General features: G+C 37.7%; 22 protein-coding genes and 2 long non-coding RNA genes across 38 annotated transcripts; 13 read left to right on the top strand and 11 right to left on the bottom strand.

The window, feature by feature from the left end:
• Positions 1-12,954: 12,954 nt before the first annotated feature.
• On the top strand, positions 12,955-18,286 carry emx1 (empty spiracles homeobox 1). Its single transcript, XM_084391167.1, has 3 exons — positions 12,955-13,573; positions 15,403-15,587; positions 17,160-18,286. Exons 1-3 carry the CDS (start codon positions 13,231-13,233, stop codon positions 17,325-17,327), a joined length of 696 nt encoding a protein of 231 aa, XP_084247293.1. The 5' UTR covers positions 12,955-13,230; the 3' UTR covers positions 17,328-18,286.
• Positions 18,287-22,285: 3,999 nt separating this feature from the next.
• On the bottom strand, positions 22,286-38,261 carry sfxn5a (sideroflexin 5a). Its single transcript, XM_084391013.1, has 14 exons — positions 38,097-38,261; positions 34,192-34,260; positions 34,032-34,109; positions 33,631-33,657; positions 33,324-33,378; positions 32,752-32,777; positions 32,600-32,653; positions 32,453-32,509; positions 30,962-31,027; positions 29,333-29,423; positions 27,101-27,216; positions 26,925-27,010; positions 23,763-23,880; positions 22,286-22,936 (listed from the first exon to the last, which is right to left on the bottom strand). Exons 1-14 carry the CDS (start codon positions 38,151-38,153, stop codon positions 22,859-22,861), a joined length of 978 nt encoding a protein of 325 aa, XP_084247139.1. The 5' UTR covers positions 38,154-38,261; the 3' UTR covers positions 22,286-22,858.
• A 781-nt stretch (positions 38,262-39,042) lies between these two features.
• On the bottom strand, positions 39,043-61,417 carry rab11fip5a (RAB11 family interacting protein 5a (class I)). Of its 2 annotated transcripts, XM_084391000.1 has the most exons (6): positions 60,780-61,417; positions 52,690-53,201; positions 50,618-51,353; positions 45,126-47,807; positions 43,675-43,804; positions 39,531-41,758 (listed from the first exon to the last, which is right to left on the bottom strand). In XM_084391000.1, exons 1-6 carry the CDS (start codon positions 61,154-61,156, stop codon positions 41,501-41,503), a joined length of 4,695 nt encoding a protein of 1,564 aa, XP_084247126.1. In that variant the 5' UTR covers positions 61,157-61,417; the 3' UTR covers positions 39,531-41,500. The 2 variants fall into 2 exon arrangements, with proteins under 2 accessions (XP_084247125.1, XP_084247126.1); XM_084390999.1 differs by lacking the exon at positions 45,126-47,807 and having other exon boundaries at positions 39,043-41,758.
• Positions 61,418-74,967: 13,550 nt separating this feature from the next.
• LOC311280200 (G-protein coupled receptor 151 protein) lies at positions 74,968-76,134 on the top strand (the record flags this gene model as incomplete). Its single annotated transcript, XM_084392174.1, has 1 exon — positions 74,968-76,134. One exon carries the CDS (start codon positions 74,968-74,970, stop codon positions 76,132-76,134), a length of 1,167 nt encoding a protein of 388 aa, XP_084248300.1.
• Positions 76,135-79,273: 3,139 nt separating this feature from the next.
• On the top strand, positions 79,274-87,395 carry mavs (mitochondrial antiviral signaling protein). Of its 2 annotated transcripts, none has more exons than XM_084391003.1 (6): positions 79,274-79,379; positions 82,636-82,701; positions 82,793-82,922; positions 83,033-83,213; positions 83,304-84,121; positions 84,669-87,395. In XM_084391003.1, exons 3-6 carry the CDS (start codon positions 82,800-82,802, stop codon positions 85,431-85,433), a joined length of 1,887 nt encoding a protein of 628 aa, XP_084247129.1. In that variant the 5' UTR covers positions 79,274-79,379; positions 82,636-82,701; positions 82,793-82,799; the 3' UTR covers positions 85,434-87,395. The 2 variants fall into 2 exon arrangements, with proteins under 2 accessions (XP_084247129.1, XP_084247130.1); XM_084391004.1 differs by lacking the exon at positions 79,274-79,379 and adding an exon at positions 81,982-82,100.
• Positions 87,396-87,511: 116 nt separating this feature from the next.
• On the top strand, positions 87,512-93,541 carry pank2 (pantothenate kinase 2). Of its 2 annotated transcripts, XM_084391009.1 has the most exons (8): positions 87,512-87,619; positions 87,717-87,966; positions 89,844-90,196; positions 90,286-90,539; positions 90,661-90,837; positions 91,923-92,046; positions 92,257-92,382; positions 92,467-93,541. In XM_084391009.1, the coding sequence occupies exons 2-8, from the start codon at positions 87,738-87,740 to the stop codon at positions 92,515-92,517; spliced, it is 1,314 nt and encodes a 437-aa protein (XP_084247135.1). In that variant the 5' UTR covers positions 87,512-87,619; positions 87,717-87,737; the 3' UTR covers positions 92,518-93,541. The 2 variants fall into 2 exon arrangements, with proteins under 2 accessions (XP_084247135.1, XP_084247134.1); XM_084391008.1 differs by having other exon boundaries at positions 87,601-87,966.
• A 605-nt stretch (positions 93,542-94,146) lies between these two features.
• Positions 94,147-111,562, top strand: loxl3b (lysyl oxidase-like 3b). 3 transcript variants are annotated; one of them, XM_084390997.1, is made up of 17 exons: positions 94,182-94,377; positions 97,119-97,454; positions 97,561-97,724; positions 98,043-98,260; positions 99,424-99,480; positions 100,278-100,352; positions 102,000-102,207; positions 102,318-102,498; positions 103,052-103,206; positions 105,031-105,201; positions 106,226-106,381; positions 107,448-107,607; positions 108,907-109,150; positions 109,712-109,827; positions 109,918-110,054; positions 110,153-110,264; positions 110,731-111,562. In XM_084390997.1, exons 2-17 carry the CDS (start codon positions 97,127-97,129, stop codon positions 110,802-110,804), a joined length of 2,556 nt encoding a protein of 851 aa, XP_084247123.1. In that variant the 5' UTR covers positions 94,182-94,377; positions 97,119-97,126; the 3' UTR covers positions 110,805-111,562. The 3 variants fall into 3 exon arrangements, with proteins under 3 accessions (XP_084247122.1, XP_084247123.1, XP_084247121.1); XM_084390995.1 differs by lacking the exon at positions 106,226-106,381; XM_084390996.1 differs by lacking the exons at positions 99,424-99,480; positions 100,278-100,352; positions 106,226-106,381 and having other exon boundaries at positions 94,147-94,377.
• Positions 111,563-113,629: 2,067 nt separating this feature from the next.
• On the bottom strand, positions 113,630-118,466 carry LOC311279477 (serine protease HTRA2, mitochondrial-like). The gene is made up of 8 exons (XM_084391010.1): positions 117,781-118,466; positions 116,516-116,720; positions 116,102-116,296; positions 115,934-115,966; positions 115,591-115,699; positions 115,434-115,503; positions 114,408-114,503; positions 113,630-114,320 (listed from the first exon to the last, which is right to left on the bottom strand). Exons 1-8 carry the CDS (start codon positions 118,221-118,223, stop codon positions 114,155-114,157), a joined length of 1,317 nt encoding a protein of 438 aa, XP_084247136.1. The 5' UTR covers positions 118,224-118,466; the 3' UTR covers positions 113,630-114,154.
• An 851-nt stretch (positions 118,467-119,317) lies between these two features.
• mrps26 (mitochondrial ribosomal protein S26) lies at positions 119,318-122,978 on the bottom strand. The gene is made up of 4 exons (XM_084391015.1): positions 122,509-122,978; positions 122,175-122,321; positions 120,686-120,809; positions 119,318-120,417 (listed from the first exon to the last, which is right to left on the bottom strand). Exons 1-4 carry the CDS (start codon positions 122,727-122,729, stop codon positions 120,286-120,288), a joined length of 624 nt encoding a protein of 207 aa, XP_084247141.1. The 5' UTR covers positions 122,730-122,978; the 3' UTR covers positions 119,318-120,285.
• Positions 122,979-123,676: 698 nt separating this feature from the next.
• On the bottom strand, positions 123,677-127,253 carry neff2 (neuronal intermediate filament family member 2). The gene is made up of 3 exons (XM_084391011.1): positions 126,049-127,253; positions 125,101-125,225; positions 123,677-124,925 (listed from the first exon to the last, which is right to left on the bottom strand). Exons 1-3 carry the CDS (start codon positions 127,027-127,029, stop codon positions 124,865-124,867), a joined length of 1,167 nt encoding a protein of 388 aa, XP_084247137.1. The 5' UTR covers positions 127,030-127,253; the 3' UTR covers positions 123,677-124,864.
• A 243-nt stretch (positions 127,254-127,496) lies between these two features.
• Positions 127,497-136,952, bottom strand: LOC311279468 (uncharacterized protein). Its single transcript, XM_084390998.1, has 17 exons — positions 136,659-136,952; positions 136,198-136,542; positions 135,762-136,121; positions 134,454-134,555; positions 134,076-134,171; positions 133,869-133,970; positions 133,445-133,530; positions 129,891-130,053; positions 129,683-129,766; positions 129,446-129,583; positions 129,055-129,153; positions 128,748-128,831; positions 128,517-128,609; positions 128,348-128,446; positions 128,237-128,255; positions 128,015-128,069; positions 127,497-127,735 (listed from the first exon to the last, which is right to left on the bottom strand). The coding sequence occupies exons 1-17, from the start codon at positions 136,822-136,824 to the stop codon at positions 127,625-127,627; spliced, it is 2,202 nt and encodes a 733-aa protein (XP_084247124.1). The 5' UTR covers positions 136,825-136,952; the 3' UTR covers positions 127,497-127,624.
• Positions 136,953-139,159: 2,207 nt separating this feature from the next.
• Positions 139,160-147,725, bottom strand: LOC311279472 (uncharacterized protein). Its single transcript, XM_084391002.1, has 18 exons — positions 147,505-147,725; positions 147,109-147,152; positions 146,908-146,986; positions 146,175-146,359; positions 146,011-146,094; positions 145,844-145,912; positions 145,500-145,688; positions 145,257-145,412; positions 143,793-143,874; positions 143,630-143,720; positions 143,365-143,506; positions 143,147-143,251; positions 142,906-142,996; positions 141,006-141,156; positions 140,845-140,919; positions 140,662-140,764; positions 140,366-140,472; positions 139,160-139,985 (listed from the first exon to the last, which is right to left on the bottom strand). The coding sequence occupies exons 1-18, from the start codon at positions 147,530-147,532 to the stop codon at positions 139,862-139,864; spliced, it is 1,905 nt and encodes a 634-aa protein (XP_084247128.1). The 5' UTR covers positions 147,533-147,725; the 3' UTR covers positions 139,160-139,861.
• Positions 147,726-149,340: 1,615 nt separating this feature from the next.
• Positions 149,341-166,474, top strand: alms1 (ALMS1 centrosome and basal body associated protein). Of its 3 annotated transcripts, XM_084390985.1 has the most exons (19): positions 149,342-149,402; positions 150,296-150,455; positions 150,968-151,085; positions 151,188-153,066; positions 155,090-155,249; positions 155,367-156,341; positions 156,444-156,562; positions 158,004-158,931; positions 159,017-159,136; positions 159,844-159,969; positions 160,448-161,343; positions 162,105-162,225; positions 162,354-162,560; positions 162,656-162,915; positions 164,942-165,101; positions 165,240-165,297; positions 165,474-165,530; positions 165,915-166,014; positions 166,148-166,474. In XM_084390985.1, exons 1-19 carry the CDS (start codon positions 149,376-149,378, stop codon positions 166,190-166,192), a joined length of 6,516 nt encoding a protein of 2,171 aa, XP_084247111.1. In that variant the 5' UTR covers positions 149,342-149,375; the 3' UTR covers positions 166,193-166,474. The 3 variants fall into 3 exon arrangements, with proteins under 3 accessions (XP_084247113.1, XP_084247111.1, XP_084247112.1); XM_084390987.1 differs by lacking the exon at positions 159,017-159,136 and having other exon boundaries at positions 149,341-149,402; XM_084390986.1 differs by lacking the exon at positions 165,474-165,530.
• A 1,549-nt stretch (positions 166,475-168,023) lies between these two features.
• On the top strand, positions 168,024-178,332 carry bbof1b (basal body orientation factor 1b). Its single transcript, XM_084391005.1, has 12 exons — positions 168,024-168,117; positions 168,284-168,536; positions 169,463-169,528; positions 169,631-169,774; positions 169,926-170,006; positions 170,090-170,160; positions 170,287-170,431; positions 171,605-171,945; positions 172,463-172,603; positions 172,740-172,841; positions 174,440-174,493; positions 177,742-178,332. Exons 1-12 carry the CDS (start codon positions 168,077-168,079, stop codon positions 177,836-177,838), a joined length of 1,536 nt encoding a protein of 511 aa, XP_084247131.1. The 5' UTR covers positions 168,024-168,076; the 3' UTR covers positions 177,839-178,332.
• A 1,410-nt stretch (positions 178,333-179,742) lies between these two features.
• Positions 179,743-183,213, top strand: LOC311279481 (protein YIPF7). Its single transcript, XM_084391014.1, has 6 exons — positions 179,743-179,847; positions 179,920-180,039; positions 180,155-180,288; positions 180,453-180,598; positions 180,732-180,913; positions 182,276-183,213. Exons 2-6 carry the CDS (start codon positions 179,921-179,923, stop codon positions 182,436-182,438), a joined length of 744 nt encoding a protein of 247 aa, XP_084247140.1. The 5' UTR covers positions 179,743-179,847; position 179,920; the 3' UTR covers positions 182,439-183,213.
• A 655-nt stretch (positions 183,214-183,868) lies between these two features.
• On the bottom strand, positions 183,869-185,584 carry grxcr1b (glutaredoxin and cysteine rich domain containing 1 b; the record flags this gene model as incomplete). Its single annotated transcript, XM_084392173.1, has 2 exons — positions 183,869-184,121; positions 185,156-185,584. 2 exons carry the CDS (start codon positions 185,582-185,584, stop codon positions 184,086-184,088), a joined length of 465 nt encoding a protein of 154 aa, XP_084248299.1. The 3' UTR covers positions 183,869-184,085.
• A 1,593-nt stretch (positions 185,585-187,177) lies between these two features.
• Positions 187,178-189,885, top strand: pomk (protein O-mannose kinase). Its single transcript, XM_084391012.1, has 3 exons — positions 187,178-187,329; positions 187,626-187,915; positions 188,510-189,885. Exons 2-3 carry the CDS (start codon positions 187,640-187,642, stop codon positions 189,275-189,277), a joined length of 1,044 nt encoding a protein of 347 aa, XP_084247138.1. The 5' UTR covers positions 187,178-187,329; positions 187,626-187,639; the 3' UTR covers positions 189,278-189,885.
• Positions 189,886-190,566: 681 nt separating this feature from the next.
• wdr32 (WD repeat domain 32) lies at positions 190,567-199,432 on the top strand. 2 transcript variants are annotated; one of them, XM_084391006.1, is made up of 7 exons: positions 190,567-191,156; positions 192,054-192,167; positions 192,465-192,662; positions 193,467-193,669; positions 197,518-197,592; positions 197,757-197,902; positions 197,994-199,432. In XM_084391006.1, exons 1-7 carry the CDS (start codon positions 190,762-190,764, stop codon positions 198,363-198,365), a joined length of 1,503 nt encoding a protein of 500 aa, XP_084247132.1. In that variant the 5' UTR covers positions 190,567-190,761; the 3' UTR covers positions 198,366-199,432. The 2 variants fall into 2 exon arrangements, with proteins under 2 accessions (XP_084247132.1, XP_084247133.1); XM_084391007.1 differs by having other exon boundaries at positions 190,570-191,156; positions 197,521-197,592.
• Positions 199,433-203,533: 4,101 nt separating this feature from the next.
• LOC311279483 lies at positions 203,534-207,035 on the bottom strand. Its single transcript, XR_014625563.1, has 8 exons — positions 206,896-207,035; positions 206,652-206,816; positions 206,141-206,558; positions 205,922-206,058; positions 205,489-205,707; positions 205,221-205,396; positions 205,036-205,132; positions 203,534-204,422 (listed from the first exon to the last, which is right to left on the bottom strand). It is a non-coding gene; the product is annotated as an uncharacterized lncRNA (long non-coding RNA).
• A 714-nt stretch (positions 207,036-207,749) lies between these two features.
• Positions 207,750-209,815, bottom strand: LOC311279484. Of its 3 annotated transcripts, none has more exons than XR_014625564.1 (3): positions 209,696-209,815; positions 208,102-208,205; positions 207,750-207,883 (listed from the first exon to the last, which is right to left on the bottom strand). It is a non-coding gene; the product is annotated as an uncharacterized lncRNA (long non-coding RNA). The 3 variants fall into 3 exon arrangements; XR_014625565.1 differs by lacking the exon at positions 209,696-209,815 and adding an exon at positions 209,341-209,435; XR_014625566.1 differs by lacking the exon at positions 209,696-209,815 and having other exon boundaries at positions 208,102-208,236.
• A 2,261-nt stretch (positions 209,816-212,076) lies between these two features.
• LOC311280198 (uncharacterized protein) lies at positions 212,077-215,873 on the top strand (the record flags this gene model as incomplete). The annotated part of the gene is made up of 3 exons (XM_084392172.1): positions 212,077-215,464; positions 215,574-215,651; positions 215,761-215,873. The coding sequence occupies 3 exons, from the start codon at positions 212,077-212,079 to the stop codon at positions 215,871-215,873; spliced, it is 3,579 nt and encodes a 1,192-aa protein (XP_084248298.1).
• A 962-nt stretch (positions 215,874-216,835) lies between these two features.
• On the bottom strand, positions 216,836-227,888 carry cpxm1a (carboxypeptidase X (M14 family), member 1a). Its single transcript, XM_084391001.1, has 13 exons — positions 227,511-227,888; positions 225,988-226,097; positions 225,761-225,900; positions 225,139-225,223; positions 224,807-224,957; positions 224,031-224,119; positions 223,830-223,953; positions 223,107-223,303; positions 222,762-222,941; positions 218,603-218,897; positions 218,053-218,192; positions 217,847-217,949; positions 216,836-217,379 (listed from the first exon to the last, which is right to left on the bottom strand). Exons 1-13 carry the CDS (start codon positions 227,764-227,766, stop codon positions 217,069-217,071), a joined length of 2,181 nt encoding a protein of 726 aa, XP_084247127.1. The 5' UTR covers positions 227,767-227,888; the 3' UTR covers positions 216,836-217,068.
• A 1,119-nt stretch (positions 227,889-229,007) lies between these two features.
• On the top strand, positions 229,008-244,435 carry slf2 (SMC5-SMC6 complex localization factor 2). Of its 5 annotated transcripts, none has more exons than XM_084390989.1 (22): positions 229,019-229,131; positions 229,697-229,738; positions 229,913-229,999; positions 231,043-231,422; positions 232,360-232,569; positions 232,659-232,692; positions 232,807-233,783; positions 233,912-233,991; positions 236,038-236,148; positions 236,465-236,632; positions 236,969-237,071; positions 237,911-237,998; positions 238,082-238,223; positions 238,381-238,480; positions 238,595-238,771; positions 238,898-238,992; positions 239,117-239,204; positions 239,427-239,534; positions 239,654-239,731; positions 240,923-241,009; positions 241,114-241,182; positions 243,206-244,435. In XM_084390989.1, exons 3-22 carry the CDS (start codon positions 229,963-229,965, stop codon positions 243,707-243,709), a joined length of 3,636 nt encoding a protein of 1,211 aa, XP_084247115.1. In that variant the 5' UTR covers positions 229,019-229,131; positions 229,697-229,738; positions 229,913-229,962; the 3' UTR covers positions 243,710-244,435. The 5 variants fall into 5 exon arrangements, with proteins under 5 accessions (XP_084247118.1, XP_084247115.1, XP_084247116.1 ...); XM_084390990.1 differs by having other exon boundaries at positions 229,041-229,131; positions 229,649-229,738; XM_084390991.1 differs by having other exon boundaries at positions 229,093-229,394.
• Positions 244,436-244,894: 459 nt separating this feature from the next.
• sema4ga (sema domain, immunoglobulin domain (Ig), transmembrane domain (TM) and short cytoplasmic domain, (semaphorin) 4Ga) lies at positions 244,895-282,065 on the top strand. The gene is made up of 15 exons (XM_084390994.1): positions 244,895-245,024; positions 253,893-254,193; positions 264,563-264,711; positions 266,441-266,503; positions 266,578-266,676; positions 266,788-266,881; positions 266,985-267,098; positions 267,670-267,824; positions 270,980-271,155; positions 273,323-273,470; positions 274,877-275,099; positions 275,364-275,479; positions 275,655-275,809; positions 276,379-276,440; positions 276,997-282,065. Exons 2-15 carry the CDS (start codon positions 254,067-254,069, stop codon positions 277,908-277,910), a joined length of 2,595 nt encoding a protein of 864 aa, XP_084247120.1. The 5' UTR covers positions 244,895-245,024; positions 253,893-254,066; the 3' UTR covers positions 277,911-282,065.
• Positions 282,066-284,572: the final 2,507 nt, after the last annotated feature.

The following is a 284,572-nucleotide window of genomic DNA, read 5'->3' as shown; positions in this document are numbered from 1 at the left end:
AACATTTTTTATATTTTGAAGAATGCTGGTAACCGAACAGTTGACGGTAGCCATTCATTTCTATAGTCCCCCCACTATGGTAGTCAATGGCTACCGTCAACTGGTTTGTTAATCCCATTAAGGAGTTTTCTCAACACTGCAACATTGCATATGGAATAAACTCCTGACGAACACATATTATTTGACTTATCAATCAGTAAGTAATTTAACCATACTGTCTTTGGGAGGCTTTTGTATTTTAAAATTATTTATTTAAAACTTTTATGATTTATGTAATTATTAATTTTCATTCAACTCAAACCCCCCTGTTCCTTCACAAACCCCAACCTGATGTAATGTAATGTAATGTTTATTGCACTTCATGTTGTTAATAACAAAGAATGGAATTTATTTTCTTTCTCTTTGTATTTTTATCAGTAAGGTACAATATTATCCTATTCAATTTGATGTGATAAACTAATTAGGTCAAAAGTAATCTAAAAGTAATCAAAAAGTAAAATGATTGTATTACCTAAAATGTGCAATGTAATGGATTACGTTACTAAACTATTGCTTGTTTTCAGGTAAACCAGGCACAGATTATCCAACACACCAAAAGATCAAGTGCCCAAAGGCCTCCAACCACTTGAGGGCCCCATACTGAATGTATTATGCACATAATAATAAAGAGACATTTTTATTTGACTTCCATTGTGTTGAAATCCTCCTTCACAAAAGTGTAAAACCTCGTATCTGCTTTTTAAATTAGGGTGAATACTGGTAAAGTGGGACACTTTCTGATAATTTACCTTCTGCATAATGTTTTATTATGATCCAAATGTCTTAGCCCCTCATATGATACTATTCTAAATAGCTTAAGTGCTCTACTCTAGTATACAGAATAAAAAAGAAAGAAACATTAAACACAGGATGCATGACTCTTCCTCAAACACACATGGACCCCAAACCACATTTTTCCAGACGCTACTGTCAAACTGGGACACCTTTATTGGCAAACTGGGACACTTCAAACACATTAAATTGTTATTCAAATGTAGGCCCAATGAATTAAATAAACAATAACAATATAAACAACAACAACAAAAATAATAAAAATCACTTTTTAAGGAGGGGTGCAGGTACAGCAGATTCTTTCCACCCCTCCCTCCCTCCCTCCCTCCCTCCCTCACCTGTCCACAATATTTTGTATTGGGTTTAGTTTATTTCATATAAATAAAAAAATAGACTAGGCTAAATAGGCTAATTTTATTCCACACAGGCCAAGTTTCATTTCTTTTTGTTGAAAAGTTTTTTTGCAAATATTGCAAATGTCCCAGCCATCCAAGCTTGTACCCTCCATCTTTCTTTTTTTTTTTTTTTTTTTTTTTTTTGGAATTGGCATTGTTTTTTAAAATCAGTTTACAATCTTTGTTGAAATATCTAGCTAGCTAACTAAATGTATAACTAATTTAACAAAATTTATGAGGGGCATACAAAAAGGGAACTCAATTCCCCCATTAGAATGACTTAAATGGCTGTCCCAGTTTGCCAGTAATACCCTGTCCCAGTTTAACAATACGTTATTGGCAAACTGGGACAGTGTCAAAATCACATAAAAAACAACAAAAAAAGATTCATATGAATGTGATTTTTACAAATTCTGATTCACCATTACATCCTATAACAAAATATATAACAATTACAAATGATCCATGAGTGTTTTAATTTTTATAATCTTAACATTATTCACCTCAGAATGCTATGTCATTTTACTTTACCATCACGGTTCATTGTAAGGTTGTTGAATATGGTGTGCCACACCCCTGGAAGTGATGTCATAGCCACAGAATCTATATTTTTTTATCACATACTTGCTTATGATGAGCTCAGTGTTGATTTTTAGTAATGGAATCATTTACATGTAAAGATAGAAATTAAGAAGCTTAACTGTCCCACTTTACCCATTGTCCCACTTTGACAGTATTCACCCTACTTAAAAAAAGACAGACGACATATTTAAGCAAATCTAGGACATATATATTCATGTAGTATCCATGGTTATAAGAAGCACAAACAACATATATCTGTCATCACAAAAACTTAATAAAATAGTGAGTTCTAGACAACTATACCTTTAACATATTTGCTTATCTCATTCAGAGTACCTTGATATCTGAATGAATATTGTGACTTGAAAGGTCCTACAATATTATTTTTGAATTAACTTTGTTTCTTATACTTTTTGTGAGTTTTAAATTCAATTTGCCCCAATGCATGTAAACCTCACTCGTACGAATTAGTAAGATTTTTGTAAAATTGTACATATTTTACGAATTGCCCAATTCGTATGAATTCATACTAATGACCTACCCCTGACCCCGGCCCTAAACCTACCCATCACGTGGGTTTAGACAAATCGTACAAATTCGTACGAGTGAGCTCGTACGAATTCGTACGAATTAGCCAACTTTTTATCATTCGTACGAATTCGTACGAATTGGTCGTGAGATAGTGTTGGAATATGCAGGTATAGGTTCACAAATGCCGGCAATGGGTTTCCCCTGATTTCACAGAAAAAAATCTAATCAGATTCTGTTGTTGCAGGAAAGGAAACCCTGTTATCTGTAACCAACCGACTCATGATTCATTCATTCTGCCATTTTTCAAACAAAATGTTTATCTATTTTCAGAATTAATCTATAGTTTACCAAACCATACTCGTATGAGTAATTACAACCTGGCCGTATCTCCCACAAGACTGTGAATAATTATGGGAAGAGAGAAAACCCATTCTGTGACACACGAGCTGACTTTCTGGAACCATTCTTTTTCTCATCATCTGTCACTAAACCTAAAATAGCTCTTATATAAGATTTAGGAGAAACTGATTTAGCTTGTTTAAACAAATATAAGATCACAAAAGAAATATTCAACTTAATGTACTATTATTTATTTATATTATATTCACAAGGAAGGCATGACAGAAACAGAAACGTGATTGATTGATACTGTAAATAATACGCAGAGTTTTAAAGTTGTGTCTGAAATTATATTTCAAACACATTTGACATCTTGGATCCACAAATTGAAAACCGATGAGCAAGAGACGTTTCTCTGTACACGTACTTCAGCGACTCCATCTTTACAGAATCTGTTTTGGTCATATAGTGCATATTAATACTCATACTAATCCAGAAACTGACTCCTCAGGCTTCCTTCACTGTCAGAGACATTCAGCAGTTCCACCACTTCATCTTCATTGCTGTCCTCCTTTTCCTCCCTGGATGTCTGCAGCTCCAGGTAGCCTTTGGCGGGACGGTTAGCGCCCCTGCTCCACACCTCAGGGTCGGCCTTGTTCTTATCAGCCTGGGCCGTGGAGGTTTGATCATCCCAAATTGAAGCTTGCATGGTGCTGTCAGCTTGGTCTCCTGAATCAGTGCTTTGAATCCCAGCATAGGGAGCCACTGCAACTGTAGACTTACTGGAGCATAACCCCATGAGTTCTCGCTCGGTGTCGCTTTCTATACGAAAATACTCCTTCCGCATTAAGACTCCTCTTTGGATAGGAAAGCAGCTAATCTTGCACTCACTTCTCATTGTAATCCAGGAAAAAAAAGGTTATTGGGAACCTATTTTAGTATTTCCCTCTCCCAGCTGGTTTGAACAGAAGTCTTTGTCTTAACACTTCTACAGGATCTGGAGAGCTCTTAACTTCACATGTTCCAACAGCCTGCCAGCAAAAACATATGAAGAATGGCTAAAAATAGTCCAAATCATATATTATATTATAAACAACAGCTAACCCGGACACCGACGTCACTTCACTGAGTTGAGAAAAGCACGTAAAAGTCCTGACAGAAAGCGATGCATAAGGATGTAGTGTAACAACAACTTTTTTCCGAAGTGTTGACAACTTAGTGGTAACTAATAATTGTTATAAACTGGTACTACCAACAAAATATTAGTGCATTCCTGGAACTGGGCGTCGTTACACTACATCCTTATGCATCGCTCTCTGTCAGGACTTTTACGTGCTTTTCTCAACTCAGTGAAGTGACGTCGATGTCCGGGTTAGCAGTAGCATGAGCCGTCAGGCAAGTGTTATTTAAATAAACTCCTGACGTACTTACAAACTTTCCAATGCCTCGTTTTATGAGTACAGAACCTATTTGTACTACTGTAGAAGTTTGGTACCATTCTGGGCATTATTAGTGGGGTAATTTACGATACACAAATTTGGAGCCAATAGCGCCTGCACTAAGCCATTCGGCTGATATCTCGAAATAAGCTCTAACTTTAATAATGTTCGATCAAGGGAAAAAAGGCTTCTGGGGGGGGGGGGGGGGGGGGGGGGGTGGACGGGGGGGGGGGGGTGTTTGGCTCGATGTCATGGTGCAAAGCACCCTAGGTTCTAGACCCTTTAAATTCATCTTGCAATGTTTACTAATGACTTCGCCGTCACAACGCTGTCGTCATCTGTTTAGCTCGCCTCTGGCCCGCCTGTATCAGATAACCCGATGTGATTGGTGCAGCTCAGATACAGGGGCATATTTAATGAGCATCATTATTCAACATCAGAGTAACTCGCTGAGAAAATTCAACTTCTGCTCTCGAGAGAACTATGGATTACCAGGGTAATGTTATACATCATTATTGCGAAATTATTACAAATTGCGATATACATGCATTATTGCCAATTTTGTTTATTTGTTTTTTGACTCATTTTGATTTATCAGTCCACAAGTGGTCAGGCTTTGGAGGCAGACTGTTTGATTATTATTATACTGTTTGAAAATTACAAATGTATAACAAATGGTTAGACATTGCATAGAGTTTTAAGTTTAAGAATGTTACAAGAGGTGCAATATTTTCTGGCCTGTTGGATAACAGAATTAAAAAAAAATTGAGAACGGGAGTGTGTGTTGATTGTTTAAGAGCTGTTTATTGCATTATTATTACTTTTTTGGGGTGAGGGTGGATATCATTTTATTACATGATATATTTTTTACATATAAAATTACAAAACAACTAGAAACTAGACATTTTTGTTGCATCTCAAATTGAGCTATGTCAGAATCATTTGTTAGCTTTCAGTGAGTTGCTCATGTTGGCCATATGAGGACCACAATTTGTGTGACGCATTAACCACAATAATGTAATACGTGTTATAGACATTCATAAAATTGTAATGCGTAGAGCTTGTGTGCAGTCTATAATAAAATCTTTTTAAACATAATTTATAGGAGCTTTTGAAATGATATGTTGTTCGCATGCAAATAAAGAGGAAAGCTGGTTAAAAGTAAATTAGTTCAAAATTCCCTTTTGAGAGATAACCTTTCATCCATAGAGTCATTTCTCAATGAATGCTTAAAACATTCTATGATGCTGTGAGATATAGAAGATTTGCCCATTTGCCACAGAGTAAAATTGTGTTTGTGGGCATGAATACTAATAGTGCCCAGCATAGGAATTTCCCTGTATGGAATTTTTACTCCATTGTATTCAGGAGTTTAAAAGCTGAAGCACTCAAAACACATCAATCAGATACGTATTCACGACAACTCAACGTAGAGATATGGATACCAGTGTATGCTTCGTACTTCTGCTGGTCATTGGTCTTTCTGCTCAGAGGTCAATTCTTTCTCTCAAGTCAGAGTTCCAGATTGAATTCGAGTATTTGGTGAATCAAATAAGACTGCAGGACGGTAAAGGAACACTTTTGGTAAGTACAACAATTCATGCTACAAACCCGACTCTTTCGAAGACGTTTAAAAATCGAAATGTTCAAATAATCTGACATTCTTCATTTCATTTGCAGAACTGCTTAGAAAATTGCGATAAGGTAACGGTAAGTACTCACAACCCGTTTTTGATCTACTTGATTCAGAGCTTTTTGGAGTGAGTGCTGGGCTCCAGAATGTGCACAATTTGAAACGTATAGACGTGAAGACGCTGGATCTCATACTTGCTGTTGAACCACAGACTAATGCTTATCAGAACAACATGAGATAGTATCACAGTTGTGCACTGTTCAAACTTCCTTTCCATTTGCATGGTCGTTCCATCTGTATAAACCGAAATCCTTTTGTCACCAAAAGAAGACATTTTGTTTTGACGCAGCAGGTCTTCTCATTATTATTTCTCATCCTGCTGCTGCTAGACTTAGAAAGATTTTGATTTAGACAGACAATACTTTAGACAACAAGTCTGCTTTAATAAAGCAATAACAATGGATTCTCTATCTCATCCAGGAAACTGCATGCAAATGTGTCCACTTCGACCATTGTACGGTAAGAGATGTTCATTTTACATCACGCTGAACCACAATCAGTTTGGTGATGCGTGTCATTTATTAATTTCCATTTTCATTACTCAATTGTGCTTAAACCGTCTTTCCATTGTTTAGAACGGCACAATTTACACCTGCATTTCAACTGGCCTTCAAAGGCTAAAATTTTCCCCTTCAGAGGAGTTCCACGAAGCACTGGTATGTTTGCCTTACATTACATAAAATTATTTGTTTGCCTAATATTACAGGAAATTATGCTTAAGGGAGGAAAAGCCGTTATGATTTACGCCAGTTAACTGACATGAATGATTTTGTCATTTTGTCACAACACATTGTGTTCAATCCACCTAATATATTTAAAAGTGAAGTTTACTTAACCTGTGTTGGGACTACATTAATAATTTTGGTTGAGATAACTAATTGGGCAGTGGGTCTGCGGTTCCCTGCATGCTTTGCAAGGGACTGAAATGTGAGTAAATTTAGTTGTGTTTTTTTCATTAAAGGGAAATATATGTTGGATATTTAGAAGAGTTTCTGTAATGTTTTGGGATTTTGTGGGCAGCTGTGATAGTTGTGCTGTGAGATGTGTTCATTTAGTGAGTAATAACAATACTATGTCAGTACCAGTCTTCAAATTATTTTGGCCCTCTAGTGGCTACGTTCATTTTGCGGAATAACATTGTTTTGGTTGTGATTCGGCTCTGCGTGACTGTGGATGAATATGTTTCTTTCTCATAACAAAAAAAGAGAGCGAGTGAGAGATTATCCTACTGCTGGAAACATTCACTACTAGGCTTAAGAGATATAACCAGTTTAGATGAAAATGATCTGGACTCAAGCTGACTAGCTGAAGACGTTACTGTACATTAATAGACAAGGTACTTCCTTGAAAATGAATTCAAGCACAGCTCTACAACAACCATAATGAAATAACCCTTCATAACAGATCATACAATGCACTCTGTTAGAGAGCTACATATGGCAATTTATATGTTCAATAAAATACCCTACTCACCTGTTGAGTAATAAAAACGATGCTTTTACAACATTTCAAATCACTCAGTTCTCTATCTCTGAAAAGCCAAGCCAATGTTCATTCTGGTTTTATTACGAGCTCTGTCTCTTTTTGCCAGCAGACTCTCCTCTGTTCTGTTTTTTTAAATGGGTAATTCCCTGTAGGCTGCTCCATGTTAACCTTTCTCACTTTGTTGCGAGACTAAGGCCACCCCCAGTAGCTGGAGCAACTTTTCTCTATTTAAAGGAGAACTCCGGTCAATTTTAACATTGAGCTCATTTTTTTGTACATTTGGAGTTCTGTCAGTACAGAGAACAACGACAAAAATCGGGGTTGCCTACACCGAGTTATTCTATTTTTAAAATTTGGCGCCCTGTTGACTTCAATGGGGCAATGTTTAAACCTGCTTTTAGCCTCTTAACATCCTTGATGTGTCATTACAAGTGCACAGGTCATGTGAGTGATTCCTTCAGAGTGAACACGGTGAATCTGACTGCAGTAGATGTGAAAGATATTAATAAAAAATAAGTTAATTCAGCTAGCGCTCATACCTGTATTTACTTCCTGTTTTCGGTCGAAGCCCACAGTAGTCGATTGTCGAGTTCTCCACTGTTGCTTAGTTACCTATGATCACACGCGTGAACTCGACAATCGACTACTATGGACTTTGACCGAAAACAGGAAGTAAATACAGGTATCAGCGCTGGCTGAATTAACTTAATTTTTATTAATATCTTTCACATCTACTGCAGTCAGATTCACCGTGTTCACTCTGAAAGAATCACTCACATTGTCTGTGCACTTGTAATGACACATCAAGGATGTTAAGAGGCTAAAAGCAGGTTTAAACATTGCCCCATTGAAGTCAACAGGGTGCAAATTTAAAAAATAGTAGGCAACACCGATTTTTGTCGTTGTTCTCTGTACTGACAGCACTCCAAATGTACAAAAAAATGAGCTCAATGTTAAAATTGACCGGAGTTCTCCTTTAAGGAAATTACCCATAGGCTATACATAATAAATACAAATCAAAAAATAATAAACTTTCCATAGTGAATCAGCGTGAGACATTTTAGAAGAAGGATTGATGATGTAAATCTGTAATGTAAATTTATATTGTAAACTTTGAACAAAAACGGTTACATGGTGTTCCTTTAACCCACAGTAAAGTTTTTTATTATTATTAAGTTGGGCCAACATAAAAAGTTTAGTTTGACAAATGTTATGAAGTTAATTTATACAATACATACTACAGTACATTCATTTCATTTAGTAAATAAAAAGTTTTTTTGGGGGGGGGGGGGTTATGAATGAAGGAGGAATCACAATGAAGAAAATAAATAAAGTCTGGTTTCAGCATCTGAATTAGATATGCAATTTTGGTTGCATTTTGATTGTAACTTCAACAGAGTCTTGTACTTTCTCCATTTGACAGAATACTTCTGCCCTGCGTACACCACCAGCAGACCCAGAGCAATGGCAGAAACCAGTGTCTCCTAGAGTCTTCCTCAACTACATCCAAGAACAATATCAAAAATCAAATGTGCTAAAATCTAAATGAATAAGATGGGTTGATATTTATAATTATCTATTTGTTTGATTTGTGACTGATTTAAAATGATGCATGTTTGTTTAATTTATGAATTATTTATATATGTATTCATTTACTTATTCTTGTATGAATGTTTCTAACTGTCAAGATAATTATTTTTGTTTAATTTATTAATTATTTATATATTTATTCATTTACTTATTCTTGTCAGTATGAATGTTTCTAATTGTCAAGATAATTATTTATGTTTCATTTATTAATTATTTATATGTTTATTCATTTTTTTATTCTTGCCAGTATGAATGTTTCTAACTGTCAAATGTAAAGGTTACACAATAAAGTTCACTTTAAACAAATCCTCCAATGTTTGTGTTAAAATTCAGCAAATAATGGTATCTCATTACAAGACTGTTACACGTTAGGCCAATGTGTTAAATGCTCTTCGAGTTGAATTGAAATCAATTAGAGGCAGTGTATAGTCTTGTCAGCACATAGGCTATATGACTATTCCTTTGTATTCTGATGCTCCACAAATATAGAAATATAAATATATTATACTTGAATAAGATGTCCGAAAATCACTATTGTCCACTGGCTTCACCTTGTCATGTTAAGGTTGTTATTAAGCAAGCAGCATGCCATATTAATATTCGATATGTTGCCCCTTTGACATGGTGTACAAACTGCTGCTGGAATTGAACAATATTATAATATTCATATAGAATCATTTATCTTTTTTTTCTTCTTCATGCACTCATTAAAATACATATGACCTGACCATCATCTCTCCTATATGTGAAAACCGCTTCCCAAATACACATTTCCCACCACTAGAGGGCAGCAGCGGACAGCAGGACACACAAACAGAAACTCCAAACACTATAATGTGTAATGTGTTCAAATTTAAGAAAATAACAGTAGCCTAACTGCTAGTTATATTTGTGGTTAGACAAATATGAGAGGACAGTGATGAATGTGAGATTTTGGAAATTGTAACAGAACATAGCTACATATATTTAAATGATATATTGATTATATATTTAAGTTATATATTTAAATATATTTATATATAATTCATAAAATATAAACATTTAAATATAATTACATATAAATATATAAATGTCAAATTTATGTAATATATTAAATACATATTAAAATAATATATTAGGCACAAAATGATAAAAACAATCAAATAATATTGTTTTGTAATATAGAATAACTATTTTGAATTTAGTCCACCCGCATGAATGTAATTTTGCCTGTTTACTGTGTCCAAAATCTTTTCAAATAGTAGGTGCATCTCTCGCTTGCATAAGAGTTGCATGTTTGTGTGTCCTGGTTAAGTTCTTCAGGTCTTTTCTTTTCTTTCTTTTTTGAGGTGCTGTGAATCTGAGTGTCTTGCTTCACTTGAAATCAGGGGATGGGATAGAGAAAGTGAGACCTGCCTTGCTGCCTTTACGGTTCCTTTTGGTGAAAGGTTTAAGTCTGTCTCCCATCCTCCCATCACTCTCTCTCTCTCTCTCTCTCTCTCTCTCTCTCTCTCAGCATGGTAGTTTTTAATTCTGTGTTTGTGCAGATGGCTGGTTGCCCCATTAGCATTCATTACAGATTCCTTGAGCACTTAATTATGGAACAAGAGAGAAGAGTGGCAGACGGAAACATTGAGGAGTCTCTCTCTCTTTCCCTGTCACTTCATTGCACCTTTAGGTCCGTGTACGGCACAGAAAAGATCCATAAAAATGTTTTTCAGAATGCCAAAATACCATATTCTTGATGTGCATGGGGAATTATATAGGGTAGAAATATAATTTGTGTGACATTTAGTGCAAATTATGATTCACTGCTCATTTTATGCAATGCCTTGGACACAGCTCTGTCAGAAAGGTTGAGCATATAAAATGTTGAGCTTTGTAACCAATTATGGTCCATTCAAAAAATTCACCATTACACATCTCAAGGATAATAAACAGACACGTTAATTAACACTTGAGTAATTGTTATGAACAGAGATGTGAATGCTACCACCTTAATTTCAGATATTGAGAATATCTTTAAGTCATTATTACTCATTTTTTATGGCTAGAGAATGCAGGCAACTGCTGCATTGCCACTCACCCAATCAAAACACTAAATGCCAAGGGCACTGGAAAGTACTGGAAATTTTAATTAAGTGTAATTTAATGTAAGTAGGCTAATTTAAAGACTCAAATAAACAAGTGGTCTGTCTGACTTAATAACAGGACATATAGGAATCACAGGAAAGGCAGCCATGTGCAAAGGCTAAAGTTGTGTTTTGATGGCCAATTTAGAAGATATTGTTGCTTTATTTGCCATATAATGTATAGCAGGCCTACTAAATATGCTTCTTATTTGTCAGTTATGATCGACGTTCAACAAGCCTTAAACAATTTATTGAATGATCTTGGCACAACAACTAATAATAGGCCTACCATTTGAACAATAAACAAAACGACCTTTATTCCTTTGATAGCGCAAAGAGGTCCATCTTAAAGCATGACTGTGCGCATTCACGGGTTTTCGCTTTCTAATTAGGCGCTCAACATGTTGTTCTGCCAACTGTAATGATTTTCTAATGCGCACTGGAGTTAACGAGCCAGTCAAACATTTAGCCTAATCATTACCTTTAAAAACACAACATGAAACGTTCGCTGAACAGCCACTCAAGTCCCTAAATATACATGGGCTTGTAAATTAATAGCGAGTCAGAAGTTTGTGAGCTATGCCGCTTGAAGGCTTCTTCCCAATGTTTGCGCATGCAACTCTTGTCAAACCCTGAGCTGAGACGGAATATTTTCAATAATTTACCCACTCAGTCGCATGAGCCTCATAATGCCGTGTTGTAGTAGGCCAGTCCGCTGCCCGCGGGTGAGGGTTCGGGAACAGGTGCAGGCGGCTCGGCCTGACATGAGATCTTATCGATGTGCAGTTCTGGAAACACGCAGTGACCAAGTTAATAGGTTACTGCGTAAACGGGTCAACGATTCCCTATTTTAATGGACAGGCACTGGTTAAAGACTAAAAACGAAGACTGTAATAGATTACAGTTTGTACAGTTCTTTAGGCTGGTCAGTAGGCTAATGTCCGCGTCATCATGCAAAGCTGATTCTGTTTTCAGTTTTCTTTTTTCTTTTGTTTTGTGTTTTAATTAAGTGCTTTATTCTATAGCTCTAATAAAATTATAGCTTCAAAATAGTAATTATTATTATTATTTCATCATCATTATTATTATTATATAAATAGAACGACATTTAATACATAGGCCTACAATATAATATAATAAAAATAATAATAATCATCTTCCGGCGGCATGGTAATTATTATTATTATTACTACTAGGCTAGTAGCCTGAATAAAACATTTTTATACCGAAATTATCTAATTTATCATCTATATAATTATGTAAGTTAGGCCTATAAAAGGTGGATGAATGATAATAAATAAAACTCATTGCAGGCATTTTTGTCAGAGAACTATAAGGGAACAGAGAACTTTGATCCACTCTCAACTCTGTGGACGCCAACATTATAAAGATTTCAAATTTAGTACAGCAGGGACCAGGGATGTGGATTTGGGGTTTACTCAATTGAAAAACTCTTATATTTGTTTCATATAAATGTTCTTGTGGTTTTTGTGGCTACAAAAAAGCAATCAACGCAACAGAAAAATCCACGTTTTTACTATTGCACTAGGCTATATTTTGGATTACTACGGCACAGCATCGTCGCTGTAATTATGAATAGGCCTAATTGAAAAAAAAATAGGGCTTTTTATGTTGGCCCATATGCTATCTATATATTACGAGTTAAATGAAGACAAGTTCAAAAGCAAACATTTTGCTATAGCCTCCTGTTAACGAAAGGCTGGAACGAACTGCAGATTGTAGTAGTCTACACCCTGAAGGCTTGCGTAGCCCATAGTTGGAAGTGTGACAAGGAAAATAGTTTTTGATGATCTACTAGCGTAGGAACTGACCTGTTGGAGGCAGCCCCATTGAAGTGAATGATCAAACTAATAGAGTTCATTATCTGACCCAAATGAACATAGGACCCGCCCACCGCCCGAGCTCTATGCGCCAAGGGCTTTCATCCAATGAGTGGCAGTCTCACACGACACTGTGACTGTGTGGCGTCCCTCAAATCCAAATCCATATCCATGGGTCTCGAGCTTCTCTTCTCACTTTTTCTGTCATGATTTATGGACACTCGTGGATCGATGGATTACACAGCAATTGGCAAAAGTAGGGAACATTAAAGTGTTTGATATTTAGTTTACGTCTGACTTAAATACTGCTGCTGACAGAGGTCACTAAAGGAGTTGTGAAAGGACGTAAAGGCGAAGCTCATCTGTTGGACTGTACTGGTACCGTCACGGACAATGTTCTCGGCAACGGGGAAGCGCTGTTTTACCATTGAGTCTTTGGTGGCGAAGGAGAACCCTTTAACACCAGAAGACCCCATTCGCCCTACCGCCCTAAGCTACTCGACGCCTGCTGACAGTTTTCTTAACGGGTATCAAAGCCCCGCAGGCCGCGCGCTCTATCCAAACCCTGAACTGGTGTTTTCGGAGAGTGTGAACCACGCACCTCTGAGCATGCACCCACACCCGCTCGGCAGCACACACCTGCAGCACCCGCACTTCTTTGGCACGCAGCACCGCGAGCCACTCAATTTCTACCCGTGGGTCTTAAGGAACAGGTTTTTTGGCCATCGGTTTCAAGGTAAGAATCTAACTCGGTATTTTTGTCAATCACGCATTAAGAGATATTAAACTTTTTCACCTAAATAAAAATAATAAAATAGCCTATGCATACTTTTTACACGTACACAGGATACGTGTCCGATAATAGAATAGGTAAAATACAATGCTGTGCGCCGGTGCGCGTGTCTCTGAACTTTTCTTGAAATAGGCTATTCTCATAAATGCCCCCCGCGGCAACAGGCTATTACCACTGTGGAGCGGGATAACACTGATAGATGGAGTTTGTATTGGAAGGTAATTCCGGTTAAGCTGCAAATGAAAATCACAAATGATATGCTTACAGCTTTGGCCATGTCCTGAGGCGATACTTAAAGAGGGACACATAGATTTAGACAAAGCTGTCCACGCACAAAAGCTCAATGTTATATCTCCCAAAATGAATGCGTTATGTTAAGCATATAATAGCAGCATTGGAGAACAGCTCTGATAACAGTTATTGCTTGATCTTGAATTCAGAATTTCCACCAGTTTCATGTTGTCAGGCTATACGGCAAAATGAGAGATGTTTAAATGTAGTAAATCTTAATGTCGTTTGTGAGTTTTTTTTTAACGTCATATTAGGCTTCCTTTATTTTAGTGTCTAAGATAACCTTTAATTGTTTTTTTTTTAATCTTATTGGTTGACTTAATTATTGTTATTTTGTAAAATCAGTTTACTATTGCACGCTATCGCCTTCTAATCACTGTCTTTGCAACGAGAGATAATGACAGATGACGAATCTGCTCTGATGAACTCGTTACAGCTCATCATTATCACTATTTCATTTCCATAGGTCATTCGATAAATTGTCCTCTTCTGGTGTTCAAGCTGTTGTCCAAAGACGACGAAAGTAAACGAATGTAGCCTATGAAATATGAATTGAATTAATAGGCCACAAAACGCTTAAGCTATATAAAGGTCAAATATTTATTAAGCTAACAGTGTTAATAATTTAGCTAACTGTGATGACCTTTAAAGAAGAATCTAATTTATGAGGGTAAGTGCACAAAAAAATGAAAGTGCACATTAAAAATGAATTCCAGTTAAACAACACTTTTTAATTGAGAACATTTAAAATCGACAGACTATTTTGTATACTCCATCATACGGTTGCAAAGCTATGCGTAATGAGTGTTTAACTCATTACATGGCCATTAATTATAAAAATTGCAGGCCAATTTGTTGCATAGCTATCGATTTTAATTAATGCTTACATTATTTGGACTTTATATTTTATAGACAAATATATACAAATAGACAAATATAGAAAAATATTTTATTCTATTTTATTATTAACTGTCCGCCAATTACCGTGATGATTTTTTTTTTTAAATTATTATTTTTCCAGTCAGTTACAAATAAATCGCTTAAAATAGTAGGCCTAATTATGTAGTCAGTCATTTAGACTTTTCTTACAGAATTAGGCTACTTCCAAAAATCTGGTTAAAATAGCAGGGATAGCTAAAATTACAAAAGCTCAAAAACAAGTTGGCATAATGTTTACAAACAGTATATTCTAAAATTATAACGAATACACTATAGTTCATTTTATTTAATCAATCAAAGCCCAAATAATAAAGGCATTAAAGCAGGGTAGTCTACATTTTTGACACTTTTTGATAAAGTCGATAGTTGGTGTTAACTTTTGTTGAAATATGGGCTAAACCCAGAAAGCTTCCATGGTCCCTCTTTGGTTTCTTCTTGGGTTTAATTAACATTAGCTACTTCAAGTTGTCCCGTACTCTCAAAAAGAATCACATTGCTATAATCAAGCTGTGTTTTATTGATTAGTATTATTATAATTTCAGGGAACGACGTCTCACAGGACACGCTGTTACTACACGGACCTTTCGCGAGGAAGCCCAAACGGATCCGCACCGCGTTCTCGCCCTCTCAGCTCCTGCGCCTGGAGCGCGCCTTCGAGAAGAACCATTATGTAGTCGGAGCCGAGCGGAAACAGCTCGCTAACAGCCTCAGCCTGTCTGAGACTCAGGTAAACATGAGGGAACGCATGCTAATACCACACAACAGCAACAAAAACTATGTTCCCATGCTCAAATAAAATCTAGGCTATTAAAACACGATGTAAAAATGGTATTTTGTATCCGCTTACAATAGAGAAATTGCCCCGTGGAACTAACTATTTCACAAGTAGCCTAATTACAGACAAAAAGTAGGATATTGATAATTAAAATTATTGGAGCAGTAGAACTACATGTTCGTTTAAAAAAGATAATAAATATGTTTAAACAGTAAATGTTGTGCAACTGGGGACTAGCCTACGAGACACTGCTTTATTTTGAACGATTAATGTTGTACTGACAAGCTGTTGCTGTTGGCCTACATGATAATGTAAACAACACTTGGGCTGCTTGCTAAATCCAGAAACGGGCCAGAATCCCCGAGTCTGAAAGGACGCTGGCTGGCCATGTGTCAGTTGTTTGCGGCGCTCTGACTGTGATATCATTTTATTTTAGACCAAGACTTCAGACGGATATAGCTATTAATTACTTTGCACAGATGCCACTGTAGGAATAAACCCATTCTCCCTGATCCGTTAAAACAATGATGTAAAGCTGATTTTGAAAACGTTATTTTAAATGTCAGAAGAAAATATATTTGATTTGTTGAGTTTTACATTTCCAAAAATCCAAACGGTGGCAAAGTAATTGTTTTCTTCAATGTTCGTCTTCATTCGCCACATGAACTCGTCAACTGGCATGATTTGAAGCATCGCGACATAGCCTATATTTTAATTTACAAAATCTGACGCTGGGAATGATCATGTTCTCTTGCTGCTTTTTTAATACTTTTTTTTTGTTTTGGAGTTTTATTGCAAAAACTAAAATAACACCAAACATGCTTGACACGGATAGCCGGATATTCACACATCTCAGTAGAGAGGCAATTTTGGTAAAATAGGCTACTGGCCAATAGCCACGTGACGTTTGTGAATTGTTTTATTAATTTATATGTTTTATCGAAAGCGATTCAGAAGTCAGTCAGAATCTTGAGAATTTATTCAATGAATAGCGCATGAGACTTCAGAAATAAATAAAAGAAAAATTATGGTAAGCTATTTTTTTCCCCACTTCTGCGCGGTTGTTTTCAACTATCCTATGTTCCTTATGACAGTATTAATCTCTTGAAATGTGTGAAATGTGAACCGTTGTTGCAAAAATAAACCCGTGTCTTTTTAATTAGAAGGCCAAATACACTAAATTTATTTGGAAAATCTGTTTGAGGCTATTTGAATTAAATTAAAATGTAAAATCTATAGACCTATATGTTTTAAATGGCATTATCTGAAGAAACGTTTGGATTTCTTCTGATACACAACAGTTCTGAAACAAGTGTGCCTATCATATAACATGAATGAATTCGAACGTATAGGCTAGTCTCGTTGTGGACTGCGTGTCACGTGGTGTAAAAATGATTCGATTAGAACACTAAATGCGTTTGAACTTTCTTGCGTCACTCACAGTCTGTCGCCGTTTACCAACTGTGCAATGTATAGCCATACTCACCAGAATGGCTCTGATGTCCTGTCTTGTGCTCCCCTCAGGTGAAGGTGTGGTTTCAGAACCGCAGGACCAAGTATAAGCGACAGAAGCTGGAGGAAGAGGGCCCCGAGTGCACACAGAAGAAGAAGGGAAGCCACCACATTAACCGCTGGAGGATTGCCACCAAACAGAACGGATCTGAGGACATAGATGTCATGTCTGATGCCTAAGACCAACCTAAACACTGCCCAAATGAACACACAAGACCAAGAAAAGCACTATTTATTTAATGTTATTAGTCATGGCATTTCAGATTCTAAACCTAACTGCAGAGGACCTGACCACGTGAGTTATGGATGAATTAAACCAGTCAGCAAGTAATCTTAACCCAGGACTGAACACTATAGTTGTTTAACTCTGCTGGAATTATCTAATGTTTGAGACATGCCTCACCTGTAAGAAGAAATCATTTTATAGGCTATGTCTTTCTCTCACTTTTTTTTAATTATTTTTTTTGGGGGGGGGGGGGGGGGGGGGGGGGGGAATAAATTGTATTTAAAACTAACAATTAAGTTAATTTTCACAAGTCAATATTTTTAATTCTGATTATTTTGTTGTTTCTGTGCATAGTCAATTAGTAAATTTAGTTTTAATGGATATTTTTTATTAAGTTCAAAACTATGTTGCCTAACATCCAAAATTTATTCAAACAAAAAAAGTTTGAAATGCTTTAAGACATGCTAATGAAATTGGTGGCAGTTTATAATATTTATATGTGATGACTCAGTGATGACTGATGTAATTACAATTAAAATGACTGAAGTGATGTGAGGAATCAGTTTACCAGCCAGTTTTAACATGAGCCATCCTGTACCCACAGCATAGAGGCAAGGTGTCTGTGTAAATAATGGTCTCTGTAGCTAAAGAAGTTTAGGAATTTGTGTTAGAGCGTTTGAGTGTGTGTGCGTGCGCGCGCGTGTGTGTGTGAGTAATTTGCGTGCTGTCATTCAGTAGGCCTACTGGTAAATACAGGCTGATGTATGCAGGTCCTTGATCATTCTACTGGAGTCATAAACAAATGAATGTTTGCCAATTTACACATTAGCTTCTTTATAGTGTTCATTCACCTATACTTTTCAAGAAAAACATGATAAAAAATGTCCATTATTAATAAAGATGTTTCAGAGACAAACCTCATTTGTAGCTCACACCTTATTTTTAACTTCACTGATTGTAACTATATGTTTTTATAACTTAAGAAAAACTATTTTCTCTTTCAAAATGTTTGCACACACACATACACACACTCAGACAAAGGGATAACGCCTGCTGGAAATTTTCACCCTGCTAACTTCCTGTCAAAAGACATAAACGAACCCGCAGGAGACCTTTCACCTCAACATTTGACCCTGAGCCTGCAGAGCGAGCAAGGGTTGTGAGAGTGAAATGCACAGACCGATGACACCCGGGTATCACTGTCAAGTACGACAAGAGCCAATTGAGATGGGGTGAAAAAGATTGTTTTGGTAGGTTTGTTTTGAGGCCATCAGATATCCAATCCTGTGTGCAGGTGCACACATCACATCCTCTGTAGCTTTGCATCACACATTCCATGCATTCCCTAACAGCACTCTTTCCTCTGAGAAAGTAAAAAGACTGAGAAAAAGATGGATGTTTGTTTGTGCACACGCGACACAAAAGAGTGCAAACACGCATTTCATTTTGTGTGATCGCAAAAACGGAATAATCTTAGTAAAATGTAGTATAATTTTACATTTTAATGGCAAAATGCTACAGTAAAACCTTAAGTCATCATGGAATCAAAATTGAATTTCTTTTTTTTTATGGAATATTGCAGTTACTGCAATTATTTATCCAAATACTTTTGAATTAATATGCTCTAGTAATCTTTAATCAAAATAGCTTCCCCTCCCTCTTACAATGATATCTCTTCTCTCCTCTGATGATGCGTTAACTGGCACGAGGGCGGGGCAAACTGTCACTTACTTGAGATCGACCAATAGCAAACCACAACCATCCAACCATTCAATCAATTCCTGATGGACAAAATCGAATCCCAACCTACTTTCTTGTTCAAGAAGCCGTTTATAGGATATATGTCACAATAGGGAAAAAAGATTATCATATCTTCCTTTTCATCTATGATTTAACATTAAAACATTGTTAAATGTACAGTTTTTTATTAAAAATAAATGTAAACTGACATTCCCAGAATTGTGTGGAAGCTCACATTTAATGTTTTTTTTTTTCATTGAACATTTATTCAGCTTTCTTATGAGTTATGTATGTACATTGGGGTTTTGTTGCATCTTATGTTGTTAAATTTATGTCCATTGCGTTATTTTAGTATTGTGTGTTACCATTATGGTGTTTTGCATTTGTGTGCACCTTTTATGTATTAGTATTTACCTCAACTTGTGGAAAAGCTATTTGTGATTCACTTTGAAAAAGTGAAAAAGAAAATGTTTAAGGGGCTACATGTAGAATTCAGAAAGCCTTGTTATTAGCGACACCGGTGGTCGTTAAGTGAACTGCAGCTCATGCAGTGAGCAATAGTGATACGACTCATCAACTCATAGTGATACGAGTAAGTCTCAGATGGCCAAATCAGTCACATCAGTCTCAGACTGAACATGATTCAAGGCCTAATTTACTCACAAGGAAGTTCTTGTTCGTTCTTTGCTATAAGTTCAAAGAAGTTGGAAATACCTTTGCAGTAATATACTGTTAATGACATCCTGACACCATCCACACTGCTGAGAGCGACATTTAGATGAGTAAATATGTGCTGCGTGTTTTCCTCTCATTATTTACAATTACAGTGTTGATTATGTTTGGTCTTGGCGGAATAGATCTGCTATGCTGCTGCTACTGCAATACATACACAGTCACGCTGCTGTGAGCAGTAAGACATGCTGTTGCTGTACAATATAGCATACATGAATTACCTGAAGCAGATCTATACAGGTGGAGCTGGGGAAGGTGGAGGGTTTCTGAAAGTGCGCTGCTACAGCAAATGCTGACCAAGTATTTGAAGGTTAAGCAACAAGCTAATTGGCTACTGATACAGCAGGAACCAATCAGCTGTGCTCTATAGAGAACCTATATCAGCCCGCGCCATCTAGTTTCATGACAGAACTTTGAATTTAAGAAAGCATCTGATCATAGCGATGTGGATATTTTTGCACAAGCTCTGCAATTCACCAACATAATGTCGACAGATGATGTAATTAAAATTACACTGTTACGAAAGTTTGATTAAAAAGTATATTTGAAACTATAGTTTGTATTAATCCCTTTTCTTTGCATTAAACACTGACACAGAACAGAACGGCTCTTTTGGAATTATCCTGAACATTTTATAAGCATTCATTTCATTTGTCATTGAACGGACATAAACGTCACATCCTTTTGATTTTCCCGGCAAAAACATGAAAGTCATTACATGAAAATTCGTATAACCCCTTTAAGTTCAATCTATAGAACTTAAATTGTTGCTACCATATTTTCTACGGTAAAATTCTGGCAACCACAACTGTAGGTTTTTTATGATTATTAATATTTTTAGGTAAATTTCACAGATCTTTACAGTGTGAACTGCTTTAAGCACAGTGGTGTAATGGAGAACCTATGGTAGGTAAACAAAAGCTTGTTGATGTAGAGTGCCACATGCTTGGCTGCTCGCTGCAAGAACTCAGTCTTCTGGGTTAACAAACTATTATTTAAAAAAAATGTTGTTGCAAATTGAAAGGATCCAAATTACAAATGACTGAATATATATGACAAGTGCAAGTGTGACACTACACAGTGGGTGCATGTACGACAAGTAACTACACCAACACTGGAACAAAGAAAATGGTATTTTATGAAAAGTATTCTATAAAACTTTTAGATAATTTTTTTATTGTTTTTTTCTGAAGATGAGAATAGATAAGCCAGACCTGTCTGTCACAGATCATATTCTCATAGACCTGATTTGGTCATAAGATGTTTTGTCTTTACATGGCACTGTTGTACTCACAGGAAATCCAATTTTAATTAGGCAAAACTCCATAAAACCATTTTTATCTTGATTTTGAAATTAAAGCAAAAGCTAACAAAAAGGTAAGAATAAGAATGTTACCCTCATTAATCCGGTCGTGTGCATGTTGTGCAACTGTTTCTGTGTATGGCAGTCTAGCACGGTTAATGATTCTACATGCGGCTTCATGTCATGTCTCTCCTCACTACTGCCCACTGTGATCTGTTCCCGTGACAACCAGGTAGAAAAACACACAGGTCCACTCCCTCACTCTAGCGATGGATCTAACGATAAAATAGAAGTTTACAGGAATCATTTTACAGGCCTGTCAAAGGAACTCAAACACATCCAAATAAAAGAAGAGATATAATCATCTAAAAACAATAGAACGAATGGATGGAAGAGGAAGAAAGTAAAGCAAGAATTGTAGACTTGTGTGCATTGTTTCCATTCATTAACCATGATAATAATGTTTTAAAGGATTTCTATGTATTTTCTCGAACAAAGCCAAAAGGCAAAAGCATGTGATTTTATCGTACATTTGAGTGCTTGTACTTACCGCATTGAAAGAAATTCAACCGAGTCTTATAAAGTATGTTAGTACTAACTTGTATTAAACAGTTATAGAATAATCTTTCTGTAGCAATAGTGCATATTCTGCTATATATAGCGCTGTCAAATCGTTTAATCGTGATTAATCGCATCTAACATTAAAAGTCTGTGTGTGTGTGTATGTATGTATATATATATATGAAGAGTTCAGATGCAAAAGCCTCTAAGTGCCATGTGAAATTTTCTTCTAGAATGATCATTTTTATCAAGCTCGTATATTTAAGTTCAATAATTTCACTTAAATGACAATTAATAGGTCATTTTCATTGCCATTGCCAGCAGAGTGTGTGTGTATTTATACACATCAATCGTTTAATCGCATCTGACATTAAAAGTCTGTGTGTGTGTATATATATATATATATATATATATATATTATACACACACACTCATATTTACAAAATCTTATATTAAACGTGAATATTCCCAATTATTATTCCTCGATTTGACAGCACATATACATACATACATATATACATATATATATATATTCAGACTACAGTAGTTGCAGTAGTAAAAAGAGAAAATTTTGTATATGATAATGACAAAAATGTAGCAAATAAGGTTTATTAAGTAATATAGATCATAACATAGAATATATCTTTTTCATGTGAATTCATTTTCTTTTTTAAATTTCGGTTTACATTCCTATTCATTCTGAGAATGATTTGTGGTTCGTAAAGAAATTATAAGAAAATAACACAAAGGCAGCTGAATTCTGTGTAAACAACATATTTTCATGTTACAATACAAATTACAATACAGTTTAAAATATCAAAACTGGTTATTTATTGTTTTAAGGCAATTACTTTGCAAACATTATAATTACAGCCAGTTTGTGTGAGAAGGCTGATAATTATGTAAAATTGTAAGGTAGATCAGAGGGAAATTCAAATATCCTCTATTTGCCACTGCCATGTTCAAGTACAAGGCAAGAGGATGATTAGCGCTGGTGTGAGTCTGTCTCTGTGTGTGGCTGGGAGAGGATTCACACACAGCAGGAACAATCCAGTGAGACGCAATCAAGATTTGCATTTTTACTGTTCGCATTAGAGTTTTACAGTGAAGGACAAAGACATTAGTTGCTAGGTGTCAAGCATTTACTGGTTAAAGACCCTTGTTGTAGGTCAGGATCTTGCACTCTGTTGCAGCAGAGATCTCTGGCTCTAGCTCTGACACGTGGATCTGAGAGACAGAAAGCAGGTGCAGTCAAAACACTCTTCAGGTCAGCGTTTACAGCTCCATTAATACTTTATTAAAATGCTAATTTATATCTCAATTATATTCATTTAATTCAGCTTCAGCAGGAACAGAAAAACAACACATATATCGAAAAGCGGCAGGATAAGGTTGTCAAATAAAATCGCCTCACATATGAATCTGCTGTTTTGATTACGGAGTGTTTTTATTTTTGTACTGACATTAAGATTCAGATCTTTTGGCTACAGTGAGACAACCATTCACAGCGATCGTTAAGTCATTAAGATGTTTAAAATGTTTCATCAAATGAGAATTAAAAGTGTGCCATGTCTTTCCAGCCTCGAGCATTTTTCACAGTCAAAACTGACACTTCTGCCATCATAAAAAGCTAAAATGAAGCAGCGAGCACTGGTAAATATCCAAACCAGGGCCAAAACTTGCAATATTTTGCTCAGAAACAGATGGCAATGAGTGTGTGAGTGTGTGAGGCAGAATCTGAAACAGACATCCTGTGGGGTGTGAAAAGGTGGGGGGGACAGGAGTGGAGTTTTTTGGGAGCGTTCGTCTGGAACCCTCGGAAAAGTGTAAAGAGGGAGCGAGAGAGTGAGAGGAGAGGAGGAGGGGAGGGGTGGGAGAGGAATAGAAGTAGTTGGCAGCACATATGTCTGCAGTTCAGTAACCATATGGATGAACAGCTTAATAAACACCATTTTAAACCATAACCGTCTTCATGGCAGACAAAGAGAGGGGACGGAGAGAAAGTGCGAGAGCGAGAGCGGATGGATGGAGGGAGGCGTGTGCGAGTGCTCACCTGACTGTTTTGGGGGAACAGGCTGATGGCAACAGGCAGCGCCAGGCCGAACGCAGAGAGACACACCATGCTATGAACAGGCAGCGCAAGACGAGGGTGCTTCTGCAGTGGAGGGAGCCTAATGCACAAACACCCACAAAAATGCACACGTTATTGGCAGAACGCACACCGAACTCTGAAAATCATGAGCATTCCCGCCATTATCGTTATTGAACTCGCTCGCTGACACTTTGGAACTGCTGTGCGTGATTGGTCTCTGACACCTCCCCCCCCCCTTACCTCCCTGGCCGCAGAGTGTGTGTGGGGGGTTGTGGGATAGCATGCTCTGCAGGAGTCCTCCAGAGTAGCCCTGTTTTAATGAAGCCAGCAACTGCTTAATGATGACTTCATCAACACATACGCATGATGAGCTTTAATTGGCCACCAGACACTCTCTCTGTGCGCGCATGCTTGTGTGTATGTTAGGGAGAGAAAAGCTGCGGTGAGAAGGATCAAAGTACGTTAAAGACCTTTCATCGTGTCCGTCAGCCGCTCTAAATAAATCACTCATCCGTCACACTTACGTGAAGAGGTCAAAGCCAAACTGAAGTGACAGAGCAAACAGTAGTGCTGACTTTACACAAAATATACACATAGGAATTCAATGTTTGCACGACAGCCAGTCTACTAAGATGAATTGATCGGGGTGATGTATCCTTTGCTGCTTATGATATCAGGGACGCACGATATTTATTTTCATGTAACGGAAAAAAAAAAGTTAAAATGTAAACTAATAGGCTACTAAAAACTAAATTCCATTTGAAATGCTGCAAGTGAACTTACAGTATAAAAACTGGATATTCATCTTGAGATTAGCTAAAGATTACATTTAACAGTTTTATTATCCACACTATTGTGTTGCTCTATTTGAGTTGGCATCTTTGATTATTATCTTCCTGTTTTTCACTGTAAAGATCCTTTGAAACAATCTGTATTGTATTAAGCGCTATAAAAACAAAGGTGACTTGACTTATTAAATTATTAGTGTTTTTGAAGATTATTTTTAAATGGGTATTAGATGGCAAAGGTAAAAAAAAAAAAAAATCTATGTAAAAATGGCATTCACAATTAAATCTATTTTTTTATACAAATATTTTTGGATAATCTTGACATGGTACAAATTAGTACATTATATATTGGTAGTCAATCCCTTTTAAAAAAAGCATCTGAAAGTAGAAAATTAAATCATTAATATACTTTTTTTTTTTTTTTTACTTTTTAAACCAACAAATAAGCATTGTAGTAATTAAATATTTGCTTGTTTATGGCTTAAGCTCACTTAAATTTCCTCCAGATCATTTGATGTGAACCTATTTTCCCTATGGTCCTCCTGGGAAGTTCGTAATTACAACGTTTAAGTCACTTTCGTCTGAGTAAGATGGCAGTGTTCCTTCTCTTAATTACCTACACAAAAATATAGCAAGGTTTCTTAACTCTACTTCTAGAAAATGAAGAACAAAGAATGCTCATCAGGTGTATTTTGCTTTTTATGTTTTTGATTAATTTATGAAAATGTACCGTAAACTAGAGATGTTGATTCCGCAATGTTTCTCACATACACCCAACTCGTAAACTTGGAGCTCAAAGAAAATCCTAAGTTTCTCACTCATAATTCCGACTTTGTTCTGGCATTCATGTGCGCTCAACTCGTAACCACGATATTTCCGACATGACTTGAACGCACCATTAGGCGGTACCTTCATGTAAAAAAGCCGCTGACTGTTCAGCAAAGCAGCTGCCTTCGGACAAAGCAAGAGAAATAGGTGAAAGGTTGAAACGCCCCACATATATCACACAGACTCCTCTCAGCACTCTAATTAATCAAGGATACCCCTGCCTCTCGGTCTCACCCTTAAAGCAGTGACCCTCCTGCATCACTGTTCTTGCTCCATTGAGAGCCAGTGAGGGTGAGCTGACAGTCAGCATAGCAGAGGACAACTCACCATTTACTGCCGCTCACACAGACACACCTACACACACACATAACCGTACACACCTGCGAATCAGAGCAGCAAGAATTTGAGGAGGTTGCAACATAGTCTGTCAGTCATAAAACCAAACAAATTCTGTGGAAGAGTCGATCCTATACATGCAATGAGGCCCAGAAGTCACAGAGCAAGTGAAAATGTGCATTTGCCTTTTATAATTTGATATAAAAGTAATCATATTATGAGCATAGCAATTTGAGTAGTTATAAAACTTTTTCCACCCCATACATTCTAAAACTTCTCTTTAAACGGAAGTTTAAATGGAAGAAAATCACAGATTTTTAATGTGGACTCCAATGTCACATAGCCTACAGGACAGATAGCCAGACACTATATATTTAGTTAACCTAAGAGCTAAAATCTCATTCCAAAGTGTCTATGATTTTCTTTCCTTAGGGAAACATAAAAGTGGATAAAATTACTGTTTAAATGTTTGCACTCAGTTTACATTTTTTTGCAAGGAGTCTCTTAAGCTCACCAAGGCTGTATTTATCATACTGAAAATCCAGTAAAAACAGTAATGCTGTGAAATATTATATCAATTTAAAATAACGTTTTTCTGTTTTAAATGTATTTTAAAATGTAATGTATTCCTCTGATGGCAAAGCTGAATTTTCAGCATCATTACTCCAATGTTCAGTTTCACATGATCCTTCATAAATCATTCTAATATGCTGATTTCCTGAAATAGAAATCTTTTGTAACATTATAATGTTTTAACAGTCAATTTTTATTAATTTAATGCATCCTTTCTGAATTAAAAATTTTGTAGAATGCTGACAGTAGTCGATGTGACCTGTGACTATTTTAACTATATTTTTATTGAATATCGAAGTTGCACAAAGTATATTTAAGAGCTGTGGTAAAGGGGAAGAAGCATATTGTATGTACCACTGCTAAGGAACTTTTATAAATCATATTTTGAGCTTGACATCCAAACATCTTTTGTTTTTTTGTGTGGCATTTTGCATTTAATTTTTAATGCAAGCTACTCCTATAAACACATACACAAATGTGTTCACATCAAACTGTGAAATAAAAATATACCAGGACATATGGTACATATGGGTGGGTGAATTCCCGAGGTGATGGAGCTGTAAAAATAACTCTAGTTAGTTGCAAGATTTTCTCTGACCTCTCCAGTATGGCCATTACTAAAGGCGGCAGCAGGAGAACAGGCATGGGCAGCACGACGCGCGTCAGGGATGTCTCCATCAAAGCCTGAACAAAAAGACATTAATCAGAGCAGAACTCAGCTCAGTCATTTGCTAACAACCTTTCCCTTAACACATGCAAAATGTCCATACTCACATGCCTGGCAGCCAGCTTTGAGGTGCCCACCACATTGCCTTTGTCGTCCAGTACACTGATGCCCTCTGATAGCTCGGTGTGGCGCATCAGCAAAACATTACACACGTTGGCACTTGCTAAATGAAGGTAGAATTGCAGTTAGAAAACAAAGGGACTTCCATTTGACGCCCAACTTTTCCTTATTTGGATCCAACACAGACAACTGATTATGATTGAAGAGAGAATCATGTGAACTTGACTCTCACTATTCCTGATCCGTTTTGAAACAAGAAAACACACACACACACAAATGTAAGAGGCAGTCAATGGATGAATGTCGCAGTGCATTTTAACTTAGGGGAGAATAATGGGGTAAGCTGTGCAATTTTATTTTTAAATTGTCCTCTAGGCCAGGAGAAATGAGACAAAACTAATATACCTAATTATCTTTCAGAATATATCCTTTCAATTAGAAGAAAGCTTCTATAAAGTGGGGCCATAGAAAAAAATAGTTAGGGGTAAGCTGTGTCACGTGAAGGGAAAGTTAAATCACCGGGGAAGACATTAACAATTTCCATTTGAAATAAAAATTATAAACATAAGCCCTTATTTAGCAGAAGACAACTTACCATTTACTGCCACACATCAGTCAACATGAACTAACAATGAAAAATATTTCCAAAGCATTTATTAATCTCAGATAATGTTAATCTCAACATTAAATCAAAAGTTGTTTCTGTTAACATTAGTTGATAAACCTGGACCAACACATTGGGGTAGATTGGGGGTGACTCATCTTACCCCACTGCTATATACTAAAAATACTATAGAACTAACAGAACAAATTAGAGTACTAATAATCTGTTAGAGAGTCACCGCCTGTGAATATTGAAATAAAAGCAATCAAAACTGGAAAACATTCTTGATCCGGAACGTCTGCGTTAAGAGGGGTTAACTGGATATAAAACAAATAGTTTCATATGGTCATGTCAAAGTGCGCACATGAATTACAAGCGTAAAAATGATTAGAATAATGATTTACTTTCTGGCATTATCATCTGTGGCATGTGGTGAGATTGGTGTGGGTGTGTGTGTGTGAACAGAGAAATAAAGAGAGCCTGAAGCATTTTTAATTTACAGACCTTGTGTTGTGAGTTATCAGTGTTCAGTGCTGCAGTGTTGTGGGGCTGAGTTAATTGGCTGAGTAAATAGCTATTCACCTCTGAGGGGTTCAGACCCAGGCCAATTAACCACACACACACACACACACACACACACACACACACACACACACACACACACAGAGAGAGAGAGTGAATCAAAAATGGATAACAGTGAAAAACATATGCATACTAAATTTTACAAAGGAAGTCCTGCTTTAGGTCACCATATGGATGCCAAAAATCATTATAAACTGTCTTTATATAGGCGCTGATTCCAAGTGTGTCATTAAGAAAAATTATGAATGAATGCTGTTTTACATAAAATGTATATAATTGTGAATGCAAAAAAACTAAGCAAAATAAAATTAGTTTCCACTGCATTTCATTAGCTGTGTCTGATTGCCTTTTATAACTAAACACTGAAAAACAACAACAACATGGCGGCCTGGAGACAGGGAGCCCAGTGCTAACACAGAGAGCACTTTAGGCCTAATTAACCAATTAGAGAGCGGCAGCCGAGAGCTAACAAGGTCCCGTTACTCCAGTCCAGAGAGGTGAGGGGGGAACCTGCTGATTTAATTAGAGGGGTGGGGTGGGGGACGAAAACAATTTAATTACAGCCAAGGATCCCCAAGGCATTGTGGGACAGTCTCCCTCAGCCCCTCTGGACCTGTTTGAGCCTCAGCACGCTAATGGAACACTGAGATAACATTTCAGTAGCGTCCCCCTCTGACAACAGGATCAGTCAAAACACAACATGAGAACAAACAACAATAAACAAACGCTCGAGGTTTAATGAAAGTCTGAGCCAATGCTCATTTAGAAATTGAGTGTCATTACAAATGCAAAGACGTGCGCTTTCAGACAGCAAAGGAGCCGATAGAAAACGGCATGCATTAATTAATATCGTACATTACTGAATCAATCATTTTATGTTTGACTAATCAGCAGTTTAGCAAGACCACATGACAGGAAGCTGTTGCTTGATTTCTGTCATAAACACATAAGGGCAGAGTAAGTGGTGCGGGAAATCAAGCTCACATTAAACGCTAACACGTACGTAAATACACTCTCGCACACATGCACATACCAACGGCAGGGAACGGGATGAACCTCTGGACCAGGATCCTTGTAGCCGGACTGAAATGCTCAGCTTTCTTAATAAGAATATTCAGCCCCACCTGTGCACATAATTTCATTTAATTTTAGTATTTTTATTTAAAAAATGTTTTTTAAACCTTTTTTTTTTTTTTTATAAATACTTTTAACATGATAAATGTTTACATTTGTCGTTTGGGGTCAGTACGATTTTTTTTTATTTAAAAAAAAAAGAAAAAAAAGTATTCAGCAGAGGCATAAAAAAGTGAGAGTAATAACTTTTATAGTGTTACAAAAGATTTCCATTTCAAATAAATGCTGTTCTTTTGACCTCTCTATTCATAAAAGAGTTATTACATATTATTACTAATTAATACTATTACAACATTGACAATAATAATAATAATAATAATAATAATAATAATAAATGTTTCTTGAGCAGCAAATCATCATATTAGTATGATTTCTGAAGGATCATGTGACACCGAAGACTGGATTAATGATTTGCATCACAGGAATTAATTACATTTTATCTATTTTAAAATTACTGTAATAATATTTGACAATGTTACTGTTCTACTGATTTTTAATCAAATAAATTCAGCCTGGATTAGCATAACAATTTTTCAAAAACATACATACATATACATATACACATATATATATATATATATATATATAAAAAATATATATAAAAAAAATAAAAAAATAAAAAAATAATAATAATAATATGTATTAAAAATCTTACCAACCCCAAACTTTTGAAATGTAGTGTGTATATAATTCTTATTAGAAAACATTATTTTATTTAAAAAGAATTTGAATTCGAATTTGAGTGCCCATGAACACAACAGCTTTCACATGTGTCGAGCATCAGCGTTACCCACTGTGCCACAGCTCCGAACTGAATTGTTTTTTCCATGTCTTCAAATTCAAACTCAAATGAAAAACAGAAACATGTGCCAAGTGAAACAATGAAAACTTACATTAATCTAATATGGCAAATACTACACGTGAAGTCAAAGATGTTATGGTGACAATGAATACACATTTGTTTTCATAGTGACCTTAAAAAACTCCCAGTGGGCTTTATGACAGGTCGTGACAGGCTATGCTAAGTTGTTTCTGGTCTCGCCTTGTGAGTCTCTGGTCATCTCTGAGAGCCCGTCTAACAAACATCTGAGAACACATCGCTTCCCTTCTCAGCAGGGGTGTTCAGAGGGATTGTAGTTTTAATTAGTGCCCCCCTCCCGCGTTTCTCACAGGCATGGGGCCATTTGTAGTTGTCGTCACCATGGTTCTGCTTGTCATGCCCCTGGGCATCAAACTGCCACCCAGCAGGGCAGCTAATTGGCTCTAGAGGACACATGGGCGTGACTAGAAGGATATGCAATTCAGCAAAGTGAAATACAGCATAGGGCTCTGTGTGCCTATATGTGATGCTATTAGACTCCATCAGTTTGCTTATTAAAATTAAAATCACATAGTACCAGAAAAGTCACGGATAACATTATTCTCTGTTAGCGTGAAATGGCAATTCAAAATTGAAGGATTAAAAGAGAATTCTTTCTACACATCAAATTACGTAATACAATTTTGTGTAGCAGACATGTGAACTCACTGCAATAGTAACTGCACTGCTGACTGCACCAAGATAACCCTGGAAAAATGTAGACATTGGTGTGGGCTGAAAAACAAAAAATATAAATTAATAAAAAAGTTAATTAATATGGAATTTTTGGTAACACTTTCCATGAAGCCTGCAAATACTATATATATATATATATAAATAATAATGCATTATAAGTGTACTCTTACGGCATTATAATGCATGAATAATGCCTTACAAAAAAAGAAAAACGAGTATCACTTTACTACAATAAGGTCTAATTTGTTAAAGTACATGCAAGTAAATAAAAGAAAAGTAATTTTCAGCCTTTATTACCTTTTGTTAATGTTAGTTAATAAAAATACAATTGTTGATCACAGTTCACAGTTCGTTAACTGATGTTAACATACAAATTTCGATTTGAAAATGTATTAGTAAATGTATAAATTAACATAAACTAAGATTAATAATTGCTAAAAGTTTTGTTCATCATTAGATCATGTTAACTAATGTAACTTAACATTAACAAATGAAACCTTATTGAAAAGTATTACAAAAAAACATACATGTTGTATTGTATCATGAATTGTAACAACAGCTATAATACCTTTTAATTGCATATGGGCTATAACTTGCAATGCCAAGATGTGAGACTTACAATACATTATGACTATAATCCATTATAATTTAAGTGGATATAACATGGTGTTCAATGTGTGTTTTATATTATCTTACTCCTAAAAGTTATAACCACGAGTATTATTATGTATTATAATAAGTTTTTACGCTTATTCATAAGATGATACAACATAGTATATTTTGCATTTTAGTACTTCCAGTTCCAAAGTTTTGAAGTCAATGGGTTTTTTGAATGGGCGTTTGGTTAAATATGTGAAATAAGGTCTGTGGTTAACAATCTCAAGACATTTTCATGTTTTATTCTATGACATAAAATACATCCATAATACCACCTTGTGATTTTTTTTAATGCTTATAATTTTTATACTGTGTTGCTAACAAGTGGTTAAATGGGGTTGCTGTGGACAAGTCGAACAGGTAAACTCATCCACTCGCTAGTCCGCTTTCACAGTCTCGGTATGTGTTTAATAATCACGCTCTTGCAAACTATTCTTCCTCAACTAGTCTTCAGAAGCTTAATGGTGGTGACGTTGAAGTCATGTGACAGTGGTACAGATCCTTTGTAGCCTAGTTTTAGCTTTTTACTTGTATTTAGGCCTCAAAAAGTTGTGTTCATATGTGAAGAATATTATGATGCGTAAGAATCATAAACTTATTTTCTGCAATAATCTAAAAAACAATGTAAAAATCCTGTATTGGTCTTGTCGAGGGAACCAGGGTGATGCTAACTTATGGGTTGGCCTACAAAAATATATTATCTCTGCAGCACTCGTTTAATTGCTGCTGAACTTTAGTTTGCATGTGAACATAAAATATGCCATGTCATCATATGTACTGGTCAAAATTACATTAGTTACACCATACCTTAGTTGCATTACGGTTGCAGTAGTTGACACAGGCGTTGTGACTCTGGTTCAGCCACTGTGAGAAACAGTGAGAATGAGTTCATAGTAAAGCGAGCTTGAGGTTAAAGTCAAGCATAAAGACCAGAAAAACACGTGTGTACCATACCTGCCAGAAGATGGTGGAAGCAAATGTCTGATTGGGTAAAAGAAGTCCCACAACCTATAAATGGAGGAGTGAGCGATTTGACATTGATTTAATGTTAACATTTGGTGACCAAGACAAGGAAATGTTTAATTTTTTTTTCCACATCGACCTACCACTGGAGTACCAAAGGGCACAAAACCTGAAAGAAAAAGGAAAAACATGTGCCAACAGAAAGAATAGGAAAAAAGTAATCCTTGATTCAATAATGAAATAACACTAAGAATGTAATTTTGACATTTGAATATGCTGGATCAGGACGCAGAAGTACATTTCAAGTCATGTTTGGTTTAATAATCAGCATTATAGTCTCTCATATGACATTATGACTTTATTACTGACCTTTAATAGATTAACAAAATCCTCATTACTCATAAAAGATAGCATTGTTCAGAGGTAGCCATCATAATTGTCAGGCAGGTCTCTCACTATCTGTTCTCCCTTTAAATAGTAGTGTTAACAGAAGTCTAAAATACTCCTATTTCTGAGTGGCCCAACAACACTTCCAGACAGCAGGAGGGAGAGGGTTTAATCAGAGCCCAGCTGAGTGTGACCTTTGCCAACAGATCGGTCCAGAGAGACCCCCTACCACCAAGCTCTAGTCTCCAGAGCTGGTAACAAGCAGAAAACTGCCTACCACCCATGACACAGACACACACACACACGGAAAACACACTCACACCCTTACCTGACATGCGAAAGGGCATGGGGATCTTCTCTCCTGTGTCTGGATGGATGATGGCCTGAGGACATAATGAATCCACAGACAGCAGACAGGATGAAGAGGAGAAAACGAGAGAATATAAGAGGTGAGAGCGGACTGATGGGAGAATTACCATGCTAAGGTTCTCCGCAATTCTCCACTCATTACACCACTATTCAGAACCACAGCTTGCGAGTGTGTGTCACACCGCACATGAAGATGTTGAGTGATTTGAGCAGGTTCTTTCATCATAAGAACCTGTAAAAAGGCTTTCAACGCTGTTCACACTCACCTGTTTAATCTTCTGTGCTTCCCAAAGCTATGCGAAAAACAGAGAGAAACATGCATTCCACATACATGAAACATTCTTTACAACTGAATTGTCAAATTCTGATCATTTGATTGGTTGATTGGCTATTCTGCTTACATTCTCATTAGCTAGACACACTCTTTAATTGGCATATATGGCTCCATGAATAGCCTTTTACATCCATGGAAACTTTTCATTCTTCATAGTGATTATTCGATTATTAAAATGTTCTTCACATAAGAAAAACATGGTTCTTTTAAGATCTGATTGCTGAAAGGATCTTTGGGAAATCTAAAATAGTTCTACTGTGGGCTCACTGTGAAAAACACCATTATTTTTTAGGAGGGTACCAAAAATGTACTTTTAATGGGCCCCAAACTTACCTGTACATTAGTCACACCCGGAGGCAGATTTCCATTTTTGAACTGATCCAGAAGTTTCATACATTCATTTAAATGTTTCTAAAATAAAAAAGAGAAAACAGCATTCACAGATAAACTATCAAATCAATTGAGGCTTACATTTCAGGAGACTCTCGCTTACCTCTGCTACAAAGAGCGTTCGAGGGTCGATCACATTCAAGAAGTGTCTTAATCTGCCAGAAAATGAACCCTGAAGTAACAAAGAAACATTAAGAAATAAACCAATAAAATGCACTCCATTAACACGCTGGGAGTTTAAAAAAACTCCCATGGCAATTCAGAACTACATTTTGGTGAACTGGTGCCTAATTCATATACATTTTTCATACAATCTGCTTTCGCTCCCCTAAAGATTAGGTTTAGGGGTGGACCTTCATGCTTGCTTTTCCCTAAAATCGTGGGTTTTCATACGAATCACATGGAACGGATTTATACGAAATTGTCACCTTGTAAAATAGTTCAGTTTTCTCATGTAAATCAGTTGGAAGTTAAAGGCTTATAGATTTAAAATCTTATAGATCTTAAAATTTAAGAACTTAAAAGTTGAGAGAATGCAATAAAAGAAGTAAAATCATCATAAAACCCCACTTGTCCAAAGAATATTAATTCCACCTAATTAGATGATAATATGATCTAATATATTTTATAAGTTAAACATCTGCAGTGCAGTGTGCAGTGCATACCTGGTTTGTAAAAATGCAATAGAGATAAATGCATCACAGGAAACATAGTAAAAGTAAGACAATTTTGTATTTTATATGTCTTCCTTTTTACTGAGTATAGTGTAGTGGAGCTATTTAACTGTTTAAAATGGCATTGTGTGATAATCTAAGCCATTTGGCCTCATATTTTAAAACGTCAATGACAAATAATCAGATATTTGTCTCAGCTTATTTGCACTAACCCTATAACCACCATATCTTATAAACTAAACTATCTTGTATCATTTGTTGGTTAATTTTAAGCGTGTGATTGTTTAGATTGATTTGTTTATTTATTTATTGTGTAAAAAAAAAAAATCCCCCCCTAAAGAATCCAATGAATTCAATGTAATGAAAGTTACAGGCAACTCATCTTGAGGGGCAGGTTTGTGTGGAACAAGAACAGTTCTCCCGAGAATAATGAGCATGATTATTAATAATCATATGTTCACAAATTCTTATAATTATTCAACAAATTATTTCTGAGGTCCCAGAAACTTTCTCCAGACGCGGGAGTCAGCTGCTGATGCAGACTCTGACACCAGGGCCGAACCAGTTGTTTTCGCACGCCAGGTGTGTCCGCCTCATTATGCGTGCGCACCAACTGCTGCTGGCTGATCTGTGGACCTAAAAAAAAAACTTCTTCCAATGCAATTAAAATGTTCAAATGTGTGTGAGAGAGAAAGATTTCAAAGCAGCACGCAACATATTCTCTGTTTATCACATCTAACAGGCGGCCCTTTACACAGATGAAGGACGATACCGCTAGAGCAATAACAGCAGATGTGAATCATCTGTATTAAAATAAATCAATGAATAAATAAATTACCTCTCAATTCCTCTTCCTCTGAGGTTAAAGTTATTGAATCACTAATGCATATAAAATGGCTTAAATTGTTTTTTTTTGTCGCAGTGAATGTTCGAGTTTCCACATGTTTTAATAGAGTAGTGTTGCTAATGAACTTGCCTTGGCAAAAAAACAGTTTAAACAGCTTTATCTCTTCATATTTGATGCTGAAGCTTGAAAATAATTAATTGAGGCCGGGGTTTGAATTATAAGGGTCTTGGGCCTGACCTCTACTAAACTGTCAAGAAAAAAAAAAAAAAAGTTTGCAAAGGGTCTCTAAATATGTAGTTTTTACATACTAGTAATATATAAGTAATTTATCTATATTTACAGAAAAAGTAACTCTGAAAAAAGTAATCTGATTACGTAACTCATGTTACTTATAATGTGTTACCCCAACACTGCGTGTTATACATATAGTAACGCAAGTTATAATCAGATTACTTTTTTCAAATGTGAGCATGCATTTACTCACCTCACTTGCACAAAAACAGATTCAGTATTCCTCAAAATTAATAAAAACTGTAAAATGCAAACTCAGAATATTACACAAGCCTGCAATAATTAAATGTTAAATAACATAATTTGCGTACTCTATGTATTTAAATTCACTTTATTAACCAATATCTTTGCCTCTGACCTTCGATGATCCAATTCAACCATACTAAAATGACTTTAGATAAACATCACATTTGTGTTTCTTTTTTTCTTTTCATTGCTTAAATAAGAGTGTTGAACTTTCTTCTCCTGCGTCCTATTCTTTTGCAATTCAGAACGACAGAACTGCTGAAAGGTTTGTTTGAGCTGCGCCCTTTTATACTGTTATTAAAAACAAACAAGCAAGCCCAGCGAAAAATTCATGCAAAAGTAACATTACTTTTCATAAAAAGTAACTAAGCAACAGCTAGTTACTTTTGTAAGTAACTCAATATTGTAACGCATTACTTTTTAAAACTTTCCCCAACACTGTGTGTGTGTGTGTGTGTGTGTGTGTGTGTGTGTGTGTGTGTGTGTGTGTGTGTGTGTGTGTGTGTGTGTGTGTGTGTGTGTGTGTGTGTGTGTGTGTGTGCACATACTATATACTTTTGTGGCTATGTTTTGTTGAAGATAGGCCTATATATATATAACGTAGCCAGTAGTCACACCAGTTAGATTACAAGTTAATCAGGGCATACTAGACAGACCTTACGAACAGGGGCCAGTTGCATAAACATAACCACTAAGTTATACTGTGTTTTAAAGTTATAATTAAATCAAAATAGACAATTCCTATTTTCAAGAAATATTGCAGTATTTATTATAAAATATTTAACTATAGACTTCATTATATTTTTTTGCAAAACTCATTTATCCTCGTAATCTTTAATCAAAAATAACTTCCCATCCCTCTTGCAGCGACATCTCTTCTCCTCTCTGATGACGTTTTTACTGGCGCGAGGGCGGGACAACCTGTCACTCACATGACATCACAGCAATATCAAACAACAAAGATCCGATCGATTCCCAATGACAAAACCAAGTCCTGCACTACATTTTTTCTAGTTCGAAAAACCGTTTCACTCGGATATAGCCTGCTACGTCACAATACAATCTTAAAAATAAAGGTTATTTATTGGCATCAATGGTTAAATGGAACCTTTTTATTCCACAAAAGATTCTGGAAAAAGGCTATTTTGATTATTATAATGCTTTTCACACTAAGAAAAAAAGTGTACCTTTAAGAACTGTTCACAGAAAGTTTTTTTGGGGAAACAAAAATGATTCTTCAATGGCATCGCTGCGAAAACCCGCTTTTGGAAGCATTATTTAGCCAGAGTAGGGAAGAAAAGACTAACGTTACCGCAGTTAACCGCGGTGTAATCAGTCTTACTTAACACATTTAAAGTAGATTAAAATATTTTTACGTAACTGACCTTTAAAAGTTATGAACAGTTTTGAAGAAAAAATGATGACTAACTTAAGCAGTTCATAAGACTAGTCTAAGCAATTCATGCAGCCGGCCACTTAAATCTGGTACGCCTTATGAAGTAACCATAGCAACAGTATGCAATTGGTACAAGACGTACATGTATTTATCACAAGAAGTAAAAAAAAACATATATTGTAGCTATATGGCATTTTGGGCTGACCCATTGTTTGAGGTTATACTATTGTATTTGACTTATTCTAGGCAACAACATAAATATTTATCACATTTTGCAAAGTAGTAATGTTACCAATAGAGGTCACTGTTAATGCGACTGAACCAGAGTGTGAGGGAGGCAGGCGGAACAGGCAAACACTGCAGAGCACTGCTTGGTCTTGTTTTGATATGGTTTTAGCGAGTAAAGTGAACGGCAGCAAAATGAGATTCCTCTAAAACAATTCACTTGAAACATTCTGTCTCCAAACCCGTCTGCAGTGAGCCTGAAGTAATCCACCAGATACAAAAACACAAAGGTCTCACATTCGTATGGACTGGGTCCGGTTGTTATTTACCTGATCAAACCGAGACTCGCCGAGTCTAAACGGAGGGCACACAGTCGATTCAGGCATGGCAGGTTTTGCATTCAATAAAGCTGTTTTACTGAGCTCTGAAACTAGAGTAACGTTAGACTTCCCTCAGAGTGGGCGAGTCATCCGTATTGATGCATTTTGGGTAATGTCGTTTTCTAACAGGTCAAAGGATAAATCACCCCGGGGGTGTGATGAATATGGAAGCTTGTTTCCGCCACTGAATAAAAAATTAAAAGGGTAATTGTGACTTCTTCTTTTTTTTAAATCTACATTTAATTTCAATTTACATTTCTGCAATTACGAGTTATAAAGGCAGAATGCGTGATACGCAATTCTGAGGGGAAAAAAGTCAGAATTCCGAGATGTAAATGGCCTATTTTTCTTTTTATTGAATTTTTTTACCATGGCAGAAACATGCTTCCATAGATGGATGACGTTTGAAGAGTAGTTTTAAGATTTGTCATAAACGTCAGTAAAACATTGCTTTTCTTTTCTTAATAAATTAGTTAATTAATAATTACATTTTCAATCGCCTTAACTACCTACATCAATGTGGTTCAGTTTAGTCATTATGACCTTGTTATTGCACAGGGTGTGACATATAGCTACATAATTTATCCAAGATAGTCATTCCCCAAATTGCTTGTCTACAAGCTGTGTAATATTAATTATGCTAAAAATGATGTTCTCCTAGTAATACTCTTTAAAAAGAATCTTTTTAGCATATTTGTTTCACTAATGATTGCTTGAAAGATAAATATATCATCTAATCATTGAGGCAAATTTAATTTAGGAGGATATATAACTACAGTAGTGTAGTTGACAATGTTGTAGTGTTTGAATAGTGGTTTAATTTTCAAATCACTGCATACAAAGACATATGAGTGCTTTGTCTTTTTTGTCAAATAAGGACAGTCAGAGATGCATCCCAAAGTGAAAAGTTTATTTCATCAACAGAGACCTTTTCCTAGCAGAGATGCATAAGAGTACACCAAAAGTCAATTGAACATCTCTCAGATGAGGCATTGAATTAAAAAAATACATCACAACCTCCAGTGGACACTCATGTAACTACACCCTAAACATCCAACCAAACAGCACCTCAGGGAAGCACTTCAAATATTTTGCACCTAAAACAAATCGTTCATCTGAACATTCCTAACATGTTTGGTGCTTATACGCTACTTAATATGTGAGGTTAATTTATGCCATTCTCATCCACTGAAATTTACAACCAAGAAGGAAGAATTGAGCCTATACTTTTAAGAATGAGGATTCGGGCATCAAACTTCTTTCCAATGCATTCTTACAACTTTAAAATAACCCCTTTGTAATTCTTTAAAAAATATCTAGGTTTTAAATTACCTTAAAAGAAAAAGGACATTCCGCACCTCTAAAAAATAAAATGAAATGTAGTCTAGTAAACACAAATTTTTATTTGCAAGTTCCAGAGTTTGTACTACATAAAATGTAGCTTTGATTATCAACTTCACCATTAAAAGCATACAAATCTTCTTCTACACACACATCTCATGACACATCTCATGATATCATTCAGCCAAGGGCACTTGAACACTTTCTTAATAGGCTGCAGGCTGTGTGTGTTTGTGAATATTTATTATATAAACTGTTGTTCGACACAGTGGCAATCTAAGCAAATATTTCGTATTACATTCCATCTGTTTAGACCTAGAAAAGTATGAATCTCTTAAATTCTGCAAAAGCCTGGCCTTCACATCTATTGCTTTCTGTTACTACTGACCTTTGGAAAGGGAATCCTAGGCTTAGTAATCATGATGTACATAAACAGCATTCAACAAAATGAGCAAAAAAATATATAAAATAATATTGATTGTACAAACCTTATTACCACCCCAAAATAAAGGTGACAGAAGACCTTCCCACAAAGCAAAATACAATAAAAAACCATAAATAGATATTTGCATGATTAAAACGTAACATATTCTCGAAAACTTGTAAACTTTTAAGTTTAATCCTTATTAAATGAACATTCATTAATCCACCTTCAATAGTCTGAGAGATAAACCTTCAGAGCACACAAGTCCTTAACTGCTTCTAATCACAGAAATATGTTGATAAATCTCAAGCTTTCTAGAAGGGACTAGCACTGAAACACCGTTAATATCCTGTGTTTAGAGGATTATTAGTCTGTGCAATGAACGTGTGCGTTTGACTGTGTGCACTTCCTAAGCTGTTGAGAAAGAATTGTTGCAAATGCCTCAGTGTGAGGTTTGAAAGTGCTGCGGCCTACGCCTCTATCACATATCTACATATAAGTGCTACATTGTACACAGACAGTGGCAACACCGATGGTGGCGACATCATAAAAACACCAGAATAACATTACAGTGACATTAACAGAGCCGTTGCGGTATTGACAATCCTGTAACGTTAATTTAGAGCAGATAGTTTCTGGCATTTGCATTTTCATGGCTTTCGTTCTCTCTTCAGATCCATTTGATCATTATGTTATTTAACAGTCTTGGGGAAAGTTAAACTTTGAACACTTCATCACCTTTTTTTTGTAATATAATGTGCAATTTAAGTAAAAGTGATGAGTTTAGCGACAACAGAATGGAGAAAATACTGTATGATAAGGCAGCATTTGGCATTTTGTCCGAGTGGCATATATGCAATGAATACAGTATTATATATCCTATTCATTACACCTGAAAGCACTGGCAGCGATGTACGTGCATTGGCTCAAGCAAAGGAAGGAAGAGGAAGGACACCGACCTACAAAACAAAGCTAGAAGGTCGGTTGGTGTGAGCCTCTGCCCTTAAGCTCTTAAGTAAAGTGCAGGGACATGTAGGGAGGCACAAACAGATTCAAAACTGGCTGATTCGTCTCACGCTCCCTCTCGCACGCTTTCAAGCCACCTCGAGTTCTCAAACCTGTTCTTTTGTTTAAGCAGCTGAGCGTTACATGGTAAAACATGATCGAAAAAAAAAAACGAAAGATAAAGCAATGCTTTTCTTCGTGCATTAAAAACCATTCACGCTAGCACTAGAAGACTGGCACGTCACAGTCTTGCCTTCCTTTCGACTGACGGGTGGTTTTGGTGCTTAGCTGGACTATCATGTATCTTAGTGACATGTCTGGTGAGTGAATGGATCATACCAGCTTTGAAGTTTAGCAGCAGAGTGCCGACCTTTAACCATCAATGCAAACCTGCAGTACTATACAGACCCCATAGAAGCCCAGGTATTTTCAGACACAGTTAAGAACAGCCAATCTACACCCTCTCCTCCATGTCCATCACCTAGCTCCAGATGCCTCTCTACATTTATATGGTTGCTGTAGCAGTGCAAGGTTGTGACGTACACCTGGGATTTATGGAAGGATAGTGAAGGCGTTTGTTGTATCATTTCATCTTGTTGCGGACCTGCAGCAGCGTGGGGGTCTGCTCCATGATGCGTACGAGCAGCGTGTCGATGTAATCCTCGAGATCTCGGATCAGAAGCTTCATCTTCTTTATCTCCGTCTCGCGTTTCTCCAGCAGCGCCCTTCGCTTCTCGTAGTCCTCCCGCTCCTGCCTGAGCTCAGTGTCTCGCTGGATCAGCAATTTAACCAGATCGCTGTGGTTCAGGTGATAGTACGAGCCTCCTCCCTCCACTAGCGGCTAAAACAAGAAAGACAAGCAAAGATTTACATTGCAAGACTATTTTGAAGTTGAGAAAAAAAAAGTCACTTCTGAATTATATTTTGATTTGTGATCATGGTGATGGATTTAAATGACAGAACTATCATAGAAGTACAGTAGCACACTGCAAAACCTAACAATCAAATTCATTAAATGAAAGGGGTTAATTCACTCAAATATTACTGAAACTTCATTGCACTTAATAGAAAAAGTTATGTGAACTCAATAACTGATTATATTAAGCAGAACTCAAACTGAATCAAGCTTAAGGCAGACTTCTAGTTCCCAGCATACTTTGCTTCAGACTCTGTAGAGAGAGTAAATGTTAAATGAAATGCTATTTTATGTTTTTGCACAAGATTAATGCAGGCAGAGATCTGTTAGTGTTTATTGTCACTATGTTGGGATTTAAAAGGTTTTCTGTTATGTCTGAGTTTTTGGGGCATTACCATTGTGCTGAAGAGTAGAGCCTGTGGTAAGCTCGAGGATGGGCGAAAACATGTTAAGACTATACACTGCTTTGTTTAAAAGTAGTACCTGCACTTACCAATGCAGTGATACGGTGCCACCAAAATCATGTACTGTCTGAGTAGGTATTACATATGCATTTAAACTTACTTCGCGAAAAAGGATGTTTTATATAGTATGAATGTGTGTAGTATGAATGTAATCCGGACGTACTACATCCGCCATCCATCAGTATCATGTGACCTACCAGCGTCAGTTGAGTCGCTTCACCTCCATTCATAAATCCCCTCCCGTGGCCTCATGGGATAGTAAAGTGTCCATTGAATGTGCACTTCAGAATCTCGCCGGAAGTAGTAGGTCATCCCCCGGATGACTTTTCGCCTACTGTTTTTCGAATACTATGTATTTGGACATACTACTTTGTTGGCGTTCTGTTTTTCGCATGCTATATAATAGAGAAGTCTCTTGTGGTATTAGCACACATTAAGCAGTAGCCTGCTAAGTAGCTAGCTAACTAACAGGTAACTATAAGGGAATAGAGTCAATGGATTTTACATTGAATAGTTTTAATCAATTCAGTTGAGTTTCAGCAACATAAAATATTTGAGTGAAGTTTAATTGTATTTTAGGAAATATTATTTTAGTGAACTCAACTGAAATAAGTTTACAGAACTCATAACTATTGGTTTGTAAACTTAAATGAATTGAAGCAATCGGTTTCCTCAATTGAAATTAGTTTACAGTTGTATTATTTTACATTGTAGTAACTACTAGTACTGGTGCTTGTTTTAATTTGATTAACATTTAAACATTTTAATGTTAGTAAATTAATATTTACAGAATGTTCATCTAAATAAAAAAATGTCTGAGCATGATAGGTTTCTACAAAAATGTAATGGTTTCTGCAAAAATATTAAGTAGCACAATTGTTTGATAATAAGAAATGTGCCAAATCAGCATATTAGAATGATTTCTGAAGGATCATGTGACACTGAAGACTGGAGAAATGATGCTGAAAATTCAGTTTTGACATTACAGGAATAAATAGAAAATAGAAATAGAAAATGGTTATTTTAAATCGTAATATTTCACATTTGTATTGTTTTACTGTATTTTTGATCAAATAAATGCAGTCTTGGTGATCAGAAGAACATGTGGGAAAATTACATCTAATACTTTTGAAATAAATAGTGCAAAAATATTTTACTAAAATAATGACAGAGTAGGAAAAATGTTTGCATTGTATTGAACTGTATTTAGATGCCAATAATGAGACATGACAAGTGAAAGTTGACAAAAATGTTTTTGGGTTCATCAGTGTCCATGAATTCATGTGTTAAATCCATTTACTCAAAAGGCAAATTTACCCTAAAAAAAAAAAAAAAAAAAAAAAAAAAAAAAAAGACTGCTTCATACTCATGCAGTACCTTCTTGTCAGCATCCTGATCTGAGTGGTGACTTCGTCCTGAGTGGATGGTGGATTTAAGCTTCTCTAGTACGGAGCGACCCTCTGACCTTTTCTCATCAGGGGGTGTCAATGGCTTCACTGGGTGTGGACTACAAGACATATTGACACAGCAAGATTAGACAGGGTACAGGGCAAAAAAGAATGGTGACAGCTTAATATAATAAGTCAATCAATTTATTCACAACAGCACACCATTTAACATGTAAGAAAAGCTCTTAAGGCCCATTCACACTAAGGAAGATATATATAATGATAAAGTTCTAAAAATCGTTCTAAATATAAAAGAATAGCAGAGTCCACACAACAACTATAACAGCACAGAGAAACAATATAATACAATATTTTTTTTAATAAAAAATAAAAATCTGAACAATTTAAACAGCAGACGAATTAACTAAATGATATAATCCGCAGGTGTGGAAGCTAATATAGTTATTATCGTTATAATGATCTTTAAAGTTATAGTTCTTGGTGAGAACAGCCTTTAGTTCTAAGACAAGGAGATCTCTTCTAGGACACAATAAATGTTACCCAACAACTCATTAGACTAGCTCCAGTAAGGGTAATCAAGCAAACAAATATGAAGCTAAAATTTACTCAGGCAAGCTTCCTGTGGACTGAACCGAGTCACTCAATTGGTTAACACCTGCTAATTGAAGTGAGGCTCCCCCATCCCAACTGTAGGATCCACAAGAGAGTGTGAGCCTATGTGTGATTGTCCATGGAGAAATCAGTAGACATGCTGCTACCACAAACAAATTAACACAAGAGAGAAGATGTGGATGAAGGGAAAGAGAGTCACCCTGCAACCCGAGAAAGTGAAGTGCATCGATTGCACATATAATAAGGAGTCCCAAAAGACACCTTGCCCAACCCCATAACATCATTTTCACAAGAAACATACCTTGCATCACATATCTGATAAAACAGGAAATCTGTAGTTACTGAAACTGGCAAGACTGTAGAAATAGTAGATGTATGTGAAACATCAGTTTATAATGCTGTAGTCCATGCATACCCCAACACCAAAATCATTTCTAGCATGGATGGACCATAAGCCGGTCTTATCTGTATCAACCAATAAATGAGAATTTTTAATGATCCAATATTTTTAAGCCTATACATAACAGTCAAATAATCATGGGACCCCACATTATTTCTAGTTGGCCTACCTATCAATAATTATTAGTTATCAGCATTAGCCAAAATTTCCATATTACTGTGGAAATTATCCGTTTCAGTAATTAGAGATTTTACCTTTAAACATCATTGAAGACAATACGTTTTAAAGCTGAATGGAAGTGTCTGGAAAGCCCAAGGAATAAAAAGATCTCCAGATGTGCCCATTAGATGTGCACCAGATGTGCCGATCTCCCATAACAACCACAACAAAACGAACTGAGACCTCACCTGCTCTGATGATCAAATGTCTGTGTTTTATCCTGGATAAAAGGATTGTATGATGTAGAATTCACAGGCTGCATAGTAGGAAGAGGAGCATGTTCTGGACGTGGTAATGACTCTGCTGTGGTAGGGGGAATTATGGGAAAGGGGAATACTGCTATATGTGGTGTTGAGGAAGCTACAGGTGAAAGGTCGAACAAAGAAGATGTAAAGTTAAAGTTGTGGTCATGCCTTGAAGCCAGCATTGGCTGTTCACAGAGTGAAGGTGCTGATGGCTGGGGTAAAGAGGGCCAGTTTACTGGAAATAAGTCAGGTGTCTCTGAATCTTGAACAGCTGGGGTTGTCCACATTTCAGCATTTCTGTCTAGACTCTCTGCAGATTCAAGGTTTGCGACTGGACTTGTACAAAGAATGTGCGTTTCAGTTGGCTGGGGTAGAAAGATGTTTTTCAGGCCAGAATCAGTTATGACAAGGTCCTGTGTGATACTGGAGGTTTGTTCTAATGCACAATCGGATAAAAACTCGTTAGGTTCAGTCAGCCTGGATAAATGTAGGTTGCCCTCCGATAAAATCCCAACCGATTTAATATTATGGGATTCGTCTTTTTGCAGTTCTTGGGAATCGTTTTGTTTGGTTTGGCAGGTTTTACAGTTATTTACCAGACATGTTTCTGTATCTAATGGTGCAAGCTGAGCCTCAAGTTCTGCTATCATATCTGAGGTAACAACAATTGGCATCATATCTTTGGAAAAGTCATATTTTTCAACATTGTCCCCTGAAGGGTTGCACTGTACCATTGCTTCATCAAAATCTGACTTTATCATGTCAGACATGTTCTCATATGATGTATTGCATGAGGGGGCTGATTTTGGTGTAAAGGTATGGGTTTCTGGCAGGAGGTCCAATAAACAATTTCTTGGTTGAACATCCTGAGGGGATTCTGGCTTTGGCAAGACTTCTTGAAATGGTTTAATGTTTTCTCCTATGACCTGATTTTGCTTACAAGCCATTTCTGCTAAAGCCTTTACAGATGTGTCATCTTTTGGCATGGCATTAGAGATATGGTTTGGCAAGGACTCAAATATTGAAGTGTCCTCTACAGACCAATTGTGTCTGGGTTTCACATCCTGTGTGAGCTCTAAGCTAGGGGAAACTGAATCCTGCTGAGATACACAAGTAATGTACTGGTCTGATTCTGCACTCTTGTACAGGCTGTGGAGGAGCACACTGCCAGGTGAGAGCACAAAGTTTGGATCTGATTCATCCTTGTCTGTCCCAGTTCTAATTCCAGTGGTGGGAAGGAGATGTCTTACAGGATGTGTTGTCCCATTAGAATTAGTTATTTCTTGCTCTTCACTGATGCTGGCGAGTAGATTACCCGTTAAGTCATTCTTGCATGGACTTGTGGGCAATTCACTGACTTTCTGTTTGTCCTCCTGCATGTCATTAGACATGGTTTTTGAGAGCCTTGGAAAGGAAGGGCCATCAAATAGGTTCTCAGGAACAGACTCTTCGATTTCAGAACGGATATCTTTACTACTCCCACCCTCTAAGAGATCATCTCCTGATTCATTCTGAAGCATGGTGTCCATAACTGCATCTGTTTTCTCCCCATTCTTCACTGGCAAAGCAGCTGACACTAGGGAACTCGGTGCTGACTGAACATGGCCTCTTGAAAGCTCAGTGGTTTCAACTAGGGACTTTCCACTCACTGCCACAGTTTGAATGAGTGAGGCATTTGATCTCCAAAATTCTTCATCAGATTGTATTATATTACCTGGAATGATGTCACTCTGTGGAGAAAGACAGGGCTCAATAGACTGGTGGTCTAGATCTCCACCTAGGGAATCAGATTTCACAGTGGACTGTTTCAGGGTGTCACCTGAGCTGTTGTCTCTACAGAATTGCAAAGGATCCTCATGGTCTATCACAGACTCAATATCTGTAGCAGACTCGGGTGCTTCGGGCCTCTGTGATGTTTCAGGATTCACAGACACCCCCTCTGAGAACTCAATGCAGACACTATGAAGAAGGTCAACGGTGTCTGCTTCTGATAATGATGGCTGTGTGACATCTGATTTGGCATTTTGTAGGGACATCTTTGGTTGGTCTTTAAGAGTTGTGGCATCAGAACGGTCTTCATTCATGGAGCGAGGTGACAGTGCAGGATAAGGGCATGCAAGTGTATTCAGTTCAGAAAAATCTAAACTGGAATTTTCGGGTAAGGAGATTTCGGATAAATTCATATTAAATTCTGGGAAGCCATGTACCCCGTGATCGGTGTGGTCAGGCTTGTCAGAACTAGAGCAAATATCATTAACATCACTTCCTGAAACTTGAATTGTGTCAGCAGCAGTTTCCTTGGGTGTCTCTACAGTACTTGCTGAAGCAGTTCGCTCTAAATCAGTTAGATCATTTGTATCCGACACCATTAAGCCACCCAAAGCACCTGAGGGCTCTTGATTATTTGTTTTCAGAAGGAGAGGAGGAGGTGTAACCAAATTCGTTGTTTCATTCACCTCATCTGAAGACTTCAGTCTATCCTCAGCTAAATCTTCAAATTCATCCTTTTCTGTCTTTCCCTCGAAGTGAGAAATTAAAGGATCAAATGAAAAATCCATTTGGGAAGGTCCTTTTTTGTTTCCAATCCTTAGCAAATCTGGGGTGGCATTACCGCCAGACTGTGAGCTAAAGAGAGAGGGCACATCGGGAGTTAAAGGAGCAGCAGAATGAAGCTCCTGAAAAAAAGGATTCTGCTGTGCAAGTGGGAGGAAGGGATTGGCTTCAGAAAAGGGTGGGAGAGAAGTGAAGGGATTAGCGTGTTTGTCAGCCATACTCTGTGAAGGGTCATTAAAGTTCAAGTGTACAATTGGACAGATTGCACTGGCACCTGAGTGTGACCAAGGAGACACCAGCGGGCTGTGAAAGGAAGGTATATACAGTGCACTTCATTAGAAACCGTGACCTCCATTAAACCCTTAATAACACTGAGAAACAATGATGGCCAAGTGCAATGACCAGTGACCTTCACCATTTAAAATGCAAAATCCCTAAAAAAAAAACAATTGTGCATCATGCATTCTAAACAAAAAATATATTTGCTATAGGAAACTTCTAAGTAGAGGGCACTAAATAATTGTGTTAAAATTGTGTTGTCCTCAAAATCATATTTCTCATAAAACTCCTTAAAGAAAAGCAGTTTCAAGTGTACATACTGTGGGTAGTACGTTTGTTTTTGTATATATGTGATATCTTAATGACATTTTATGATGAATTTTATGTGCAGTATAAAATCAGAGCGCAAAAGGTCAGATAGTTTCCTAAAAAGCAATGCCAAACATCTGAAAATACACATGATAATATGCCATATGACAACTACTAAATATATTACAGTTTTATAAATGTACTAATGCGTACTCAAATGAAGTTTAAAGAATTAGCATGCAATAGTGCCTTGTGATGTGGCAAGCAGTACACTAAGACATGTAGAAACGCTGAGAATGAAAAGGCCATAACAAATCACCCAACCGTACTAGAGGGGGAGGTGAGCGATAGAAAAAAGAAAAGAAAGATTGCGCAAACAACAGACTTTTACAGACTGACATCTTTGCCCTTTTAGTTAAGTTCATACATAAACTAAATCACTTTTTGCTTCAAGCAAGTAAACATAAGAGAGCATGTGATATTGGTTGGGGTATTTGACATGTTCCAGTAGCTAAACTTAAAAGAAATACCTATGAAATCATTTGAACTAGATGTCACAGTTAATAAAAACATGCTAGAAGCCAGTTGCTTAGGAAAATATTAACAATACTTGTGAGCTAAACTGCATTGTAAATGGTGATTTTCAAAAGAAAACTGTTTTTATGTTAGGTCAAGGCTTAACCTGTATCCATTTAATAGGTCATTAGCCATGAAGATTTAGTCTGTTATGGGACATTTCATGGGTGAATAATAACTTGATCAGCATAGATTATATTATCTTTGAGATCTATGTGTGTAAATCAGTTTATCTCACTCCAATCAGGATTTCAAGGGACTTTTCAAATTATTGCAGCCCAGAAACGGCACTGCTATTTGATGAATTTTTGTGGGGTTTTTGCATTGAAATTCCACCATAAATTATTATGCAATTAATGTCAGTAACAGCAGAAGTGCAATTTTTACCTGTAAATATGTTTGTGCATAATAACTGAATATGCATTAATAAGCGTGCACCAACTAGCCTCAACAATGAGTCAATAAATTTGTTTATTTTTTATCTTTACATAATCAAGTAATCCAAAAGGAATTCTGCATCTTTGACAGATGCAAGTATGCAAACATTTGTGCGCAAATATGGCACATTTAGTAGGGTCAAATGTAAGCAACTAAATTCTGCCAAAAACCCTTCCTCAGGGCCATTAGCGAAGAGTACAGATGACTGTCATTTCAATGAAGAATTGTGCAGTTTATGATAAGTCAAACCAAGTATGATTATTTTAAAGGAGAAGGTTTTACTTGGACTTTCAAAACCCAAGACACAAAAGAACAACATTGGAAGCAAAAGTATTTGCCTGTTTTGTTTCATAAATGGGATTTAAAATAAAGTGGCAATGACGTCTTCGCACATGTACCAAATGTGAAAATATGAGATGTAATGCTGCTCTCTTCTGGGTAATCTCACTTCAAGTGCCCTACAGAGTGAGTACAACATAATGAAGCTCACTGTGGAATTTGCTCCAAGACCTCAGCAGGAAACTTCAACATGAGATTAATTTGATAAGCCTAGAATTCACAGACCTTAATTAGTCAATATTGCTTTCTTTTTTCCTCTCAAGTTTTCATTTTTTTGTAGATGTGACATAATTGCAACCTTTAGCAATTAATACAGGGATTTGTTTAATTAGCCAGTTTTTGCAATTGCAAAAGTTAATGCAGTTTATGAGCGTGTGTGTGCACATTTTTGTTGCACAGCATGAAGAGGCATTTCCCTGCTTTTCAAAAACCCAAACCAAAGCTCAGAAAAATGAAAGAGTGTGATCACCATCACCCATGAAAAAAGAAAATATTTACCAAACAATGGACAGCATACACACCTACACCAGAAACAAGAATGTAGTTATACTGGTTTAGGTCAGTGACAGATTTAAACTGATTGACTCCTCCCATTCATAGCGAACACAAACACTCCCACACACACATTCAGATCCATCTGTCTGCAATACAAAAATAGCAAACTTTCCGATTAAAATTGAGAAATCCTAGCTTGGTATTTAGGGAGAACACATGTGAAAGAGAGAGAGAGAGAGAGAGAGAGAGAGAGAGAGAGAGAAAGAAAGTTAAAGGAAATAATTCAAAAGAGTTCAGGTTTCCAGGCAACACCTCCCTCTGCAATGCAGATGCTGAAACTAAATCTATGGATGTATGTCACAGCGTTTACTCTCGCCGAACCACAAATACACACGCACACGCTTCTATTTGGCATCTGTAACATAAATATGGCATAAATAAGTTACCTGGGTTTACTGTGCGAGTCCTTGGAGCCGAACCATCCTTTGTGTTTGACTTCTACAAGTGGTTGAGCGTGTTCTGCTTCCTCTTTACTCCTGATTGGCCCTTTCCCAGCCAAGTCACCTCTCTCGTGTGAAAACAGGCCCCTCCTTTTCTTGCTCTGAGTCTCTGTCTCTCCAGCAGGTATCACTGTTTCCATCACCGCCTCATCCGTAACTCTTCCAGCATGCTCTAATGCTGCTACGATGGCAGCTTTTTCTTCCTCTCCGGGTTTATCGAAGGACCAGCGACGGCCATCCACAGGGCCGCCGTTTTGCTTTTCTTCCCCACGGCGAGGGAGGTTCTGTAGGGAGAGGGAGAGAGAAGAGCCCTTCTGAAGCACCCCGAGGGCTGGGAGCTGTGGCTCAGGCCTTGGCTTTGACTCGGACTTGGATAGCCGGGTTTCTTGGGATTTCTGTTCAATTGTTTGAGTTTTTTGAGGCTTAACTGGCAGCTTGGTTGCCTGTGGTTGACCTGACTGAGTTACTGGTTTGGTTGACTCTCGTTGAGGTTGCTGTAGTATGAGTGACGGTGGGTGGTGAGTAAGAGGAGACGTTTCCACCGGATTCCCGTTCACGCACACTGAAGGAAGTAGAATAGGGGTGTCGTTCTCTGACGTCACAGAATGAGGCACTGGTAAGCTGATGTCGTACATCATATGTCTGACAGGAGAAACCTGTGGTGAGGGAGCCACTGTGTGTTCTGAAAGAGAAAGAGTTTTATTGTTTTCTTAAAGTCGCACTGTAATGGACGTAGTAACATCTTTTCCATGTCACACATCCGAGTGAAACAGATTATTGAAAAACAAAATGTAGCATGGGGACTTGATTGGATGGAGGGATGCAAGTATGCAGGCGATTGTAAGAAAGGATTGGAATGACTGGAGAGTCCAGCATATGTCACAAGAGATAAGTCTGACATTTCACCAAAAGGTTGAATTTATTTATTTAAGAAAATGTTTTAATAATTTTTTTGTGGTACATACAATATAACTTAATGGGGCCAATTTTTGAAGGATTTAAATGCAGAAATGTGAAGCTTATATTTTAATAAAAGCAGGGTCACACTTATTAATAGTTAATAATGTAGTTGTTAAGTTTAAGTATTGGGTAGGATTAAAGGATGTAGAATATGGCCATGCAGAATAAGGCATTAATATGTGATTTATAAGTACCAATAAAAAGCCAATATCCTAGTAATATGCATGTTAATAAACAACAAGTTAATAGTGAGAATCGGACCCTAAAGTGTTACCAAAAGTATATACTAGTATTAGTGCTGTCAAATTGATTAATCGCATGTATCATAAAGGTTTGTATTTCTATAATGTGTGTGTGTGTGTGTACTGTGTATATAAGGCATATTCAAATGGCGGACTAAATCCAGAAGAACTGTGGCAACGTCTCTAAGACACATGAAGACACCTTCCTCCAAAGCTACAGTACTGTGAAAAGTTTAAGGCACTTGTGTAACAATGCTGTAAAGTCAGGATGCTTTTAAAAATAATACCATAAATAGATTTTATTGATCAATTATCTTCTATTAACTAAATTAAATCAATATTTGGTGAATAGGTACACTTGCAAATAGTTTTTCAGGTAGCTTTGCAGGGAAGGTTTCTTCAAGTGTCTTGGAGACATTGACGCAGTTCTTCAAGCTTGAGTGTTTTTTTAAAAGAGTATTATTATGTTTAAATCAACACTTTTAACATCATTTTAGTGTTTTAGAATTTTTGACGTTACATGGTCACTTCAGCAAAGTTGTACAAATGCATTCAACTTTGTTAATAAGCGATTTTTATACTAAAATCATGTGAACATACTTATTGCTTATGTCTTGTGGCTCAACTACTTAAATGTTAAAATACTTGCTGCTTATGGATTGTTCCCACTCACTTCCATTGTAAGTGCCTCACTGTAACCAAGATTTTAGCTTTTTGTTTTTTTAAAGGAAACCAGAGACAAGTTGAGATTAATTCTGATAGTGATTGAGTTGAACTTTAAAACCTTTAAAAAACATCAAATGCTGTTGTGCATACCTGGACTGCTGTCTGCAGTCAGGTTGCTGCTGTTACTCGGAGAGTTGGACAGATCTGAGACCACCACGCTGATTCCTGCCGTCGGGCTGAGGCTTCCGCCCCGCGATGAAGACTCGCTGCTCTCGGAGCCCAGTGACGTGCTCGAGCGTGTGTCTGAAGACTTCCTCAACCTCCCACGCAGGAAAAAACTTCTCATCTTACTCCTGCGGATCTCCCCGCCTTCATCATCCTCGTAGTCTTCCTCGCCGCCCCCATCACTTGGCAGCCGCCCCCGCACACTTACCATTGACCCGTATCCTCCAGAGACGATGGCGGAAGAGGAATCTTCTTCTCTAGAGCGTTTCTTGGCCCGCATGCGTTCTCTGAGCTTGTCGAAAGCAGAGCGAGGTTTGTCCTTCATGGAAAGGTCATACATGCTGGCCGTCAGGTTGTGCCGAGTGAACTGCACAGTCAACTGAAGCTCCCCTCTTTCCTTCTCCTTTTTGCCAGTTTTAGAATGCAGCAGGTGCCACCTATGAACAATAGTGAGTAAAGAAAACTGTTAAAGGGAGGCACAAATGATATATGGCCAAAATAAGTTTAAATAAACCAACAAAATATGAGGAAAATATTTGATATATTTTAAATATTTTACATATGAGGGAAAATCAAGGTATTTATCTTGCAGGAAAAACTAAACATGGACTCGTTTTTGCATGTTCATAAGTTTGTATGACAGCCTGCCCAAAAATTATGTCCACACAATTTGGCATGTTTCATTGTGTGTTATCACAAATAAATTGACTCCAAGCACAACTACGCCATATGCTTACAACATCTTTAACAAATTGTTAATAATATTTGAATAAAGGGTGAAGATGGCAAGTTTCCTAGGCCGGACATTACTTTTGGCCACTGCTGTACATCTTCTCACTCTGTTGGAACAAATAATGGGCTACTTTAAACGAGAACAATAAAATAAGAGAGATCAAAACAAAGCATCAAAGTATTAGGCATCAAAAAAAAAAAAAAAAGTTCATTAATTTCCAAATATTGCTAAGCCAAAAGTAATTTCAGCTATGAGTGCTGACCTTGCATATCTGCAGTATTTTACATTTTTACATTGTGAAACCTTTGCCATTTTTTATATTCAGTGATGTGTGATGATTTAGGAAGACACAAACACAGATTAAAAAATATGAATCCTCAAAAAACATCATAAGGTGGGCTTCAAAGGAGATCCTCAGGGTATCTACACCAATATTATATTGACATTATATATAATTGTAATATACAAAATAAACATTGACAGATATTATAATAATAGATATTTAATTTTGAATGCTCATTTCCTGTTTTTACATTTAGATACAAATTTACAAATTTCCACATGAAGTTAATCATGTTAATCATGTTAACTATTCCTTTAATTTGATTGATATAGACTTTTAAATGAAAAAATAAATAATAATAATTAGTATGGATTTTAATACCGGCCATTTAACGGTTATAACATAATAATTATCAGCTTATCAGTTCCTTTATTTTAATATTACACCGAAAAATGTCTGTCTTTTGGATTTGTGGAATTGTGAGAGAAACATTATATTTCTAGCAGTCAATCTACTGAAGGTTGAACTTGAAGGATAGATTAATTGATCTGATGTTCAAATGTTTTTACAAGTGCCCTTTCCCCTACATTCACATTCACATACAGGTTTCATTTTAAAGCAAACACAAATACACAAGCTTTATGTTTGAACTTAGATCAAAAGGTGTCCCTGCTAAATTAATTGAGGATTTCCATGATACTCTTTGTGCAATTTTTTTTTTTTTTTTTCATGTAAACACATACAGACAGACAAACACACACACGCACGCTGACAAAAGCAGAGCTGGGACAAGAAGGTCAGCTTTCTTCAATCAGCATTATCGCTTTTCTAGACATTCCAAGAGACAGCACACACACACACACACACACACACACACACACACACACACTAATACACAATTTTCTTATTGTTAGAAACTTGGCTGACACATTAAAAGAAAACAATTAACCAATTAACAGATGAACAGATAGGCGGATCCACCCACACATGAATGCCCATTAATTATTCACATTTACTAATAAACACATTTGGCATTACTCCAGTGCACTTCTGTTGCTGTGGTAGAATCACATTGAAGTGACACTGGGATATGTTGTTTTATATTGCAATTAGTAAAGGTGATACATACTTTTTTTTTTTTTCAGTGTTAAAAATAATTTCTCCAGTTCAAATTGAATATGCAGACACTACTATATGTAGGTTGAACTATATGCAGATTTGATGAACATTATATAACTTGGATTCCATCCAAATCCATATATAGCTGAAAGTGAGGACAGAGGACGTTTTCTTTTTTTTTTCTTTTTCTTTTTTATATAGTATATTTCACTTATAATTCATTATGTACATTTTACAACATGTAGACACATGCACACTGTCTCATTGGACTATGGCTTTAAATAAGGGTAGTTTGATGTTCTGATACCAAAGCAAATTAAAATGTTATCTGGGAAACACAAATATTCACACACATATACACAAACAGAAAAATATACCGGCCTTGCGATGTCATGGCAAAGTATCAAAGACCAGCAGAATAATGACAGTCTCTAACAGGAAATCAACGTTCTCCTTCTAGGTCGTAGGCTACATCTACAGCATTGCTGATACTCTCGCTTTAAACACAGAGCAAAGTCACTTCATCCAAAAAGGAACACAATTTATGTCTCATAGATGTGAGTACCTTATTATATTCCACCCATGCTCACTGTTGCCTCACCATGCCTTTTACAGTCTTTAAAATCCATATATTTCTATATAATTTTCTTTCATTTATGCATAGTTCCTTTGACTAATGAACATTATTACGACCTATACTCAAAATGAGCAGACACAACCTTCTCAAAGCACAATAATCTATTAGCATGTATAACAGACACTTCGAATTGGGCAGCTTGTGTTCAACAGAAAGGGATGTGCTATTTTTTAACTGAAGACTAGATAAAACCGGTGAATACCATATTCCATAGAATAAAGAGACAGGCGACAACGTTGTCAAAACGATCCGCGAAAACGATTCAAAAGGCTGTATTATGCTGCCAGGTCAGTAGTTGACGATGTCACTAAAACTATGCGCCTATTGACTGAACAAGTAATAATCATGCGCATGACGTCACCGTTTTCACAAATTAGTGTTTTTGGAGTTTACACAGAGACGATAAAGGTTTAGTTTTCAAAAGTCAATTAATGTTAATCTCAGCATTTACTAATACATTTTTAAGATCAAACGTTGATCTGTGAAAATTAGTTAATGCACTGTGAACTAAAATGATCATGGACATTTTTATAAAATATCATTAACAATTGATTTAAAAATGCTGTAACAATAGCTACCTATATAATACCTATATTTTTTATTGTTAATTTGCATTAACTTTTTGTTAACAAATTAGACCTTTTTGTAAAATTTTGCCAAAATGTACAAAATGTGAAATAAATTAAGCCACCATTTTTCCTTTACCACTTGAACTTAACTGAAGTAAAAGCTTCTGCAAAATATCTTTTCTGCAAAGTTTATTAAGTTACAAGAGGAATTATGTACTGTATTATGCACAATGGTGTGATAAAACAATGCCTGGTCAACTAAGCAAAAGAAAAGCAACATGAACTTACTAAACTAGAAATTAGTTACTGAATATTTTGTCTTCTTTTACTTTTTATTAAAAACTTTGTGTGGTGGTTGAAGCACAAAATGTAACTGCCTGTGTCTTTGAAGAGCTTACGATTCAAAAGCGTCTAGTCAGCAAGTCAAATCAGTCCTTTCTTTCCTTTGTAGCATCTTTTATGTTTACCACACCAAACCAATGGGCCTCAAACACCCACTAGTTCCAGTATCAATGTGAATAACCCAGATTCAACGCTACAATCATTTCACCTCTGTGGTGAGCAGCAGACTCCTGCCCAGTGTGGTTAGATGTGGGCTTTATTACACGGCATCCAGCGGAACTAGCTCTTTCAGTGTGGTCTTTTAAAGAAAAATTCTGTAAATACATGGAAACACTTTTTTATATCAGTGCCAAGTATAGAAAACTCACATCTGACATGACAGATTCAAGTTCTAACCATGAAGTGCAGAGTCAAGAGTAATCTAATCGTTACGTCTTACAATGGTAATTTGCCAACCCACACACTAACTACATGATTCATCAGTATAACGACACACCCCACCTACACAAACAAGGGGAGATACCAACACACAATCTGGAAATCACCAGGAACCAAGAAGTGAGCAACATATACAGCAAATATGAAACCCTCAGTGTCAACATTTAGTGCACTTAGTAAATTGAGAATAGAGGTCTGCTACCCAGGCCTGATGGTTTTGGCCCAGGCTCAAGTGTTCTTCCATGTATAACTTTGGGGTTGTAGTTTATATGGGCTAAAAAATATTTATCCTAAAAATGTAACAACTTAATTTACACACACCCTCCATCTTTGAGTCAGAGCCTGTGAGAATCTGTGCATCTGGTCTACTCAAAAAAATTAATAAAAAGAAAGCGAGCGATTTTGTATAGTTCACCCAAAAATTATGCCCTCATTTACTCACCATCAAGTTGTTCCAAACCTGTATGAGTTTCTTTCTTCTGCTGAACACAAAAGAATATGGGTAACCAAACAGTTGATGGACCCCATTGACTTCCATAGTATTTTTTCCTACTATGGAAGTCAATGGGTGCCGTCAACTGTCTGGTTACCCATATTCTTCAAAATATCTTCTTTTGTGTTCAATGGAAGAAAGAAATTTATACAGGTTTGGAACAACTTAATGGTGAGTAAATGATACTAGTAGGGTGAACTAGCCTATCCCTCTATGGCTAAAATGTCATTCTTGTGCATACATTTAATTGGGAGCATTATGTAGGCCTTAGTATACAGTTACAAAATAATTGTCATTGTGTCACATGACCTACTCTTGAGGTATTACTACCTATTCGTGTCTTATATAAAGGAGTAGGCCTACCTTTTTTTAAAAAACCTTTTAAATAAGTTAAACACATCCGTTCTGGTTACATCTCAACAGAAGAGCACTGAAGGGCCTCTATATAATAGCCTACAAATAAATGATTTCATATTTGGTGGCCAGTTACAGGAAGTGGGGCGTATACTGTGAATAAATATCTCACAGCTGCAGTGTTAGAGTCTAGATATAGTGTAGAGCCTCACTCATCCACACCCACCCAGGAAAATAGATTTCTTCAGAATCATACACATAAATATATGCACAGAGACTCTACACACAGGTTAAAATGCATCTTAAAACACTTTCCTCTGCATGCTACAGTGAAACACATAAGAATAGATTTTCTTTAGCCTCAGGATGAATGAGAAATGTTCAAAAATGTATCAATAAATGAAGCAAGAAGAAGTCATGCTCCACTGGTCTGATCAAGCATCCATCTTGAGCTATTCTGAGCCTCTGATATCTGTTATCTAATACCACAGATGCTTTTGTTATTGCTCAAAAACTCTTGGTTACTGGAGGATAATATCTTAATGTGAATGGACAAGTATAGCACATCCTGTAGCTGACAAATGGTCGTGCAATGTAACAAATTATTTTTGTAAGTATAAAAAATGCATTTTAAAATGGTTTGAGATGCTACATAGAGTTTAGTAGCTACACTGCAGTCAATGCATGTTAACTTAATTAATTAATAGTGCGATACTTTTATTTTGTTAGGAAACTTAAATGTTAACCACCTTTGAATCACTAAGATTCTAGCATAAACGAAAGAAGAGCAAACCCCATTTCGAGAAAACAGCTATTTTATGAGGTGACGATCTCGTATTAATTCGTACAAAGTGAATCGTACGGGGGAAAAAAACATTTAAAAAAAAAAAATAAGCATAAAAAAAAGTCGATACCTAACCCCGCCCCTACACACTGGAGTGTACGCAGATAGAATGAAAAAGTATGAATAAGAATGTGCAAATTCATACGAATTAGCCACAAATTCCCCAAAAGGTGAAATAGTTACTTATTGCCATGCGATTGTGTTGGTGAAGCCCACAAAAAAGGGGCATTATGGGTAAAGAGTCCTGATGCACCTGGTAGAGTCAGCACATGACCCAAGCCTTCATTTTCCTGCTTGTGCCTTTATTTTACATAATCAGAAAGCTGACAGAGCAAAACCTGTTCATTCGCATAAGCAATGACATATTACTGAATCAGAAAATGTGAAATCTGAAAAATACAGATCTAAACAAGCATTTCTCAACACTGATCCTAAAGATAGGTTTAAACTGTCAGTCGAAATCCATTTATTTGTGTATCCGAATGGAATCTGATCTAAATGATTAACTGTCCGCACTGTGTATCGCAACTGTTCAGATCCGATTTGTGTGCCCCCCGCCGCAGCACACTTTTGTTACTTGAAATAGCCTATCTGTGTTGGTTTCTATTGCAAAGGTGTTGCATTGGAAGGCCTATGCCAAAACTACATGGAGTGTCTTACAATATGACAATGTGTAGCCACGGCACTGGACTACTACGTCTAATGAAGCAGCCGCAGAAACCCAGGAGGCTGGCATGAGCAACTTTATTCCATGGTGCCGTCTCTGCCAGTCTCAAAATTCAAAGAGGGGTTTTGACCAGGCCGACTAGCAGTGACTGGAGGACTCGTGTGGCACCAACTCATCACTGGACCACGGTGATATCTCCATTATATTATAATTTTCTGAGCGACCTGCACATCGACAACACACCCTTGTTTCTGTAATGACATCTGACGTGTTTACGTGGCGTGAGAAAAAAAGCTACGCAAAATCCAATCAGAACGGTCAGAATAAAACATGAATAGGATTTCAAACCACATATGAACGTAGCTTGAAACTAATTTGTAAAAATTTAAACATAATTGGAGTTATATTAAAAAGTATCCTGACTCTTCCAAGCTTTATAATGGGAGTGAATGGGAGTGAATGGTACCTTAGATTTTGAAGCCCACAACAGTGGGTTAATAAAGGTCAAGGGGGTTAATAAAGGCCTTCTGAAGCGAAACGATGCGTTTTTGTAAGAAAAAAAAAAAACTATAATCACTGGCTTCTGGGAACGACCATGTGCGAGTCGAGTTCAGGCACTGAGTGACCTCTGACCCGGCGTAGGATGTAGGAGTAGCATAAGCTTTGACGCCTCTCGCGGTTCAAACTAATAGGGCCTAGCAACAAACTCAAGCTTCTCTTCTCTTATATTGAAATCCTTTGACATTTCTCTTTAAAATTTTTGTTTTATACTTCCAATTCGTGACCGGTGTTTTGTTTTGCTCTATCCTCTGCGCTTCCGCGTTCATCAATACATCATGCGTCGGGTCAGGGGTCACTTTTCTGCCGGAACTCGACTCGCATATGGCCGTAACCAGAAGTCAGTGATTTTAGTTTATAAAGTTATAAATATGGATATTTTTCATTACAAAAACGCATCGATTCGCTTCAGAAAGCCATTATTAACCCCCTGGAGGCTGGAGCCGTATGGATTTCTTTTATAATGGACTGATAAGCTTTTTGGGGTTTCAAAAAAAGAAAATGGTACAATTCACTCCCATTACAAAGCTTGGAAGAGACAGGATATATATATATTTTTTTTTACACAACTCTGTGTTTGGCTGAAAGAAGAAAGTCATACACCTGGCATCATTTTTATTTTTGGGTGAACTAACCCTTTAACACATTTAGGCTGTCTCCCTTGTGGGACACACCCATCTTCAGGTCTCAGGGGTTGAATCTGCAGTGTTTGATGAGAAAAATGTTCAAAATTTGTACCATTGATTAGCCTCCAGAAACAGGAAAGGAAAACACCAGTGAAAATTCCCCTACTTTCCTCAGTCAACATCCAGGCCCACTTAAGAGGGCGTGACTGCAGAGGAACAGATTGCAGCACTCTGAGTCTGAGCAAGACATATCCGACTGGGCTAATGGCACGTATTAACCCTTATTCCTTGAGCCAAAGCTGCTGCTTCAGACGTATAAATACATAAACAGTCAATGCAAAGACAAACTTACTCGTTTTTCATGCTTTTCCGATTCTGGAAGGCTTTATCTACCGGTATAACAGCCTGGCCCAGGAACACATCTAGTCCTATGAGAGCACGGTGCATAACGGTGAGGGTCAGGTCGCCACTACCGGGTGGGTACGCGTCTCGCCCTCCCTCCTCCAGGATCCCCGGCTGCAACTCGAACGCGCATTCCTCGCCCCATTCCGGGTCCGTAGTCTTCTCCATCACGCACGTGGAATATTTCTCTTTGCCCAGCTGGATGATGGTGTACACATCGCTGGTGCCGTGTTTACCCTTCGCGCGCAGCCCTCGGGCCCGTAGCACAGTTACCTGCACGTGCGTTGGCACCCATCGCTGCTCCTCGTCATTCTTCACCAAGGACATGGTCACCGGTGCACCGCACACGGACACATAGACAGTGGGGCAGCTGATAGCGGCTGATCTCCCGGTCGAGCGTCGCTTAGTAACCGCCAGCCTATCGTCGTGGTCCACAGTGAAACATTTTTAAGATTCAGCTCGCGATAAAGTGGCTGGTTTGTGTCCGGGTCGGGCGGACAGGTTTCCCTCTGCAGCGTTACAGCCACCGTGCAGACCGGTCCACCGACGTCACTGCTTTATCCTCTCCGCAGGACAAGGAAGTGACTAGAAGCGGTACGGTACCCCGGCTACATCATGCTGCATGCGTGTTGCTCAAATTCTCTCGTGTGCATTAAAGATCGGCAACCTCCGATTGAATAAACAGTCGTTCGTTGTCGAACTTTGCGAAAATGCCGTCCAGGCGAGCTATCCTGCGTGAGAATCCGAACACTGCCTTACGATGACATAATATTGCAGATATACGAGGATGCGCGGAGTTTAAACCGGGAATCCTCTGACACAGGGCAGGGTTTTAACCCTCGTGCTATCTTGAAAAACTTCACCCACCAGGATCCTCTTGTCAATTTTGGGCCACATTGAAAACCATTAAAAATGAATAAATTCTTTAGTAGGATGTCATGTTCAAAAATGTGTTAGTTGTTGAAAGTTAAAAATAAGAAGATAAATAATTGAATATTGAAGGAGAGACACAATTTCTATACAAATAAATGTTTTAAAAAACTTTGAGACTCAACTTTGGCACATGGTGTTTCTCTTCCTGGTTCATTTCAGTCATTTCATAATAACAACTTATGTATTATTGTGCATTTAGTTTATTAGAGCTAACACTCCCCATGTAGTTTTAGTTTTAACACAACTAAGATTTTAGTTCAACTTTATATATTGGTGTATAAGGGATCTTTTCAATTCTAATGATACACTTAATAAAATGTTTAAGGTAGTTTTAGAGTTTTTAGACATTGTTTATATCACTAAGCATTCCACATAAACATTACAAATTTAATTATACATATAAACTCACTCACCCTCTACCTAGCTTAAAAGGTTGAAATATGTCTTACTTCCTGTTGGGGTCCTAATTGGCAGCATCAAGGATCCCCAAGAGATTCCCTTTTTTTAAAGAATATTTGGTGACAATATTTTACATTTAATGTGTATGACACCACAGGACAATTTCCACATTTTAAAAACAATAAAATGAAAAACAATTAAGCATCCGTTTACACCAAGGTATAAAAAGGTAGATTACAGAGTAGATTGTGGCAGATACTGTTTGCACCAAATAGCAGATAGCATCCTGTTTACAATATAGCGATATATGATTTTCACACAAATTATAAACAGAAGTAACATGCTATACTAAGGTTATATTGTCTGAGCAATGGTTGGTGGAGTTTGTTAATGTAGCCTTCACCAATATTTGCACTTAGAGCAAGGAGATTTTAATCAATGATCAGTCATGAACCGGAAACCTGTTGTCAGGACCTCTGACATGTGAAGTGGGTTTGAAGCAATGCACTAAAATAGCACTGACAACCACAACTTCAAAAGGTTAGTTCACCCAAAAATAAAAATTCTGTCATTAATTACTCACCTTCATGTCACTCCAAAACCATAAGTGTTCGTTGATATTTGGAACACAAACAAAGATATTTTTAATGAAGCCTGAGAGATTTCTGTCCGTTTATTGAAAGTCCATTTGTCCAAAACTCTGACACTTCAAAACATTCATAAAGAGATTGTAAAAAAACTCCATATCCAAGTCTTTGAAGAAACACAATCACTTTGTATGATGAACTGATTTAATTTAGGCTTTTATTCACATACAGTATAAACATTAATCAACAAACATACATAGCACTCAAATTTGGTAAACGGAACCTCAAGCATAAGAACCAATGAGGTTCATTCTTGTGCATCAAGCAACTACGGTCAAGCTTCTGTTTACCATACTTGATGTGCTCTATATGTTCGCCGATCAACGTTTATATGAATAAAAGCCTATTAATTCACGCCTCTTAAGAGGACTTGGGTTAAACTGCCCTATTCATTTGGATTTATTTTACAATCTTTAATGAAATATTTGAAGCATTCGAGACACATTCAATGGAGGCATACAAAAATCTCTCAGATTTCATTAAAAAGATCTTCACATGTGTTCCAAAGATAAACAAAAGTCTATGGGTTTGTTACAACATGAGTGTGAGTAATTTATGACCGAATTTTTGTTTTTTGGGTGAACTAACCCTTAAATTGTCAGTTTAATAATGCAATAATCTCAATCTCTGCTTTTGCTTGATGGCATTACATGACAATTAAAAAAGAGAATAAGCTGCCTCCCTAATGATGTCTTACTTTAGACCTAATTAACTTCTAACTATGCTATTCTTAGAGATAAGATGTCTCTTTCCACAAGAATCCCTTACATGCGCATTGTCCTCACTTCGATCAAACACACACACACACACACTAAACATTTGTGCACGTTTGCTAAATGACAGTGGAGACACAGAGGTGCAGCTGACATTCATAAGCGCACTATCTGGGCCAAGAGAAACACACACACATGGACCCTCTCTCACACATACTTATCTGGAAAGGGTTCAACTCCAGCACCAAAGTGCAAATAGACCACTTACAGTCTAAACTGGGTAATTAGATCCTTAATCAGGGATCAGAATCACAGAGTGGCTTCTACATAATGAAATTCCTCATTCTTCTGAACATACTCATATTCAACCTGACCCAATCTACTTTCAAGCACACTGCCTTGAACAGCTGTGACTGACACACTTCCTGTCACTCAGAAATAAACACTTGCACGTACACACAGACTCTTTCCCATGATCTAGTCGTCAAGCATTTCTAACAAGCAAAATATAAGACAGAAGAATCTAAATAGTGAAATGTAACTAATATATATAGGCTAGGTCGAATTGTGTCAAACATGTATATTTGCACTTAGGCTAATGCATTTTGAAAGCAAAGAGTTTAATGGTTGGTCAGTCATGACCTGAAAACTTGGCCAAGGCCTCTGATATAGCCTATATATCCTTTATTAAAGGGATAGTTCACCCAAAAATCTAAAATTGTCATCATTTACTCACCCTCCTGCTGTTTCAAATCTGTATGAGTTTCTTTCTTCTGTAAGTCAATGTAAGTCAATGGGTGCTGTCAACTGTCTGGTTACCAACATTCTTCAAAATATCTTCTTTTGTGTTCAACAGAAGAAAGAAACTGTAGGCCTACAGGTTTGAAACAACATGAGGGTGAGTAAATGATGAGACAATTTTAATTTGGGGGTGAACAATCCCTTTAAGGTAAAGATTACAGTGATGGAAAAAGCCCATAAAGGCAGTGTGAAGCCTAAGAAGTCTTGAAGGAAAGGTAAGCTGCATGTGTCCCATTGTCTTGCTGGTTCTTCTATTTGTTTATGAACTGGTGGTCTCATGGGAATAAACCGAATTCGAAATCCCCAAGTGAGACGATTAATAATATGCATGTTTCCGCTCGCTCAGACGGATATTATCCTGTCAAAACAGCTCGTGAGACTGCAGACGCGTCTCGAGGCCTTGTCCTGTACTAGACTGGCGTCATGGCCGCTGCTCCGGGCTCAAAGCGCACACTTGTTTGACGCAGCTGGCCGCACGCTGCGCTTTTCTGTGTTCTAGGGCTTTACTCGCGGTGTCAGCTTTCAAACTAGAGGCATCAAGATTTTCTTTGAGCGGTTTAACTCGATTTAGAATTTAATTATCCGCTAAACTGCGCGCGGAAGCATTTTGTGGGAACAAGCGGCACTTCACAACCTCTCGTGTCAATCATACGATAAAGAGGGAACCCAAATAATCTCAACAAGCGATCACGTTACCCAAATCAAAATAAGCTTAAAATTATATCTATTATAAAACATAAAAGTCTTTTAACATTTCGACAGATTTTATATTAGGCTACTAAAGTGTGGATGGTGGATTTATAGAATTTGATTAGATTTAACTGTCTAACCAGTATATCCATGGACTAGGCCCAAAACAGAATTCAGTAGGCCTGTTGATATTTTAGGGGGATTTTTTAAAACCCACTTTTCAGTAATTTTTCCTTCACTGTTAAAACTTAAGTTCAGTTGCTGTCTTACAAAATCATAATCAATTTGGTTGTACAAGTCATTTACAATTCAATTATATTTAACTTAGCTAATTAAAGTCAGAGTTGAATCTTGTATAACTTATAAAAAAAGGTGTAAATTATTTTGATGAGTTAAAAGTAATGTAAAACATATTTTGCCATGACTTAATGATCATTTCATTTTGACAGTGTTGTCACTCAAATTAATTTTTAGTTTAATTTATTTTATTAATTTATATTTAATTAAAATAAAATAAAGCAGCACAATTCAATAAATTCTGTCACAATTTTATTGCATGCAATCCACTTAATTTTGTAAATAGAAGTTTAATGCATGTGTATCGGGAGTCGGGACTATACAAAAATAGTGTTTGTTTGCATTAACTGAAATTTTGCAGATTCCCAACATGCTTTGCATTGGATGGGAAGAGTGTGTTTTTGAGATGAGAGATGACCTTTTAGAGTTTAATGGTTTGTTGGGGTTTAAAAGTTTCAACAACCTACATTACATAGTAGAAATGTACATATAACATGCTAACATGCACTGTTGCTTGCTAGCCACTGAAAAAGATGTACTTTTGGTTTATGCTACACAAGGTTTTAAGAGGAGTTAATTAGAATACTTAACAACAACAACAAAAAGCTTTTCTATCCACATATATATTCAGTTTAGCCAAATAATTATTTGTTTGAGTGCAGTAAAACAAGTGTACTTCCACTAGCAATGTTAAAACATGTTTTTCAGTCACATTGCCCTCCACTGGTAGGTTTTCAAAACAGAAATGTGTCCTCATAAATGCCAGATCTGGTTCAGCAGTACATTTTTGAATTTTGAAACAATATTACATAACACACACAATAACTTTTATTTATCAGCACTTTTCACAGCACTTAAGGACACTTTACAGCATAAAAGAAACAATCAAGCAAAATACAAAATAGCACTAATCAGTTATATAAAGAACAAGATCATTTGAACAGACATGTTTCAGTCTAAGATTTAAACATAACTTATATAGTTACAAGTTACATTTACAAAGTTGACATGTTCTCAACATCATGTTCAAATGAAAAAAATAAAAAAAAAGTAAGCCTGTAAATGAAAGGACACTGATTAAGTGCAAATAATGGCCTTTAATGTTGCGGATAAAAAAAAGAAGAAATAATTATGCACCCTTTTCCAAGTATCCGTGTATCATTCTGATGACAGATGTCTCTTTTGAATATATCACTTAATTTCAATCACAGACTGATCTTTTGAACAGAGAAAGAAAGATTACAGACTCAATTTGCTTTAGGTTTTTGAGCTAACTGTGGTGTGGCGTTTGAATGAGGGTCCGTGTTTGAATCATAATGGTCCAATCTGTCAGTGATCTTCAGTGTTTATCTAACAGCTTAGACAAGGCAAATAGACACTTGGGTTTGATCTTGAGGTCTATTGTGATTGGACACCACAATGAGCAGACACATTTGAGCAGGTTAGAGGTTACAGGTCAAAGGTCACAGGGTTTGTGGTCATGATCATGGGTGGCATATCCCCACAAACATCATAATTTGAGATTCTCCTAGCCATCTGTGTGCATTTATGTGTAAGATGACTGAGTATGACAGGATAGAAACGCAAAGCACACATTAACCTTTCTCCTCGTCTCTGAATCAAGGGAGATGGACCTCAGCAGAAAATATTGATTATGAAATTGTTAAAGATTCTTTGCTTTTGCTCAACACTCTTAGAAGAAAAGGTTCTATGTAGAACCTTAAAGGATTCTGTCAGGTGCTTTATATTTTATGGATTTAGTTTTAATTAATTACAATTTATTTGTAATTAAATCTTATGAATTAAACAGCTCGTAAACATACTTTATCACAAAAAAAAGTAAAATAACCAGTTAAACATGAAAGTATTATGTAATCGTTTAAGACATTTCTCTTTATATTCTGGCATAAAGGCTTCTTTAAAATAAAAAGAGTAAAGAACCTAAGAGTGTTGGGGAAAAAATGATTTAGTTAACTGTGATATGAGGACATTTTAAACTAAATTATATATATAAACACACACATATATAAAATATCATTGCATGTGAATTTATATTAAGAAAAAAATATAGATAGATAGATAGATTTCCTACCTAGCAAAAGGCCTTTTCTTATCAAAAGTATTCTTCCCATGTTCATATTGACCCGCACACATGCTTCACTTCTGCGTGACCCTGGATTAAAGGCGTACATACACCATAAACTCTGGAGCTAATCGAACAGCGTCTGCAGGTTTAGTTGTGTCATTTGTTTATTTGTTTAGTGGGAGACCATCATCTCTGGCAGTCCATATGTTGTGTCAAAGCCAAAGGCGAATATCTCTGTGCATTAATCAAAAGGATTTTAGTTCATTTATGAACATGCTCGCCCGGCACCACTGTTTTAAACTCCGCTGTCTTAATCTGAGTGAACTGTGCGTCTGCCGTTGTTTTGGTCTTTGCCCTTGACCGCTGATTGATTTGTGCTCAAACAGGTCGGTAGTGATGCATCTGCTAGCAGTTTGAAAGCCAAACGTCATTAACCTTTGTAAGCATGGCCTTCGATTTTTAACTGAGCATAATCTGATGACCACAGAGAAAATGTTACTGTTATTAAGACTAAAATTAACGGTCATTAAAGGTACACTATGTAACTTTTTTGTTTTTTACAACTTGAAATTGAGTCAATATCATAATCAATCCCTCTTCCAAAAAGTGTTTTTGTCTAAAATTGATTCGCTATGGAAAGCATATTATAAGTGTTTATATATTAGCCCTGACGGGATGCCGAGCGAGAAAGGTTGACGTGGAGCAGCTAAATCCGGAGAATCACCCTTTTAAAAAAACGCAGAACAGAGGAGAGTCTGCGGGTAAAAAAAGAGCACGACAGAGCTTGTAATAAAACAGGAATCAACATTGGCTTGACTTTTTAGAGATGTCGAGAACTGAGGGATTTGAAATGTTGTAAAAGTGATGAAGAGATGCCATTTTTGTTACTCAACAAGCGAGTGAGGTATTTTATTGAACAGATAAATTGCCATATGTAGCTTTCATTGAGTAGAGTTCATTGTAAAGCATTATTTATTGTAATTATGGTTGTTGTAGCACTGCCCTGGAATTTATTTTCAAGGAAGTACTGTGTCTATTAATGAGTAGCTATAGTAACGCCTTCAGCTAGTCAGCTTGAGATCATTTCCATCTAGACTGATTAAATCTCTTAAGCCTAGTAGTGAATGTTTGATGAGCAGTAAGATAATATCTCTCTCTTTTTTAGTTATGAGAAAGAAACATATTCATCCGCACAGTCAAGCAGAGCCGAATCACACCCAAAACAACGTTCTTCCGCAAAATGCATGCAGTTTTATTTTTAACTGCTAGAGGGCCAAAAGCTACATAGTGTACCTTTAAACAAAAATAGGCAGCTATGTAGCATGTTGTCCATAATATATACAGTGGACAATACTGGATAAAATATCTCACAAATAAGTGACCATAGAAGACTTGTTTCACTACTTTGTTTTGTATGGATTTTGACATGTCACTTGAAAATGTATTAAGTGTTTTTCCATTTTTCTAATCAAAATGGAAAAAAAAATATATATATATATATAGGGTATTTTGTTTTAATTGGTTCTTATTTGATTGGTATTTCCTGTGTCCTTTATTTAACTTTCTAACCAAGTCTTTTGTAAAATCATTTTAATAAACAAAAGCTAATTCCTTATGGGAGTGAACATCACTACTCAGTCTGGAGGCCAGAGCCCTTGAAATGAGCTGTTTGAAACACATTTAGCGAATTGAGTAATGGAAAAACAACCACATTTTCTCTTTATATGGATTGACCTTTCGTATGACATCCAGGTCTTAATGCGACATCATCCTCCAGGAAGTGATTTTTTTTTTTTTTGTTAGGAAAACCAAGCTAGTTTTAGCAATGTGATGTTTTGTGCTTAAAGTTTTGCCTCATTCTAAAACATTCCATCCCATTCCATCAGATTTTCGAAAGATATTTACATAGAACTGACACCCTGTAAACAAGTGAACTCACTTTGTTTAATTCTAGGGGTGAATCTAGGTTTATTGGGACACTTTTTGCCATTGAGAGGACTGGGAAAAAGTGTTCACCCCCTATATTTCTATCCTTTTAGGCAGCTGTTGGCATCCTGCTCATTTTCTTGCAATGTGTAAATAAACAAGCTATAATTAATAAAGTTTAAGGGCTTGAGCTTGATAGAGCATATTTCTGAAAGTTGAGTGTAAATTACAGTAGGCTAATATGGGAGGAAAATTAAAATAGTAACACAAATCGTTAAAGGAGAACTCCGGTCAATTTTAACATTGAGCTCATTTTTTTGTACATAATAGGTTTAGTACCTATGATCACGCGCGTGAACTCGACAATCGATTACTATGGCCTTCCACCGAAAACAGGATGTAAACAAAGGTATGAGCGCTGGCTGAATTAACTTCATTTTTATTAATATCTCTAACATCTACTGCAGTCAGATCCACTCGTGTTCACTCGGAAGGAATCACTCACATTTTCTGTGCACTTGTAATGACACTTAAAGGATGTTAAGAGGCTAAAAAGCAGGCTTACTACTTGCCCCATTGAAGTCAATAGGGTGCAAATTTTAAAAATAGAATAACTCGGTGTAGGCAACACCGATTTTTGTCGTTGTTCTCTGTATTGACAGCACTCCAAATGTACAAAAAAATGAGCTCAATGTTAAAATTGACCGGAGTTCTCCTTTAAGCTTAGTTACCACATGCAGTGCCAGTGGTTCACAGAAGGGCCTCAGTGTTTATATAGGGGACGTGTAAAGCAACAATCAGAGAATAGTCAAAGAGTTTCAGGAAACGCATGCAGAGCGCTTAAGGGCAAAGCAAAGGAGAGGATTACCACAACTGAGCGTAGGAAATGACATTTAACTTGTTAATATTTCTAGCTTTAGATTAATGATAAATTGTCTATTATTTTTCCGTAAAAGAAAAAGATAAAACTGGTGTTTGGCCGTGGGCCCGAGCGCCGCTTGTATGCAAAGTGACAGCCAATTAATGAGCGCTGAGCTCGGCTAATGACGTCATGCCTTTCAGCGTCTAGTTTCGGGTAATGACTTTCAAATGAATCTACTGATTGAAATGTAACTTGCCTGGCCTCGGGCGAGCAGCTAGAAATAGCTAGAACAGAGGCAATCAGAAGATGGTTGAAGACAAAGGATTCTCCCCTCCTTACAAATCAGTTTCTCCGTATAGAGCTTCAGCAAGCCGATGTTGGGAATCTATAGAGGAGATATGCATAGGCCTGTATTGATGAAAAAATTATTACGCCACAGACTGCTTCCAGCAAACATGCATTAGCATATTCATAGTAAATATGAAGGCTGTTTACGATAATAAGGTCGGATTATTCAATTCAATGAATGTTAAATAGATGAGCAAATAGTGAATGCGTTATCTACAATGACTTCTATTTATTCTTCATCTCTTCCCAATTGAACTCTTCATTTCATTTAACTTTTCTCCTTTTTTTTAATTTCAGTCGATTTCGTTTTTTTGTTTGTTTTTTTTCTACCTAACGTCCGGGTTATGTGCTGAGTAGCTTATTTGTGGGAGAAAGCCCGGCCTGCGGCCAGCGCGCGGGATAAGCGCTTTTTATTATACACCACCACAGATAACCGTGGAGATTAGCGCGCGAATGCTGCTGTGCATAAAAGTATATGCGTCTGGATCAAGATAAACATTGTGCTATTTCCGCGCGTTTGGCGTCTCACTTTGTGTCACAATTACTCTGAATTAAGTTTTTAAAGCAGTGTGTCAAACTCAGTTCCTGCAGCCTGCCAAAGTCCTGCAGAATATACACTCTTAAAATAACTTTTTTCTTTTTTTTTTCTCAGTGTGAAGAACATTTTAGGGTTCTTTAGATTATTAAAACCACTATAAAGTAACATTTGTGCAAAGGTTCCATGGATGTTAAGTTAAAGGTTCTTCATGGAACCATTAATACCAATAAAGAACCTTTTTTAGTGTAGCTTTAACCCGCTCAGAATTACTTGAAACCAATGGCAAGTGGATTGGAGCAGGTTTGGAACAAAACTCCTGGAGCTGAGCTTGACACCCTTTTAAAAGTGGAACTTGTTCTCTTGCCAAATGTAAAGAAAGGCTATATAGAAATAGACCATGAGTTTAGCTAGGGTAGGGTAGAGTGGGGGAAAACGCCCCCCTGGGGTAAAACGCCCCCCACCTGTTTTTCCCAAAATAACCACTAAAAGTAGTCAAGATACATTTTTACTGTTGCTATGCACTATGTTGATAACGGGGATATACAAATCTCTATGGAGAAGCTGACACCAGCGACACATTTGAAGAGAAGAGGATTACATGGTAAATGCTATAATTTTCAGATATTAGTAAATAAGTGTTTAAGAGAATATTGTTCTGCAGGATATCGCAGTGATGTATGATAGGTGAATAGTGAAGTCTGTAGTTTGAGATCATATATTATTTATAAGGAATATAATTATATTTTAAAAATTAAACATTTTTTAAAAAACTCATAGCTTGTGGGGTAAAATGCCCCCTACGCTGAGGGGTAAAACGCCCCCCCTGGGGGCATAGTTTCTCTATCATAATTACTATAATAAAATATTTCTGTCTATCAAATCCTTTGTTTTACACTTAATGCAGTATAACTAGGTGGTAAAATCAAAATATTTGAACAAAACATGAAAAAATTACCTCAAGTGAGCATTAACTAGCTAGCTTGCTAGCACAGTTAGCTCACTGATGGAAGGTAGTTAATTTTGCCTATTTTGAACATTGCTGAAATAAATATTAATATATATACATGTTGATACATTACTTGCCTTTTACCTTTAGAGATTAAAAACTATTGTCTGTTAATTTTGCTGTTGATCTATGAAGCAAACTGGTTGGTAAGAAAGGGGGCATTTTACCCCACCTTGGGGGGCGTTTTACCCCACCGCTGGGGCAAAACGCCCCCTTTGTACAAAAATATTTTCAGTGAAAATACTAATTAATTATGAAGGCTGAGCAATTTTAATATTTGGTGAATAACTCCTGCCATAGTCACTCAAAACCGGGATGGCAATTCTAGTCACATTTATGTTTTGTTTCACTGTAATGTCACATTTTCCTTAAGGGGGGCGTTTTCCCCCACTCTACCCTACTTCTGGGGCCGGTTGCATACACCACTAATATTGGTGTCCTTAGTCATCACATTTCTTTTAAGTCAGTTACATAAAAACGTAATTTGTTACCAAAAAGTAAGACTTAAGAAGTATTACTTACTTAAGAAGTAAGTCATGCTAGTACTTAAGACACAGTTTTAACATGGCTATGTTTATGCAACTGGCTCCACTGAATATTTGTTCCAAGAAAGAAAGAAAAAAACTTAGGCTACATTTGATTTAGAGCCATCATATTAGCACTAAACGGAATCCGAGTCAGAAAACGATGACCCCTCCATTTAGCTCTTCAAAATCATTTCACATGCAATATTAAAATATTAAGGTTTATAGAGCCTCTAATGTAATTCTAATTACGTCATATGATAGTAATCTCTTACCGCTATGGTATTTGGCTTTATGGACTCTGCCTCCCTCTTCAGGATAACTACATGTATTACAAATATCTCTCTTTTTTTTCATTCAAAATATTGAAAGCTGTGGAGATTTTAAACATTTGCAAATTATTGAATGTTTTTGTGTAATTTAACTTGTTTTTAATGTATTGGTTATCATTTGGTGTAACCTGATAGTTGTTGCAAAATTGTCAGTCTTAGGCCATAAAAAAATTAGTTGGATAGGTTCATGTGATATATTTTATTTTAAAAATAATTATTTAAAGTCAATTTAATTAATGGTATCTTTATTTAATTGTTCATTATTTAGAGAACATTATGAAATATCAAATCTAATAAATGTAATAATTACAAAAAATACACTGAATGGTTTAAATTATTGTTTAACTTATTGATTCCAATTGACAATAAAAAAAAGAAAAAGTAATACTAACTATACTGTTCTCTGGCACTCCAGATTTATTTGATCCTAACCCTGAATGAAGTAACTATTTTCGTCATTGTAAACATCATTACAGATTCAAGTTTGGGATTGCAGCATTAAGCAAATTTGCAAAATGGAGATTCAATCCCTTATAGAGATCACCTGTTAAAGTAAGACAAGTGAGAAAAGTGCTTTCGAGAAAATAAGTTAATATGAGAATGCTTAATATCATGAATGATTAATTAATTTATAGCACCTCAGTGTTGCTCAGTTATGTACTAGCATGTGTTTTTAATGAAAAATGGCAATAAAGGTCATGACATTTAGCTTGGCTCAAGAAGCCAAAACAAACATAGCCCTATCAGTTTGTTTACACTAAAAAATATATTTTATATTGAAAAAAGGAAAGTTCATTTAAGCCCGGGTGTTTTCCTGCCTATGGACCAATACTCTAGAATAGGCTTCAGCATCCACACAACCCTATACTGTGCATATAGGACCAGCATTTTGGAGAATGGATAGATGAATGGGAAGTTTGATTCTCTGTTTGTCTCAACCAGAGATCATATTTTGCTGTTTTCCAAATACATAAGAAACCTCTCGCTGAACCCCATTCCATTGAATATGCTGCCCTGATTTTTCACATTGTTTATGTCAAAGAGTGTTATTAAGAGATTTGTAATGCCCCAGGGGCAATTACATACATACGTCTAAAAGCACTGACTGACAGCGGAGAGAAAAGGCAAGATTGTGTGTGTGTTTGTAGAATCTTATAAAAGCTGGTCCCTCAAGTAAAAACATTACTTTGACCGTCAGAGAAATTCTCAGAGAGGGATCAAAATAACCTCCCCGGCTGTCTTTGTGCACATTAAGTAAACATTTTTTGCTCTTTCTTTGTTGTTAGAAATTGCAAAAGCAAAGCCAAGGGCATTGTCAAGAAGAAAGTACATACACTGGACCTGAATTGTAAAAGCAGGTCTGAAAGAGTGACTGTAGGGCCACAAGATGCCTGAATACAGTCAGAAAAAAGAACAAATTTATGACAAAGCAAAACACCTTTTTTCAGTGGTAAGTCACACAGGAGATGCTATAGGCCTATCTATAGGACATATACATGGCGTAATGAGTTCACGAGTTCACATGAGTTTATATATATATAAAGCAGACATGATGTTATTTTACTTAAAATAGTTTCCCCAAAATCCTGTAAGTTTTCAGACTCCACTGTAAACCTCAATTTATTCATAATTCTTGAAGTGGTAAAGATCACAATGAGAGTTAGGCTATGTAGTCAATGTTTTGATAATTATCTGAACGGTTGTCTTCTCAAATGTTTTGTATTTATGATCAGTGACTTCAGTCACCATTTGCACAGTAAAAACACAATCCAAAAAAAGTATAGCCTAAGATTTTTGGGGATTGTTTACTTGATTCAAGCTGCACTGGTGAGAAAATGGGAACGCCATTAGTATGTTTCAAACACACAATAGGCAGATCTGGGTTTGTGTTTCCCTACAGCTACGATGACGTTGATGCTGGACGACAGTGAATGGCATCTCTTAAAATATCGTTTGTGCAGCCAAGCGCGCGCACAAAAAGGTGCATCCACAGCCACAGCAGAGTAGTTCCCACTGGATTACGTCTGGCATTGGACATGGCAGCAAACAGCACATTTGTGAGCTTCAACGGTGGCATTCAGCAATTAGAAGGTGAAGATACTAAAGTAATTGTACCGGCTATTCTCAGCACAATCAGTGGGCTTGGGATCGGCGGGAATTTTTTGGTGCTTGTGATACTAATGTACGTTTTTGCCAGCCAGAGTGCATCCGAGGCATATATCATGCTCGCCAACTTGAGCGCGACTGACTTGTTAATACTCTCTCTGTGCGCTCCTGCGCGCGCTCTCACATACTACAACCGCTCTTGGACACTCGGACCACTGGCTTGCAGAACTGCTGAGTGGATCCAGCATAGTTGCCTGGCGGTCAAAGCTTTCACACTGTTTGCGACGAGTCAAGCACGCCATGAGTTTTCCACCCATCCCGAGGACCAGTCGAATTTCCGTCAAAAGAACGTCGTGATCACCTTAGTGCTCATATGGACGGTTGCACTCGTCTTTCCAGCTCCTGATATCGTTTTTTCCAGGTTAAAGGAAGAGGGAAATATCAGTCTGTGCGTCTCTGAGTTAACCTTTCACTCCCAAGATGCTATGCGAGTGTTCAGCAAGATGCTACCATTGGGTATCTATGTTCTTCCCATCATCCTCTCTGCTGTGTTCCACATCAGGACCATCTTCCTCATCAAACCGAGTACCAACGAGGAGGTTTTTCTTTCACGCCAATATGAGAATTCCTTGATGTATTTAAGTGTCATCGCCGTGAACACGCTCATGATGCTTCCTGAATGGGCCTCTTGGGTGTGGATGCGTCATAGTTCTGGCGAAAGCTGCAAACCTTCAGCCGGTTTGCTGATTTTCTCTCAGGTGTGCGTTTACTTGAGCAGCATGTTCTTTCCCGCCATCCTTCTCACCATGCATGTGCCGCTCAGAGAAAGTCTTAGCAATCTGTGTTCGCTGTTGGCTTGTCGAGATGCCAAACACAGGCTGAAAATCGAGGGCAACGGAAATGAGATGCGCACAATGGTTATGAAGGTGTTGGATGAGCGGGGATGTGTGACCGTAACAGAAAGGCATTCAGATGCATTCTGTCAAACTCTCCCAGATCTCGAGCATTTTTGGAGCGAACGGCGAAACACCACAGTAATGGAAGAAAGTGACCCGTTACCATGGGAACGACTAAATCAAAGTAATGTTGAACTCTGACCCTTGATCTCTTTCGTTCCCCTTTTGGAAATTCCAGTTTAAGATGATCGCTGAATCTAGCTTGTCTAAAGGCATTAGCTGGTCCAAACTGGGAAACCATCAACAAACCAGCTGCCAAATGGTCATACCATCTTATGTTGGTCTTTGGAACATGAATAATGTAATTCTTTATTAAAAGTGATGACAGAAGTCTAGTAATATTTTGTATATATGACATAAACTGTGCAGTCATATATTGACTAATGCATGTATTGACTTTGGGAACCTTTTCCGCTTGCCCTGGATAGTTACACAAGGCCCAAAAGTTGTATTTTTATTGTCATTAATCAGCTTCTGTTTTGTCCATTGTATGTTTAATTAATATATCATATGTTCTGACTCCGAAATGCTTTAAGTATGTAAACAATAAAAAAATGCTTTACAAATTATGATAATGATTTATCGTTTATTCCCGTTGTTGGTTAATTTCAAACGCAACTTTACCCTGGTAATCCAGAGTTCTCGCAAGAGCACAAGTTGAATTTGCTCAGCGAGTTACTCTGGTGTCGATTAATGTTGCTCATTAAATATGCCCCTCAGTCTGAGCTGCACCAATCACATCGGGTTATCTGATATAGGCGGGCCAGAGGCGAGATGACGACAGCGCTGCGATATCGAAGTCATTAGTAAACATTGCAAGATGGCTATGGATGAACACCATTTGTTTGAAACGGCTTTGGCCGCTACAATGAAAGATTTAGACTTTTTCTCTAAAAGAGGAACAGAAGACGGCGCTCGAATCGTTCCTTTGCAAGAAGGGCGTTTTTGCTGTTTTGCCGACCGGATACGGAAAGAGTCTAATCTACCAGTTCGCTCCGCTGGTAGCTATTAGCTAAGCAATTACTTGTTGTGATTGGTCGTAGTGTTATCCAATTGCGTGCAGTGAGATTTTCAAATGCATGCTTGATGCCGCCCTTCGAGCTTGCCGATTTTCATTAGTCGACGCCAGACCGTTAATCTTTTAGATTTTAGTCTGGATTTCCAGTATAACGCAACTTAGAATGTTGGCTAACATTTCAGAACATTCAACATGATTTGTTGAAAAATGTTTCATAGAAATATTACATATTTACATGCATGCATTGCACTCTTTTTACCCATGCTAAAAAAATCTAATCCAGCATAAACCAGCATTAATTGCATGTCCAGGCTGGTTTATGCTGGTTAGAGCTGGTCTAACTGGTGGACCAGCATAGTCAAGCTGTTCTCAAGCAAAAACTGAGCTGGTGTACCTGGTCCACCAGAACTCCTGCTACCAGAAACCATAGCTTCCCATGCTGGTTGCAGCATGCAAAACATACCTTATATGCTGGTGACCCGCAATGCTGGATTTTTCAGCAGAGACTATACAGGTATATATATTTAATACTGTATGTCTTTATTTGTGGTATAAAAAGATGTGATGTAAAAAGATGAAAGGAAAGACTGTGGCCCACAAAAGCCATGTGAGCATGCATCAGTCAAGAGCTCACAGTGGATGCTGTTTTAGTGGAGGCTCTATTAGTGCCGAATGGATGATTACCTTTAGGTGCTTTTTGCAAGAGAAGATTACGGTTCTTTCAGCTAAAAGCCTTCTTGGTTAGTACAAAATACACTCTGACATTTACTCTTCCAGGGGTGAACATACTGTGACATACAATATGCCAGCAATGAATGCTCACCACAAATGTGATTGGAATACATAAGCAAATGCATATGTATATGGTTACTTAGAAGCTCTTCAGTTAGATGTGACCCTAACCAAGCTGAACTTATTTTGTACAGCTAACCTATAACCTATAGCAGCTTGGCAGAATTTTTTTTTTTTTTTTTTTTTTTGGTGAACATGCCACTACTTTTGAAAATCTTAGTAGGCTACATGTATTCATGCCAACAGTATTTACAGCAGTTTAATTTAGCCTACAAATATTTATTCACTCAATGTATTTACTTTAGAGAGTATGAAAAGGAACTGTTATACAATATTTGAAGTAGATATTTGCATTGTTTGTTTTAGCTAAACATGCGTCCATTTGTTACACACAGTATTCTACCTTTAGTGGCCCATGCTGAGACACATACTTAGAGGAATTGGCTGTAGCCTCAGGAGATATTCTCATATTATTCATGCATTTTCATGTAGTAGTAGTAGTACAGCTCCCCTCTGTGTACATGGCCACGCCCAATATTGTGTTTAACCCTTCTGTCATTTTTGAACAAAAAAAGTTTTGTTTCTTTAAAAATTTTAACTTCATCGGAACGGTATGAAATATGACTTGTGGCACTTACACTTACGTGTAGCTCCTCCTCCTAGAGCACCAGCGAGGAGGAGCGAATGTAATTTGGGTCTAATGGATGGAGCTAGAATATCCAACCACAACCTAACCCTACCCACAACTCTATCCCTCCACCCATAGAGCTCCAGAGAGCAGGAGCTGGACTAATCCCGCCCCATTGGAGCTCCAGAGAGGAGGAGCTGACTAATCCCGCCCCATTGGAGCTCCAGAGAGGAGGAGCTGGTCGTCATTTGACTCTGCAGAGAGCACCACTTGACTTTTTCTGTCAACTGTGCAAGCATAAACGCGCATGTCTGAAAACGCGCGTCTGCGCAGTGAGTGCACACACACAACCCGTACAGTCTATTCATATTTACACATTTTATATATATTTTTAATGGTGACAATATCACCCGGGCCACAAAAACTTTGGCTTGAGGTACTTAGACCCATAACTGGAAGTAGCCTATGGCACGTTCAGCATATCTCAGCTCTGTCGTTACCTCGGAGAGTTTATCAGTTTTTCATTGGCGTCTTTATCAGCTTTTACAGCTACCATACCTAGAGCTGTATAATTAAAATATGTAATCATGCATTTCAAAGTCTATCTGACCAGGCATGATTTTAGTTTACTATCGTGTTTCGACCTCACAGTTTGTCCCCTCCGATCAATACCTGCCTGCCACCATAAGATAGCCCACAAATAATACTATTAAGGTTTTAAAAGTCGTCCAATTCCAATAAGATTACAAAATAATTTTATCGACACGGAAATACGAGAATTTAGTGGCGTAATGTAACAAGTTGAAACACAGTTCGTAGATCCAATGAAAAAGACAAACGGCGTGTGATGACAGCGGAGGGTTGTGCCTCAAATGCTGAAAGGAAGACGTGCATATCGAAAGTGTCTCAGTCTGCGAAAGAATTGATAGACTGACCTTCCTCTAAAGGGTAAGCTCAAATACACTTTACATTTCAGGAATTTTAGTTGTTATTTGCGTTAATTAGCCTATAGCCTACTGTAGGCCTACTTGTGTTTCATGTGTAAATGCATAAAGCTCGCGCACCAGTTATGCTAAAGGTTCTCCTTACAAACAGCCGGATTGTAGCCTAATACCCGTCGCATAAACTCAAAATGTTATACTTTTAGACTTGGGATTCAAAGGTTTGTTCCTTGTTGTTCTAAGTCAGGCACAATGTAGCATAACGTTAGCTACTTTAAAGTGTGGTATACTGTATCAAGACAAGTAGGTGCTTCCTGGTCACCTCAAAATACTTGACAAAGTTTCTTCAAGATTTTACAGGGAAACGGTACGGTCGTTTAGAGGACATTCCACATAAGAGTAGGTTTGCCAGTTTCCTTGAACAGAAGCCAATTAAGCAGTCTGTCATTGTGACCTCAACCTCGTGCTTTAAAGCCTATAATAATTTATTAAAAACTGTGAATAGTCTTGAATCTGGCTGGCTGCACCTGAATACTTGTCTAATTTAGTGTGTCTTTATTAGAAGAGTGAATGAACCCTCATGTGCCTGTTATCATACAAGATGACAGATAATACACATGGGCCATGGCTCTGTTCCAGTTAAAATATTTCATGTTTGACCTTTGAGGGACATGAACTGTGGATTGACCTGCCAGTGCCGTAGTTTAGAAGAGCAGCACTGTCATTGAATCTGACAACAGATTATAATTGCTGAGCTGTTTAAGTGCAAACAGACCAAAGTCTCTGATGACCTGTTCCCACTTCACCGTTATTCTGTCGATTGAACCTGTAGTCTACTTGAATCCTCCTTTTGGCTATAAGGAGAATTGAAAACTAGATGCGTAAAGCGTGAACAAATTGCACTGCATATTGCCATGTGTTACAGATGGAGGTGATGCTTGTGTGACTTTGTCTGCTTTGGCAATCTTGTCTAAGGTAGGACTTTGGACTGTATTTGTGGGATCGTTTGGTTGGACTGGCTTCAGGGGTATGAATGTCAAAAGTTTGGTTACACACGACTGAATACTTTTTTTAAAGTATTCACATTCCATCTCTGTTCACAGTTGTTGACTTTTATTCTGTTATACTTTTTATATTGTATACTGTTCTAAATTAGTATTATACATTATGCAGTACTATTATACTGTCTATTTTTTCTATTATTTTATTGATATACTACTTATATACTAATAATCTAACATGTGGAAAATAGTACTAATAATGAATGAGTACAGTAGGTGTGTCCTGGTAGTATATAAAATGTTATATGGAGTGTATTGAATGGGAACATTTTTTATTTATTGTGAGTAAATGGGCAGACTGAACAGGTCAAATGGTATATGTATCTGTTGAAGAGCAGGTCTTCGAGATGTCATTTTACTCCATTGGCTTTTGGCATGCCAGTTTTGTACATGATTTCCTTAATTCTAGGAACAGCATATATATGTGTAACTCGACATTTTGAGGGAAAGAGGAGCAATGGTTGCAGAACAGCAGTAGTTTATGCTTTGATGTTTGGAGATCATTAATTTTTCCACTAGCTGGGTAATGTCCAGGTCACATAAGTTTTGTGCTCTCTACCAAACAGAAATACTAAATTATTCATACATTTCAAGGTCACTTTGCTGTGTAGTTCTAGATAATATGCCTACTAATGACCATTTTAAGTGCAAATTATTTAAATGTTTAAATGGTAAAATGTTTAACACAAATGAAAATGATTTACAGATACTGTACATGTGCTCAGAACCTTAGCACACATATTGATTAACTGGCATATTATATGAGGTAGAGATCTGATCTGTCTGTCCCAAAATAACATAAAATATATATGTCCTCTTTACATGATGGCACAATTTAGAAATACTTAAGACATCCACATCAAGAACATCAAATACTTTATATTAGTCACATTACATTACAAAAGGGGGGGCTGACAGAAAAAGTTTGGGAGCCACTGCTGTAGAGAAACATTTTCATGCCCCAAACATGCACCCATATATAGACACTCTCAGACATTACCTTACTTGTAAAATCCTATAGGATTTATTTGAAACATTGTAATTTATACAGTACTACAACTTCTCAACTTCAGTGGGCTTCTCTTTGTGTGATATGAAGTCTCTAGGGCTATGTTCATGCTGTCCAATTATTTGTGTATCCGATTGGAATTTGATCTAAAATTAGACTGTCTACATTGTGTGTCACAACTGTTAAGATCCAGTTTGTATGTCCCATGCTTCTTTCATTTTCTGAAATATCTGCATTGGTTTCTATGGCAATAACGTTGCGCTGGTAGTTATATGCCAAAAACAACAACTGCAACATGGAGGGATTTGCAATGCAGATGTTGTTGATTTACCACATGACCATATGTGTAGCCATTGCGCTGGACATTCATTTTGCTGGATTTCAATCGGTTATGCACAAAAAAATCACAGTCACAGTGTGAACGTAGCCTTTGTGGCGTCTTAACATGTTTGGCTTCATATGCTGTCAGTAGCTAATATTTTGAGGTACACAACACACTGTGGTCTCTCTTCATTACTCACCGTTGTACTGGAGAATCATTTAATAATAAACTGCAGAGCAGCAGAGCCATATGTCACAGCAGTCTGAGGACAGCAGCGCCAGGCCAGCCCAGCAGTCTCAGACCGGTTTTTGGGTGAAGCTTATCGCGTCATTAAGGGTAGGTTAAGTGGTTGGGTGGGGCATGGTGTTGCCCTGGCATCCCAATATAGTGAATAATGTTGTACTCCTGTGAGTTTGGGCAAATATGGGGGCATTCAGGGACATCCCCTGTATTGATGAGTAAATGTTGCAAAAATGATCTGCTTTACATTCATCACATCTGCTCTACATTTCACAAACATTTATTTCTGGTTTAAGAATGCAGTGATGTCAGATGAATTTTCATTTTTCTGTTCTGTTCGAAACTCTTTTTTTTTTTTTTATGAAGGCCAAATGGAAACTTAAGGATTTCCCTAAAATTCTCAATATACACCAGTTTCACTTTCACTTTTAGTTGAAAGCTTTCCTCATCCAGAAGTGCCATTCATGATGGATTATGAGATTATCATATTTCTAGCATTGTCAGTAGATTCTACTCTGCCTAGCTGATGATAATTTAAGCCAATTCACAGTTAACCTTCACATTAAACTTTTTTTTTAAAGTTTCACAACAAAGATTTGAATTAATAAAACAATTCTAATTCTTTTCCCAGGGCTAATTTGGAGTCCAGATTCAAGGAAACAAAGAAGAGGCTGTTGAATTTGACTGTTTAAAGCAGGTACTAATATTCAAGTATGTGTTTTTATTTAGTGTAATTGATGACAATAAATCACTAAATAAAACCCTTTTTCTATCACTCTCTTTCGAAGTGCAAAAATGTCATTGACACGTGAACAATTTTATAACAAAGCGATCAGGCCAAATATGGCTCGCTTTTCATCAACGGTCAAAGTGAGAGCTTTCGTAGCTCACCTGCCATGCCTCACACTCACTGATAAGGTAAGCCAGATCACATTAACCACAAATAACATCACCACTATAACCAGATATGCAAGAGTGAAAAGCTCAGTTAGCTACATTGTTTTTGTTTACAATTTTACATTTTGCAGGAAGAGATCGAAGCCAAGAGAGAAACTTCTGGAAACTTCACTGCTATGCAGACACTTCTAGACAATCTACGCAGACGAGAGAACTGGCCTAATGAGTTCATCACTGCACTGCAGAACTGTGAACACTGGGAACTGGCCGCTGAGATGAGAACTACTTATGACAGTATCAGAGGAATCACAAGTAAGAGCTATCTTGCTTGTGTTCAAAGCAAATTTTGAAAAGGATGGACATTATTTATGAATGCCTTTTTTGTTTATGTTTTGTCTATAGATAATCCAGCTTCTGCTGCTCCTGTGCCCAGACCTGCACCTACTCCAGCTCCTTCTTATTCTCCAGCTGGTGCCACAGCAACCGTAATCACAGCAACAATTCATACTGTCCCAGCGACCACTTCTTTGCTGATTCCACCCGCAGGGGACGTCCAAGCACATTCAGCTACCCTTTCCAACATGGCAGCACCAGAACCATCTCCTGCTCCTGCTCCTGCTCCTGCTCCTGCTCCTGCTCCTGCTCCTGCTCCTGCTCCTGTTCTCGAAGTTCCTGCTCCTGCTCCTGTTCTCGAAGTTCCTGCTCCTGTTCTCGAAGTTCCTGCTCCTGTTCTCGAAGTTCCAGAGACACAGCAAGTGCAAAAACTTCCTACTCTGGTTCCAGCTCCTTCTCTTGAACCAGTATCCCAAGCTGAAAATGCACCGCTGGTTGTTGCTCCTTCCCAAACACCTCCCCCTGCTGAAGTCTCAGTCTCCATAGTCCCAACCCACACAGGGCCAGCTGAGAACAAAACGCCTGTTTTAGATACTCCAGATGGCTTGGCTTTAACAGAACAAACCACCAACTCCTTATCAACTGGTGAAACTCTCTTCTCCACCTCAAGTGCTCAAGCATCCTCCTCAAACACCTCTCAAATTCAAATTACACAGCCTTGCACCACCTACCAGAGTTCTCAGATGTCAGAGAAGATCCAGGTGCCAATCGCAGTCAAGGACACCGGCACCTCTGTGAATGTCCCTGTCCAAGAAACTAATTCCACATTGAGAGAGGAAAGGACAATGCAGGGGCCTGAAGAGATCTCTGACCCAACTGCAAACGAGGTAATGCTCAAACCAAAGCAATCCACTGTTGTTCTTAGCCAAAGCTATAATATAGCAAGTTTGGTTTCAATTAAATTCACAATTATTTGTATAGCACTTTTCACAATACATATTGTTTCAAAGCAGCTTTAACAAAAATCTACATTACGGTACAATTTAGAGCAGGGGTGGGGAACGTTGGTCCTGGAGGGCCACTGTCCTGCAGAGTTTAGTTCCAACCCTAATCAAGAGCCAAACTCTGCAGGACAGCAGTGGCCTTCCTGGACCAATGTTCCCCACCCCTAATTTAGAGTAATCTGCTATCAGATGTAAATGTGTGCCCAAGTAATGTTCATATGTCAGAATGTACAGTTCTAAGATGAAACAAATCATGTAGTTAGCTAACATGTATTCATTTAGGCAGAAACATTGAGCTCATTAAAGCAATTATTACAAGTTGTGATCGTAATGATTACAATATATAAAAAGCTTTCTCAGTAGGCCTTTCTCAGTTTTTCAATGGTTAATCTGTTGTATTCTGTGCCTTAATCTTCTGTTTTCTCTGCAGCATGTTCAGAGGAACAACACTGCTGGATTACCAGTTTTTAATGGCCAAACAAATTCGACTAGAACAGGTCAGGCAACATCATCTGCACCTACTGAGGTGCACCCTTCCATCGACCAGGAATATTTCAGCAAACCTGGCATCCTTCAGCATCCAGAACCCCAGCAGAACAGAGCAGAGATTCATCCTGTCTTTCCAGAACAGCCTTGCTCAGTGGTTTCAGGTGATTTGGAGATCAGCAGAGAAACAGAGTGTTCCACAGAACCTCGACGGTCTCCTAGTCTAGAGCAGACCTCCACTCCCATTGCTTCCCTTGATTCTGCCTCTCAGTCCTTAAATGACATTGCTGCTCCCTCGACACCTAACCAGCCTGAGGAAGACCACTACGAATCTTTCCATGAGAGTCAGACACTGGTCAATGTAATCCGGTTTTCTGAGGAGCCACCTGCTGAAAATTTTAATGGTCAGCCACCAAGCATGCTGCAACGTAGCAGAGACCAGACCCTGAACCATAGCGGCACAGAAAATGTAGTTCCTCTCAGTGATCCATCTGGGCATGATTCAGAGCCATCAGACCGTAAGAAGTCAGCCACCATCAACTACCGAGAGCAAGAATCTAATGCTAGGCCAGCAACTATTCTACAGCCAGAGTTGAGAGAAGAGGGCTATGCAGAGTTATTCAGGATAAACAACTTCCAACTCATTTCTGCTGCTGCTGCTGCTGGGATTGCTCTATCTGCTTTCTTGGCCTGGAAGCTCAAGCATTAACTGAAAAGGTCTTAAAATGATAGTTCACCCCAAAATGTTTTTTTTTTTTTTTTTTTTTTTGATGAAACGCAAAAGGGACTTATTAAGAAGAATGTCCAGGCTGCTCTTTTCCAAAGAACAACAGTGGATGGTAACCGCTGCTGTCAAGTTTAGAAAAGGACAAAACGTACCATAAAAATATACCATACCACTATATACCAAGTATTTTAAAGCCGGAGCAGATTGAAATTCTAGTTACTCACTGAAAATCTTGCCTTCAATATTACATAACTTTTGTCACCAAACTCTTTTGTGGTTTCATCCTTATATATTTATTTTCATGTGCGTATATTTGGGGCTATATATAATACTTGTCTGCCATGTGCCTAATGCATGCCTTGTATGCCAGGGCCGTTAATGAATTTGACTGCCGTTGCACCTGTAAAATCAGATTCACTGATGTACCTTTTAAATCATTTGGAAAAACTAGCTTGACAGGTGGTATTACATTGTACAACAATTGGTTGTATTGTCAATTGGAAAACATTGCAAGAATATATCCTGTGTGACAGACCATGAATATAAGGAGCTGTTGCATAACCCCTGTTGGACATTAATAGAAAGCTCATTTGGAGCACTTGCTCAAGCATTACAATTGTTCCAACCCTCTCCGTTAGCCCCCTCACAGAAGATTCTGGAGCAGTGTTTGTTCTCAAACTTATCTTGTTTCTCATGAATCCTCATTCACAGACACCTTAGTGAACTCAATATTTCAGCACTGTCCTGTATTTTGAAGGCAGTTTAACCTCTGTGAGACAAGACACTTTCTGGTTTACTGGAACATCAAAGCATACACACATGCACACAGGAAGCATTTCACCATTGACAAAAATCTAATTTTTTTGGTGGGAGGGGGGGGACTGAGTCTAGGGAGTGAATTTCGAGGGTGGGAAATCCATGAAATGGCCTCAAAAAGCTATTCAAATTTCATACATAAATGAAATAGGATTTTTCGGCATCTATGTTTTAAAAATATACAATATGTCCCCAACTAGTGTCCCCTCAGTAAATCTCGGCCATGTCCACCACTGGCTGTAAGAGGTAGGCCTACCTATAGCGGAGTAACTGTTAAGATGGATAAAACTAAATTCAAACAAAACCAAGTGCCTAATGTGTGGAGGGTAAAAATCTGTTAGGTTTATATTGCAGCCTTGATATATATAAGGTTTGTGTCTGTATACATGTTTATGTCCATTTTGAAGTGTAGTTGAATAAGATAATTTTTGTCAAATGCATTTCCTACATTGTATATATTTTTTTCTTTTTTATTCAGTTCACACGTTCTCTTGCATTCGGTGGGGTTGCTAGTGGCATTTGCTACCTTTTGAGCTGGAGAATGTGATAAGATTCATGCTCATAGCATCAAATTATCTGTGTAAGAGTAAACTGAATTATATTGTATGTTCCATGGTACACTTAAATGCCAGGTTTCACAGACAAGGCTTAAGCCTTGTCCCGGACTAAAATGCAAGCTGTCTTCATTGAAAGCAACTTGCACTGACGTATCTTAAAATATATAAGTGCCATTGTTTTGTCTCAAAATGCACACCAGTAATATTTTTTTCTAAGGCACGTTTATAAAAGCTACTTAAATGTTCTAATTTAACGAAGGCCTAATCCTGGCTTAATCTAAGCCCTTTCTGTGAAACCAGGCCTAAATGTAATATTTTAATCAGCAATTGCACTTGTATCTACACTTTTTGGTATGAAGTTTAGACATGTATGATTGAACATGATTTTAAATGCACTATGTGGTATTGTTACTACTGATCTTTTTAAGTACTGGTATTATCTCTGGGCCTTTATTTTAGGGGAATATTTATACTTACTAGGCTAAAGTTCTTTTGTGTACTGGTCATTCTTGATGATGCGCAGTCTTAATGATTTCCTGGAATGCTTCTGAAATAAACTGTCCTACCTTGTGTCTTTCTGGTCATTCATCATAAGCATAGAAGACAGTAAGGGTTTTGACTCGATGATGCGTGTAGTAGGCTAGTGTTGTTATTGTGAAGCGCGCCATCTGCTGGTGATGAAGAGAACTTGATCGCCAATGTAGACTGAGAACTTGATTGGCTCGATGCGATTTCAGTTGACAGGAGAAGCGCATTCATTGGTGACTCGACTAACTGTGTTGTAAACACAGCGACGTAAACATTTTCTATATCGACCTAAATAACAAAATGAAATAATGACAACGCATTTATATGTGTTAACGGTTATTTTTCTGCTTGACAATCGATGTAGAGATTTTTGTCAAACGACATAATGGATCTGAACGGCTTTAACTGTGACGGCGAGGGATGTGCCGAGGAGCAAGAGGAAGAATCGACAGCGCTCAAGCTGCCTCGATCAAAGACGGAGACGACATGTAGCATAATTGCTACACCGGGAGCAGACAGTGCAGCGGCCGGTGGCAGTGCACCCATAGAGCAGCGGATGTCAAAATCGAGGCCGGCGATGCTGAGGCTCGATTCGCTGAAAAAGAACAGGCCACGTAGGTGAACCATCTTGTGTTATGGCGATAAGTAACGGGGTTAACGGAGTTCATGCTCACATCACAGTGATAAAAAATGTGGAATATAATTTAATAAAACCTGTAGTCAGATATTTGATAGCCAAGTTTGTCAATTTTGCACGATCACAATTAACATCGATAATTTTTTTTTAAATCGGAGGTTCCTTTTAATCTGCAAAAACAAAATAAGCACTAGTTCTGGAATTAAATATTGTTTAAATGATAGATGATAGATGTGTAATTGGATTTATAAATAAACGTAACACAATTCAGAATATTTGCACAAGGAATTGATAGTCTAATTTCCAGTTGATGAATTTAGGCTAATAAGCAAATGGTTCTTAACTAGATTTTTTTTTTCCAGGTATTTTATAGGCTATTGGACAATAAGTGGCGACTCAACACTAAAGTAAAATTGTGCAGAAGTATATACATATACACAGTATATTCACACATACACATTGGCCACTTAATTAGGTACAGCTTCCTAGTACTGGGTTGGACTCCCTTTTTGCCTTCAGAACTGCCTTGATATGATAGCATCACACAGTTACTGCAGATTTGTCGGCTGTACATCCATGATGCAAATCTCCTGTTCCACCACATCCCAGAGATGCTCTATTGGACTGAGATCTGGTGCCTGTGGAGGCCATTTGAGTATAGTGAACTCATTGTCATGTTCAGGAAACCAGTTTGAGATGATTTGAGCTTTGTGACATGGTGCATAATCCTGCTGGAAGTAGACATCAGAGGATGGTACACTGTGGTCATAAAGGGATGGACATGGTCAGCAACAATACTCAGGTAGGCTGTGGAATTTAAACGATGCTCAATTGGTACCAAAGTGTGCCAAGAAAATATCCCCCACAACATTACACCACCACCTGCCTGAACAGTTGATACAAGGCAGGACGGATCCATGCTTTCATGTTGTTTACGCCAGATTCTGACCCTACCATCTGAATGTTGCAACAGAAATCAAGCCTCAGGCAACGGTTTTCCAATCTTCTATTGTCCAATTTTAGTGAGCCCGTGCAAATTGTGGCCTCAGTTTCCTGTTCTTAGCTGACAGGAGTGTCACCCAGTGCTGCTGTAGCCCATTTGCTTGAAGGTTTGACGTGTTGTGCGTTCTGAGATGTTCTTCTGCACCTCGGTTGTAATGAGTGTTTATTTGAGTTACTGTTGCCCTTCTGTCAGCTCAAACAAGTCTGGCCATTCTCCTCTGACCTCTGGTATCAACAAGGCATTTTCACCCACAGAACTGCCGCTCATTGGATATTTTATATTTTTCGGACCATTCTCTGTAAACCCTAGAGATGGTTGTACATGAAAATCCCAGTAGATCAGCAGTTTCTGAAATACTCAGAAACAGCCTGTCTAGCACCAATAACCTCACCACTTTCAAAGTCACTTAAATCACCATGTGATTGGCTGATTATATATTTGCATCAACAAGTAGCAGTTGAAATAGGTGTACCCAAAACAGCTGGTGTGTATGTATGTGTGTGTGTGTATATATATATATATATATATATCAGATGTTTTGATATTATGATACAATTACAATAATTTTAATAATAACCTATTAAACTAATATTTAATTTGAATACATTTGGCAATTTTACTCATTGTAGTGTTGACATTGTTAAGTGCCACCATTCAACCCTGCCCAAGTGATTGTACAAATAACCAATATTTCTACTTAATTCATGAGAAATATAAGTTAATCATTAACTACAATTTATTTTAAAAAATAAGCTTAAATAAGCTTTAATTTGTATTCTTGTTTACTTCCAGAAAATGTGTTTAGAAAATGCACAAGGTACTCAAGTCACTTACCTGTCATTGGTCCCCAGCTTTCCCATGGTTTGGCATGGACATTGGTGGCACATTGGTGAAGCTGGTCTACTTTGAGCCCAAAGACATTACAGCACAAGAAGAGCAGGAGGAGGTGGAGAGTCTGAAAAGCATCCGTCACTACCTCACCTCACACACCGCCTACGGCAAAACAGGTATTCGAGATGTCCACCTGGAGCTGACTGACCTATCCCTTTGGGGTCGCAAGGGCAGCCTACACTTCATTCGCTTTCCTACGCACGAGCTGCCTACCTTCCTGCAGATGGGCCGAGACAAGCACTTCTCCAGTCTGCACACCACCCTCTGTGCCACTGGAGGTGGTGCATTTAAATACGAGGAAAACTTCCGTACAGTATGTCCAAGCTCACGTTGTTTCACTTTGACCTCTTCTATGCAATCTGTTCAACTAAATGGCTCACTGTGCTGTCTCTCTTCTCTTAGATGGCCAATCTGCAGCTGTTGAAGCTAGATGAGCTGGACTGTCTGATAAAGGGGGTTCTGTATATTGACTCGGTGGTCTCAAGTGGTCTATCCGAATGTTACTATTTTGAGCACCCAACAGAACCTGACCGTTGTGAGCAGAGGGCATACAACCTGGAGAACCCCTATCCTTTGCTGCTGGTCAACATTGGCTCAGGTGTCAGCATACTGGCTGTATACTCCAAAGACAACTACAAGCGTGTCACTGGAACCAGGTTGGTCATGGCTTTATAATTTTTGCATTCATTTCCTAATAAGTTTAACAAAACAGTTTAATAAAATAAAAATGGATTTTACTGTAAAGCTATGGTCATTTTTTCTCAATCTCCCCCCCAGTCTTGGTGGTGGTACATTTCTAGGGCTGTGTTGCCTGTTGACTGGATGTTCCACCTTTGAGGAGGCATTGGCGATGGCCACTGAAGGGGAAAGTACACGTGTAGATAAACTAGTCAGGGACATCTACGGTGGTGACTATGAGCGATTTGGCTTGCCAGGATGGGCTGTTGCCTCCAGGTACAGGCATATACACTACAGTTCAAACATTTGAGGGCTTTTGTTATGTTTTTTTATGTTAAAGGGTTAGTTCACCCAAAAATGAAAAAAATTATCATCAATTACTCACCCTCATGTTGTTCCAAACCTGTAAGACTTTCGTTCATCTCAAAACACAAATTAAGATATTTTCAATGAAATCTGAGAGATTTCTGTCCCTCCATTGACAGCTACGCAACTACCACTTTGTCGCTTCATAAAGTTCATAAAGAGATTGTAAAACTAATCCATATGAATTGAGCGGTTTAGTCCAAATCAGCAACACAAAATTCATCAACTTTAATATGCTGTACAAAATTATCTGTGGGGTATTTTGAGCTAAAACTTCACATACACTCTCTAGGGACAACAGAGACATACGGCGCTTTTCCACTACACAGTACCAGCTCGCCTCAACTCGACTCGCCTTTGTTTGGTTTTCCACTGTGTAAAAGTTGTACCTGTACATGCTTCCAGGTACTTTTTTTCATATCACCTCCGGTGAGGTTCTGAGAGAGCTGAGGCGATACTAAAATGTGACGTGAAAACACGGCAGACTGCTGATTGGTCAGAGAGAATCGCCACTGTTCACTGCGTCATCATTACACGCGCCAGACGGAGTATCTAAAAACATCCAAAAACAGCATACACTCGATTTCCTCCATTGTCCTGTGTGTGTGGGTAGCGGGTGTGTGTCGCATAGAAGATTACGTCACGGCAGTTTCCTGCGGCATCGCTTTGATGACCAGGTACTATTGTGGAGGTACTATCTGCAATGGAAAACGGAGCGAAAAGCGAGTCGAGTCGAGCTGGTACTGGTAATGGAAAAGCGCCATTATTTTACATATTGTAAAAAGGGGCATTAATACCACCCCTTTAAATGTTCTTCATCGAACCATAGATGCCAATAAAGTATCTTTATTTTTAAGAGTGTATACTACTAATACATGTAGGCCTATATGGCGAACAATTACAACGTTATTCATTATGTGATACTGTTATAATTTAAAAATGTTTCTGTTATGACACATATAATCAATATAATGTGTATGTATGTTTTTTTGTAGCTTTGGGAACATGATGTGTAAGGAGAAGAGAGACTCAGTCTCAAAGGAGGATCTGGCTAGAGCAACACTTGTCACCATCACAAACAACATTGGCTCAATCACGCGCATGTGTGCACTTAACGAGGTACACATGTACACCCACACTATAAGTCGCTATTATGTTGTCCTTGCCCTTGTCTGTCAGCCTCTTTACGGTGCTGCCTTGTGAAATCTGGATCAAGCAGCATTGTACAGGGCTATGAGAGACCAGGGGCCAATCAACTCGTTGGAAACGTCTCTTAAAACAAAATTGCATTTCCAGGATGAATGCTTATCATGAGTTTCTTCTATTTAGAACATTGAAAGAGTGGTGTTTGTTGGGAACTTTCTGCGAGTGAACACGTTATCCATGAAGTTGCTCGCTTATGCTTTGGACTACTGGAGCAAAGGACAACTCAAAGCCCTTTTCCTTCGACATGAGGTATGTGCGAGTCTGTATAATACATCCAAAGCTCAAACAATATCTAAACAAATCACTCATAACCATTTTATTTTTGTTTTTCAGGGATATTTTGGTGCGGTTGGTGCACTTTTGGAATTAACAAACCCATCCTGATCTACTGATCAATCTTAGTTTTATGTCTTTTACCAAAAGACATATTTATGCAAACAGACCAAAGTTGCCTTCAAATATCAGACCATGCCCTCAACTATAAAGACCAAGCCCTGTCATCTACCACATACCAAATATATTATAGTCACTATAATAATATTACACATTCAGGTCAAACAATCAGGATAAACCGCATGGCAATTCTAGTTTTAGGAATTGCTGCAAGCTTTAAAAATGTTAAACCCTTTAAACTTTTTCAACGTCTTATATTATGGTATGTCAAAATCAACAGCTGATATGAGAATAAAGCAATAAGATCTGATCTATAGCTTTCACTCGCAGCACTTTTTATATACTGAAATGTGTCAGCTATCATCTTATACCGTTAATGGTTATGGATTGATTTTGCATCAAGCAGCCGTTTACTCAAAAGCATGCAGATATTAATCAAGCACCTTTGTTTTCTCTATTATTTATTTAACTGATGCAACGTAAATGCAAAATTTGTAAATATAATTGCTGTAGAGGTCTGGTTATGAAAACAGTTATTTTTATAAGTGTTCAGAATCAGAATGTCATGGATAATACGTAGCTCATATTATGTTTGTAGAAAACAAGTGTTGTGTTGCTTGACAGCATTTTGCATAAAAAACTATTAGAGAGAAAGGGACCAGGCAAAACTTTGACCAATTATTAGGGAGGTTAACAACAAATATTACAATATGGATAATTCTCCTCTTCAATGATGAGTTTTTTTGTTTTGTTTTTTACCTTTGGAATAATTTTGGTGTCCCTGTTGCTCTAACATTGTATGAAACAACACAAAACCAACATGTGCTCTGTTACCATCTCATAGTCTTTTGTATATTACTTGCTTTATTGCTCATGTCTGTACAGGTAATAGGCAGTTTGTTCCTACATCAGTAAATATTATGCCTTGCGTATTGTGTTCTACAACAAAATGTACTTTTTTAATCCAAATGATTGTACATTTTCTTTGTAATAAAAGATGTAAATCACAATATAATTAGGCTTCTTCTTGCTTTTGACCGGTAGAAACATTTAAATCGTATTTATGACTGGTAACACTTTACAGTGAGCAATAGGCTACATTTGTTACAGTATTTATTTGTTAGTTAAAAATGCAGTTAAAAATAAACTGTTCATTGTTAGCTCAGGTCCATCAAATAATATTTACAGATACAACTTTTGATTTTAATAATGTATTAGTAAAAGCTGAAATTATTAACTTAGATTAATGAATGCTTTAGGAGTATTTCTCATTGTTCATATAGTTAACAAATGAAACGTTATTGTAAAATGTTACTCTATTACTAGCAACATGTGATTTTTATTTAATTTTATTTAAACAAATACGCATTTGATTTAAATTTCACGAAGATCAAAATCCCTCCATGCAATTTTACAAACGTAAAACGTGTCTGACCAGAAGAACGTTCCGTTATGTGGACAGTAGGAAAATCTTTTCCTGAACTGTGAAAGGGTTATGTGTTTTTCCTCAAATAAATCCTGCCCCTTTTTCATTCGAGTGAAGTCGTCCACGAGTCAGCTCCACCTCTCCCTCCTGCTCCCCCTGTGCCCCGTCTTTCCCATCTCTCTCTCTCTCTCTCTCTCTCTCTCTCTCTCTCTCTCTCTCCCACCCGCACGACTGTCCAGCTGGCAATTCACTCCCATTACAGTCATTTATCAGCGCTCATTAGGTGCCTTTCTTTGCTTCATACAAGTTTTCGCTCCTGAAACAGGTATCCCATTCTTTTCTGGATGCTTTTCAGGTTCTGTGCATAAATACAAACCGCTTGAAACTGTGCTAAGATTGTGTGGGAAGGAACCGACTAACTTGAGGTAAGGGAAAAATGAAAATGGTCTGCCTTTTTTATTCGTCTGTGAGTTTTGCAAAGTCACAAATGTTTACTCTTTTGTAAAAAAGTGTCAAATAAAAGCGTGTTTGATCATCTGAGAAAAAGCAGCTGGACGCCAAGTAGCCTACACTAGACTTTATATCTCAGTTTTGTCAATAAAAGATGTCAATGCATTTTTTAACTATATAGGCTATGCATACGTATATATGTTTTAAAGAATACTGTAACGGAAGTTTATTTTCTCCTCATCCGCTTGTATTGCTTAAGAATGGACAGCAGTGTTCAACGGTCCTTTCTTTGCGCAGAGACGTTGTTTAAGACCTGAACTAGATTTGGGGTCACTGTAAATTAATATATAAACATTTGTATTTCGCCGTCACATGTTTAGGAACTTTATGTTAAGTAGTAAATTGGTCCACTTACTTACCCCTTTAATCTCCTCATACCATGGTATCCACATCTGGCTGAGTCTCGCCGTTACCTCAGCACAATTGTTTATGTAAGCATTTCAACTTTATGTTTACAGATGACATGATTTAAAATCGTGTACTTAACTGTGTCAGTTTGATTTAAATATGATTACAGTTGAAATACCATTATAATTTCATGTGCTTGGGTATCATGTGTTCCTGAGCTACCGAAAATCTGTTTTCAATTGCGCGCCAGTTTCTTTACTACCTTGTATAATTGGATCCATCCACGGTAGGAAAAGTCGTTTGTCTATTCAACTTTGACATGCTTTGACACGTTTTGCACATGTAACATTCTTGAAATTACTAATATGATTTGTCTTATGAAGATTGAATAGGCCTGTGTGGATCAGCATTAGTACTTTATTACAAAATTGACAGAGGAAATATGAGACATTGATGTAAAATAAAGGTAAATATCTCTTGTGAACAGAATAGTTAATTTGTATTTCATATCCAGTCAAGCTTTCATGTTGACAAATTATGCAAGTATGACATTTTTGTGATACATAAATGCTAGTTATGAAATTCCCATTGCAAAACAAATGAGTTTGCCATTTTATTCCCAAAAATGTTTACATTTTGATTTCCATCACCGTCATTTCCATTGTACGTAATTAAAGATGTGGCGGAAATGACACCGTGGTGCAAATTTTCACAACAAAAATGAAAGAATTCCTATGGGATACATTTCCCCAACTGTGTGACATTGTTAATGGTCACACTTTATATTAGGTGGCCTTATATTAACAATAATGACCTACAAGACTCTGGATATACTGTGCAACTACATGTTGTTCTGGAAAATTCCCACATGTAGGCTACTTCTAATGAGTTTTATGTATGGTTATATTTGGGAGTAAAGGTATAGGGTTAGAGTTAGATATTGGGGTAATGGTTGAGTTACAGTAAGAGGTAAAGTGTATCTACAAATGCTAATTAAATGCAAGTACTTTAATGTAATTGTAATGCATCAACATGTAGCTACATAGTTGTATAAAATGGTATAAGGCCACCTAATATAAAGTGTGCCCAAATTAAGTAAAGCTAATTGAAAAGTGAGTTTTAAGAGAGTCTATTTTCTTAAAGTTCACTGGAACAATATATTTAAAGGAAATATTAGGGAATCATCCTTATATGAGGATCTGCATGTAAAAGCCAAAGAGTTAGTGAAGTTTTTATATGGATTTAAGTTTGTGTAATGGCTTACTTGATATTCAAATGAAGGTAATGCAAAGATGCTGTCTAGTCCCAAAGCTGACAGTTGAAGGGCATGTGTTTGGGTAACGGGTCTGTACCCGCTCACATCGCAGCGGTACTCAAGATTTACATTCCTTTGTGGCCTACAGGCTCCAGAGTGACTTGTCTGTTAAGCTGTTGTTACATTAGTGAAATCCCATAACCGCACTGGTGAGGGGCTGTTATATCATCATCACAATTTTCAGTCCAATGTTGTACTATATACAAAGGATTTAAACTATTCTGTCTACAAACGCTATAAGATGAACCTCGTGTCATTCACACATGCAGTCAGTGGATGGCTCAGTTAAATGTTTTATTGCTTCCTTTAAAGTCAATATACCAGCTGGTAATAATGGCTACTGAATCAAAGGAGAGTGCTGTATACTGCAGTGCTGTATTACATTTTGGTGTGTTTTATTGCTAAATGTAAAAGTTTTTTATCTTTTTAATCCAGGTTTTTAATTCATGTACCTTTTTTGTAAACCCCGAAACAGCTTATGGTGTTCAAAATATCAAAATAGGTACTTGTACACGAAAGTATTGAGTATTAGTTTATGTTGACTAGAATGTGTGTGTCAAAAGCAGTAATTGTCAGTTTCCTACCCACTTTTTCTACAATACACCGGGTACCCCAGGGTGTGTTGGGAATTCGGGAGACATGCTAAATCTTTGATCTGTAAGTGAATCTCAAGAAATAATTTCTAAGACACATTTTTGTTCCAAATAAGTTATTATAAATCATTATGATTTCATGGTGACTTAAATTGTCTTTAAGTAATATACGATTTTGCAGTGAAATGTGACCCAGACATAATCCCAGGTTTAATTAGCTTCATCCTATCTCATCGAATTTGCTGTAGAAGTGACCAGCATGCAATATAAATTTAACAGTGAGCTGGAACATGTTCTGTGTGGGCAATTTTGTACTAATGATAGTGAACAAATCCAAACATAGTCGCACTCACACAACAATAACTGTGTTTCCCCTCTTTGTTTTTATTCTCTGCTGTAGAGCCACACATGGAGCCGTGTCAGTGGTTGCTACACATTGTTGTCTTCTTACATAATGCTTGGATTCAATCATGCTTTGCCCAAACCCCACCGCCAGTACGCTCAACCCCCACACCGACCCCTCTGATGGCACAGGGGCCAGAGACTCTGAAGTTCCGTCTGTCTGGTTTCCCCAGGAAACACAATGAGGGGCGAATTGAGGTGTTTTACAAAGACGAGTGGGGGACCATCTGTGATGATGACTTTTCACTGGCCAATGCCAATGTCCTCTGTCGCCAGCTTGGCTTCGTGTCCGCCACGGGCTGGGCACACAGCGCCAAGTATGGGAAGGGCACAGGTAAATGTGCCTGCTCTCATTCGCTCATTCGCACATTCACTCAGACTAGATATAAAGCGATATCTGCATGCCTGGTATGTGCTCAGAGAATTTGTGTTTGTTTCAGGGAAGATTTGGCTTGACAATGTGCAGTGCAGTGGCAGTGAAAGGAGTGTGTCGGTGTGTAAGTCTCGTGGCTGGGGCAACAGTGACTGCACTCATGATGAGGACGCTGGAGTGATCTGTAAAGATGAGAGACTGCCGGGATACGTGGACTCCAACGTTATAGAGGTAAAGGACCCTACACCAGTGTTGGGGAAAATTACTTTTTAAATCTTAGTGCTTCAACTTATTTAAGTTAGTTGCAAAGGCAACATTTAAAATTTTAAGTTTAGTTGAAGTTTATCGTCTAATAGTTATATTTTATTTTATTTCAGCCTCGTTTCAGTTAACATTTTATTTTATTTAATTTTTATAGCTATAGTTTTAGGTTTAGTAAACAATAATAACCCTGATTTAACATGCAGGAAGCACTCCAAGCACTGCTTTCTCACATGCTTCTTCACTCTGTTCTGTGTTTCTATTCTTTGCATTGTGCGTCTCTCTCAGGTGCAGGTAGATGAGAATAAAGTGGAGGAGGTCCGTTTGCGTCCTGTGTTTACCATGGCAACTAAACGGATGCCGGTCACTGAGGGAGTGGTGGAAGTCAAGAATAAGGACGGGTGGGCTCAGATCTGCGATAATGGTTGGACACCCAAAAATTCTCGAGTGGTTTGTGGCATGATGGGATTCCCCCACGAGAAGAAGGTCAACAAGAGCTTCTACAAGTGAGTGTTGATGACATGTTGAAGATAAGGCGGGAATTTTATCCATCAGGATTGTGATTGACCATGGAAACATTGTTAAAAAAAAAAAAAACCTACTAAAACCATTTTTACATAGATGAATATTGCTCTTTTTAGACTTATTAGTCTGATTTGAGCATTTGTGTATTCATATGTCTTGTGTGTGTGGCATCTCACTATACTGTGGCTGTTTTGCCAATGTGAGAGGAAATTATGTTTACTTTCTCAGTCATCCGTGAAATGCAGTTTCGCCTAGCAGCATACACACAGTTTAAACCACAGACAAACACCTGAAGAAGGAAACTATTGCGTAGATGCACGGCATTCATGCACACTAATTAGTAGAAAGCACACTGGGGTCTCATCCCCCAAATCCAGTGGAATGTTACAAGAATATTCCACTTACTGAAATAAGCCCTTTGTAAAACACATATGGATTTAGTTTTCAGACCTAGACTTAGACAAGACAACCAGTGAAGATTTTATAATGAGTAGAAGCTTAGAGGATGTCTGTGTGCCTCCGCTGTACGTCTGTCTGCATTTATTTCCCATGTGTTGTTTTATAGACTACATGAAGGTTTCATTTCTCAATCTGTCTCCCTACGGCACGTACGCACCATTACCGAACTCACATTCCTGAATCAATGGCACACTGTGACTGATGAGGTTTCCATAACCTCAGGAAATCAGAATCCGAAAAAATTTCATAAGTTGACATCTTTAAAGCATGACAAAAGATTATTAAAACTTAATGATTTAGAATGTACTTTAAAGTAAAACTTTTAATTTGACCATTACAAAGTGCAATTTTTAAAAGTGCGTTAAGAAACAGTGAACGTATACTCTCTTTAAGTACACTTAAGTGGCCTTTTATTTCATTAATATTATATTATCTGCAAGTAATTTTTTTTTTTTTTTTTTTTACACTTTGAAGCACACTACAAATGCACATTCAATACAAATAAGCAAACTTCTTTTTCACAATAGTATGACCATTTCTATCAAGTAAGTGTTATGGTGATGCAGATGCTACACAACCTTTCCTATCTCAAACTGCCTGAACTGTCCTGAAGTGGACAAAGAGAAAGAAAGATACAGTAGTCAGTGTGTATGTGTGCTTGACCCCATTTCCCTGTTTTCAACAGGCATCTCAGAAAGAGATCTGCTGAGCCAAAAGCTAAAGTTAAAGTAACAGCGGCCAGGTACCATCTGAGGGAAAGAAACCAGTAGTGTTCTTTCCCTAGAAGACTGAAGCACATATCGTGGCTTTAGTAGTGATCTTAAACGCAGCACTATTAGTGTTTGTCATCCTCTAACTAACTTCAATCTAATGCGTGCTTTAGTCAATTATCCTATTTTGTGATTGAGTTGTGTTGATTTGCTCTCTCAGTAGGGTGTGTGTGTGTGTGTGTGTGTGTGTGTGTGTGTGTGTGTGTGTGTGTGTGTGTGTGTGAGTGAGTGAGTGAGTGAGTGAGTCAGTGTATATCTGAGAGAGTGGTGGACATAACATTTCCCCATGAAGAACTTATTACCATCTGTTAGTTTTACTCACATAGTTTTGAGATGAGGCTGTGCTTGTGTAAGAGTTAAAGCTTTCGTGGGAGATATCTTGAAACAGAATCCCTTATAATAATACTAACACAAATCCCTTCTTCTGCTTACTGCATGTTCACCTCAGATATGTCCGCTTCTAACGTGCTTGTTTCAATGTGTATATAACATGCATGGGAAAGTTAAATCACCTCTAACAATTTTTTTTAATTGATGTGGTATTTTGTAGTTCTCATTTTACAAAGTTTCTGTTTCTGTCACCTAACGTAATTATTATATGCCAAATAACTTGTGACGCACTGCATCTTGTTAAATCTAAAAAAATAAAAATTAAATCTCATCGCCTTCTTTTCCATGCAGCTGGTATGCATAAGTTTGCACATGCATGCTGGATGTTGCAGTGGACATTTTAGTGTTTCTGAATGCTTAATGGATGTTTGCATTACAGGCAGGGGCCCAAAGCTAAGGCTATCACTAAAACTAGCTCTAAGCCTAAACCGGGCAAATCAGCTGCAGATAAAAGGTAACCTTGGTAAAAAGGGGAAACATACAGTACAATGCCTTCGTGTCTTAGACCTTTCTAACCTTTTCTTTTGTTCTCTAAATCTAAATGTGTTGCCAGTCAGAAAGGCTGCATTACAGGTGATTCTGCAGCCTAAACAAAACCTCTTAACGAATTATAAAAATTGGTTAAAAGATAGAGAAGCCCTCTGGAAAAAAAATATGTAGACATACATTTGGAGTCAATATTTTCAATATCTGTATATATTTCAGAAGTGAGACATTAAAGGGGCTATACGTAAGAATTTTCATGTGTTAATCACTTTTTATCGCTAATGTGTGAACAGCTTGTAACGAAACTTGAAAAACAAGACTTTCCCTGACTTTCTAGGTTGTTTATGAAAGCCTGAAGACTGAGACCTGACATTTTTATGTGAAGGACTCAGGATGTTTTTGCCAGGAAAATCAAAAGGATATGGCGTTTCTGCCTGCTCCCGTGAGCCTCTTCTGTTCAATGATACATGAAGCGAATGCTGCTTATACTATGTTCAGGATAATGCCGAAAGAGCCATTCTGTACTGTAATGTCAGTGTTTAATGCAAAGAAAAGGGATTAATTCAAACTATAGTCTCACATAGCCAGATCTATGTAGTATATAGTCTCAAATATAGGCCCAAACTATCATAACAGTGTCATTTTAATTACCTCATCTGTTGACATGATGCCGAGGCAGAGATGGTGCAAACATTCACATTGTTATGATCAGATACTTTCTTAACTGCTTGCTGTTTTCTCACCACTGTCATTTTTGTTGTGTGTATTTTGTTATTGTTAACAGTATTTGGCTGCAAAAGTATTTCCAACTTCTTTTTACTTATAAGCGAAGAACAAAAAAGAACTTCGCCATAAGTATATCGCAGTGGGCATTGAATCACGTTCAATCTCTTGTACGTAATGTTACGCAGTTCACTTAACAGCCACCGGTGTCGCTAATAACAAAGGTTTCTGAATTCTACATATAGCCCCTTTAAATTGATCAGAAATGCCATTAAAGACATTTATAAAGTTACAAAAGATTTGTATTTAAAATAAATGCTGTTCTTTTGAAATTTGAAACTGTTTTTAACATTGATAAAAATAATAATAAATGTTTCTTGAGCTCCAAATCAGCATATTAGAATGATTTCAGAAGGATCATGTGACACTGAAGAATGGAGTAATGATGCTGAAAATTCAGCTTTGCCATCACAGGAATAAAAAATGTTTTAAAATATATTCAACATTTTACTGATTTTACTGCACTATTTTGATCAAATAAATGCAGCCTTGGTTAGCAGACACTTCTTTAAAAGACCCCAAACCTTTGAATGGTAGTGTACATTATGCAATTTTGTTGTGCTGTTATATGTCATTGTTAAGGACATGAATGAGAATGAGATGAGTTTATTAAATATACTGTCCAAAATTAATATAATGCAGCAAAAAAAGCATCTCCAATATTTCAATTGAAAAAATCAGAGAAAAAATGTGTGACTACACAAGAATATTGCAGTAGCTGTTGAGTGTGTAAACATCTTTACCAGAATAAAGGCTTAACCTGATTATGGACCTTAATCTGAAAAGGATGTGCATGTAAACATGGTAAGTGTGTCTTTCAATTCTCTCTCAGGCTGTATGCAGAGCGGCAGAAGAATCGCTTCCTGGTTCATTCAGTGGCATGCTTAGGCACAGAAGTGCACTTGGCTGCATGTCCTTTAGAGTTTAACAATGGCAATGCCACAGAGTCGTGCCCTGGAGGAATGCCTGCTGTGGTCAGCTGTGTACCTGGTCCACTGTACGCTCAGAGCACTGCCATGAGGAAAAAACTCAAGATGCAGGTAAAGTGTGTTCTTGTGTAAGATACATGCAAAAGACTCACTTTTACATGTATTTCATTAGCGCTGTGGTTACTATACATTTGAAACTTTCTTCCTCTCTCTCTCATCAGTCTACTATACGCCTGAAGGGTGGAGCGAAACATGGTGAGGGCCGTGTCGAGGTGTTGAAGGGCAGTGAATGGGGGACGGTTTGTGATGATCGCTGGAACCTGCTCTCTGCCAGCGTCGTATGCAGAGAATTGGGCTTCGGCTCTGCCAAAGAAGCCCTCACAGGTGCCCGCATGGGACAAGGTAAGAATGCAAAGGGGTAACCAAATGTGATGCAGAGTTTTTTTTTGTCTGCAGCGATGGAATGCACGGAATGCCTTATTACCTGATCAGTGACTTGGACTCTCATCTCTGAGGTCATCAGAGATAACAACCCATCACTGTATAATATAAATGCCCTGGAATATTTCATTCTGATTGGTCAGTTGCTACAATCTGATAATGACCAGGAAACTATAACTGACCGTCGTCCCTGGCAAACCAGTCTCCTATATAGCTATGCTAGTTTTAAATCGTGTAACTAAAGCATTGATTTCTTTAATCTGCGCCGGACGTAACATCTTAAAAGTGCATGGATTTGTGGACAATCCATTTTGTCCAGCCTTTCATTTGGAAATGTATTTTGCATTGTAGCGACATTCATACATTTTTAATTGTGGCCTATGTGTTCTAATACTTTTTAGGGCCACTGTTTTACATGGGTAAAGTTGTTAGTTACACACTTTTATATTAGTTTTAGCTGTGTCGGTATGAATTTGACATTTTACTATGCATTTGCTTCTGTGTTTTCTCTCAGGGTTGGGGCCTATCCATATGAATGAGGTGCAGTGCACAGGTCATGAGCGCTCTCTGTGGAACTGCCGCTATAAAAACATCACTACTGAGGACTGCAAACACACTGAAGATGCTTCAGTCCGCTGTAATGTCCCATATATGGGCTTTGAGAAGACGGTCAGAGCAACACACATATACTCATACCCATAACCTTTCTTCTTTTAGTTGTGTATTTGTTATACCAAAATGAAATCATATATTTATACGCATGGTTTACACGTGCAAAATAATTTTTACATGTGTTAATTTTATGCCATTTTAACACATTCGTAGATCATGTGTCTGTCATTCTGTTGTTTTCAGAAACTGTATATTACACCCACTTGCATCTATTGCTTGTTTCTCAATTCAAGGAGAACACAGCAATGATCAAATGAATGAATGATGTTGTGCTTAATATTCATTTTGACTCAAAATGGATGACTGGAGTGTTGGGTATCATTGTCTGTATCAAGAGACAATTACTGTAATTAATCATCTGTTGCGATTTATGATTATGATCTCAACAGATGCAACACACCTTAACCATTATGCACCTACTGCTAGAAAACCTCCTTTATGCATGCAATGGTCACCGGGGATAGTTGTCACACTATATATATATATATACTTAGTATGTTGTATGTCTTTATGAGTGAGTCACTGAATAATTCACTCAACTGATTTATCATATATATATATGGTCCAATTACACCAAAACAATTTTTTTATGAATTATGTCTGTCAAATTAAAATTCAGATATCAGATATTCAGATTTAAAAAAAAGCTGTTTGGAAACACATGATTTTTTTTTTAAAGTTAATACTTTCATTCAGCAAGCAGATTGATCAATGCAATTGATCAAAAGTGACAGTAAAGACATTTCTAATGTTACAAAACATATCTACTTCATATAAATTCTGTCCTTTTGAACTTTTTATTCATCAAAGAATACTTAAAAAAAGGTATCATGGTTTCCACAAAAATATTTAGCAGCACTATTTTAAAGGTGCTGTATGTAACTTTTTTTATAAAATGAATCCTTTTTTTATTGCCCGTCTGTGAAGGGGTTGTAATCACACATTACAATGATCCACTTTTCGCGTTTTGCTATTACCTCTGAAGGCCAGTATTCCTATTTTTATGTGAAGTCTCCGGGTCGGATTTTCTGCGAAATCCACCGGATGTGACGTGCATGCGCGGTCCCGAGCCTCTCCGTTTTACACTGCAGCCTAACGACATGGTGTCTGATAACACCAAAAAACGACCTGCCTCCAGCACAACACAGACTCCAACACAAACTCCAAAAAAAAAAAAAAAAAAATTTCTGCTGAAGCTCGTCAGGCCAAACGTCAATCGGATCGACTCAGGACGAAAACACGGATCAACATTGGCAGAGCGTTTGAATTATGGAGAGACCTCCGCTTTGTTTTAGGTATAAAAACAGACCCTAGTTGGCTTTCATCCTTTTGGACAGGTAAGCTAACAATACTTCAAAGCATGTAAAATATATTGTGATTTTGTGCTTTAGTTGGCTCAAGTTAGACATCATTAGTTCGCCAGCTAACGCCGACCATTTGCTAACGTTATCTGATGTGAAAGACTACAGTTGTAACTTTATTGCTTTTCACGAGCACGAGCGCTGTTGTTGCAATCTGAAACATCACCGCTAGAGGCCGCTGGATCCTACATACAGCACCTTTAAACTTTGATAATAATAATAAATGTGTCTTGAGCAGCAAATCAGCATATTACAATGATTTCTGAAGGATCATGTGACAAGACTGGAATAATGGCTGCTGAAAAAAATGTGTAGCCAAAACTGAGTTTTAAAACAAACAAACAAAAATACAACCTGAGAAATATTCACTAGAGTAAAAAGTGTGACAATTAGCCCCAGTCTCCCCTAAAATCTAATTGAACTCCCTCTTACCCCTTGTCCCTGGTTGTGCCCTGCTCAGGTGCGCATCTTAGGGGGCCGATCTCGCTATGAGGGCCGTGTGGAGGTGTTAAATACTGAGGCCAACGGGACGTTGCGCTGGGGCCTGATCTGTGGAGAAGGCTGGGGCACTGAGGAGGCCATGGTTGTGTGCAGGCAGCTGGGCCTCGGGTACGCCAACCATGGTCTACAAGTAGGATGCTAACAGTAACAGCAACACACACTTGCATGCTAACAATGCCTTGAACTTCCTGCAACCATCGAAAAAAATCAGATGGTGCTGGCTTACACACTCCCTCGTACATATTCAAAGCCTTGAACTTTGAAAACCACATGAAAACACAGAGTCAGTGCATGTTGTATAGAGACAGAAGGAAAAAACCCTGCTGAAAAGATCAGTCACCACAATTTGCTAATGAACAACTTGGTTATACTAGCTAGACCAGCACCAAACTAGTACTAACCAGCCATGCTGTTCTATACTAAGGCCTCCTTTATAAAGACATGCATAGAATGATCCTAAATGTGAATGAACGACAATTTCCGAAATGTTCCTATGAAGGATTTATAAAATAACACAGAGACCCAAACAATTATCATTAAAGGGGCAATAAATTGTTGAAAATTTAAATCAACACCTAAACAAAAAAAATTCTGTGTGCTGAAAAAAATATTGCGTTTTGTATATAGCCCTGGCTGTGTAAATAGGAGAAAAAACAAAGTGGATCGAACCAATCTACGGAACGCCAAAACACTCTTTTAGCCAATCAGCAATAGGGGGCGTGTCCACTCATGATGGGGGATGAGAAAGCATTTGTAGAAAGACTGTAGAAAGAGAGATGGCTGAGAAATTATTGTGATTGTCTCATTTATCTCACAATTTAATTAACAATGTTGGATTATTTTGATTACTGGTATATACGTGGTCAAACAATTTGTACGCTTGCTCTTCAGTTGGCATATGCATAAGTTTTTTTTTTTTTTTTTTTTTTTTTTTTTGCCTTTATAAATTCCAATTTGTTCCTTACTTTTGAAGGGATGAAATTCCGGGAATTTCGGTTCAAATAAAATTCTGTGTTTTATAAATGAGGCTCTTGGTCTTCTCAGCAGGGACGTCTGTCTTGGTATGTGGGTTAGCATTGAATGGCAGGAGCCAGATTGGTGAGCATGGTAAGAAGAAATGAGTGTGTTTGACGTTGCGTAGGTTGTGATTTCAGGTGCGTCTGTCGGGTGGGCGCTCACAATATGAAGGGCGAGTGGAGGTGCGGGTGGGGCAGCGTTGGGGCAGTGTATGCAGTGAGGGCTGGACCACCAAAGAGGCCATGGTGGCATGCAGGCAGCTAGGGCTGGGGTTCAGCATGCATGCTATTACAGTGAGTACATGACATACACACTTGCTGACGCAGAAGCAGCTGTTTTTCTTCACCAGGAATGTTGTTTTAGGCAACATGAATGATTAGGAATAAGATGTTTCTTGTATTATTTTTATTTTAGTTTATTTTTTCAGGGAAACGAGTTGAACACTTTTGTGACAACTGTATAGACTAGAACAGCCATTGACGGTTTGGATGCTTTGCCCTGTTTTTGTCTTGGCCCACATGTCTGGGTCATATTTTACCCCAAATGAAAGAAATAGTCTAATTGAAATAACATTTTAGGACCTAGATTTTTTGCATTGTGACATTTATTTTCATAACAACTGAGCACATTCCACTACCCAAGCCCCCTCCCCTCCACACTGCAAATTCTCATTACCATAATGCAAAAAATAAATAAATAATATTTTTTTATGGATAATTTTTCTTTCTTTTTTTCTTCTTTTTTTATTTTAGAGTGAAGGATGACCTAATCATGTTTTTCCCTGAAATAAGGAAATTACCGAAATAATATTTTATATTATATTATATATTTTAAGGACCGTGACATTATTTTCATGACAGTTAAGCACATTTTCCCCAAAATTATCATTACCATAATAAATAAATAAATAATCTTTTTGTAAAGTATCATTTCTTTTTCTTTCTTTCTTTTAATTTGTTGTTTTAATTTTGAGATGAAGTGTGACCTGGTCATGTTTACCCTAAAAGAAAGAAGTTATTGAAAATACATTTTTATAACCAATTTGTGACATAATTTTTTATGACAATTAAGCACATTTCCCATAAATTCTCATTACCATCATGCAACAAAAAAAACCTTTTTTTATTTTGATGTAAAGTGACTTTGTCGTGTTTTCATGAAATTCACACAGTTGTTGTCATTTTTTCTTGAGTATAAAAGGTACAGTACTCAACAGTACAATCTTCAAATAGTTATGAAAATGGTATTTGAAAATGGCATGTTTACCATAAAGGTTTGTTTTGGATTTTTATTCTCTTCATAGTAAACTACTTATCACTGTCTGTCTGTGTTTGTTTGTTTTGATGCGTGTTTGCTAAGGAAACATGGTATTGGGATAGCAGTAACGTGACAGAGATGGTTATGAGCGGAGTGAAATGTACAGGAGATGAGATGTCTCTAAGCCAGTGCCAACACCACAGAACGGTCAACTGCCAGAAAACAACCGCACGATTCTCAGCAGGAGTTATCTGCTCAGAAAGTGAGTAATCACACACACGGAAACAAAGTGACCCATTTAAAAGGTCCTCGAATTTGATTGGCTGAGCAGCTGATATTAGTAGTAGTAGTGTTTAGACCAAATGCACCAGGACTTTTTACTGATTTTAGCTCTTCATCGTCTTTGTTTGGTGTGGTATAGTAATTTTCAGTGACTCTTTCTGCAGGTTACATTGTTAAACCAATAGGTGACTGTCTTTACAAGTGAGTCATTGAATCAGTTATTCAACTGGTTCATTCAACAACACTGAATAATTCAGTGACTCTCTGCGTCCGAATATGCCTACTTCCCTACTATATAGTAGGGGGGAAAGAGTAGTATTTCCGAATTCATTGTATTCATAAAACAGTAGGCGAAAAGTACCCAGATGACCTGCTGCTGGCAAGATTCTATAGTGCGCATCTTATGGACAATTTACTATCCCATGAGGCCATGGGAGAGGATTTGTGAATAGCAATAAAGCAACACAACCTAAAAGTCACTTGACAAATGTAGTACATCCAGAGTTCATTCATACTACATACATTCATACTACATAAAACATACTTTTATTAACAGCCTCCAAGTAGTTTCTTAATTAAATGTAGTACCTACTTAGTATGCGATTTTGCATAGTATGTCATTTTGACTACAGTCACTGAATCATTTTCTCAAATGATTTGTTTAAAAACCCTGATTCATTATAGGATCGAAACACCTCTACTGCGTGCTGCTCGGAAACACACAAAAATAGACTAAAAATAATTGACAATATTGTGTCTAAAATGTAGGTTACTCAGTATAGACTTATAATGCAATGTCATTTTCAGAATCTAGTTTTAGAGTAGTACATTCAGTCATTATATTTTTTATGGATGACTGGAATTCTCACCTCTGAGGCGGTCAGTCTGCTGCTGATGCTAGACCTAAAGCTGTGGTCAGTCTTGTTTATCTATCTCTGAGCACTAGGCTGTCATTAGTGAACCTCACATGGCAAAGGCTTGACTTTAAATGACTTAACACCTGTCTGGATTATGTATAAATGAGACAACATATCATTTTCTTAACTGTTGTACTTTGAGCAAAACTGTTTGTTCAGACATAAAAACCTCAGAAATCCGGTTCAGTTTCCAACATGCAGTGCCATAAAAATAGAAACAAAACTCTAAATCAAATTCCTGGACCAAAAATACATATTTATTTTTATCTTTGAACTTTCGTTTTAAATTGCCTGCATGCCATTACAGAGTTTCATGTTCATGTTTTAGCTTGATCTTGATATGTACAAGTTTATTTCCCCAGCTGCATCAGATCTAGTGCTGAACTCACCATTAGTGCAGCAGACGACGTATATAGAGGACCGGCCGTTACACATGCTGTACTGTGCAGCAGAGGAGGACTGTCTGTCCAAGAGCGCTGCTAAAGCTAACTGGCCTTACGGTCATCGCCGCCTGCTCCGCTTCTCCTCTCAGATACACAACATCGGACGAGCTGACTTCAGGCCCAAAGCTGGTCGTCACTCGTGGGTGTGGCACGCATGTCATGGGTAACCGTACTGTTAAAATGTCTTTTTTCAATAGAGTCAAAATAATTGTTATTCCTGTTGTGTTGAACATCTGGGTACGCCTTTTGTGTTGCTGGTCAAACTGACCCCAAATTTGTATGAAAGATTGTTTCTGCCACAGAATAAAAAAATAATAAATCATTTTAATTTCACAATTCTGATTTTATAACTTGCAATTTCGAGTTTATAACTTACAATTCAGATTTTTTTTCCTCAGAATTGCAAGAAATAAACATGCAATTCTGACTTTTATCTCACAATAAAGTAAACACAGTAATTGCTATCCAAAAAAAACCCAAATCTAATTACCAAAAACATCATTTCACAGACTTTTTGTCAAATCAATTAGACGAAGAAACAGCTAATTTACTGTTTGACTTTGCATTTAATGTTTCACCAAAATGAATTGTTTATTAAGTGTTTCAAGCAGTTTAACAATCAAGTGTGGGTTAAATTGGCCGACAACACAACACCCACTGCTTTTCTAGCTGGTTTCTTTTCAGTCAGTTCTGATGGGATATGTGTGTGTATGTGACTCCACAGGCATTATCACAGTATGGACATCTTCACACACTATGACCTGATGTCTGCCAATGGCACTAAAGTGGCAGAAGGACACAAAGCCAGCTTCTGCCTGGAGGACACTGATTGTGAAGAGGGTAAATCACACTCATCCAAAAACACCATTTACAGTCAGCTCTGTTTGTTTAGACACATTATCAGCGATTCAAAATGTGTGTTAATTCTAGGCGTTTCCAAGAGATATGAGTGCGCTAACTTTGGTGAGCAGGGCATCACAGTGGGATGCTGGGATTTGTATCGCCATGACATTGATTGCCAGTGGATCGACATTACTGATGTCAAACCAGGAAATTATATCCTTCAGGTCAGAAAATGGGTGCAGATCATTGTCCCAATCCCCAAAACTCATCTTTTATTGATTTAAGAGTATCCAGACTTGTTTTTGCTTGCTTTTTCTCCTAGGTTGTCATAAATCCTAACCATGAGGTTGCTGAGAGTGATTTCACAAACAATGCCATGAAATGTAACTGCAAATATGACGGCCACAGGATCTGGGTCCATAATTGCCATATTGGTGAGAAACGAATACAAACAAAGCCTCAAAATTACTAGAAAATGTCTGTTTGGAAGAGAATACTACTGTAGCTTACTACTTACTGAATTCTTTTCAATATATACTTTTAAAAGTAGGATAAGAAACAGAAATATGCAACCTTTTTATACAGTAGTGTTCTACATTGATGTCACGTGACCTCACGTGATGCAATAACATCGTATGTAATTCAAAGAGTGTTGTCATATTATCATCTTGGAATTAAACTGTTATTTCGCATTTTGACAAACTTTTTTGGCTGTCTAAAAATATCTGGTTGATATCTGGTTGATATCAATTCCAGTTCAAGTGTGTACTCTTGTAACAATATAGATTATGCACTGAAGATAGTAAGAGAATATGGTAGTATGCTATTCTGAATATTGTCAAAGTGTTCCCATTGAATATCAAATTCTGAAAGATTTCTTTTTCCATATCCTCATTTCAGGTGATGCTTTCAGTGAGGAGGCTGAGAAGAAGTTTGAGAAATACCCCGGACAACTTAACAACCAGATCTCGTAATCATATCACCAGATTGATCTAATTAGCATATTGAGACAATCTAACATTATAGGTTAATCCAGAGTAAAATATTTATTCATTCAAACCAGCCATAAACTAATTATCGTCTCACATTTCAAGTTACAGAAACCCTAAAATCTACAATATCCAGTGTTTTAACACAGAGTATAATTGTATTGACATTCTCCAAAAGACACTCTGGGCCACTGAGTCTGGCTTAAGTAGTGTGAAGATTCGATGTAAATGAACATTTGCCTCAGGCGTGCAGTGGTACAGGTACAGCCTGATCTGTGTTTACAGCGCAACCAGGTGCTTATTTTCTTAAAAGGTTTAAAAAGCCTTGTTGATACATCACAGCCAATGTGCTGCTGTCTCTGTGAGTTAAAAGTACTTGAATGTTTCGTATTCCAGATGAGCATTCGTGTTTAAAAGCTGTTGCAAAGTGTGAATGTATGTTATGCTTCAAAGCTCTGACTCAATGTAGGATCCTGTTTTACTTTCAAATGGTCTTTTATGTATGACTTGTTAAAGCTTCAGTGACGTTTTTTTTTTTTTTTTTTATGCATTTATGTGTCCAGCTACAGTAAAATTAACATTTCATAGGCAACTTTTAAAGATGAAAAATAAAGTTTTTAAAGTTGTAATACAAATAATTTCAAGTTTCATGAGCCATTAAACATAAATGGTCAATAAATTATTAGTCATACCTTACTTTACAAACGTATGGAAGCTTGTAATTGTGACTAATCTCAAAATTCAGATTTTTTTCTCATCATTGCATTCTGCGATTTACCTGTAGTGTGAAATGTGTTCGCCTACGGTTGTGTAGAGTGAAAAGAACAGCATTGGATCTATTTCACACACGTTTACAGTCTTCTACTTCCAAAAGTTTTCTATATTTTCATTAAAAAAAATTATATATATATATATATATATATATATACATACACACAGTAGTCAACATTTGAAGTGGATCAGAAATGTTCATCAAAGTTGTATGACAAGAAACAGGTATTGTCCAAAATTCATGAATAACTTCAATGAAAGGTTTTAATCCACTTCAAATGTTGACTACTATACACTCACCTAAAGGATTATTAGGAACACCTGTTCAATTTCTCATTAATGCAATTATCTAATCAACCAATCACATGGCAGTTGCTTCAATGCATTTAGGGGTGTGGTCCTGGTCAAGACAATCTCCTGAACTCCAAACTGAATGTCAGAATGGGAAAGAAAGGTGATTTAAGCAATTTTGAGCGTGGCATGGTTGTTGGTGCCAGACGGGCCGGTCTGAGTATTTCACAATCTGCTCAGTTACTGGGATTTTCACGCACAACCATTTCTAGGGTTTACAAAGAATGGTGTGAAAAGGGAAAAACATCCAGTATGCGGCAGTCCTGTGGGCGAAAATGCCTTGTTGATGCTAGAGGTCAGAGGAGAATGGGCCGACTGATTCAAGCTGATAGAAGAGCAACTTTGACTGAAATAACCACTCGTTACAACCGAGGTATGCAGCAAAGCATTTGTGAAGCCACAACACGCACAACCTTGAGGCGGATGGGCTACAACAGCAGAAGACCCCACCGGGTACCACTCATCTCCACTACAAATAGGAAAAAGAGGCTACAATTTGCACGAGCTCACCAAAATTGGACAGTTGAAGACTGGAAAAATGTTGCCTGGTCTGATGAGTCTCGATTTCTGTTGAGACATTCAGATGGTAGAGTCAGAATTTGGCGTAAACAGAATGAGAACATGGATCCATCATGCCTTGTTACCACTGTGCAGGCTGGTGGTGGTGGTGTAATGGTGTGGGGGATGTTTTCTTGGCACACTTTAGGCCCCTTAGTGCCAATTGGGCATCGTTTAAATGCCACGGCCTACCTGAGCATTGTTTCTGACCATGTCCATCCCTTTATGACCACCATGTACCCATCCTCTGATGGCTACTTCCAGCAGGATAATGCACCATGTCACAAAGCTCGAATCATTTCAAATTGGTTTGTTGAACATGACAATGAGTTCACTGTACTAAAATGGCCCCCACAGTCACCAGATCTCAACCCAATAGAGCATCTTTGGGATGTGGTGGAACGGGAGCTTCGTGCCCTGGATGTGCATCCCACAAATCTCCATCAACTGCAAGATGCTATCCTATCAATATGGGCCAACATTTATAAAGAATGCTTTCAGCACCTTGTTGAATCAATGCCACGTAGAATTAAGGAAGTTCTGAAGGTGAAAGGGGGTCAAACACAGTATTAGTATGGTGTTCCTAATAATCCTTTAGGTGAGTGTATATATATATATATATATACACACACACACATAATGCTACTTTGTGTTACATAAACTTGGCAGTAAATTACCTTGGCAGTTAATTAACGCTGCTGCGAGGGTTTCTAATAAAACGGTTGAGGGAATGATGGCAAATTTGACACTTTATTCTCTCCTCTGACTCAATATTTTTCCCTCTTTCGGAAAGTCTTGGAAACGCTATCATGGATTTTTGCTATTGTAGAAAATAAGGATAGGGCCTACAAAAAAAGAAAAAAGTTTGCTCTCATTTCCTGTTCGTCATTATAGAGGTTTACCAAACTATGATGATTTCCGCTTCTGGAAATGTGAAACGGTCCATCATACAACTTTGAAAGCTGTGTGTGGGTGGGCTTAACAAGTTGATATTTTCTGGATCAAGCTCTATTTGGTTTCATGCACATGCGCTCTTGCACATTCAGAATGGAAATTCAGTAACCACGAAGCAGGACTCAGGGTAACAACTCTAAAGACATCTAAACTGAAGATTCTACAACTCAGAATATCAAATTAAGTCAGTGGGAGTTGATTACTTTGAATATATAATGGAGATGAGCCAAATACTTTAATATTCCAATGTTTTACTGCAAAATCACAGCTGTTTTTGAAATTATTAAAATACAAACATGGAAAACGAGATAAATACAAAACATCTGAAATGTTGTAATAATAGCACCCACTTTTATTAGGGTAGTCAAATGTTCATTGATCTTTTGACAATCCTAAAAACCAATAATTAGTGGTTTTCCTTTAAAAACAATACTGATACAGTGTAGTTTGCGAGAATTCACATACGTCCAAAACCGTGGACAAACGGCACAATAAAAAGATTTCAACCACATGAATGTACAGCTTTGCTAAACAAACTAGACTGTTCAGCCTAGTCATTGGTTACCTTCTTAAATCATTTCCAACAATAATTTTTCCTCACATGGATTCTCAAATCATCTCTCGCTTCTCATTTCTCACCATCTATCCTCAGCAAAACCATTTCTTTCTCTCTTTTTCAAATTCATACGCTTCCCGTAATGTCACTCCGTGGACTCAGGGGTCATGTGCAGCATAAGGAGGTCTTCACCCCGGCGGACCACCGCGTTTAAGCTGTCACTTGTCCTCACAGCGTTATAGATCTCCTCTGACGTGTTCACCTTTGTCCCGTTTATCTCAACAATAACATCCCCTGATTTCATTCCGGCTCTGTGAATGAGGAAATTACATCAACAATAGGAGGCCTCCATCAACATACTGAGAAGAGCACAGTGGGGTCAGACCATTGCTGCTTACCTACTGGCTGGAGATCCTATAATAACACGGTGGATAAGAACTCCATGAGAAACATCAGGAAAGGACATGTCACGCATCTTCAACTCTTCGATGATACTGAGGGGAGAAAAAGACACCATTTAAAGTTTTAAAAAGTCACTTGACTCAGTGTCCATCTCACAAATACTTAAAGACTCGATATACTTCAAGCGAAATCTCGCTAACTACTGTCATTTCCAACAAAATCAGGTCAAAGCAAAGTTTGTTTCTGGAAGAATCTTTCAAGAAGGGGGTTCGCTCTGGCTCGTCTTTCGAACAACCGTCGATTATGTAATAGGTATATTTGACGCTGAGGGAACGCCTTCTTTGACATGGAAATCTTCATGTGCTGATGTACTTCAAGCTAATTAGAAGAATGAATTGGTGTGACGTCATTTCAAATAAAAACAGGGCAAAACAAAGTTAATTTTGTGTTCGTTTCAGGAGTTCGAAAAGGCTAGCCAAAGCAAACTTTCCGGAAAAGGCTGGTAAACACCTTTGTACTACCATTAGTCTGTGGCAATTACGTAATAGGTAGGTGTGAGCGGAAAGACATTCATTCATCTTCGGTTCACTTCGAGGTCAGACATCCGTGGGTAAAAACACAAACACACTGAAGAGTCACTTTAAAGTAGACAATTAAAGTTGTACTTTTGATGACACTGTTTTTCACGTTTAATACTGTAAATTTGCATGCTTTTCAGCAATCTTTTGTATAAAGTGCTGTATAAATAAACGTGAAGTGCCGATTTGCAGAGCTCAGGCAAACATATCCAAATAGCTTTGATCAGATGCTTTTCTTAAAAACAAAAAAATGCTTGCCATTTTCTCATTTATATTTACATATTCATCTAACCGTCGCTCTCAGCAGTGTTGGATGTTCACTAACAGTACATCACTGCTCACGTATTTCAACCTTCTTTTTAACCCTAAGTGAAGAACGAAAAAGAACTTCGCCGTGAGTGTATCGAGGCCTTTAGGTTCTGGTATCAAAAAACAGTTTGTCACCTGGGGGTCAAAGTCAACATCATCACTCCAATGTAACGCCGTTTTGATCCCGATTCTCCAAACCAGGACTCTGGAAACAACAAATACATATCAAAAACAATCAATGAGCTCAAAACAAATGATAACAAGAACCTCTAAGGTCAAGGGTCACTCTTACTCTGCTTGTCTGCAGCACGCTCAAGGAAGAGGCGGACTCTGTCTGAGGGAATAGCAAAGGAAATCCCTGCAGTCACTTTCATGGTATTAATTCCGATGACCTCCCCATCCTGAAGGTTACAAACATAAAACGTCATTTCATTCCATGAGACTAACATGTGACCAGTCATTAGGTTCTCGGATTGATTGATCAGATATTTGTTCTTGCTGGTTATATCTGTTCTTCTATTATTAGTCAAATTAACTGTAAATGAAATCTGATGAGCTAAATGAAACACCTCAACTTCCTCGTTCTTAAATCCAAAAGGCACAAGCAGTATGTTATTTAAATGTAAGTGACTCACCAGGTTTATAAGGGGACCTCCTGAATTTCCAAACTGTAAAATAGACATTAACTACTGAACGATGCAATATATTTATTATTCGATTAATGAAATAATTGTAATGACACAAATATAGCGTTCACATGCAATTACACTCAAATTCTCCAATGCCATTTCCTGTGCGCTTACATCTATGGTAGCATCAGTCTGGATGTAGTCTATGTTGGAGTTGGACAGGCCGAGTTCTTTACCACCTCTATGGGCAGAGCTGACGATTCCAGATGTGATTGTGTTTTTAAGAGAAAAGGGGCTCCCCATGGCAACCACGAACTCACCCTGACGCACATCAGTCGACTGACCAAGACGCAACGTTGGGAGGGGATGCTGGGATGAGACACAGAGAACACCATGAGAGCATTGATGCGTCCGAAATCGCATACTGAGTAGGTACAAACACACACACATACACTACCATTAAAAAGGTTTTTGAAAGAAGTTCATTATGCTCACCAAGGCTGCATTATTATTATAATTCAAAATAACTGTTTTCTATTTTCATATATTTCTAAATGTAATGTATTCCTTTGATGAGCTGAATGGTACCTTAGCATTGATTTTGATGGTGGCGATGTCTGCAGCCTGGTCTACATCCTGGACCGTGGCATTGTAAGTCTCTCCATTGGTCAGTTTGACACGGACGCCACGCTTGTTGGCAACCACATGGGCATTGGTCACTATCAGGCCATCACTACTTATGATGAAGCCGGAGCCATTCGAGATGGGCACCTCACGGCCAGAAAAAGGGTGTCTATAAAGAAACAGTATTTAATATAAGAGACAAAGAATCAATCTACACGTTAATAGATTCAAAAGTTCCCCGTTGAGAAAAACAACTTGAACAAGCCTAAACTCGTCAAGTCAGGCTGTCTGGTCTGTTGGCTAGTTTAAAGAGTTAGTTCATCCAAAAATGAAAATTCTGTCATTAAACACCCTCACGTCGTTCCAAACCCGTGAGACATTCGTTGATATTTAGAACATAAATGAAGATCTTTTTGATGAAATCTGAGAGTTTCTGTCCCTCCATAGACAGTTACGCAACCGACATTTTGATGTTTCAGAAAGTTCATAAAGAGATGGTAAAACTAATACATATGAACTGAGCGGTTTAGTCAAAATTTTCTGAAGAGACTCGATCATTTTATATGATGAACAGATTGAATTCACATATAAACATTCATCAACTCACACATCAGTTGTGGTAAACAGAAGCTCAAGCATGTTTGCTTGACATGAGAGAACCAATGAGGTTCATTATCCTGTGTTACACAGCAGTTTGAGCTTCAGCAAGAACCAATGAGGTTTGTTCTTGTGTATCAAGCAGGTTCGGTTGAGCTTCTGTTTATGTTCGCTGATCAATGTTTATATGTGAATAAAAGCCTAAATTAAATGTGTTCATCATATAAAGCGATCGTGTCTCTTCAGAAAATTTTGGACCACTCAATTTATATGGATTAGTTTTACGATATCTTTATGAACTTTTTGAAGCATCAAAGGGGTAGTTGCGTAGCTGTCAATGGAGGGACAGAAAGCTCTCAGATTTCATCAAAAAGATCTTCAGTTGTGTTCCAAATATGAACTAAAGTTTGGAAAGACATGAGGTTGAGTAATTAATGACAGAATTTTCATTTTTGGGAAAACTTTTCCCTTTAAGAAAGGCTTGGGTAATGTTTCAGCAGCTTGACCACGCAAGGAGACCATATTTAACAGACTGCGAGACCCTTTTAAACCAGCTAAGGCTATTTTAAGCTAGTTTAAGATGTTTTCAGTGGAGCTAGTACACAGTTTCATTGTATTTTTGACAGACTCACCGCCCAACGATCTCGATGTAGACTACCGCAGGAGTGGACTTCTCAACCACATCCGCGATGAAATTGTACTTGTACCGCGGACTGTCAGGTTTAAATGGAGAGGCACATTGGACAGTAGGTAGTATGCTGTCAATCAGCAAATTTCTGACCGAGACTGTGCTCTGTAGGGCATCTTTATTGTTCTCGTTTCTTAATGAATACAAGGCTGCTGCTGCTCCGAGTCCCAGTCCGAAAGCGACTGCCAGGCGAGCGGTGCGACTGTTGTCTCCCGAACTCCGGTGTGAAACTACAGTTCGCACTTCTACATGTTCCTGCTTACCCGAAGATGAGTTAGAAAAGTTTCCTAAAGGTCTTACTGTCATCACATTTGGTTGGCGACGGCTGTCCCGGAGACATCTCGTGATCGTCCTTATGAGACATCGATTTACATGTGTACTTGCCATGTTGCATCAGACGTACCGTAGTAGAAAACAGTCAATCCAGATGGAAGCAGACTTGACCTAACAAGTCTGGGTCTAACACATTATATCAGCAAAAGTTTCTTTGAAAATCTTTAAATAGTTCATCTTTATTCTATATAACGTTAGGAATATGTGGTTAAAATAGTCTTCACATACGCTTGTAGAGGTGGTGACTATCCAATCCTCGGCTCTGACTGTAGAGTCTGTGACAGTACCGGAAGTGGTAGTTGGTCAACGCATCTGCGCATGTATGGACATGTCTGATGAGAGGATGAGAGTGGGAAACTCCCTATGGAAACTCCTGCTAGAAATTATCAGGAAATTATTAGAATCAAGTCCGGTGTGTAATGTAAAACTTATCTCATCGGAAATATGTTCAATATTTGAATAGATGAAAGTGTAATAAATATAATATAATTACCAATTATCTAAAATACTATTCATGTAACTATTATTTAATAATGAATTCAATCTGCATTTATTTTGAAAATATGTATGTGAATGTTATTGCTATATAAGGTGAACAAACTAATTAAGAGCTGGTGTGGAATATGGTATGTGTGAAGCGGAAGGAGAGAGAGTTCTCCTCCTCGCTTCTGAAATCAGTCGGCTCCAGCTCCTGATCCATTCCGAATTTTCCATGTCCTCTTTGCCTTCAGCAAACTCACGTAGCTCTGCTTTTACTATATAACCCACTTTTCGCTCTGGGCAGAATCACACAAACTTCGCTCTACTTGATATCTAGTGCACAGTAGTGATGGGGAAAACGAAGCTCTTCAAAAACCTCGAATCTCGCAAAAGGATTCACTGTTTCGAAGAGCTGGAAACACTACAAGCTGATGACCCCTGCTGGTCAGACCAGTGTGTAAATGCTGCGAAAACTCAGCAGACATATAATATTGGCATAAAACACCTTTTACAAACCAATTGCAAATGTTTTATTGAAGGTTTAATCAATTAAATGCAATTAACAAATAATCTAATACCATTCAATATTAAGTGTCTTTATAATATGTGATATTTTATTCAATTGTAGGGCTTGTTTTGTTCATTTTAAAGAGTTTTGTAAATTAGACTTTTAAATACAACTCTTCCTTTTATTATACAAATGTCATTAAATGTGTACACATTTATATTTGATCCGAGATCAGGTAAAAATCATAAGATAGACACTGGTTCATGAGATCTCCCCTAGTGGTGAACCATTTAATTTTTGTTTTGTTTTTTGTGAATCATTGAAATTTCTAATCATCTTGAAACAATTATGACGTGGCGCAACGAAGCCTCGTTTATTTAAATCACGTGACTTTGTGCAGTTTGAGACACGTGACGCGCCCCGGCCGAATCACAACAAATGATTCGCTAGTTTTTCACTAAGTGTTTCAAAAAGCACTCATCACTACAGGGAACTTCACTTCTAATTGGAACTCATCCATAGTCTCTTGCTAACACGTTGCTGTATCCAAATGTTCAATGTATAATGTATTTTTAAGAGGATGCAAGTTTCTTCCATAAATCTTCATTACTCTCACATCTGCTTTGTCTCTTCTACCTCTCTTTTCATTCAGCAAAGATTTTACTTCTTTTGTCCTTCTTTCTCTATACTCTCATCTTTAGATACAATACTTTGGATTTTATTATAAACTAGATTTAAAAAGGTAGGTTGATTGATAGACAGACAGACAGACAGACAGACAGACAGATAGAGAAAAAAAAAAGATCCTCTGTGGTAAGTTCCTTTTTTTCTACATTTAAGGTGATGATGAATTCACCTGACAGGAACTTTTTGGCATTTTTAGATGCCAATTAAGACATAATTTGATGCATTCACTTCAACTAATGAACAAATCACTTCCAAGAGACTTTAGTATATTTGAGACATTTTGAAAATGAGTTTCTCACATAGTACATGCACACACAAAGACATCACTCACCACAATTTTGAGAAAAAAGAAAAATTGTCCAAACAAACAGTTTAAACTACATCACTGACAGTGTATATTTTATGTACATAGGTATTTTTGTTCTTTAAATTGTGTATTTATCATTGTATCGCAGTCCGTTTGACAACACGTCCTTCTCTATCAATGGCAAAATTGTAGTTTTTCGGGTTGTCAAGAGCTTCTTCGATCCGCTCATCTAGATTGTCCATTGTGATGAAGTCCTTTGCCTCTTCCTGAAACATGAATGCAAAGGGTTGAATCATAAAACCATCCTCCCTCCAACCCACCTCTAAAAAAAAACTCATTTATCAAATGTACTTATTAACTGCACAATCATAATAAACATCCTTTTCAAGAAATATATCAAATAACTTAAAGCATGCCAATACAACTCATTCTTAGTTTAAACTTGGACAAAATGTATACAATATACTGTCTTTGTCAGAGGTCTGATATTTTGTTCTGTTGCATTCCATTATTGCACAGTACTGAAAGATTCACCTGTAGTTGAAGAATTTGTCTTTCTTTCTCTTTAATGTAGTCCTCCAGCTCTTGCTGGCGTAAGAGGACTGCTTCTCTCCTCTTCAGTTCCGCGGCCTCAGTCTCCTTCTGCACGCGCTCCTCTCTGGAAGACCAGATGACACATTTATTTTAATCAGCAACAAAATACGGTGTATCCGACTGCATCTCGCAGTACTACAAACGAATCAGAGCGGTATTTAAGGCTAAAGGCCCGTTCACACCAAGAACGAGAACTAGAATGATAACGATAAGGATATAGTTCTAAAAATAGTCCACACCACTACTATAAAAATAATGGCAGAGAAACAATATAGTTAGAATAACGTCCAGAATGTGTTTTTTATATATATATATATATATATATATATATATAAAAACACTGACAGCCAATTAGAATCCATCCTGCTTTAAAGAGCTCACACATTTAAAGCGGCAGACGATAAAACTGCAGCACACACTTAGAATAAACAGAACCATATTGTCCGCTGGTGTGAATGATTATATAATTACCGTTCTTGGTGTGAACCTTAACGGAATATTTACTCACCCTGGTGTTTTTTGTAATGCCGTATGCCCTTCTTTCCTTTATGGACCAAAAAGGAGAATTTTAAATAAATTCCCACTCGCTCTCGTCCTTATAATGGCAGTGAATAGCGACCAGCATCAAGCGTTTTGAAAATGATGAAAAAGTATCACAGAATGACCCCAATGTGACATGTGTATTATATATTCCAAGTGTTCTGGGGGTATAAGATAGGGTTTGGTGAAAAACAAAAACAAAATTAATGCATTATTTAACGAAATTCTTGACATTGGTCGTTGGTCTTCTCTGCACGATGTGTGCGTTCGTGAGACGCTATTAGCGCCGCTGTTCACTTCACTTCGACTCGCCCAGAAAAAGCACACAAGTTGTGAGAAATCAAGATAAACAAGGTACATGGGTTGTATTTTATGTCTTGTTTTTGTTCATCTTGATTTTCACAACTTGTGTGCTTTTTCTGGGCGAGTCGAAGTGAACTGTGATGCTAACAGTCTCACACGAACATGCACGTCTTGCAGCCATGCAGAGAAGACCAAAGCCCAAGGTCAAGAATTGTATTAAATAATACATTAAATTTCATTTAGTTTTTCACCAAACCCTATCATATACCCCCAGAACACTTGGAATTGGCCTATACGACACATGTCACATGGGTTCATTCTATGACACTTTAGTGTCTTTTAAAAAAAACTTGATTCAGGTCGTATTTACTGACATGATAAGGATGAACATGAGTGGGACATTTTTTTTTTTTTAATTCTTCTTTTGAGGTCAAGGGCATACGACATTAGAACACCACCAGGGTGAGTAAATGATGACTTTATTCTAATTTTAGGGTGAACTATCCCTTTAAGCATATCCCAGCCAGAACTCATCCCCTCACGACCTATATCTGATATCTCACAGCATCACACCTAAATGACTCACCGTATTTGACGTAATCGGAGGTTTTCAGCATCATTCCAGGCCATTAGTGACCGATGCTCTTCAGCCTCCCTTTTAGTTCTCTCCTCTGCTGCGGAACCAACCTCATCTTCATATTTCTTCCTCAACACCTGCTCCTTGAACTCAAGTCTACATGCATAAAATGTTCAAGTATGTTAAATCGTCAACCTCAAACGGCAAAAGTAGTAATAAAGAGACAAATAGAGAGGTAGAGTGACCTTGGTAATCACAGGTCTACTACATTCACTAGTCTAGTCATCATAATCATGCCTGGAAACCATAATCAGTTTTATAATTTAATGCCATGCAGTCTTACCGCAGGGCTCTTAGGATCAAATTGTACTCAGTGAAACGCTCCTTTAGTACAACCATTTCCACTGGATCCACGGGAGGGGGAGTCTTGATTCGGCCCAGTTTTGACTTCGCTTTGGGGTCTGTGCGAGATTTTCTTCCCCTGACAGTTTCGATCAAAACAGTATTGCGAGGAGCGAGAAGACGGACTACAGGATCATGACACCGCGATAAAGCCCGCAACATGTTGAAGATTATATATAACGTTAGTTATGATTAACGGTAAGCGTTTATACAGTTAAAACCCAAAAGCATTAATGAATGAATATAGTACAAGCAACAGATTCCAGCATGGCTATATAACATTGAGCATCTTCACATAGGCCGCCATGTTCTTGAACTTTAACCACGGAAGATGTTTCTTCGCTCGATGTAGTCACGGCTGAGCTGAACGCAAAACGATCTCTACTGCCGCGCGCTGGAAACAAACAGAACTGTCTGCGAACGCTTTCAATAACTGCTACAGGGATGGGAGATCGTGAGGTAATTAACGATTCTGTATCGATTCTATTTCATCTTTATGATTTTCTGTTCCTTAACGGTCTATTAAATGTTCTAGCCTACCTCTGAGGAAGAAAAAAAGCGTCTAAAAGCGGTTGGAGGCGGCATAAATTACGGTAAGTTCAGGTAATCAAGTGGTCTTAACTGTCGGAGAAAAATACTAACTTAAAGTGCATTTTGTAACATATTTCGATCATTCGTTTTTGATTAAACACCACTGACAAAAACGCATAATCTTTAAACAATGTGTTATGAACAGCCACTAATACTGAGAGACTGATTTATATGGAAGGTATGGTTTTTTTGGTCATAATTATGACCTCTTAATATGTCATAATTTTGACTCATGTCACAAAGAATTTTTTTATTATATGGTGGTATGTGTTCGTGATTTTTTTTTTAATATATATATATAAAATATAATAGGCTGATTGATCTGGCTGATTTATAATGGTTTTGTTCACTAAAAATAGCTGGCTCAAAAGAGCCACTTGCATGTTCTTGATTGAACTAAAAGAAGCCAGTTCAAGTCGTTCAGCATTAATTGAAAACCTGATTATCCATCATATCCAGGTTTTAATGAGCAAGTTTCTGACCGTCTTGCACACAGGCTCACACTCAAACACACAGCAGAAGAGGTACTGTTGCTTTATTCAGCACATTAGGTACAAACATACAGCACCATTCAGTTCAGAGACTGTCATGATAAACAGACTCGGTTTCTTGTTCTTTTTCAAATTACTGATAATTGACTAACATTATAACTAAGATGACACAACAAAAGCAGATGAGAGCCAGTTGTATTTTAACCACAAGTCTAAAAACTCCAGTTCTAGAGCTTTTATTATTTCTACTCTTGATTTTTCAGTCATGCTTTTATCATGTCGAAAATTGTAAATGCTAAAGCAAAATAATCAAATATCCTCAACAAAACAAAAATATGAGAAGCAGAACACAGACAGATAGCAAACTAAATGTTATGCTACTACAACGTTTACAAAAAAATAGTACATTCTAACCTAACTAACATAGCTAAAACATAACTGTTGCACTTAATACATATAATCTAAAGAGCCAGGGATGGTGGACAGTGTCCTGATGGCTGATTCTTGGTCTAATGTCAAATTAACAATTTGGCTTTAGTCTATTCCTAGCATCCAAAGCAAGCTGAGATCAAACAGCGATTCACCTCAACAAACAATTGGTTAAAAGTTTGCATATAGGGGATCATTGGTGAATCAGATGCTCAATGGGTGCTGGGAATCAAACAAAGAAGTTACAATTTAGTGAAATTTTCAATGGATTTATTTGCAGAACCGTATAGTATATATTGTTCTTGGACTGGAACCATATGGTCCTCCACGAGAATCGGCCAACATGACACTGAGCTCTGGCTGAGTGAGTGCTGCCCCTAGTGATGTCTCCAAGGTGGTCATTTTTCCATTTCAAGTGTAAAGAAGAAGGGGGACCTCCTTATGTGTACCTCTTGTGTGACACAAGGGCTCGTCTGACTTGAAAGCAATGATATGCTGAGGCTTAGTTTCATGGTTGGATGGTGTAATTTGGGTGTAAGTAACTTATAAAGAACTAGGATCGGAGGTTAAAACAATGGTCATGGATGTGATTTTGACAAAGAGGGTCATAAATGGTTTAGTAGTTTTTGGAGAGAAATAGTAGGTTTATTCACCTATCAATATTTGAATCTAGGGGATGATGTTGTAGGTTAGTATTTTAGGATCTTAAAGTGGGTCTCTCCCTCAGCGGTATTCAAAATATGAATATGATGAATGTGAGTTATTAGGATTTTGTGTTTTAGGGAGTTAGGCAAGGCCTGGGAAGGTGGAATATGTCAATCGAATTTCTTCTCCCTCCAGGAGTTTCCTGTTAAGGCAAAAATGAAGGTCAGTTCAAAACAAACTACAAATCAATACCCATTTGTGATCTGCCATCCAAGTTACTTAATTCAAGGTAGTACTCCCATATTTGTGATTCTATTTTCAATTAACTGTGACTCTGATTAAAGAAACTACAGGTGTCCTTCTGTCAAGAATATTACCTGTAAGCTGCAATTTCAACATCCAAAGCCATCTTCACATTAAGCAGATCTTGATACTCCCGCAAATAGCGTGACATTTCCTCTTTTGCATCAGCAATGTCGCTCTCTAGGTCACTTATCCTCCCCTAGAAGTTATTCAGAGAAAATTTCAAAGCATCAATTCATGCCTAAAGGATTAACTGACAGAAACATTCCCTCATACTGGATTTGTGCCAGAGATACAGAGTAGTAGCATCATAGATCTAACAGATTTTGCTCAGCAATACCTTTTTCCTCTAGAGTCAGTCTCATTTGTTCTACTCAGTTTGTCAGTCATGACTCAGCACTGATGGAATGAGTCAGCATCAGTAACATTTCTGCAACTATCGTTTGGACATTACAATGACAAAAGCACAGCAGAAATAGTATTCCATCAATGTTGAATCTGTAGAATAGTAAAGGTCAGCACACTGACTTATGTAAAGACTTAAATGATGAAACAGACTTGACACAGAGACTCAGGAATATGTTTTCTCGTGAAGAAGCACAAAGACTCTAGACAGAGAAAATGTGCAAAAATTGTTTGGGTTCTTTTATGGGTTCAACAGCTTATCACTGGGGCGGTACCCTTAAAGGGATAACTTTAAACCTTTTTGTCTGTAGTAGTGCCTTAAAGGTACATATTAATATGTATCTTTTATAGGTAGATACGGTACAAAGTTGTCCTTTTAAGTGTACGGCCTTAGTGACAAGCTGTTGTACCCCTAAAGGTCAATTTTTTGCACATTTTGTGTATTATACCCCTAAATACAAATAAAGATTGTTTCATTTATTTTATGTTTGTATTAATCTTCTCTTTATCTATAATGTTTCTGCAGTCAATATCAGAATGACTCTTGATAGTGCCTCTACAGAGGCATTTATTTGGTTATATTGCAATTATGATAAACTACTGCCAGTGATTTATACCTGGTATTTGGTGACCTCAGTGTTCTGCGTCTCCTCTTGTTCCGCTAGTTGTTCATTCAGTGAATCGATGACGTTCCTCAGTGCTTCGACCTCAGCTGAATGGGACTGCAGCAGCCGCCGGTACTCATTGGTCTCCTCGCGTACCAAGCGCACGGCCTCCTCCTGCTTATCTGTGAGCTCCACTACGCTCGCCACCTTCCCCTGGAACCAAGCCTCTGCGGTTTGCATGTTGCGTCCAGCCAAGGTCTCATACTGCGCTCGGATCTCTCTCAGAGCGGCCGACAGGTCCGGTCTGCTTGTGTCCAGCTCCACGCTGAGGCTGGCGACCTGTAGCTGGACCCTCAGCCCCTCCTGCTCCTCAGCGAACACTTGCTTCAGGAAGTCCATCTCCTTTGTCAGGGAGACAACGCTGGCCTCCGCATCACAGCTGCACAGAGCGGCTTGGCCTGCCTCCTCTCGAAACCTCTGCAGGTCCACCTCGGCCCGGCTACGCAGCCGTGCCTCTTCCTCCCAGCGCGCGTGCAGCTGTGCGTGCGCCTCCCGCAATGCCTCCCTCTGTGCCTCCATACGCGCTTTAGCCTGGGCCTCCTGGTGCAGCTGCTCCCTGAGGCCCCGTACTTCCTGCAGGTAGAGCTGCTGCAAGCGGGACGGCTGACTCTGCTTGCGCCGCAGGGCCTCCAGCTGCAGGAGCAGAGCCCGGTTTTGCTGCTCGAGGTGTCGAACCTTGTCAATGTAGGACGCAAAGCGGTTGTTTAGACCCACCAGCTGCTCTCGTTCTTGGGCCCGCAGATCTAACAGCTCGGCGTTCCCTACGGCCACCTGACTCAGGTCGCTCTGCTCCCAGCGCTGCAGAGGCTCCAAACGCATCGGCCACCTGGAGGAAGACAAGGGCCCCCGGGAGAGCCGATAGGTGGTGGTCCTGGAGTAGGAATGTTCCCTTCTCCGGGAGAGGGAGGAGGAGATGAATGGGTCAAAGCTCATGATGCAGGATTTTTTTGTTTTTTGGTTTGGTTTTCAAATGATGTTAATGTTTTGTTGGTTGAAGAAGTTTTTCTTTTTAAGTCCCCCTTGTTCTGCACACCATTAGTGGAGATGAACCGGCACTGCACCAGTTCAGAAATGCTGCAGAGCAGTCTGCTTTATACAGGACACACATACACACTCTCTCCGCACACACACACACACACATAGATCCTCAGCCAATCAACAGCTCAGCAGTGTCATGATGCTGCCGATTGGTTTTGTGTTTCTTTTTTAGCTGGAGTAGCATATCAGGAGGAAGGGCTGATTTATATATTAAAGGGTCACTCTGCATGTTTTCAGTTTGAAATGTTATTCAAATGGCTATATGAGTCTGTGTATGATAGATATTTTAAAATATGGGAATAAACAATAATGTTAAGGTAAGTTTTTCATATACAATTATTTATACAATTCATTACTCAAAGAATCAGCAAAACAACATTTAATTGTACAATAATGCTTGATTTTTCTATTGAAATATATAGAATTAAATAAAGTTTGCACAGAAAGGTTAACATTATAGCTCATCATACATTGTGTTATTGCTGAGATTTTAAACCTCTAGTTCTCGCTCTCCCAGGAATGGTGCAGCCTCTGGCTGACATCTTTGAGTTTCAGAAAGGTGAATCTCTGAGAAATTATCTGATGCACCAATGTCTCCTTCCTGTGATGAACACACAGTTATTTCAGGATTTATAGGATAAATGTTAAGAGCATTTAAAGTTTAGTTCTCCATTGAGGAGTTTTTCCACTAGATTCTGGCATCAGAGCCAAGATATTAGGGTAACCCATATTACTGCAATGCAATAACATGCTTTTAAAAAACGTTTAACATTATTTTAGTCCCTTAATTTTGTTACAGAACAACTAAGTAGTAAACCAAACAACATAAACCTGTGACTTTACTCTTTGCTATCAAATATTCAGCCTCTAAAACAGTTACCTGTAGTGTGCATTGTGCCGCAAAGTCCGCCAGCGCATTCAGCTCCTTCTGTACACTGAAAGACAATCAATTAACACTTGGTAAAGCAATTAAACAATGCAAAATAATGGTCTACTTATAAACTTTAGCTGTGAAAATGTTCCATTACTGGGTCATCATATACTGCTGGCTTCAAATCCCACAGGTAAAAAAAAAAAGAAAAAAGGAAACATTTAAACTTACTTTCTCCCTGCAACTGCCCCTGTAAATCAAGAGTAAAGACAATGACAGTGAGCTGTGTCATTAACATTAACAGCTCTTATACATGATTTCAAATATACCAATGAAACTTACAGTATGCATGGATCTGTAAAACCAGCCACACACCAGACATTATGCTTTCAAACGGCAGCACTATTACACGCAGATCATCCACTGTTCTCTCTCCCTTGTCTAAACAGAAGAATTTAGTGCTCTCTCCAACAGAACCTTACAAAAATATCATTTTGGTGTTGACACATACACACTTGCTGTATTAATTCTGTGGCAAGAGAAACAGAGTTGACCACTGGCAGACCTGCCACCCCATACATGAACAAAGAAGTGTAAATGACATCTGCAAAAAAGGAAATGTAAGAATTACTGCAGAATAAGGATGCATTTTTAAGCCCTATTGATTCATTGAAATTGTTTACGAATGCTTTTGCCACAAAGTAACCAAAAATCTGTATGTTTTCTTATCCTCATTTGTTACCAGGAACTTTTCTGGGGAATCGTGAGGGTGCAATCGCAGTCAAGACGTGGAGCAGAACTGTGACAAAGATCCATCCAAAACGCTCTATGATCAATAACACATTATAATAGTCAGGTTACAATTGCTGGAAAGCCATGCTATTCCATAAAACCGAACAAAAAAATGTAAGAAAATGTTTGAATGACAAATTTGGATGATATATTAGCATAAACCACACAAACCATTTAAGTAACAATGCAAGCAATTGGTTTCGTTTTTTCAAAATGAATAGGGCAACTGATTTTGCTGACATCTGAAACCAACTTACCGTTAGTAAGTTGATACTCCAGAATCTTGTTAAGATAATATAAAATAAATGCACTATGCCCGATGAGCGTGACAACCATAACGGTGACCCAAACTAAATCTAGGATAGCGAGAGACAGAAAGATCATCATTAATTCAGCCAGCATGTTACTTTAACAAATATAATTTAACATTTTTGGGGCCTTTGAATATTGTTGTGGATAACGGGGGGCCTTGAATTCAAAAAGGTTCGGAATCATGTCCTAAAGCATTTATTTCCTGACCACCATTCTGATTTAACAACGAAATGGTTTAATATTCAATTTAAGTGGCCTCACCAGTCAGAGGGAACATGACAAATAAACATTTTGATTTTGTGACATGTAAAATGAAACATTTGTTTGTGTACTTACAGCATCTCCATATAAGTGCATAAAGTTGATTTGTGTCAAGTTTAGAACAAAGGTACTGTCGAATTGCTGGAATTGGAAGAACTATGAATGAAATGGCAGCAGATATTCCCCCAAAAGCATATGTCATTGTAATCATGGCTGAAAATAAAAAGAGACACATTTTAATGACTGTCAGTAAATAAATATCTAAAACAAGAGACAGATCCTGGATAACTTATAAATACAACATCTACTTACATTCATCAACGCTTGGTGATCTATAGAATAGGAGACGCATTTGAAAAAAGTTGCTTAACTGCATGAGAACATGTCCTAACGATTCTACATGACAAAAATCACACATATGACCATTACATCTCATTACAACATTACAAAATCTGGCCTTCATCTAATTGTAGATGATTTCTAAAGCATAAAAAATACAACAGAATACATTTTTACATACTTGTTACAAATTGAAGGGAAAAATGAATATCAAAAAAACGTATAAAGAAAACGTTGCTTAAAGCTAGAAGAGATGCTGGCAGGGATGACAGCAGAATAACCCCAACACTGACAACCACAGCTTCACTCCACTGAGATGCATTCCAAAGATCATGAAGAACAGCCATGCGCGTAATTTGCACGGGGGTTACGGGGGTCATGACCCCCTCAAAAATCAGATCCAGCTAATATAACCCCCCCAATATCATCACATCATTCAGATTAAAATAAATATGTAATATTCCGAATGAATACTTTTGTTCGTTTTCTTTATTAATTTCAAATGCCAGCAAGAAAGATAGTATCATATTTTAAATAATCTGTAATGTTCCCCCCGCCCACCGCACCGACTACTTGGTATTACCCAACCCGCTTTCTCTACCAAGTTTGTTAACTATTTCGCGCAGTCGCTGGGATGAATGGTTGGAGAAAGCTGACGGTACATTCTAACGGATGGAAAGATGAAAAGGACACTGAAAGGCAGCCAGACAACGATTTTTCATTGTTGGTCGACACCAGCCAAAAAGAGGAAAAATCCTGACCAAACGGAGGTACCCCTACTGCTAAGTTAGCTGTTAAGTTAGCTCAGCGTTTCTCAAAGTGTGGGGCGCGGGCGCGGGCGCGGCCCACTGGTGGGGAATAGAGCCATGACAAGTGGGGCGCGACAAACAGGTTTTGTGCCCATTTTTTTTTATTCCTTTATTTATTGACCATACACTCAAAACAAAACAAAGACACGTTTAAATGTAAGCCTTACTTAACCTTTACACACGTAAGTTTAAAAGTTTTTCAAGGCGACCGTTATTCGTTATCCGTAGTATCACTTTATGGTTCCCATGGAGACGCGTCAGTCATTCATTGCTTGTCACACCTAATGGTCACACCGCAGCCACAATAGCGCTGAATGACTGATGATCTGCTTTTATTTCCTTTTTTATTCAAAATTTCACAAATTTGTTAGCTATAGCAGGATATATCTGATATTCCGATTGTGCAAGAGGATGTGTTTTGTTGTTCAAACACCTTTATAACGATCGCGTTAGTTGAGCTGTATGCGCCACGTATCTTATTAAAATACCTAAAAAAATACGTACATTATTAGGAATTTGAGATTTTTTTTTTTCGTTCTTTTTTTTTTTTTTTTTCATGAGTTTGCAAAGTGACAAAATGAATCGAAGCACAACTAACGGTAGTCCATACTTGTATTTTCTCAGTTTCTGAATTTGATGTTATCAGAGGCTAAATGCAAACACATTTTTTTAATCTACTTTTGAGTCTTATTTCATGCAAAGTGATAATATAATTGCACTTTCATTTTCTCTATTTTAAAGTTTTTAATGATGTTATTTGATGTTAAGTTTTTAAAATGTGATGTTAATAAAAAACATTTTAACAGTTAAACTTAAAGCCTAGTTTATTAACATTTTGTTGGGGTGATTGGGGACAGGTGGGGCTCGGAACCCTTTCCTACCTCCGAAGTGGGGAATGGCAGAAAAAGTTTGAGAAACACTGAGTTAGCTGATGATTTGTTTTGTTGACTGGAGTTGGCTGGCTAGATGTTCGTAAATTAGCATGTTACTTTTACACAAGAAAATTATTCAATAAACAAATATGCCGCGAGTTTAACCCCCCCAATGGTAGACCCAAAGTTACGCCCTTGAGAACAGCTATAAAAGAAAGTTGATATAAGAATTACATATATCCATAATACAGGCCCAGGTTAATGTCAGAATTTCAAAACCAAACCAAACTTCAAAATTGAAGTGCCCCAGCAGTCAATAATTGAATCCCTTAAAACTCATCTTTGATTATCAAAATGACATTAAAGTATAATTGTTTTTTTTCCTTTGGAAATAAATTCTTTGTTGAAAATAGCTTGAATGTAACTATTCCATAAATATGCAAATTAGACCCCACCTCCACTCAATCACACCATCTGATCCACTCGGTCAACTGTAGTAAACGCAATGGTTTAATTCAGCCATATATGTTTGAACCAGAAACTGATTCAGAAGAAGAAAGAGCGAATTACACTTGATCATCTACAAGTTGATGTATCCGAATGGTAATTTATGAATTTTATGAATCGTTCTCTAGTCTCTACAACATCGGACACATAACGGTAATTGATATGATTAGCCTTTGGCTTGACTATATTTATCAAACAGCTAATAATGTAATTTTAATTATATTGTGCTTTTCTCAAACCCAAAGCACTACAACACAGAGTAATTATAATAAAAACAGTAATACAATTAAAAAAACAAGATTACAAAGAATACAAGCAAGCAAAAGAAAAAGACACTCAAAGACAATAAGTAGAATATGAGTCTAAAGAGATTTCTTAAAACAGTCCAGTGTTGCTCGACTCCCCCATAGACTTTAATTAAAATGAGGGCTGCTGAATAGTACAACCAGAAGAGTATTGGATGAATGGCCTTATATGTCAAAATCAGAGTTTCAAAATATATACGTGTCTGTATGGGAAGCCAGTGTAATTGATAAAAGTACAGGGGAAATATGCTGGCAAACAGTTGTATGAGTTAGTACAGTTGAATTCTGAATATTTAGCAGATTTTTTATTAGGAAGACCAGAGTAAAGTGCTTTGCAATAATAAAGCCTAGACATAATAAAAGACATGAACAAGCCTTTCTGCATCGGGCAAGGAGAGAGAAGTTCTATGTCAGTCTGCCAATATTTCTAAGGTGGACAAAAGCAGTTTTTCGAGACCATTTTAATATGGGCATCGAATGTCAACTATTTTTCCCAAACACTTGGAAACTATCAGTGACATAGGATTTAAACCAATCAAACACAACACCAGAGATGCCTAACCACCTTTCAGAGAGGATGGAATGGCATACAGTGTCAAAAGCAGCACTAATGTCTAACAAAACTATAATGCTGCAAGCACAGGTGTCAGCATAAGTTAGACGGTCATTCATGGCCCAGACAAGAGCGGTCTCAGTGCTGTGTCCTGATCTAAATCCAGAATGAAATGGTTCTAATAGATTATTTATGGACCAACAACAACCCATTTAAGGACCTTAGCCAGAAAAGGTAGATATAGGCCTATAGTTAGATAAGCCTTCAGCATCACATCCGACTTTTTAGGAACTGGTGTGATAGCCGCTGTCTTAAGGGCCAATGGAACCTTCCCAGTCATTAGAGAATTATTGATAATTGCAGTAATAGAAGGGCATACAGATATTAAGAACCTCGGTAGACAAGGGGTCAAGAGAACATGTAGATGAACTCATAGACAATTTTGAAATGTCGTCAATACTCAGTAACAAAGTTGTAAAAGAAAAAATGGAAGGTGGATTTTTAAGATAAGTCCCAGAAGCCAGCCAGGTAGAGCCAGATTTAATGGAGCTATACATCTTTTGGTCATATTTGTGACGGGCAGTATCAAACTGCAAAACTTGATTTTCACCACAGGAGGTCTTTAGATATTTGAACATAGTAAATTAATAAATTCTTTACATTAAGACTTTGAAACTGGCCACCTTACCTGAGCAAAATGCAGTGGAAATCAGAAGATATGCAACAGGAATACCTGTATATTCAATTATTCTGTGGATGAAACCTGGAAAATCAACTGAAAAAGCAAAAAACAAAACACACATACATTTTTTTTTAGATTTATAAAACTTTCCAAACATTTGAAATTTGTAAGAACCATAATTTAAATGTAAACCATTTCATAAAAATTAAATCATATTCATATAGTTATATTTACACATTTATATTAGCCGATTCCGTAAGTATAACAGCCTCTAATTACTGTAGAATTTTCTGGCAAACTAAGAATTCTTTTTCAGATCTCCAATTTGTGGGCCTATCACAGATCCCCAAAGCACTAAGTAAGATGCATTTATGTACAATGCGATTTGAAATGTATTACGTAATGTCTTTCATTAAAATGCACATACAAACCAGAAACTGTAGTATTCCAATTATAATAAGGGGCCACAAGAAACAATAAAATGATCCTTGTCAGATTAATTGTTGCACACATTGTTACCTCAACAACAGACCCTGAAAAAAGCAGTAACAAAACAAAGTCAGAGGAAAAAAAAGATAAGGGTAAATAAAACCTTTGCTGACAATGCATGCAGACTTAGAAAAGTTCATGTCACATACCTTCAATTACACCCCACAGAATAAATGCAATAGATAAGCAGATGTTGGGACAGACAACTTGCAAATAATTTATGTACATAGGCTTTGTCCCAGTATCTGCAGAAGAACATAAACGTCATGTACAATTATTTAGTGTTACTGTTTATTATTGTCTTTTTTAGAGTTGCTCTACAGCAGAATCGAGTTAGGTTTGCATTATTCAATCATTATCTTCCCGTTTATCACTGTAAGCTGCTTTGAAACAACTTGACTTGATGTTTACATATAAACAGCGATGCAGTGGACGAATAAAAGAACCACAGTTTAATATCTTATTAATTTACATTAGCAATACATTAATATAACACTTTAACGCATATTTCATATTGCTTGGCCTACCTTTTCTGCTTATATAGATTGCGACTGGAATACTTAATACAAAAGTCACAAGGAGGGAAATAAAGCAAAGCATCAGTGTAATGATATGCAGAGCAGACATTCCTAGAGAGACATAGATTTTACTGGCATTAGATTTAGTTCATGTTAAAAAGAACAATTCGACATAACATTTGACTAAAAAAAATATATATTTCACTATATAGAATTATATATATATATATATATATATATATATATATATATATATATAAAAATATATATATATATATATACTACTGTTAAATTGTTTGAGGCTGGTAATATTTATTTTTAAATGTTTTTGAAAGAAATCAGGTTCACACAAGGCAATTTAATACAGTAAAGGTTGCAAAAATACAGTAAAATTGAAAATTTATAAAAAAAAGAAGAGGTTTTCTATTTTCATATTTAGAATGTTATTTATTTCTGTGATGCAAAGCTGAATTTGCATCATTGCTCCAGTCTTCAGTGTCACATCATCCTTCAGAAATCATTCTAATATGCTGCTCAAGAAACATTTCTTATTATTATCAGTGTTGAACAGTTGTGCTGAGATTATTTTAGTATTATTTATGTACAATTAATTATTATTTTGAATTAGGTTTTCATTTTAGTTTAAATATTAATAGTAATCATTACATGCTTTTGACATTTCTCTTTTTCTTTTTTAAATATAACTTTTAGTACTTTAACTTAAGCAAGACCGTTCGCAAAGACCCGCCCCCTTTAGTTACTGTTGCTATGCCCGACAAGCCACGCCGCTCTCACGCAGTGAAAAATACATCGTGGAGCAGAGGACACTGACAACGCACTGATAGACCAGGTTACTTTTGATATGAAACAAAGTCTCACCTTTATAATAATTTTTTAAAGAAATAACTTAGCTGTAGAGCCTCAGTTAAAGCTGCTCGTGAACCGATCATCTCTCCTTCCAGTTAATTTATAGCATCAAATAAACATGAATGAACATAAGAAGGAATGTTGTTTTAACCGCGGAAAGACGTCAAACTTGTTTTTCAAGTTTAAATCCTCCAACGTTAATCTACTAACTTTCCTGACTGTTTTGTCGGACAAAAATGGCGGATGGCAGATTATGATTGGTCAGATCGCCTGTCAATCAAACTCCCTGCCAACTAAATATTTTTGTAGAAATAATTCTTTGAAATAGAAATATTTTAAATGTCTCTTGATCAATTTAATGCATACTTCCTGAACAAAAATTAATTTCTTTCAAAATCTTTCTTTTTTTTTTACTTTCGAATGGTACAGCATATTTCTCAGATGACTTACCCAACCGCCCTATTTCCACAGTAGCAGAGCTCACTGAATATTCTACTTGGACTTCACACATGTATTCTCCCTTGTCGGCAGTCTGGACATTTTTTAGTCTCATTGAGAAGTTGCCTTTGGAAATTTCTTCTCTGAAGAACTCTGCTCTGTCGCTGTAACGCTCGTTAAGCGTTCCTGGGAATATTGTCCCATTTTGGAAAAGCAAGACAGGGACGATGTCTGACTTTTTGTCCACCTTCATCCATGAGACCTCGTCAAAGTGTTGAGGAGGAACATGCGAGTCAACCATGCAATTTAGAACAACCTCCTCACCAACATGTGCAAACACAATTTGATCTTCTCCTGTCACAACTACACGCTCTGTCATAAATAAGACAAATAATCATTCTAAGAACGAAATAGGCATGTTTAAAGACTCTTAAAATTGGATACTTACCCACATGTTGAATTGTAACAGGGATTTCCCCAACATCCTGGTCAAAGTAAACTACACATTTGTAGATACCAGTGTCCTCGACTGTTATATTTTCCAACAGGATTGAAAAGTTTCCATTAAAGATCTGCTCAGGAAAAAAATGTGCTCTGCCCCTGTAAGACGGATACTGAGCCTCGGGTCTGTCCTCACCATTCTGAAACAAGTGCACTAATGCCTCTTCATCTGTCTTCTTCCACTCGACCTCCAGCTCCTCCACAGGTAATGGGGTTTCCACAGAGCAGGGCAGGATGATGGAACCCCCCAGTTGAGCAACCAGAGACTGAGCAGGTCCTTGAACCAAGAGCCCTTCAAAAACAAAACATGAAACAACAGCAATTCAGATGGGACTGTTAGTAAAGAACAGTGCACACGTCATAAACGCATAATGCAAGCAAGTATGGAACAAAGCATGTGATCCTTACCTTCAGTTGTAAGAAGAGCTGCTGCTGATATCAAGACTCTAAACATGTTTAAGGTGCACATATCTACAGAGCTGGGAAAATCTCTGAATTTAAACAGCCCTAGTAAGAACTGACTTACATTATCAAAAGTTCTTCCTACTTTCATTTTATTCAAGTTGTGCAACATGGCCTTTGACCGAGGATGCACACGATTGACTTCATACAACCATAACTCAGCAGCTGAATGTGCTTTTAATCTCAGTTGATGGCTCACTCTTGTTCTACTCTACATTCAAAAGCTTGGGGTTGGTGAGGTTTTGTAACGTTTTTGAAAGAAGTCCCTAGACTGCATTTATTTGATCTAAAATGCAGTTAAAACTGTAATATTGTAAAATTTTATTACAATTACTAATATTACAATTTAAATGTAGCTGTTTACTATTGAATATATTTTAAAAAGTCATTTATTCCCGAGAATTACTCCAGTCTTCAATGTCAAACGATCCTTCAGAAATCATTCTGGTTTGCTGTTTAAGAAAGCTGTTTATATCAATGTTGAAAACACTTCTTTTGCTTAATATTTTTGTGGAAACAGTGATGCGTGTATATGAAAAACTAAACTTCATAGTCCTGAGTTGATGTTTATCTTTGTGACAATATGTGCCTGTAATTAACTATACATCTTTTGTTTCCAATAGAAAACAAATGTCATCATTTCCACGTCAGTATGCACTAGTGAATTCACTAGGAGAGTGAACAGAAATGATCATTACCAACACTGAACTGTTGAATGACACAGTCAGTTATCTTTTTTAGAGCTGCTTTACAGTAGAATTGATGTTTGCATCATTGATCATTATATTCCTGTTTATCACTTTGTAAGGCTTGCCCAATCTGTCCAACGACAGTTTCCGATAAGCGGGTGAAGGTTTACTGCGTGTTACTGTCTTTTCATCGTGGCAAAGTAATTTATTCCAAATACACTTTTATCAGACTCCATTTTATCACGACCTCGGATTTAGGTTGGAATGCCAATTTGTTATTGGTCATTTATATAATAGTTTAGCAATACATTAGATTACTCTATACAACTCTTTACTCTTATTATAATCGTTCATTCGGGTGCCAAAGTCGCACAGGGTCACAAACTCGTAAGTCTGAGCAATAACCAGAGGTTATGGCTACAATGCCACCCACGCTTGCTATTGTTAAAAAGTACCCATGTAGCCCCCTACAGTCGCCTATATAACAGCTTAGTTAAAGCCCAAATAATAACCAGAGGTTATGGCTAGTACATTAAGATAATGCCGCTCCAATGCTTGCCATTACCTCAATAGTACTTTTATCTAGTAATGCGACTGCATAACAACTTAAAGTCAAGCAGTTAGTCCGGAATCTAGAATCCCAGCTGATGTGCCTCATGCTCTATCTAACCTGGGATCTAGTATGTACTTAACCCTGAACGCAGATTTGCGGAAACAATGGATACAACAAAATCTACTAAATTGAATTGAAGTCAGAATAAAATCAAATGTAACAATTTATTATTAGTCAGGTAAATGTATCATGCCAATCACATAATCAGTTCAAAGATAATAAACACAAAACATCAAATGCTCTGGAATAATGGAAAAGATGTATAAGCTACCTGACATAAGAAAAATACATGATGCTGAGTGTCTTGAGGATATTCAGCATCAAGGGCTGATCTGGCTACAAAATCACCCCAAGCCTCTCGTGGCATTTCTTTAAGTGCTCAGACTGGGACAGAAACTTCTTTCAAATGGAAACATTTGCTAACAATGGGAATTTGCAGTTTACACCTTTTGAGGGCTGGACACCCTCCTCTGTAAGCAAGATATCTCTAAACTCTTAAAAACTTTATTACCTTTTTATTTAGCTCTTTGGGAATGAGAGCTTTGTACCAGTCGCACTGACACATTTCAAATGACACCAAACATGTATAGTGTAAGTAGAATTGTTCACATTAAACCATATAGCTTTTTGGGTTGAATTTCAGGTGATCTCAGCATGAGAGAGAGACGAGATGGGGAAGGGAGAGAAATGTAAATTAATACAATACTGAGTTGATTGTCTGTGGTTCCGTCTTGGATGGGGATGCTAGTTTCTCAAGAGAAAGTTCAAAAGTTAAGAGATGTGGAGAGATTTCACTTGAATATCTATTTATACCAGTCAGTTTACACAGACTCAAACACTAATGAGGCTCCAGTATTTAAATCTTTTATTGTTTTGATGTTAGACTTATTTGGAGATCATATCAATCAGATTAAAGCTAAACATCAGTGTAAATACGTTCCCTTTTTATTATAAGAGTTTTGGAGGTCTAATGAACCCGAATATAAATTTTCATTTTAATGAACTGAAGTTGCAGCAGAAAGTCTGTATATCAGTAACAAGAGAACATTTGTTTGAAATGTGCAGTCACTAGAAATGGAAAAGGAGCCAGAATATTAGGTCACAGACATTACGGATTAAATTAAAGATCAACAATAAAAAGAAAATTCAAGATTTTCCCATTTTCAGGGCACCTTTTATTGTATTAGAGAGCCATTTTCCATTGCTTTACAGGTACAATTACAATTTATTGCAAACTTTTCCTCATCAAGATATATGATAAGATATTGTTTACGCCAAATCGTTTCTATATCAGACTTGGCACAGGGTTTTGAGAGATTTGATTTCAACTTGTGACACATTTAAACTTTTACAGAGGCAGGTTAATACTGCAGGTTAGAAGCCATAATAAAACCTCTCAGAGAGAAACAATACTTTTGGTTTGAAACCCTCAGACGGGTCTTAAGGCAAATACTTTTCCCAATAGTAAAAATAAAATAAAAAATTTGCAGTGACCATTCATTAAACTTTTGACAGCCTTAAAAATTATATAAAGCTTCATGCCACTATCTTGCAAAATATTAAAACCAATAACTGACTTAAAAGGGAATGTATTATTTTGTGGGAAAAAATTAAGTTAAAATCGCAGCCATCATACCTGTTTGTCCAAACTCACTCTCTTTAACTTGTATATAGACTGATAGTAAGACTTGAACTATTTTAAAACAAAAATTATGAAACATTCAGATGAATGACCAAACACGAAAGCCCCACGCTGTTTTATGCATGTGAAATATTTTACTGTATCTGTATCCAACTAATTACACTGATTTTGAGATGCTTAAATCCCTCTGTCAGTGTGCTGTGAATCAGGGGTGTGATTTGGCGTTGTGTCGCTCTATGCCCTTGTTTTCTGGAATATGCTTGTAAGTGCAGCGACCATTCTTTAAGCAGCCAGTTGTCCTCCAAAAATAACATTCATCAGGTTGTTTGCTGAGAAAAAAGAAGAAAAAAAAAGTAAAGTAAAGACAAGTTTCAAATTACCATGAAAACATTGCATATATACCATTTATACTATTGCTCAAATACTATCTATTTGAATCTCATTGTATTATACTGCAAAACAGCATGCAATAACATTCATTGTATGTGATTATATTTATTAAAATCATAAATGGATACTGCCTTATTGGGACATTACTTGTCCCTGTCCCTCCTGTACACCTAACCCTAACCACATTTAACCTTCTGATCAGTAAAAGTGTCTTTGAAGGCTCAGGAAGGAAGCCATGGTTGTATATGGCATTTCTAACCTCTAAACACAGTGATATTTAAGTTTTGTGCAACAATTCAAAATCAGGAAGTTTACTCACTCAATCTTCCCTGAGGACCCTGTAGATGCATCTCTGGACACTCCAAGACGCGTGTGAATCCTATCAGGATAGCGCACCACTAGAGTTGTCCCATCAATGGCATAACCCTGCAATACAAAAGAAACATACATAAACTAATGTTTCCCTCATTGAAAAGACAAAATGTATTCCATCCCCACTGCAAGATCTTCATTTGACCTCTAAAATCACTGGACAAGGGTTAAACATAAGCAGCTATATTATCACCAGCATGTTTAACATTCAACTGAACAAAATAACCGAGCAAACATACTTACATGAAAGTCTTGTATGGCTTTCTCACAGTCCTCCTTCTTGGTGTAGTTAACAAACGCACAGTGTCTCATTTGTAATACTCTGACACTATGGACTTGTCCAACACTGTTTCACAAAGATGAGCTCCATTACATCAATACTGAATTAGCATTTTACTAGTTTCAAAACCAATGAGGGTCACTTACATGCTGAATAGGGCATAAAGCTTAGCCTCTGTTACAGAGGGCACTAGATCTCCAACCCAGATAGGGAATAGCTCTCTGTTTAGGGATGAAAGACGCATCAGGATTCAGCTGATTTTAAGGTGAAAGGTTGTCTCATGAAAGCCTGTATGTGTGCATCTTACTGGGCATGATGACGAACTGGAGCAGCGACTGGCATACTGGGTCGAGGCTGATTCTGAGGAAGAGGTCTGAGAGGGAAGTTAGCTGGAGGTTTTGGGCGACGCTCTACAGACATAAACTCACTTTCTGTGGAAACTAGGACAGGGGCTAAACCTAAAAAGGATGAGAGTTATCAATGCAATCTCAATTAATGATTTTTTTTATTATCTTCATCTATATATATATATATATTCACACATGGAAATCAGTGTCTTTCAGAGTCAAATAAATAAATATATATATTTATTTTGGAGTGAAGGAAATGTATCAGGGGCAGAAATAAACAGGGGTTTGAGGCACCAAAATGAACATTAAATGCCCCCCAAATTCAAGATACAGGAGTAAAAAAAAAAAAAAAAAAAAACTCCTTCAGTAATAATAAATTAAAATTACATTAATCTCAAACCATTATGAAATTGTTGTGTAAATACATTTTTTAAGCAGAATTAAACAGTCTGTAAGTGTAAATAAACATATCAGAATCAACTTTGCAACTTTGCAATGTAAAGATGGCATTAGTTGAACGCATTTTATTAGTAACAGACTACAGTATTCTGATTGAGTGAATTTAATAAATGTAAAAACTGGATACAAAAATCAATTACATACTTATTAAAAGAATTATAAAAATGACAAATGCTCCAGGAAATCACTTATTTTACTTATTTATTAAGGGGTGGTATAATGCCCTTTTCACAATATGTAAAATAAGTCTTTGATGTCCCCAGAGTGTGTATGTGAAGTTTTAGCTCAAAATACCCCGCAGATATTTTTATAGACCCTTTTACAGCCCACGTGATCAAATAGTTGCGCGCGCATTTTGGCAACGGAAGTGCTGTTCCCCACTGGCTCTAACGTGTTAGCAACTCCGAAAGTTTATCAAACCGGTTTCCCAGCATCAAAATGTCTGGTAGTTGCGTTTACGGTTGCACTAGTCGATATTCCACCAAGGGCCTTAAGTTTTATAGGATTCCGACAGGATCACGGCCGTTTCAGAAGAACCGGCGGCGCCTGTGGCTGCAGGCGATTAAACGTATTGATTGGAGTGAGGACATAAAAAATGCTCGCGTCTGCAGCGACACGCTGCTGATTCTCACCATACTTCCGTTGCCAATATGCACGCGCGTACGTTGCTACGTCATCATTGTGTACAAACAGTAAAAGGGTCTATATGGCATGTTAAAGTTGTCCCTTTTTGAGGGTGTCTGTTCCTTTAAATGCAAATGAGCTGCTGCTCCCAGCACAGGGGGCGGAGCTACAACAGCTTGTGTCCTTTTACCTCACAGACATGCACTGAACATTTCAAAAACTTTTAGCCTTTTAAGTTCAAACCGGAGTCAGATGATGTCAACTGAGTCAATGATGGAGAGACTCAAGAAGAAGTGACAACATGTAGAGGCAACAGGACATTTCTATATGGTTAGATGATGAATTTATGTAGCTTATGTGTAGTTATCTTCTAGTCATTGATTAGCATATTCTGTCCTGATAATCTATAAATCGTATTCCGGGGGCGGGGTTTATGTAAATTCTAGCGTTGGTGATGTCACTAACCCGGGAGGATGTCGTGTAGTCCCTACCAGCCGTTTGTTGTAGTCCTTAACAAGGAATTTCTTTAAAAGCAAATATCTCCCTTTGCTTTGAACTTTGAGCGTTGTAAGTTTGCAGATGTCCTTTATGCTCAAACAGCAACATTACACACTAACTAAAGTTAGAAATGTGGAATCATAAATCAACCACCCCTTTAATATGAAAATTACTTAATACTTTACAATATTATTTACCCATGGGGCAAGTATATCCCCTGAATAGAAAAGTTATTTTCTGTATGCATCTCACTGATATGTAGATGCATTATCATACCTGATACCCCAGAGAGAGCTTCTAAGGCTTTTTCTACCGTTCCATAAAGAATAAGGGCATTTGAACTCTGCTCTTTGGTGAATCCCATTTCCTGTTGAAGAAGCAAGCATATATTGATATGCTCATTCAGGTGATTTATAACAAACGGGCAACTTAAAACCAATATTCAGCTGCTGACAACATTGAAGCAGTATCAACGCTAAAATAAAGTGTGGTCCATTATTTACTCCTATCCACTCACCATAAGCTGCATCATCTGCACCCTCATCATCTCCTCAGCTGCTTCCTTAATTGTACTGTCCAGTTTTAACACTTCATTATATGTAAGTCTGGCTTCATAATAACTCTGACAGAGGGGGAAACAAGAAGATTGTGTGAGAATAAAATAGCAGAGGGGAATTTGCAGGTCAGTCTGTACTCTAAATGATGGATGACAATGGCAAAAAGTTGTGGCAGTACCTTCAAACCAACCAGCGCTTTGCCTTTTCTGTAAAGCCCTTTAATCCATTTGGGGTTCATAGAAAGAGCAATATCAGCATCATTTAAAGCTTTCTCATACTCCAGCATCTGTTCATAGCAGTAAGAACGATTTCCAAACAACCTGCAAAGACAGACACACAAACACATTATAAATGTAACCTCTTCAAAGACATGCTCTGCTTGATTTATAACTAGTTTTTTCATAACTCAAGTTTTAGTTGAAACTGTTGACATGGACTCTTACTTATACTCTTTAGGGTTGTGTTTTATAGCATCTGTAAAATATTTCACAGCCATCTCCAGGTTTCCTGAGGCGGCATACTGGTTACCTATAACTATAGAAAAGATGTGGGAATTAGGAGGGCATTTCATGACTAAACCATTTTTTAAAGAAAAACCTGACACACCTGCCAGCTCCACGCTTCTTGTAATAAAATAATTTGCATTGACAGTCTCCTCTGACTTCTCCTCCTCTTTGTTGTTATCAATCTGCAGGAATAAAGAATTTAATGTTATGGAAATACTGTCAAGAATTGGCAGCTTCAGAAAGGCTGGCTCAAAAGGATCATGGTTATATAAAGATACTTTTGCAAGAATATGGTAAATAAGCCTCTTATGCTCACCAAGGCTGCATTTATTTGATAAAACAAAAAAACAAACAGTAAAAACAGTAATATTGTGAAATATTACAGTTTAAAATAACGCATCTACTTGTATTGCAAACTGTTATTTATATTCAACTTCAATTTCATAGTCATCGTGTGAAAATCTGTGATATTGCATCCTGTTCTGCAAGTGCTTATGTACACACTGTTAAACAGTAACTTTTGAGAAGAAAGTGGCACTTCTGTTTTCAGAGCTCCTCAGGGCTACTGAAATAGCCTTCTTTGAAAATTGCATCAGATTTTCTGTATGAATGTTATATTCATCTCTCTCTGGTTTCCATTCTGGAATATACATGTATTCTCATTGCCTTGTACAGGCATATCAATCAGTTTTTTCTTTTATTTGTTTTGATCTGATTACATGTATATTTAGAGAAATTATTAACCATCTCTGTCAGGATTTGATCTACTGCCATTTCAAAACATTCTTTAAACTACCCACTTTTTGTATTATGACAACTATTAACTTGTTATCCTAATCTCCTATTTCAGTAATGGTTGAAGGTCAGTTTTATAACAAAGTACACCAAGAACACTGCATCACGCCTATTCCCGTCTTTTTGTCATCTTCCCACCAATAAAAAATTAAAAATATATACAAAAAAATTAATTAACTCACAATCTTGTGAAAACAATTTGGCAGTTGATCAAAAAATACTGGACATAATGGATTACATATCTCAGTTCATTTAAAAATTGTTCAGTTTCAACTTAAGACTACTTTTATTTCCACTAAGACTGTAGCTATTACATATTCACCTGGTTGTCTCCAAAGCTCATTTGTATCGAGATCATTAAACATGATATGACACTGAATCACAGCAGTAAACCAGCTGATTTCTATTTTAGACACGCCCAATAGCTATATTTACATTCAAAGTTGTGATTTTAACTCAAGCACAAAATTGGAACGTCGCATTAAAACATCTGCGAATAAAGCAGTGTTTTCATCCCATGTGAGAAAGAGAACAAAACAGTCACTTGCTGGGAAATTGGTGCAAAATATCTGTAATAAAAAAGGAAGTTGCAGCAATCGGGGAAGCTACCGTGGCTCTTTTTTCCTACATCATAAATGACTTGCATCTCAGAGCGGATGAAACAAACGCAGGAGTTTCTTACTATCATACCAAGAACCTTCCCTCAACCTATTATATATATATATAAACTAAATTTTCCTACATGTCCTCTTATTTCATCCTTTCCAACCTGTTTTTGTGGCGTAGTGCTGGCTTTCTGCTCCGACCCATGCTGTTTTCTTGAGTTTGCTTGAGCAGGTTTCTTGTCAGGTTTGGGTTTTTGTTCTAGTTTGCGCTTGGCGATAGCAGCTGCGTTTGACACAAAGCAGCTATTCATGTCAAGCTCCTAAGACACACATAAAGCATTGTCACTGAAGAGCTCTTCATCTACAGTATAAACCATATTGTAAATGACAAGGGACATATTGCCCACCTCTGGTTCCATAGTTGGCTTTTCCTCGTCATCATCTTCATCGTCATTACTGCTATCACTGCTCTCCACAGGTTTTGAGGTGTGTTGAGGACCAGAAGTCACAGATGAACAATTTTTGTTTTTAATTTTATTTTCATTTTCATCTTTATCTGTATGTTTAGTCTTTTCTGGTCCAGGGTCAACTTGTACCTTAGTACAAAGAAAGAAACACCAAGATAAAATTAAGTCTTTGGACTTTCGGTGAGACAGACCTCGGTGGAGGCATGACGAGTGACCGTCATTTTAATTAATACTTAAACCATACAACATAGCAGTCACACACAATAACATTTGTTTTCTCTTACCGGTTTATTTTTTTCTTTATCTGCATTTTCCTTCTCTAATTTTTCCAGCCGACGTCTCTCTTTCTGTCTCTGTTATATTTCAGAAAAATTTAACTCAACAAAATATTCCTGCTTATGATAATCAGACAAAAATACTTCTTTTTTTTTTTCTTCATGTATGCCCTCACCATCTTTTTCTGTTTCTTCTTCTCTGCCTTTTTCTTAAGTTTTTCTTCTTCATCCACTAGCTCTTTTGCATTTCTTTCTGCTTCCTAAAAAGAAGTTAAATAATAATATGTTAAATGAAAAGTTAAATAAAACAACGAGTGAATCACAGGTGTTAGACACAAACCTCAGCTGTTATGTGTTTGGATGGTTTTGGCAGGCCTCTATCAAGGAAGTTGTGAGAAAAGCCACAGTATCTGTTGTTTGTACGGACATCATACTTATCGTTATCGTCGTCATAATCATAATAATCCTCATCTGATGAATCTTCATATCCTGTAAATTGAGCTGCAAACTGGTCCAGTTCTGGAACTTTAATACAAAAAAATTAAATAGCTTAAATGCCACACAAACCTAAAGTTCATTAAGTGGAAATGAGTAGAAAAACACTATATTTATGAAGATTATAATGTGACCCAGTTCATCTTTTACCTTAAAACTAAGAAAATTGACTTACAAGAACTTTAATGTTGGCATGAAATGGAAGTTAATATAAATAAGAGTGGTCAATAAGAGTAATTAAATAAGAGTGGTCAATTATGATTTCATGGTGACTTTAATACCATAGGGACATTTGTTTTTTGTATCCAAAGAAAAGACATCATGCACTCAGTCAGTTTTGAATATTTCAATGTGTTGCTGAACAAAGTTCAAGTTGAAAGCACATGATTTCTCTTTTTTTGCATTTAAAACTTTAAAGCACTAGAACTAACAATATATGGAGTAGTTTTAAAGTATTGCAATTGCAATAATATCCAAGTTTGAATATCAGACCAGCCCTACTATATATGTTTTAAATAAACGACCACGTATGACTATTAGCCTAGGTCATGTTTGTATAAAATAAAGACGTTTCTTACCAAATCCACAACCAAAACTTAGAGCATCTAAGAAGCTGCGGTTTGTCTGTCTACCGTTGATCAAATCGACCATAGCCTCCTAAAGAAGGGCAACACAGAAAAATATAAGTTACGGACTCAAACTCACCACCCCATATTAATTAGAATTTACATAACGCTGAATAATGTGATCAATTAATGCACAGAAACGTAATCACTCACGTGAGTCCGCATGAGGCGCTCATTATCACGCATCCGGAAGTATTCTGAAATAATCATTAGAAAAACATCTTTTAAAAGTTTGAACAGGACATACATTAACACAGATATACTAAAAGTGCATTGTGTGGCTCAATCCGCAGTATGTGATCAAAACATGGCTTCTCTTTCGTATAACTTACTGTTAAAGTTTGAGATATATAAAAACCGAAATATATACTAAAGATTAAGACAGTATAAATAAAAATGGAATTGGGCAAATCTTTCAGAGCCTCTGCACAATTTTCAGGCCTGTAATTGTTCAACGACACGTCCTCTCTATTGTGTTAGAGCTACATGTGTTTGCATGAGCTGGCGAAGTTTTAGTAGACGTCATGAAAAGAGCCGAGCAATACTTACCCGGTCCTATGGTGTTCTTTCTTGACATTTTAGCGAATATATTTATATATGTTAAGTAATTCTAAATTATAAAATATTTAAGTAACTTCTATATGGTGTTACATTCCTTCCAATCGTAATGTTTTCTCGAGATTCGTCTCCACCTTTGCACACACAAACAGTGCCCGTTTACACGCATGCGCACCTACTTTCTAGACGTACGCGCGCAACCATGATGCACCACGTGGTGCGGTTGGGAAGAGAGAAATAATTGTATACGTTCAGATAACAGCATTTATGCATACTGTGCAAATACTTGGTTTGTCAACTAAATATAATAGACTATATTTTAATGTAAAGACCTTTTCTATTTTATTTGTTTGTTATGAGGTTGCATATTTTAATTACACAATAAAATGCTAAATGAATCATTGAGCCATGTACCAGCCTCTCCACTGTAAAGAGAGAGATACTGTGTCTTTTTGGCTTGTGTTTTCTGTCAGTATTTGGAAACCTTTGAATTATATAGGTTTGTGGAGTGAGGTAATAATCATAAAATATATTTTAGAGGGTGGACTGTGGGCGTGCCATTGGGGAGAATCCAAGAATATAATGAAATAATTGTGGCAAGAGTTTAGGGATGTGCCAAAAAAAGAAAACAAGGAGAACACCTTGAGGTCATTAATTGTATAAAAGTGAAAGCTGCTAGTAACTTTACCAATAAAGTCAAGCCTTCAGGTTTGGCATCTGGAACTCCCTGACATTTTTTTTTTTTTTTTGAAAGAGAGAAGACAACAAAATAAGAGGTAACAACTTTCTACAACAATAATAAGTACAATATGAGTTTATCTGCTGGTTTGTTTGAGGGACCCCCAAGGGAAACAGCAGGATTTTTCACTAAATACACATTTGACACTTGAACCTTGCACGTTTGTGTTGTTAAGACTTGAACCTTTGAATCACAAATAGGTTTTAGTGCAACTAAAAATGATATCTCTAAACCTGTCAAAAAAGTGATTTCAAATTGGTGACCAAATGTTTTAAATCCTAAGTAGCCTAATACAAAAAGAAATGCTTTCCTGGCTTCAACTGTTTTGGATTTACATTATTTATTTATTTACTGCCATATGTCCTCTCCAAAACTAAATTTGCCTGTGTAACAACAATGGCGTTTGGTCAACAAAACATTTATTAGGTAAAATAATCAGCAAAATGTGATTTTGGTTATTATTATTTTAAACTATTTCCCAGCTTACTAGTTTGTTCTCTAGGCACTACAATAATTACAGGACATTAAACACCTTTAGTTAAAATTGTTTAGTTTGTTTGCTGGATTTTAAAAATTGGCCACTTAGGCCTATTTTTCTCTAATATAGCCTATCTATGCAATTTTCTGAATCTGCAGCAGATCAAGATGATGAAAACGGTTGTAAAGTACAGTTAAATAACGTTTACACCATTCATGCCTTGTATTTCAGTTCTATGTCAAGATAAAAAGACAAAATACTCTTGTACAATGTAAAGTATAAATAAAGCTTAGCACTTTTTGTACTCTCACTTCCCGCGCAAAGCCGCGGGCATTTCTTTTTGCCATAGCAACAGCGTCATTTCGCCTCGCTACTGTCTGATCTTATGTTGTCTATTCAGCTAAACCGTGTGTGGCTATGGGGTTCTTGTGTTTAACATCATATTTTCGAGATAACTAAATTCGCTTAAGAAGCTAGCAAGTTATTAGCCGATGACTACACAGTAGATTTTGCTACTGGAACCGTTTTATATCCTGTTAAACATTATAATCTGGTTGTATTTTATTGGTTTCACGGTCAATTCAAACTCTTGCAAGTGCGCATGCGCGCTAACGTCTGCGTCAGTGCGTCCGTCACAACCACAACATGGATTTAGAGGAGGATGCTGCAAATGTAAGTGTATGGAAATTGCTGTCAAGTAGTAAAACTAGAAATATGGTTGAAATATTTTTTTTTCTGGAATATGTCGATATCATTTCTGCATGATAGATCTTAACTCGCTAATCGAGACAACCTTGTAAGTTAGCTAGTAACACTGCATGGCAACAAGTGAGCTGTGCTCAGTCATCGCTAATGACTGTCCAGTGACTTGCTGGCACTCAACGTATTATTATTTATTTATTTAGTCAACATTCAACTCAAGGCGCAAGAACAGACTTGGATGAACGTGGAAAGCGTTGTAGTCATCGGCTAATAACTTGCTAGCTTCTTCAGGCTAAATAGTGGATAGCAGACACAGCATCACAAAAACAAGAGTTTCTAGTAGTGTAAATCACTCTAACTTACTCCACTTAAATGATAAAGAATAATAAATAGTAAACTCTGCCATATGTATTTGATGGCCGAAGTAATCACACACAGGAACTTGCATAGATAATTGTGTGTATATTCCTGACACAGTGTGATAATCCAAGGTAGACAAGAAATTATGAGAAATGTAATTGTATTAGTAATAAACAAATTTGAATAACGAAGAGGTAATTAGAGTACTATAAATTAGAGTCTCATAATAATTATGTAGAAATACAATAAAAACATAAATCAGATTAATGACGAAATTCAACTACCTGCTGTAGTCCATAAGAACATGAAATGTACTAAGCTAACAAAATATAACGATTAGCTGATAATAAATGTATGGAAAAGTAATCATAAAAGATACAAGGTAAACAGTGAATATATGGATATAGAAATGTGAAACCAATGAAATAGATTGGAAATAAAAAATATACAATCTTGAATACACTAATTCCTTTTAATAGATAGGTATGTTTTTAACTTTACAGGCCCCTGCAGAGACTCCCTGCCAGCAGCATGGACAAAATGTGCATGGTTCAGAGGCTGACAGACCATACACAGATCCTGGCAATCATGGAAGACCATTTATTAACACTCAGGACTTAAGTGTGCAGCCACTGATAGACAGATCTGAGACTTTACAACTAGGTACAGAGAGCAGGTGTATTTATACAGTGGGCTCCAGAGATCTGAGATTCAATCTAATTTAAACCTGGGATTTTTGGATTTTGACATTTTCAGATATTGTGATCTCTGCTGCAAATAAGCAAATCTCTAGTCTTTGTACAGATGGTCAGATGTTCTTTTAATCAAGTTCAAGATGCATCAAATCAAATTATACTGGAGAACATGATCATCAGGGTTTCACACAAACTTGTATAGTCAAGCAGTTTGAGTGATACTGTAATTAAAGCAAAGGGCGAATAACCAAATACTAAGACATTCTTGTAACGTTTTCAGATATTCTTTTCACTCAGATGCTGACAAATTTGTCATGTTTTTTATTTATTCATTAATTTAAAAAAAGCATCTCAGACGTTTTTGAACCCCACTGTACATTACTTCGTGCCTTAGCGCAAGTTACCTACATACATATTTATTTTAAATGTACATAATGACGTATATAATCATTACATCAAATGATTTTCTTTTCCCCCCAGAGTTTCAGGATAGCCAGATGTCACCTGCACTTACCCTGCTTCCCTGCCTGGACAAATCTCACCTTCTTTCTGACTCTGTGTTTTTTCAGCATACAGATGCAGAATTTGTCCCTCTTCGGTACTGTTTGTTTAGTCATGTTCATGGTTTGGGCTTTTCTTTCTTTTTTTACCTTTTCGTATTTTTTACATAATATTTTCTTTATTGTATTTATGTACACAGGGGATTTCCTGACCTCTCAGTTGTCTCTGACAGATGTCCCAGGATTTCACATGTAGTTGTAACTGATGCTTCTCACCTCCAACATACTATTTATGACCAGGATACGCTTTCCCAGCATCCTTTGGAGGTACCAGCGTCCATGTCAGAGGGTGAAAAAAGCTGCTGTTCACTTTCCCAGCACAGCTTGTCACCTGGAGACCATTGCAAAGGACTTGAGGATCAAGGGGGTGTTTCATATGTTGCTGTGGACAAAATCAGCAGATATATGGAAGGAGAGGAGCAGACCTCTGCTCAGCAGCTTAGTGAGGGAATGTCTGCTCAGCTCCTATTAGAGGACAGGGAAGAGGATGTTATTGTGGCTGTTAGCAGCAGTAGTGCTGTTTCCTCTGCTTTAAATACCCAAAACATAGACAAAAGCCAGTTGAATCCTTCCATGAACCTCCAAACAGGCCGAGAGCAGCCACAAGGAGGTTCACTGTCATCACCATCTTCATTTCAGAAGGCTGCAGGTTCAGTTGTTGGCCCAGATGTGTCAAATATTACTTTTCGTGAGTCACAGATGCACCCATACCAAGCAACTGACCATCTCCATGATCAGCTTCTGTTTGCAGGACAAACAGGCTCAATCTCTGCACCAGCAAGTATGCATCATAGTGGGAACAAAAGTGGACTATGTGTCACACCAGCTGATGAAGGTGTGATGCATGTACCAGGTCTGCAGAGAGCGCTTTGGAGCTCCGGTCATCTAACAGCGACAGATGGATCATTTTTGAGCTCGCAGCCTGTGTCTCAGTCCACACCTGCAGTACTTCTCATGAGACCCCCACCAGCATTGACCAAACTCTCACTCATACACTCCAAACAAGAGGCTGTTACCTTTGTGGCTGCATCAGCCCAAAACAGTCACTCCAAAACTGGCTTATTAACATCATTGGACCTAAGTGATCAACATTCTTCTCCCATCTACTCTGAAACAACAGCTACAGCCTTTGGTGGACCTTCAGAGACTGCACAAATGATGTCACGTGTCCATCCTGTCTCAAATGAACAAGTCTCTCTTCCGGTTTTAAATCCACCGGCCTCTGATACACTTCACTCCGGCGCTCAGCCCTTTTACTCTGGTACTCTTGGGAGAGTACAGTCTCTTCCCAGTCTGAGCTACTTACAAAAAGTAGATGCCTGGAAAGCCAATCAAAGTTCTAGCAGGTCGTTTTATGATAATTTGGACCTACAGGGGTTTGATGGTGTGTTTCCCAAGAAAAAAGCACAGGATGCAGTGTCTGAGGCACTTATGCACATGCTTTCTCGAGACGCGCGTCAGGCATTTTGTGCTAATGTTAGCTCCCAGGTGACTCAGCCACTGTCCTCCTCTCATTCTGGAAGTGGCTCACCCCGTCGGGTGGATGTAGTTGGGGCGGGTGCATGTAGAGGACAAGCATCTGAGTCACCTGTCAATCGCTCACATTCCCACTCCTCCCTGAGCTCTGTGGTAACCTCTATTCAGAGAGACACTGGCACACTCAGTCAGCGAGTTCCAGCGGCACAATCTGATGACATCGTTCCAGCCACCAGATCATTGGACAGTCGGCCATCATTACTTTCAGGTGGAAGTTCAGGTCCTCAAATGGACAAAAGCTCCATCAAGATGTCTCCTCTCGTCAGTCTTGGTCGCTTCAGTGATGTATCATCAAGCCTCAACAGGAGCAGCACTCTCTCCAGCTCTCAAGGCAGTTGCCATGGCGAGCAGAGTATGCGGGCTTCAGTGGGTGCTGCTTCTTCTGTAATGAGTCTTGAGGTAGATAATTATGCACCCTACTGGACCTCCAGACCTGCGTCTCCTCCTCACGCTAAGGAGCTCAACATTGAAGACAGAATCCCTGTAAGTTCACATAGTGCTGTAAAAGAACTAGTAGGATGTACTTAAAGCAAATTTTAATTCTTTTTCTATTCTATTTTATAAATCGATCTTGTTTTAATTTTAATTTATACATGCATTACAATACAGAGGAAATTATCTGTTGCTACTTCTGTTACGTTGTGACTTTAAAGTCTGCATGAAATCAAAATGTATCTTATTTTTTAATGTGGATTTCTGTTCTTATAAAGCATGGTTCCTCGGTGCACGTTATTCAAGAGAGAATATGTATAATTGTCGTTATATAGGCCTCGTTTACACTGCAGGTCTTGATGCCCAATTCTGATTTGTTGCCTATATCCGATTTTTTTGACTGTCTGTTTACACGTTATTTAAATTGTGACCCATATCCGATTCATGTGTTTACACTTGCCATAGGCTACTATCTGAAACATATCGCGCATGCTTAAAGGGTTAAATTCTCTTGCACAAATGGACGAACACAAAATATGTTTCATGCTCTGCGATACGCAAAGTTGCCAAACACCACTTTTGAATAAGAAACAATGTCTATAAAACTCGTTAAAACTCCATGAATCACAAGCGTATCGGTGAAAACACTCATTAAAACAACATACACACCCGAACTTGACTGCACATCACATTTGACATTATTGATACTGCTTTCATTCGTAATGCAACGGACCGATCTACGGCACATAAATTAAGGGCTGTTCACTGCAATAAAGAGCCTGCACAGCAACAAGAAATAGAAATGAACACAAAAAAACTGCCTGTAGCCTGTATACTTACACAACACTGACAGTGGAGTTGAGCAGCTATGGACAATTTTCTTTTTCTTTTTTGAGCGGCTGCGGACAAATTCTTTCTATGCACACACAATATTACATTACAATCTGCGCGTATGTTTTAAAAATATAATTGAACATGTAAATAGTCCTAGCACTTTTTACATTTAAATAGCCCACTTAAAGTGTTTATTACAAATACATTTCTAATTGCTTAAAATTAATAAATGTAAATTAACAAAAATTTTCGTTAAATTTACAATCATGTGAAAACACTTCATGTGCCCCTCTCCACATTCCTCTCCTACGATGACACGTTTCGTCGGGCCATCCGTCCCTTTGCAGATGTGCGTCAGGGTTTCTCTCGTCATTAATCCGCAGAGACGTCGCCTAATGCCTCAGAAAATCCGATCTGCCTGTTTACATGACAGTCGCATTGGCACATATCCGATTTATATCCACATATGAATGAGGCCTGAAACCGATCTGGAAATATCCGAATGCATGCGTCTTTTTCCTGTTTACACATAGAACACATCCGATCTGTGTCACATGTGAGCAAAAAATCGGAATTGGGTCACATTTCACTGGCAGTGTAAACGGGGCCATATAATTACCTTTTGATTGCTTAGGCTTTCCATCAACTGGGCTGTTGGTTAATGTCAATTTATAGCCAAATAGTTATTCAGATATTATTTTTAGGCTGCTGTTTGTAACAGCATTTCTAAAATCTTGCCAGTAGCCAATGCAATGCAATTTAATTAAAGTTGAGTTGTCCACCATTTACTGCAAACTCACATTCAGGTCTCTAATCTGGTATGGAATGCCCTACTTTCCATGATCACATAGATACAATCAAATGCCATACATTATGGTAGTAAAATGTTGAGTTTAAATATGACATATTTAGTTTTCAGTTATGCTCAAGTAGGAGGAACAATGAGGGCAGCTTGTCTCAACCTTTTTAACTCTTGAGGCCCTTATTGTCAAAGTCAATATTCAACAGGCCCCCATATGAATGAAAATTAGCCTTCCTCATATATCCAGGTTTCCTGTTTTTTTGAAGGGGTGAATTAAAATAAGAAATATCTTGATTTTTAGCTGTTTTATTTTAATGCTTGTTTTGTCTAATTTCAAATAGTTTGAAGTCATCTTTAGGCCCCCTTTTTTGTCATTTGTTTATCTACCCTTATAGACAAACCTTTTAAAGTTATGGTTCTGTTTTTATATTTCTATAGTTGTACCTCCTAAATTTGGGCATCGACCAATCACCTTCAACAATTCTAAATCCATTTACTCGACGAGGACCAATCAGAGAGCCTGAATTCTCTCCTACTGACTTATGTACCATCAAAGGCTCCATAGGAACACCAACTAAAAGCACACAGCCATCTGAAGGTGAGCCAAAGACATCTGACATCTTGTTCACTGTGAAAGTTTGATATTGGTTTTATTTGCATTCTGTTGCTGGACATATTTGGTTATAAAGCCGTATGTTTGTTTTCTATGTGTAAGTTGACAGTCTTCAGAAGGAGACATTCTCCGGTTCTAGTCAGCTGTCAGCTGACTCCAGTGCTTCGGTCACACACCGCTTATCAGTGCATGAGCAAAGCCAGCCAGCCAGTGACAGAAGTGTAAAGATGATATTCAACCAGGCGGATACTCAATCACTTCATTCAACATCACATCCTTCATCAAGCCTACAACAATCTGATATTCTACAAAGTGAAGGAAGCTTTGGCCTCCCAATCCAGCTCAGCCCAGAATCTGTGCCGCCTCCAGATCCCAGAGAAATGGTAAAAGAGGGTGATGACTCTTTTGTGGGCTCTGGCACACTGCATGAAATCAGGCGTTTGCTGGGCCGTGCAGAAAGCCTGGTTTCTGGACGATCCTCTCTGTCTTCCTCCCCTGCTTCACACCGTCTCTCAGAGAGTGACACGTCCCTTGTTTCGATAGGACGAAACACTCGAGGTTATCACGATGACACATCTCTGTCGGCTGGTGGGAACCTTTCTCTGCTGCTAACTCGATCTTCATCAGATTCGGCTTTAAAAGGAAGCTTGTCGTCCTCCCAGGGGCCACAACAGACAGACCACACAACTATAGAACCTGCTGCCCTCTCTTTGAGCAGAGAAGAAAGTTTGAAGTCACGTGACCTCTGTGTGACCCCAAGGCGGGCTGAGCCTGAGGGCTGCAGTGCTGCTGACCCAGACAAGGCAAAGCCACCTACAGCCACATCTGTCATGCAGATAAATGTCCCATCGATACCAGGGAACCTTCAGCAGAACCAGGACAAGACTGAAGATGCTGGGATTGGCTCCTCTGAGAATAGTTCGTCTCATGTCTCAGCTGAGGTTGGAAGTTTGAGCGACAGTTGCAGCGAGAGTTCATTGGCTGCCAGAGTTGCCAAGCTCCTTCAGAATGAGTCACCTGTTTCTATGGTTACAAGCCGGCCAAGCACCGCTGACCCAGAAGATAGCCGTGCCCGAGGTAATCAATGTGTTGTATAGTCATTTACATGTTTTGTCACCTCCAGTGGTGCTTTTCTTAAGTTGTCACTGGTTTGACATTGTGAAAATGTCTGTTTTCTAGATTGGATCCTGATGAAGGTTTCTGGCCGCCGATGTGAAAGTTTAGAACTAAATGCAGAGGACAGGGAGAGAATTGAAGACATCAAAAGAGAGCTTCTACTAAACACCAAATACACCAAGGTAACATTCATACAACAACACAGTACACAGAAAGGTCTGCCGATTTTATTTCTGTGAATGTCAGCATTGGTTGACTTGCTGTTGTAGTCAGATCTGTCAGATAAATAAAATAACTAAGTAAATAAAAGAGATTGTGGTTATTTAATTGTTTATGCTCAGTTTCTCTATTTTTTGCACCATAAACCACTTAAAGTTTACCTTTAAAAACACTAAGAAACTATTTAATAATACCTTTAAATGTAATCTTTAGCAAATCTCAAAATATCAATTTTTCATACTGGTGCCTAAATTCACTTGAAGTATTTAAAGGCGCAATGTGTAATATTTCTGAGGATCTATTGACAGAAATGCAATATAAGATCCATAACTATGTTTTCAGTGGTGTATAAAGACCTTAATTAATGAACCGTTATGTTTTTATTACCTTAGAATGAGTCATTTATATCTACATAACCGCGGGCACTCCCCTTCTATGAAGGTCGACATATTGTGACGTCATGTTTCTACCGTAGCCATACAGAGCGCGTTTCATCACTAACTTGAATGAGAAGCAGCAGAATTTCGGGAAAATGAATGACCACAGTTATTGTTTAGGACAGGGATGGGCAACTTCGGTCCTGGAGAGCCACTGTCCTACAGTTTAGCTTCAACCCTAATCAAACACACCTGAACAAGCTAATCAAGGTCCTCAGGATTACTAGAAAATTACAGGCAGGTGATTTTTTCAGGGTTGGAGCTAAACTCTGTAGGACAGTGGCCCTCCAGGACCGACGGAGGGTAAATCTGCTTCGAAGAAGAGAAAGTATGATCATACTTCCCCCTCTCCCTCTTCCATAACATGTGGTTTTACTGAATAATTAAGTAAATATAATTTAATATAAAATATAATATAAAGAAATCTCATTGCTTGACTTGCTACTCTCTGCTGACTCAGACTTAGACGACGACATCTTTTATCCTACGTCGGCCACCGTAGCTTCTCCTTCGAGTTTGCAAAGGGAGGGATAGGCCGTGAGTGACTGGCTGTTTGCAATTCTCAAACCTCACCACTAGATGCCGCTAAAAATTATACACTGCACCTTTAAAACGATTGTAGTTTTTTTAACTAGTTTGGACAAAAAAAAAATATATATATATATATATTTTTTTTATAAATATTGGCCACTTATCATAATTCATATTATGGCTGATAATCATCAGCCAGAAGTTTTTATTTGATTTAATTTGATTCTGAAATAATATGAGTTTTGTTTCTGGTGCGGCAGACTGCATTGTGAACAGTCCTGATAGAGAGTGTTTAAGGTAAAGCTGTTGTTTGCTCTCACGCTTGCAGTGTTTCTTCTGACTCTCCCACTCAACACTATCTTCTTCCCACAGTCCTCCCCAACCCTAGATCTCATAATAACACATCTTTGTTTCATTCTTTTGCTTTGTTTCTCAGTGGAGCTCAGATTCTGAGGGCAGTGCTCAGTCGAGTGTTGGTCCTGGATATCAGCTGACGAAGGACTTTGTTGGACTGCGTAACATGGAGAATCATATCTCAGATCAGCTGCAGAAAGACACAGACACAGTTCCAATTTATACGCCTTTACAACAAGATCCAGAAGCCAAAGTTCCCCAGAGAGAAGGGCTTACCCCTCAGCCTTTTACTTCTATTACTATTGCAACCAATCGCCGTACTCCATCTCCACTGCCAAATTGCCCTATCACAGGTACTGCAGAATTGGATAGTGTTGTTCCCGAGCATGAGATGTTAGAGCGAGAGATCCACCACAGAGGAGCAGATGCCAAATTGGGAACCCAACTGAGACATCAGCCAGTCATTAAACCTTACATATCTGACAGCAAAAAAGAGACAGAGAGAGAAGGACAACATAGAGAAGAGAAGGAAAGAGAAGAAATGACTGATGACAAAGAGAATGCTGTTACGAATGATTCCAAGAGTGTTCAGAAAATGCCTCAAATGGATTATCCTGTCACGGGCAATAACCAGCTATTATCCAGTGCTGCGTTGGTCTCAAACTCTGGCTATAAGTCCCACCACTCTTACATGCACGTGACTTTATCACCCAAACATCCATCCAGTCCTGTGAAATACCACTCAAGCAGACTATACAGTCAAAACACCAGTAAAGATGTCCCACTTCAAAGACATTCACTTATGGTGTCAAGCATGACTGATGAACATCTGCAGTCCATCCCCCGAATCTCAACATCAAATCATGCCAGTTCCTACGAACATAGAGAGCCGGTTCAAGGCCAGAATGCAGGAACAGTCAGTGTACACTTACAGGCCAGATACCCACAAAACTTTGTTCCCTCTCAAAGGCTGGCTGGGACATCCAGAACTCTCTCTGTCCAAGCGGCAGGTAAGACAGGATTGATATAAGCTTTTTAACTCATTTTGGTAAATTAATCAGTTGATTTGTTTTTCCCTATGTACACTTCCTGTAGCTGTCCCTGCACTATTGCCATACAAACCTCATGGCAGCTCCGAGCTGTTCTATGTCCCGCAGGCAGAACCAGAGCTTTCTCCTGGTCGCTCTGATACAACTGTAGAAAGCTCTCACGCAGGTATATCACAGAGAACTGTACTCTGATTTTTAGTAGTTTTAGTTTTAGTTAACAATTACAACACTGGTTAAATATGTTGGGTTTCTCCTATCTGCATAAACCCTGCCCTTTTCTTACAATCGACTGCAAGTTTGCATTCAGATCTGCCTCCATCCAATCATCAACCAATGGATAGAACCAATTTTTTTAACAATTTTTTCACTCGGATGCATGTCCCAATACGGAAGGAAAGATCTGACACTACTTTTGTTTTAAAACATGTTCTAGTTCAGATCTATCTATAAATAATGTAATTGTAAGGGAGAATGTAGAATGTTTTTGTTTTTTTACGTCAACTATATTTTCAAATAATTTTTTTAATTAAGATACAACATTATTTCATGGACCACTACAGGTTATTATAAATATCCACGCAACAGAGGCTATTACGTATTTTCCATACATTTTCCTATATATAACCTGCGATTGTGTATATTGATTGTTTGCTCCTCTACTGGCCCCTCCTCCCGAGTCTTGCAGATGGTTCATACTCTCACCCAGTCCTGCATTATTCATGGTCTTTGTCTATGAGAAAGGCAATCCAGCAACACAAGCCTCATTTGATCCACATGCCAAACCCTTCAGGGGCCCTCTGCTTCAGTGCTTTTTGAGTATCTGTCTGATCCAGCTCTCTCATGCTCTCTCCTTCTCTCTCGCTCCCTTTGCAGGTTCTGATGATGCTGTCCCTCCACACTTTCATATAGACGTTTTAGGCTCTAGAGAGATAGAAGACAACATAATTACACCAAAACACAAGGAAGGCATCTACAGTAAGAGGGCCAATATGAAAAGAGGTAAGATGCACATCAGTGTTTCTATTAGTTCTACAATATTTGCTGAATTTTAAAGAATAACTCACTCAAAGAATTTAAATTGTCATCATTTACTCATCCACATATGACATTCTTGTAATAGAAGATATTTTAGATAAGAATCTTTTTTCCTGTCATTGTCCAGTTCAGTTTAGTTCTCTTATAATGGTGCCAATGCAAGCAGATCAATAATATTGTTGAATATTAAGTGTCCCCAACTAAGCAAGCCAAAGGTGACAGTGGCAAGGAACCAAAACTCCATCAGGTGACAGAATGGAGAAAAAACCTTAGGAAAAACCCAGACAAAAGTCATATGGATTTAAAATGAAATGGTGAATAAATGATGACAGAATATTTAATGTTTGGGGTGAACTATTCCTTTAATTAAAAATTAACTGTGGACTGATGCTATTACATATAAGATATCAATGTACAGCATCTTTGTCTCTCCCGCTGTCAGTTTCAAGTGTGTCTGGAAATGGTCTTCCAGAACCAGTAGCCACTTTTGCTGACCAAAATGACAGGACTGCTCCTGAAGCTTCTTATGTCTGTAAGAAGAACATAGAGACTGTTAGTATAAATGAGCAGTATAAAGATGAGGAAGAAAATTTTGTCCCTCTTCACATGGAGGCAGACTACAGTACAGATGATGTGCATCTTCACAGCAGCTCCATGCAGGAGCCTAAATTGCCACTAGAACCACTCCATTTACCTTCTCAACCAATCAGAAAGTCCTACCGGGGGAACAAGAAAAGGCATGATAGAACACCTCAGGATACTAACATGGAGATTAGCACTTCTCTGGATCAGCTGTGGCGTCGCTTCAATGAAAAATGGAGCATGGATGAGACCCGACTCACCAATGACGGAGAGATGTCTCTGCTTGATAGATTGGAGCGTCTGTCTCGTCTCATTAACAACACCACTCCAACTCAGCAAACTATACTACAACCAGACGGCAGGAATGGAGACTATAACAGGAGAAGGGGTCGAGAGGATGAGACCACAGAGGGAGGAGAGCAGAGAGGAAGAGTCCAGTTAGAAGCAGCTCCACAACAAGCATGGCCTGAGCATGAAGAGAGTCAAGAGAGAGTGCATCGCTGTCCTGCCGAGAGAGATGAGTCTTCGAGTGTGTCCATGGAGACGAGCAGTAGTAGCATGTCCACCGTTGACACAGAGCGCCTGCTGCGAGCTTTTGGACCTCACCGGGTCACCAGTAAAGGACTGAAAACCAGTGACAGCTTGCTTAGACTTTTCAACTCCATCAATATGCAGAAGACAGGCCGAAGGAAACCCAGTACTAAACATGCTGCTGTCTCTGTTGCTACCAATGATGTGAGCACGGATAACTCCACAGTAAGCCTCTGCCTGATTACATTTTTCATACAGACTGTTAATTTTCTTTTTTTGTTCAAAGATAAGCAGCAAATTGAAAAGAAAGATGCTATTAGATATTTTATATTGTGTTGTATATTGTTAAAAACATCTCAGTATTTTTCAGCCTTTTGATCATATTAAATATTAATTAACATTTTTCTATACTCTTAGCTTTAAAAAAAAATTGCTTAAAAGGCTTATTTTATTCAAATTAAATAAATTTGTGTTATTTTATTGTGTTCCACAAACACATTGTAGCTCAGTGTAATGTAAAACAGTAAAAATTTGAGTAAAAAACAGAAGTAAAAATGACTAATATCACAGTACATAGTAGTAAACTATGAAGCGACTTTGATGTGTAGTGATGCGAATAATTGTTGAATAAGTGTTTTGAATCAGTTCATTCGAGTGGTCAATTTGAACTGATTCACAGAAATACACATTTTTATCATTTTCACTACATGTCCATCTTAGCACTCTCACAAGAGACTGGGAGAGGTTGTTAAACTATAATGACTATACAGAATGAATTGTAAACTATAAATGAATTGTAAGCACAATGGCTAAATAAAAATGTATAAAAAAATGCACAAATTTTATACTGCCAGAAAATTAAGCACAAATCTGTAACGGGTGTACAATATATTGGAAAACTCTTGTGTGAAATACATTAGGAACATTGACTCTTCATTCAAACATTCTTTCCTTATTATTTAGCTAATATTTTGTTGTTCCTCCAGGTCTCTGCTGACTCTTTGTCATCTTCAAGCATGTTTTCCCATCATTCTCAAAGAGGTGTCTCCCACAGCCTCAATTCCAAAAGGTCAAAGGTCAAACTGCTCAGCAAAGGTGTACAGGCAGGTCAGTCACACAACAACGGTCCACTTTTTAAACAAAGCAACCTGTGTAAATTAGACAGAGACTAAAAAATATGTAAAGACAAAGAGTAACAAAATATGTATTGTGGGATATTGTACGCTTTTTTGCAGGTGATTTGGAAATTGTGAAAAACGCCACGCGCAGACACACTCGGGATGTAGGAACCATCTTTCCCTCCCCAGGTGCTTTCAAAAATGTCCATTCACCAAACACGTTTGGCAGTGCCGTTCTCATCCCCACTGCTAAACCCACCCAAAGCCTGACAGCTCTAAAGAGAAACACTGGCAACAAGAGTGTCCGAACCCCTTACCCAAACGGTGCATATTGCATGTTCACAGATAAGGGCATTTTTCATCAACTGATCTGTTTTCTCCTTTTGTCTTACTGTTTTATATATCCCAATCTCTTAAAGGTGTGTCATGGTTTGTCTCAGCTGATGAGCTGAAGTGTGATGGTCGCAAGGAAAACCAGCCACAGAGTGAATCAGCGCCTTGCCTAACCCAAGCCTGGTTTGAGCCTTACAGTAAAATCCGACCCTGGAGAGAACCGACCAGAGAACCTCTGAGAGAGAGACAGAACCAACAAGAGCATGAGAGGCCAACAGAGTCTAGAACAGCTACCGAGACAGATAACAGCGACAAACCCTCAGCTCTTGTTCGCCTTTCACTACAGGTGACCAAAGTGTAGTTTTAAGCCCTGTTCACACCAAGGACAATAAAGGTTTAATAATCGTTTTAAAGGGATAGTTCACTTTGAAATTACATTTTGGTATGTTTTAGCTTACCTCAAGGGCATCCAAGATGTAGGTGTCTTTGTTTCCGCAGTAGTTTCAATTTTGATATTTTTAGGTCAAACCGTTCTTGTCTGTCAGTCATATAATGCAGGTCTATGGTCACTATCTCAAAGAGCATGCACAGAGAAGTCCAAATTAAACAATTTCCCATCGTAAGTACACATTGATGGCCTAAGACACGAAACGAGCGGTTTGTGTGAGAAAACGAACAGTATTTATATCGTTTTTACCTCTTGTACACAACCACGTCCAAGTGATCTGAGGGCGCGCGCGCTTCCTGGTGTGTGACGTGTGCGCGCGTTCTGGCTTAGTCTGCGCAAGCGCCGGAAGTGATCTCTCGTGCGTGTACGTCACTCATTGTTTACACAGAGATTTCGGAAGTGTTACCTTTCACTGTGAAGATCTAAACATATTTAGACGTACAGGAAATCGCAAGCGAAGACGATTTCGATATATCAACAGACAACGTTGAATTTTTTTCACAACCATATTTATTTGAAATATACCAGAACGTGCGCACACGTCACACACCAGGAAGCGCGCGCCCTCAGATCACTTGGACGTGGTTGTGTACAAGAGGTAAAAACGATATAAATACTGTTCGTTTTCTCACACAAACTGCTCGTTTTGTGTCTTAGAATATGCCATTAAAAAGATAATTCTCAATTGTTGTTAGTGTTAATAGTGTTAATACAATTAGCATTCAGATCATTATAAAATGCAAGCCAGAGTTTACATTTACATTTACATTTATTCATTTAGCTGACGCTTTTATCCAAAGCGACTTACAATTGCTATATATGTCAGAGGTCGCACGCCTCTGGAGCAACTAGGGGTTAAGTGTCTTGCTCAGGGACACATTGGTGTCTCACAGTGGATTCGAACCCGGGTCTCTCACACCAAAGGCATTTGTCTTATCCATTGCGCCACACCACCCCTAGAGTTAAAGGAATACCCCCCGTAATGTGTACTTACGATGGGGAATTGTTTAATTTGGACTTCTCTGTGCATGCTCTTTGAGGTAGTGACCATAGACCTGCATTATATGACTGACAGACAAGAACGGTTTGACCTAAAAATATCAAAATTGAAACTACTGCGGAAACAAGGACACCTACATCTTGGATGCCCTTGAGGTAAGCTAAAACATACCAAAATTTAATTTCAAAGTGAACTATCCCTTTAAGTCTTTGAGAATAGCAGTCCACACCACAACTATAACAGTAACAGCACAGAGAAACGGTATTCTTGCAATTACTTTTAGAACCATTTTTTTCAGCTGATGAACGATAAAAAAAACTAATTGCCAGTCAATCAGAATCCACCCGAATTTAATGAGCTTGAGCATTTAAAGCGGTACACGACATAACTAATTAGATATAATACGCAGAACATTATTGTACGCTGGTGTGGACGCTAAAATAGTTATCATTTTCTTCCATATTTTGCAACACTGACGTAAGCTGTTTTCTGTGAATGTGTAAGATTTGCCACATTAGCCGCTATATGTAAATAACTAGAAGAATAACAAGTGCTGTAAACAGTAAAACTATTTGTGCTAAAAACCAGTGTGTTTATGATTATTATAAAATGAAATGATAAATACCAGTTTACAATATCAATCAGCATAATAAACTGTTTTTGTACAGACATTTTCATAACTGGAAGCAACTCACACCGGAGGCCTTGGTCATTTAAGTTACTTATGGTAACACTCGCTCGTACATTAAAAATAAGGTGGATAGGTGTCATTATAGTTATCATTCTTTGTGTAAACGGGCCTTTACTCTGATTTGGAGCTAGTGTTCATTTTGGACCCTGGCTGTGTGGTTTTAGAGAGTACATGGATGTTGATTGTCAAATTAAGCATAACATTAAACATTTGCATTGATGGTTTTCCTACAGGAAGCTCTGGCGCTCCATCGGCCGGAGTTTGTGTCTCGCTCACGGGAGCGAATGAAGCGTTTGGGGTTGCTGGTTGAGGAGAGGAGGTTACAGGCAGGCTTCAGCAGAGAGAGAGAAGAGCTCTTCAACTGCCCTGGACCATCACGTCCACTCAGACCAGGTGACCGAATACCCTAATATTATTTAGATATTACTTTGGTAAGATTACTGACTACTTAGTAGTCAGCTCAGTATATATTTTACAAGCTTGGTACAGCTTGCAATCAAGATGTGAGCTAAAACATGCCTCTTTCACCAGCGCCAGTACCTTGTAAACGAGTCGTTCCAAGAAGAGAGATGGTCCAACGATCCAGAGAGTAAGTATACATTATCACCAAGACTATTTTCAAACCATCTGGATAGCTTATGCGGTGGTAACAGACAGAGCACATATTACCTAAACATGCAAATGTGGGTAATTTAACTGATTTAAACAGGATCCCATTACTTTGTTTTATTTGCAAGTTGTCTTGTGCCTTCTACATGCTTTCAGTTGGGTAGAGAGGAAATCACACAGTCAGAGAATAGACAGGACAGACAGATTCATGAGGTAATAATGTGTGTGTGTGTTTGTGTGTACCTACTTAACCATGATTTGTACCCTGGCCATCTTACTTTTGGGGATGTTCCTATTTGTAAAAAACAGTATAAAAATAAAGTTTTTTTAAAATGGTAAAGAAAGTTTTCGGTTAGGGTGTAGGTTAGGTTACCGTATTTATAAATAGCTGTATATAAAAACATTTGAATGTTCCCCTATTGTGTGTGTTGAGTGTGGGTGGGGGAATACCTGATGTGATTCAACTTCAAGTTAGGCCCAGTCCGAGGCATGTGTACCCCACCTGCAGTCTAGTTCAACATTTTATGTGGATTTTATTGACTTTGACGTTCCGGTAATTATGCATTTTAATTGTCAAATAAATGTGTATTCCTTCAGGAAATACGCTCAACTTCCTGAGGTCCAGAAGAGAAAGGAGGAGGAAAGGAGACTGATGGAGTACCGCTCCTACCGCCTCAACGCTCAACTCTTTAACAAGGTATACCGGCTGTTCTGGGCTAGCAGTTATACACAATAGGCCAGTTTTTAAATCAATGTTATTTCAAGAATTTCAGGAATACACATGACTGGTTTGATTAACAATTCAAATGCATTGCATCTTTCTTCTGCAGAAAGTCACCAATCGTGTGTTGGGAAAGAGAGCACCCTGGCAGTGAGGTCAACTAAAATAAACTCAATTTCAAAAGCCTTACTGTTCCATTAATGTCACAGGTTTTTTTATTTGATAATAATATAATACATTTTTTAATAATGGTTGTGTGCATTCTGATTTTAGGTATAAGATTTTATTTAAAACAGTTGTAAATGTGTATTATTTATGGCGTTGCAGTGTTCGATTGTTTGATTATGACTATATTATTATTGCAACATTCATTTTTTATTATATCTCTTGTTTTAGTCATACTTTTGATGAAGCAAATAAACAGCTATTTGTAAGAGCTTTTGTGTGTGCTTTTTATGTGGCTCATCAACAACAAAAAAAAGCTTGTTTTCAGTTTCTGATTAGAGTTATGCATATAACATTCAAAAAGAGAATGAGGCCACAATATAATGGTTCACTACAATGTTCACTACAAAAAGATAATGATAATGTCTTTTTAAAAAGTAGTTAATTGCAATATGAACTACATGTACAGTACATTATTGTACTGTAGATATCTAATGCTATATGGAGGGCTGCATTGTTATTGTTATCAACGCTGAGCTTTTTTCATATTTCAGTTTACAAATGTTTGATACAACATTCAAAAGTTTTGTTTTGCATTTTCGTTTTAGCTAATATTAATTATTTTGAAAGATTATTAAAGATTTTATGGAAAAGAAAAACCTTTCATGTTTGGACCGTGTGGATAATGTGACGTGTTAAGGCGGACATACACTCTGCGATTTTCGTCCGATTTTGAGCCGAATTCTGACTCGTGCGACTCTTTCGGGTCGGGCCGATTTTCAGCTTTGTCGTGCGTCGTTTGTCGTGCAGTGTACAGGGGTAAACGAGAGGCGATTGACCTCTTCCGACCGGCAATCGGATGGTCGGATGAATTTCTGGCATGTCAGAAATGTTGGTCGCTCCTCGTGACTATATCATACAGTTGAAGAAGCAAAGCTACGAACCGATTGCCCTCAACAGTGTTTTTTTCCCCTCACTGCGCCTGCGCGAAAACAGATATGTAGCAAAAAAAAAAAAAAAAAACGCAAAGAGGGAGATCTTTAAGTTCTGTAGTTCAAGCTACAAATTACTGTTGCTTACTTCCAGTTCGTGTTGCAAAATGGATTAACCATTACCCACGTCTTCCAAGCCACCTGCGATGTATCTACACCGTGCCTCTTTTATTAATTTGTTAAACAATGTTTTTCAAATAAAGCTGTTTTTAATTTTCATTGATGACTAATTATTGCAGTGTTCGGACATATAATAGACTGTTAATAATTAATTATATGCCTATAATTCATTGTAATAGACCTAACGTTAAATGTTTTCGACACTTTTCAATAAGGAGGAAGCTTCTATGTAATATTTTATCATCTTCACAGCGCGTTGGTGATGCGCTATGAAATTATTGCGTGGCAAATTATAATAGCCTATCAGAGTTTAATAATAAAAGTAGCCCAGGCCTTCCCTAATAATACAAAAATACTTCTAATAATTCTACACATAAATTGGAAATGCTAAATCATTTTGATATTGATAGCTGATGCTTGTTTTGACAAGATCTCTGGATACATGATAACGTCTTGGCGCTACCCGGGCCCAGCACGGGGGTTTATCGCACATATTTAACACGTCGCAGCTCGATGTACCGTATTGTGTGAGCACATAAATCCTGAGCATGGCTTTACATCGCATGCGATCTAGCTGCTACTCGTTCTGAGTAGGTAACTCTGTTAGCCTTGCTGAATTCACACAGACATCGCACAGTGTAACGTTATGCCCGCCTTTACAGTCTCCATGGCATCAGGTAGTAAACAAACGAATCCTGCATGAGCACACTCACAGCAGTTCACAACATTGAACACTGACTACAGCTGATTAAAGAAGAGAGATGCCGATTAAAAAAGGAAAGAAGGGAAAGAAAGGAAAAGGGTGAGTAAAAACATTCCTCTGTCCGTAGATTTAGAAGTAACGTTACCCTTGAGTTTGTTTGAAAAACTGCGAATCCAACTGGTCAAATTTGAAAAGTCTATATATGACTTTTACTTTATGATGATGATCATTCGCCTTTCTCTTAAATTTTTTTTTTTTTACATAGAAAAGGGAAAAAAGATGGCAAGCAAGAGTCAAAACGGGACAAGGAGTCTGATATAGAGATGGCGAAAGCAAACGCGGCTCTGTGGGAGGCCAGGTGTGATATGACAGAGAGTTCTCGCGTGGAGTATTCTGAAGCAGCGCGACGACTGAACAAAGCCAACCAGCAGCTCACTGATCTACAGCACAACACCGAGAAGAACACCATCGAGACCATCGCTGTTCTGAGGAAGAAACACCAGCAAAATGATGAGAGGGTATTTTGAATGCAGTTTCACGTGTCCTGTAAATTAATAAAAGAGCTACAGGATACGTGACACGTTTTTTAAAAAAGTCTTCTTAATTTCATATTGTGGGATAGTTCAGTCACTCACAAACGAAAATGGTCTTCATTTACTCATCCTCAAGTCGTTCCAAACCCATAACCCCATACATCTTCAGAACACAAATGAAGATATTCATTTAATGAATGAAATAAATGAAACTTGATGTTCCTCCATTGAAAGTCTAAAGCTTTGATGCTTCAAAAAGTTCATAAAGAGATTGAAATGTTTTACTAATCCATAAAATGTAGTGTTTTAGTCCAAGTCCCACTCAATGTCGATGGTGGTTACTGGTTACAGCCATGACATAAAGTAATCATGTCTCTTCAGAAGACTTGGATTAAACGACTTGATTCATAATGATTACATCTATGATCTCTTCATGAACTTTTTGGATCTTCAAAGTTTAGGTTGCATGGACTATCATTAGTGGCACAGAAATCTCTCCGGTTTCATGAATAGAGTGAAACTTTTTAACTAGAATTTTTTCCATCTGGATTTGAATGGATGGTTGTGGTTTGGTATTGCTGTGATGTCATGTGAGTGACAGGTTGTCCTCCTCGCTCCAGCAAACACGCAGAGAAGAGAAGAGAAGTCATTGTAATAGGGAGGGGGACTTATTTTGATTAAAGATTACGAGGGCACTTGAATAAAAAATAAATAATGATGTGCACTTATAAATCATTTGTAATAAATACTGCAATATTCCATAAAAAATAAGAATTTTGAATTTTGATTTCATGATGACTTTAAAATATCTGTGTTTTGAAAATAAATAAAAATCGTATGGGTTTGAGGGTAAGTAAATGACAGATTTTAATTTTTGAGGAAACTAACCCTTTAACATGTTGTCTTCTCAGATCACTGCACTGGAAAAACAAATACAGCTTGAGAAAACGAGGGCCTCTCAGGAAAAAGAGAATTTGGTAAGATGCCTTTCCTCATATGGGGAAACAGGTATAAATTCAGTTATTGTTATCAGTTATATTTTTTTAAGTTTAAGATAACTATACTGATTGACATTACAGGTCACTGAATACATGCTGAAGATCAATGAGCTGGAGGAGAAATTTAAGAAGAGATCTAGCGAGTTCAGCTTGATTCAAGAGGAGCTTAAGATCATCAATGATTTCCGTAGGAAGAAGCCCCAAATGGAGCAAGAACTCAAAAATGTATAATGCAATCTATTGATTTCATGTACACGTTATACAGAAGATGTATTACATCTGTTTTAACCCTTGTGCTTTGTTGAAAATCCTTTACCTTATTTATTAAATGACCGGAGCACAACATAATGGATAACGGCACCATTGTTTTGTACAGATGAAAGAAACTATGGACAACGCTGATCTAGAACACAGGAAAACACTTGCAAGAATGGAGCAAAAGTTCTTCAATAATAAGGTACTTATACTGAAAAAAACAAAACATTTCAACAAAATCTTTTCTCATTCACTCTCTCAGCCTTTCTCCTACTTTCTCCTCAGGTTCACCTAGAGAAGGAAGCTGAGCAAAAGATTGCTGTGCTGGCAGAAAAAGCTCACAATGAAGCCATCATGTAAGCATTTTCTTTATCTCTCAACACCACTAAACATTTCTACCTGATGCCACTGGGACTGTCTGTGTGTGAGATACATTTTACATGAGATAAATGAGATGACTTCCTCTATCTTGGCCCCATCAGACAGCTGGATGATGCATCTCGCTCGATGTTCAAGGAGAATGTGCGTCTAAATAAGGCATTGGGTTTCCACATCAAAGAGGTGGAGGATTTACGGAAGAGAAATGCAGCGCTGGCAGAAGAAAACGACATGCTTAGTCTGCATAAGGTGACAACACAACACACCATAGTTACTATTTTTGCACTGTAGTTCACCTACACTACCGTTCAATACATTTTTTTTTTCCCTGCGCAAGAAATTAATACATTTATTCAGTAAGGATGCATTAAAATTGACAGTAAACACTTTTACATTATTATGAAAATTGTTCTATTTCAAATGGATGCTGTTCTTTTGAACTTTATTCATCCAAGAATCCTGAAAAAATTTATCACGGTTTCCACTTTCCACAAAAATACTAAGCAATACTCAACATTGGAAATGTTACTAGGAAATGTTTCTCGTGCAAATCAGCATATTAGAAGGATTTCTGAAGGAATTAGAAGTGAAGACTGGAGTAATGACTGCTGAAAATTCAGCTTTGCCATACTAGGAATGAATTACATTTTCAAATATAATAAAATGGAAAACAGTTATTTTAAATTGTAATACTATTTCACAATATTACTGTTTTACTGTATTTATGATTAAATAAGTGTAGCCTTGATGGTGAGCATAAGAGAAAAACTGGCAAGAAATTGAGTGACACTTTTATTTAGCGTAAAGAAAGATAATGAAAGCCTGTTTTTAAGACAATATTTTGCACTGTGACATCATTTAATTTCAATTAAGTACATATAACCTCCATAATTTGTCTGTATTCTACTGTTATCTTGTTTTTTTTAAGTATACATCATGGTTCTGAATATAATTTGATTGAGAAAAAAAAAAGATCATGAGAATGGATTTTTAAAAATATTTCTTAAAATATAAATAATGAGAATTTGAGAGATGTGCTTAATAACGTGTATGAAAATATCTTAATAGTTTTAAATACAGGTTTAATAGAAAATCATGGTCAAAAGGTGGGAGGTTAACAAAAAGAGGCATTATGATTATAAAAAGAATAGTCCATTATGTCATTTATTTTATTAAACCATATTGTATTAATTATAATTGATGTATATTATATTAATTATTTGATATTATTTGTTATAAATTACATAAGAAAAACCTTTCTTGTGCATCCACAAAAACACTCATACATGCATACTTACACACACTTACAAATACAATAAAATTTTAAACTTACTAGACCCTTGGAAAAAACAGTCCACTATAAAGCTTTCCTATGAAGCAGCAGACATTGATAATAAACCCACAATTTCATTCACCCTGCAGGAGATGAGTCAGGACACCTCGAATGACACCATATCTAAGCATACAGCCCAGCGGGCCACAATTTCCGAGCTGAGGGAGAAGGTGTTGACACTGGAGCAGGCCCTGGTCAGCATGGTGGCTGAGTTTGAGTGGAAGAAGGCTGACATCAAGCAGCGTGCTGCGGTCAGAACTCAGGCCAGCGGTGTAGAGCTGGACAAACTGCAGAAGCTCCTGAGCGCACGGGACAGGGAGTTGAGCCGATTGAAGAGAGTAGCCCGCAGCGTCGTGGAGCAGTGCTCAGACACGGAGATCCTCTTCCATGAGGCTCTAAATCATGTGAAGCAGGAGATGTTAACGCACAGGTACGCTTCATCATTCATCACTTTGCAAAAAACAAACCAACACGCCTTGATAGTGCACTAGTTTTCAATCAATTAGATGCTATGGTCCCCCAAATATGATCATACTCATGTGAGAGAACCACCACGTCCTAAAATTTAAAAGGCATCTGTTTTTTTAAACAATTTATATAATGGAAAATGTATATTATAAAATCTATCTAATTTAATATATTTAATAGATTAATTACTAACTAATAATTTTTTTAATCAATTTTTTATTCATTCATTTATTTTAATAAATTTTTATTTACTTTTTTATTTAATCTTCTTCTAAACCAGTCAAGCTACCAGCACAAAAACGCACTCAGCAAAATATAGTCTAATTATCGTTATCGATAAAATCCCAGAAAACGTTGAGATATCAATATCACACACACCTAAAATTCTTTCTAGAGATAAAAGTTCCAGGCTCAATTTTACGGCAGAAACTTCAAGCGATTTGTAGATACATTGTTATAAGATACATTATGTTATCCAGACAGGAAGAGGAGGTGAATCGTAGCAGACGGATGGATAAGTTCTTTTCAGGCAAAAGGGCGTACAATCACGTTCACACCATCAACAAATCTCCCCATAGTACCAACAGCATTTCCATTGGTATTGAAGAGGCTGAAAAAGGGTAAGAGTCTTAAACTTTTTTTGTGTGTGTTTTTGGACTATTTGTAAAATTCTGATGAAATGATAACTCAACATGTTATTACCTGGAAGATGCTTATCCATAACAAATCTGTAATAACACTGTGTTATTTCATCAGCAATCTAAAGAAAGCCAATATTAACATATCAGAGATGACCTGGGAGCAAAAAGAGAGCGTTCTCCGACTGCTCTTTGCCAAAATGAATGCCCTGAAATCAAAGTAAGTACTTAGCAGATACTGAGCTGTATTTTGGGTGATAAACAATTTAGCACAAATGTTCAAATATATGTGACCTTTTAACTAGGGGTGTAACGATTCATCAACTACATCGATGTATCGATTTATATTCCTACGATCCAACTGGATCGATCTGTGCTCGGCAAGTTGGCCTTCCGGACGACATATATCGATCTAATATCGTTTTAAAAGGTAATGAATCGATTGTATCGATACTAGGAAATAGCGCATTGGATTTAAGCACGTTAGACTTTATATGGATGTTTTTTCTTTGCACTTTTAATGATAAAGGCGTTAAACGTTACTCGATTCAGTCTGCCTATCTGTGTCGTCGTCGCCATGCGTGACGCGCCAGCAGCAGCGCAAAGACAACAAGCAGCGCAAAGTCTCTCGCCTCAGAAAAACGGACTGTCCTGTCCTCTCAGCCGCTATACTGCAGTAGTGCGCACTCTTCAATTGCACGCGCAAATGCGCCGGAGCGCGCTGTATCACTTCACTAAAGCGCAAAAGAAATACGAGCATGCAACGTCGTAAATTAGTAAGTTAAGAAATAAAAGTAAAATACCAATAAATTACGTTATTGGTACGTCATGTGTGTTGCTATTTATCAGGAGCAGTTTCCATGTTTCTTTACCAGTTCTTCTAAGTATTGTGTATCACCATGGTAGCCTAATTGTTTGTTTCCATAACAAAATGCCACTTACTGGTTTTGTATATTTTTATATGACTGTGGTGGCTCATACCAAGATTGTATTAACAAAAACTAGTTTGGGACTGCTATTTAATAGCTTAACCTCGCAGTGCCTACTAATTGTTAAGTAAAGGGGGACATAACTTGTGTGTCAACAATTTTTGTGTAAACAAATGTATTATAATAGGCTTATATAATTCCTAAAAAGGTGGGTCGCGGCTTGATGACCATGCGGAAATGTGGGTCCCATGGCCAAACTATTCAAAACATCATTCTATGTTGTGATAATCGTAATTAATAATCACAATTACAATTTCAAGGGAATAATCAACAATTATCATTTTTGTCATAATCGTTCAGTCCTACTTATTAAAATAAAATGTGAATGCATTTTACATTAATTGTTGTTTACTTGTTTGTTTATATCTATAATTAATTGATACCTGATTCCCTTACAAGAATTTTTGGCTAAAAAGTTACTGAATCGATTTCAAGTCACTGAATCGTTTCGGATCGGATCGTTCTAAATGAACCAATATCGTCCTTGAATCGTATCGACAACCATGAATCGCGAATCGAATCGAATCGTTGTTAAAACGAATCGTTACACCCCTACTTTTAACCTTATTAGGCACATGAAACCACATTAAGATAAATGGTAAACTAGCAAGTTATAATCTCCTAAATTAATTTGTTACAATTAACCTTGAAAAGAAAAACAGTTGGTGAGACGAAGATAGTGATAATGACCATGGTAAAAATAAAAAATCCCAAGCTTATTGGCACATCTTAGTTTAAGTAAAAAATGAAAGAAAAAGAAACTGACTCAAAGGAGTAATAAATGTGTATTTTCTTGTGTTCTCATTTCTTTTTCCCTACATTTCTGAAGGAAACCAATTCATGCTCCAGATTCTGAATGGAACCAGTGTAGCAGCAATCCAGGGTGAGACATGCCAACAGATGTATGGTTTTCTGGCTGATAAAACAAGATGACATTTTTCTATTGTAATTTTAAAGTGACCCTATTATGCTATTTTAAAGGCTCCTCATTTTGTTTTAGAGGTCTCCTACAGTAGGTTTACATGCATCCAAGGTCAAAAAAATATTTTTATCATAATATACTGTACATTGCAGCATTACCTCTTTTTACCTCTATCAGACTCTGTTGAATGACAAAATAACCTTATAAAATTCATACACTACACAGTTAAATGTGCTGTATGTAATTTCTTTGACTCTACTAAAGCATAAAACTGCCATAATGTTTGCAGAGATTTAGGACATATTCTAAATTCGAATACTTGTTTCTCCGAAAATCAATGCAGCAACCAGTTATTCTCCTTTTAAATGTGCGTTCTGTGTCGGAATGTCTGTTTTTGTTTTGGTCTGTGTGATCCCGCCCACTGCCAGTTTACCCAATAGTATTTCGACACCCTAGGTTGCCAGTTGGCAGAGAACACCAGGTATTGCAGCCATGGAAGCCAGAAAACGAATGATCACAGATTGCACCAGACCCTAAAAATCATCTGCAATAAAACTAGGGATGCACGATAATGCATTTTGGCCGATATTCGATATGCCGATATTTTCAAACTAATTTTGTCCGATGCCGATACCGATACCGATATATACACATTTTCCCCCTGATATATTTACACTTTAATTTTACTGAAGAGAAATCCAAGTCTCTCTCCTGTACTACCTTTACTGTATTACACTCATGTGTTGTAGATAAGGCGATTTACAAGACAAACAAAACAACATTTGATTCTACCATAAATGTATAATTTTACAAATGTAGACAGACATTCACCCCTGAAAAATAGGTAAATTATTTATGCCATTGCCACAGTTTATTTTTAAGTTCAGACATTAAACTTCAGTCCTTAGAAGTAAAATAAATAGAAAAAAAAATTCAAATAAATTTTTTTACATCTTCTCCTACTTGAACAGGTCTACCAAATGCTCCCCTGTTTTCGGTGCTGATGCGGTGGTGACCCGTTCATGTACTGTAACATGTAAGGGTGGCGCTGCCAATAAAGCAGTGTTTGGAAAGTTCACTTTCTACATGAACTAGTTCAAAGTTCAGTTCACAAATTTTAAAATTAACTAGTTCAGTTCATAGTTCATATACTCAAAATTTTGAACTAAGTTCACAGTTCCAAAAATGAACTAGTTCATAGTTCTTTTTTTCCATGTTGTTGCGAGATATTATTTTTCAAAATGATTACCACAGCCCCCACAGACAATTATTTTATCAGTTTTAACACTGAAGATATGCGTCAGATTTTTTCCCATCTTCACCGACCTTATCATAAAACTCGTTTAAATGATCATACGACGCCTCCTTGCTGCTTTTTGTTTTGATTTGTAACGTAAGTGATGAGTCGTTCATGAAAGACTCGAGGTGAAGTAATTATTTATGTTCCCTGTAAACGATTTTTGACTGCATTATAATGATTTCTTAATTCAGAATATGATCAAGATTGCGTAGGTGGATGTGTTCGGGGAATTTGCCAGTTAATAGTAACATTTAAAGCCCCTTAAATGAACGAAATGACTCGAAAAAAGATTTGTTCATTTTGATGAACGAGATCGAACAAGAGGTCGAACACGGGTGGCTGGTGTTGCCAGATTGGGTGTTTTTTCCGCTACATATTAAGGGCGGTTTACGGTGGGTTTTAGGTGGGTTTTCGCCTGGAAGGCTTTATAGAAATCTGGCATCCTACTGAACGAAGTTAAACTGAGAGAGCGTGGCGTTCACAGACACCAGAATGAACGAGTTCACAGTAACGTTCATCAGGCAGTAATGCGGTACGTTCAGTTCACGTTCGCCCAAAATATGAACGAGTTCATGAACTATCGTTCAATGAACGCGTTCAGGCACAACACTGCAATAAAGCAACTAAAAGTTGTCACAGAGAAGCGCAAAAGTAATGATTATGAATATGTCAAATATAGCAAGGAGACATTTTAATTGTTTATTAATAAACAAGTGTTTTCTGTGTCGGCTGCAAAGATGAAGTTGACTGACTCGCGATCTTCGGAGTAGGCTCGCGAGTCAGTCAACTTCATCTTTGCAGCCGACACAGTGAACGCGCCAGGGAGAAATGCACATTTCGGATTACATAGTTTTCTTTCGTTTTGAATTGTTATGTTTAAAAAATATGATTTCAAACGTTCTGTAGATAATAGATATATTTATCAGGTCTGTGAGGCAAGTAAGCTATATGCTGAGTTTCGTTTCATTTATGAGACGAACTCCAGTTCACACGCGCGCCTCTGTGTCGTGATATCTATTATCTGGTTTACTTATTATTTATTAGGCTAAATCGAGGCAATTGGTTGATGAATTTTTTTTTTAAATTAAGATACAATTAATACAAAACGAAATTCACTTAGAAAGGCTTTGTGCTTTCTGTTTGAGGTCTCTGTGGAAGTTTTAAAGCAGTCTCTATCAGTGCCGCTTTCAGAGCGTTCACGTCTGTAACCGAGAACTGTCACTGTTTTTCCTCATAAATGCGAACACGAAAAATAAAATAAAATGAATATTTTATGCTCTGTGGAGAGCATAGTAGCTTGGAGAGTTTACATTAGTAAGCTACAGGACATCGTCTTTCGAAACATGACCTGCACGAAAGAAAAAAAAAATACTGCGGCATTCTACCCAGCACTTCTGAAAATGCACTTGCGAATGCGTCTCTGTCCCCAGCACATCTCAAACCAAACTGATGCTCATGCTAGAAATGCCTCCACATGTTGGAAGTTTAAGTTGCTGGCACTCATGCTATGTTCACGGTCGTCACGTGCACATAGGAAACACGCCACCCTATCGATGATGGTCATTTAAAGCTTTTATCGGCCGATACCGATGTTGTGCCGATATCATCGTGCATCCCTAAATAAAACATTGCTAACATATACATTAGCTGATCAACTTACAGTGTAAGGCTTGTCGCTTTCCTGTTGCCTGTCCTCAATCTGGCAACCCGCATGAGCGTTGATTCTGAGGAAGAGGGGGCGGGAAACAACTCTCTCCAATATTTTGAATTTGGATTGCAGTACCCATTTCAACCACTAGCAGTATATTACATACTGCACCTTTAAGTGCATAAGTACATAGTGTATAGTGCATAATTTGGGACACAACTATAGACTCATATTGCAGTGATCTGTCTGTCTTTTCCACAGGAATGAAGAGGAGGAATCCCATGCAACATTTTTAACCCAAGCAGCAGTTTCCAGTATGAGCTCCAGTGATTATTCCAGTGCTCTGCCTGACCTGTAGATCACCTGACCTCATCACAGATAAGAGAGATAAATAATGTCAAAGTATAAGTTTGATATTGCATATGATATACCAAGAAGTGTTCATGAATGTCTATACCACAACTTAAAAGGAGACAAAAGTTGTTGTTTTTTACATGTAGTAATGCCCGCGTACCAATACTGATAATATTGGCATTAAAGATTACACAAATTCCGTAAAATAACTGTATTCAGGAAAGACTTAAAAAGTATTGGCACGACACAATTTTAAATTGCTATTTTTTATTGCAAACAAACAATTCAAACTATAGTTAATATAACACAGAGAAAATAAGTTTGTGTCTTATAAACAATGAATAACAATTAAAAGTAATTAAAATAGTTTGTTTAGGGAGTATGGTAAAATAGTTATTATGCAAGCTAAATTTCCAAAGTAATGATGTATTTTTGAAAATGTTAGAAATACTGTACTACTTCATGTAAGTGACTCATATTAAAGTCAGCATTCAACTGAAGTTGCGATATTCTTTTCTTCTCTATTGTGATGTATAAACAAGTCAAACGGCTTCTCGAACAAGATAAAGTTTGGGCAGGAATGCATTTTGTCTGTCAGGAATTGGAATTGGATGGTTGTGGTTTGCTATTGCTGTGATGTCATGTGAGTGACAGGTTGTTCCGCCTCCTCGCTCCAGTAAACACGTCATCAGAGAAGAGATGTCACTGCAAGAGGGAGGAGATATTTTGATTAAAGATTATGAAGGCACATTAATTAAAAAATAATATTAATGTGCATTGATAAATCATTTAGGCGTATAATAAATACTGCAACATTCCATAAAAAATAAGATTCGTCCATTTTGATTTAATAATGATTTTAAAGAAGGGGGAAATGCACTGTATTAGTTCCTTTGCCTACACAAAAGTGTGTTTGTTATTTTATTATAAGTTTATCTTCAAAGGGACTGTGTGTAGGAATTTCTCTCATCTAGTGGTGAAATAGTATTTTGCATTCAAACGAATAATGCTCTCCAGCGCCTCACTTTTTCAAATGCGCGTTGCATCTACGGTAGCCGTTATGTACTAAAAAGTTATGACAGGATGTCTTATAATAGCACTTCGAGTTTTTCTTCGGGTGAACAGGTTTGTTATTTAAAACAAACTGAAACTTGAAACAACGGAAAAAAAATGTACAGTATGAATTACTGACTGTGAAAAACATTAACTATGGTAATAATGCCTTCTTTACTCGTTATATTTTTTGAAGTACGTGCATTGTTAGATATCATCATCATCAGAGCCTTCTCTAACGTTACTTTACTCAATAGCTGCTATTCATCAAAGAGCCTGTTTAACTTTTAACTATAAATGTTCTACTGTCTATATAATAAAGTACACAACCAAGCAATGAAAAAAAAGCTTGTAATTAAGACCGTAACATTGACTTACCTGTCGAGAAGAAAGCAGGCAACTTCAGGGTGTCTTTTGAAAGCTTTTGAAAGCTCCGTGGACCTACCCGTCACATGTATATAAAGATAATAAATTCTTCGTTTACGAGGATTAGTCTGATCATTGGCATAGTTATTTGTACACCATTGAGGGCATATTTATTAATAAAAATATTGATTTTAGATAATAAAATACCTAAAAAGCTACACATAGTCCCTTCAAATAACAAGAATGACAGTTTTTTGTCCTTCCTCTATATTTCTGTAACCATTTAATAAGAATCATTTCCATGAACAGATACAGAATATAATTTAATGGTACAGTAATTGTACTGAACAATGAGCGGTCAGCATGTTGTCAGTCAGTACATTTGACTGGTCGGATCTACAGATCATCAGGATGGCGTTACAACATGACCTCCCTGCACAGTGACAGTGCTTCTCAAGTAAATATAGAAGACTATTAATAGCATCATATACACACATACAGCAAAACAGCTGCTCAGTGACCAAGCAAAGCCTCAGTACATACAAACCAAGATCTTCAAATCAAAGCCAGACTGACTTCAAAGGACATATAAAGGTAAGAACATAAATTCAAACTTTTTCATATCACAACTGACCTTGTGTACACACGTTTCTTTGTTTTAAACAGAATGGGAGACTTCCAGAACTTTGAACAAGACTTCTATCAGTCTGGATATTATACGGACAGTCAGCAGGAAGAGGTATATGGCTATGATCCAGCCTACGTTAATCCAGAATACCATGATGTGTAAGTGCAACGTCGCTAACGACATGCATGTGTTTGAAATACCATACTTGTTTCTGTGTGCAATTTAATTGTTAGTTGTGCAGTTGTGATTCATTGTTTACCTTTTGATTATCAGTGATAATTCTGCACACTTAGCAGAAGAATATACCACTCCAGCATCTTATACTGGACAAGTGTTTCAACCTGTAGCGCCACCCGAGCAAACAGACTGCATAGACTCATATGAGGAAGAACCGCCACTCTTAGAAGGTAATAAAAATAGTTTATAATAAAATATCTTTAAGCTGAAGTGTCTAACTTCTGCACCACCAAATGGAGAAGAAAGAAAAAAATATATTTAATTTTATGCATTAATCAACCTTAACAGAAAATACACTTTTCAAAATGAAAATAAATGTGTATTTTTTTCTCAGAGTTAGGCATTAACTTTGACCATATCTGGCAGAAGACTCTGACAGTGTTAAATCCACTGAAGCCCGCTGATGGCAGTATTATGAATGAGACAGACCTCACTGGGCCTATTCTCTTTTGCGTTGCCCTGGGAGCCACACTATTGATGGTACAAACTACACCTTGAACCTTTACGAAACCATAACTAGAGGTACACTGTGATTTATATTGCACAGAGGAAATGAAAACATATGTCACGTCCAGAGCACACACCAGTGTATTTGTGTGAACTCTCTCCGCAGGCAGGGAAAGCGCACTTTGGATATGTGTATGGCATCAGTGCTCTGGGATGTGTTGGGATGTACACGCTGTTGAACCTGATGAGCATTTACAGCATATCCTGTGGATGTGTGGCGAGTGTACTGGGATACTGTCTCCTGCCAATGGTCTCGCTCTCTGCGTTTGCTGTTGTTTATTCACTTCAGTGAGTATACATAACTCCATAGAAGCATTTTCCATTCCATTTCATTGATTGTTTTATAGCCTAACTAAATAAAACCAGTTTTAGGCCAATAAATTTGTCTATTTACATTTGCCATACACTTTTAAAAATAAAGGTTCTTTATTGGTGAACATATGAAGAATCTTTAAAGAGATACTCCACTTTTTTTGGAAATAGGCTAATTTTACAACTCTCCCAGAGTTAAACAGTTGAGTTTTACCGTTTTCGAATCCATTCAGCCGATCTCCGCGTCTGGCGGTACCATTTTTAGCATAGCTTAGCATAGATCATTGAATCGGACAAGACCATTAGCATCTCTCTCAAAAAAATGACCAAAGAGTTTAGATATTTTTTAAAACTATTTAAAACTTATTTAAAACTTGACTCTTCTGTAGTTACATCGTGTACTAAGACCGACGGAAAATGAAAAGTTGCGATTTTCTAGGCTGATATGGCTAGGAACTACTCTCATTCCTGCGTAATAATCAAGAAACTTTGCTGCCGTACAATGAGTGCAGCAGGCGTAATGATATGACGCAGCGCCTGAAAATAGTCCCCAGCTCAGTAACTTCCAAAGTGACCGGGACTAAGTTTGTCTAACCTATTAGACCTATTTTCAGGCGCTGCGTCATATCATTACGCCTGCTGCACTCATGGTACGGCAGCAAAGTTTCTTGATTATTACGCAGGAATGAGAGTATAGTTTACATTTTTTTTACATTTCAGCACGCAACTTTACATTTTCCGTCGGTCTTAGTACACGATGTAACTACAGAAGAGTCAAGTTTTAAATAGGAAAAATATCGAAACTCTTTGGTCATTTTTTTGAGAGAGATGCTAATGGTCTTGTCCGATTCAATGATCTATGCTAAGCTATGCTAAAAGTGGTACCGCCAGACCCGGAGATCGGCTGAATGGATTCGAAAACGGTAAAACTCAACTGTTTAACTCTGGGGGAGTTGTAAAATGAGCCTATTTCCAAAAAAAGTGGAGTATCCCTTTAACGTCCATGGAACCTTTCCATTGCCCAAAAAGGAATAATTATATTATTAAAATATCTAGTTCAGTCATGAAACTGCTGATTATTCCTTTACATGCAATCTGCAAGCTATCTCACCATGGCACAAGCTGATTGGCCAATGCTGATTCTGCTTTTTAATTAGTTTACAGAAGCGTGTCTCTGTATCTAATAGCAGCAGATCAAGTCAGTCAAGGCCAAATACATTAACTGAAAAGATATTTGGCATTCAATACGAAAACCCCCATTTGAAACCTTTATTTTTAAGAGGGTATCATTTCAGGTACATTGCATTTGAATAACAAAAGGCTTTTATTTTTATGCAGAGGGCTCTTGGGAACGCTGTTGGCCTTGTTTGTGGTTGGCTGGTGCAGTCTATCGGCGTCTAAGATCTTCAGTTCCACTCTTAACATGAGTGGGCAGCAGCTGCTGGTGGCGTATCCCTGTGCTCTTCTGTACGGGGTCTTCGCTCTCCTTACTGTCTTCTGATGATAACTCAGTTCAAATGTGAACTATAAGAAATTATCACTCTGTAAGATCAGATGAAAATCCAGTGCACATAATGCACATTGCTGTCAAAGTGGCAACAAATTTACATTTACTGTAAATCAGGATTGTCAGATGAATTAAAACAAAACTATTATAGAACTTCATGAATTAGGTTAGCATATTGGAATGCACACATAATCAGATACTATGAACTCAGCCACACTAATTTAATGCTAAGCTTGATCCCAGAGGATCTGGATCTCTGGGATCAAGCTGAATAATGCAATGGCTGAGCTAAACCATTTTCAAGCCTTATACTATCTTATTCATACAAGATCTTGACCAAAAATGTATGCACCTCTTGATGGAAATAAATATTGATGTTTTTTCCATCAAGAGGTGCATCAATTTTTGGTCAAGATCTTGTATTGACAATGCAGGAGTCCAGCATTCTGTAAAGTCTCCTCCAGCACATACTAAAGACTTTCAATGAATTTAAGGTCTGTGAAAATGATTCTTCGTGCTCCCTCCCAACCATACTTTCAAAAGTTGGGCTGGAATATGACCATGATGTGTCTTTCTACATGGTTGTTTAAGAAATGAAAAGTTACACACTCCATCATTTAGGGTTAAAAGAACTGTTGCCAAACATATAACATGCTAGAAACATAATAATCACAGAAATAATGATCAATTCATAGACTCTTAAAGGGATAGTTCACCCAAAAATGAAAATGCTGTCATCATTTACTCTTCCTCAAGTTGTTCCAAACCTGTATGACTTTCTTTCTTCTGCTGAACACAAAAGAAGATATTTTAAAGAAGGTTGGTAATTAAACAGTTGCTGGTCCCCATTGACTTCCATAGTATTTTTTTTCCTACTATGGAAGTCAATGGGGTCCATCAGTCATTTGGTTACCGACTTTCTTCAAAATATCTTCTTTTGTGTTCAGCAGAAGAAAGAAAGTCATACAGGTTTGGAACAACTTGAGGAAGAGTAAATGATGACAGCATTTTCATTTTTGGGTGAACTATCCCTTTAAGCATTTACCTATTTAAATCCAAACAGTGACTTTTTTTCTGGGTCGGGCAGTGTATATAATGTTTATTCTTGTTCATTATTGAATATATCTATGTATGTGAAGGAAGCTTTTTTTTTTTTTTGACTTAATTTATAAAGTTAAGGTTATTAAGTTAATTGCTTATGCATAATTATTCAAAAATTAACATTCAAGTATTAACAAAACTAAAAAGGTTGATGTGACTTTTTTTTGTTTTTATTGCATTAAAACATAACAGAGATATGTATAAAAAACATCTTATTTTCTAAAAAAAAAATCACAATAATTTCAATCACAAACAATGAAAGGTAAAAATAAAGAAAATGCACCCCAAACATAGGCAAGAAGAACATTCCAAGCAACCAGTTGACTTTACATATCCCTTTGGTTCCTTTATTCAAAAATGCTTTTGCAAAAAGTTAATATAAAATATATTTACAGAACTACAATATACACAAATATTGAAAATCACATAAAAGCAAAAACGTTGGCCGCTGTTCATCACTTTCACTCGCTTAAGCCTGCTGCACATCCACCCAGGGTGACGCCCTATTCTGTGACCCAGCATCCTCTGCTGCAAGCAATCTCATGGTCTTTTAGGCCGGTTCAAAATAAGCGAGTCCTTTGAGAGACACATATTTATTAGATATTATAGATCAATGGTGTTACAGTCCTCAATAATATAACAACTGGCAACTAGTAACTTAGTAAGAGTCTTAATAAATAAATCTGAAATTTGTTATGTCATAAGAAGGACAAATAATACAAATGAATTTTATTTTTTAAGAGTAAATAATGTAGGCCTACGGGTTAATTATAGTAACAGTACATTGAAAACACTGCCAAAACACTTTTTTTTTTTTTTTTTTTTAAGTCTTACAATTTCTTTAAAGTTCTACAAATTAATTTTGTACAAAAACATAAATTGCAACACAAAAGAACTTCTTTTGAAAATTAAACTTTAAAAAATAAAAAAAATAAAAAAAGAAGCCTGGACTGGGTAGTGAAGAGAAGCCAACAAATATCCAGCATACAAATGACCTGTAGTTTAAAAGCACAGGGTGCAGTTATTTCATAGTTTGTATATTTGCTATTAAGTTAAAATGTTTAAATATAATAAGAAATAATGAGGCATGTCCAAACGTTGAACTGGTTGTAACACTTGAAAACACTGGTAATGAAATATAATAATTCTTATGATAGGCCTAATAAACAATCCACTGCTAATTGGGAATACTTAAGCAGGAATTCTATAATTTTCCTCCAAATGTGGCAATAAGACATTTGGTTCATGAAATCAACCCGAAATCAAAAGGTAAAATTATATATATATTGCATAAATGCATATTCTGTGCGTTTAGTGTTATGCCATAACACATCGCAGAAGAGTCCTATATTTTTTTAAAGAACGTTGTGATTTCTTATTTTTTTTCCTGTGATTTTGGGGTGAAATATAACCTGGACGTTCTTGAAATGTTATTCTGTAAACATAGCCTCTTTCTTACAGCAATTAGTCAATCATTAATTCTAAATGTCTTAATAAGGGTGATACAGGGTTCCTCTTTTTCCAGCAATAGACACTCACCCTTCCGTTTACAGCTGTTTTAAACGTCAATAAATGTATCAAGTAATTCTATTGCTCTTATTAAAACTTACCCCGTACATTTTGGACAGGTTGTTAAACAACACCTGTCCCGCGCTCACTTTGTCTCTCACGCCCCGAATAGTTCCGTTCTTGCTGAAGATTTTCACGCGTTTCCCGGTGAAAAGCTTCTTCTTGGTTGCACTAGCATACATGAGCAGCTCGTCGGGTTCGCTGGCGCTGTCGTCCGGTTCTGGTCCCGATCCCGGACCCGGTCCCGCCAGGCCGCTCAGATGGCTGTTTGCCTCCGTGATGACGGGCGAGCTCGCGCGCTCAGGCTCGGGCTCTGAGCTCACAGTGGTGTCCGTGTCCGCGAAGTCTTCGAGCGCGTGCTCTCTGAACACCTCCTGCAGCACGCGACCACTGTGCGCGGACGCCACGCGGAACCTCACTCTCCTCTCTGCTCGGTCCTCCTCGGCAGCCCTGGATGTGCGTCGCTCCATTCTGCCTTAAAAAATCTACATTATACAAATTTAGTTCGCCTGAAATTAGAGTGTGCTACTGGTGCATAGCCATGACATTAAAGGTCTACCCTGATCTTCAGATAAAGGGTTCGTGGCACATTCGACACCACATTCTTTAATATTTAATAAACGTTATCCATGGAAACTGTGGAAGCCGACTTGTGTTCTCTAATGAATAAAAAATATCTCGCGTGTGGGTCAAAGAACATAGTTTGTATAACTAATAACAAAAGCACCTGAAGTGTGAAATGTTTTTTTCCCCCACTTTTGGGAAAATTGTTAGGCTAGAGGCCTCTTGAAATTCATAGCTACTTCAGTAATGGGCAGATCCATCTTGAACTATAATACTTTACATATTGACATGAAAATATAAATATCCTTTAAAAAAAAAAAAAAAAAGTTTAAAAAACTGTGCCATTTGAAGTGGCCCTAAAAAGTATTCTAGGCACTTAAAAATATTTTAATTTCATTGCATTATACAAAATATTAATCGTGTCCTAAATGTTAGAAACAAATTTCATAATGTGAAATGTTTTTAATAAAAGTATATTATTGTATTTCCTTAAATAAATCTATACAATACAAACACATTTATAGACTACTTTTTGGGGCACACACACGCTTACATATATATATTTGCGATACATGCTTTATATATATTGCTTTACTGTATATACAGTAGCCTATATATGGGTCACTGACATGCATATTTTCGCAGCCAAGTGCATTATTTCCTTTTAAAATAATTGTATAAATTCATGACATATATCACTTTATTCTATAAAACCTATTTAATTTCAATTAATTTTTAATACATTTAAATAATGCATATTATTTTATGGTTTGTTATCTTAAACCCCCAAAATGTCAGTTGGTGCAACTGTCCGAACAAATGAACAGACTAAGAAAACTATTTAAAATGTTGTCTTGTAAAAAAAAATACTATGGCATAATTTTAGGTTTGAAACCTTTGATATAAACAGATTTGATAAATATCAGTAGTTTCAAGTCTGTTGAGATAATTGAAAAACTTTTGTCCAGTGATTTGTATATTCTCAAATGTCAGGGTTGCACAGCTGCAAATATTTTTTATCATATATTTTATAATGAATTGACAAGGTAATAACAGTAAACATGACAATGCATCATCAAGAGCCCAACTGATCCTTGTGGCATTGTGAAAAGTTTTGTAGATCTCTCTCAAATACTGGTAAAAACTGCTAATTTTAAGTATGGGAAGGTTGGTACACTTTCCATGTCATGTGGTTCAACTACAGTATACAACTATTTGGTTACTACCTGACATAAAAACAGTCAAACAATGAATTTAAATAGTAATAGTAGAAATGTTACCAACTGAAACTTGTTGAAACACATTGTTCATGACTCAAAAATATGCATTACATCAGTTTTGAAAAGATTTTGAAAAACATTTGTTTAGGCTTTATTTGTCAGTGGCCACCGTCATACGGGTATGATGCGCTATTGCGACTGCGAGGTTGTTACACCGTGATGGCGCTAGATGGCGATGTGACTCCAGGGGCCAGTGCGCTGCTCTTTTAATTATTCCATAGAGTGAGACAATCCGGAAAAACAACATTGAGAAATTTGACAGCGTGGAAACTGAACCACCAATTATTCAACGCTTGGAATTGCATTGGCATCGCATGAACAGGAGGACACTGCGTCTGGTGAACCAGTAGTACACATATTAATGCAAACTGGTGTGTTAAAGGCATTCATTCATGAAATCGTATTAGACAAAAAAACTGTGTGCAAAATGAAATGTTTCTGTTTTCAGTGCTCAAATTAACGTTACTAGTCAATGCAGCGAGTAGCATCGTGAATATAGACAAAATACTACAGCACTCCCAAAATCTCTTCAATTAAAATAATTTTAAAAGTCTTTATGTGTGTCATCTTTTGTGGTGTTACCTTTAAATAACCCAAACCTCTTATATATGTTCTCATTTTCCACTTATTATTTGTCTGAAATCTCTTCATTTGTTTTAATCAATAGGTTAAGATGTCATTATGGTTGGCACTTCTGCCTATGGCCTCACTGGGGCGAGGTGTGGACTGCCCGCGGTTTTGCTTTGCCTGGCAGCTCTCCTTTGTGCCAATCTGCTGCTGTATTTCTACCTAGATGCCCTGTATCAGGACACTAACCCTCTCTCAACACACACGCAGTGCCCGCTTCGCCACTTTAAAGTGGGCACAATGACCGCCTGTGCTCCTTGGCTACGGTGCCCGGAAATTCGCACTGAGGTCCGCCGTGTGAAGCTCATCGGACAAGGGGCTGTAAAGAAGGTGAGAAGTTGCAACTAACTATTGTTTTGATCAATTCATCTGTTGATTACTTTCTTGATTAATTAAAAAAGATATATAAATATAGTTAAAATATTAATCGGCCCACGTTTGAATCCTTATTTAAAAATGTGCAAATTTGAAGGCAATAAAAACAATTATAGGGAATGCAATACAATTAAACATTATGTGCAAAATAGGGTTAAAATTTAAACTAATTGCTTACCATTTGAAAGTAAAAGTTTACTGGTACGAGGTAGGAGAAGCACACATTTACTCATAGCATTTAATAATAGATCAATAATTGCCTACTCTACCTTTAATCAAAAAACACATTGACTTCAGGACGATGCAATTGGAGTGTTCTAAAATGCTAACTTGCTCCTTTCTAACTTACATAAATACATCATCCTGACAGCTCTCTATAGAAATGCGTTGTTCACTGCTATAAAGTGATGTGACTGCGGATTTAACTGCGCACAGTGTGAATTGCTAGTTGTCGATTTTCATTATCGATTAGTTGTTGCAGCCCTAGTTGAGTTATTTTTCTTAATACATCCTTAGAGACTTACACTAATGCATAATTGTGTTTTCTAGGTTTATCTGTCGGAGTGGCGAGGGCAGAAGGTGGCGCTCTCTGTCTTGTCGTCAGAGCAGTATACAGATGATTTCCTCCACGGACTGTCAATGCTACGTGCCTTGCAGAGCACCCACGTCGTGACGCTTGTGGGGGCGTGTGAGGAGGATGGTGTGTTTGTCACGGAGTACCACCCTCTTGGATCAGCGCTAATGCTCGATGCCATCCTTGCGCAAGACCGATATCACTGGCGAAACACTTGGCATACTCGACTACAGCTGGCAATAGACTATGTTGCCTTCCTGGCATACCTGCACAGCAGTCCAGTGGGCATCCGAGTCATGTGTGACTCCAACGACCTGCACAAAACTCTCAGCCAGTTTCTTCTCGCATCAGATATGCGTCTTTTGGCCAACGACCTGGATGCGTTGCCTGAGGTAGAGAGGGGAAGCCAAGGGGTGAAATGCGGTCACCATGAGCTCAACGGGGACTTTGTTGCCCCTGAGCAATTGTGGCCTTATGGCGAGGATGTTCAATTCTCAGATGAAGCCATGCCTGGCTACGACGAAAAGACGGACATCTGGAAGATTCCAGAGGTGACACGTTTCCTTTTGGGGAATGTCCTGGGAAGTGATGTCATTCATTTCCACTTGTTTCAGATCTACACAGAATGCAAGAGGAAGGAGCCTCACATGCGGCCCACGGCACTCGAGGTCCTCAGTGTGTATCGCTCAGTCTACGACAGCATGATAGAGAGTCAATCGCAGAGAGTTAGAGATATGTTGTAGAGTTTGGTCATTAAAGGGAGTGTTAACCCAAAAATTGAATGACTTTGTTTCTTCTGTGGAATGTCAAAGAAATTATCTATAGTGGAAGTCAATGGTCACCAAAACGGTTTGGTTACCCACATTCTTCTAAATGTTTTATTTTGTGTTCCACAGAAGAAAGACAGTCATACAGGTTTAGAACAAAATGAAGGTGATTTAAATTATGACAGAATTTTAATTTTGGGGTCATTTTAATCCCTTTGACTTTAAGAAACTAAAGATACCAATGCAGTAACCATAAGTTTTGTCATACTAGTATTATCTGGCACTGAAAAGAATATGCAGCAAATGTATGACAACAATATCCAGCAGAGGATGAGATGCAGCATCTCAGGGTTTCAGATTTTAATTCAGCTCCTTCTTCCTATGCTGACTAATACGTTTTGCATAACTTTACCTCATAAAAGTTCTTTTCATTTAAGTGAATGGAACTTACCTTACTGATGCAGTGATTGAAGTGATCTTATTTGAATTTTAACAAGATAATGATTATCATTCTAAACACAGAACCTGCTTTGTGGATATTTTTTGTTCTCTGAATTTGGAAGCCTTTAATAAATAATTTTCTCAAAAACACACTGGGATTGTGCTGTCAGTGGTTGTCAGACGCTTTCGAAGCTCTGCTTACTTGAGCTTCGAAGCATTTATGAATCTTTTGTTTCGAATCAGTGGTTCTAAACTCACCAAGTCACTTGATTTCAGAATATACTGTTTTAAAACGTTTCAAAAGTGTAATTATTTGTAGGTTAAATTTAAAACATTGTACTTTCATGAAACCATTTGCAATTGATTTGTAAAGTGTTATACATGTTTGGGGTGAGCTGTCGTTGCATTTACGCCGTTTTGACCAGCAGGTGCAGCTAGCCTGCGGTGTTTCGAGTAAACCGAGATTCGTTTCGTTCTTCACTTGCTTAGTTGTCAGTCATGTGAATGAATCAACGATAAATGACTAGATTTTCTGGAAATGGATTTTGTAGCGCTGCTTGATGGCACTTCGCCTTGTCTTGTTATCCTACTAGAAAATTAAATGTAAGTCTGTGAGTGAATATTCACTCAGTGAATATAGTAAATTGATAGTCGCCGAAAGCACTTCTGATATAAAAGTTAAAACATATTTTCTTAGCACATATGAAGTTAAAAGCTTTTTCATTTCTATATCGGAAAACGTGCGGTGATCACTTTTTTTTTTTTGTCTAAAAAAAATATTAAAAATAGAAATCATTAAACATGGATTTAATTTATTCAGAGAAGGAACCGGAAATACGTAGTCTGTTGTATCCGCACACATCCGCATGACTCTAGTGGTTGTATTAATGGATGTTTAAGCAGTATCTGCACACATTGCAAGACAACCTGGCTCGCATATCCAGTGCCTGTCCCCCCACTGCAGGAGGGTGAGTTTGGAAGAGTCTCAAAACGGAGTCGCCAGAATCATTCGTGCAACAATGAGCTCGGAGCAGCCGAGCGACAATGAGGAACCCGAAGAGCCGCGCGCTGATGTGCTGCGCGAGGAGGATGAGGAGGACAGCGATGAAGACAGGGGCTCCACGAGACCATCATCACCCCAAGCGGGCCGCGAGAGTGCCGAAAAGCAGGGCAGCTCGAAGCTCGAGTTGGCCGCAGACGGCGGGACGGGCTCGGGATGCAGGGGCTCGAGCGACTCTCTGTTCTCGTGGATTTGCAACAGGACAATCCGCAGGGGGCCGTTCGTAGACCCCGCGCGGGATCATTTCCGTACAATGACACGGCTTTATAAGTCCATGAGCCCGGCTACGGATTCGGTGAACCTTACTACACAAACTCACGGGGCTGTCTTCAACTTGGAGTATTCCCCGGACGGGTAAGCGCAGAGTCTGTGTTGCCCTTGTCATGAGTCCCGTACTCAATCCAGTTATGAGTGTCTCTTCAGTTATGTGCACTTATGACTAAACATTAAAAAGATGCCTTCATTGTTAAATCAATCGTATGTTATCATAATGTGCTGGAATACATGGCCTTGAGCAATTTTTGTGTTTTTTATTTATTTTTTGGTATTGTGAGGTAACATTTTACATTTTCAAGTTACTTGATACCATTAAGTAACAGTCAAGTCATTTTTAATGTATAAAAAGTTTTTGAACTAAATGTTCAAATGCTGATTGATTTAGTTTATGACAACTAATATAAGGCCTGGTTTCACAGACAGGGCTTAGATTAAGCCAGGATCAGGCCTTAGTTCAGTTAGGACATTTAGTAGCTTTTATAAACATGCTTTAGAAAAAAAAAAAAACATTACTGGTGTGAATCTTGAGACAAAACAATTGCACTGATGTATTTTAAGATATGTCAGTGCAAGTTGCTTTCAGCTCAAATATGCATTTAGAATTTTAGACTTCTATATTTATTTTCGTGGGGGAAATTAAAATGTCTGGCTAGAAAAGGGTGCAAGGGAAAAGTTGATAGAGAAACTGTGTAAAAAGAAAGAAATAATATAAATGAACAATTAAATATATTGAAATAAAGAATTAGATAAAAAAATAGATATTAGTCTTGATATTAGACAATTAGAAATTGTCAGTGTATAGAATGTTGTCTGTTTAAAAATTAATGCAATGCAATGCAGAATGATCACTATCGCTATCTATTCTATATATTGAATTTACCATTTTTTAAGCAAAATGTGTTTTTTTTATTATAAGGTACGTGGTACAGAAAAGTTCCGCTAATTGACAAACACCCTTATGTTTTTTTTTTCTAGGTCCGTTTTGACAGTTGCTTGTGAGCAGACAGAAGTGCTTTTGTTTGACCCTGTTTCTTCCAGACATATTAAAACACTGGTGGAGGCTCATGAGGACTGTGTAAATAACATCAGGTACATGTTCACACATCATATAACCGATTGCAGTGTGTGGGAACCTCAGTTATGTGAGCGAAAGCCCTTTTTAATAACAGCAGTTTTTAATGTAAGAACTAATTCAAAACCATTTGCATGCTGAACACTAGGATTTGTATAATGCAAAATATTGTTTTTCCATCTCTTACACACACACACACACATGTATGTATGTATATATACACACTACTGTCTAGTACCATCATAAAGTTCATAAGGATGACCGCCATGTTGTCTGTGTGCAAAATTGTTTGGTTGATGTTGTGTACTATTCAGGTTTCTTGACAACCGGCTGTTTGCGACCTGCTCTGATGACACCACCATTGCATTGTGGGATTTGCGGAAACTCAACTCGAAGGTGTGCACGTTGCATGGCCACGCCAGCTGGGTCAAGAACATTGAGTATGATACACACACCCGCCTGCTTGTGACGTCAGGGTTTGACGGAAATGTCATCACGTGGGATACCAACAGGTACGTGTAGTAATGTGTGGTTAGAGGTGTTTCCTAGCTGTTTCCTGTGTGTTCACACTTGACAGGTTTGTTTCAATAAAACGGACTCTGGTGCGACTGCTCTGTTAGTGCGGTTCATTTCAATAAGTGTGAACACTGCCATCCGAAACCCTGGTACACACCCAACAAGCAGTTAGGTGATCTAGTCGGTCTACTTTAAAACAAACTCTGTTGCGGTTTGAACGCATTATGGACAGAAGACATCTAAAAGAAAAACAGGACGTGATGTCACAAGATGCGACGCTAAAAGAACAGAATGCTTAGCGATACCTGGTTCTTCTTGTCAAAAGAGCTATGTTGCCCATTGCAGTTCGGTACCGGCGTCAAAACTATTGTCTTTGCTGCAGATTTTCATTTGACACCGTTTTTAATCCTTTGCACATTTTACAAGCTCTTTGTGAGTTTTCAGCTGATAAAAATACCATGATATGAACGCACATACAAGTAGCACGTTTAGCCTAGCACACAACACTGTTTTGGATGTTTGGTAAGTTCCGTAGTAAAATATGTCATAAAAGCTGTCCAAATCAGGTTGCTACCTTATGCTTATGCATTTTGATTTGTGTCTTTAGATTCAGATTTAAAAATGGCAGTGTGAACGCTAAGTGAACCAGGACTAAATGTATAATTTTCTGTTTTGGTCTGGACCAAGAGAACCGAACTACAAGTGTGAACACACACCCTAAGATTGTGTGTGTTTCCTAGCCATCTTAATTAGGATTGCATGTATAAGTATGTGCGTCATTGTACTTTGTGTGCATTTAGGTTCACGGAAGATGGCTGTCCACACAAGAAGTTTTTCCACACACGCTATCTAATGCGGATGCGTCTGACTCCAGACTGCAGTAAGATGTTGATCTCCACATCCTCTGGTTACCTGCTCATCTTACATGACCTTGACCTCACCCAGAGCCTTGAGGTCGGGAGCTACCGCATCCTACGGGCCCGTAGGGCTCCGCTCAGCACAGGTACATACATAAAGCATAAACAAATAAGGTATATGTGAGTTGGAAATGAAGAATCCAGAGATCTGAAATCAGGAGATAGGGAGGCGACATGGAAATGGATTTGTATTCAAACTAAAGGTTCATATTTGCTACAGGCAGGGTTGGGCAAAATTCAGAATTGTAAGAATGGTCTTCCTTTCAGTTCATGAGTTGGAATTTAAACAGAATTTTAATTGATTTTTACTGTACTGCGATTCAGAGATATTCAGCCCAAAGTCATTTAAACAAGGGATTTCATTAATCCAACACCAATAATACAAATAGTTTCTTAGCTGTTTTGTTTAAGGTTTCCATGTTGTAGAATTCTTTGTTTTGCTCCATTAAGATAAACTTAAAGGGTTAGTTCACCCAAAAATTAAAATTCTGTCAGTAATTACTCACCCTCATGTTGTTCCAACCCCGTAAGACCTTCGTTCATCTTCGGAACACAAATTAAGATATTTTTGATTAAATCTGAGTGCTGGATCACTCCTCCATAGGCTTCTAAGACACTATAACTTGCTGGCCCAGAAAATGTATTAAAGACATCGTTAATATAGTCCAAGTGACTCCAGTGGCTCAATCTTAAGTTTATAAAGCGACGAGAATACTTTTTGTGCGCAAAAACAAACAAAAATAACGACTTTATTCCACTATTCATTTCCTTCTCTCTGGACCTCGAGTCTTTTCACGTAGTGTTTAAGCGTGGCGCGTTTGTGTTGCACGTCACCACGTAGGCTCACTATTGGGCGACGCTGGTCATGTGTGTGATGCGCACAAAAAGTATTCTCGTCGCTTTATAAACTAAGATAATCATACTATTAATAGTTAGTAGTAATAATACTACTAACTATTAAGATAATCATCTTAAGGATCATTTTGGAAATGCTTTTCCGCCGGTCCATAAAACTAAAGTGAATTTATTAAATATAATGAAATGTATGTAAATGTCAAATATGAATTATCAATAACATAACAAACCCATAACAATAACACACACTACCGTTCAAAAGTTTGAGGTTGGTAAGATGTTTTTAAATAAAAAGTAAAAACAGAGGTATTACAATTTGAAAGAACTGTTTTCTATTTTAATATATTTTAAAATATAATTTATTCCTGTGATCGAAGCTAAATTTTCAGCATCATTTCTCCAGTCTTAAGTGTCACATGATCCTTCAGAAATCATTCTAATATGCTAATTTGGTGCTCAAGAAACATTTCTTATTATTATCAGTGGTGAAAGTTGTGCTGATTAATATTTTTGTTGAAATGCTTTTTTTCTTTAATGAATAGACAGTTCAAAAGAACAGCTTTTACTTGAAATAGAAATAGTATAGATGTCTTTGTCACTTCTGATCAATTTATTGCATCCTTGCTGAATAAAAGTAGTAATTTCTTTTCTTTTTTTTAAAATCTGATCCCAAATTTTTTAATGGGTGTGTATGATAACATGTTCATGGGTCATTCATAAAATATTAAGTAATATTAGTTTTAATATTAAGTATTGTTGAAAACTGCAGTTGTATCAATTTTTATATTTATAAAAGAATTTTGGATTACATTTAAAAAAAATTTTTTTTTTTAATTCTACTTCCTTAAATTTAAAGCAGAACTTGGTAACTTTTTCAACTTAAAGGAACACTCCACCGTTTTTTGAAATAGGGCTTATTCACTTTCTTTCCTACATTTAGATAGGAGGGCAAATGCATTTTTGTCTCAGTGCATGCATTGTTTTAGTTTGACAGGGTCGGCGCTAGCTTAGCTTAGCACAATGAATGGAATCCTTTGTTGCCAGCTAGCATGTCCTGAGTAAAAGTGATCAAAAAACAATAAAAAAACCCACCTAATTACTTCTTGTGGCCTGCGTATTCACAACAAGTATAAATAGCGATGAAGATTAACACTAGGCGATTTCCTAGGTAGATATTGACTTGGGACTATATTAGGGGGAAGCACAGGCGAAGCACTGCTACTTGGGCGCAGAGATATCACGCAACACATGAAATGTGAATATGTGGTACAATATGTGAAATGTGAATACAGGTATAATATGGGTCGATCTATAAATGCGTCATGTTTAAAATAATCACTTACTCTGTGGACAGCTGTCCATTTGGTCCATTCGGCGTGCAGCGTTTTTTCCAGTTCACTTTATCACACCGAAAAAAAAAAAATTGAGTACTGCAGGGTGGATCAACGCCGTGAAATCCTCGGTAGCTGTGACACAACTGCGGGCACGCTCATCTTGATCTGACGCGTTGAGCCTGGTCATCGATGGCAGTAACTTGTCCCACTCGCCACAGCACAGACACTATTTCAGTCAGCATAGATTGGCATATTCCCCCACATTCACACCACCAGTTCGTGTTGACTCTCATCCTCACGTCCTCAGGCTGTTGAGCGATCGCAACCTCCTCCTCCTTTTTTTTTATCACTTTTACTCAGGACATGCTAGCTGGCAACAAAGGATTCCATTCATTAAGCTAAGCTAAGCTAGCACCGACCCTGTCAAACTAAAACAATGTATGCACTGAGACAAAAATGCATTTGCCCACCTATCTAAATGTAGGAAAGAAGGTGAATAAGCCCTATTTAAAAAAACGGTGGAGTGTTCCTTTAATAAAACTGTCTAGAAATCATTTGGATGGTTAAACAACCTGTTCTGGTGATATTGGTGACTTTCCCCGCTCCCCCCAGCGTTCCCAGGCGGAAAACCAACCTTGCAACTTGGGGACTACCGTCCCATCAAGATAGAAATTGGAAGTCTCGTGAGAACCGAGAACGAGAACAAGCGCGAAACACGAATTGCTTTACGGCAATTCGACATAAACACACACGCATATATGATGTGTTACCAGATTACCCACCTCGGTAGACATAGCTCCACGCGATACAGTTGGCTTGCTCCGATCAAAACAAACGCACATGAGCAGCGGTAGAGAGGGGGAGGAGGCCGCCGCAAGTGAGTTTTTTACGACCGTGTTGTGAAATATACGCCCCACAGCTGTAGGGGGAGCTCGTGGGGAAAACATGTGACAACAAAAGGGAAAATCAGCGAAGAAGTGACTAGAGTTCGCTAGAGTTGCTGAGTTCTGCTTTAAATGATTTTGTTTGCTACCTCAGGAACTGAACTGGAATTTAAAGACATAATTCAGATCTGAATGGTGCATGAAAGTGAACTATACAGGTGAAATATATGGCGAATCTTGTGCCAGCAGCCATTTCACCCTGTAGCCCAAGACTGGTAGCCCACTGAAGCTAAGCAGGGTTGAGCCTGGTCAGTACCCTGGATGGGAGTCTCTTTCTGGGAAAACTAGGTTGCTGCTGGAAGAGGTGTTAGTGAGGACAGCAGGGGATGCTCACCCTGTGGTCTGTATGGGTCCTAACACCCCAGTATAGTGATGGGGACACTATACTGTCAAAGAGCACCGTGCTTTAGATGAGACGTTAAACCGAGGTCCTGACTCTCTGTGGTCATTAAAAATCCCAGGATGTCCTGCGTAATAGAGTAGGGGTTTAACCCCGGCATCCTGGCCAAATTTGCCTTTTGGCCTCTTCCTATCATCTTGGCCTCTTAATCATCACCATATATTTATACTGATTGGCTTCATCACTCTGTCTCCTCTCCACCAATAAGCTGGTGTGTGGTGGGCGTTATGGTGCAGTATGTCTGCCGTCTTATCATCTAGATGGATGCTGCACATTGGTGGTGGTTGAGGAGATTCCCCCTTCCATATATAAGGCGCTTTGAGTGTCGAGTTATTATTGTGCCTATTATTATTATTATTATTATTATTATCATTATTATTATCATCTCCTCTTTCTTTCAGAAGGTTCATCAGCAGGTTCCAGGTCAGGTGGTTCTCGTCACACCATTGACAGTAAAACCCATCCACACAGAGAGGGTAAAGCTTTAGAATGATTTATGAAGTTTGTACATATAAGTAGTTTGGTCTTGTTGTTGTTTTTTATGATTGTACACTTTTCTTTTAACCAACTACTGGTTTTACTACAGTTTTTTTTTTAGTTTTTTTTTAAACTCCTGTGTTCTCATTTTGTCTTTGGCCAGGTTTGTCACCCAGAAACAGTCTTGAGGTTTTAACCCCAGAGATCCCGGGTGAAAGGGACCGTGGGAACTGCATCACCTCATTGCAACTGCATCCTAAGGGCTGGGCCACACTGTTACGCTGCTCCAGCAACATGGACGACCAGGAGGTCAGTGATGGAACCTAAACCAAGTGTGGAACGTACAGTCTGACAGCAGAATGAATTTGAACTTATTTCTGTTTATTTCTCTGTTTCTCAGTGGACGTGTGTGTACGAGTTTCAAGAGGGAGCTCCACCTCGACCACCAGTGTCTCCTCGCTGCTCTCTGCGTCTCACGCACTACATCGAGGAGGCTAACGTCGGCCGCGGCTACATTAAAGAGCTGTGCTTCAGTCCTGACGGCCGCCTCATTTGCTCACCGTACGGTTACGGCGTGCGTTTGCTGGCGTTCGATGAGCACTGCGCTGAGCTGACGGACTGCATGCCTGTGAGGACGGCTCTGCTGCGGGAGGTCCGCTCCATCTACTCTCACAGCGACGTGGTGCTCACCTCAAAGTTCTCACCCACTCACTGTCAGTTTGCATCAGGCTGCCTTAGTGGACGTGTAGCTCTTTATCAACCACACTTTTAACACATACACTGATCGCTGAACTATATCCTGCAAATGGCAGAAGCTTTTGATGTTGATGGCGGACGATGGGAGAAAGAAGCTACCTTAAATGGAGTATTTTTTTTTGTGTGTGTGTGTGTGTGTGTGTATGTGTGTGTGTGTGTGTGTGTGGTCACGCTGCATGTGAATGACCTTGTACGTTTTTGTCATTTTTAGATGTAATTGTTCTTTACACTGTGTAAACTCTGAACTTATCAGTCTGTGCGAGAATGAAAGCAAAGAGCATTAGTTTTTCTCCGTGATGGAGGGAGTCACATGAGCGTTAGAGAATTGTGGAATGTTTTTTTGTTTGCTCATCCATGCAGCACTGCAGTAAATGCTTAAGCCAATCATTTTTATGAAAGTGTACAGAGTTTAAGGCAATTTTTGCATTTTGCCAAACATTTTAGACTTTGACAATGCCATATTCATTTTCAGAAACCTTTTTTTCTGAAAGTAAGTCACTTTTACTAATTGTTTGTATTTACTTTTGGACTGCTTGTCCTTAACACTAACTGAGGTCTGAGTTGTAGATTGTCAATGCAGTATATGTACCATGTACGTGTGACTACTAGGATGAATATGACTTCTGTCAATGGTTGATTTTGAAGTCTTCTGATTTCATATGCTTCTGGATTCTACATGGACAATCAGCAGTTATGAAATGTTCTGATGCTCATGATGAACATCAGTGAGAGCTTTGTACTCTGGTCATAAAAACAATGGGATAGAGCAGTTTTGATGCAGGATTAGCTGATGGATGAGTGTTTTATATGGCTGGACATGATGAGATTAGCCTTCTCAAGACTACATAGAGGACACGATCTGAATGTTCAGCTTTTCTGGGACTATTATTAGTGGTTCCTCCTCCTCCTTAGCAGTTATTTAAATAGAGTGACTGTTTTAAAAAATGGAATTTAAAAGCAGAGTAACAGTAAAAGTTCCCATAACTTTATTCATCCTTGATTCTCATTTGATTCACTCTATTTATGTTGACATTACTAAGGATGCAGTGCTACAGATATATTAAATAAAGAAAGTTTTTCATAGTTTGTGTTTGGCTTTCGGGAAGAAAAAGGTTGTAAACAAAAGAGCTGTTTGAGATTTTTAAAGGAACTTAGACTTGTATTAGCATTCCTTAGACTGATGGAGTACATAGTGAATATGTATTGGCGTCTAAACAGATCAGGGATGACACTCCTTTTAAGTCAAGAGTTGCATTAGGGGGGAAAAAAAGTCAACTTGTGTGGGCTGAATTTTTGTGAAACTCTGTTGTAGATCATACACATAAAATAGAAAATATATGGAATTGATTAGTTTCATATACCCCAGAGGGTTTTATGCTACCGTTCAAAGGTTTGGGGTCTGTACGTTTTTTTGTAATGTGAAAGAGTCTCTTCTGCTCACCAAGCCTGCGTTTATTTAATCAAAACTACAGTAAAACAGTAATATTGTGAAATATTATTACAATTTTAAAATAACTGTTTTGTATCTGAATACATTTTCAAATGTAATTTATTCCTGTGACAGCAAAGCTGCATTTTCAGCATCATTACTCCAGTCTTCAGTGTCACATGATCCTTCAGAAATCATTCTAATATGCTGATTTGCTGCTCAAGGAACATTTCTTATTATCATCAGTGTTAAAAATAGTTGTGCTGCTTAATATTTTTGTGTAAACCGTGTTTTTTTTTTTTTTTTTTTTTTCAGGATTCTTTAATGGATAGAAAGTTTAAAACACATTTATTTGAAACTAATTTTATATTAATATTTTCCAAACATTATTTACAAATGTCTTTACTGTCACGTTTGATCAATTTAATACATTCTTGCTGTATATCATAAAAGTGTACATTTCTTTAAAAAAAAATCTTGCTGACCCCAAACTTTTGAACAGTAGTGTAAATAACTAATTGAAAGTAGAGGTGTGGAAAATAAACTGGTTTGAAGTGTGTAACTCACATTAAAAGTAATGTAAAAATCTTAAAAATGACCAAGCATAAATGCAACATTTTGAATCAAGATATCCAATTCACACACTGGTTTCCCTTTCTTCTTCATGAACTTCATTACACATTTCCATGTGTAATTGAAATAAGCTCTGCTTGACACCCAGAGTGATACTGTGTTTGTCGATCGAGAGCTGAGCAACCAGCTACAAGCTGACTCCTGTCCCGTGAGACTGAAGTTCACAACCATGACCTCAAAGGATGATGTCATGCAGAGTGAAACGGTGTTAGGTCCCAAAGTAAGAGGCTACAGCTCCCCCGTTGTCCTCAACCTGCCCCCTGCCTATACTAAGGACTCCATTCCAGTGAACCGTACTCACATTACCACTTGTGACACAGCATGACACTGGAAGCATCTCTCTACAATAGTGAACGAAAATTAATTAAAAGTAATTAACGAGTATCCTAAATATTTCATTGAAACATTAGTGTCTATGGTAGTTGCGGCCCTGGCTGAAGTTTTTACCTTGGAGGTCAGGAAACCAAGTCTTGAGTTTTCTTTTAAAGTCAGCCTTCTCTTCTTCACTTGGTTTAGAGTCAGAAACAACAACAACAACAACAACAAAAAAAAAATCAAGTGACACATTTGGTGGAAATAATATTCTAATAATCTAAAAGAAACCTATCTTTTGTTGTTTTGGACCTGGTTGATGTTCTTACCTTCAATGCCAGGAAACCAGGTCTGGAGCTTCCTTCTGAATTCAGCCTTCTCTTCTTCAGCGTGTTTAGAGTCAGCTACTAGTGAATTAAATGTGCTTCCTGGGGAGGCAGTGGACATGGGTGCTTCCTCTTGGGACACAGTGGGCACTGATGCTTCCACTGAGGATGAGGCAGGTACAGGTGTTTCCTCTAGGGATGTGCTGGGCAATGGTAAACAAATATTCAAGATTAAGAGAGAACAAATGTGTACTTTCAAGATCTGATAACAGAAAAAACCACAATCAACATTATTCCGAATGATTAAAGGAAACATGTCTTTTTCGGCGTCTTTATTTGCAGCCCTGGCTAAACTTCTTACCTTCAAAGACAGGAAACCAGATCTGGAGCTTTCTCTTGGGAGGAGGTGGGCACAGGTGCTTCCTCAGAGGATGTGGTGGGCACAGGTGCTTCTTCAGAGGATGTGGTGTGCAATGGTGCTTTCTCTGGGGAGGCGGTGGGCACGGGTAATGATATTTTTCTGTATTTTTGATTAAATAAATGCAGGCTTGATGCGCATAATAGACTTCTTTCTTTTTAAAAAAAAACATAAAAATGCAATTTTTGAACAGTAGTTGTAGGCTACTGTACTATTATACTATCAAAAATGTTAAAATCATTTCACGTCACCATTTCGCGCGTTTGTTGTCCACCTACACTTCACATAATAGGCCTGTAGGTGGCGCCTGGGCTTCATTTAACCGTAACAGATAGTTTGATCAAATGGTAAACGGTGTATCAAAATTCATTGACTAAGTAAAAAGTGACTTTAATACTACTTCCCATTAATGCAACTTTTGGTGCTGGTTTTGTGCAGTGCTTTGTAATTAGCATCCATTGTTTAAACGACGCAGATTCAGATCGCTTCATAAATGTAAATTCGTCTGTCCATCTAATTTTCAAACGATTTATGAATGACTGGAAAATTACCGCTCCACTTCACATTGTCCAATGAAATTTGAACTTGTGCCAGATAACGATTCTTGGTCGGTGAATTATACATGACAAACAGGCTTCATTGAATTATGTAATATTTTAAAATATGTGATATGTGGATTTTTAATTGAATCGACACTTTTATTATTGGAAAAAAACGTTTAAAAATTGTTTGGTTATTCCTTCCTGCCGTCGAGCCACATAGGCCTACTCACTGAAATAACTATATTTGGCTCCAGAGCATTGGTTCCCGGGCAGAATGTGGAATACCTACGTTTACACTAGTGCATTTTCATTTTAAAACGCATAACTTTTGCTACGTTACGCCTGCCGTCCACACACACTACTCTGGAGTAGACCCTCATCCGAAGAAAGACACACGCAACTTGATGCAACCAATAGCAACGCGTAGCAATGACACCGACCTCAGATTGACAGAAACGTAAAAATAAATGTGAATTTAGGCTACTTTAGTTTTGTAAACATTGTTCAGTTAAAAGTTATTCAGCTTTAATCGATTTAAAACATCCTTCGCGGTTTTATGTCACGGCGGCATGACAACTGGCAGTGTTTTAAGGCTTGTTCGACTTGAACCGGTGTGGCGAATTATACGGTCACTCTGAAGTATTCGGTAACCCTGAGGACCCAAGCAATCCGATTGGTTCAAAGCACGTTTTATGGGTAATCGCTTTAGTGCCTGGTTATAAATCATACAAAATTATTTTATTATAGAAGACGTTTGTACTACGTTTTAACGAGTCATTAATGTATTTAATGTATTTTAAATGATACGTTTCATATACTAGTATTTAACCGAAGCTATAGATTGTGAAATTAAACATTTCTCGTTGTTCGTGTGTTTTTTAGTTAGCTTAGATAATAGCATAGCATACAGCTAACGTTATCCGATGATCGTGCTATGAGCTTAAACTGCACTGATACTGCCTTACCGTATTCACAGCCATTCGTAATGCAATTATAATTATGTAATTATTTTTTATCCTCAATAATCAGCGCAATATGTTACAAGTACACTTTTATTTATTAAAAGAGCCATAAAATAATATTTATTTGTGTATATTACTATTTTTGCTATTACATTTAAATAAATTACAGAATGCTAGCTATGTTTTGTGGGCATAAATATTAATTGGTTGTCTAGCCTTGACTAAAGAACACTATAATGCAATTATGGAATCACAATCTTAATGTAATTAATCAAACACCTTAATTCATATAATAATCTTTATTTTAAAGAAATAACATGTTAAAGTATGTTTTGTGACGAAATTATTTGTTTTAAAGAAATAGGGCATAATATGTTTTTTTTTTATTACAAGCATGTAATTTGTGTACTAATGCATATGATTTATGTCATAATAATTCTTAATACAGAACATCATACAACACAATAACATTTAATGTAATTAAATTAGAGAATCAAAACTTATATAAAAATTGTATTAAATTACACAATACAATACATAATGAATTCTGAAACTGAATTATGAGATGTAATATATTACATTTTTATTAACACAAAACTACAAGCAAAATGCACATCGTTTTAGGACATTTATAGAGCTTTTTAAAATACACAACAATACAAAGCAGCTTTAAACAAACATACTCTAGCATGTCTTTACTTTCCTAAACACTTTTGTGATAGTCCTCTGGCTATAGATTGTGAAGATTTAAAAACCATTAATGTTGAGTTAGCTGTGTTAAAATATTTAATGAACTGTAAGGTTAAAGTTTTTTGAGAGCTAATGAGACAAATAGATGCAGTATATTTTGCTGTATGAAAAGTCAAATCTTTAGTTTGAAGTAAATTCATGTTGTCTAGGCAAGTCACCTTTATTTATATAGCGCTTTTTACAATACAGATTGTATCAAAGCAGCTTCACATTGATAAAATGAAAATAATACAACAAAGTTTGTTTCTAGAAGAAAATTGCATCATTGTCCACCCAAATTAGACAGATCAATAATATTGTTGAATATTAAATGTCCCCAAATAAGCAAGCCAAAGCCAAGGCAACAGTGGCAAGGAACCAAAACTCCATCAGTGACAGAATGGAGAAAAAAACCTTGGGAGAACCCAGGCTCAGTCGCTCAGTTCTCCTCTGGCCAACCAGCGAACAGTGTATGATTATGATCCAGGCAACATTACAGGTCAGAGGTCAGATTGGTTGTGTCGATGAGGTCGGCACTTCAGGGATGCGTCATGGTTGGGTCCACGTGCAGGTCCACCATCTAGTCTGGATACGGCCGGAGTCCACCTCACTTCAGAAACGGAGAGACTGGTTGACAATTCAGCACTGTGTTGTCGTCGCGTCCAGGCGTAGGTCCTTCATCTGATCTGGATACGGCCTGGATCCGGCGGACTGCGGTAAACCTCGGTATAAGCAGAGAGACTAATATTAACCTAGACGCCATTCTTCTTATGATGGAACGAGAACATCAGGATTTATGGGAAGTGTTCCCGGTTCCGGCTGACCTAATCTATGCAGCCTAATATGGAATTATAGAAGTCTATAATGTGTTATGTGTATGCTAGGTCAAAGAGATGTGTCTTTAGTCTAGCTTTGAACTGACTGAGTGTGTCTGCTTCCCGGACAATGGTAGGAAGACTGTTCCAGAGTTTTGGTGCTAAATAGGAGAAGGATCTACCGCCAGCAGTCGATTTTGATATTCTAGGAATTATCAACTGGCCGGAAATTTTGAGATCGCAATAGACGTGAAGGACTATAATGCGTTAAGAGTTTGCTCAAGTACTGGGGAGCTAAACCATTTAGTGCTTTGTAAGTAATCAGCAATATTTTAAAATTTGTGCAGTGCAGTGTTGACAGAACCGGGCTAATATGGTCATACTTCCTGGTTCTGGTAAGAACTCGAGCTGCTGCGTTTTGGACCAGCTGTAGTTTGAAGGAACTCTGCAAAAACACACAAACAACACGTCACGTGCAACTGAACACTTGCAGTCTTTAGTGCTGTGGAACACCACTCACTGTTTTTGCTTTGATATGCAAGCCCAAAGGTGCAACGCAGCAGAACGTAGTTAGCTCGTTGAACCTGGTGTCATGGCTGGACTGGCTTGAGGGAACTCTGCAAAAACACACAAACATGCTGCAACACGTCATGTGCAACTGCACACTTGCAAAGTCTTTCTTTAGTGCTATGGAACATCACTCACTGTTTTTACTTTGATATGCAAGCCCAAAGGTGCAACGCAGCAGAACGTAGTTAGCTCGTTGAACCTGGGATGTTGTGACATTAAAAGGCTATTTTAATGACACACTCCACAAGATAAGATAAATCAGCCCAAAAGTGACTGAAACCTTCCGTTCGTCTCAGTATTATAAGGCTGATCTGTACAACAAAAGATAAAAAAAAAAATTACTTAATGAGTTAGTTCACCAAAACATATAAAAATCAGCCATCAGTTTCTCATCAATGCTTACCTCAGGAATCAGTTCACACATTACAAGGTCGATATGTTCAAGCTTTTTGTCCTTCTTTTGCTCAAACACAATGTTGTCGATGTGTCCTAGAAGTTCCTCAACATGTGCTGACAAGGCTGGATGAAAGCTCTTAGGTTTTGCCATGTTCCCAGTCTTCATTTGCCACCATTTGTTCCACGTGGGTTTCAGTGAGCCTTTCACAATTCCTTGAAACAACTCCTGAAAAAAATATTTAGTATAGCAAACAATATCTAGCCATTTTAAATTTTGTAAAGTCTTATATGTACCTGAATTTCAGTATCACTGACAAGAGAACAAATTCCTTTTTTTTCCACCTCCTCGACTGTCCTATATTTTCAAAATCATCGATCTACTTGATTTATTAAACTTTTAAGTTGATTTGTATGAATGAGGACACACATTTTACACATACCTTTTATACGTCATATGCTAAACAGCATATGCTGCCATTGATGCTGCGTGATATCTTCTCAGATGCCACAGATCGTCTCCCTGTATCACCTCGTTTTTCATAGAGGTCCATTTGTCCCTCACCTCCATTTCTGCCATCTAATGCAATAAACACAGTTGTTAAAGTAATGTAGATAAAAATAAAATAAAATAAATAAATAAAAGCATTTATTTAACTTACTGTACAAACCAAAACCCCACAGTTGTTAGAGTCAGCCAGCCTCCACTGTTCTGGGTACTCAACAGTCCATTTTCCCAAGTCCCAAGTATTTCGGAAGGCATTGCTTTTGTGCAAAAGAAAAAAATAATTCTAATAAATTCATAAAGAATGGTTTGAGTTGGGACACATTGGTTTTCTGGCGGAGAATGTTGCCTGATTTGTCTGCAAGTGTAGCAACCCCTTTTCCGGTAATGTCTTCGACCACAAAAGGGCCTGTCCAGTTCCCCTCTAAACGTCCACCTTTGCGTCCCTCTTTTCTTTTGTTTGCTTTGAGTACCTCCTCTCCTTCGTGGATGTGAAATGATTTCACATTTTTTCTTTTCGGGGACTCGTACTCCGCCTTTTGCTTCCCCTGTGCTTTTTCAATGTGACCCCGCACCTTATGAAAATAATGTATAATAAACAGATTCAATAGAATACCTTAAATAATGTGAATTATTGCTTAATTATAGTTCATACTACAGACAATTACCTTTGCCTGTACTGCTGTCACCTCTACTATCCTTGTGGGCATTACAATATTCGGATCCTCTCCTACAAAACAATCTGTCTCAGATACTACCTTTGTGTTTAGAAGCTCTGGCGTGATTGGGTGCCGGTGAAACATCAAAAAGAATGGTGTATACTTTGTAGAGCCCTAAAAAAAGTGTTTCAACAAATTACATTTACATAATCAATTGCATATAATCATTTCTTTTTTAAGCAGTTCCAATCACCTGCTTTGAGGTGTTGATGGCATGCACCAAATCCTCCAGTTTTTCGTCCCAGTCATTCTGCATGTCATTGCAGTACTTTGACAATGACCTCTTTATAGTCTAATTTGTCCTCTCATCCTGTCCATTTGACTGAGGTGGTAAGCTGACGTGACACACTGCTTCACACCCAATTCCTTAAATATGTCCGCATTTAGCTGTTATCAAAAAGGTATCAAAGACATGGTAGATTCTTATAACATATAACCCAAACATTTTATAATAAAATCTTCTTAACTAAATAATAATAACTTGGTTCACAAACTCCCTCCCCTGGTCTGTGATTATTCTTTCAACCAGTCCATATGCATTAAATGCTTGTAAGACCCCTGTAGCCACCTCAACTGCGGTCTTACACTTCAGGGATTTGGCGAAAACCCATTTGGTGAAGAGGTCAGTCATTGTGAGGACATAAATGTTCCCCTGAGGACTGGTTGGAAATGGTCCCATCAAATCCATTCCTATTACATTCCAGGCTTTAGTGACCTTGATAGGGTGCAACACTGGAGCCACTGTTTTAATAGTATCATTACGCTGACACTGTGGACATTGGGCATCTAAAAAAAAAAAGTTAGGTGTTTGTAGGATTTTGAGGACACGACTTAACACCATTAAGTATTTAATAGAATATGATCTTGTGGCCTCAATATAATATGTCGTGGCCTCTACATAACGTACCAATGAGTTAATTATTTACACTTGAGGGGCTGTATGAAACCATCTCGTGGGTCAAGAATTTGAGTCTACAATTATCTTACCCACTTCTTGACGTCCGGAAAGATGCCTTGCCAGTAGTATGCGCTTGCAATCTTATTAAATGTCCTTGTTATCCCCTGATGCCCACCTGTAGCTGGGCTGTCATGGCAGTCCCGAAGGACTCGTTCCTTCTGTTGCTCATCCATGACAACTAGACGGTTTGATCCGTCTGCAGTCTTGTAATAAAGATGTCCACCTGTATTAGAGACATAAAGAGGTAATGTGAGGGAACGCAACACACAGTAAATCACGTTATTTATTGAAGAAAATATTACGTAAAATTAGTTGTTTTATCATAAGCAAACGTAGCGGATACTGTAAATTACATAATACATAACACATTAAAAGGCAATTATATTTTTTCTACTTCCCCTGCACAATGAACTTCTTAGCAGAACGCCTGACAATTCTCACCAGTACTTCTCGGGTAAGACGAGTTGTGTCTTGTCTCTACCACAGGAACTTTTGGTGACTCGGTACAGAAGTTGACTCTTTATCTTTAACTCGTCTCCCTGCCGCTGTAACAGAGCAATGGTAGCATCAGAACTTTTTTTTTCATCACTTTAAGGGCTTTTAAGACAAACTCATTAAGAAGTTTTCTCTCATTTACAACTCTTCTCAATTATAACTCATTTACAAGCAAAGTAATACATTACAAGTAACATGCATTACATAATCAGATCACTTTTTGATGTTATGAGTAAATAAATGCAATAAAATCACATACATTATGTAAGCACGTTACATTCTAATAATACAAATACATTTATTTACATGAATGTCACTGCAGATTAAGTATTTTCAAAAACACTATTCACAGTATAAGTATGAATTGTAGCTGAAATATTGATGCATGAGGTCCACTACAGTGGACAGATAATTGATCAGATTTTTCTCCCAATCTAAAATCAAAACTTGGAAATTTTAACTGTGATATGACTCATTAGATATTGTTTGATGCTGCAAAATCTTTTTTACCTAGAAGAGTCTCCTAGGAAAGAAGGAATGGTTGAATATTCCGGAGCAACTTGGCATTTCTGACTGACCATTGACCATCTTGGTTTGGAGGGGAAAAAAATCGAAACACAACGGCTTGCCACTTGGTTGCAATGTATAGGATGATGCACCCGGGTCCAATAAATAGGCTGATGTGCAACTATGCCATCAAAACCCGTGCAAATTTAAGCAAATGTTTTTTTAATAGCTGTCCACTGTAGTGACCACTATGCATGAAAGGGTTAATCCATATAAAACAGCGCTTAATCTTGCAAAGTATGTTTTGGTGCTACTGCTATCATTACGTTAGTAATTCATTAAGTTAACTATAAAGTGTCGCTATGTTGTAGATTGTTTTCATAGTTATGTGTGAACTTGTGTGTATGTGTGGTTGCATTAGTTGCAGTCTATAATTTCAGTTTTATTGATCAATAATAGCCATTATAAAAGCAGCCTAAAAGGTATAAGAAGCTATACAAGTCAAGAAATAAATGAAGTAAAACGATTCAGTCAAACATAAGTCAGCAGGCTACAACGTTAAAGATAAATAGCCTAAATAATTTAACGTTATATAAAATTATGAAACTAAAACTTTGCCCTCAGCCAAAACGATTTGCCAGGGAACAAATTATAGATTAATGATATCAAAGATCGTACACGATCGATACACAAGACCAGCGGCAGACTTCAGCATCTCATCAGCCGTATGGTTGTTCCAAGCGGGATACATGAGCGCTGAGCACCCGGTGATCCCTTCGATCTCACATCTCCGAAAACGTCAGATCAAATTTTTAAATAGGCGCTATCTGTATAAACAAACAACATATTTGAGATTGAAACAACTACATTATCGACTGAAAAACTCTTAAAACTACATTTCGTGACACATTAACAGTAGTATTTTTAAATTTCGCGGTCTTTCTCCTGCTATTGACGCAACTTGAGATTTTAAATATTAGCTATAGAATATACACAATTTACATATACAATATACAATTTAATTTAATCTTACCTTGCATATAGCAGCGGGATTTAGCATTCTACATAAAGCTACCACATAATAACACTAAAACAGCTCACGTTAGCTACAAGTTATCGCGAGAACAGATTTAGATCAGGCATACTACTGGCATACTAATTGGGTCCTCAGGGTTACCGAATACTTCAGAGTGACCGTATAATTCGCCACACCGGCGCTGCACAGACCGATCGGTGAATGACATCAAAGTACCGCGAGAGCGAATAGAAAGTAGACGGCTCCTATATGCTTTTGAATTGCTCTCGCGGTACTTTGATGTCATAAACCGATCGGTCTGTGCAGCGCCGGTTCAAGTCGAACAAGCCTTTAATCTTTAGACCATTATGACGTCACATTCACTATGACGTCACAAAGAATGTTTGGTAGCTATAATAGCAAACAAAATCGCGTTTTGTAGTGAGTCGTCGAGTGATTGCAAGTAAGTTAAGTTTATACTCTTCATCTTGATGTTTCTTTTAATCAATTTTTATATGCTGAAATGTATGTAATTACATATCAATGTTTGGTTATAATTATAATTAAGCCTATAGCCTATAGCCAGTGGTAATTATTACTATTATATAATTGTATAATTAACCCTTAAACTGGCAAGAGTGGAAAATGATAAGCAAAAAATCATTTCATGTCATTTCTTGTATCATCATCTGGACTTAAGTAAAACATATCCAAAAGAATTTTAGAAATATTTGATATATTTTGGATTTTATGAGTTGTGACTGGCAGTTCACGTTGCTTGATTAGGGTATAAAAAAAGGACCAAGTCATTAATCTGTTAACTGTTACTAGCCTATCTGATCTAATGTTGACAAATTATATATCATTCGAAAGCTTACGAAATCAAGATTCAGCCTGTGAAAATGGTGTTTTGAAATCGGACCATAAAAATGGTAACGTTACTTTAACCCCTTAACTCTCACCCCCCTTTTTGAGAATGGACATTAAAATGCACTATTCAAACTTAAATGGTTGTAATTCAAGAATGCTTTTGGTTATAGACCTAAGTTTGGTCTTGTTTTAAAGAAAACACTCTGCAGATTATTGCTGAAGTGAAAGCATTTCAAAAGAATGAAAGTATGAAAAAGTTGTGGAAGTTTAAATTTACAGTAAATCAAATATACTGTACTTAATATTCTTTTTTATAAAAGATATATTTTACAAAATATTTTTTACTATAAAATTAATATAAAATCAAAGCCATATATCTAACCAAGTTGTGTTCCAAATTTGAAGTTGATATCACAAAACTTGAAGTTCCCATGAGATTTTGTTTAGGCGTAATACCAAAAATAGCCACCGGGTCACATACATTCCATTGAATTTAATTGTATGCATTCTGCCGTAACAAATTAATACATTTCTGTCCAAATATCACTTCTGTCACAAAATATCGAACCTTGAGACTCAGACCTTTCTGGCAATATTTTGTCAAGATTAGAAAAGGTTTTGATGATAAATTATGAAACATGATTACGCCCAAAAGGGGAGGAGCCCGATAAAAGAATTTAGAGTACTGTTTCTATGGTAACGCAACGTCCAATCTCAAAGCGGTTTTCACAGGATGAATTCTGAGTTTGTAGGCTTTTAAATGATACCTTATTTATGAGAACTACTAAAATATGATGTAATAAAAAAGGCGATAAAAAAGATAATATTATATTTTAGAGGATAATATATATATTATACTTTTTAGAGGATAATATTATTTGATATTTTTTTATTGACAAATACTAGATTATATGTTTTATTATGTACTTTTAGCCTGAAAATCAAAGTTTCAATTATCAAAAGTGTGTGCGTCGACTTTTTGTGACAAACGATATATAGTTTGTCATGATTAGATTAGGATTTAATTGTAATATAGTGAATTAAAAACTCAAAATACAAAGATGGTCAAAATTAATCCCTTTTTTATACCCTAAAAAGGCAACGTGACTCAGAAGTCACATATATTTCAAAACGTGCTAAATAACAACATGAACAACATATTCATTAATTTTCTTCTTCAGCACCTTAAGACAATGTTCAAAATTAATGTTAGCAGTATTATTATTATTTTTCCAGAAGAAAAGTAAGGTTAAGTAGGCTATAATTATCTATATAAAATGTCTAAATATTTGTATTTAAGACAATATATATATATATATATATATATATATATATATATATATATTTGTTGATAATTATAGCCTAATTAATTATACAATTATATAAAACTAAGACAAATAATTTGTATATATTTGCTGATAATTAAAGTCTCTCTCTTTCTCTCACAGTTTTTAAAAGATAGTTCACTGTTGCACAACATGTCTTGCATCCATCAAAGATGCTTATCCATCAAACTGAGCATCTCCACCATGCCCACCTGTTTCAGAGAAACAGAACCCTTAAGCCCCTTAGATGAGCATGAGCTCATCACAGCCCTCCTCGCAGGGAGGTGGTGGGCAATAATGGAGGTAGAGGATCGTTTACGCTCATCATTTGAGAAGAACGGGTGTGGGCTCACTTCAGGCCAGTGGGGAATAGTGGAGGCCCCACAAGGAGCCCCAACTCCTGCTAGGTACCAGCAGGGAGAGCTTGTGCTTGCCCAGTCCCCTGCGGGAGCACCCATGCCAGACGGGTCCCCACTGGGAATACCTAAAGCATTAGTGACCACTGTGTCCCCTAAGGAAGCACCTGTGCCCAACTCATCCCAAGACGATGCATCTGTGCCCACAGCCTCCCCAGAGGAAACACCAGTGCCCACCACATCCTCTGAGGAAGTACCTGTACGTGACTCGTCCCAAGAGGAAGCACTAATGCATGCAGCATCCCCTGAGGAAGCACCAGTGCCCGCTGCCTTTCCACAGGAAGCACCTGTACCGGCTAGGCCCTCATTCAAGAGAAAAGTGACGATCCCTAATAATATGAGATTGCATCTGAAAAGGGATGTCATCTTGACACCTTTGCCCTTAAGGCCCCCCAAGGGACCACCTACGTTTGCCAGGACATCAAAAGGAGCACCAGTGCCCAGCACGTCTCCAGAGGAAGCAGCTGTACCTGCCTCATCCTCAGAGGAAGCACCAGTGCTCACTGTGTCCCCTAAGGAAGCACCTGTGCCCAACTCCTCCCAAGAGGATGCACTCGTGCCCACAGCCTCCCCAGAGGAAGCACCAGTGCTCACTGTGTCCCCTAAGGAAGCACCTGTGCCCAACTCACCCCAAGAGGATGTACTCGTGCCCACAGCCTCCCCAAAGGAAACACCAGTGCCCACCACATCCTCTGAGGAAGCACCTGTACGTGCCTCGTCCCAAGAGGAAGCACCAGTGCCCGCTGCCTTTCCACAGGAAGCACCTGTACCTGCCAGGCCCTCATTCAGGAGAAAAGTGACGATCCCTAATAATATGAGATTGTATCTGAAAAGGGATGTCATCTTGACACCTTTGCCCTTAAGGCCCCCCAAGGGACCACCTACGTTTGCCAGGACATCAAAAGGAGCACCAGTGCCCAGCACGTCTCCAGAGGAAGCAGCTGTACCTGCCTCATCCTCAGAGGAAGCACCAGTGCTCACTGTGTCCCCTAAGGAAGCACCTGTGCCCAACTCATCCCAAGAGGATGCACTCGTACCCACAGCCTTCCCAGAAGAAACACCAGTGCCCATCACATCCTCTGAGGAAGCACCTGTACCCACCTCGTCCCAAGAGGAAGCACCAGTGCCTGCTGCCTTTCCACAGGAAGCACCTGTACCTGCTAGGCCCTCATTCAAGAGAAAAGTGACGATCCCTAATAATATGAGATTGCATCTGAAAAGGGATGTCATCTTGACACCTTTGCCCTTAAGACCCCCCAAGGGACCACCTACGTTTGCCAGGACATCAAAAGGAGCACCAGTGCCCAGCACGTCTCCAGAGGAAGCAGCTGTACCTGCCTCATCCTCAGAGGAAGCACCAGTGCCCACTGTGTCCCCAAAGGAAGCACCTGTGCCCAACTCACCCCAAGAGGATGTACTCGTGCCCACAGCCTCCCCAGAGGAAACACCAGTGCCCACCACATCCTCTGAGGAAGCACCTGTACGTGCCTCGTCCCAAGAGGAAGCACCAGTGCCCGCTGCCTTTCCACAGGAAGCACCTGTACCTGCCAGGCCCTCATTCAAGAGAAAAGTGACGATCCCTAATAATATGAGATTGTATCTGAAAAGGGATGTCATCTTGACACCTTTGCCCTTAAGGCCCCCCAAGGGACCACCTACGTTTGCCAGGACATCAAAAGGAGCACCAGTGCCCAGCACGTCTCCAGAGGAAGCAGCTGTACCTGCCTCATCCTCAGAGGAAGCACCAGTGCTCACTGTGTCCCCTAAGGAAGCACCTGTGCCCAACTCACCCCAAGAGGATGTACTCGTGCCCACAGCCTCCCCAGAGGAAACACCAGTGCCCACCACATCCTCTGAGGAAGCACCTGTACGTGCCTCGTCCCAAGAGGAAGCACCAGTGCCCGCTGCCTTTCCACAGGAAGCACCTGTACCTGCCAGGCCCTCATTCAAGAGAAAAGTGACGATCCCTAATAATATGAGATTGTATCTGAAAAGGGATGTCATCTTGACACCTTTGCCCTTAAGGCCCCCCAAGGGACCACCTACGTTTGCCAGGACATCAAAAGGAGCACCAGTGCCCAGCACGTCTCCAGAGGAAGCAGCTGTACCTGCCTCATCCTCAGAGGAAGCACCAGTGCTCACTGTGTCCCCTAAGGAAGCACCTGTGCCCAACTCACCCCAAGAGGATGTACTCGTGCCCACAGCCTCCCCAGAGGAAACACCAGTGCCCACCACATCCTCTGAGGAAGCACCTGTACGTGCCTCGTCCCAAGAGGAAGCACCAGTGCCCGCTGCCTTTCCACAGGAAGCACCTGTACCTGCCAGGCCCTCATTCAAGAGAAAAGTGACGATCCCTAATAATATGAGATTGTATCTGAAAAGGGATGTCATCTTGACACCTTTGCCCTTAAGGCCCCCCAAGGGACCACCTACGTTTGCCAGGACATCAAAAGGAGCACCAGTGCCCAGCACGTCTCCAGAGGAAGCAGCTGTACCTGCCTCATCCTCAGAGGAAGCACCAGTGCTCACTGTGTCCCCTAAGGAAGCACCTGTGCCCAACTCACCCCAAGAGGATGTACTCGTGCCCACAGCCTCCCCAGAGGAAACACCAGTGCCCACCACATCCTCTGAGGAAGCACCTGTACGTGCCTCGTCCCAAGAGGAAGCACCAGTGCCCGCTGCCTTTCCACAGGAAGCACCTGTACCTGCCAGGCCCTCATTCAAGAGAAAAGTGACGATCCCTAATAATATGAGATTGTATCTGAAAAGGGATGTCATCTTGACACCTTTGCCCTTAAGGCCCCCCAAGGGACCACCTACGTTTGCCAGGACATCAAAAGGAGCACCAGTGCCCAGCACGTCTCCAGAGGAAGCAGCTGTACCTGCCTCATCCTCAGAGGAAGCACCAGTGCCCACTGTGTCCCCTAAGGAAGCACCTGTGCCCAACTCCTCCCAAGAGGATGCACTCGTGCCCACAGCCTTCCCAGAAGAAACACCAGTGCCCACCACATCCTCTGAGGAAGCACCTGTACCCACCTCGTCCCAAGAGGAAGCACCTATGCCCACTGCCTCCCCAGGAAGCACATTTAATTCACTAGTAGCTGACTCTAAACACACTGAAGAAGAGAAGGCAGAGTTCAGAAGGAAGCTCCAGACCTGGTTTCCTGGCATTGAAGGTAAGAACATCAGCCAGGTCCAAAACAACAAAAGATAGTTTTCTCTTAGATTATTAGTATATTATTTTCACCAATTGTGTCACTTAATGATTTTTTTTAAATTCAGTAGTTTCTGACTCTAAACCCATTGAAGAAGAGAAGGCTGAGTTCAGAAGGAAGCTCCAGACCTGGTTTCCTGGCATTGAAAGTAAGAAATTCAGCCAGCGCCACAACAACAAAAGATACTGTTTTCTTTTAGATTATTAATATATTATTTCCACCAATTGTATCTTAATTATAATTTTTCATTTCACCAGTATCTAAACCAAGTGAAGAAGAGAAGGCTGATTTTAAAAGAAAATTCAAGACTTGGTTTCCTGACCTCCGAGATAAAAACTTCAGCCAGGGCTGCAACTACCATAGACACTAAGTTCCCTTTCGTGGTCCTTTTAGGATATTCATTAATTCGTTTTTTTCCCCAGAAATAAATTCTTGAACATAAAAATGTGTTCTCTCTTAATATTAATTATTTCCATCAATTGTGTCTTAATGATTCTCTCTAAACCAAGTGAAGAAGAGAAAGCTGAATTCAAGAGAAAACAAAAGTCCATGTAAAAAGCGGAGCATGCCTAAGGATACCAGCGAATGAACAAGGGAACGAAGCATCACCAACATTCGCACTTTGTAAAATGAACTGAATAAAAAAATGAAACTATTTATTTATTTGGACGATACACATGAATTAACAATGGTGTTTACATTTAAAGCCAAAATAGCTCATTTTCATGTATAAATATACTATATTCTCTGTATTATAAATATACATTGAAGATAAACAGAGTATGCGTATTTCCCGATTCGGTTTTATTTGATTTATATCATATTTTGTTTAATTATAAATATGCATAAAGTGAAGATAATCATAGTATGCACGTGCTGCCTAAACAACATATTAAAGTCACCATGAAATGGACAATTGGACAATTCTTGTTTTTATTGAATATTGCAATAAAGAAATAATTTATTATAAATGATTTATCCATGCACATCATATATATGTATATATATATATATATATAAATATATATATACAAATTAACGTGCCCTCGTCCCAAGGACACAATTCTGAGAACCGCTTAGTGAAAACTGCATTGTATATACACACATAGTATAGGACCACCCCCACCATCACAATGCAATGGACATTGTGCAGGGATGATTTTTGTCCAAATTAATCAAGGCTAGAAATTATGAGAAAAAAGTCAGAATTGCAGGATATAAGGAGTTTAGAAATGTGAATTGTGAGATAAAAAGGCACAATTACCTTTTATTCTGTGGCGGAAACAAGCTTCTATACATCACTGAATTAAAACAGCTGAAGAAACTAAGAGGTGGATCCTGTAAAATCTTTTATTAGCTTTATTATAATATCATCATCATCAACATCATATTCTGAGAGTAGAAAACCAGCTACAATCTCAGAGTCTTGCTCACATGAGGCATTCTTAAAAATCAATTAGTGGTTAAAAAAAACATTCAAATCAGACAATCTCAAAATCTGTCTCTTAAATCGCAATGTCCCTCAACCTGTGACAGACCGGCTTATTGCTTTATAAATGAGCTCCTCACTTCCGTTTAACTTTGTTAAGGCGTTGCTGTTGTTCTCGACGGCGATTAAGAATCTTGGTGCTGATGCGGAGTTTGCGCATTCGCATGGCTCGGACCCGTACCTGATCATCCCGGGGAATTTTCCCACCTCTTGCCAGGATGTGTTTTAGGCGATCCTGTGACGTCTTGGTGAGGGTGAAGTCACAGATGGTTGCGTGGGGCTCTGACCCTACAGAGCAGTGGCGGATGCGAGGGAAGTAGCCTTCAGCCCACACTATTACCTTGTACTCACCTGGGTTCAGCAGACGCCAGTAATCACCATCTAGAGCTACAAACATGTCAATCAAACATTATTATATCCTGTATTGACTAAATGTAATTGTTTTAAAGAGGACCTATTAAGCCCTTTTACAAAGATTTGTTTTTGGGGGTCTACTAAAATCAGTTTTCACGCTGATTGGTTGGCTTGACAAGTGTGTTGTGATTGGTCAGCTGCTTCGAGCATGTTTCTGAAATGTCACATTCCTTGCCATAACTGCATATTTCAACTTGGGTGGGAATTATTTAAATGAGGAAGCAAACTCAAGACTACAAACGAGGCGTTTCAAAAATAGTGCTTACTGATATAGAGAATAACTCCCTTCCCTTTGGAGCGACTTTGTGCTTTGTAACTTCACAGACCTTTTTCATGCTCAAACAGAAACATTACACACTAAAGAAAGTTGAAAATGTAAAAAAAGCACAATATGTCCTCTTTAATGCAGTTTATTTGGCAAAGTGATTTTAGAGGTATACCAGATCTTATGTCGTGGTCCAGGCCGTCCACCTTAATGATAGCATTTGCAATGCCAGCTTTAGTGTCCTTATCCCTGATGACGCCCTTTATACCTCTGTGCACCTGCAGAGGAGCGAGAGAGCAGATGAAAATGGAAAAGGTTAGGATCCTAGAAGGATCCATTGGGATCATGTTTCCATACAGGACAGAGGGAAAATGAACTGACCTGCTCCATGTACAGCAGGAGGGACTCTTTGTTGTTCTCCCACTCGATAGGAAGCTCACTGGCATGTGGGAATTTATCACAGGACAGTTCTACAGTTATTTCGAAGCAATTCGTGTGGAGATAACTAAAGTCATTCATGCCTATAAAGCAAAAATAAAATAAGAAAAATAATATCAACAGTACATAAAGCCTTTTATATAATGAGCATGAAACTAGGATTGACACTTAAAAAACAAAATGAAGAATTATCAGTATTAATAATTAAATTGTGCAATTAAATTGTATAAAATTAGTTATTACTTCATTGTTTACTGTTTCATTTAACATTTTAATTCATAATTATTACATTAATAAACAATTTCTTCATTTTATTTTTCAGTCCTCCAAATGGAACACAACTAATATCTGAATATCTTCAGTCTACATGCTCCTAAATATATTCTACAAGACTTTTGACTGTGGACCTCTATTTGAATTACACCTGTGTCATCTCTTAAAATGGACTTTTAGAAAGTACCCTGTTGCAAATGAATATTGAATGTTTACTCACTCCCTGGAACAGTGTGCCAGTCAGCTCCATTGATGATGTTGTTGTGCTGTAGGAAGTCTTCTGAGTGACAGATCCTCCGATCTGGGTTTGCCATCACTAGATTGGTCGAGGCATAGACGGTAGCCAACCAACGGAAGAAATCGTCGTCTGCGGTGGGAGTGTCCTGGCGAGGGATCCAGTCACGTGTGCAGTCGAAAGGGTAAGTGACCACCAGCTCTCCCCCGTGCAGATTAGCACTCAGTACAAAAGGAATATCTTGCATCCAGCTGATTACAGCACGAGTCTCCGGGGCAACCTTAAACATGAACGTACGAATAGTATAATATAAAATATACAATAATATACACTAGCAGTCAAAAGTTTCGAATATTTGTGATTTTTTTTTTAATTTAGAAGTCTCTTATGCTCACCAAGGCTGCATTTATTTGATCAATTACAGTGAAAACAGTAATATTGTGAAATACAATTACAATTTAAAAGAACTGCTTTAATATATGTGACCCGTGCTGACAAAAATGAGTTTTTATTATTTTAATAATTCTCTATTTTATATTTTATATGAAAAAATTCAAAATGATGTAGGCTATGATTTGTTTGAATAGGACAAAAAATGACTGAGCTACACCTGTTTGAAGTCAATTTTGAGAAAAATCGAGTTAAAGTTTTCTGAAGGTTCCAAAACAAAATCACTGTAAAATCCCTGGTAATAACACAAAATTTGGCACACACCAAGTCAAAACCAAATAGGCTATATATAAGAATAATATATATTTTCCCATGATACCACAATTGTTTGATTAACATTAATGAAACAGACAGCCTATTAAGACCTATTGTAGGCCTACTGCACGGATCTAAAATAATGTTACACATTACATGTTTTTCCCCAACGGTAACCAAAAGTTCACATAATGTTTGCGTGAATACTCTCCAAGACAGATATTTTTAAATACTGTAATTCTGTGTGTGTGTATATCGGGGTCTTGCGCTGTCTGAGCGCTTTGTGCACACACTCCAGATCTGTCAGTCAGCGCGAGTAAGATCATTTTTAATGGACAAAGGAAAGGTACTCCTCCCCGAACATAAAGATACTTTTTGATGTTTAATTGCTATTTTAGCACTGGGATTGCTAGACGAGGGCTTAATGAACACATTTTTGCGAAAACCTCAAAATCGTAATTTTTCATGTTCCTGTAGCTCGGAATTGTCCCGTGCGCACTTTGCCAGCACGGGTCACATATTTTGAAATCATATTAATATGCTGATTTGGTGCTCAAGAAACCTTTCTTTTTATCAATGTTGAAAACAGCTGAAAACATGCAGCTTCATATTTTTGTGGACAACGTGATACACTAGCCTACCATTAAAAAGTTTGTAATAAGTAAGATTTTGTTTTGCAAATTAACATATTATTAATTAAATCAATAATTTTATTGGGCAAGGACGCATTAAATTAATCAAAAGTGACAAAAGTGACTTGAATTAAAACAGAAACTAGTTTTACAGTATTTAAGAAACATTTTTTACTTAATTATTCCTAACATCTGGTAGTGTATATGAAAAAACCTTTATATAATATATAATGTGTAGCCTACTATACAACAACTTTATCGTTTTTTATCAGAATGTGCTTTAGACTGTAATTAGAGGGTCTGGGTCTAGTTTCTGCCCCCATTGCCCCTCCCCCTCAGGCACAAAAGTAAATCTTTGCCTATAATAATAATCTCATAATCCACAGAAAAGATGATAATTCTGTGTTCTTTTATTACATTTCTTCACTTTTGAGTCTCCCTCTAACATCTTTCATGATGAAAGAGTGAATTTCATTTCTAATCTGTGTATTGCTGTGTGTTTTCCTATCGGAGGCCCAGCACAGGGAGCTTCGGCTAAGAGGAAGTGCTCACATTCTTCACAGATCTGCTTGACCCTGATTCCCCTGTGCACAATGTGTCCTGCTCTACAAGGCAAAGACTATTATTGTCTATTGAAAGATTTAAAGTCACCATCAAATCGAAATGGATTTTTTAAGATGTATTTATGGAATATTGAGGTATTTATTATTTATCCGTGCAAATCTTTATTTTATTTTATTCATGTGCTCTCATAATCTTTAACCAAAGTGTTTCCCCTCCCTCTTACAGCGACATCTCTTCTCTTCTCTGATGACGTGTTTACTGGCGCAAAGAGGCGGGACAACCTGTCACTCACATGACATCACAGCAATAGCAAACCACAACCATCTAACCATCCAATCAATTCCCAATGGACAAAATCAAGTCCTGCCCTACATTTGAGCTTGTTCGAGAAGTTTTACTTGGATATAAATCACAATAAGTTAAAAAGACGGACTTTAATAAATGTGACACTTAAATCTGAGATTTTCTGTGCCTCCAAATAAAACAAACATTATGAGGATACACTGAGAGCAACGTCTGAAAGAGCTTAAGACTCTGCTGTTTTCTTAGACAAACAAGATTGATTACTTTGCTTATCTAAAAAAAAAAAAGAAAAAAAGAAAAAGAAGACTATTTGTGAAAACCAGGGGCTGGGGAGGGGCCAACTTAAAAAACTATTTATATATATTTAGGTTCAGAGTAGTGACAACTGCATTCTATAACCAAACTTACACCCGTAAACTTTTAGGACTCATAGCCTCATTTTCGGCAAAGACCTTGTGTGTGAACAGAACCGAACAGGACAACTAGTTTTCTGTAACGTTACACAGTGCGAGAGAGACACTCTTTGCTGAATGCACGTCCACAAAAATGTGGATATAATTTGCGTCATCAGAAGGTTTTAGATCCAGTCACCAAGTTTTGACTCAAATGCTCTGCTTTCACTCGGGTATTAAAGCTGCTGTCGGTTCATTTAATGGATGAACATGCATCTCTACATTTGTCGTTTCAAATGCGACAGTTTTATTTACGTCGCCATCTTTGATATGACTTTAGTCACTCTCACTGTGGTTACAGTTGACCGCTCCCGTTGCATGTTCATACAATCATGTTATCACCTTTATTTTTAATAGCGCTTTATACAATAGAAATAGTTTCAAAGCAGCTTCACAATAATAAACAGGAAAGTTATTAATGATGCAAACTTGATCAAATATGAAACAAGTTCAAATTCTGCTGTAAAGCAGCTGTAGCAAGATAATAGTGTCATTATTCTATACAGACAGTGTTTAGCTGCTGTGTAAACAGGATATTTCAACACTCAAATTTTCTAATTATTCTCAAAACTGGCCTCATTTTAGTGATATTATCAAGGACATTTCAGCTAGAAAAACAAGAAAGTGCAAATCCTGCTGGAAAATGAAGTCAGCATCTCCATAAAGCTTGTCTGCTGAAGGAAGCATGAAGTGCTCTGAAAATGTCCTGGTAGACGGCTGCGTTGAGTGGACAGCACAGTGGACCAACACCAGCCGATGACCAACACAGACTGTGGAAACTTCACACTGGACTTCAAGCATCTTGGATTGTGTGCCTCTCCATTCTTCCTCCAGACTCTGGGACCTTGGTTTCCAAATGAGATGCAAAATTTGCTCTCATCAGAAAAGAGGACTTTGGTCCACTGTGCTTTATTAAATCCAGAGTCAACGCAGCCGTCTACCAGGACATTTTCAGAGCACTTCATGCTTCCTTCATTTTCCAGCAGGATTTACACCTGCCCACACTGCCAAAATAACCAAAACCTGGTTCAATGACCATGGTATCACTGTGTAATTACTGTGTGATTTCATGTAATATTCAAATTTTTTTGAAATCCTGTTTTCGTGGGTTTTATGAGCTGGAAGCCCAAATTATGTACAAATAAACAACTAAATACTTGAAATCGTTTAAGTTGTGGGCCCTGAATCTATAATCTATGGAAGTTTAACGGTTTGAATGGAATTATGGAAATAAATAAACTTTTCCATGATATTCAAATTTTTTGGAAAGGGCCTGTAATGTTTCTAAAGTTATGTCATTATTAATTCATGAGCACAAACGGAAATGTCTATGTATTGACTAATGACTAATTTTATTTGGGGTAGGGGGGTCTACTGTAATGCTGTAGCCCAGGAGCCTCTGGTTAACGCACCCCTGGAGACAGCAGTACCCAAAGTTTATTATAAGTAGGCTACACATACCAAAAGAGCATGATAATGCTTACGTACTAATGCTTCGGTTGAGGTGTAGTACTCTGGCATGGGAATGTAGTGGTTGCTCACTCTCCTCTTGTCCGTGGCCAACTCCTGAGCGTCCCACATGATGTTGTTGAGGTCAGGGAAGTTATGGTTCATGTCAATGCCCTCAAAGCTGTAGCGTCCAAGAGCCCAGCCAGAGAGTTCTGAGCCCTGTAGAAACAAACACATGAACGATTTAACAATCTAAAGAAGCTTTTTCCACTATAAATAATCTTTTGTGCAATGGAAAGTTTCCATGGATGTTAAAGGTTCTTCGTGGAACATAGATGCCAATAAAGAACCTTTATTTTTAGGAGGGTAATGCTCTTCTCACACCTTCTCATAGGCTGTTTCATATCCATCTGGGTTCATAGATGGCAACAGATGGATGCGTGTGTCCTTTACCAGTTGTATGACACGCTGATTGCCTCGGTTGTATTCACGGCAGATGTACTGCATAAGATTTAGCAAGAGCTCCCGGCCCAAAACTTCATTCCCATGCATCCCGGCAACATAGCGAAACTCTGGCTCACCTATAAGCAAACAGTGAAATCATAAACAGTGAAATGTGTACAATTTGGAACAGGAATTAATTTAAAATCACACATTTACACCATTTTACCTCCATTATGTGATGTATTTCAGAGTGAAACAGCGTACAAGAAAAAATAAGGTCAGGACTAGATTCTTTATCCCTTCAGAATTGTATCATGAAAAAAATCATACCTTATAGAGAGATTAAACAAGTAAAATTGCTGACGATATGTCTTTAGTAAAAGCTTAACAGCATCTGATCAATGATGGAATGTTTATTCTGGCCAAATGAATGATGAAAAGCAGATGTGTGATAACAATGTGTTACATAAAAGTATGATGAAAGCCTAAAAGCAAAGAAAACATATTCTTCTATCTGTGTCATAGGGAAAATATTAAAAGGGCATGCACAATGAATTCTCTGCAAAAACACAATTTGTTATTGCACCGGAATATATGTGTGTGGACTATTCAGGGTTCAGGGATCTGAATAACAAGCACCAGGGTCTTAAAGTGAACACTTACCAAGCTCATGTTTTCCTGGGTTATCGGATATTTCCATAACATAAAGCTTCAGTCCGGTATAGCTCCTCCCAATAGTGTAGATCCGTGTGATATTTGGACACTCGTCATTCACAGACTTCATTAACTAGAGGGAGAGTGACTCGTGTCAGTTCGGTTACACGGATAAGCAGGAAGACTAAGAAGGTCTAAAATCACTCTAACCTTCCTCATCTCATTGTAATTATGGTGTCTGAAGTCAAGGTCATCTGTGGATCTGCTCTCAGTTTCAGAAAATTGTGGGCTGTCAAAATCTACACATACAGACAAGTTTAGTCAAACTTCACTTTTAACTGAATGACTATTCAATGATTTAATACTACAACATATTAACTACCAATAATGCTCTGTCTCTGTGTTGCAAGAATACAGTGGCGGTTGACTGACAATAACTGTAAAGCCTTGTAAATAAAAAAAATTAAAGAAATACACTACCGTAAAAAATTCATACTTATTCAGCAAGGACAGTAAGGACATTTATAATTATAAGGAGATTTATATTTTAAATAAATGCTGTTTCCACAAAAATATTAAGCAGCTGTTTTCAACATTGATAATAATAATAATAAAAGTTTCTTCAGCACCAAATCAGCATATTAGAATGATTTCTGAAGGATCATGTGACACTGAAGACTGGAGTTATAATGCTGAAAATTCAGAATTGCCACCAGGAATAAATTAAAATTTAAATACATTAAAATGGATAAAAGTAATTTTAAATGGTAATAATTCTACAATATTACTGTTTTTACTGTATTTTGCAGCATGAGACTTCTTTCAAAATCATTAAAAAGTCTTACCACCCCTCCAAACGTATAAATTGGAGTGAATGCAAGGAAATAGCTTTATATATATATATACATACATATTGCCAAAACCTAGTTTTTACATGCCATGGTCTTGACCCAAATATTTCAAAGTACAGTAGTGTAATGTAGAACCTGGCATTGGGCAACCCAGCACTTCAGCCCGGAGACAAATGGTGCCATTGCTAAACCAGGTCTGTGGGTTAATGCGAATGTACTGGGCCACTGAAGGCTCAGGAAACAGAGCCAAAACCGGTGTATCCAAATCTTCATTCCCAGCAAACACCTGCACAGAGATTCTGAGATGAGGAGAGACAATATGGCACATGCGGAAAATTCACTTTACAGACTATAGGCTTTAAATATTTATATGCGCCTCGACTTCTTAGCCCTATCTTACAGGGAAGCTTAATGATGCAGATTTGACAAATGTAGGTTAGCAGCACTTCTAAAACTCAAAAACTTACGGCCTCCTCTGATCCATTCATGCAGGGCTGCCAGACCGATGAGTCATTACTGAACTGCACCTTATATGTGCGGACCCAGTTCAAGCTACACACACACAAATAAAGATTTTTGGTAAGACAAATACAATGAAAATAATAGGTTTGATTTGCAAACATCCTGTAAAAGCTGACTCTTGTGAAAAAGAAGTACACTTTAGCATACTTTTGAAAAGAGTACTTAGTGTGGAAATAATATACTTTAAAATAATAAACTAAAGTGTGAACTGAATGCAATGTAGGACTTGTAGTACATCTTTATATTTAATTTCATAATTACTTCTATTGTCCTTCTAGATGTACTGCCATATGTACTGACAAGCATATTTGTAATTACACATTTACACATTAGTTCAATCAGGACAATTAAGTAGCTTTAAACGTGCCTTCGATTTTAAAATATGTCAGTGCAAGTTGCTTTCAGTTAAAACAGCTCAATTATGCATTTTAGTTTAAGACTTGGCTCAAGTAATAATTATAGTAATTTCAACAGAGTGCCACTATTTTGCAAGAAGTAATAAAAAAATGTGTGTAATATGAACGATGGCAACGATGATGACAATACTGATCAAAGACACACAATGACCTCCAGATAGAGTTTCGGCCCTGGAGGATGACGCCAGTAAAGAGTGTCGGTCTGAGGGCATCCAACTGCAACCACTGTTCCTGATCCTTCACCCCAGCACACCACGCTCCGTCATACTCATCATCATCCTCCAGACCGGACTGCAAACACACGTATGCAAATTCATAACATGCTACTTCGAAACTACCTTCGAAATCTTCTTAAACAAGCACACACAGTGGGCTGACCTGTATATTAAGGCGTCCTCTGTGAGGACCGAGCCCGAAACTCAAATCTGAGGAAGACTGCAGCTGATCATCCGAGACTTTCAGAGACTCCAAACCCAGTGGTGGACAACCTGATTGAGATTTAGTCAAACTAATTTAAAGCTGACGATGAACAGTTACTTATTAGGCCAGAGACGAGCCTAAGAATGTTTGAATGAAAGATAACAGTAAATGTGCTGTAATGAATCACATGGCAGTACATTAAGTTCTGAAAAAGAACATTTCAGTGATCAGGTCCTAAAAGAACCATTTTTTAAAACGTGAAGAACATTTGATTAATCTAAAGAACCTTATTCCACCATAAAGAACCTTTTGTGCAGTGGAAAAGTTCCATGGATGTTCTTCCATCAATGCCAATAAAGAACCTTTTATTTTTAAGAGTGTAGGCTATGCAACAATTTCTCTCTCTTCTTCAATGGGTTTCATTTGGTGCACTTTTGAAATGACTTCAAGAACTGGTGGGAATACAGGAATGCTGAGCAAACAAATATCACACTGATTCACTGTTGTTGCTTAAAACAACGCCTAGTGAATCAACATTATGTTTGTTGCTGAAGCATTCCTGTATTCCCAATAGTTCTTGAACTAATTTCGCCTTAAGTATATAGCCTGATGAGACCAGATAACAAATGTTATTTTTTTTTAACACATTGCAAAACGTTAAGCACTGTGCATAGTGACTATCAATAAAGGAATAAGTATGTGCTGAATAGATACTAATAATACGAATATGTGCTGAATAAACACTAACGACTATTGGAATAAGTAGAAGGGTAGACTATGCAGTTGGAACAGAGGAAATAACTTACATGCATCACTCCAGTCCTTACCTGTGTATTTATTTTACACATGCATGGTAGTTTTCGGCGATCAAAATGTGCATGGAAGTTATTAAAGTTCTGTAATAGGATACAAGTAAGTGTGAACACAGGGTGATTGGGACACTTTTTGTCATTGAGATAACTTGGAAAAAGCGTCCCAAAATCAATCTGAATTCACCCTATAATCTGCAGTTTCACTAGTCACTGTTCATAGGGAACAGAGGGACAGTTGAAACACCTTAAAAGCATAATTTAATTTACCCAAAAATGAAAATTCTGTCATACCACTCCAAAATTGTGTGACTTTCTTTCTGCTGTCTGTGGAACATAGCAAACATTAAAGAAGATATTTTGAAGAATGTTGGTAACCAATGGTTTTGAATACTACCATTGACTTCCAATGCATTGAAAATAAAATAAAATAAAAATGACACATTTCTTAAAATATCGTCTATGTTCCACGGAAGAAGAAGAAAAGTGCACGAAATTTGGGTGAGTAAATGTTGAAGTGTCAATTTTAATTTAAAATATCACTTTAACATAAAAAAGATAGGCCTAATAGTTAATTTAAGGGGAAAGTGTTATAACGCCGTATAAAAGGACATTTAAAAAAAAATGGTTTGAATTGACTTCCCTCAACTCTCCGATTGATAATGAACTCGCCTGGTTTTACTCCATAGGTTTCTTTGTTCATCTGTTCTCCATCTTCACTGGTATTCCTCTGCGCTTTGGTGTGGTCTTCAGCAGGGGTTGCTTTGTCCAAACTTTTAGTAACATTTCCATCCAGATTAAATATTGACTTTAAATCGTTCGATTCATATTTAACATTATCACTGTCAGTCTGATTTTCAGATGAAAGACAGTGGTGTGTAATGCAAAGTATTACTGCAGCACAAATGTGTACGCTTTGCATAAGCATATTCCTTCTTCAATATATATGTGTCCAACAAGGCTCCAAGCAGAATTTAAAAGTCAGAAATTGGGAAAAACGCTTCGTAACATAATACCAGACTGCCACCACAATACCGTATATTGTAGAATAGACGCCGCGCGACTTGATTCTTGATTGTGTTGTCAAGAAAAGTTTTAACCCTATAAAGCCTGTCATATTTGACACATGGATTTCGAAGACCTCTAAATTATCAACATGATCAAAACTTTGCTGCACGCAATCTTCTACATGCCTCCTGTTCGACATAGACTATTTTAGTAGCCTACTAATTAGGCTAAAAATAACGAATAACGCAAGATTTTTTTGATTGTAATAGCTAATTTTATTTTTTAGATCATGTTAAAATGTATGTCAAATGCAACACAACAGGCTTTTGAGGGATGTTAATCTCAATCATCATTGTTTTGTATCGCATTATATGTTTTGCCACCACAATTTAGCGAGCTTTGATCATAAAACTAAGCATTGAAATATAATTTAGGCTACTTATGATGATTATTGAAAGATATAGTGGTAAAACTTATTTACATGCATTTTATGCCAGTAGCCTGCTAAACTTATAAAATTCTCACTGATTTACATTAATACCTCTGAATATAGGTGTTTTCGTCCTCCATTTCCTCACTGTAACATATGGCCCATAAAACCCTGATAAACATAAACATAAAAGACATAGGCTTTTATAATATTTGTCTAAAGATTCAAGTTCCATTTAAACTTTTTTCCTGACTATTATTCATAGGCCTATGTCAGGCTTTACAGGGTTGACACAGAAGACTCATGTTTGTATTCATGTTTATGCTACTTGTGAGGGGTTAAATGACTCTATGAATCTATATGTCACATGATATCTGCTATATTCACATCTCTTGTTTAGGCATGTTTAACAGTAACACTTTCTGGGAACAGCTGGTTTTGCAGTTACTCAGTGGTTTTTGCATAACCATCACTTTTCTGGAAAGTGCAGGCTATATTACCAGTAAAATGTGCTAAAAAAAAGAAAAAAAAAAGAAAGCCTAATAGGCTAAATAAAGGGTACCCTATATTCTATTATTTTCCAGTGATATTTTGGAGCATTCTAAGAATGTAACTCTTTTTTTTCTCCATATATTTTTAATATAAAATATTTTTGGCTGCTTAAATAAAGGTAGCGTTACTGTTTGCTGCACTTTTTTTTTAATTTTGGCGCTCGATCTTAGCGCCCTCTAGTGGCCGTTTCCGTGAACTACATCATCCATCGCTCCTCCTACCTGCAGATGGCGGCTCCCGACAAACACAACAGACATTTCATCATGGTTATGGAGTGTATCAAATAGACTTCCACAAGGGCTGGTACGCATCGCATACAATTTATTTTGAAAGGTTTTACATACATTTTATTATTTTTCAGAACTGAACTGCCGTGTACGGTCAGCGTCACCCTCGGTGTTTGACAGCTAGTACGGTGTGGTTTACTAGTGTACTTGCAAAATGTATTTAGTATACATAACAATTTGTTAGAATTGATCAACTAGACGCTCTTTTATAAAGTTAGTGTTTTATCAGACAATTGTTTTCGTTTGCCTGTGTGTCACGCTTCGTGCTGGAGCATAATGGTAAGTAGCGTCTTCAAACTTACGGTTGCATTTTTGTGAAATTGTTTGTTTATGGTTTTTTCATAAAACATCAAACACTTCGGTTAAAACCACCTAGGTCGAAGACTTGAACTGACGCCAGTACTTTCGTTTCTCAAGATTTGACTAGCATACTAGCTGGTCTGTTCCCGCCCATTCACGTTTCAAAGTGCAAATAGTTAAAGTCAACACAAATGAGAGTGATGCGCTGAAAGTATTTCCTTTTTTCCCCCCAGTACCAGTACCAGCGGCTAAAGTTTCCTCATTTGCCTTTCTGTTTGCAGACACACGCCCACCTGATAGAAAACTGGAAGCATGTAGCACAGGTTTGTTAAATGTAATCTCTTTCATCTATTACTGCAGAGATGCTGTACTACGTGCACTGTGGTGTAATGGCACAGACTTCACAGAACATGATTTGGTTGTCTAAACAAATAGTTTTTGCATGCACGCATGTACGTTCACTTGTTTTAACACTTGATGCTTCTTACTTTGTACAGATCACTCTGAAGACTTTTAGAGACACCTGTCTGTTTTTCATCAGTATAAAATGTCAAGTTTCCTCAAGAAGCACATTACCTCTATGGGTGAGATGTAGATCACAAGTGTGGTAGCCTATATATTGTACAGGGATGCTTGGTGTGTTGGGCTGCTAACGTTAGTTGATCTGCGTTGTTGGTCTGCTTGTGGGCTTACTGCTGTGGTGGCTGGCTACAATGGTAATGTTGAATGGATTGGCTTGCAGATTTTGTCCACTATGTTGACATAACCCTGGAATACACTACATGATTATTTGAACTGATTTTAAAGTGACCCTATATGCTATTTTAAAGGTTCCTAATTTTGTTTTGGAGGTCTCCTGCAATAGATTTACGTGCATCCAAACCAAAGTCAATTTTCTCATGATATTAATGGCAGCATCACCTCTTATCTCACAGCGTCTGAAATGGTTCAATCAAGGATACAGTCTCTCTAAACCTAGTCTCGCATAGCCACCCCAGAAATCTGCAGACCTTTTACATTTACAAACGGTTATATGACACACTACATACATGCACCAGGCATCATACACTTTCAGACTTTGTAATAGAAAATCTGGGCATCATACACTGAACAAAGGGCAATCACACACTGTCAGACATTCAGGTTGTTCTGAACGCAACAATTTGCACAGAAACGCGTGACAAATGAAAACAAAATATGTTCTTTAATCGGCTCAAAATATCAAACATTTTTGATATCCTTCGACTGGGTGGAATCTTATTCTGAATAAGCTTAAAATTTGAGTTTGTGCCCATCATACATCTTCATGATTTTCTGCAATTTTTCAATTTTACCCAAAATCTGCACGGACTTTGACTTTCTGCATCTATCGCCGACTCCAGACTGCAAATTCAGGACATACATTTGTAGAAAAAGTTGTGTAGTGTATTCCAGCCAACTGACTCATGCTGTTAATGCTCTTTGATATTTGCCTGTCTGATTTGTGCCAGCTAACAATCTTAAGGCTCTGACATTTAATACAGGTTTGTGAGGTGATTCATCTTCCACGTTGATATGAAGGGGTTGCTTTTGCACTTTTTTTGTCTGGATTTCTGACAGTGTTTTTTTTGTGTTTTTTTTTATATAGTAAAAGAAATTATTCCACTTGGTATACCACGATGCAACAGTTTAGATGCCACGTCTCATCCTGTGTCAGGTGGTCCATGTCTTGAACCTTCTGAGAAAACTCCAAAACTCCTGAGCTCACTGCCTAAATGCATCCCACCCACCAAAAACCCTGAGCTGGAGCAGAACAAGTCCACTTCAGCTGCTCTCAAAGCCTCCAACAAGCGAACAGAACAGGATGGTATAATGAATTGCACAGTTGTTCTGAAAAAACTACAACCAAACCATGGCAACAGCAAGAATGGATCTCTTAATCCCACGGTTAAAAAGGACAATCTGCGAAGGAACAGAGAAAGAGAACTTTCTCTTGCTCTCAGTAAAGAGCTGAATGAAAACTTGAGGGTAAATGCAACTATTCATTTCTTCTTAATGCATTTTTAAGTTATCTATATTTCTAACAATGTTTTTTTATGCAGGGATTCCCAAACATTTGTCAGCTGAACACTTTTGACCTAATTGGATCCTTTGACAAATTTGAAAGGTTTTATTCTACACAATCGCAAGTTATAGCTAATGAAATATTTTAAAGATGAGCATAAATCATAATAATAATTTTTTTTTTTAAATCACTGCAAAAATTTCTGCCGTGACTTTAATTTTTTAAATTAATTTCCATCACTTTTACATCCTGGAAAATCAAAGAATTAATATATATATATATTTAATTAATGAATAAACAATTGAAGTACCTCTGTAGAATGTAAGTTAATATTTCAATAATTAACACATTTGCATGTTCATGGTTCTATGCACTATTGAATACTCTTGAAATATATTTGAGGGGGATTTCAGGGCTCTCACGCTCATGTAAAACGTGGAAATATTATGGAATTTTAAAAATAGGATTTTCCAAGATGTAAAAGTGATGGAAATGAATAAATCTTTAAAGTCATGGCAATTTTTTTTGCAGTGAATTTTTATTGTATTTATGATCAGATCTAAAATATTTCATTGGCTATTTATCTTGCTATTATGTAGAATAAAACTTGTCCAATTTGTGAGGAAATTGTTTAGTTTTTTTTGTGAATCGGTCAAAATGGTTCTCAAATCAATCTGAATGATTAATTAGTGCATCCGTCATAAATCAGAATGATTCTTTTTATTTTAAAATGTCTTTTCTAGTCATCAACAAATTGACTGGAAAGGCCAAAGTACTGGAAATGAATTTCTCAAAAAAAAAAAAAAAAGGATTTGGTTATTGTAGTCATAATTGTTATAGCTTGTCTGCTTACTGGATTCTAACTTCATGACCATTAATGCTCTGATGTTTTGTGTTCAGGTTGGAGGAAGTTTGTTTCAGTCAGCTGTGAAGGATCGGAGACATACTCTTCCTCAGCCATCTCACCACAGGCGTAATCCTGAGAGCCATAATTCCTGCTCATTCCAGCAGAAACCCAAAACCTCCGTTCACCACCCTGATCAGAAAAAAGATCGATTGCAGAAAAGAGACCACAAAACCTCCCATTGTAGCAACATGTCCTTACAGAAGGTACAGTTCATGAAGATAGCCACAGATGCTGAAATGGTATTATATAAAACTATACTGATACTGTTTTCCCTTGTTTGGTTGTGTTACAGGAATTAAGCACCTCTCAACAGAAGACTAGTCCAGGTAAGGATTATTACCCTTTGTTATATTACTGATACTGCGCCCAGCTGTTTATTTGATAACTTTTCAAACTAAACTGGTTCACTTCCTATGTCAATTACCCCATTTTGCCAACAGAGGGCAGGCTGTCCTTAACTGCAAAGAGAAAAAGAGAGGGTAGTACAGACGGTGAGAAGGAAATTAAACGGCCATGTGTTGATTTCCAGCCCACCCCCAGCTCTTCCAATATAACCTCACCTTTAAAGTTTGTCAGACGTGCTTTTGTGAAGTCCAGCAATGACTCAGTGATAACTATAAATGAGAAACAGTCTCCTACAAAGCTGCCTTCCGCATCAAACACCAACAACAAACCAAGACCTTCATCCTCCATCCTCAAGCAGCTTTTTAAACCACGTAAGGACTCAAACACGGGAAGTGACAAACTTCACTCATTTCAACTCGCCAAATCACCCACAACTGCTGAGCCTAAAGATGTTATGCCTAAAAATCACAAAACTCCACCCAGCCAACCGCATTTGCGCAAAGTCTCTCCAAAGTCAAGCACAACGTTTGATAACATCGAGACCCTCTTTACTCCAGACTATTGCGTATCATTGCCTAGAACTCATAACAAAAAAACAAATGGTGAGAGAGAAATTTGTACTGTCCCCACACACACAAGCCCCTCATCCAGCCATGAGGAGGGTGTTCAAATTCGCTCATCCCCCCATCAGACTGATCTAAGATCACCCAGCTTTGCGGAGCAAGCCGGTTCATGTAAGATAGAACCGGATGAAAGAACACAGTTGAAAGTGGAGCAGTCACGCAGCCCCAAGGCTATCCTGCCTGGCCCAGCTGCGTCGGTGAAAGTAGAAGGATCAAGAGAACAGAAGTGCTGCCCCCAGTGGAAAGATCCCTTAGATATTGAGCTGGGAGACGACTCGGGCGATGAGTTAAGAGAACGCTGTGCTATCAGCCTGAGCAGCAGTAGCAGTAGTCATGAAGATGAGCAGCTGCCATCCCTGCGGGACATCCTGGATTGGAGTGTCCGTGTGCCGGTAACTCCCGAAAAAGATGCTTTCTCAGAGCCCAACACACCGGTCCATAAAGCAGCTGTAAGTCTAAGAATATTCAGAAAAACACATAATGACCTCATGTGCCATTAATCAATCTTTGACATGGCTGATCTTCTCAAAAAAAAAAAAAAAAATCTTTTTCTTTTTTCTCCCTCCATCTGTATTAGCCTGAGGCAGTGAAAACCAAAGCCGTTAGTTATATAAATACACTGGAGCAGATGCTGCAAGAGAAGGAACAATATCAGAGGTTGGTTTGAAAACCTGGTTTGTTTTTTGTTTTTCCCCCAACTTAATTCCCAGTGTGTCTTATTTTGTGCTTGGCAGCCCTTGGATTGCTGTAGTGCTTTGAATTTCAATGATTGAGAGGTCAAACTATCAATGTTGATGCCAGTGGTGTTTACTAAGGCAAGCATTGCTATTAAAAGGATAGTTTAAAAACTAAAAATGGGAAATGTGTAATTTACTCGCTTTCATGTCGTTCCAAACCCAAAGACTTTCTTTCATCTTTAAAACGCAAATGAAGATATTTCTAGTCAAAACCTTATATCTCTCTATTGAAAGTCCATTCCACCAAACATAAAGGCAAAGTTCATAAAGACGACATGAAATCCATATGAATCGAGCAGTTTAATAAAAATCTTCAGAAGAGACACGGTCACTTTATATGATGAACAGATTTCATTTAGACCTTTATTCACACATAAACATTGATCAGCACACTTAGGTCCGTTTTACACCTGGAATTAAGATTTGTTTTGATTGATCGGATCACAAGTAGACGAGGGAGACACATACCTGTTTACACCTGGTGTTTTAATCCCATCTCTTTTGTCCACGTTCGACCACTTCTGTCCTGATTTCTTTGAGGGGACGGTCTATGGGTGGGTAAAGTATGTGCCTTTTCAGATCTTTCGATCTAATGGACAAAATAAGCTTTCATAATTTACAGATAAACGCGGCAGAAAAACACCCGGAAGAACAGCAGATTTAGTTTCTGTGTGTTAGACAACAGGAATGGTGAGAAAACATTGTGCTTTGTACGTTTTTCATCTTCAAACAAAACTTAGATCTTCAGCTGACAAAGTTTAAGTCCTGTCTGGCTGGCGTCCGTCCCATAATGTTTACGCATTAGGTCAGTAGGCGGTCTTTTGTGGTTGTTCGAACGCATTTGACCACATGAGGTGTTTACACTACGAAAGCAATCCAGTCAAATGCGTTTTTCGACTATCTCTGGAAGTGGTTGAAAGTGGACAAGCTCAAAATGTTTTAGACCCCGTTTACACATGTTTTTAGCATCGCCCACTTGTGATCCGATTGACAAAAACACTTCTTAATACCAGGTGTTAACAGAGCCTTACATGGAGCACATCAAATATGGTAAACTGAAGCTCAAACCTACTTGCATGATACTCAAGAACAAACCTTATCAAGTAAGCATGTTTACCAAATTTGAGGTGCTCTATATGAATGTGTGTTGGTTTAAACAACATGTGGATTTCTTTTACAAACTCTATAAACTTTTTGAAGTGTCAGTTTTTGTGGAGTTGATTTTTAATGGAGGGACTGAAATCTCAGGTTTCGTTAAAAATATCTTAATTTGTGTTTTGAAGATGAATTGAAAGTCTCATGGGTTGGAACGACACGAGGGTGAGTAAATGATGGCAGAATTTTCATTTTTGACCGAACTATCTTTACATGTCTTTACATTGCTCGTATTTAGAATTAGGGACTTTTCAAAACTCATAAGTATTAAACTGGCATAACTCTGGACTACGGACATGAGTTATACCTCAAATCAACAATGCAGTCATCAAACTTATGATTTTTGCCTGGTAGACAATAAGACCACGGAAAAATCTCATTAGTTTACATTATAGGAGATACTCAAATCGTATCTAGGGACCATACTATCATAGAGACTTAGGTGGGTTTTTTCGACTTTGAACAATTTAAGCAGCTGCCCAGGCAATATTAGAACCAATCCTAGAAACACTACCCAAAACAGCAGTCACAACATTTGTTTTCTTCTGAAAATGTAATAGTATAGTCCTAATTCACTTATTCTTCCAAGTACTCTTGCTGTATTGATGTCAGGCATTCTGGCTGACAGTAACACTTTGGGTGTGTAAAATCGACAGATGTTGTTCATTCATACCGTCAGTCTCACAGCCCTGTGATTATGCCATGACAGAATTTGTCAAGACGAAGCACGCTGCATTTAGCCTATAGTCTCACCCTAATAAATGTTTAATTACTTGACTCACTTTTTTATTTTTTTTATTTTGATACACAGGTCAAAAGAGTTGGAGAGACAGTTACTTGAGTCATGTGAAGAGGATCTGCTGAATTTATATGAGGATGAGAACAGTGAAAATAAGGAGGAAGACATCTCACTTGAGCAAAGGTATTTTGTTAATGGCTGGCTGGCTTCATTCACACCATTTGTTGTTCAAATCCAGTGTTAATGAATCAAAACCACACACAAAAAAGGCTTTTATCATTTAATCTTTTTAATGCTTTTTTACACACACACACACACACACACACACACACACACACACACACACACACACACACACATATATATGTATGTATGTAATATGTATAAATGTGTGCATGAATATAGTTTGAATATGTATGCTGCTTAGTGTTATGTAGAATATTGTCAGTTTCTTGGATATTTATCATTAATCTGTGGATAATTTTTGTGTAATTTTTAGGGAATTTTTGCAAAGGTTCTCGGTCGCCTCGTGTGCCATCAGGGACATCCACCCAGGAGAGGAAGTATTCATACCTGCTAAGTTTGGTCGACTCTTCAACCACCAGACGCTGGACCTGAGGAAGATTAGCGTGACTCCGCACAACAGATCACAACAAATCCTCCTTCAGTAAGACTGGCAACAATTTGAAACTGTACCCGAACACAAGTCATGTCCAGTTTTCTCTTGCTTGTATGATACCATTTAAAAAGGTGGTAAAAATATCAAAATGTGCTAATTTTTGAAATACAGAAAATTAACAAATTGATTTATTCCTTCTGTTGAAATCTGTAATTTGCCATTGTTACTAATCAGACACCATAAACTCAATATCAGTTTGTCGGTGTGTTCACTTCTCAAAGAATGAGTATTTGTTATTATTAATATTTGTGTGAAAAGGAAATAAAATGAAAGAGGGGCTTAAGTTCTGCTTGCTATATGAATGTTTTGATTCTTTTTCTATAGGGCCCGTACTGAACATGTGCTGTCTCTGATCAGTGCTGGCTTGTTGAGGAAAGCCTATTTTTCTTTCCCTTGTCAGCCTGAGGTTACATGCTGGCTTTTCCAGGTAAAATCATCCTCTTTCCTCATATTTTCTGTCTTACAAAACACTGTATGCTTAGTCAGTAACATCTGGAAGTATGTATAGTGGCCCAAAAAAAACTTAAACTACACTTAAAAACGCTATTTATATTTTGTACTTTTTGGGGACACTGTATGTTTTGTCTCATGCATAATGTTTTTGACCTGTTTTTGATCCGTTGATCAGTTTTTTTTTATAAGCTCTAGGTAATATATTTATTTTCAGCTTTCATTTTGTATTGTTATATGAATTTATTTCTGTTTTAGGGCACGTTGTTTCCATGATATACATCTGACTTGAGTTATAAAATGTGCCTTGTTTAATGCCTGCTTCTATTCTCTCATGAGAAACCTGCATAACCTTAGGACATTTACGTTTAAACCTGTCAAAACATATACATTACAGTCAGGTTACTTTCCTGAGAGCTTATGCTTGTAGCACTCCAACATGCATACAAATTTGCAGATTCAACTCACATCTTACAAAAGATACAAAATCAATTCAATTAATTCTATCTAATTGGTCACACTTTAGATTAGGGTCCAATTCTCACTATTAACTAACTAACTTTTGGTGTTGGGTGGATTAAGGGATATAGAATATGATCATGCAGAATAAGGCATTAATATGTGCTTTATAAGTACCAATAAACAGCCAATATCCTAGTAATATGCATGCTAATAAGCAACTAGATAAAAGTGAGAATTGGACCCTAAACTAAAGTGTTATCATATAAGTTTCATAATTATTAACAACAGGCACTTTAACAGGCAATTATCTGCCAGAAATGTATGTACAGCTAATAACAATATTGTTTTTTTCAGATGATGTCAGTTCATCCAAACCCCGTCATATCCTCACTGATCCTGCAGTCCCTGCAAACCATCGCTCTGTCTGCTGCTCAACACATCGGTACGCTCAAAATACCTCATAATGGCCAACTGTGCTGTACCTGTAGTAGTTCTAAAGTAGTGAAATTGACTGTTGTGTTGTAGTTGAACGCCACAACCAAAGTTTCAAAGTGTGGGAACCCTCTATACGGGACATCACTCTGGTTTTCCTGAACATGGGGGCGTCGTTCATCAGTCTTTTCCCTCTGGATGCCCTCCAACCCCCTTTTAATGAGGGAGACCTTTTGTGAGTTTTTTTATTTATACCTTTCTATCTGCAGAATTATAACTTTTGTAGTACTATTATGTATTGGTCTTTCAAATATTTGACACAAGTCATGATTAGCAAAAGCTTCATAATAATGCTAAGTCTGCATTTTTAATGCATTTGTATGTTTTGGCAGAGAGGCCTTTCAGCCGGAAGACACCAGCCAAGACAGAGTGATATCTGACATGAAAGACAGTGCCACTTTACCAATGCATAATTTAGAGAGTGTTCTCAAGGCAAGCTGAATATTTGAAGAAATGTTTTATCATTGGTTTGTTTAATGCTAAAATAGCTTTAAATGTAATAAGTCATTGTCAATATTGTTTGTGCCTGTATTTTTATCTGTTCAGTACCTCTCATTGTGTACTGCACTGTGTCCGAGAGCGTACACTGACGAGGAGCTGCTGTTGCTTCTGGCGGTGGTGTGTAGAATTGGACTGGAGACTCATTTTCAGCTGCTACCTACTGGAAACTTCAGCCTCCTGTTTCAGAATCTGCTCAAAAACATCACAAACTGGGATGTACAGGTCAGAAACTGTGTTAAATATTCACCATGGTTATCCCAAAAATAAACATTCTGTCATTTACTCTCCCTCATGCCGTGTCTGTTAATTTTCTCACATTTCGCTCTATCTCTTTTTTTAAATGTGTAGATATCTAAAGCTTGCCAGATTCTGACTGATTTGTCAGAAGATCATCACAACCTCAGGAGACTCGTTTATCTTCTGCCAGATAGCACTCGTGGAAAGTGAGTGAAAACCTGTAATGCAAAATTTATATTTATTCTACTTGTAGACCATTGAGATAATTAGACAAATCAGCGTTTACTGTAAGAGCTTTCTGTAATTATTCATCTACTGTTTCATCAACAGGCAATTAAAACGGCACCTAAGTGTCTCTATCATCTCAAAGCTTTTGAATCACACCTGCACTTACAAACTCTCAGGCACAGAGTTTACGGTGAGAATAATCCATCGAATATTAGCAGCTTTTCAAAGTTCAGACAATTTAGCTCAATACACCCAAATGGTCTATAGATGCTTTATGATTTGTGATGGGTGATATTATGCAGATGTATCATTTACCAACTACACTTGGCAGGCCAGTCTTTTGTCAAACCTCTTTCATTTTTGAAGTAATGAGATTGACTCATCTTTGTTTTCTGACAATGTATTTTTCCAGCTATCTGAGCTGAAACCTTTCCTACCTCAAATGCGTCCCTCATCCCTGCTGAAAGTCCTCAGGTCTGCAAGGAGAGCAGAGGATTGTGATGCCACTCTAGACCAACAAGTGAGCAGAAAGTCATCTAAAGGCTGAGAGCTATTGGATCATTACTTTTTTAATATCCAAGAGTGATATAGTGAAACCACTTAGTTTAATAAGCTGATAAATGATCTTCTTTCATACAGGCATATTACCTCTGCTACAGCCTTCTGACTTTGACAAATGAAGCCTCCAATTTTGAGTTTTTACCCTCAACCCAGAGAGTAAGTGTCCAATTTCTGTTTTTAAACCATTTTATAGTAAGGGAGCCAATCTGCACAATTTGATTCAATTTCAGGGAGATAAAATCCAATTCCAAAACAGTTCTCTATGTATCTTAATTTTCATTGTTGTGCCGCTTTCATGTTGGGTTCTAAATATACTTTTTCATCCATCAGAATTATTAATAATGGGTTTAGAAATCAGATTCAGATTTTTTGTGGATCGATCCAGAAGAATCGTGATGCGTCTCTGAATAGATTCCCCCCCCCCCCCCCCCCCCCCCCACACCCCACCCTTATTTTACAGTGCACTCATAAAGCAGCAGTGTTAATGAATCAGTCACAGAAAGACCCTGTCAGTGGACACAGCCCTACTCTGTCTTCTGGTACCACTCTCACCCTCAGGGACCAATTATGAATATAACTTATTTTACTCTCTAAAGAGAAAGGAGTTGTTTGAATTGAAGTGAGGGATGATTTTACTGACTAGAATGGTGATGTTTGGAGGGCTGTGGTTTAGTATGCATTTCTCATTACATCTTGAATAAGATCGGTCTCAATTATACTTTTTCAGACTTTTGACAATATTTAATACAGTATGTCAATATTTGCATGTTTTCTCTGAAATGGCTTAACTAGATGAAAAATAAATCCGAGGAACCAACATTTCAAAAGTAATTGTTGCTAATTAGAGATAAATGGGTTGCACTTTCTTTTACAGTACGGTACTCTACAGTGTACTTGTGTTAAAGAACAGAACACGATGATTAAAATCCTGTTCTTTTAATGTTTAAAAACAGTAATAAAGTCAAAATAATGACTATTAAATAAAAATGTATAAATAATAATTTATTAAATAATATCAAGGTTGTATTTCGCTACATGAAGACTAGGAATAATTATGTATTATAATTTTCATTTATAAATGGACTAACATTATTAAATGAGAGACAATGTATAGTTAGATGGTCATTATGGTGAAATAAACCTGACAGGGTTAGCAGAACTTGTTTGATCTTGTATCATCCTTAATGGGCTGACTGTCCATGATCTTATTACACAACTGCTTACTAAATAATGCAGTATATTTCATTTGAAACTGTTTGATTTTGTAAGATGAGATGGAGTGCCACGGGAGATGTGGAACTGTCTGTTTTCTTAACTGGACTAACTTTAGCCCTCTTTCACTGCCAGAATGATCTGCGGAGTCTTTCTTCCCAGCTGGAGAAGCACATTAAGTGTGACATAAGGGAGAGCGAGAAAATGCTGTACAGAAGCAAGGTGAAGAACAGCTTTATTCTGTTCTCTGAGAATCCCTCATTTTACTGATATCAAAGGGATTCAAATTTTTATTGGCCGTGTTTTTCTTTTCTTTTCTTCTGTAGGTGAAAGACTTTGTGGCAAGAATATACACAAAGTGGCAGGTGCTTCTCAGACGAACAAGACCTCAAGAGGTAATGTGAAAGAATACAGGCAACTGATGCAGATGAAAGCTGTTATTACTTTTAGCTGCCTGTGAAGGCAACATTTTGCTCACATGTGTTTTCATAATTCAAGCAGCAGGAGACTTCAGCTAAAATGTCAGACTGGAAGAATTAGTTACATTGAAGATTGAAGAATTTGTTGTGCCAGTGATGTTTTTTAACAGTCATGCATTACCAAGAATAGTTCACTTAAAGGGGTTATATAATGCCATTTTTGTACAAGATAATATGATTCTTTAGGGTCTAAATTAAAAGTTTGTAATATACTTTAATTAAAAATTCTCATTAGTATTGTAAGAAAACACTAATTTTACCTGGTCAAAAACAGCTCTGTTTTCAGCACGCCGTTTAAGTGCATGTGTCTTTAAATGATAATGAGCTTTGCTCACCCCGCCCCTCTGTTCTGTGCGTACACCGTTTTTAATAACACCATAACGCGTTGTTCATTATAAACGTGGGATTATGAATTATATTGAGAAAGTCGTACATAGAAAACATGCCGTAATGTACCCTGAGTGTAAAACTTAGCCGCATGCATCGCGTGCTAGCGATTTGCAAAGATTAATATAAAGGTTAATAAAACGTTACACTCACTTCAGTTCTTCTGGAGGTGCAGCAGGAACACAAATAGTTGGTACCGGTCCTTTTTTCAGGAGCAGCTTCTTAGCAAAACCAGCTTTACTGACCCTCGTTTGTAAAGCAGTCTGGTGTGTGAAGTGATTCGCGCAAACATGAAAGCATTGACGTTGATCGTATTCCCTTCGAAAACAAACTCAGCCACTGCGTCTTCAGCGGTTCGGATTTAGGAACATAAAAATGACTGCTGTGTTCCTTATTGCACCCAATCGCTTAGACGCCATTCTGCTCATAGACAGTGCTCCAGGCAGCGTATCAATGACCACGCGGACTATGATTGACAGCTCGCTCACGAGTGAGGGCGGGTCTGTGTTGAAACGCTGCTGTCAATCAACAATCGTGGGAGGGGCGTCGATTTTGTGACGTCACAAAATCGAACGGCTTGATTTGAGATGGGGGGAAACATATAAGAAGATTAAAAAAAAACACTGGATGGATTTTTATCATTTCATGATGGTTGTGTACAGGCACTGCCAACACACATTTCAGTACAATCAACTTGTAAAAGTGCATGTACCATTATATGACCCCTTTAAAATGGAAGTCCTCTTATTGACTCACCCTTATGGTTTTCCTAAACCTAATTACTATATTTTTTCTACAACACAAAAGGAATTTTTTTTTTTTTTTTTTTTTTGAAGAATATCCTGGTCGCTCTTCAAGCTTGAAAAAAAAAAAACCTAGCAAAAGCACCATAAAATGATCATAAAAGTGGTCCATATGACTTTTGTTCTATTTTCTTACAATATGATGGCTTTGTGTGAGGAACAGAATTAGCTGAGAATCTGTGTGTTCAATAAATCAGTTGATCGCAAACCCGTTATAAGCTATTTATAAATTGAATCTGGTTGATGCTGGAGCTAATGTCAAGATATTCAGTGAAAATCATAGAAAGCTATTGTATGACTTTGAAAGACGTGGGGGCTGTACACACAGAACGTGTTTTTGAATTCCACTGCTTTGCTTTTTGTTTGTTTTCCTATACACAAACACGTGCTAGACAGATATGTTTGACAGTTGTGATGGTGTCTTTTACAGTATCCTGTTCATGACACTGCATCCTAAAAATGTAGCATTCAAGTTAAAAAGTAGCTTTTAAAAACGTGTCTCTAAACCTTGCATCTCGCTTTTTAAATACTTTTTGTATGAATGGCCACTAAGAGTATAGGTTTCAATTGCACTACTTTTATTATACTGTTAATTGAATGAAAAAAAAAAAGAAGCCAGAATGTTCTACCAATTTTTTCCTTTAGTGTTGCATGAAAGAAAGTAAGTCATGCAGGTTTGGCACGACAGTTGAGGGTGAGTAAATAATGACTGCATTATCTCTTCAGTTGGCCTCTTGTGTAATTCACAGGGAAAGCTGTATGATTATTGGAAGCCCCCACCAGAGGATGAGGTGCCCAGCAGTCCTCAGGGCCAGTCCTGCATCAAAGCACAAGACACTTCAGTGGGTACAGAAGAAACTCTGACCGCGGAGTGGAGCAGTACCGAGTCAGACGAAGATGAGTGTGAGGAGAAGATGGAACGAGGCAATGAAAATTGTGTGGAGGACATCAGCGATGTAGAGGAGAAAAGTGAAGAGCCAAAGCAACAGCTTATGGAGCTAGGTGATGATGCAAAGTTGGAAGAAATATCCGATGAAAAGCTGTTTGAAAGTCACGAAGACTTAGAGAATGACGATGACGATGATCTCATGAACCGAGAGGAGGAGCTTCTTAAAGATGAAGAGCCTCATGAAGAAGACAGAAAGCACATACCTGTAGAAGAAAACACTCAGGCATTAGAGGAGCTTGAGGACTTGTTAGACAAAGATAAGGAGCTGTTAGAAATCAAAGGGGGAATGGAGAAAGGGATTTGAGAGGGTGGATGTATTTGGATTCGGAGAGGTCTTGAGAAAGAATAGTTGAAACATTCTCAGGTCATGTTAGAATTTTACACCACACCTTTTTTGCCCTCCATTCATATGCACATTATTTAAGGATCTTTTCATTAATTAATAGTTATAGTCTTTCAGTGACACATGTGATACTTGTAGTTGTTTACATCTTGTTAATAATATATAATATTCTGAGTATATTGTTTTTACAAGGTTCATCTCTTTTAAGAAATAAGGTCTATTATTAAATGTTTGGCCCTGGTTTATCTGAAAACGAGACCTTACATTTTTTTTATGTACATATATTTCATTTGTTGAAACGTAACATCTATTAGGTTAATGTGCACACTGGTAGGTTTCAGGATCTGCTCTTTATGCTGCTGTGTAATCTCTTCCATTATTTTTTTTTTTAGTTTGCCAAAAACCTGGGGTATCTTTATCCAGACAATATAACAGCAAAAGCAAGGGCTTAAATCTTTGTCAACTTTTTCTGTAGGTTTCCGGATGTTTAAGCATCTCATTAGGTATAGTGGATATAGTGTATTTTTATTAATATTTTGTTGTTGTTGGCAATCCAGTCTTCCTCAAAAAAGAAAAAAAGCACAGTGATGTTTATCATAAGGATTACATTTTTTTAAAAGGCTGTATTTCTTAAAAAGATAGAAAATCCTTTGGTTATTTTTTATGAAAATAAATACTTGTTCTGATAAAAAAAAAAGAAGAGGGTCTGTGTGTTTCCACTCACACTCAAGACCAGCCTGGTCTTACAAGTGTTTACATCATAGTCTTGTATTGTTCATCTCTTCCAAATGATGGTTTTCACGGAGCAACACGAATGATTTAAAAAAAAAAAAAGAAGGCATTCCTCTTTCATGGATATTCACAATTGTGTGTTTTGTGGTGAGCATCAGTCTATCATGTTCTTTGATATGTTTTGCAACAACATATTCTCCACAGTGAACAGACTGCATGTTTTAACAGTGCTGTTTGTTTATTATAATAATTGTTGTAAGCGTGCTTTGTACAATAGATAGCGACGGAATGCGGTAGCCCAAATGTTTTTTTTTTCCCCAATATGTTTGTTGCTCGAGCGTATTGTGAGATGGTGTCGCAGGAGGGCGTACAGTAGCTATACCTGTGACGAGTGACGAGTCTCGCGCGCGGGCACGCTCAGCGCAGAGACTATCACAACTGAGTTCATTCTGCGCCTCTGCTCTTTCTTGCGTTACTCGGCTTTACAGTAACTACTAGCCGACTTTCCTGCGTTTTTGGACGGTTTGTGACGAAAGGCATTTCAGTAAGTAGACCACTTTGATACTATACACTTTTTCTTTTTGTGATATTTGTTGTCGATAATGCACGTCTGTACCGTAATGGTGAGCTTCGCACGAAAGTGAAGTTCTCTCCGACAGATCAGTATGAAGTCTCTTACATGTTGAGTGAAGACAACATCATATAGACGACACGAAAAAGCTGAAATTTATCATTTCACACAGACGAAATACCAACGTATATGGCAAGCCGCGTTAACATTACTTATAAAGAATTGTTTTACTAGTGCTTAATTATTAGGAAGAAATCCAATTGCACCCTTTTCTGTTTTAGGCTACTAGTAGTAAATTAGTCACTAATGCTTATTTGTTTAATACCAGTCACTAATCCCAGTAGTGACAAGTAACTATTTTCTATTTTTTGTAACTACTCAAACATTTACTAGTATTATAGTCTTCCTAATACTACTTGGACAGGCACTAATAACTATTTATTAGACAATACTGGGTATTCAAATTGTTATTAATATTTTATTCTTGCTAGTTAGGTTTTTGATTGAGCTACCAGTCTGACTAGTCATTTCATATAACTCAACTCAAACTTTATTTATAAAGCATTTTCAACAACACACTTTGGAAACCAAAGTGCTGTACAGAAAGAATAAAAAACTTAGAACCAATAAAACATATACCACACAACAACAAACAGCAAATTCCTAAACATTTTCAAATGCTAATGAAAACAGATGAGTTTTTAGCGCACTCTGAAATACACTAATAATAAGTAAAACAATTAACTGGTGAGTTTAAAATGTTACTGTAACAGTCACGATATATACTAATTTCTCATAAATAAAGTTCTAATACACTAGAAACTATTGGGTTATATATATATATATATATTGGTAACTATAAGAAATAAGTAATGGTAAAACTAAAATATGTATCTCCACCGAATTTGCTATTTGTTACCAGTAAAAATGTAATACTTACGTGTAAGTATTGGTAAGTGACTAGTGGTAAAGTATTAAGAGCTAGCAAATGGTTGCAAGTATACGTACTACAAGAGAAAGCAGAATAGGAAAAAGCTACACTTGGAAAACATACTAGTAGGAAGTGAACATAAAAATAGATTTATGTATCTCTTTTAGCGATAAATAGTTTATTTATGGGAATACATGTGAGAATAGCTTGCCATAAAACTGTAAAAAAAAAAAACAGTTCATTAAAAGTTAACCATTAAACTGTGTTAAAGGGCATATGACTGAGAGATAGGCTACTTCAGGCTACTGGTACGTGATGTGAAAGCGTGCCAGAAAGATGTGGACATGTCTGCGTTTATTCAGATTAATGCATTAAGTATTACTCACCTGACAGTGAGAATTTCCTGGGAAGTTTTTATGGCACAAACACATTTAACTGTCCAATTTAAATGGCATCTGGGAGAAGAAAGTCTTTTAGCGACACACCAGTAGCAGAATGTACTACTTGTCAAGAATATAACCAAATTGAAATATCTAATAATTGCTTGATAAATATAAAAACACATAATTGACATAATTCAGAAAGTCTTTAGCGTTTACAGTGTGTGCAGAATTATTAGGCACGTTGATTTTCTGATCATATTTTATTTCCAGGAACATTTTGCCAATTCCAAACCATATTAATCTTAATAACTACTATTAATTTTGTATTTAATCATGTATAAGTGATATATAATTGTTCATGAAGGCTGGAAATGAAAAATGTCTTATTTTCAGGTGTGCAGAATTATTAGGCAAGTTTTCTTTTACAGATAAAATAAGCCAAAAAAGAGATTTAACAAAGACTGAAAAGTCAAAATTATTAAATCCCCATGAGAAGAATGCAATACTAATGCAATACTAGAGATTACAGTTAAGGCATGACCATTGGACAGTGAAATGCTCATTGGGTCAGCAGGGTCAGACAAAAACAGGTGGAGAAGAAAAAACACATGTTAACTGCAAAAGAATGAAGAATTAAGGTGAAGAATTAAGTGTGAAACCATCGGGAACCCTTTAGTCTCCAGCGCCACCATTTTCCAGAACTGCAACCTACCTGGAGTCTCCAGAAGAGCAAGGTGTCAGGGTCTCAGAGACTTGGGTTAGGCAAAGAATCCTAAAAAATGACCCTCTCTTAATAAGAGTCACAAGCTGAAGTGTTGTTAAATACATGAAGACTGTTTTTTTTATAGGCTTTATAGACAGACAGATTGAGAGTGACTCTTGAAGGACCAGCACCACATCCTCTTCTACCACTGTTTGAAGAATTCATCTTCCAGAATACGTTTTAATACGTTTTGTGAGTTTATTTTTAGTCCATCTCTGCAAAACGGACTTCAGGGTAGGAGATGGACTAAAAATAAACTCACAAAACGTATTAAAACGTATTCTGGAAGATGAATTCTTCAAACAGTGGTAGAAGAGGATTTGGTGCTGGTCCTTCAAGAGTCACTCTCAATCTGTCTGTCTATAAAGCCTATAAAAAAAACAGTCTTCATGTATTTAACAACACTTCAGCTTGTGACTCTTATTAAGAGAGGGTCATTTTTTAGGATTCTTTGCCTAACCCAAGTCTCTGAGACCCTGACACCTTGCTCTTCTGGAGACTCCAGGTAGGTTGCAGTTCTGGAAAATGGTGGTGCTGGAGGCTAAAGGGTTCCCGATGGTTTCACACTTAATTCTTCACCTTAATTCTTCATTCTTTTGCAGTTAACATGTGTTTTTTCTTCTCCATCTGTTTTTGTCTGACCCTGCTGACCCAATGAGCATTTCACTGTCCAATGGTCATGCCTTAACTGTAATCTCTAGTATTGCATTAGTATTGCATTCTTCTCATGGGGATTTAATATTTTTGACTTTTCAGTCTTTGTTAAATCTCTTTTTTGGCTTATTTTATCTGTAAAAGAAAACTTGCCTAATAATTCTGCACACCTGAAAATAAGACATTTTTCATTTCCAGCCTTCATGAACAATTATATATCACTTATACATGATTAAATACAAAATTAATAGTAGTTATTAAGATTAATATGGTTTGGAATTGGCAAAATGTTCCTGGAAATAAAATATGATCAGAAAATCAACATGCCTAATAATTCTGCACACACTGTAATGCTGAATCTTATGCTGAAGCATTGCTGATCTTGTGCTGTCTTACATATTACGATTTTAAATAACAAAATACATGCTCTCTCATGGCATCAACAAAGTTTAAAGCTGCATCATTTTACACAGATGCAAAGCAGCATCAGAGCCGTCACTGATGCTATAGGGGCTGATGTGGGTCAAAGCTGCATTTTTACTGTGACATTTATGTGGTATTGTTTCTGAATTTGAGGCAGATACAGAGCTGCTCAGATCAGCTATAACTCAGCTGTGCAAAGAAGCCTTTAGAGACGGATTTGTTGCATACTGCCATATGATTTTTCTTCTCTATTAACTGCTTTTTATAGTTCAACAGAATGTCTTTTTTATTCTCAACTGAAAAAGAGACAGTCCCTCATGTGATTCAGCATCCGGTCAATGACCCAGTGTACAATCGGGGCACTATCATTGCTTATTCTCATGGTCTTATGCATGCAAGAATAACATTTTTGTAAAAGACGGCTTTCATAATCATGCAATTCTCATTCATAAGCCAAACACTGATTTAGTTATAATATCTTAGGCTAGCTTCATTGGTCTGCCATCCTCTATGAAAAGTTGATTTATTTATTTACTTTCTTCGTTCAATGCCTTGTGCTAGAAAATTGATGGATCATGTTTCAGGGACGATGAACTAGATGGCGGATGTGCTGTTGAATTTCTGTGGAAGATTATTAGGCAGATTTGTAGACACTCAAAAGGCCTTCAGCTGGTCTGCTGTTTTAGACTGCTAAGGGTCTGTAAATTAAGAAATGCAGTGTTTAAATGTCAAAATTTTGGTTATGCATTCACTCACAAAGACCCTGCAGGTCATTAACGCATGGAATATAGCATGTCGTTGTCATTCGATTACATTCATGAAATCATGAAGTTAGTGTGCTTGTCGGTGCTGCTCTCTTTTTAGAGGGACTCGGATGTAAATGTGCTCAAAGTGATTGACAGCTGTTTAAAGATGCATGAATCTTTAAGTCTCATGCAGTCACCATTGAGCTGAGCTGCTTGCAGAAACAGAGCTATCGTTTTCTCTCTGCAGCTGCTCAATTCTTTTCACTTGATTCGGTCCATCCTACAGCCTGATACCATGTACCCTGTTGTACAACTCAACACTTTATTTTTTAAATTAACTTGCAGCTGATTTTATATTGTTTCGAATTGGCTTTGGCCCATCTCTGCTGCTCTGTAGCAGAATAAGAAATAGCAGTGTGTGTCTGACTGATCTCTTTCTGTCTGATGCGACCACACAGCATAAGACCACTGTGCTGAGCTGTGGGCTACAGTGGACGCCGATTAATATGCTTTTATTTGCTTTTTTTTTATGGCATTAGTGCTAAGAGATTTTCCTCTGGGAAGATCTTGCTCCTTGTGTGCCTGACCTATTCTATCTTTCTTTCTTCATAGTTCTCATTCTCTCTAGGATATCTGAATTGGCAGAATAATAATACTGCTGATGGCTGTGTAGTTATAATCCTGTAATGGATTTCATTCATAAACCTCTTACACTTGAACTGGATTCTAGTTTTGGACCAAAGTATTTTTCAATCCACACTGTTCTCTGAGCATTTCAGCAGAAAAGTTATGTGATTCCTGAAACATTCGGTGATATTTAATACCACATTCTGTTATATCTGCTAATGCATTGTTGACATAAATCAGCCCCTAGAGGAATTTTTCCACAGACCTTTCAAAGCATATTTTTGTGATGAAAAATCATTTCTTTATTAAAATCAATAATTTGTGAGCAATTTGAGCAAACTATGGATATGGCCTTAAAAAAAGACTTTTTAATGAATTTTATAAATTACAGTATTTAAACTATTTACATTTATTTAAATGTTACTTCAGCACCAAATCAGCATACTGGAATGATTTCTGTAGTGACATTGAAGACTGGAGTAATAATGATGCTGAAAATTCAGCTTTGCCATCAGGAATAAATTATGCTGATGCGATGAACTTCTCTGGCACAGTGCTGCTGATTCCCGTGCTATAGCAGGTGTGAATTCAAGCACATCTGTGCAGTTATGTTTGAGAGAGTTTTGTTTTGTGTGTTTCATTTAAACAGAGAGGAAAGGAGTGAAATAGTTTTGAATGAACAAGAATACTGAGGCCTAGAAAGCCTCTGGGAATGTTCTCTCTGAAGTGGAGATAGAGGGAAAAGAAAACAGTGCTCATCTGGTGCGTAAGCTTGTTTAATGGAATGAGGGAGAGAGAGTGTGTTTATCTGAGAGAGGGGGAGAAGTCTGGAGTGTTTACAGAAGAGAGGGATTGAGTGTGTTAGAGTAGTGGGCAAAGGGAGGCGAACAGTTGGATGCTCAGGCCACTGTCCTCTTAAATCACATCAGACTGAGTGTGTGGCTGTGACACAATGACTATTCCTTTTTAAGTAACAACCATGTCCTTACAGGTCAGTAACAACCTAATGAGCCAACAGTAGGAAGGATAGTTAACAGTGCCATTATGGAGAAAAATGTTTTAGAACTAAAGCGGTTAATAGTAGTTTTGATAGATATGTTTATTAAATTGATGTTCGGACATTAGATCCAGTGATCCATAACTCAAGTGGTATTAGTGGCTTTCAAAAAGTAGTTTTATTCTATTCTAAGTTGAGCAACATTTAGTACTACTCACGTCATCTCGATGACCCCTATTACTGGGTGCTTACGGCACTTCATAATTTACTGACGTTAACTTGGATCATTCCTCGTTTCAAAAAAACAAAATGGTAATGGTCAGATATGATGGCCTGAATCCTGACTGAAAATGTCCACGTCCTGACCCTCCATCTTTCTGACTTCGGTTTGAACATAAAAGGCTAAAAGTTTTTGAAATTTCCAGTGCATGCCTGTGTGAGATAAAAGGACACAAGCTCTTGTAGCTCCGCCCCCTGTGCTGGGAGCAGAAGCTCATTTGCATTTAAAGGAACAGACACAAAAAACTCACAAAGTGACAACTTTAACATGCTGTATAAAAATATTAGGGGTGGCACGGTTCACAAAACCCACGGTTCGGTTCGTATCACGGTTTTAGGGTCACGGTTTTCGGTTCTGTACGGTTCATGTTGTTGTTTTTTCTTTTAATCTTTAACACTCCAAAAATTTACTTCAGCATATGATATATAGCTGAATTATCTAATTATTTATTTATTTATTTCATAAATGGGGTGTGTTTGCAAAACGCAGCTTCTCATTTCCCATTCTGAAGTAATATGAGTGAGCAGTCACCCTGAGGAAACTTTCAGTGGCCCTGGAGGTCCATCATCTGTAGAGCTACGTGGGCTGTGTTGGACCGTTATTTGTCAATTTATCCTCGTGTCTCGTCATCATAGGCGGGACATGTCCCCACCATTTTTTGCCAGGGTTGATATTATCTTGCAGCACGGGTGTACCAATACAAATAAATAAAACATTTCCAGTTAACTAGCAAAGTATTTGTTTCATTCGTTTGTTAAATAAGAAGCAATTTAGCGCTGAAATGTGTTTTTTTAATCAAGTGATCAAAGTGCTCGTTGCAGTTGCGATCAGTGGTGCTGATACAGTGTTCTCGTGGCTCGCGCACACACCGCAGCGGCCGCACATTCATCACTCGGACGCGCGCTTCAATCCATTGAGGAGACTCAAGGCTACTCGTTCCGATTAAATAATAAAACAAAATTCATACAAATCGGTCCCTGCTTGATATACAACCGCTGATAAACATAATCGGTTTTGATAAAGAAAAAAATATATACGAGCGAGCGCAGATTAGAACTCAGAACCTTTGATACGCTTGGCAAGTTCTGCCACTGGACCATTAGGCTACGTGGAACAGTCGATCTATGTAGCCTATTTATTCACATGAAAAAAACAACATATAGTGGAGTAGATCTCATTAAATGTCTAGGTAAACTCAGTGTACTATATAAATCGATTGCTGGACATTGTAATGTAATTCTACATATGTCTGATTTATGATTTAGCATTGTATTAGCACGGGCACGAGGCTACATTGCGCATGCGTCGAACCGTGCAAACCGCGCGACGCACACGCGCACCGAACCGAGACAAGCGAACCGAACGGTTCGGATGTTTTTTCATGTACCGTGCCACCCCTAAAAAATATCTGTGGGGTATTTTGAGCTAAAACTTCACATACACACTCTGGGGACATCAAAGACTTATTTTACATCTTGTGAAAAGGGCATTGTACCACTCCTTTAAACATAAATGGAAGATTTGAAATGGGTATTTAATTTGACAATTCATTTGGATTTAGTTGAGGTTTCTTAATGAGAGGCTTAATAACTGCCAGGTTGAAGGGTCTTGGGACATTACCTAGAGATAAAATCGTATTAATAATATTGAGAAGAGGCTCTTCTGCTGTAGGTAACAACTCTTTCAGTAATTTAGTCGGTATTTGATCTAATAAACATGTTGTTGGTTTAGATGCAATGATAAGTTTATTTAGCTCTTCCTGTCCGATAGTTGAAAAGCACTGTAATTGTTCCTAAGGGGCAATAATGAGGCTAAATCATAAAACGCTGCCAAAGATTGTACAATTGTTTTTCTGATGCTTTCGATTTTCTCATTGAAGAAATTCACAAAGTCATTATTACCAAAGTCCCTTTAAGACAAGTCATTTCACTCGGTGGCCATCTTTGAGACGCCTCTCGGGCATGCAAGTGCAGCTCCCATCTCTTTGAATGGGGAAACATCAAATTCTCTAAAACTGTTTCACAAGCTTACGAATAAATTTCATATTTGAAATGACACGTTTATACACGTTCGAATCATGACAAAAAAAACACAATTTTTAAGGCTGGATCAAGCTAATGCGCATGCACAGTGGAAGCTCATGTCTGACTGTTTCTATAGGAACCGGAGCTGCAGTGACACGATGACTTTACCAATCGGCGATTGCCTCTTATTTAGAAGGCGGGACTTATTCCGCCATATTGAGCGATGCACTTTTCCCCATTCAAAACAACATGAGTGGCTAATCTTGTGTTATTCTATAGTCTTTGTTATTACTAAACTAAACCGTTGGAATATTCAGTTCAGGTGACGTTAACTTATGTAGTTAGCTCCTAATTTCTCCCGCGCACACAGTTTATTGCAGTATTCTCATGAACTCTGAACATGAAAACTCTAGAGCATTTCCAGACTAAGCCACTCTGCTTTTGATGCAAGGTGAGAGAAGTCAGAGATGAGCTCTGGTTGAGTTTGTGATATTTGGATAAAGTCATGGCTCTTTTGGATTAGGACTCACACTATTCAGTTGTCATACTTTAATCACTGGCTTATTATTCTACACAGTCACCTCAGACTGAGCTCAGGATTAAAGGCCTGAAAGGTCGGTGTCATTGGACGCGGTGATGCATCCAATAAAGCCTTTGATCTTCGTTTGACGTGTCTCTGGGTGTCCATGTGCTTTGTGCATGTGCCACTCAGGCTTTTTTTATATTTGAAAAGAAGAGTTCATTTCTATTAAGGTAACCTTTTAGTGCCACAGGGTGCACTGGTTTCCTTTTAACATGCCCACGTTCCTTTGTTCCATGCAAACATGAGAATATTGATAGTAAGTTGTCCTTCGGCAATATGGGCAGGGAACCACAGTTGAATTGTGTTATTTGAGAAACCTGATTTAACTACAGCGTCAGTGCACACGCTTCACCCGATCACCTGTCAGCTTAACTATGACATCAGCACTGACTAGACATTTTAACCATCTTGTTTTTTTCTTGTTTTGCAGAGTGAACCGCTTGCGGGAAGGACAGCTGTTCTACTTTTTAGATAAGAGTAAAACAACAGCATTTGTGCACACCTGAGGAAAGGGTCTTCAGAGACGGCGTGAGTGACTTCCTGCTCCCTTCTAAGGGGGTGGGCGGTGGTCTTGTGGTACTGACCCCTCCTGGTCAGACTGAAGATGATGACCCATAGTGCATGGCTGCTGTTCCTGCTGTTGCTGTGTATTGTGTCCACTCTATGGGGTTACCCCTTCAGACCCCCGCTAGACCTGGATGTGACCCCCAGGACTACGGTCTTCTCCAACGGTATGATACAAATGGTGTTTTCTATTTTTTTTTAAATGCTTAGCGAGAAACTGCGCGTTGCATTTATATTCTGAGTTTGAATATGCATTGAATTTGGTCATCTAATATCACTGTCTTACTACATTAGTACTTTTATATTAGTAAAATGACTGGCAGGCAATGGAGGAAAGCCTTGTTTTAGCCCTCCAGGTGGGTGTTGCTATACATCTGTCATGTCATGTGAAAACTATTAGTTAAATATGACAATCATTCATTACCATGGTAAATATCAAAGTGTAATCATTTATGTGTCCATTAGAATCACTGTAACATGGTACTATTGAGGAACTACAGTACTTTTCAGCACAGTTATTTTTCAAGTAAATAAAAATGGGTGCTTAGGCAGATGCAGTGAATCGGCTGTGTGGTTACATGAGGGGGAGTGGGTTCAGGGACTGTTTACAACCATGCACTTAATCATTCAGATGTAAGCAAGAGCTCTATCACAGCCGTTTAGATGACTCGCTGCTTGCCAGCTTGAATTTTGTATCTCTCTTCGCTGTTGAACATTAAAACCGCTTTCTCTCACATCTGTGAAGCAGAAATGCAGGAGAGAAGGCACAATAAGTCAACCTAAGGTCTCCTTTATCGCCTGCGTTTAGTTACACAATCGCAGAGATGTCAGAGGACTGAGAGACTTGAGGCCTGTGTTGAGTGTAAAAACATTGAGAGAGCAGCAGGTTCACTCTCCAAGACACGTCCTACCTTTTCCTGCCAGGTCAATGACCTAGAGGAGCGTTGCAACAGATTTTCAGTGCAGAAGACGATTACAAATAGTGTTGTTATTTGCATTAAGTCACAAACTACGTTAAACATGTGGAAAGCAACATATTATTTACTATTTATAACCAATTCTCACCTTCAGGTGATTGAAACTCTCTTCCAGTACAATAATGCTGTGCTTTGTTAAAGTTGAGTTATGTGTTGTGAACAAACATACTTCCAAACTAATCAATTATGCATTCATAATCAGTTGCTCATTGATGCTACACTATTATTTTAGTATCATTGATATACTATAGGTTTTAATCATATTTTGAATTAGTTTTTATTTTTCCTATTTTACTTTTAAAATTTTAGTAGTTTTGTTGTGTGTTTCAGACATTATTATTTGAAAAATCTCTATTTAGTTTATATACATTTTCATCGGTTTTACTTCTTTTAGTACATCGACTAAATGAAAATGAGCAATGTTGCTTTGAAAACCTGCTTGAAATAAAACATGTTTTTATATTTTTTTCAAAAAGGTTTTTTAAAGGTTTTTGTTTTAGTTAACTATAATTTAACCCTGATTTGTACTTTTGTGCCATTATGGTGTGTAGCCCCGCCCACAGTGAAATTTAATTGGTCCAAAATCTTACTCCATATAACTGTATAAAAACAGCTAAAGTTTTGATTGGTTGCAGTTGTCTTGCGTCAAGCAGTGTGCAACTTCAGTGTGTACACATTTATTATATTTGTATTGAAATACAATTTAAGGGGATCTATAAACATGACCCATTACTTTGCGTGGTGAGAAGCAGCTGAGAGGGAAGTGCACTAAGAAAACAGCAGGTTGGAGTGGCCGGAGCCTCGCAGGACCATAATCCATCCCTGTATACATCAGTCTGACAGATCTTTTCATCAAAGTACTTAGCAGCTTCTACTGCATTTACAGAAACCAATGGGCTCATCTCTCTTCATCATTTCATCAAGCCTCCCTGTGCAGGCATGAGCTCAGATTATCACTGTTGAGTGGAAAATGAGATATCAATTAATCTGAGTTCATATCAAACCCCTGCTCAGCAACAGGCAAGAGATGAAAGTGTGTAAGAAGGAATACATTAAACTTTAGCGTTCTTGGATCACTTGGTTCCCTAAAGCCAGGGACACACTTAACGACTGAATTTGATACTTACGACTGATCATGCCCAGACACGTTAAGTCGGTGTTCACAGTCGGTTTTTAAAATCTGCGTTCAGTGTGTTCAGTTCAGTCTTGGAATGTTTCAGCTGTTCGTTAAGTGTGTCCCCGGCATATAGTGAGATAAGACATGACCAAAGGAAAACAAATACCTTTTAAAACTCTAGAATGCATAAAGCGGGTCAAATTGACCCGGAAGGCTATGTTTTAAAAAATATTTTATCTATAAAATAATTTATTTCAGATTTCGTTTCGTTTCGTTTCTGACACATATGAAAAAATGTCATTTTCATATTTTTTGGTCATAGGATGGAAAGAAATTCAATTTATTTCATAGAAATATAAATTTCATATAAATTCAATATTCTATCTATAAAATAATTTATTTCATATTTTGGGTATTCCTCAAAAAACTTGTTTCTGACACATGAAAAAATTTCATTTTCATATTTTTTGGTGATAGGATGGAAATAAATTCAATTTGTGTATCACTACCCCAAGACTGTGTAAATTAGGTCAAAATGACCTCTATTCATTCATTTCTTGGTCTTTTTTTGATGCGTTTTTGTCAAAAATAGTGTGTCTGTTTGTGTTTGTCTGCTGTGAGATATATTTTGCCTAAAATATTTTTTTCAATCAAAATCTCAATATTTTCTTCATCAGATATTTGTATATAATGACCATTAAAGTGTATAATTGGTATATAAAAGTTTCATACTGTACATAGCCGTGTGTCTCAATCATAAAAATCTGTGCTCTCTTTCTTCTAACATGTAATCATTTAATGTTTTTATTTAGGAATTACATTAATGGACATTTTTAATAAAGTTTATCCTGGGAAAATATAAGAATTTTTATCAAATAACAAATTGAAAGATTTGCTATGACTGTTTATTGTTGGTGTTGTTGTTGTATTTATTTATTGTTTTGTTTTTGTTTGTAAAGATAATATTGTAAAATTATGTTAAGTATTATTATTTTTATGATTATTTACAATTTTATTACTTTTGAGTTTACAATGAATATACTGTTTATGCTAATATGGTATAAATAAATATTTCATACCAATTTTTTTTTTTTGTAAGCACTATATACAGCTAGTCTGTCATTATTGCAATTTAAACCCTTCATGTTGATGCAAGATCATTAAATTTAACATACAAACATTTAATTTGGACTGTATGTCTCAGGAACCCCAAAGCAGATACAAAGTCAGTATCCTGCACCTCTAAAAACCAATGATTACTTCTCTGAGGCTGCTTAATCATTAATGAGTTCAGAGAGCTCTGTACTTTAGTTTATACCTAGTAACCCTCAGAGACATGAGAGAGAGAGAGAGAGAGAGAGAGAGAGAGAGAGAGAGAGAGAGAGAGAGAGAGAGAGAGAGAGATAGTGACAGGCTACCTGAGGGAGGACAGTGTAAATTATATTTACACTGTATGTATTGTAGCCTACTCCTCAAAGACACACTGAGCACACTCATTATGCTTCTGTCAAATATCAAAGCTCACACTGCTGTGAAACTGCATGATATGACTGGTTGAAACATGACGGTGAACGCCGTGTTCCTCGCTGGTTCTCGGGAGACCTTCATTTGTTTATTTAGCAAATACACACGTCTCTGTCTCACAGCACATGCACAAGGCCTCTGGGACGACAGTCTGAATCATGTTGTGGATGTCATATTGATTTGTTAATTAGTTAACCTTTACAGTTCAGGAGACAGAGGGAGGTGTGTGTGTGTGTGTGTGTGTGTGTGTGTGTGTGTGTGCAGAGCGCAGACTGGATGGGAGTGTCTTAAGTAAATGTACTACTGTAATGTCAGTTGTTAAGGTCTGATGTTATTCATTGCATATTCACCACATGGCTATCTGCATGTTGACATCCCCTTCTAACTGACAGGTTCGGTTAGGCCCTTAATTCCAGTGAAGACAGATTTTAATGTTACAGCTTACAGTGATATTTTAGAGAATTTTGGACTTTCCACCTTTGTGGCCAGAGTTTGGTGAGGGCCTGTTTCTCTTTTCATTATAACAAGATCTACTGGAAAAGAAGAGTGATTTTTAGAGTGGATCAACCCTCTATTAATACTGATGGTTGATCAGAACGTTCAGAAGAGCTAGCATTAATGAATACTCGCTGAATAAAAGTATTCATTTCTTTTATCTTTTTTTTTTTTTTAATCTTACTGACCCCAAACTTTTGAACACTAGCGTATATCGTGAGTTTCTTGTTTGCAATGTTGTGTACTGCAGTGGATGACATATAAAATATGCTACAGTCAGATGGCGTTTCTTATAGTGGGTGAGTCATTTTGGCCGGCCGCTGCCTCACCTTACCTGTCACAATGGTTGGATTATACTTCATCCAGAGAACAAGAAATGCTAGTATTGTTCTCTGTTGCTTCATTGTTACACCACAGTGGATCTTATACCAGACTGAAATACATCTGGTAAAAGCAGGAGAGTGTATCAGTTGTCATAGGTCTGAGATATTGTTTTTAGAGTCATCACTATATGTTTGAATAGCAATTAAATGCCTGTTTATTCCCGGAATATTTAGATAGAACATTCTTAAAAATATCTGCTATGGTGGTTGCATTGAACAATAATGTCAGAGGGTTATCCCATGGTATTGAATGATTTCATATACCTGTGTATATAAATGTAGGGGAGTTGTTGCACCACATCAAACAGACTCTTTTATGTTTTTAGAGTCGTTAGTCTGTTTTATGTATTTAGTCTATTCATTTGGTACATTTTAAGGTGTCATTGTTATAGTGTAATATATAGGCTATTTATATATTATAAAAAATATATATTTAAGTACTGAGTAATTGTAATTAACACATACTTTAGGGTTAGGATAGGATTAGGGTTTGGTTGAGGGTAAGTTGCGTGTAATTATGCATAATTTACTGTTATTACTAGTAAGTACATGTAACAAACTGTATGTAACAAGTACTTATAAAGTCTTACGCAGCATTCGTTGTACTTGGCATTCAGTTACACAATTTAGCGATAAATTGTAGATTTTTGAACAGTTTACGACCCAAAACATTACCATTGTATTTCTATATAAAACAATAGTATTAGCATGGTATCATATCCAAAAAGATAAGGTAAAAAACTGATTCATAAGCAGTGTTAGGTAAGTTACTCTAAAAAGGTAATTAATTACTAGCTACTTATTACATCTTCAACAGTGCAATTAGATTGCTGTACTAATTACTCTCTCTAAAAAGTATTGCATTACTAATTACTTTCTAAATCCAATATCAACCCCCCACCAGCTGAACAATGCTTGAAACCGCTCTTTTAATTCTTTCAAATAAGTAATATAAAATTGCATAAAGTATTATTGGACTGTATTTAAAGGGAGAAGGTTACATTAAAATGTTTACATTTTGATGTTAAATCCACTAATGTTTTAAATAGAATTGTTCTATACAGTATGTATTTCAATTACATCAGCCTGTAACTGTAATTAAATTAGAGAAAGGTTAAGAGTAATCCCTTACTTTACTTTTTCAAGGGAAACACTGTTTATAAATTGAGCTACACTGATAATCCCAAACTTTATGTTGATAGAACTTTATGGAGGTTGAAGCCAAAACCCATTTCCACTGAATAAACTCATTGTCTGTCTGTTTAATAATTTGCCAATGTTTCAATGATCTACATCAGTTCCTTGTAAGATCTCATGACCATGTTGAACAGACAACCATTTGTACAGCTTTAAAATCTCGAGACGCTCTATTCAAGCATTTAGGAAAACAAGTAATTCCGGTTTGGGGAAATAATAGCGTTCTTCCACTCTGCACTACCATGTGCCTGAAAATGACAAGCACTTGTGTGGTTTGTGTCTGCGTAATAGCAGGCCTGTAGACTGCTGTCAGTCAGGTTGCTGGTCTGGTTAGTAAAGGCGTTGCTTTATGCTGGGCCGGTGCCATTTTTACACATCTCTTGACATTTGTTTGAAGTTCAAAGCTGCTCTGCTCACCCCAGCGCGGGAATATTGTGGAGGTCTCTGTGCTGTGCTCACGTAAACCTTGGTTGTGTTTGAATAACCTTGGCTTGTAATTCGTGTACCATTTTGAACTTCTGTTTGTGTAGAATCTGGTGCCTAGTGGCAAAGTACAACCTAAATGTGATGTGTCTGTCAGTATGACAACGTTCAATATGTGTAATGCGTTTTGTGACCAGACATATTTTACATTGCTACACTAATAATTTGTGAAACTCTCAGCTCAGTTGGGCTCCGTGGGTTTGAGGTTGCCATTATGCTTCTCCAGGCTAACACTGCCCACTGAAGAGTAATATCCTGGAGGAGTGTGGAAAACACATTTTGTAATCTGATAGTGAATGTCTGAGTGAATCAATCTGTTCTATTAACATTGTTGGCTCTGTTATGGGGGGGTGGAGGTGAAGATATTAAAAGGAGAGATGACAGCAATTGGAAAAGACCACAGAGTGGATCATTCTTCTATTTAACTTTGAGCCAGTGGATTAGACTCATAGCTTTTCTTAAGGTTCAAGAAATTGGTTTGATGAATTAAATCTTCCAGTCTAATGACCTCTTTGCCCACTAATTATTATTTTATAATTCTATGACTGTTCGGCAGAAGCAGAGTTTTGAAGCAAGGCCATAAGCACCATTGAAGGGAACAGTATTCAGAGTAATGGTTATGTTTTTTCAATTGTTGTCATTCACCCCAAGAGGTCAAATTTCATCTGGTTAACATTGTCAAAATCCCTGTAAGGTAAGTAATTTGATGGCTATATTCATAATGCTATTTATGAATCAAAGTACAGCCCTTGAATAAGGAAAACCTGAAATCTATAGATTGTGAAATTAATCTGAGGGAGCATTGAGCCAAGGTGGAGCTGTTGGGTCGGTGGACTGAGGTGGAGTCCGGGGCTCTGTGGTTGGAGGCAGAGAAAGTGGATCCACACGAGGCGAGGCTGGGGACTGGAAGACACAAGACGGATCCGCCGCACTGCAGGGGACCAACTGTGGATGAGCCTGAGGGACTGACAGGGACCAGCGGAGGAAGGGCTGATGAATTGGCTGGATTTGGTAGAGGAGGTTTGAGAGGGAGGCTGGGTGGGCACACTGGAAACTGGAGACACAGGAAACTCTGGGCTGGGCGGGACCAGCGGTAATGGGAGGTACAAGGGTATTACTTCCTCAAATAAATCCAAAAAAATTACCTCTAGGCTGGGTGGGGCTTCCATTCAAGTCCACAAGCTCCACTAGTACTCCCTCAGGGACAGGCGTTGTTGCAGTCCTTATCTGGTCAGACGTGTCGATGGGCACAGGCTCCGGGCGGTGGAGTTCTGCTGTAGCTGACTGGCCTCTGGGGCTGGAGAGGGACTTGAGTCCTCCGCCGGGCCTATGGTGAATGCCGAAGTAATGCTCACCAGTACCCACTCCACACATGCGGCCAAGTTGTCACTGGGACCGCTCCCTGGAAGGCATGCCCTGGACCACTCGAGAGGTAAAACACGCAGAGCAAGCGGTCCGGATAGTGCGTTTGACACGCCAACTCCAAAAAGTCCCTGGTATGTGGTTCCAGGGAGTGGTCTTTCTGCTCCAGGCATAAAAGCTGGACAGCGGGGAGGTCCGTGGTGACAAGAGGTAGAAAAGAAAAGACACTGCAAAAATGATCACTGTGTGGTCCTGTCTTCTGTTACGTCAAAGGCAAGGAAAACTTAGGAAACCGAATAGTACAACCACATAAAACACTGACATGACAGGACAAAGGAGTGAACAAAACAGGGACTAAACAAGGGAACTAATGAGATAATTAATGAACACCAGGTGAATAAAATGAAGCTGACACAGACTTGGAAACTAGGTCACACAGGAAAGCAGGGATAACCAAAACACAATGAAACATAGCAGACATGTTACATTTGATAACAATATTTTTGTTTCTCAACCCATGCAATTTTTTTGGGGGCGATTTCAGATAATGCTGATGTGCATTCAAAAGTAAAAGAATGGCTCTCCTAACTATAAAGGCCTGTTGTCACCCACAAAGAACGTTAACTATATATAAACAGTAACTATATTAGCATCCACATAATGGATAATAATGTTCTGTTTATTATAAGCGCATTCTGCAGTGCCACTTTAAATGCTCAAACGTGTCAAAATCAGGTGGAATCTGATTGGCTGTCAATGTTTTTATCATTCATCAGCTGAAAAAATATAGTTCTGAAAGTGATTCCTATAAAATCATTCCTCTGAGTAATTATGGATGTGGTGTGGACTTCCCTATTCTCACAGAATCAGAGTGATTATTAATATTATAGAATAGTTATCGTCCTTGGTGTGAAGGTGTTTGTCAAGAATTGAGTTGCTGATGGTTTGAATGTATTTGATAAAGACGTTTTGGTCGTAAATAATATAATTTGTTTGATGTTAATACACGTAAAATCTCAGAGTAGGTTATCATTTCTACCACAATCAACCTACACAGCCAGACACAAAAATAGAAGAGTGAATGAATGGGACAGCTTAAGCATTAGAGAGAAGTTTAATTAAGTGTATTGAGCATGTGTGTGTGAGCAGGAAGCATTGAGGAAATGCAGACGATTCTGCATGTTAGCGAAATACAGCAGTGCTATGTCAGCAGGGAGTCACAAGGCACAGCCACTTTAAACGCTCAAACATGTCAAAATCAGGTGGAATCTGATTGGCTGTCAATGTTTTTATCATTTATCAGCTGAAAAAATATAGTTCTGAAAGTGATTCCTATAAATCATTCCTCTGAGTAATTATGGATGTGATGTGGACTTCCCTATTCTCACAGAATCAGAGTGATTATTAATATTATAGAATAGTTATAATCGTCCTTGGTGTGAAGGTGTTTGTCAAGAATTGAGTTGCTGATGGTTTGAATGTATTTAATAAAGACGTTTTGGTTGTAAATAATATAATTTGTTTGTTTGATGTTAATACACATAAAAAATCTCAGAGTAGGTTATCATTTCTACCACAATCAACCTACACAGTCAGACACAAAAATAGAAGAGTGAATGAATGGGACAGCTTAAGCGTTAGAGAGAAGTTTAATTAAGTGTATTGAGCATGTGTGTGTGAGCAGGAAGCATTGAGGAAATGCAGACGATTCTGCATGTTAGCGAAATACAGCAGTGCTATGTCAGCAGGGAGTCACAAGGCACAGCCACTTTAAATGCTCAAACGTGTCAAAATCAGGTGGAATCTGATTGGCTGTCAATGTTTTTATCATTTATCAGCTGAAAAAATATAGTTCTGAAAGTGATTCCTATAAATCATTCCTCTGAGTAATTATGGATGTGATGTGGACTTCCCTATTCTCACAGAATCAGAGTGATTATTAATATTATAGAATAGTTATAATCGTCCTTGGTGTGAAGGTGTTTGTCAAGAATTGAGTTGCTGATGGTTTGAATGTATTTAATAAAGACGTTTTGGTCGTAAATAATATAATTTGTTTGTTTGATGTTAATACAGGTAAAATCTCAGAGTAGGTTATCATTTCTACCACAATCAACCTACACAGTCAGACACAAAAATAGAAGAGTGAATGAATGGGACAGCTTAAGCATTAGAGAGAAGTTTAATTAAGTGTATTGAGCATGTGTGTGTGAGCAGGAATCATTGAGGAAATGCAGACGATTCTGCATGTTAGCGAAATACAGCAGTGCTATGTCAGCAGGGAGTCACAGGGCACCTTAATTAGCCTCTCTTTTTCTGTGCATCTCTACTTCCGTCTGTCTCTCTTACGCTGTGCCTGTGGCCGGCTCCCATCTTTCTCTCCATAGCTGTATTTGTCAGCTCTGCTGTCATTGTAATGCCCTGGGTCGTCAGCCAAATCTGGCTGTGCTGCATAACCTGTCCTGTCCCTGCATGCAGTTCTGCTGCCTACACACGAATGAGATGTGTGTCCTGTGTGTTGATGCTCTACAGCGCATGGTGTTATTTTTGCAGTGCACATACCGAACACCATGTGTCGTGAAAACATCATCACAGTAGTGCGATACACAACAAGCAGTTGTGCAAACAAGGAACCAGGAATGTGTGTGTGTGTGTGTGTGTGTTACCTCACCTTTATGTTAAAAGGGCGTTCTACCTCCTACACTTATGGAACGAATGATTGTCTTTTACTAATATTGGTATCTTAACTGGTGTTATACATGTTCATTTGTGAATGATGGGGACACACACAGTATCCACAGCATGCATCCCTCAAGATTAATTAAAGATTTGGAAAAGCAAAGCTGAAGTTGAATGTCAATAAGTCAAACATGGTCTCACTGACACAGGAAACAGCTCATCTTCTCAACACAAAGCACCCGTAGATCTTACTGAAGTGTTTACAGATCCCTTTTATGGATAAAATATTTCTTTAACTGGTATGTCCTGTGTGTTTCAGGGCTGTTGGGCTGCAGGCGCTTCAGAGGCTTGACGCTGAATTACAGTTTATTGCTGCTGGAGGAGGAGACAGGCATGTTGTACGTGGGAGCTAGAGGGGCTTTATATGCCCTGCAGGCTAGTGACATCTCCAGCAGCTCTCCGCAGACCGTATGTACCCACAAACACATCAGCACTTCATTACAGAGCTTGCCAGCCAAAACTGTATTGATATTCCTGAAATATCCTATTTTTATTCTTCTTCCCCTCTAAAATATTCTGTAATTAATTCATCAAAAACTGATTAAGATGCAGACTGCATTCAAACATTATGCGAATAATTTCAGTGTTGCCATCTATTTTTGGTTTATGCAAACTTTATACTTTTTGAGAAATTTAGAAATTTGAAAATCTCCTGGGAATGTACATTGCTAGTGGCCTTTCAAAGATGATATGGAACAAAATGCACTTCTTGAGCTGTATTTTAAAAGTATGTTAAGTTGATGCTTTGTCAAAGACAACCTTCTCAACCAGGCCTCAAGATGACTTAAATGATTTACACAAATTCAAGACAAAACAACCATTAAAATAAGCTAAAACAACTAAAAATCAAGATGCTTCTTATTTTAATTCAACCCCTCAAAAAAAAAAAAGAAGAAAAGCTGGATATGTCTTGATCTTCTAGACATGGAAATGAAATTTATTAATGAAATGAAAATGATTCAAATCAAACTCCATAGACCTTTTGGGTGCAATTCTGAGGGGAAAATGCAGAACATTGAGTTTATATCTCACAATTCAGATTTTTTATTTATTATATCTTACAGTTCTGAGAAGAAAAATAAGAATTGCAAGATATAAACTCAATATTCTGCTTTTCCCCTCAGAATTGCGAGTTTATATCCCACAATTCTAAGTATTTCCTTCTCAGAATTGATATATAAACTCGCAACTGCAAGAAAAAGTCAGAATTATGAAATAAAAATGTTATAGGTTTAAATATGTCATGCTGTAACTATAGGGCTAATACATTATGTACTGCATATGTGAATATAATGTAGATTAAGTGAAGTGAAGTATGGTAACCCATACTTGGAATTTGTCCTCTGCATTTAACCCAACCAAGTTAGTGCACATACATTGGGAGCAGTGAGTAGTGAACACTTCTCACTGCTCTGAGAATCAAACCCGCGAGTCAGCGACCTTCGGGTTACAAGTCTAACCAATAGGCCCAAACTGCACAAACTATTCTGTACTGTGTTTAAAAAAAATCCTTAATCAGCTCCTTGACATCACGGCCACTATGACATCACTGTGATATTTGCAATGCATGCTGATTTGGGATTGGTCTTCTTTCTTTTTTATCTGCATACCGAATTGTTTTTTTGTTTTTTTCTTACATAATATTGGTGCATGAGCACTATAAAGGAGAACGGAAGTCAAATTATGTGTTGCAGTATCCTACACTTAAAGGGATAGTTACTTACCCTCATGTTGTTCCTAACCTGTATAACCTTCTTTCTTTTTTTGGAACACAAAAGAAGATATTTTGAAGAATGTTGATGACCAAACAGTTTTGGTGACCATGGACTTCCACTGCATTTTTTGTCCATACAATGGAAATCAATGGGAACCAAAACGGTTTAGTTACTAACATTCTCATTTTTAGGTGGACTATCTCTTTAAAACTTACAAATGGTTGTAATTTTTTATAATTTATAAATTCTTTTCCTCCTGAGAATACCTTAGATTTTTTTTCACTGTGTACCACTTCCAACTAATGCACAGAAGGTTAGTACAATTTGGCACTGCAATCTAGAGCAGGAAGTTGTTTTGCCAGGAAAACAGTTTTACAAGTCTTGACATTTCAAGAATTCTTGTTAATCTTTTACTTGGACAGATTGACTGGGAGGCATCAGACGAGCAGAAGCAACAATGCTTGAACAAAGGGAAAGATAACAAGGTTAGTCAAGATCTCCATCCATTGTGTTCTCATCTCTAATACACATACTGATGTAGACTTCCTCATCCTAACAGACGGAGTGTTACAACCACATACGATTCCTGCAGAGGTTCAACAGCACACACTTGTACACTTGTGGTACACATGCTTTCAGCCCTCTTTGTGCATACATAGTAAGTAACTGTAATGGCTGCATTTTAAGTCTCTTAACACCCAGAACTCTTACTTTAAGATGAGAACCTTCACATTTAGGATTGTCTTAATAATTTTGTTGCGTTTTTCAGGATGCGAGGGAGTTTAAAATCTCGTCAGCCTTCGAGGAGGGTCGAGAGAAATGTCCATATGACCCTACCAAAGGCTACACTGGCCTGCTAATTGGTATGGAATCAATTAATAAGCAAAATACATTTCGTCCTTGGATATCTTAAAGATATTAAGCTAAACATTCTTGAGCTATATTTTGGCCCTCTGTTTCCCTTAGATCAGCAGATGTACACAGCATCTCAGTATGAGTTCCGGAGCTTTCCAGATATCCGACGCAACTCTCCGAATCCCACATTGAAAACAGAAGAGGCTCCAACTCAATGGCTACAGGGTGGGTCTACTGCAGCACATTTTATTAGTAAAATATTTCATCCCTCACTATCAACATTACTGTATGTTTGGATCTCTCAAGTCATAGTAGGTTAATAATATTTGGACATTTAACAGTACAGTGGCGTCCACAAGTCTGAGTCCACCATTTAAACTGGGAAATAATCAAAGTTGTAGAATGATTTAAAAAATGTAAAACAAAGAAAATTGGGAAAATATTTAAAATTCTGAATTATATTAGGTCACTAATCAAATGGTTCTCCACTGTATGTTTACAAGTCAAAAATGAAATGCAAATATAATATAATCATATATTATATAGATGTAGCAAGGTTAGCTGTTGTGGGAAGAAGGAGGCGGGAACCGGCGAACGTTTCACAACTTTTAATAAAATGAATAAACAAATACAAAACGAAAGTAAAGGTGTAGTGTAGTTACTTTAGTATAATAATAAAAAAAGATTTACTTTTAACTAAGCATTTTAATGTGCAGCATTGCAGTATATTTTTATTTCACTTGTCAGGATTGTGGCGTGATGTACTAACAGCAATCTACTGTCATGTCCCACACAGAAGCTGATTTTGTGGGCTCAGCGCTGGTGAATGAGAGCGTGAGCAGCTCAGTGGGAGACGACGATAAGATATACTTCTTCTTCACAGAGAAGAGCCAAGAGCTCAGTCCATACTTCAGTCACAGCAGAGTAGCACGGGTCGCACGTGTGTGCAAGGTACGAGACTACAGACGATCTCTTCACTCCACCCGTCACTGTACCTTTTCTTTTTCATGTGACTCTAAATTAAATCATTTAATTGAATTCTTAAAATTAGTAGGTGTAAATCCAGAGTGTGGTAAATATGCTTTGCATAGTAAAGTGGAACAAATGGTTGAGGGTTTAATCTCTTCCACACGGGATGGAACAAATGTTTTATTCTCTCCACAAAATAATAATACAGATGGCAAGACATGGTTCTCGCATTTAATTTGTTCAGAGACATCCGTTGCCCTGCCCTGAAAAATAACACACATACACAAAAGTTATTCACCAATCACCATTGTAAGGGTTCTGTCTTAAAAATGCTCCTTTATTTGTAGTGTGGTTTTCTACAGGTTTTCTAACAGGGTTTTACAGCAGTGTGGTTGCCAGGCATTTCTCTCTTTCTCTCGGTGGCTCCCTTCCCACGAGACTTGCCTCTCTGTCTCGCTTCTCAACCCATCAGTCTAGCTCTACACATTCAGATCAAAGTGCCAATTGAACATGTCTGCAATTTCACATTTTTTCAAGACTGCTACTCGACAGTGTTTATTTACCATCCGATCTAGCTGTCTAACATCTAGCTGTTAGCATGCGAGATGTAAATTGTGAGTGTATTTGAGTTCAGCTGGCATTACTGCGAAATTAGACATTACCACAGAATTAAGTTGCATTTTTCTTTATGGGGATGCATGTGGATTCAACTTTTCTTTAAAATGGGTTAAATAATTTTTACGATAATATAGGCTACTACATATCATATAGAGACACTAAATATACAACAAAAGTCTATAATTTGATACTTTAATGAAATAATCAATTTGTTTTTCAGTTCTTAAATCAGTCGTGCAGTTTTTATTTTACAATTGCCCCTGACCTCCCAGCTGTGATACATTTTTGTAAAGTAGCCACCAGCAAACTGCTAACAGCTGTCATTCATATCAACTTTTACCCAAATAACCTGCACTGTCATTTAAATGTTTGAGGATTGTTTTTGAAAAAAGTCCCATATGCTCATCAAGGCTACATTTATTTGATGAAAAAAAAAACAGTAACATTTGAAATATAATTCATTATTAAGATTGAAAACAGTTCATATTTTTGCGGAAATATGTTTTCAGGATTTTTTGATGTACAGAAAGTTCAAAAGAACAGCATTTATTTAAAAAAAAAAATCTTTTTTTAACATCATAAATGTCACATACTGTCACTTTTGACCAATTTAATGTGTCCTTGCTAATTTATTTCAAAATGAATAAATGAAATCGTATTGACTGTGTACATAATAGTAGCTTAGATAACATAGACTGAATTACACTGTATTCAAGTGGATTGTGAATCGGGGCTGGTGAAGTGTGTTAAGCAGGCTGAGGATTGAGGGTAAAAGCAGTTCTCTGTGGCAGTTCACACAGCAGGGTCACATTAATGAGTAGATTATTGTTCATTATCCACATACTAGTGGGGCTGAGTGCTGTTAATACACACTAACTGACATTGAGCTGGGAGGAAAGCCATAATTAAGGATAGTAACTCAGTTGTTGTGAGTAACTGTCTGTAAAAAGTCTCAATAAAAGCTTTCAGTTTCTTCATACTGGTGTAGGCTAGGCACATCCTTATTTTGAGTTCCTGGGTCAACATATTCCTGTTTGAAAATCTAGTCCTAACCCAATCCATAACTTATCCCTAAAATCAGAGGGAAATTATAGCCTAGGTGAATAACACCTGATTGTGAGCCTAAACTCTCTGGGACCCTGAGTCCCTCCTTCGGATGAGACGTTAAACCGAGGTCCTGACTCTCTGTGGTCATTAAAAATCCCAGGATGTCCTTCGAAAAAGAGTAGGGGTGTAACCCCGGCATCCTGGCCAAATTTGCCCCTTGGCCTCTGTACATATACTGATTGGCTTCATCACTGTCTCCTCTCCACCAGTAAGCTGGTGTGTGGTGGGCGTTCTGGCGCAATATTGCTGCCATCGCATCATCCAAGTGGATGCTGCACATTGGTGGTGGTTGAGGAGATTCCCCCATCTATGTAAAGCGCTTTAAGGTCTCAGAAAAAGCGCTATATAAATGTAACAAATTATTATTATTATTATAAACTTTACATAAATTGTGAACTTTTCCCTCAAACCTGATTTGGTTGAATGGACTGTTCCAGGATCAGCTAAGATGTTGATCCAGGAATATGTTGTACTTGGCGAAATCAGGTTATGCATAGGTTAGAAATCACTAGAAATCATATTATTTTTTAAATCTCCAAAAAGATCTGCAGTGGATTATTGTAAAGTGCCAATGTTTTGTGCTCTGGTTTCATATCACCATACATCTGCTTCTGAATATCACCAGTTGAGAAGATGGCATCATGAATCAACAGTCAAAAGCCTTTTTTTTCCCACAGTGAATTAAAGGTCATTACATTATAATGTCAGTGTTATTACTGAAAACTTAGTACTGGAGAAAACAAGAATTGCTAAGAGGCTTTGGGTCCCGTCAAAGTCATTCCTCCATGAAGATTTATTTTCCTCTTTGGAGGCAGCATGGAAAATTCACTTTATCCCCCTGACATGATGGGGGATTCCTTTACATGCAAAAACCCCCATCCAATTTAGTGCGTTTCCTTTTCCCACAGTCACACTGATAATAATGTTTGCTTCCAACAGCCATGCCAATAACCAGTGATCCATGTTAAAAATAAGTTATAGGCTTTCTTCAGCTGTTTTCACAACACACTTGAGTTTTTCTAATAGTGTTAAATGAAAAAAGTTTTTTTTATGTCACTAAGTGCACCTAATGAAAATGATTTTTATTGTGTTTACGTTTACTTTTACTGTTTACTTTTATTTGCAAGTGGCTTCATATGCTTAATGAATACATGTTAAATGTAGACCCTCTTTCAAAAGTTTAGGGATGGAAAGAAGTCACCAAGCCTGCATTTATTTGATAAAAAAACATTTAAACAGTAATATTTAAAATGACTGTTTTCTATTTTAATATATTTTATAATGTAAGTTATTCCTGGCAAAGTAGAATTTTCAGTGTCCAACTTTTGAATGGTAGTGTTGGCATACCTTCTGGAATCTGCTGTTGCGTCTTATGATTTTCTTTCAGCTGCTTTCTGTTCTTCATCTTGTAGAGAGACAGAGGAGGTCTTCTCACGCTACAGAAGAAGTGGACCTCCTTCCTGAAGGCACGTCTGGCGTGTTCTTTACCGGACTATGAATTTCACTTCAACGTGTTGCGGAGTGTGTTTTTTCTGGAGGGCTCCAGCTCTCAGGACTCTGTTTTCTATGGCATATTTGGCTTGGAATGGTAAGATCACTTTTGTACAATCCTTCAATATCCGTTTTTCGCATAATGGGCTATTTATTTACTTGCAATTGTGTTTTGATGTCCATTACATTTGTTATCTGACATGATGATCGCCACTTCTTCTGGTTCTACTTCTCAGAAAGACTGGATCTTAGTGATCTGCAGTGGGTTCAAGCACTTAAACTCTTAAATGAAAGCAAACCACCTTTCTTAAATGATCCTGGCAGTTGAGCATGGGAGCTTAAAGTGTTGTGTTGCCATACATGGCATGCAAATAACACCTCAGTTGATAATGATTAAAGGATTCTGCGAGGTAGCATCATGTCATTTTGCTGTGACTGTTGAGTTTGTTGAAATAGATTTTGTCTATTAGTAAGTTCACCTGTCAGCCTTATTCTGGCCGTAAACATCAAGTGAGGCGACAGTACTTACAGTCCACCAGGATCATCAGAATGAAAATCGCTGACACTTCCTCTGGCTGTCTGCAGCACAAAGCATGTTTTATTCATAAGCAGGTCACAATCTCTCAGGAGATCAGAAAATTTGCTCTGGACACGTATAGCCAAGTCTTTGACTAAAGTCATTGCTAAAACTGTAAAATCCTAAAAGTTGTTCTTTGAAGCTTGAGGGCCACATTTCTATTTTTGTCAGCATGAGAGTAAATAATTTTATTTTTATTCAATTGTTTCCTTTCACACATATTTTCAGCACTTATCTGGTTATAGCACATAGGTCACACGCGCGTTACGTCTGCCGTTGTGACTGACGTGACAGTTTTGACGCCCTGCTGAAACCAGAGGGGAGGTTCTGATGAGCTGCCAGGCAATCAATCTGTGGGTTGCGGCTGCCTGAGGCGCAAACCGCAAACATACGAGTAGCAGTGATGAATGACACGACTGGATGAACCATAATGTCTGCTACGCTAGAAAATAATTAGGAAGCAGAAGAAGAGCGAGCAAAACAAGGACAGATAAATAAAATGAGAGTGAGTGCGTCAGCTGAGCTTTGACGACCTGACCACACTGACCTCTGGCAGCGTAAGGTTGAACGACTGCTGTGTCACCATGTCATCAGCTTGGGTGTAAAGTTTACATTGACGTGGGTGTTTGTTTTCCTGAGTATTAGGCAAGTTTGAATCAGACATGGAATCTCCAGTAAAAGACCTTTTCTCTTAAAGGGATAGTTCACCCATAAATGAAAAATTTTCATTGTTTACATCATGGGTTCCCAATCCTGTTCCTGGAGATCTACCTAGCTGCAGAGTTCAGATCCAACCACCTGTCTGTAATTATCAAGTAATCTTACTTAGCTGGTTCAGTTGTGTTTGATCAGGGTGGGATCTGAACTTTGCAGGAAGGTAGATCTCCAGGAACAGGATTGGGCATCCCTGAATTACATCATTTGATCATGTTGATGATTTTTTTGTGGACTCAGGCTCCATAAAGGTAGATTTTAGGTGCTACATACAGTATAGACATTAAATCTTACAAATCATATATCAAATAAACCCATTGATCTCTCAAGACAATCTTGAAATTTCGCTAAAAATCGCAAAGTAACGTTACCCTGATGATACATTCAAATCAGCATAATTTGCAATGACTAGGCATATTTCAATGCATAATGTCACATGAACTTTCCACTATATCCGACATTCGCGTAATAAGTGCCCCTTCCTCTTTTTCTCAATAGGTTTGCACTGATCATTTGAGGAGCTTTGTCTATGTTCCTGTCTCGCCCCCTTCACCCACTCACTGTCATCCCTCACCTCTCTCACACGCTTTTTAATAAATTTGTAATCTATTTTTCTTGTTTCCATGGTTACACAGTAGGCTTATGAGGGCTCTATGCTGACATGCCAAGACCTTGAGAAACAATGAGCGCAGCACAAGCTGAGAGGCTCTTCGGTTAATAAACCCAAGTGTACCAACTAGAAACTGGATCAGCTACAAAGCGCTCACACCTAGGCTGATTCACCACTTTCATGAATGCACCTTCTATTCACTAATTTTCTTTGTGCTCCCTTGAAATATATCCTAAAGAAATGGCTGAGTGTGGGTGTTCATAGTCCCAGCGTTGGTTCAGGGTTTTACCTGACATCATGTAGTGTTGGATTTCTCTCCTTTGTACTGCTTTGAAAGAATACTCACCAGAGCTTCTTTTTCAGGAAAAATGTAAAAGCATCTGCTATATGCCAGTACTCCATTTCGGATATCCAATGGGCCTTTGAGGGGCCTTACATGGAGAGCAAAGAAGACTCCAGCTCTAAATGGGCACAGTACACAGGGAAAGTGCCAGAACCTCGACCCGGCTCGGTAAGGCCTATACAGGATTACAGCTATACTGATCCCCTGTTTCATCTTACACTGGCCTGATTATCCTCATCCCTGAAACTCTGCCTGCCTGCTGACTCTGATGGGGAAGCACAAGTCAGCACTTCACAGGTGGAGCTACTAAAGCTCTCTTACCGCTGTGCATGGTACAGGTAGAGCCTTGATCTAGTTTCATCCAGAAATCAGACGCTGATGAGCAATTTTATAGAGTGCACATGGAGAAAAGGGGTTTATTTCATCAAAGCTTTTGCCATGGAGATTAGCAGCAGGCAGAAAATCATTGCTGATTGGCTGCATTATGAATTTTGAATGTGTGATATTTCTAATGAGTGAGTCTGAATGCGAGTGAGGGTTGATATTGCACCTTTAATTGATGTTTGGAAGTTTTCAGAAATGTAAAGGAAAGAACAATTTTGGTTTTCCCTGGCCTATTTTAGGTTTTTGAAAAAGAAGCCTTTCCTAAGATTTTCTTTGTGAACGCTTAGCCATTTCTGTCAGATAATTAAAATGACTGTTAAATTGTAAATTTTCCGTCAAGAGATTGAGAATAGCTGAATGTCCTACATTCTCGATGGGTTCTTGGAAATTAGTTGGTAATCCCACTGAGCAAGAAGAAGGGATAATTTCAGACCCTGCATTGTTGGTGTCTGCTAGCTTTTCAAGGCTGTGAAAATATGGCTGCGTACAGTAATGGCCAAAAGTGATGTCTGGTAGGGATATTTGTTTTTTACTCTTTTCCCACCCGCGTTTTTGAAAAAAGTTGCCAGTCATCGCCAGCATAATTATATTATTATCAACATTTGAATGTGGGAGTTTAATAAAAAAGCAACATTTTGAGCAGAAAGGCTGAGAAAATCACATTTTTGTCAAAGGCTATGTCTGGATCGGATTCAGAATGATTATCAAAACATAAATGGAGTTAATTTGAGTCCATCGACAGTCCTATAGCTCATCCTGGGTCGACATTTCATTCAGTAACGTTAGACATCAGTTTTGATTTATATGTGGTTTAATGTTGATGGTTGCATTATATTACATATGCATATGCTTACATAGGCTATTGCTTGTTTCCGCTGCTTCTTCGCCTGCGTTTTGATCAGGTGATCAGTCTTTCGGAAGATGCATAATAGCGCCCCCTACCGTATAACAGTGAAAACTCGGAAAGCTGGAAAAAATATTTGTTTATATTTTAAATATAAGGGCATTATTGCATTATCACAAATAAAACAATTGACCTGACTCCAAGCACAACTATGCAAATGCTTACTAAATCATTAACAAATTTGTAATAATATTTTAATAAAGGGTGTAATATTTAAACTTTTGGCCACTACTGTGCATTGTTGGAAGGTGACTTTACCTCGCTTGTGCTTTCCATTTCTCTTCAGTGCATCACAGATCAACTTAGAGCAAGAGGCATCAACTCATCCACCAACCTGCCAGATGACGTACTTCATTTTGTCCGTCGCCATCCGCTCATGTACAGGCAGATCCTTCCTCAAGGACAGCGCCCCCTGCTGTTTAGGAGGAATGTGGACTACACTAAAATTGCCGTACACAAAGTGACTGCTCTAGATGGTCAGATATACCACGTACTCTTCATTGGGACAGGTACTGCAGTGACCTCCCTTTAGCTCTTATCTATCAAAAACCTGGCAGTTTATTTGAGGTTTTTTGATCTGCAGGGTTGTGCAGGTCCAAATAAAACATAATCTGTACTGGTAATTTACAGAATATATTGAGTGAAGCCAAAAAAAAAATGTATGAAGAACTTTGCTTTCTATTACAATTTTTATTAAAGTATTAAATCATTTATCTGAAATAAAAGTGGTTTGACACTGGAATGTCTTTAATCTGGTTTCGATGTTCCTCCAGATGAAGGTTGGCTACAGCGGGCTGTGATGGTTAATGGTCAGCTACACATCATTGAGGAGCTGCAGCTGTTCGAGGAGCCCCAGCCAGTGGACAGTATAGTCATCTCTGAGAAACAGGTGAGAAAGAAGTGTCTACATTCTGGAATTTGTAAATACATTATTACAACAGGTTGTTCCCATTATAAAGTTTGCAAGTCCATTATATCCTGTTTAAATTTATATGGGTGTAATTTGATTTTATGCACAGCCCACAATGTGAATCTTACTACCCACTTGAACCTTTCTTTGTCAGATGAGTGTGTATGTGGGTTCGCCCAGCTCAGTGGTGCAGTTGCCCTTGTCCACATGCAGCAGATACTCCTCGTGCTTCGACTGCGTGATGGCACGCGATCCCTTCTGTGGCTGGGATGGACTGGAGTGTGTGGACATTACATCACACAACAGCAGGTACGAATGCATGGTCACAAATACTAGTACCTCTGCTGTCCTTATTAACTATTTAATTAACTGAATGAAACTGTGCAAGTACTCTGTTAATAAGGACAGCTTTATTTTTTTAAAAATGTTTTCATGAAAAGTTCATGAACTTTGATCAATGAAACATTAGTAACGCACAATATGTACCATATTAGTTGTCAGACAATTTATTATTTATTATTTTCTGCATCAGAATATTTCATTTTATTTTATATTTAAATATTTCATTGAGCATGCTCCTTTCCCATATTTTTACATTTAGATTACCTTTGCTGTCATCTAATGCTCATTTACCTGAAGTAAATCAAGTACTTTGTACTTTTTTTTCAAGTACTTTTTTTCATGCTGTACATTATATTGATGTGATACCTAGATTCACTTGTAGCATTAAAAATCTCTGTTTATAGTTTTTAATGTTTTTTTTTTCCGTTTAGATAATCACACATTTATCAGTGACCGGCCATTATATGAAAATAATTAGTATCGGTCAGAATTCTAATGCCGGTGTGTCCCAAATAATAACCTCTCACTATCTACAGAGCTAATCTGACCCAGGATATTCTCAATGGAAACCAGGGCTGTGAGGAATCCACAGCAGACGGTATGAAAAACATTTGTTGTATTAGTCAGTGTTACGGTGGTGATTCAGTGTTATTTTAGTATTATTTATATACTATTATGGTATTTATTAATATTTTGAATGAGCATTAATTTTTATATTCTCAATTTTCATTTTCATTTCTATTGTCTTTGTTACTGATTTTTGTTTTCTTAATTTTTCTTAAATTATTTAACTTTTTGTTTAGTACTTCAACTTATTTCAGAAACATTTGTAATTTTTTTTAATAATTTTTCAATATTTATGTTTTATTTCAGGTTTATTTCAGTTAATGAAAACTATTTTAATAGTTTTAGTCAACAATAACAACACTGTGATCATATCAGTATAGTCAGTTTGTCTCCTTATTCCTCAGTTAGCAAATGGTATATGTCAGATAAGTCGGGATGGGATGAAGTGGATATTAGCCAATATCTAAGGTTACAGGTTATTCCTAATTAGAAGAGTCCAATGAATTGCCATTACTGCAGTGATATAATCAAGCCAAGTAACCCTGAGTGACTAATATCCCTGTAACTGATGTTTGTGTGTGTCATAGACCAAGTGTTACACCGCTCTCGCTCTGTGATGGCGGGCGATGACGTGCTGCTTCAGTGTGAGCTCAGCTCCAATCTGGCAACCCCTGAGTGGACGCTGGATGGAAAGAAACTGCAGGGTTACGGGCTGGACTCTGGCTACCGCGTCGGCACTGACGGTCTCCTGGTCATCGAGGCACGGTCTTACCAGAGCGGCCACTACTGCTGCTTCGCCCTGGAAAACAGTGTCCATGTTCCTGTGGTGATCTACAGCTTAACAGTTCGCCAGGAGCTTCCTGCACCTCCTCCTGTGGAGCCAACGCAGCCACACTTGACCACAGCGATCTACTGGACCTTTCAGACTTCCCAAAGCGACTCCCCGGAGGACTTCAATCCAACCCCAATGTCTCCTCGCTTTGAGTTCCTGTCCATGAGGAACATGGAGGCCATGTACCTATCCCTAATCACAATCCTAGGAGGCCTTTGTTTTGTTCTAACAGTCGTCCTGCTGTACGTGGGATTCTGTTTGCAAGGGCGGAGAGGTAAATACTCTTTGCGGGCCGCTTCTCATGCTGAAAAGAAGCGAGGTGCTCACATGGAGCTCAAGACCATCTCCAGCCACTGCAACGGGAAAGCCGACGCTCACGACGGCCTGCTGCAGATTGTTCCCGGAGAAGCAGCAACGTCACCCAACAAAGAGCTTCCTCCCGCTCCACCTCTCCCACCGCCTTCAGAATCAGAGTACGTCAATGGACTCTCTGCCACCTTACCCAGCGTCTTACGCAAGATGAATGGCAACAGCTATGTGTTACTGAGACAGACGGATGGAGATACCACATCTCCGCTCTATTACTCCTTCACGGAGGAGCTCAACAGGATCCTGGAGAAGAGGAAGCACACGCAACTGTGTAGTAAACCTGACGAGAGCTCGGTGTGAACCGCACCTACCCTGTGGAGATGTTTTCGAACTGCTGGTGTCCTCTAAAAATGTTCAAGGGATGTATCATTGTCTAATACCCCTTTTTTTACTTCAACGGGATGCTAATAAGTAGCCACAGCAGCAGCTTTGATTGGAAGATAAACAAAACATTGGTGTTCTTCTAAAAGGACAAACTGCCTCTCCGTTTACATTTCAAAAGTAGAGCTTTTGACTTTCAGCAGACTGAGGAATGCCCACCGGTTACAAAATAGCAAAGAACGAACACATGGAAATTCTACCTCAGCAAGTTATATCACACAGCTCTCGGCTTATTTCAGCGTGCTTGTGTTCAAATCGGGGTAGGAGTTGGGGATGTATAGTTAGGGACACGCAGCAAGGGAATCTTCAAAGCAAAAGAGTCCATCTTGGGGAATCATATAAATGATTCCGTTACAACTGGTTAGAAGAGACGTTTACAAGGAAGAATTGTAAAAAAGCTACGAGATGAACTCAAATGGAGGTTTTGCGCCTGGACGGGGCAAGTCGTGTGGAAACTCTAGTGCTGTAAAGCACTGAATGTGTCTGATATGTGCTTTATTTGAATATTTTCTAATTTATGCCAACACTGACCATATCAGTAACCGCTTGTAATAATAATCATGATTAAGAAGAGCAGGGATAACAGACTTTGAATACAATGAGAAATGCACTTGATGGTACTAATTGTGTAAAAAAGGCTTTTATTAATAGTTTCACAGGGGTGGGAACCAGGGAAGATGACAGTATTAACCACTGAGATGCACTTTATGTACCGGTAGCATTTGTTTTCCCTGAGGTGCTGCTTATTCTGACAGATCTGGAGAGGATGGAATGGATTACAAGGACGGGAAGATTGCGAATTATGTGAAAGTGACAATACGATAAAACTGTGTTGCTCTCTGAATTGAAAATGCTGCGAGAGGGAAGACTACAGTATGTGGACAGAATGAGTACCTGTATGACCCTGAAAAATGGACCACTAAACATGCTAAATCTGGATTTGTCTGAATCGGATCTGTACGTCTCTAATAAGTCAACATGCACAAGAACTGACATGATTCCTTATTGGATTCCTTGATCAGAATTCCAGTCATTAGCTGCGAGGTTTCCATGGCAACCACAGAGTAGAGGTAAAGCTGATGCTGACCTTTTTAGATTATCCTTTTGACATGACCAATTATTTCAGCACCTCTTACAGTCAGGTCTTAACAGCTTAACAGCTTGAAATTGGGCCTCTGCTGCCAGTAAATAAACTAAATTCAGTTCTAGTCGGGTCATGATGAACAATGAGTATTGTAACATGGTTATATTGGGGTGGTTTGATTATCCTTTCTCTTCCAGTAAGTCCATTAAACTGTTGTGTAAATGTTCGTCCTGGAACTGGTCCAGCTTCAGCTGCCCACACTTGCGTGCAAGAGCGTTTTGGCGTATCTCCCGCCACTTAAGGAGAGCGTAGCACCTGGTTCTGTCTGTTTAGATCAGAATATGCAGATTGCAGCGGAGCCGAATGGAGAACATTAAGGCCACATGTTCAGAACAGAGCTAAGATGAGCACTGCTGATAGTGTAGTTTGCTTTCTTCCTTAATCTTTGTGTTTAGACTCATTGTTTTTTGTCTTATTGAATGATTCTGTCTTTTTTAGTAGAACTTATTTTTTTTTGTCACTTTATTTTTTTATTCCAAAGTGCTTTGATGAAGGCATAGTGCACCTAAAAATGTAAAATAATGTCATAATTTAATGATTTACTTACCTTCATGTCGTTACAAACCTGTACAGTATGTTGTTACTTTTTCATTGGGCTTAGTCATTTTGAAGTATATTCCCTCAGTTCTTTCCATACAGCGAAAGTTCATAGTGACCAAAAATGATGCAAAAAAAATACAACACACATTTAAAATCTTCCAAAGCCAGATTCAAAATGGATCACGATGCTAAAATCTCTTGAATATTCTCATTTTAAAGCAATGAGAAATGCACTTGATTAATAGTTAGTGCGAATAAAGCACATAAGACACGTGGACCACTTTTATGATCCCTTTATGGAGCTTTGTCATTTTTGGAGCCATTCCTGCCATTAATCTTTCATTTTTTTACTCCATCATCTCTCCATCTCTGAATCCCCCACAATTTCCATTTGACAAAAGGCATTCATGTCCGTGCATACACCTCCATCATAGTCTCTAATGAGAGCAGGATAGATCTGCATCCACGTCTGACCTCGACTCTCCCAGAGGGTCACAAGCTGTGATTAGATGCTTGTCTTCATGCAGCTCATACGGTCCGTGCTTGCAATGTTTACATCCCGTGAGACTTATATTCCGTCGAGAGAGGCACTCCTGCAGAATCTTCTAACATGCCAGGGCAGGTTTGTGGATGAGAAATATCTCGACTGCTGCCCGCATTCAAAGTGAATTTAAAGTGCACTAGAGAGAGTACGAGATTGACAGAGAAAGATCAAAAGAGAGACTGGAGATTGCATTGAAATAGATTGGGAAATGGTCATTAAGCCTTTTATCCTCATTTAGGGCAACTACACAAAGCACTCAGCAGTGCTCATATCTGCTTCCAGATTCAAAAATGTCACGTTAATGTTGCTAAAATGCCATTGGTTCTCCTGGGTGAAGTAACTGAACAAGACATGGTACTTTTGAATTCTAGGCATGAGCAATTTCGGTCTGTTCATCGCATATTGCATGGCTTCAGAAAAGTTGATATAGCACATAAAGTCATAAAAGAGTCATAAGAGTCATAAAAACACTTTTTTTTTTGTCTTTTTTCATTAAATACAGCTTTTTTTAATGGCAAGCTACATAGTGATTTCAATTTTAGCAAATGATAGCAGCATACATGTTTGGAATGACACAAAGGAGACTAAATAATAACCGAATTCTTGGGTAAAATATCCCTTCAAACAAAACAGAACCTGGCCTTTGGCCATTGTGGGTTTATTTTTTGACAGATGTCAAGAGAGTCGGATCAGCTTCTGTTTGATGCACAGTCCCAAGAAGTGAAATGAATGGATCAAGACAATATGACATTGTCAAAATATGAGATTTTCAGTCCTTACAAAACAATAGATCTCTTTGCCGTGTAATCCATAAAATATAATGGAGTCACCGCTGAGGTAAATGGGAGAATTGTTATCGATCAAGTGTGTTACATTGCTTTGTTGTTGTACTATTAAGCCATTTGCTATTTTCAATACGAACTACATAATTACTTAATAAATAATTAAAGAGGTTTATGCCCTGTATAGATGACCAGAAAAGACATATATTGAGTTTATTGGTCCCTTCAGTCATGCATACTTTATTCCAGTACATACAGTATAATTAAAAAATGTGTCAGTGGAAATATTTATTTTATAGCTTTGTACAGTTTTGTGTATATTTATTTAATTAGTGTTTCAAACTGGGATTTTCTAAATTGTGGTTAATGGTGCATGCAATGCATATTTGCAAACATTATTTACAATTTTCGAAAAAATAATGATAGATATAATAACATAGATGATGCTGATCATAATAAAAATAATAATAAAAGGAAAGGTAATACCCAAAGCATGATAAAATTCCTATTATTACAGTATTTTCCAAAATTGTAAAAAATTGTTTCCAGTTGTACATGTGCTACAATGTTACACAACATTCCAACCAAGATTGTATGCTTCCTTGTGTAAGATTTCTTGTGTTCTGAAAATATAGTTAAATCTCCTGCAGAGCAGACCATGTCTCGAGTCACTTCAGTCCACAGTTGTATGCCTCTTCAGTCGTGGGTAGGTTTGTGTGGGCTGCCTCTGGAACTGCATTTAATGAAGCTGTTTAGACCTACGCCTGTCACCATGGTGAAAAGACCATAGAATTATTATGAATTTGCTTAATGTTTCATTCTTGCCCCGTGTTTGTTCAGACAGTCAAAGCCCAAGGTATGAATTTAATGTGTATATTCTCCCTTTGGCAAAGTGTTATGTTTTTTGTGTTTAATTAACAGTAACACTACAGGGACATGCTTGCAGGGGAGGAGGCTGAGAAGTGTGAATCCATTATGTTCAACATTGGAAACTTGTAAGTCTGACATTTGTTTTGTTTACATTTTACCTGGTCAATTCTTTTAATAAACAGTATTGAAGCTTCTGTTTGTGTCTTTTTGGATTGGTATTACATTAAATAAATGCAGCTTGGGCACTTTGGGAAGTCTGAAATGCAGTCTGCTTTCATGAGTCAAGCATATTCAAAATGAGGTTAGCATACCTCACCTGTGTTGACATGTAAATGCCACTTGATACATCAAACACAGCTGGAACAGGTTGTTCTGTGGTCAAGTGGTATTCACTATGACAATATTTTCTGTTTGAGAGGTGCTTCATTGTAGATCTGGTAATACCAGACTCTGCTACTTCGCTTTGCTTCGTAGAGAGAGTCTGGAGTTCCGTAATAGAAAAACGTTTTCTTTACCGCCTGGGGGCGCTAGTCTGAAGCTTAAAATCATTGGTTACCCGTAAGCCAATCACATAACGTTTGGTTATGGCGTGTGTTATGCGCATGCTCAGCCGCATCTAACTTCCACTGTAAACACATGTATGATGCGAAAACAAAACCATCGAGCGAAATACCGGAGTGAACATGGCTGTGAACGACTTTTGCAGATTATGTGAAGTAAATCTACGCATCCACGGTACAATCAGCGTCTACATCACGGCTCTCAGCCCGCCCTCTGTTCGTTGATTGGCCGGCTGTTTTCAGGCCGGAGGAAAACGGAAAGCTATGACGCGGTCTCAGACTGAGTACAGAAGCGAAATGAAATTGAGCGGAAGTACGAAGTCTGACGTAGTCAGGCTAGCTTCATTGATGAGGGTAGCCACAACTCACCAGTTCATCCATTAAAAAAGGAGTAGGCTACACTCAGAAATAAAGTTATAAAAACTGTCACTAGGGAGTTACCTTTTCAAAAGGTACACTTTTTTATAGGGTAGGCTACATATTGGTACCTAAAAGGTACATATTAGTACCTAAAAGGAACAGAAGTGTACCTTTTCAAAAGGTACTGCCCCAGTGACATCTTTTGAACCTTTTTTTCTGAGAGTGTATTTATTGTATTATTAATAATGACTAGTGTGCTATAATCTAATCTGGTCTATACACATCCTGCATAAACGGGTATTAATCTGTCACCATCACATACCATATATTCATATTAGTTGTACCCAGAGTTGAGGAGGGAACAGTCACTGTGATTTTGCCCAGTGAGACATGTTCCCCTGGAACAACTTTCTAGTCTGAAAATGTAGTCCTAACTTATCCCTAAAATCAGAGATATGTGATTTATTCATATATTTTATATATTTGATCAAAATATGTGAATAATACTGATGTAGAAGCACCTAACCTTGGTTGCAAGTCTAAACATACACTATAAACTTGTCCTTCAAATCTGATTGGTTGACTGAAATGTTGTTCCAGGATCAACAAAGATGTTGATCCAGGAACATGTTGTTCTTGGTGAAATGACGTTCACCATAGGGACAACTGTAAGCTCTGAAAGAGCAATCATATGAATCTCTAAAGACATACGGCAGCATCATAGTAAACCATGACGTCACATGATAAAAGAAGGGTGCAGGGTTATGCTGGTCCTTATGTTGGGTATCGCCCGGTGGAATGATAAAGGACAAAAGAAAGGTAGATAAGCAGTGTTTGTACGTGAGGAGTGTAGTTTTTTTATTGCTGGAGTCTCTATGGAAAATGTCTCATTAAGGACAGAATCCTCAAGCATCCCTGTTTTTTTTCCCTCGTCATCACGATGTTGCCCATCACAGTTCCGGTATGACATCATCAGAACCGTGTCTCTTCGCGGAAGATCTTTGTTTGTGTGTATGATGGAGGGATTTCTGCTTCTGTTTTGACTCCTTTACACATTTTATAAGCTCTTCACAAGTTATCAGCTGATCAAAATACCATCATATATAGGCTACGCACATAATGAGTGCATTCCCAGATAAGATGTCTGTTAAAAGCATCTGCTGTGTACAAATATCTGAGAAATGTCTTTAAGATGTCAGTTTTTACATTCTAAATCATAAACATCTTAAAAACATTTTCTAAATGTCTATTTAACATCTTACCGGAAACGTCCTACATATTGCAGATAAGCAAACAGTAAACACGCACGTCAAATAGACATCTCTGAGATGTATGTGTGATAGCCCAGCACACAGAATTGTTTTGGAAGTTCTGTCACGAAATATAAATAATAAAAGCTGACCAATCAGATTTTGAACATATCCCGACCCTATGCCTTTAGCTTCAATGCTAAAATACCAATGTGAACGCACATGAAAAACGGTAAATGTGACCACATTTTATCAAGGCTCAAATTCTCAAACCGGAAATTTGATTATAGATTACGAGAGCAAATTAATAAAAAAAATAAGAATCGTAATTTTAACTTTAAATACTTAAAGTAGGCCTATTTATAAGTTGGACAATAGGCCTTCATTAATACTTGCATTATACAATACCATCTTAATAAATAACACTAAAATTGACTTAATCTCTGACAACCTTAGTGAGTCACTGCAGATTCTGGACTAAAAACACCAGATAGACCTGCATTTCTTCCCAGTCACATTCATATATAATCT

Source organism: Rutilus rutilus (genome assembly GCF_951802725.1).
Source record: "Rutilus rutilus genome assembly, chromosome: 20".
NCBI classification, from domain to species: Eukaryota; Metazoa; Chordata; class Actinopteri; order Cypriniformes; family Leuciscidae; genus Rutilus; species Rutilus rutilus.
This window is presented reverse-complemented; position numbering and strand designations above follow the sequence as displayed.

What these genes read in the sequence shown, in the direction of transcription:
- emx1 (XM_084391167.1), top strand. Translation starts at nt 13,231, where the DNA reads ATGTTCTCGGCAACGGGGAAGCGCTGTTTTACCATTGAGTCTTTGGTG. An exon ending in TTTTGGCCATCGGTTTCAAG is followed by an intron (nt 13,574 to 15,402) that starts GTAAGAATCTAA and finishes TTATAATTTCAG; the next exon opens with GGAACGACGTCTCACAGGAC. An exon ending in TCAGCCTGTCTGAGACTCAG is followed by an intron (nt 15,588 to 17,159) that starts GTAAACATGAGG and finishes TGCTCCCCTCAG; the next exon opens with GTGAAGGTGTGGTTTCAGAA.
- sfxn5a (XM_084391013.1), bottom strand. Translation starts at nt 38,153, where the DNA reads ATGCCTGAATCGACTGTGTGCCCTCCGTTTAGACTCGGCGAGTCTCGG. An exon ending in TGCCCTTTGGTACTCCAGTG is followed by an intron (nt 32,654 to 32,751) that starts GTAGGTCGATGT and finishes CTCCATTTATAG; the next exon opens with GTTGTGGGACTTCTTTTACC. An exon ending in CTTCCACCATCTTCTGGCAG is followed by an intron (nt 32,510 to 32,599) that starts GTATGGTACACA and finishes TGTTTCTCACAG; the next exon opens with TGGCTGAACCAGAGTCACAA.
- rab11fip5a (XM_084391000.1), bottom strand. Translation starts at nt 61,156, where the DNA reads ATGTCCTTGGTGAAGAATGACGAGGAGCAGCGATGGGTGCCAACGCAC. An exon ending in CGGAAAAGCATGAAAAACGA is followed by an intron (nt 53,202 to 60,779) that starts GTAAGTTTGTCT and finishes TATTGTTCATAG; the next exon opens with GTGGCACCTGCTGCATTCTA. An exon ending in ACATTTGATCATCAGAGCAG is followed by an intron (nt 43,805 to 45,125) that starts GTGAGGTCTCAG and finishes TATGTCTTGTAG; the next exon opens with TCCACACCCAGTGAAGCCAT.
- mavs (XM_084391003.1), top strand. Translation starts at nt 82,800, where the DNA reads ATGTCATTGACACGTGAACAATTTTATAACAAAGCGATCAGGCCAAAT. An exon ending in CAGTATCAGAGGAATCACAA is followed by an intron (nt 83,214 to 83,303) that starts GTAAGAGCTATC and finishes TTTTGTCTATAG; the next exon opens with ATAATCCAGCTTCTGCTGCT. An exon ending in CTGACCCAACTGCAAACGAG is followed by an intron (nt 84,122 to 84,668) that starts GTAATGCTCAAA and finishes TTTTCTCTGCAG; the next exon opens with CATGTTCAGAGGAACAACAC.
- pank2 (XM_084391009.1), top strand. Translation starts at nt 87,738, where the DNA reads ATGGATCTGAACGGCTTTAACTGTGACGGCGAGGGATGTGCCGAGGAG. An exon ending in ACGAGGAAAACTTCCGTACA is followed by an intron (nt 90,197 to 90,285) that starts GTATGTCCAAGC and finishes CTCTTCTCTTAG; the next exon opens with ATGGCCAATCTGCAGCTGTT. An exon ending in GCATGTGTGCACTTAACGAG is followed by an intron (nt 92,047 to 92,256) that starts GTACACATGTAC and finishes TCTTCTATTTAG; the next exon opens with AACATTGAAAGAGTGGTGTT.
- loxl3b (XM_084390997.1), top strand. Translation starts at nt 97,127, where the DNA reads ATGGAGCCGTGTCAGTGGTTGCTACACATTGTTGTCTTCTTACATAAT. An exon ending in TCAGCATGCATGCTATTACA is followed by an intron (nt 106,382 to 107,447) that starts GTGAGTACATGA and finishes GTGTTTGCTAAG; the next exon opens with GAAACATGGTATTGGGATAG. An exon ending in GTGTGGCACGCATGTCATGG is followed by an intron (nt 109,151 to 109,711) that starts GTAACCGTACTG and finishes GTGACTCCACAG; the next exon opens with GCATTATCACAGTATGGACA.
- LOC311279477 (XM_084391010.1), bottom strand. Translation starts at nt 118,223, where the DNA reads ATGGCAAGTACACATGTAAATCGATGTCTCATAAGGACGATCACGAGA. An exon ending in CCATCAAAATCAATGCTAAG is followed by an intron (nt 116,297 to 116,515) that starts GTACCATTCAGC and finishes GTCTCATCCCAG; the next exon opens with CATCCCCTCCCAACGTTGCG. An exon ending in ATAGGATCTCCAGCCAGTAG is followed by an intron (nt 114,321 to 114,407) that starts GTAAGCAGCAAT and finishes CCTCATTCACAG; the next exon opens with AGCCGGAATGAAATCAGGGG.
- mrps26 (XM_084391015.1), bottom strand. Translation starts at nt 122,729, where the DNA reads ATGTTGCGGGCTTTATCGCGGTGTCATGATCCTGTAGTCCGTCTTCTC. An exon ending in TTGATCCTAAGAGCCCTGCG is followed by an intron (nt 122,322 to 122,508) that starts GTAAGACTGCAT and finishes TTATGCATGTAG; the next exon opens with ACTTGAGTTCAAGGAGCAGG. An exon ending in CTCCGATTACGTCAAATACG is followed by an intron (nt 120,810 to 122,174) that starts GTGAGTCATTTA and finishes CTGGTCTTCCAG; the next exon opens with AGAGGAGCGCGTGCAGAAGG.
- neff2 (XM_084391011.1), bottom strand. Translation starts at nt 127,029, where the DNA reads ATGAGCTTTGACCCATTCATCTCCTCCTCCCTCTCCCGGAGAAGGGAA. An exon ending in CTGAGGTCACCAAATACCAG is followed by an intron (nt 125,226 to 126,048) that starts GTATAAATCACT and finishes AATAACTTCTAG; the next exon opens with GGGAGGATAAGTGACCTAGA. An exon ending in GTTGAAATTGCAGCTTACAG is followed by an intron (nt 124,926 to 125,100) that starts GTAATATTCTTG and finishes TTGCCTTAACAG; the next exon opens with GAAACTCCTGGAGGGAGAAG.
- LOC311279468 (XM_084390998.1), bottom strand. Translation starts at nt 136,824, where the DNA reads ATGTTGCACAACTTGAATAAAATGAAAGTAGGAAGAACTTTTGATAAT. An exon ending in TGTTACAATTCAACATGTGG is followed by an intron (nt 136,122 to 136,197) that starts GTAAGTATCCAA and finishes TATTTATGACAG; the next exon opens with AGCGTGTAGTTGTGACAGGA. An exon ending in TCTGTGGGGTGTAATTGAAG is followed by an intron (nt 133,971 to 134,075) that starts GTATGTGACATG and finishes TGCTTTTTTCAG; the next exon opens with GGTCTGTTGTTGAGGTAACA.
- LOC311279472 (XM_084391002.1), bottom strand. Translation starts at nt 147,532, where the DNA reads ATGTCAAGAAAGAACACCATAGGACCGG. An exon ending in AAAGAACACCATAGGACCGG is followed by an intron (nt 147,153 to 147,504) that starts GTAAGTATTGCT and finishes TGATTATTTCAG; the next exon opens with AATACTTCCGGATGCGTGAT. An exon ending in AGCCAACTATGGAACCAGAG is followed by an intron (nt 145,413 to 145,499) that starts GTGGGCAATATG and finishes TGTGTGTCTTAG; the next exon opens with GAGCTTGACATGAATAGCTG.
- alms1 (XM_084390985.1), top strand. Translation starts at nt 149,376, where the DNA reads ATGGATTTAGAGGAGGATGCTGCAAAT. An exon ending in GCAGAATTTGTCCCTCTTCG is followed by an intron (nt 151,086 to 151,187) that starts GTACTGTTTGTT and finishes TTATGTACACAG; the next exon opens with GGGATTTCCTGACCTCTCAG. An exon ending in GAGGGCCAATATGAAAAGAG is followed by an intron (nt 159,970 to 160,447) that starts GTAAGATGCACA and finishes TCCCGCTGTCAG; the next exon opens with TTTCAAGTGTGTCTGGAAAT.
- bbof1b (XM_084391005.1), top strand. Translation starts at nt 168,077, where the DNA reads ATGCCGATTAAAAAAGGAAAGAAGGGAAAGAAAGGAAAAGG. An exon ending in CTCAGGAAAAAGAGAATTTG is followed by an intron (nt 169,529 to 169,630) that starts GTAAGATGCCTT and finishes TTGACATTACAG; the next exon opens with GTCACTGAATACATGCTGAA. An exon ending in TGGAGCAAGAACTCAAAAAT is followed by an intron (nt 169,775 to 169,925) that starts GTATAATGCAAT and finishes TGTTTTGTACAG; the next exon opens with ATGAAAGAAACTATGGACAA.
- LOC311279481 (XM_084391014.1), top strand. Translation starts at nt 179,921, where the DNA reads ATGGGAGACTTCCAGAACTTTGAACAAGACTTCTATCAGTCTGGATAT. An exon ending in AATCCAGAATACCATGATGT is followed by an intron (nt 180,040 to 180,154) that starts GTAAGTGCAACG and finishes TTTGATTATCAG; the next exon opens with TGATAATTCTGCACACTTAG. An exon ending in TGGGAGCCACACTATTGATG is followed by an intron (nt 180,599 to 180,731) that starts GTACAAACTACA and finishes CTCTCTCCGCAG; the next exon opens with GCAGGGAAAGCGCACTTTGG.
- pomk (XM_084391012.1), top strand. Translation starts at nt 187,640, where the DNA reads ATGGTTGGCACTTCTGCCTATGGCCTCACTGGGGCGAGGTGTGGACTG. An exon ending in GACAAGGGGCTGTAAAGAAG is followed by an intron (nt 187,916 to 188,509) that starts GTGAGAAGTTGC and finishes TGTGTTTTCTAG; the next exon opens with GTTTATCTGTCGGAGTGGCG.
- wdr32 (XM_084391006.1), top strand. Translation starts at nt 190,762, where the DNA reads ATGAGCTCGGAGCAGCCGAGCGACAATGAGGAACCCGAAGAGCCGCGC. An exon ending in ATCACGTGGGATACCAACAG is followed by an intron (nt 192,663 to 193,466) that starts GTACGTGTAGTA and finishes GTGTGCATTTAG; the next exon opens with GTTCACGGAAGATGGCTGTC. An exon ending in AACCCATCCACACAGAGAGG is followed by an intron (nt 197,593 to 197,756) that starts GTAAAGCTTTAG and finishes GTCTTTGGCCAG; the next exon opens with GTTTGTCACCCAGAAACAGT.
- cpxm1a (XM_084391001.1), bottom strand. Translation starts at nt 227,766, where the DNA reads ATGCTTATGCAAAGCGTACACATTTGTGCTGCAGTAATACTTTGCATT. An exon ending in ATGAAACAGCCTATGAGAAG is followed by an intron (nt 222,942 to 223,106) that starts GTGTGAGAAGAG and finishes TTGTTTCTACAG; the next exon opens with GGCTCAGAACTCTCTGGCTG. An exon ending in TCCTGCTGTACATGGAGCAG is followed by an intron (nt 217,950 to 218,052) that starts GTCAGTTCATTT and finishes GCTCCTCTGCAG; the next exon opens with GTGCACAGAGGTATAAAGGG.
- slf2 (XM_084390989.1), top strand. Translation starts at nt 229,963, where the DNA reads ATGTCAAGTTTCCTCAAGAAGCACATTACCTCTATGG. An exon ending in GCAACATGTCCTTACAGAAG is followed by an intron (nt 232,570 to 232,658) that starts GTACAGTTCATG and finishes GTTGTGTTACAG; the next exon opens with GAATTAAGCACCTCTCAACA. An exon ending in GTCTGCTGCTCAACACATCG is followed by an intron (nt 237,999 to 238,081) that starts GTACGCTCAAAA and finishes GTTGTGTTGTAG; the next exon opens with TTGAACGCCACAACCAAAGT.
- sema4ga (XM_084390994.1), top strand. Translation starts at nt 254,067, where the DNA reads ATGATGACCCATAGTGCATGGCTGCTGTTCCTGCTGTTGCTGTGTATT. An exon ending in CTACACTGGCCTGCTAATTG is followed by an intron (nt 266,882 to 266,984) that starts GTATGGAATCAA and finishes TGTTTCCCTTAG; the next exon opens with ATCAGCAGATGTACACAGCA. An exon ending in TCCAACTCAATGGCTACAGG is followed by an intron (nt 267,099 to 267,669) that starts GTGGGTCTACTG and finishes TGTCCCACACAG; the next exon opens with AAGCTGATTTTGTGGGCTCA.